A 288,358-nucleotide genomic window follows, 5' to 3' on the forward strand; every position below is an offset into this window, starting at 1 on the left:
AAACATACCGTCAGTTTAAATGCTATTTTATTCTGGAAAAAAAACCGAAGTTCTCAATACCAAGCTTTTATTCTGAAAATCCTTCATGACGACATCCGGGACTACTGCCCATTAGTATCATTAAAGTGGCTATTGACGCCGTTAACATGTATTACATGTAAAGTTATGAAAGAGATAAGGAGGAGAAAAGGCATGTGGAAGTAAGCTATGAATGTAAAATGTCGAAATCCTCCGTTTAACGCAATATCGGACACAGAAGAACGAGGGGGAAGTCCCAACCTGATCTCACCAGAATGCGTGACTCCACCACGACTCCTTAACACCACAATGCGTGGTGGAGTCACGAACTTTGTTACATTTGCGTGTCGGCACCACGCAAACAACCCTAATGTAAAGTGAATGAGGCTCCTTTGTCGTGGTGCACACACGCATTTCTACAACGTCCCGCAGTGAGCTTTTATTCTATACAACGTTTTTTAAATCTACTTTATAGCGTGTAGTAACTCACGGGAGGCTTCTTTTATTTTATTTGTATTCATAATTATTTTTATTTTTCGTCAGAATGTAAAAATTACATTAGTTACGAATTTGTGTTCTCAAAAAACAGTGCATTGTGTGTAATGCAACTGTGAATTTTATTAAATTAGTTTGTTTTTAAGGAAGGCCAGAGCTTCAGCTGTGTCAAATAGATTGTTCCCTTTAGTTAACGTTATTTAAAAGATAATTATCATGTCTTGTATTACGAGCGTCCATTCCCATTGGATAACGGAGAATTTTACACCCGGAAGTAAGTAGCCTATTCTCCTTACTGTCGATTGATTTTACAGTGATATCTGCACTACTCATCGACTAAAAAACACCAAATTGTCCTTGGTAATTACACAACATTGATTGGTTTGAATTGTGTACAATGCTTTTGTATTTTCCCCCTTCGATTCGGAGAAACAAATATTTTTTCGGAGTTTTTGGACGGCAGAAGACACTACACTACCCAGAATCCTCAGCTATCGTTTGGGACTACACCATGTGCTTAGCTTGACAAACCCTGTGATCAGTCCTCAACCTCTGTGATTGGATGCGCGACGTTTACACACAGAGCGTCCAAAAGGACTTTGAAATGTTTACATTCTGACGAAAAATAAAAATTATTATGAATACAAATAAAATAAAAGAAGCCTCCCGTGAGTTACTACAAGCTTATAGTAGATTTTAAAAACGTTGTATAGAATAAAAGCTCACTGCGGGACGTTGTAGAAATGCGTGTGTGCACCACGACAAAGGAGCCTCATTCACTTTACATTGGGGTTGTTTGCGTGGTGCCGACACGCAAATGTAACAAAGTTCGTGACTCCACCACGCATTGTGGTGTTAAGGAGTCATGGTGGAGTCACGCATTCTGGTGAGATCAGGTTGGAAGTCTCCTACGTCACCACAGCCCCTAGAGAGGAGGAGCAAACAGCCAGCAAGCGGGAAAGACGAATGCTTGTGGGCTTTCTTGGACTCGGCCGACCACTGTGAGAGGAAGCTGCAGCCTTTCTCTCCTCACCTGAAAATATTCTGCTTGTAACATACCCGCACCTTTTTTAATTAAAGTACCATTTGAACCTTCTCAGAGACTCCCATTTAGTCTCCTTTTTAAAGCTTCTCTCCTGGACACGAGAATAACGAACACAGTTAACACTTTGAATGGAGGCGGGATGCTTCAAAACTGGAGTGAATAACCCTGTTTCAGCGTCCTGTCCATCCACTTTGTTAACACACCACTGAGTTTCCATTCCCCATAACATTATGTTAGGGGTCAAGCCCTCAGCTGTGGGGCCCCAGCTATAAAGCTGTGGTACTCCTGACCCTGGTGACCCGCTCCGCCGCAAAACTCCGCGTGAAGGGAAGTTCTGCCCATGGGAGGTCGACACAGAAAGGGACGATTTTTTACTGAGGTCCCTGAACGCACCGCCGCGTGCTCTTGTGTGAGTGCGCGCTCCGCAATAATGTCCCCTTTACCCCTACGGTAAACTGCATTAATCAGAGTCTTTACTCTAGGCGTAGTGTGTTCCCTCATAGTAATACGCCGGCCATAATGCCCCTGTACCCGCATAGCGCCTTGATAGCACTTCCTGCGGTTTATCACTCTCATCTGTGCATGCCCACTACCTCCATTATTTGAGTTACAACTGGGGCAGCGAGTGGGGAATTTGTACGGTCAACATTATGTGTAAGTGTAGAATTGTGGAAACAAATGACACTTAGACTTCGATATATATCAACATCATTTTTATTGCAAAATGTTTTGACCTTTTCATCATACAGGGAGGAGGCGGGATCAGGGGCGGCGGGTACTGTAGTCTAGGGAAGGCTAAGCCTTCCCAAATATTTTTGTCACTGCATCCTGGTAAAATAAAAATATAATGTTTGTGTCTTTGACATTAGCGCTGCTATGCAGCCACCAGTAAACTGTACTACGAAGCCAGTTCAACAGACCCTGGATATGTTTGAGTTATCTTAACTAACCCTAACAAACGAGATCTCGCTAAGGTCCTACAACGCTGGTTATCAACTCTGTAAATCAAGCCAGGGATTTCATACTTCAGTAATGAAAAGTAAACTAATATTAGACAAATATGAGCTTTAACCATCCATGACTTAAACATATAATCCAGGATACAAGCCACATAGTTGCACCTGCAAGGTGAATATAGAACAACTGGTTAAAAAATAAATTAACTACCGAGCGTTTGAAAGCGAACAACAGTTTTATGATATCACTGCCCCACAGTGGATCTGACTTGAGTTGAGTGTTTCGTCAAGCTAATATGTTGCTTAAAATAATACTTCTGCATACAGTATGTGACACTGTAAGTGTTGCACGGCCAGATACGGCTCAGCTGACTCAGATAAGAAAATATATATTATATGATCGATGATCTGATTGATGATGTGATATGAACGATAAGTGCGACACCCCGGCGTCTCCCCTGCATAAGGCAGTTTAAACTGTATTTCCTTGATCCTGTAATATGAAGTGATATATTTAAACTCCGCAAACTGAGCTCTGATTGGTCACTGAGTTGATCTATTTCTATACACTCCGGAGACGGGCAGCGTCAGGTAAAAAAAGTTATTTAGCCTTCCCAAACCTGAGCCTCACGCGCCGCCTATGGGCGGGATTCGCCCTCGCGTCTCGGGGGGTGAGATTCTCTCCCTCCGCCGAGACGCTTCCTATCCCCGCCAGTCAGCTCCACGATGACGGAGCACCCCACCCGGCCGCTCTCTGCTGCAGAGCCTGCCGGGGTCGGGCAGCCCGTGCCGGCGCCTCTCCCTTCGTCTTGCCGTCGCGCTGCGCTCCCTCGCCTGCAGGGAAGCCCGTGGAGGAGCGCGCTGCGGCGTTTGAGGAAGAGCCAGCGGTAGCATGCGGCTAAGCTGCACCCTCTCGGTGGCTGAAGCGCTGAGTGACCGAGGTTATCGACCCAAAGAGCCCCTCCGTGGACACGGGGGCTCCAAGGAGATCCTCTCGGTCCTTCTTGGATAGGGCGGTGAGTCCTAACCACACGTGACGCGATGCCACCGTGGCTAAGGACATCACCCGTCCCGCTGCGGCGGCCGCCCCATGGATCAGATTGTCATCTGACCAATGCAGCGGTTCAGATAATCGCTCCCGTCCTGAGGCGGGAGGGCGGGGGTGTCTGTCTGAGGGGTAATCAGGGACACATCCAACACGCCGAGATTATTCGCCGCAGCCGCCATCTGTACTCTGAGCCTGAATATTTTATCCAAATATTCTAAGCCTTGGTGTCTCGGTCACGCGACAGTGGGGGCAGAGGTTTCTTTCCCTCCGCCCAACCAGCTGCCTGCGGAAGCAGTTGGGCCGCCAGGCTCTCGTTGAGGGGGGGCACACTGGGACATGCCGTGTCCAAGCGGCTCTGCACCCTGATGATACCTGCCATGGCTGCTATTGGGGCCTTCGTCCTCAATGGCTACCGCCACGTCACTTCCACACACTGCCAGATATCTGACAACGGGGGTGAGACGAAGGCAGGCTGCGCCGGATGCACCAGGCCGTAAAACCCCTGTCGAGGGGCGGCTTACTGGCCTTGGTGGCAGCGGGGGGGGGAGCGGTAGGCCCACACGCTCCGCCACCAGGGTCATCACCGCCGGGAAGTCCAGACGCGCAGACCTGTGTGCTGGCCCCTCCTGGCCGTCGGACCCAAAAGTACCAGACAACGAGGCGTCATCGTCATCTTCCTCCTCCGTGAACGTGGCCACCCGGCCCCTCGGGATGGCGAACACGAATGGCACCTTGTCATCCTGTTCACCCATCTCCACCACCTCGAGGTCCTGATCCTCCGCCTCCTCCGGCGGGCCGAACTTCACCCGGAAATGATCCCCATTATGTCAGCGGCTTAGCCGAGGGATCATCCGGGAGGCGCTCCAGGCCGGCGACTGGCTTAGGCCGTCCTCTGCGTGGTCCGGCCCCAGGCATTGGAAGCACAGGCGGTGCGGATCAGCCCCCGCGATTAGGCCAGGGCATGTCGGACAGGTCCGGGGTTCGAGGAGTGGTGAGTCCATGCTTTTCTTCTTTTTCTTTTCTCGTTTACCGCTCAGGTTGCTTAATCCTGCTCGCTGAACAGAAACGGATGACAGTCAGGAGGCGAGGCCTCCTTTTATACGGTGAGATGCGCGCACATTCAGGTAGGCCCGCCCCGGGACCGGCTACGTTTATAGAGGTCTCAGTGGATGAATGCTTGCATGATATGATCAAGAGGTAGTACCCAAAGAGTCCAGTAGAGGGCGGAGCCTGTGAGAGATATAACCTATATTTCATAAAAAGCTTCAGTATGATTTTGGCTGAAATGAATATCAATATTTAGTACATCAACAGCGCCAACAGACTTTTAGACTTTCAGACATCTCAGCCTCTTATGTCCAGGTCAAACCAATTGATCTGATCATACCCCATTGTATGAAATCAAAGGCATACTTTTTGGATGTCAGCCGGTAAGCCGATCGTTCAAGTTGATCGATGGCGACGCCAAAAAGGTGGCAGAAAATCAACAAGAAGCCAGACGGGAGTGGCTGCAGAGATATTGATCATAAACCTTCTGACAGCTGAAATATGACAACCCCGCTCTCTCTCAGACTCCCACTCCAACTTATTCTTTCCATCCCAACTAATCCTTGCACATTATACTGTATATACAATACCATTATAGTATTATTGTTACTGGCAGGGGCCAAAGCCTTAAGCACAACAGCAACCCATAGAGTTTATAATGATGCCATTTAGCATTAAGTGCACAGTCACACCATCTTTTAACTAACAGAGCATGGAGAGTGTCTTTTTTTTATATCGGTAAACATGTTAAATCAAGGTCTATATTTAGCTTTACTTTATATACAGTAGGCTTTGTCTGACAACATGATGAACATGAAGTCATTACCTAAGGTCACAGTAAGCCAGCCTCAGAGGTGACAGTGGACATATTGCCCTGAAGACACTCCATCTTTTGAAATGGCTTTTTTTTACTGTTGAGAGCGGCCACACAGGTCATCTGTAGTTTTGATGGGCCATTATTCAAGCTGTACATTGTTTTTATCTTAACAATATTGTTTTAGATTTTAAGCTTCAAATTCAACAGACTGGGCGGTCATTATTGTATTTACCCTATGCAACTTATTAAAAAAAGAAAACTTCTCACTACTCATATTTACTTCCTGACATTCCTGATACAGTATGTGTTTTTTTCTTTTTCTTTTTTAACACAAGTAGTGGAAGATTTATTCAGATACCTCACAAAGTAAATACATTGTAAATATACTCTGCACTTTCACAAATTACACATTAAAGTTGTATAAAAGGACCAGGTATGTGATGCCCAGTTTACACATCAGGTTAACATCGCCGTCACTTTGTTGGAAAAAAAAATTCAGATTTCAAAAAGCAATAATGCTTAGCGCCCCCACACACAACATACTGGACATATGTACATACATATTCTAACAATTATTTTGTGCACTGTCTAGTGCAGTATCTATGGTACGCTGTTGAAAAGTGGGAGCAACAATTGCTCTATTGAATTATTACTAATAATAAACATGCATTGCATGTCCAAATTGCACCACTTGGGTTACCAGAAATATACCCAAAAAGTGTGAACAGTCCTCGAGATTGTACATGTTCTCTTGTGCAAATAAACCTGACTCAAAGTTTACAATTCTTTGTGCACGCTATTTTCAGAACATTTTTAACAAACAATCCTAATTGCAAAATTGGCCATTTCTAAAATATGGTAGGGACATATGTCCCCAGCAACCCCAGAATGTGACATGTAAGTCTCTGGTAGCTTTTTGAATCATCATCTGTGAGTTTGACAATTAATCTTTTTGTATTTGTTCAACTGCAACCACTTTCTCACTGGTTGCACCCGCATTAATTTGTGTTGGTTGGCAAGTCCATAAAATGCCATGCACATTCTTACCTATGGTGTGTGATGAGTGCGGTTCCATTGTCTCAGACTGATCATGCATTCGATCATGCATCAACAGCCTGTCAGTGAGATGAGAGCCATCCTTACCTGACAAGAAATCTTTGGTCTAAGTCTTCCGCTAAGTACACAACTGGAAGTGTTTTCACTTCCATACTGACATTACCATATAAGTGCAATAACGCTCTGTTGTTGGTGTTGGACGGAAGGTGGATGCCCGATCAGGGAAAATAAACACATGATAATATATCTAGGCGTAGCAGTAGCACAGTGTTGTAAGCAAGGTTTGAAAAACAAAATATTTTTTCAAACATGTTTACTTAACTGCAACAGTTTCAGAAAACATGTGACTGCTTGTGTGACTTCTTTTGAAAAACGGTATAGTTAAGTATACAAACACAAGACCTGTGTTTGTATACAAGACCACCTAAATAGTGCAAACTGTTTATCTCCAAGTGTTGTGCATTGCCAAACAAAATTCAGTGTAAAGTAAGATGTAAAATCTGAAAAATGCTTATGATTTTAGGGTTTATTGGGGTTTTTAGGGCATGATTCACTATAATGCTGGCTCATAGTGGGAACTTAATATTCTTATATCTGCTCCAGTGGTCTTTACAGCTCTGTCACATGGTGTCTGTGGACCCACTGAATTTGACAGCTTTCCCACATCACTGCGATCATGCTGTCCCATGATTGTTTGTATCATGAGTTCCTCACCAAATACGAAATGCTTTTTGATCATGTTCGGGTTTTATGTGGTTAGTGGTAGTTATTGGCTAAAGCAGGTGCCCCTGTGATAGATGTGGTTGTGCTAGCTCCCACGGTATATCTCCAAGAAAAAAGCTCAGTATTTTAGTTTAGCTGTCTCTAATGTGGGCCCCCCTACCACCAACAGTTTCCTCGGGAAAAACAACCACAAACTTTGTTCTCCACAGATGCCATTACTCTGCACACTTCACTCTTCCTTCTTTGTCTTCCCAACACTTATGCAAATAGAATAGGTGGAAAATTGCAGGGAAGAAAAAGGCTTTTTTCAAATTCTAGATTCAGAATAAAGCTAGGAGGATGTGAAAGAAAAGAGGTGAAAGGTGGCTGAGAAAGGAGGGAGGAGATACTGGCAAACATCCCAGCTTTCTGCAAGTCAAGATTTGACACTCAGGCTCAAAAGCTCTGATTTTGGCTTGAGATTTAGTTTTGTCTGAATATAACCTTCCTTTAATCAAATCAAGTGTACAGGGCAATAGAATATGCAGCATATAATACAAATAAACAGATATTAATATTACTGTAAACTATGTCCATGTCACGGCAACAACTAGTGACAGCTATAACAGTCACCTATTGAAGAAGGGCTGCATTGCCTTTCGGCTCAATAACAGGGACAAAAACACATTCTCTCTCACACACAGACAAACACAAACAAACACACACACACACACACACACACACACACACACACACACACACACACACACACACACACACACACACACACACACACACACACACACACACACACACACACACACACACACACACACACACACACACACACACACACACACACACACACACACACACACACACACACTTGTGCGCCAAGTCCAGCCATGCAGTTTGCACCTCAAAGCCAGGAAATCAAAAGGCGTTTGTTTTCATGGACCCTGTTAAGAGAAAGAAGGTTAGTTGGTTTCCTGTGCCCACAACATGGCGCAGCTCAGGGGTTCTGGCAACAGCCTCGCACCCTTGTCTGCATCAATAACCCCACACTATTGTGAAAGACACAAAAGCTGTCTTAGGATAAGCCAGGAGAAAAAGGTGCCACTCTTTATTCCTCCCTCGTCCCTTCGCTTCCTCCCGGCTATGTTGAAAAACAAAGTAAACAGGACCGTGGAGAAACAAGAGGAGCAGCGAATGGAGGGACTCTGCACGCATGTCTACACAACCAACAGTGTTTGTTCACTCGTAACAGTGAGCGGGCTTAACTAAGAACACGTACAGCTGGCACAAACAAAGAGGCATTCATCCATTACATGTTAGACTTAAAATGAGGCACTAGCCTGAAATAAATATGTGAGTCTCGTAAAATTGTCTGGCACAGTTTATAGAAAAAGTTTATTGACAAAGATACACGTGGCCCCAGATATCCTGTACAGGTGATTCACTTCCTTTCTTGACAAAAGGTGACCACATTACAGATTTACAATAGTATTAGTACAGACATCAAACACCTAGTCCAGGGTAAAACACACCCTGAGAGCTCCACGATCATTTCTGCAAAGTGATTACAACAGATGTAAAAGAGAAATGATTATCTGTCAAAACACGGACACAGTGCAGTATTTACTTTGAGGTATTTTATACAAACATGTCTTCAATATGTTGGAGTCACAAAGCAGATGATTGAGTGTGTGTATCGTTTACGCTCATTTAAAATGCATTGTTATTCCCTAGACTGCAATAAACACTACATTAGATACTGTGGTTATTTACTGATGGTATTTGATACTGGACTCATGCACTAAAGGTATGGATTGGTGATACCAACTTGAAGAGTTACCAACACATACTACCCTGAAACGTCACAACATCCTGTACAGCACACATCAAAGAACATTCAGTGTAGTATCATATACACAAAAAATACTGTAAGTATTATCTTCTCTTTTTCTCTGTAAGGAACAGGTTTACAAGGAGAGAAAGATTGTGGTAACAGAGCCGTTGCAGACCTTAAACTCAGTCCTGTCAAATTGAAAAACTAGTCGACCACATTCCTCGCCGAGTCAGTAATAGATGGAGAAATAAACGAGGAGTGATGGGTAGCTCTCTGAGCCGAGAGTCCCCGGTCATAGTGCATTATAATGTCTGCACGGCACATCCAGCAGTCTTAGGTTCAGTGCATTTACTTTTTCTCTAAGAGCCATTGCAGGTATGCTTCCTTAACCACATTCTCACCTGCTTAATAGCTATTGATTAAGTATCAGCCCGATGACTAAGAGGTGCCATCCGTTCAGTCCTATTTTTCCAGAAAAAGATTGATGAACAGGACTGTAAAGCTTGTAGGGAAACCTAGTTCCCGCAGCTTGTCTGATCCTAATGTTAATTTTGTCCGACGTATAGGTAATATAGACTATTTGATAAGAATAAAGAGTGATGGCTCTGACATTTAGAGTACAATAGCTTATCATCATCGACAGGCTGCAAGCGAGCAATTGGTTAACACAGGGTTAAATTAATGTATTTATTACATTACATGTCACTTGTTAGACGCTTTTATCCAAAGCGACTTACATACTCAGTACTGTGGGCAATCCCCACAGGAGCAATTTGGGGTGAGGTGTCTTGCCCAGGGACACCACGACATGCTGACTGCAGCGGGGTTTGAACCTGTGACCCCCTGATCCGAACACCTACGGACAACCCACTACGCCACACGCCCCCCATTTATCCTACAGTTAAACTATAAACCATCAGCCATTAAGTTTTAAACAGCCTTCAGTCCACACAGTGCATTAATGTATTCAATACAAAGTCCATCATGGTTTTCTAAAGTTAATAGAGATCCACATCCGTAACCGGGTACACAGAGGTGAGTTTTCACAGCCTCCGGTCCCCATTCTCCACATACTCTGCCAGGCTGTTGAGAGCCGTCTCCTCGCTCTTGGACTGGATGACATTGTCCCCCTTCCTTGAGGGCTTCTTAGTGGCCCGTGACAGCTTTCTCCGGAAGGTATCTCCAGCCAGGAAGTAAAGAATAGGATCCACACAGCTATTGAGGCTGGCCAGCCCCCGTGTCACCTGGTATGTGGCGTAGACACGGTTGTTAAAATCACACATGTCCGGGCTCTGGAAGTACAGCCTGGCTCTCATGTTGAGGTTCTTCATCACATGGAAAGGCAAGTATGAGACGGCGAAGACTGCAAGCACGATGATAACCAGGTGGATAGATTTCTGCCGCAGGGGAGCGTTGTTCATATCATTGTAGATTAATGCGTTGACGATCATGCCATAGCAACATAATATGATAAGGAAGGGGATACAGAACCCGAACACAGTCAAAGTCATGCTGTAGATAAAATAACCGGGTAACTCATCTTCAGTGGTGGTGTCATAACAAGTGGTGGCATTACGCTTCAAGCCAGTCCTAGAATAATATAAGATGGGGGAGATAGCTATAATAACCACCACCCACACCAACGCGCTGGTAATAACTGCATCTTTCTTTTTTAGTCTGCCCAGAGACTTAAGCGGGTGCACAACCCCGGTGTACCTGTGAACACTGATGCAGGTCAGAAACAGAATACTCCCATAGAGATTCACGTGGAAAATGAAACGCTGCAGTCGGCACAGAATATCCCCGAATATCCAGTCTGTTTTGTTGAAGTAGTAGAAGATGAGGAATGGCAGAGAGAGGACGTAGCAGAAGTCAGCCAGAGCCAGGTTGAACATGTAGACGGAGATGCTGCTCCAGGGTCTCATGTGGCACACAAACATCCAAATGGCCAGGCTGTTGCCCACCAGCCCTGTGAGGAAGACCATGATGTAAACAGTGGGCAGGTAGTAGAACTGGAAACCGGTTTTGGTGAGGGAACATCCTCTCGTGTGATTGTGGATATCTGATACATTCAGCAGGGAGGTCAAGTTCAGGTCCGTGGTCATGGTGTCAGGGGCAGAGGAAGGTCCTTTTACTGCATGAGAGGGGTGGACAGAAAGGAAATAGTAGGTATTTAATTATGGGCAGATTTGAACACAAAATTATAGGTTGAATATTTCAGTGATATGTTGGTATATCCCTAGTCATTATGTTTCAATGTAAAGGCGTTTGCATTCAAAACCGGTCGTGCTCAAACTCCACGTTTAAGCTCCAAATGTAATGTTGCGGAACGCCTATGTTCAATCTAACAAACACTGAAGTGTACGCACACACACACACGGCCACATACACGACCACACGCACACGCACACACGACCACACGCACAGAGAGAGAGAGAGAGAGAGAGAGAGAGAAAGAGAGAGAGAGAGAAAGAGAGAGGAATAATAAACCTATTACAACACTCACCGCTGAGTTAGACTTGTTTTCCACATTCCTATAGCCTTAACAATTGCAAAGATGTCAGTCAACACGCGGATGGTACGTTACGAGCTGTCAGGTGTCATCGTTCAGTCTCCTAACTGTGTTGGAAATTGTTTAAAAGTTGCGATATCCTTCAGGTTTCCTCAAGGGGAAAATGGTTTGCCGTTCGTCACGCGGAGCCTCGATTTCCCACAGCAGCGGCAGCGGGGCGAACAGAGACAGCTGCAGGCTCTGGCACGAAGATCAGGAATTGCAAGCAGGCTCCGTAAAGCGAGAGGCTCTGTGCGCTGTGGAGAGGGGAGGTGCGCACCACACTAAACCACAGTGCCGCTTCCCGTCTCCCGTGCGCGCTCTTTCAGTTCCTCCCTCCTCTCATTGGACTCTTATCAGATTTGAGCAGCCAGCACGAGCAGCAGTCTATATATACTATACAGAAATTAGATTTTTCCTCAACGAAGTTATTGTTTGCTCTTATTTGCCATCACACCAGAATAATAATGACACCATTTACTTATTATGCTTGTGATTTTACCACAAGATGTGATAATTGTATTACTACTACTACTACTACTTCTGTTTCAATTCAAAATATCATGAAGAAATACTAGACCCTTATATCACAGTGGGAATAGTGTACATTACCAGGTGATATTGTTGATATGGACAAAGCAATAATGGACTATAAGTCATGGTTTTAAGGTTTGTCATTGCAATTGCATTTGAAGGATTCAATGAAAGGCCCCTTCTCACAATGTCAGAAATTGCAGAAACTTTAAAAAAACGAATAACTTTTTGTATCAAGACAGTCACTTTGTTTCTCCCAAAAGGCTGATGCAGACAGCTGGATGTGTGGAACCAAGGACAAGGCAAACACTGGCAGAGGCAGCAGACCGAGGGAGCTCACTGAATACTAGTGAAGAGAGCTGGCAGTAAGGAGAGATAGAGAAAGACAACGGTTCAGTTCATTATGCTGTGATGCCAAACATTCGAACATTTTCAAAAGAGGGAGTTAGCCAAGACTGTAGCAAATGATCTAACGACACCGCTAATACATGTCCTCCATGACATGTGTGGTCCATTAGGTGAACCTGTTAAGCCCCAAAGCCCCCCTCAACAGGCTTTCTTTTTTCTTTCACGACACTGTGTCTCAGGGCATCTTAATATTTAAGAACATATTAATGTGTTATACCAGATTAACGGGAATAATCTCAGCTAACTGAAGATACAAACCATTTTTACCAAAACAAAACACAAGTCTCATAAGAAGCATCTAAATGACCCCTGAGCGAAAAAATGCTAACGCACTTTAGCACAGAACTCAAGATAAAAGTACCCTTATTACTTATCGTAGCTGCACATACAAGATATCCGATTAAAGCTAAGGTTCCACATATTATTTAGGTATAGTATCATCACTAAGTGATCCGAACTCGCGAAACTCAGACATCACAACACGTACCTTTACGGAGCTTTTACGGGAGGTCGTCTCACCGTAGCTGTCAATCTGATCAAAAGACTTGTTCAATGGCATTAAAACGAGAAAAAACGTGACTGAATCGGTTAATCCATAGGTTGATAATGTTTCTGTGGAACTGAAATAATTATTTATAATCCATAATTCAATTTTTATGTAAAAATCGGAGAGTAAAAGTTAGCTGCTAATTGTAGCCACCAGAGTTATCGAAGCTTCCGGTTTTGGCTATGCGTCAGTCTCACACACACACCTTACCAAATAAGGAGTATGTGGGAGTTCCCCTCGATTCCATTGGCTCTGACGGTTAGAAAGAGATGTCAATCAGCAAAATCGAGCAAGGGGGGCCAGAGATATGGAAAATCCACCCAAATGACCCCAGAAGTGGGTATTTTGGTGCTAAATCTCTCTTAAAAGGTCAAATTTCACTTGTTTTACATCAATCTTGATACAGGGTACTTATTATATGTTGTAGTTTGGATTCCTAAAGCTTTTAGTCTACCATCCCATCATTCAAGGGTGGTTTTCACTATAAGTAAAAAAAAATGTGGACGTGCACAATAATTTAATTTGCTTTACTGTGTTCAATCTGAATTCACTTTAAAAATAAAAACATCTATATTGATTCTGACACCTCTACATCCAACTCACAGGTGTAACCTTGCTTTGAGAAAAAAGATTATTAATTTAACCCTTTAGAAGGGAAAATATGGTCCTTTGTTCTGGGAATGTCATTTTGGAGCCTGAGACCTGAAAAACAGGCTCGGGGCTTAACAGGTTTTAAGTGGCTTTTTCATGCCATTACATCACTTAGCAATTTATTTATTTATTTGTATTTGAAACCACAAAACAAACACATCAGCAAAGCAACCGATAGATAAAACATATTGAGTTTAGCATGTCCTTCTAAACTAACCCGTAGAAAACAGACACAAAACAAAAGTAACATTTCATTTGACCATGCCTGTGGTTTCCGAATAACTTTTTATGAAGGAACTGATATGTATCAATAATTTCTTAGCAAGTTTCCTGGAAAGGATGTAATAAAATAGTTGATCTACATTCTGCTGGCTATGATTATTGTGCAGTGAAAATTCGATACTCCTACTTTCAATGCTTCGAATAATATTAAAAGGATATCTAGCTAACATGCTGTTTAGACTGAGCTGCAGAAGCCACCAAGACAAAGTTGTGTACAATTGTTATAATTACAAACCTGAAGAAACTCAACTGTACAATTGTACCTGTCCCATAAATGTGACATGTCATTTCTCATGATTACATATCTTTATATATAGAGGAACAGTCAAAGTCCCAGTCAGAGCCATGTGTAAAAGTAAGACAATAATGTATGTTATGGAATAATTTGCTTAGGTATTCAACCTTTGACACACTCATCATTTTCTCTTCTCACTGTCTTCTTTCCCATGGCATAGGTATACGGCCTTGGGTATTGCTGCTATCTCTCTTAAGGAGGGGCTGCTTGGGCACATTGTTTTTGCCAGTCCATGAGGTAGTGTACTGTTCAGGGACGAAGGTTCCCTGGCGCGCATTCTTTTCTATGGACGAGAGCTCTAGTTAGATTCAGGGTCCATAATGTTTAGTCTCACTGATGAAGAATGTTGATTATTACACTCTGAACTAGTTAAAACCTCGAGCTACAGAAGGAGTTCTTCAGAATTGGTTTGGCAACCGCTGTGTCAACTCGTGACTAGGGGTGCAACAACTAATCGACTAAATCGATTAAAATCGATGACCAAATTAGTTGCCAACTAATTCAGTTGTCGATTCGTTGGTGACGTCATCACGTGTGTTTTACACGCCGTTGAGCTCCAACGTTATCGGTCTTTTTATCGGTAGGCCTACTGGAGACATTTAAAAAATATATGTATTATTGCTACAAAAACATTATATCGCAGTCTTAGTGTCACCAACTCATTTCTAATATGCAAAAAGACAAAGAAATGCGTCTATGGTGTATTTTCGATCTTTCCAATCCAGACGAGATCTCTCTCCCCCTGTATGCGAAGGGGCGGGGCGGTTTACACACACACGGCTGCTACATGCATGCAACACACGGCGGGGATGGCGTCTCGATGTGGACAATTCTCTTTGCCAAGAGAGTTTAGCATGTAAGGGCGGTAACACGAGCAATTTGTCTAAACATTTAGCAAAAGTGCACCACATTCAGACGGAGAAATGCACCGGGTTCGACTGTCTTTCTAGTAGCTCTGTAGCCCCCCCATCCATGAATAACTTTTCCACGTCAGCAACACACGGAGTTAACTAAATGATACAAACATGGGTTAATGATTAGAGGTAACTGAGTTATTTATTTTGTTAACATTTCAGCTATTCTGTTTACAATTATGCTATCACATTATTTAATACGATTTGTTAAAACATTGTTGTTTCTTTTGATGTGAAATATTATTTATTTAATTTAAATAAAAAGCTATGTTAATTCTGTTCACAATTTGTTTAGTTAATTTAATAATATATGTATTTTTGAATCAAGTATTCATCTTTATTGTCTTCATTGTTAGTTTCCACATGCCTAAAACAACCTCGAACTAAATCTAAAAGTTGATGGCTAAATAAGAGCGTTTGAGAAATTGTGCAAGGCATAATAGTCCGAATAGTCGATTAATCGTTTCATTAATCGATAGATTAATCGATTATCAAATTAGTCGTTTGTTTCAGCCCTACTCGTGACACACCACCTGTCTTGACAACTCTCCGGCCGAAACTCCAAATAAACCATCAGTGTTTGACATCAAAGCTCCAACTCTCCTCGTGTCTCTCTGAGTCCTGACTCTCCATTGCTAAATAAAATAAATGAACATTTGAGCACATAACCCAAATTATGTTTCTGCCCTACTAATCTGCAAAATGGGTGCAGCCATTCAAATAGTTTTGGCCTTGTTTTAAATGTGCAGTATTACAAACTTTCAGCATAACATCTCACTGTGGTACATTATTAGTTCAAGCAGTGTGCATCTGCCAACACAAACATACAGTGTGATGAAATATGCCCCTTGTGGATTATCCTTTCTGTTGAGTGTGAACATAGCAAATGGGCATCTGTTGGCACTGAGGGAAATGTATTTCTGTTGGTAGTATGTTTCGTGCCTGCAGCACATCTTTTTGTCCGTTCGGGTCTTGGAAGACCGGTGTCAGTACCATATGTGCTCGGCCTACCATATGTGTTCGGGGTCCGTTACGCTTACCAATGACGTCATGCATTGGCAGTACGGCAACCCAAGAGGTAATAATAATAATTCTAAATAAAACAGGAAGTTTTATTTGGAAGACGTGTCCCCCTGCTTAAGCCAGTACATGTCCAGGCCCGTCTGAAGTTTGCTAGAGAGCATTTAGATGATCCAGAAGAGGATTGGGAGAATGTCATATTTTTGGTAAAAACTCAACTAGACGTGTTTGGAGGAGAAAGAATGCTGAGTTGCATCCAAATAACACCATACCTACTGTGAAACATGGGGGTGGAAACATCATGCTTTGGGGCTGTTTTTCTGCAAAGGGACCAGGACGACTGATCCGTGTAAAGGAAAGAATTAATGGGGACATATATCGTGAGATTTTGAGTGACAACCTCCTTCCATCAGCAAGGGCATTGAAGATGAAACGTGCAGTGGCGTTTGTACAAAAGTGGTGGGGCACAACAAACTTAGATGTCTATATATAAGCTTCTGCATCGACGTGCAGTGAGGTTCATGGCTGGTGAGGCACTGGCACTGACTCTTCAGGTTTACAAATATTATATTTTGACCTAAATCAAAATATAATATTATTTTCAAAAGCTTTTTTTGTCTGATGCTTCGATTAATTTTAAACAGACAGTTCAACAAAAGGATACTCAACAAATGTAATTTTATCATTTATATATTGAATTGTTCTCTCTTAGTAAGATCCCATTTTCAATAAAATGGTGGTCTTACCTTGACTTGAAGATGAAGTCCATTTGCCTATCCCTCTGGACAAAAATCTCTATTACTTTTTTGTAAAAGTCCTCCTTATCTTCTTGGAGTTTCAAAACTCTATCATAAATCTAATCGATAGATTTATGATTAAAAAATTATAAAAGTAGGGTAGACATGTGAATATTATCCGGCTGAACAAAACGTGTAACAGGTACGTTTCCCACAGATCTTATTTGGATCTATTTTCTAAAATCCTATGGAGAAATCTCATTGCTTTTTGTGGAAGGAAGCCATGCGCAGCTTACTTCCTGGTTTTAGGACGCGTCCCTCGTCTCCTCTTCACACACCACACTTTTCGCGGCACACGTACTTACAGCCAATCAGCTCTGAATTATGTGAGATGACGTATGGTGGGGATGGCAGCTCAATGCCCCTATGGTCATTATTTGTTTGCCACACACATTAAATAGGACAATACTCTGAGCATGTGCAGTGTAGTTTTTACAGTCACCGTTCACTTAGACAGTGAGAGGGAGGGGCATGATCGGGTTTTGTCCCACATGGCTCTAAACAGCTCAATAGGCACACACTGTAGACACTAATTAGAAGAACACAGACTAAAACAGCAATGTACAGACGAATCAGATGATTAAACATGTACTTAAAATATATTTTATATATTTTCTTATTTATTTTTTGCATTTTTTTGTAATCATTATTTTTAATACTTTCTGCTGAAACTAGGTGGGGCTTAGCCCCACCTGCCCCTAATGACCCGTCGCCACTGGAAACGTGGCTGGGTCTTTCAGCATGACAATGATCCCAAACACACCGCCCGGGCAACGAAGGAATGGCTTCGTAAGAAGCATTTAAAAGTCCTGGAGTGGCCTAGCCAGTCTCCAGATCTCAACCCCATAGAAAATCTTTGGAGGGAGTTGAAAGTCTGTGTTGCCCAGCGACAGCCCCAAAACATCACTGCTCTAGAGGAGATCTGCATGGAGGAATGGGCCAAAATACCAGCAACAGTGTGTGAAAACCGTGTGAAGACTTACAGAAAACGTTTGACCTCTGTCATTGCCAACAAAGGGTATATAACAAAGTATTGAGATGAACTTTTGTTATTGACCAAATACATAATTTGCAAATAAATTATTTGAAAATCAGACAATGTGATTTTCTGGATTTTTTTTCCTCATTTTGTCTCATAGTTGAGGTATACCTAGGATGAAAATTACAGGCCTCTCTCGTCTTTTTAAGTGGGAGAACTTGCACAATTGGTGGCTGACTAAATACTTTTTTGCCCCACTGTATATAACTGGATAAGATTACAAAGAGCAATCTTCTGACTTCTTGAACTTTTCCAGGTTGCACAAGTCCTGCTTTGACTCATTCTTGGACATCAGTCTCCTGCTAGTCTCCTGAGCTCTGAGCTCTGATCCCTCCATCCCTCTTTCGTCTTTGATCAGACCCCCGGTATACCCTAGTCAGCGCCCCTAGTTACACCAATCAGCGTGCGATTACCGTACAGCCAATCACAACGCGTGACGTCATTGGTAAGCGACGGACCCCGAACAGATCTGGTAGCCCGAGCACATATGGTACTGACACCGGAAGCTGTGGGGTTCATAAAAACATGTTCTTACTCAATATCAAGCCATGATTATTGTTTTTATTTTAAATCGTATAATGTCGGACTTTTTTGTCGTCTGTGAGGAAAAGAAATGGGGCTCAGAGCCTCAGAATACTGAAATCTGTATTTTTTGTAATCTTTTTTTCCTTCTAATTTGTTATTCTTTTCTAAATAACACACTGTTATTTACTCACCAATAACACACAATTATCCTTGTTTTTATTTATTTGTTTAATTCCATAATCTCGGACTTATTTGGCGTCCGTCAGGAACTGAATTTCAAAATCAAAATAACCGGAAACAGACGTAGCATCGTTGCGATACACAGCCACTGGGTCCTTCTCAAGTTAATTAAATGTAATCCTTGCGTCCCTCACTTGCGTCGTTTCCCTGCGTTTAGTCCCTCCCACCAGGGAAGCATGGAGAGATGCAAGGAAACCACCAGAAGCAGGAAATGATTTTTAAGAGCAATGGGATGTCCTTTCTTCCGGAGCGTCACATGAAGCGACGTCCGTTTGTGATGACGCCAAACAGCTGATCGTCTGACAGCAGCCAGCTCTGACCCCGTTATTTTCACAAACACCCCCGCCTCTGTTAGTACACATTTACTGACACAAACATTTGTATCATCTGTTATAGACCCAAATACATTAAATAAAATAAGAACTCATCCTCAAAAAAGATAAACGCCATTCTTAAAATGTATAAACGAAAAAAGCGATCATGAAAATGTTTCCAATAAATGAATAAAACATTTTTTGACCACTTTGTTGTTCAGATATATCACATATTTGTAACTAAATGATACATTAATTTCAACAAAACACAGTATAAACTGAGGAGTGACTCTCGTGAGTTTCATGTATTTTCTTCACTCCGCTGGGAAACTGCTCTCATGTCAAGAAGCATCAGATCAGTGCATGCACTGCATCGTCCAATCAGTGAGCGATACACAGTAAGGGGGCGGGGCGAGTATCTGTGGATTTCATCAGAGGATGGTCTGGTGATTCCTCCATTATCGCTCCTCTATTATCGCTCCTCGATCCTCGGTCCTCCGGCAGAAATAAGCGCCATGGGACGGTACTCAACATGGCGCAGACAAATCAACTTCCGGTGATACCGAGGACCGAGGAGTGAGGAAATGAAAATAATCGATCTGAGAAGAACCCACTGGCCGTTTTTCAATCGCGAGTACGCTTGCTTGGTAGCACATGTCTTCCGAGTCACTTCCTTCAGAAGCTAGGCAAGAATCCTTCCTGGCATTCGGAAAACGAAGAGTGGAACAGGCTAGCAAGTGTGCAGGTGTGCGTCATATGAGAGGCCCCGCCTTACATTTTTGCCACAGATTTGGGGAAATTGGTCCGTGCGCAAAGCATTGTGGGGATTTGAAGGACGCGAAGTCTACCCATGCGCAGTCTCAAAATTGCCCCCAAACCAAGGACGCGTAACAGCACCGTGCGTTCATGACAGCATGGTAATGATTTGTTATTATGATGGATTTGATATTAACGAGGCGGCAGTTAGCAGCTAGCGGCTAGCTAGTAATTATGCTAATGTACTCATCAATCGTTATGTACTTATATTACGCTGTAACAGGATCTAGTGATATCCAAGCAACAGAGCTTCATTTAGCATGAAATAATTATTGCACTGTATATATATTAGGGCTAACGTTTAAGGCACTTTCACAGTGGCTTCACTTTTCAGACCTAGAGATTAGTACCTTGATTTGCACATACAGAAATACAAAAGCAACTAATTGGGTGTTATAGACTAGAGCTATTTCAACCCAGTCTCATAAAAAAACGTGTAATAACTACGTTGGTCCACAACGTAGGACGTAGTATTTCTACAAAAACGCCTCTGAAATTGTAAGATGCCTACGTTTTTTTTCACCATTCATTCCAATGGCTGGCGTCTATGTCACATGATCTTCACATTTCTCCCTGCAGAAAAAAATAACATGGCCGACATTCGTTTTATTCTCGGTGGAAAATGTCTATTTTAAGGTTAGTTTGGCCATTAAAATGCGTTTTGATGTCATTTGATGCGAGAAATATGAGTTGTTATTTCAGATTATGTGTGCAGTGGATGTACATGATCTTTAGTTTGCTAGTTATTACGAAGATTACTTCAAGAAATTGTGTCTATACAACGTTTTCATTGTTACCAAGGTGGTTGCTAGGGACGCTGCTATCGATATTATTTCTGTTATATTGTGTAAAATGGCGTTATCTTTATTGCTACCCCCTTCCCCGTCAATGTATAGTGTTGGTCCACAGTGCAAACGTATTAGTTTAACAAAATCCGCATCTAAAATTGTGGCATAGTGTGGTGATGGGAGTCGGAGGCGGGGTATCAAAGTCAATCACCACAATAGATACGTTATTTTCCCCTGTGCAATTCTCCATTTACTCAACAATAACACATAATTATCCTGGTGTTTATTTATTTGTTTGATTAATAAACACAAGTTGGAGTCCGTCAGGACCGAGGGTCGGAGCAGCTCATTTGCTTTACAGAATATTACACCCGGAAGTAAGTATTCTCTCCGCTTCGCTAGACAAACCCTGTGATAGTCCTCAAGCTCTGTGATTGGAGAGTGTGCAGAGCGTCGAACAGCACTTGAAATAGGATGGAACCACGGCAGACTGTCCAAAACTGGATTTGAACGGGTCCACCGCGTCCCCCCCCCCCCCCCCACCCCGTCCCAAGAACTACACATGCTGGCTATTGTGTTTCGCAACATGTTCTCTATGGCACGTCTCTACTGGGAGTTGTAGTTTTAAAAGACGTTTTCATATTTCCCATAATAAGAAGTTGCCAGTATTAAACTGTGTACATCCCTGGAGGTTTAGGGGATAGGAAACACTCAAATTTAAAACATATAATTAATAAATGGGTGAAAATTGCTTGTGCCCATAATGGGCAGCATTAATATATATACACACATGTCAGCTAAGGTCAGAAGAGCTTTATTTAACAGCTGGTCTTACAGTATGTCTGTGACCCCTCCTGTTGTTCATTGATGAGCCTGAAACATGCACTTGTCAAAGTTCAGAGGCACATTGTGCAAATATGGCAGCCATCGATCATCTTAAGATAAGATATACTTTATTGATCCCAAGTTGGAAACATTTGCGTTACATCAGCATGTGTATAGTTGTAAATATGCAGTGGTGTTTATTTGTAAATCATTTAGTATAATCACACAAATTCTGTGTTTTATATTTAATAATTCTGTGTTCTTTATTTATTTATTGTTCAATACCTGACAAGGTCGGAGATGAACAACTTTGGTCACAGGTTCCTCAACAGTGCATCACAAGACATCTTTCAATATGTGTGTATACCTCCACCATTAAACTGTCCTATTCTGCACAGTTCTTATACTATCTACTACATACATCTTATATAAGAGTATAATACATATGTATAATATGTGCTTCAACATAGTTAACATTGCTGGAGGTATGCACAAATATTGATAGATGTCTTGTAATGCACTATTGAGGAACCTGCGACCCAAGTTTTTCATTCAATGCAGAACTACACCATAGTTGTGTATATGATATGTCAATAAACCTTAGAAAATCTTGAAATCTTGAAAGGGATGTGCAAAATAGTCATTATATACAGTCTTTAATTAACTATTAGTAGAGAATAACGAGTAATGTATATACTTTATAGCGATCCTATTATTATCTAATAATAAAAATAATGAAATTCAATAACATGCTTTAACCACTAGGTGTCCCTTTATATCAGCTGTGCACCGTTATGGTGTAAATACAGCCTATCTACCAATTGGATCAAATATATATATATATATATCAGCCGAATTAGTGTTGATACTGCAAGGAGACGTATTGTGTGAAAATAAATGTAAGATGTTGTTTAATGGCTGATATATTTATGATCCACGTCACGTTTTCAGTTCCTCATGTTTGTCTAGAAGTCTTCTCATCAGGGCTCTATAAATACAGAACTACGGCAGATATGTAATATTTAATGCAGCCGAACCGTGTATTACAATGCCGTTATGTGTTAACTTTCAAAGAGAAAAGCAAGCACACTCGGAATAAAGTGTTTTCAGTCTGTTTCCGGTATTTGTTAATGACGATGTGCTGTGAGATGTGAGACTGGAATTGCACAGGGGAAAATAACGTATCTTTAGATGCGGATTTTGTTAAACTAATATGTTTGCGCTGTGGACGAACACTATACTTTGACGGGGAAGGGGGTAGCAATAAAGATTACACCATTAAACAGTTACACAACATAACAGAAATAATATCGATAGCAGCGTCCCTAGCAACCACCTTGGTAACAATGAAAACGTTGTATAGACACCATTTCCTGAAGTAATCTTCGTAATAACTAGCAAACTAAAGATCATGTACATCCACTGCACACATAATCTGAAATAACAACTCATATTTCTCGCATCAAATGGCATCAAAACGCATTTTAATGGTCAAACTAAGTTCGGCCATGTTTTTTTTTTCTGCAGGGAGAAATGTGAAGATCACGTGACACAGACATACTGTAAGACCAGCCATTGGAATGAATGGTGAACAAAAACGTAGGGATCTTACAATTTCAGAGGCGTTTTTGTAGAAATACTACGTCCTACGTTGTGGACCAACGTAGTTATTACACGTTTTTTTGTGAGACTGGGTTGGCTATTTTGGTTATCCATTTGCCTATAAATCGTGATCGGCACCTCATGCTAAAGAGCGGGTTGCCAGATAACAGATTCTGGTTCTGGTTTGGTACAGGTACAATGGAACCAAATATCACTGTGAAGAAAATATAGGTATTTCAGGTAGCTGCACAGCTGTGGTGTGTCAAGAAATAGTTCCAATACAGAATTCACAAATTGTCATATTTATAAATGTTCAACAGAAACTACAAACTAGAGATGAATTGGTAATAAATACACAACCGATGGTGGTGAAGCATGATGGTGAATATGTTAGTGTTAGCATTAACATAAAAACAAACTCTCCCAGGTACAACATACACTCAGTTCCTGTGTGAGGTAGGCTTCCTCAAACTGCCTCTTCTGGATCCTCCCTGGTCCAAGTGAAGAGGAAACTGCCTGGGGAGAAAGAGCCCACATACAGTATGATTATATCTGTTCCTCAGAAAAAGCATCAGAAATTTATATAAATATAGGTGAGTATACTTCACTGAGTCACAAATGTAATTAAAAAGGTAACATTGTTTTATTTGTGCACATTTTCTTTCAGGCTTTATAACAGGGGTGTCAAACTCAAGGCCCGGGGGCCAAATCTGGCCCGTGACTTCATTTTCTGTGGCCCCACAAGAGCTTGCAAAGAATGTAATATGTTTATTATACAGTTACATGATGATTTAATGAAGCACGTTGCCCATAAACTACATGTCCCAGAATGCATCTCAAATTAGACTTTTTCTCTCAGAATTTGACTTTTTTTTCTTCCAAATATGCCTCTTTCTTAGAATGTGCCCTTTTCTCAGAATTTGACTCTTTTTTTTTTTAAATGTCACTTCCTTTTTTTTATGTCACTTCTGTTTTTGACTTTTTTTCCAGCTTTTCTTTTGAAATCATTTTGTGACATTCTCACTGAAGAGACTTGCAATTATTTTCCCCAGACTTCTGCTTTCAGACATAGTTAATTATGAAGTTATTACCCTATTTAATAATAATCCAATGCAGAGGCAATAATGTTATATAATACATTATTTGATATATATCTATGTATATATAAGTTACTTTGAGTGCAGCCATAATGCTGATGTGGCCCGCGATTAAATTGAGTTTGACTCCCCTGCCTTATAACGAAGTGTTTGCTATTGGAATCCTGGGACATGTAACACTTTTGAAAGAGGATTTATTGGCCAGCTGCTACACACACCTTCAGTATCTCCTCCATGGTGTTGTTGGAAGAGTCCACAGCCAGCAGGTAATACGGCTTGGGCTGATGTTCAATCACATTCTGAATCACACTTTAAAACAAATAAATCACAGTGTTTATATCATATCAAATACAACAACATATACTCATTCAAAGTATTTGATAAAACAGGGCTCATAACCTCAAAGAACATGCGTTTCCTACCTCGCCAGGTCCCTAATGTGAATTGTGGGGACGATGTTGCTACCGTCTCCAAAAACAGGTATCTCCTGTTCTTGTCCCAGCCACGACATCTAATGATAAAGATTATTTCATATTTTATTATCACAAGATCAGTGTGCCATGATTTGGGATAGCCACAGTTTATTTTCTCTTATACACCGCAATTACAATCTAGACACGGCTAAGTATCAATAAATACTCCATGACCCTTGAGAAAGGTCCGGAAGGCTCATCAGAAAACAAACACGTGCAAATCCTAACAACTAAACCTTTTGTTGACACACTTTTTCATGAAGAAAAGAGCCATCAGTCAGCACTGTACTTACAAGGAACACTCATTTGGACCTTTAATAACGCGTTAACCCCGTAGTTTCAGAGAGCATCAAGTTTAAAATACATTCTACGAGCTGATGCTGACAGCCCCGCTCCTGCCGTCCGCTTGTGGCAGACCCGGCAGACCACACTTCCACGTTCACCGGCAGGCACCGTCTGGCCATCGGGAGGACCGGGAGGGTGTGTGTATGTGTGGCACGAGCGAGCGAGGCATACCTTGGCTTACATGTATTGCTGTTGTTAGCATCTGGTGCTAGCTAGCTGCGCTAACGGATATTAGGAGCTGTTTCAATGAAAACAGGAGTGACATTTCGCCGAGCACTTGACTTTATGCAGGTAGCCAGACAGTGGGACATTGTACGAAAAGTCAGCACACTAAGCACGGATAGTGCGCGCAACATGATTGCAGCGTCCAGGCAGCTCCCGTGCGAGCATATGCCTTGAGTTGCACACATCTCCAACGATCCATCACAGTGTCTCTCTCCACACACACACACACACACACACACACACACACACACACACACACACACACACACACACACACACACACACACACACACACACACACACACACACACACACACACACACACACACACACACACACACACACACACGCGTGCGCACACACACGCACGCCCACACACACACACACACACACACACACACACACACACACACACACACACACACACACACACACACACACACACACACACACACACACACACACACACTGTATTGTATTATTGTATGAGAGGTTCCAGGTTGAATTGAGGCGAATATTTGTAATGTTCAGAGGTTGTTGTGTTTAATATTCATGAGAATATTTGTCATTGTTCAAATGATAATAAACACACATATAAAGCATATTTGTCCACTCATATGTTGATAAGAGTATTAAAAACGTTATCCCTCTAAGGTACATTTAAAACAGATAAAAAATGTGGGATTAATTTGCGATTAATCGCAATTAACTATGGACAATCATGCGATTAATCGCGATTACATATTTTAATCGACTGACAGCCCTAATATATATACAGTGCAATAAGCTTCTTAATGCAATAATAACCTACAGGGACGTTAATCTACGTCGGTAATATTAACTTTATTTAATACAACATTTATGGTACAAGATTTACATCATACAGCCCATGTAGTATAATATTTTACAAATGATGAATTACAGCAAACACGTGCAATATATCCATTATTACAGCTCCGTGGGCTGGCAGTAAGGCGATATGGGTCCGTTGTTATTGTGCATCCATGGGTAAAGATAAACGCATGTAGTGCTGAACACGTAACATGAATGTGCCGGGCGGCGCGGTCCCGTGGGTTAGATGCACGTTCATAATGCCGAGGGAAATAACTCTCAGAATAACGTTATTAGCACATTTTTACAACTTGAGGAACGAATATTTTTAATAAGGGCTATACAAGTGTTCATACTGGATTGTTTATTTAGTTTAAAAAAAATTATCCAACGAGTTACAGACCACTCTTTCCCAATGTAAGTCAATGGGAAAAAGTGTTTCCGGGCCCAGCAACCTAAAGGAAGTGTAGTACCGCCGTTTGGCCAGCACGAATATTCTCATCAGACTCCGGCGCACTTCCTGGGGGCTTGTACTGCGCATGTGCGAGATGGTCCGCCATATTGGACAACTCCGGACGGCAACCCAAGTAGGACACTTGACTATGAAGGTAGATATGGTGCAAAATGTGAGAGCGTGTAAAACCTGATGTGAGCACTTGCATAAAAAAAATCTGAGCTTGTGTGCATACATTTACATTTGTATAAAATATCCATGTAACTGTGAACCAAATGTACACTTGTAAAAAATATCCACGTAACTGTGAACCAAATTTGAAGTCACAGAAGAAAAAAAAAAGTGTTGTAGCTTGTAGAAAAAAAATGAATTTAGTGATGAAATGTTCACTTGCAGAAAAATACATATTTTTTAAATATATTTTCTGCAACCTTATTTATTACAACCTCTCAAATCAGTCATTACAACTTGACGAATCTGCTCTGTAGCAGTATAAATCGACGAATCTGCGGTCTTGACTTTTGCTACACTTCTTGCGATAAATGTGTCGCAAAAGTAATTTTCACCTGTAGATGTGGGGGGGGGGGAGGGGGGTTGGAGCGAAGGGGAGCTATCAGAAGGACGAGGCTCGGGTGACTGGAGACTGCGGGGCTAACGGTTCGTGTCGCTACCAGTCCGCTGACATGGCGCATCAATCAACGGTACATTTTGCCCATTACTTGACCAGTATTACTTTGAATATTATTATTGTGATTGAGGATTAAATCCGCTTTGAAGACCACCGTTTTATATCGTGCAGTTTGTAGGAGCAGACACAGTTGTGGTGGCTTAAAGCCCAGCTCTGCTCCGCGCCGTCCGTTAGATGAGCCTGGTCAGATTAATAAGAAAAGGAGTTCAAAACACCGGCATAAAAGTTATAACAATAATCTGATTTTAATGGTAAAAAGACACAATATACGAAAATACAGAGTGCCCTGTAACAGAGCATTCCGGGCTCCCCGCTACACTGCCGTGCGATACAGGTATCGGGACCGGCCAGTCAGCAACAGGGGGCACCGTGCATGAATAAACAATAGTATATAGTGTGCTCTTTGACCTGGCTGCCACATCTCCTTTGGACGCAGTAACCGCTGTAAGTAATAATCTTGTTTATTTAGACTTCTCTATTTCAGTTATTCTACTCTGTATAATTGTTCTGTAGTTATTGTAGCTAAAACGGCACTTTTGAGAGAATTTAAATCTCAGATCTGACCACGTGAAACTCTCACTGCCTCCAGTTTCTGTCTGGGCTGCATTTAAATCGGCACGCCCTCTGAGTTGTCGCCCATCAGCTGTAGAGAGTTAACTAACTAGAGGGGCGTGGCACCATAGCTGTGAGAACTCAGCAATCAGGCGTCCATTTAGGCAGCTCTTTCTTGAGCGTCAGCGTCAGACAGCCGAAGACCGACAAAGACATTGGAGTCCTGCGGGAGTAAGACCGACAAAGACATTGGAGTCCTGCGGGAGTCACGAGGGTGGCAAAGAGGAGGCAAATCCTACTCTGATTGAGCTAAGTATCGCTGGTGTCTTATTCTTATTTTCCTTTGTTTAGCTTTCTAGCCCCTCATGCTATAATCATGTGTATTTTCTCCATTCCTGTTTATGTGTCTTCTCGCAATTATCACTGGCCCCGTGTATCTCCTAATCGCTATAACCGGCCCGCTCTCGTCTATCCCACGTGCTCCACTGAGATCCAGCATCTAGTTTCAGGTGGCCTGTGGAACTGCCAGTCAGCTGTTCCTAAGGCTGACTTCATCTCTGGCTATGCCTCCCTGCAGTCTCTGGATTTCCTTGCTCTCACTGAGACCTGGATTACTCCATCCAACACATCCACCCCAGCAGCTCTCTCCACAGCATATTCCTTCTCCCATACACCCAGACCCACTGGCAGAGGAGGTGGCACTGGTCTCCTGCTCTCTCCCAAATGGAGCTTTTCCCTCTTCAAGCTACCTAACTTCACTCCTTCCACCTTTGAATTCCATGCCGTCACAGTAACCCATCCTATACAACTAACCATTGTTGTTCTCTACCGTCCACCAGGCGCCTTGGGGGACTTCTTGGAGGAATTAGATAATCTCCTCTCACACATCCCTGAAACTGGCCCTCCCGCTGTACTTCTCGGAGACTTCAACCTCCAGACGGGGAAGATAGACGAACTAACATCTCTGTTAACCACCTTTGCTTTCTCACTGTCTCCGTCTCCACCGACTCATAAAGCTGGCAATGTCCTTGATCTCATATTCTCAAGGCACTGCGCTACTTCTAACCTCTCTGTAAACCCGCTCCACACCTCCGATCACTTCTTCATTTCATTCTCTTTACCCCTTTCCAAACATAACAAACTAATCTCTTCGCATCCTGCTCTTGTCCGCCGTAACCTCCGTTCCCTCTCCCCCTCTACCTTTGCCTCCTCGGTGCTCTCAGCCCTCCCTTCCTCCGACTCGTTCCAACTCCTGCCTCCAAACTCTGCTGCAGAAACTCTCCTCTCTACTCTCTCATCCTCTCTGGACTCTCTCTGTCCTCTCACATCTCGGCAGGCTCGTCAGTCCCCTCCTGCTCCCTGGCTAAATGACGCACTGCGTGCTAATAGAACCGTCCTTAGGGCAGCAGAGCGGGAATGGTGGAAATCCAAACACCGTGACGACCTCCTGATCTATCAGGCTCTCCTCTCCTCTTTCTCTGCTTCGATCTCTCAGGCAAAAAGCACTTTCTTTCAAGATAAGATCCAATCTTCCTATTCCAATCCTAAAAAACTATTTTCCATCTTCTCCACCCTCTTGGACCCCCCCAAAGCCCCTTCCCCCTCCTCCCTTCTGTCAAGCGACTTTGTTAACCACTTTGAAAAAAAAGTTGACGATATTCGCTCTTCTTTTTCTGACTCACCTCTACTCACCGCCGGATCACCTGAGCCACCTTCAACCGGCACACTAACCTCCTTTTCCCCTCTCTCTCCAAGTGAGGTTCTTACCCTCATTACCTCTGCCCGCCCTACCACCTGTCCTCTGGACCCTATCCCTTCAAACCTCCTTCAGACTATCGCTCCTGATATTCTACCGTTTCTCACCCATTTCATCAACACTTCTCTAACTTCTGGTCACTTTCCAAACAGTCTCAAGGAGGCAAGAGTAAACCCTCTCCTAAAGAAACCCACTCTCGACCCGTCTGACGTTATAAACTACAGGCCTGTCTCTCTCCTCCCGTTCCTGTCTAAAACACTTGAACGCGCTGTCTTTAAACAACTCTCCTGTTATCTCCATCAGAACAACCTTCTGGATCCGCACCAGTCTGGTTTCAAGGCAGGTCACTCCACAGAAACTGCCCTCGTTGCTGTCACTGAGGAACTGCACACTGCTAAAGCAGCCTCCCTCTCCTCTGTCATCATCCTGTTGGACCTGTCTGCTGCATTCGACACGGTGAACCATCAGATCCTCCTTCACACTCTCCAAGAACTTGGAGTATCAGGCTCTGCACTTTCCCTCCTCACCTCATACCTCAAAGACCGCACCTACAGGGTTACTTGGAGAGGGTCTGAGTCCGACCCTTGTCAATTAACTACAGGGGTCCCTCAGGGCTCTGTTCTTGGTCCTCTCCTCTTCTCCCTGTACACAAACTCGCTCGGATCTGTCATTAGCCCGCATGGTTTTTCATACCACTGCTACGCTGACGACACCCAATTAATTCTGTCCTTTCCCCGCTCAGAGACCCAGGTCGTCGCACTCATCTCTGCTTGTTTAGCTGGCATCTCTCAGTGGAAGTCCGCTCATCATCTCAAGCTCAACCTTGACAAAACTGAAGTGCTTTTCCTTCCGGGAAAAGATTGTCCCTCTCTTGACCTAACTATCAACATCGGCCCCTTTGTTGTTTCCCCGACTCAGACTGCAAGGAATCTGTGTGTGATCCTAGATAACAATCTGTCGTTTACTGCAAACATCGCTGCTACAACCCGCTGCTGCAGATACACGCTTTTCAACATCAGGAAGATACGCCCCCAGCTGACCCAGAAATCGACGCAGGTTCTGGTCCAGGCTCTCGTCACCTCACGCCTAGACTACTGCAACTCCCTCCTGGCTGGTCTACCTGCATGTGCCATCCGACCTCTGCAGCTCATTCAGAATGCAGCGGCTCGTCTGGTCTTCAACCTTCCAAAATGTTCCCACACCACGCCGCTCCTCCGCTCCCTTCACTGGCTTCCGGTAACTGCTAGAATTCACTTCAAGACACTGGTACTTGCGTACCATGCTGCGAATGGATCTGGCCCTTCCTACATCCAGGACATGGTTAAACCTCTCAAGGGACGGATCCCAGACGTCCCAAAAAACAAAGGGTGGGTGGAGGGGGTCTGGAGGACGGGTGGAGGGCGGACGGCCCGGGGGCAAGGCAGAGACCAAGGTGGGGAACTCGGGCGGACGGCCCGGGGGCAAGGCAGAGTTCGAGGAGGGGGTCTCAGGCGGACGGCCCGAGGACAAGGCAGAGTTCGAGGTTGGGGTCTCGGGCGGATGGCCCGGGGCAAGACAGAGTTCGAGGAGGGGTGAAGACCACAGCGGGCGAACTCAGGGGACCGGGCTCGAGGGCAAAGACCGGACAGCTCCGGAGGCCGGGCAGGAGCCGGTGTTGGCAAGATCCCCCACGGAAGAGGACACAGGGCCGGCAGGACCCCCGGCAGGAGAGCAGTCGGCAAAACCTCCAACGGCACGGGACATAGGGTTGGCAGGACCCCCGGCAGAAGAGTAGTCTGTGGGACCTCCAACGTGACAAGACATGGGGTTGGCAGGACCCCCGGCAGAAGAGTAGTCTGCGGGACCTCCAACGGCTCAGGACATAGAGTTGGCAGGACCCCCGGCAGGAGAGTAGTCGGCGGGACCTCCAACGGCACAGGACATAGGGTTGACAGGACACCCGGCAGAAGAGTAGTCGGCGGGACCCCCAACGGGACAGGACATGGAGTTGGCAGGACCCCCGGCAGGAGAGCAGTCGGCAAAACCTCCAACGGCACGGGACATAGGGTTGGCAGGACCCCCGGCAGAAGAGTAGTCTGTGGGACCTCCAACGTGACAAGACATGGGGTTGGCAGGACCCCCGGCAGAAGAGTAGTCTGCGGGACCTCCAACGGCTCAGGACATAGAGTTGGCAGGACCCCCGGCAGGAGAGTAGTCGGCGGGACCTCCAACGGCACAGGACATAGGGTTGACAGGACACCCGGCAGAAGAGTAGTCGGCGGGACCCCCAACGGGACAGGACATGGAGTTGGCAGGACCCCTGGCAGGAGAGTAGTCGGCGGGATCCCCAACGGGACAGGACATAGGGTTGGCAGGACCCCCAGCGGAAACTCCAACGGCACTTCAGTAAGGACTTGAGTTGGGACTTGAGTAGGAACTTGAGTAAGGACTGGAGAGGGGACTCGAGAGGGGATTCGAGAGGGGACTCGAGAGGGGATTCGAGAGGGAACTCGAGAGGTGACTCGAGAGGTAACTCGAGAGGGGACTCGAGAGGTGACTCGAGAGGTAACTCGAGAGGGGACTCGAGAGGGGACTCGAGAGGGGACTCGAGAAGAGACTCGAGAGGGGACCCGAGAGGAGACCTGAGAGGAAACTCGAGAGGAGACTCGAGAGGAGACTCGAGAGCAGTGTTAATTTCGTTGACTAAAACTATGACGAAATATGTTCGTCAACGACCTTTTTTTCCATGACGAAAACGAGACGATGACGAGACGGCACCGACGGCAGTAAACAATAACTGTAACGAAATCATCATGCAATATCGTTGACGAAAAGTGACGAGACGAAAATGTAGTTTACTAAATAAAAACTAAACAAAATCTCTCTTTACTTTCGTTGACGAAAAATGAGGAGACGAAATATTATCAAAGATAACGTTAAATCTCTGATAGTCAGTTTTTCTTCCAGCAGTTCCACTTCCGGTGCTGCGGCAGAGCAGCAGCTGTTTCTGTGCTGCGCGCGACGGTACATTTTAATTACACCAGGCAGCGGCACAATATGAACTGTCAGGAAGACTCGGGTGGTCTAACTAACCTTATTTAACAGAAAATAAAATGGCAACAACAGGGTTTAGGAGCAGTGGTCGCGTTAACCGAATACCCCCCCGTCAGCGTGAGTGAGTGATACATTGTGCACTCGACGGATAATAATGGATTATGACGGAAATGTTACAATCCTGTCCGTCAAAATGACTGACAACGAAAAAGTCTAAAGCCACCACTGCTTGGGAGAAAGAAACGATGTGATATTTGGGCCCATTTTTACTACAATGAGGCGGAGAAAAAAAGCGAATGCATTGTGTTATCAGAAGGGAAGCAATGTGGCCATAACACAGCTGGTAAAACCACCACAAACCTGACCAGATACTCTCTGCAAAGCAGCTGCATTCTTAAATCATTCAACCTGTGTTTTTCATCAAATAAGGACAAGATAATCTTATTTATTTATATACTAAAATGACAAATTATTGGTTTTGGCTAGACTAGTTTGACTGAAATGTTCTATATAATCTGATGACTAAAAAAGACTCAACAGTTTTCATTAACAAAAAGTAGACTAAAATAATTAGTTTTCTTTGACTAAAATAAGACTAAAATGCTCAGACTTTTAGTCGACTAAATCTTGACTAAAATGTTTACTGTTTTAGTCGACTAAAATAAGACTAAAATGCTCAGACTTTTAGTCGACTAAAACTTGACTAAATAAAAACAGGATGAAGGTGACTAAATATGACTAAAACTAAAAAGGAAATTTAACACAGGACTAAGACTAAAACTAAATAAAAAAATAGCTGACGAAATTAACACTACTCGAGAGGGGACCTGAGAGGAGACTTGAGAGGAAACTCGAGAGGGGACTCGAGAGGAGACTCGAGAGGGGACTCGAGAAGAGACTCGAGAGGGGACCTGAGAGGAGACTTGAGAGGAAACTCGAGAGGGGACTCGAGAGGAGACTTGAGAGGGGACTCGAGAGGATACTTGAGAGGGGACGCGAGAGGAGACTTGAGAGGGAACTGGAGAGGAGACTTGAGATGGTTGGTTCGCCAACAGAACACGAGGGGCTGGAGTCGGCTGGAGAGCCAACAGGAGACGAGGTGCTGGAGTCGGCCGGTACGCCGACAGGACTCGGGGAGCTGGCGTCGGCTGAACAGCCAACTGGAGACGAGGAGCTGGAGTCGGCCGGTATGCTGACAGGACTCGGGGAGCTGGCGTCGGCTGAACAGCCAACTGGAGACGAGGAGCTGGAGTCGGCCGGTATGCTGACAGGACTCGGGGAGCTGGCGTTGGCCGGTACGCCGACAGGACTCGGGGAGCTGGCGTTTGCCGGTAAGCCAGTCCTGGAGCCGAAACTGGAGTCGGGACCATGGGTACTGGGGCCGGTACTGGAGCCAGAACCATGGCTGCTGGGGCCGGAACTGGGGCCGGAAGCATGGCTGTGTGGGCCGGTTCCGTAGCCGGAACCATGGCTGCTGGGCACGGAACCGGAACACGGGACCATGGCCGTGTGGGATGGTACTGGAGCACGAAACCATGGCTGTGTGGGCCGATACTGGAGCATGGAGCCATGGCTGCTGGGGCCTGTACTGGGGCTGGAGCCATGGCTCTTGGGGCTCGGGCTGCTAGCTTGGCCTTGCGACTCCTTCTCTTAGCAGCCGCCTGAAGGCTCCGTGGACCTCCATAAGCCAGACGAGTTCCAGCATACGACTCCTGGACAGGAGCAGGAACTGGGGCAGAAGCATGGGTTGACTTCAGACGGAACCCACCGAGGCGTATGGTGCCAGGTTGGGAATTGGGAGACAGGGAGGTAGCATGCTTGGAATCCCACACCGGGATCATGGCTGTTGGATCCGAGGAAAGGGTTAGAAGCGTCGGACCAGTCCTCAGGACAACTTGTGAAAAGCTGTAACCACTCCGGCAACGAACTCCTCAACCAAGGCATTTCGGCCACCTCCATTCGTGCCTTCTCGAGAATAGCCTCTTTGTCCTTTCTAGAAGAAGTTCCTTTCCACTCGGCATGATAACATTGTAGAGAAAAGTCTAGATCGAACAGATCCAACTCAAACTCATGAAAATCCGCTGGGTCCATTTCTTGGTTGGTGCTTTCTGTTACGCAGAGTGAAGCAGGTAGGACCCAAACGCAGATTACACTTGACGATACCTTTATTTCAAGGACTTTAAATACACTTGGACAAACAAAACACTCTTCGGTGAACTGGGTCACATACAAAAGAAGCACCAACACTGAACACAGGAGGAGACAAGACTAAATACAGGGAGGGGTAATCACAAGACGAGAAATAGCCGGGCAGGGGAGGAGAACAGGTGAACACAATCAGATAACTAGACACACCAGGGAAACTAATTACAAGAGGAAATACACAGGGAAAAGGACCAGACAATAACCCAGAGGAAAACATGACATGGAAATCAGCAAAAACACCCAAACCTACAAAACTACAACCGTGACATGAACTTAGGAGTGTGACATGTAGATAGTATAAGAAATATGCAGAATATGACAGTTTAATGGTGGAGGTATACACACATATTGATAGATGTCTTGTAATGCACTATTGAGGAACCTCAGCTGCGACCCAACTGTTTCATTCATTGCATAACTACACCATAGTTGTGTATATGATATGTCAATAAACCTTAGAAAATCTTGAAAGGGATGTGCAAAATAGCCAAATTATACAGTCTTTAATTAACTAGAGAATAACGAGTAACGAATATACTTTATTACTCGTTTCCATTTATGTCAATTGCAGATAAATGTTTAGTCTTCTCAAGCACCAACTATCAAATATCTCTCCTGATTGTTGGCACTTGACAATCACCTTCCCTGAATTTTACTCAGGTGTAACTAAAGTCTGCTTTAAGGGTTGTTTATATTTCACATCACTAATCAGAATCTACAAAGTAACTAAAATAAATGTAGTGGAGTAAAAATACCAGGTTAACCTCTGAATTGTAGTGGAGTAGAATTACAAAGTAACAATGAGCTGTCATGTGGGTATATATTAATGCTGCGCATTATGGACACAAGTGATTTTCACCCATTTATTAATTATATGTTTTACATTTGATAACACCAATGTGTTTAATACTGGCAACTTCTAATTGTGGGAAAAACGAAAACGTTCAGTAGAGACCAGCGACGTGCACCTGTCATACTCCAATGTAACGGAAAAACAACTAAAGAAAAACGAAATAGTAATAATAATAATAACATGTCTCCACTGATCTGTGTTGTAAGTGTGATTTCTGTATGATTCCAATTGCTTTTTATAGTCAAAATCAGCAAATTGGCCGAGCTCCGCTACAACTCCTACATGGGAGCGATGAGGAGTGAGGCAGGGACGAGCTCTGCCTCACGTAAGCCCACAGTAACTGGCTGGAGCGCGGGCACTTATTTTGTGAGCGCGCTCAAGCCAGTTACTGTGGGGTGAGGTGAGGCACAGATGAGCTCTGCCTCACCTCAGAATGCTTCACCCCACAGAAACTGTCTGGAAAGCGGGCCCTAAGCGCATGCCTGCACCATCTCACTGTATGTCACCAATGTAATGTTTGTAGATCCCTTTATTACATGTATCCACGCCATCCATAGTCTCTAAATAACTTATTTCACATATATATGATATTTATGCCCGCTGGTCTCATCATACAACGGCAATGAAAAAAGCACCAGGAGAGGCAGCCATAACCTCTGCCGCACTGAAGGGGGCGCACGTGAGCCCACAGGTTCTTGTTGCTACTGTTATTCTACGCAGACGCAAACAACAAGCTAGACTTTTGAAACTAGAAGAAGATAATGAGGACTTTTACAAAAATGTAATGGAGATTGTTGTCCAGAAGGATAGCATGGACTTCATCTTCAAGTCAAGGTAAGACCACAATTGTAATGAACATGGGATCTTACTAAGAAAGAACAATCCAATATTTAGATTTTGGGTATCCTTTTGTTGAACAGTCTGTTTAAAATTAATCGAAGCATCAGACTAAAAAAGCTTTTGAAAATAACCGAACATTTCGATTAAGGTCAAAATATAATATTTGTAAATCTGACTCTGAAAGAGTCAGTGCCTCACCAGCCATGAACCTCACCGCACGTCACCGGTAGAGACGTCCCATAGAACATTTTGCGAAACACAATAGCCAGCATGTGTAGTTCTGGGGGTGCATTCGATTCCAATTTTGGATAGTCTGGCATGGTTTCGTTCCATTTCAAACAGCTGTTTGACGCTCGGCGTAACCTTGGCGCACTGCCACTTCAACATCCAATCCCAGAGCTTGAAGATTAATCACAGGGACAGTAGTCCTAAACGATAGCTGGGGATTATGGGTAGTGTAGTGTCTTCGGCCATCCTAAACTCAGAAATGTTTTTCGGACATGCATTGCGGCTAAAACATCCAATCAGCGAGCTGAGGATCTTGGGTAATCAGTTCAGTGGCTGTGTATCGCAACAATGCTACGTCTGTTTCCGGTTATTTTTATTTTGAAATTCAGTTCCTGACGGACGCCAAAAAAGCCCGAGATTATGGAATTAAACAAATAAATAAAACCAAGGATAATTGTGTGTTATTGGTGAGTAAATAACAGTGTGTTATTTAGAAAAGAATAACAAATTAGAAGGAAAAAAAGATTAAAAAAAATACAGATTTCAGTATTCTGAGGCTCTGAGCCCCATTTCTTTTCCTCACAGATGACAAAAAAAGTCCGACATTATATGATTTAAAATAAAAACAATAATCGTGGATTGATATTGAGTAAGAACATGTTTTTATGAACCTGTTACGACTGGAGCACACAAAAACTGATAGGACCCAAATGCACAACTCCAGACAAAAGAAGATTCAAAAAAAGGTTTTTACTGTGGTGATAAGCAAGGTAATCCATTCACATGGTTCAAAAACGATCTGGCACTTGGCACATGGAACACAAAGAATATATACACATACAAGGGACTCCACAGGTGCAAAAAATAAGGGCGGGGCAGGTAATCAGGTCAGTGAACATACTAGGCTTGTTTGAGACAAGCAAGACCTGCGCAGACCTGCGCAGTTGCGATCAACGTCTTGCTAGTGCGTTGCATGATGGTTAGTCATTTTGTCCGACTTGCTCTGGAGGCTCGCCCACATGAGACTTTGAAATCTCGCGGGACAAAGACGCCCGCAGCCTTGAGAGCGAGGCGAATTGGCGCAGTTGCTCTCCACGAGCTGCGGAAGCGAAATGCTTGATGGGAAACGGCTCGCTGGTATCTCGAGCTGAGCGCTCATTGGTCGTTTTTACCACGTGCTGCTGATGAAACTCTCCAATTGGCTGGCAAAAGTTTGTTGTTGTTTTGTGTCAGTTTTACGTCGCCACATCCATTCCCATTTTTCATCATTGTTCCACAATGTTTATCATCATGAAATTAATATCTATATATTTTATACTATACTGCTTACCGTTTTCATACTTTATATATCTTAGCATATTCATACACACTGTTCATACTGCTCACAGGCTGATATCTAGTGTATTCATACCCCACTGTTTATTCATCATTCAATTCATTCTATATGTTATTCGGTAGATTGTGTACATTACTTTCCACTTCACTACTTGTTGCACCTGGTTAGAAGCTAAACTGCATTTCGTTGTCTCAGTACCTGTAATATGTGCAATAACAATAAAGTTTCTCTTTAAGTTAAACCAAATCATTAAAATAAAATCTATTGTAATGTAATGATTTGGTTTAACCTTATTTATTGAATACATCATTTAAAATGGCAAGATTAAATCAAATTACATCCATGTTGTACACATCATAAAGCTTAAAGTGGCAGCTAAAGAATTAACACAGCAGCAGGTCTGTTCAATTCATGCTCATTAAGCTTCATGTGTGCGGATCTGAAGGGACTGATCATTTGTAGCCTGTCCACCTATCAGTTTTGCAAACATTAAGAGGGAGGAGCATTTCTATTGCATCCACTTCATCTGCAACGAAAAACGCCAACGCAATTTCCGCCATTGCAAACCCAGCCAGTCAAGCCGACTCCGAGTCCGAGCTGTCCGACTTAAGACGAGCTTTTTGACACCTCCCCCGGCTGCGATCGGCTACTCTCGTCTACTTTCGAGGCGAGCCGCAATGTGTCTCAAACAAGCCTACTGACAAGGTAGGAGACGAACTACCTGAAATGAGAAAGGAAATAACAAAGTAAAACAGGAAATGGCAGACACGGACTTGACAATATAAACTAACAGAGAAATAATATTAACAAATCTGACGGGACACAACAGAACCCCACTGCTTCCGGTCTTCCAAGACCCGAACGGACAAAAAGACGTGCTGCAGGCACGAAACATACTACCAATAGAAATACATTGCTTTTAAAATCGTTCTGTGTGACACGAAAAAAAGGGGGAAATCGTGTTGGTGAACACGAATCAATAGATTAAATGTCGTGACTATAACACGAAATGCCGTGAGACTGGGTTGGACATTAAGGGTGCATTCACACCTAATAGTCCGCACTCTGGTGCGCACCAGACGACAGTTTGTTACATTGTTTCATTTGTCAGAAGGTTCGGTTTGTGTTCACACGGGCAAAACTCAAACGGACTTTAAACTTTAAACACAAGTCATGTGCTCGGAAATGCTGTTCAACCATTGGTCAGACATTAAGGGGGTACAAACGCAAATCCCGGCAATTTCTAGCGGAGCCTCCGCCATGGAGCATCGGCACTTTCGACAGGTTATTCTCATGCTGCTGTTAGTCTGGAGAACAACAGACATATGATTATAGAGAGGCGAAGTTACGCCCATCTACTTCCGGCCCATTTACATTGAATTCAATGGAGAGAGAACACGTATCTTTTGATCCCGTTTAAATTGTGCCACAAACTACACATATGATGTTTGTCAATCTTAAACAATAAGTTCCATGTCAAAAAAGTCACATTTTGTCGTAAAACTGTTGAAATATAAGACTATGAAAAATACGCGACTACAAAGACTACAAATCCCAAATCCCATTCTGGCTCGCGTAAGTGATGTCACAGGCGATAATGCTCCAAGTGGTTACGACTCGTAATTAAAGCGAAGAAGAAGAAGAAGATCTCATAATAACTGATTTATTCCCTCCAATAAATAAGAGATTGCTAAAAATAAATTAACTTTTACAAGATGCCTGTGTGCTTTGTACCAGGTTGTAATCACATAAGTGATCATACCACTTGCTCGTTCTATCGCTTCCCGTCTGATGAAAGGACCAGGAGTCATTGGATCAGACATATCAGGTAATACACATGTTGTGCATGGAACATAGTCAAGTTAGCTACATAGCTAGTAGCGAGCACGTTAGTTAGCATCACATTACTTAGCCTTGTCATTTGTATTAGCCTTAACATGAAGTAAACCCAAATGTTAAACAGTAAAGAGTAGTCATGATGGTAAGTATTTTGTGAAACATTTGAAGAGGAGCCTATCGCCCCCTCCACCAGGTGCTAAGGGGGCGGGAGGTAGGCTAACGGCACATTAGCATCTGCGATCTTTTCTACTTAATGCTATCTGCTCAAATGGTTAACATTGAACATTAAAAGATCAGGCAGTTCAGGGAGAGTCGAAGGAAGGCAGGCAGGCAGCTTTGCATGACATTTATTTATTTATTTATAGAAGGACCATGCATACAAAAACATTAATCTCAGCAAAGAGAAGAGATGCAATATGCCAGATTATAGCTAATATTTCCATCTGTGGTCCATTCTTCTGGACGTGTTTCATTGTGATGATAGTGAGTCAATCTGTTTGTTGGAAAGACAGTAGTTGAGTGATTACTGATAGAACATTATTAAAAGAGATAATTATTCAAAGTGTTGTTACTGACCTTTTTCTCTTTTATTTTTTTTACCTCACCTGTAACTGCTGAGACCCTGAGGAACATGCACACTGACCTGCTCTGGCAACCTGATTTCCACTGTACGTAATAGTATTTGGTTATGGTATATTATTTATATACATCAAAGGCACAATGCACCCCCCAGAGACACACATGTATTGAGTGTGATATTTTGCATAGGTCTTGTGAAATCATCTTTACGTACTAGAAAACTGTAGGAGCGGCAACTTGTTTTGAAATTGAATTTTTAATATCCGATAATGAAGTTGATCTGTTTTCTTTATTCTTCTCTCTTCCCAGCTCCATCCATCACCATGCTCTGTTCCTGCAGGTCCTGCTTGCTAATCAATGCTCATATTTTTTTACACAATTACAAATAAAGTCAATGTATTGTATGACATGAAGTTGTGCTTCATTCGGAGTCAATAATAAATTCATTCTGCCTTCAACTGCACAATGATTGTGGACTGCACCGACATCCATGTAGCTGCCCCCCAGTAAGATGAACCAAGCAAAGAGGGTCACCATCATGCCCAAGGACATCCAGCTGGCCCGCCGCATCCGCGGAGAGAGGGCTTAGACTGACCTGAGACCAGCACACCCAAACACAACGGCTCTTTTAAGAGCCACCTACAGTTTCAAAGAGTTGCAATCCTACGTTATTATATAATAACGTAGGATTGGATAACTATAGACCAATTGCTCTGGCCAGTGTGTTATCCAAAGTCCTGGAAAGAATTTTGTTGGATAGACTATGTTCTTATTTATGTACCTCAGATAACCAGTTTGGCTTCAAGGCTAAGCATGGTACTGAGCTATGCATCTATGCTTTGAAGGAAATGGTAGAAACATATAGAAGACAGAATTCCACTGTTCTGATTGGTTTCATTGATGCCTCTAAGGCTTTTGACCGAGTTAACCATCATAAACTGTTTTTAAAATTGAGACAAAGAGGTGTGCCTAACAGTATAATTAGGATCCTGGCTTATTGGTATGCCAACCAGAGCATGCGGATCAAATGGGGGAATGCAGTCTCGGCGCCATTTGGTGTTGGTAATGGAGTCCGCCAGGGGGGGCTCCTCTCACCGTGCCTTTTTAATATCTATATGAATGATCTATCAGATGATTTAAGGGTCTGTAAAACAGGGTGTGTGATTGGTAATGTGATTGTAAACCATCTTATGTATGCCGATGATCTGGCAATTGTTTCTCCTAGCAGTGCTGGTTTTCAACAGTTGCTAAATGTTTGTTCTGATTACGGAGTCAAATTTGACGTTAAATATAATGCTAAGAAGAGCGCTGTAATGATCTGCAGAGCAAAAGGGGATAAGAACCTTTGTTTTCCAACATTCTATCTGTCAGGACAGGTGCTGTCTGTTTGCTGTAACACGAAGTATCTGGGACACATCATCACAGATGAAATGGCTGATGATGATGACATGTATAGACAGCGGCGTGTCTTATATATACAAGCCAACATGTTGGCTAGAAAATTCTCTTGGTGTTCAGATAAGGTTAAGGTGAACCTCTTTAGAGCGTATTGCACTCCTCTCTATACTGCCCCCTTGTGGGTCAAGTATAAGAAGGCGAGCCTCCGGAAGCTCCAGGTTGCATATAATGACTGTTTGCGTATACTGCTTAGAAAACCAAGGTGGTGCAGTGCAAGTGAAATGTTCTGTAATGCACGAGTCAACACGTTCCATGCTCTTTTGAGAGGTCTGATGTACAAATTCATCTGTCGATTGAATGTTTCTCATAACTCTGTCATTATGCTGCTTTCAAATCCGTGGCTCAGTGCTGTACGATACCAGTCACCTCTGTGGAAACATTGGTATGGCTGCCTTTTTTTAGTTTGTATTTGAGTGTTGTATGTTTTGTAATAATGGACCAAGAGTCTCTTTAAATAAAGATGATGATGATGATTATAATGATTACACTGGTTCATGTGTCACTTAGTTTACTGAACCGTGATGAATGAAAGAAATGAGTGAGGTAGTGGTTTAAAGAAGTTACAAAGACATTAATATATGAGTAACAGGTCAGTGTAAACACAAGCTTCTGTCAATTATGGATCATTCAAACTATATACAACTAATATGTAATAAAGTTCTAAAATAAGTATTCGGTATATTCCTTGATAGCTTTTGGAGAAGGTTGTTTTTAAGTTTACTAAAATCTATTGTTTCAACTGTTTCACTTTATAAAAAGGAACAGGTGAGTAGAGCATTATTGAGTTTCTTATTCTGTCAGTACATTATCCAAATGAAATGTTTTTCATTATTTTAGTCAACCCTAAACAAATTGATTGTACCTTTTTAATAATGACCTTACATGGTCGCCAAAGTTAAATTAACTTCAGAAAATCAAATCTGTTCTGAGAAAAAACTAATAAATGTTTAAAGATAGTAACTTGCCATCCCACTGAAAAACAGTCCGTAGAGATTTAAAGGCGTAGTTGTAGTTCAGTTTCAGTTTCATTTGGATTCATTTCTCCAACAGTCAACTATTTTCATAAAGAATATATATATTTTTCAAAGTCAACTTTATTGTTAATCTTACTCAGTTTGTGTTTATAGACAGAGAGATCAAAAAGACTTTTAAATCAAATAAAATTATACAATTTACAGATATGTATACAAATATATATATATATATATCCTATATACACCATCATGTATAATGATGGTGGACACTTCACCTCCAGCAGGGCAGATGGCTGCACAAGTCCATCGGGGGATGCTCCCAAAACACCGACTCACTCACAAAGAGACCAGACTGGAACACTGTCACACTGTGCGCCCCTCAGTGCAGACCTGAACCAGTCTACATCCTGAGTGGCGATGTCTCTGGCCAGTGGGTTGTATGTCTCCTCTCACTGTTGGTAAAGTTGAGACACCGGCTGGACTACTTTGGAAGTGCCAGGCTTCCTCCACTGGCACTCAACATCTGTGGAGCTGATCTGCCACATGGCACATATTGCCAATGCTGCAGCGTGGCTGCATTTGTACATCCCCCGTGCACAATCACAGACAGCGCTCTGCATCGCGCCATCGTCTCCCATGCAGATCTGTACAAATAAAGTAAGTACCATGTTTGTTAGCATGCTATAATAGATTGAATGAGCAATAATACAAGGATGGTCCGGATCTGGGGGTGGGAGGGGTTATTTTTCCATAGTTTTGTCCTCTTGTCTGATTGTTGTTATTGTTTGTTTTTTCTGTATTTTTTGTAATTTGTGTTGTACTGGTTGTGATTGTACATTGTATTTTTTTTCTAAATGTGTATGAATACATTTTTGAAAAACATTTGATCAACAATAAAAAAGGATTTGGTCAGGATCTAGACTCAGTGTGTAGTTTATTAATTAATCAACGCTCTCTACATTAGGAAAACACATACCAGTGTACCAGAGGGAGTCACACACAGCTGTGTGAAGATAACCAAACAAATTGACAAGATAACCAAAACCCTTGAATCTACACACAGCAAATAAACTCAAATGACACAACGAGATGTAAAAGGAGATCACACATACAGTATAGTCGATATAAAACTGGCCGCTTCAATCTGAAGAGCAACTAAAACAAAACACGGGAGTTTACCTTGTTCTTGTGAACACTAATGTTATCCACAGCATACACAGAGACCACGAAGTTCTTAAGGAGAAAACTAGTTACTGAAACAAAACACGTTAGTGTACCTTGTTAGCTAATGTTAGCTAGCTGACATTAACGTTACACATTGCACTCATATTACTCACCAACATCTTGTAAAGCCGGTCCCGCTGCTCTTACAGAACCGACTAACTCCCCTTTCGTGTATGTACAGCTCTCAACGTGTCCAGACTTGTAGTGATGTTCACCTCGTTTTATACTTTTATTCTCATTCTGAAAGAAACAGGTGAAATTTGCTAACGTGACGGCCGTCTTTGTGATGGTGACGCGTATTGTGCGAGACAAGAGACCTGTAGTTCACTCAGCGGTTTCACACAAAAAAATGTGTAACTTCGCAGTTTTACGACACATTTTTATTTTTTTGACTTGCAAAATATTCTTTTAAATTGAAAAACATCATATGTGTCATTCGTGGCACAATTCAAACGGGATCAAAAGATAACCTTTCTCTCTCCATTGACTTCAATGTATAATGTTACGCTTCCGGGGTCCCATGGAGGCTCCCGGAAAGGGAGGGACTTCGCCTCTCTATATAATCAGACAACGTCCACATGGCTTTGTTGAATACTCGATTCTGATTGGTCAATTCAAAACACATGACACGTTTTTAATCCAGAACAGACAGACCGCTGTCAAGGATTTATTGACCGTTGTTAAGGACGCTCACATCTGCACAAAGAAGTCCGTGCGATTTAACTGTATACAGTTTGGCTGAAACGAACTGACAAGACAAGAAAACAGCGGAGAAGTAACGGGCAGAAACCCTCCTTTTTACGCAGCGGTCCAGACATAGGTCAGACGGCGACACATATTCCAACCCAGTCTCACGGCATTTCGTGTTCACCAACACGATTTTTAATCTATTGATTCGTGTTCCCCATCACAATTTGCCCCTTTTTTTCGTGTTGTACAGCACGATTTTAAAAGCAATGTATTTCTACTGGTAACGTGTTTCGTGCCTGCAGGCTGCAGCACGTCTTTTTCTCCGGCCAGGTCGTGGAAGACCGGAAGCTGTGTGGTTCATAAAAACATGTTCTTACTCAATATCAAGCCACAATTATTGCTTTTATTTTAAATCGTATAATTTCGGACTTTTGTTGCCGTCTGTGAGGAAAATAAATGGGGCTCAGAGCCTCAGGATACTGAAATCTGTATTTTTAAATATTTCTTTCCTTCTAATTTGTTATTCTTTTCAAAATAACACACTGTTATTTACTCACCAATAACACACAATTATCCTTGCTTTTATTTATTGGTTTAATTCCATAATCTCGGGCTTTTTTGGTGTCCGTCAGGAACTGAATTTAAAAATAAAAATAACCGGAAACAGATGTAGGCCTATAAGGGACATTTCGAACATCATTGCGATTGTCAACATTTCTGAGTTTAGGATGGCCGAAGACACTACACTACCCATAATCCCCAGCTATCGTTTAGGACTACAGTTCCCGTAAGGTTACGCAGAGCGTCAAACAGCTGTGTGAAATGGAACGAAACCACGCCAGATTATCCAAAACTGGAATCGAACACCCCCCCAGAACTACACATGCTGGCTATTGTGTTTCGCAAAATGTTCTATGGGACGTCTCTACTGAACGTTTTCGTTTTTCCCACAATTAGAAGTTGCCATTATTAAACACATTGGTGTTATCAAATGTAAAACATATAATTAATAAATGGGTGAAAATCACTTGTGTCCATAATGCGCAGCATTAATATATACCCACATGACAGCTCATTGTTACTTTGTAATTCTACTCCACTACAATTCAGAGGTTAACCTGGTATTTTTACTCCACTGCATTTATTTGAGTTACTTTGCAGATTCTGATTAATTATGTGAAATATATAAACAACCCTTAAATCAGACTTTAGTTACACCTGAGTAAAATTCAGATAAGGTGATTGTCAAGTGCCAACAATCAGGAGAGATATTTGATAGTTGGTGCTTGAGAAGACTAAACATGTATCTGCAATTGACATGAATGGAAACAAGTAATAAAGTATATGCATTACTCGTTATTCTCTACTAATAGTTAATTAAAGACTGTATATTATGGCTATTTTGCACATCCCTTTCAAGATTTTCAAAGGTTTATTGACATATCATACACAACTACGGTGTAGTTATGCAATGAATGAAAAACTTGGGCACAAGTTCCTCAACAGTGCATTACAAGACATCTATCAATATGTGTGTACCTCCACCATTAAACTGTCATATTCTGCACATTTCTTATTCTATCTACATACATAAGAGTATAATTAATGTGTATAATATCAGTTAAAATAAGTGCTTCAACATAGTTAACATTGCAGGAAAGTAATATATTAGACGTTAATTACTTTGTCAGGCTTAATATTTAATATTTAATGTTTAAATAAAGGTTAATCCGTTTTTCTGTTTTGCACCTCCTCCTATTAATATCTTTGTACATCCTGCACTAAACTGTTTTATTGTAGAGATCACTTATAGTATCTTCTTGATTTTTTATATTCTATATTACTATATTTATACTTTCCCCCTATGAAAGTATGTACTCTTAATATTTTTTTAATCAAATATAACACATAAAAACAATAATTCAATAACGTGCTTTAACCACTAGGAGGTGCACACAAGGTACACACAGCCATAACAACTTTGTATTATTAGTGTGTATGTACAACATCTGAAGATGTATAGTTGTATTCATGCTTTCACATCATTTTACAGCATATTGCTATACTATTTCAGACTCAGTATTTACATTCAAAGAAAATCAGTAATATCTTTAAAAACTACAGTCCTTTTCTATCAGCTGTGCACCGTTATGGTGTAAATATAACCTATCTATGAATTAGATCAAATGTAAAAGTCAGCCGAATTAGTGTTAATACTGCAAGGAGACGTATTGTGTGAAGAGAAATTGAAGATGTTGTTTAATTGTTGATATATTTATGATCCACGTCAAGTATTCAGTTTCGGCGCCATTTCTTCCAGTTTTTCCAAAGGTCTTCTCATCAGGGCTCTCTAAATAAAGAAATACGGCAGATCTGTAATATGTAATGCAGCCGAACCGTGTATTACAATGCCGTTATGTAATGACTTTCAAAGAGAAAAGCAAGAGCACTCGGAATTAAGTATTATTTTATACTTTTAAAATGTTTTCCGGATTTCATATAATATAAACACCAACTCCCAGCATGCATTGCGGCTAACACATCCAATCAGAGAGCTTAAAACCATAGCTGAGGATCTTGGGTAATCGCTCGAAATGCCTACGTTTGTTTCCGGCTATATTTATTTTGAAATTCAGTTCCTGACGGACGCCAAAAAAGCCCGAGATTATGGAATTAAACCAATAAATAAAAGCAAGGATAATTGTGTGTTATTGGTGAGTAAATAACAGTGTGTTATTTTGAAAAGAATAACAAATTAGAAGGAACAAAAGATTTAAAAAATACAGATTTCAGTATCCTGAGGCTCTGAGCCCCATTTATTTTCCTCACAGACGACAACAAAAGTCCGAAATTATACGATTTAAAATAAAAGCAATAACTGTGGCTTTATATTGAGTAAGAACATGTTTTTATGAACCACACAGCTTCCGGTCTTCCACGACCCGACCGGAGAAAAAGACGTGCTGCAGCCTGCAGGCACGAAACACGTTACCAGTAGAAATACATTGCTTTTAAAATCGTGCTGTGCAACACGAAAAAAAGGGGCAAATCGTGTTGGTGAACACGAAATGCCGTGAGACTGGGTTGCATATTCAGTTGCCAGTTACTTTGGCATTAGGGCAGGGATATCTAGATACGTCCCAAGGTTTGACATAATGAATTGTGCTACTTTTAAAGCAAGCAACGATTTTTTCAAATCTGTAATCAAAAAGCTCCTCAAAAACGCTATCGAAGTAGTTCCTGCCATTGCTACGTTAGTTCAAACAGTAACAACGGACTATTTTTCTTAGCGGATGCATGTACATTTAAATACATACAACTATTTTTTAAATCAATAAAATACTTTTCTAAATCCACAAAAGCATTTCAATTAATATTGGGAGTCATGTCGTTACTTTGTTGAGAATGTGGCCATGTAATAAGCGGGATAATGTGCAGCAGCGCGGTCATTATGGGGAAAAGAACACCTTCATGCCGATCTAGATCCCTCCGCTTTGCGTCGGGCTCCTGATCAGCCTGTCGGTGTTCTTTTCCTGCTTATCCATGAGGGACGTTCTGCAGAGGAGGGGCGTTTCACCGACGACAGGTGTTCTTACTTTTATGTAGCTGACGGAGAATTTTTACTTTACACGACACTGTTCAACATTTAATTCTGCTTTACTCTTTAACTAAACAACCGCGGATGTCTTGAAAGTCTCTTTCGCTAAAGATTTTTGAAGATATCCGCGTTCTTGTGACACGTAAATACTGCGCTTCCTATGTTTTGGTGCGGACTGCGTTCACACCAGCAATGAACCGCTCCAGAGTTCGCAAGCAAGCGCTCCGACCACCTATTTTAGCGGACCAGAGTCCGGTTGTTTAATTCACTTAAGAGGTCTCGGACTGCGTTCATACTGACCCAAATGAACCGCACCAAGCGGCTAAACGCACCAGGATTCGATTCAACCGGACTATACAAGGCAGGTGTGAACGCACCCTAAGATTGCATCTGTTCACTCAGTCCTCTTTTAAATCCCTGTCAAACTGCACACATAAGATACAACTCAAATGAAAAGCCTCAAGGCAGGGTGAGCTTAGTTAAGATATGCTCAGTGCAGGGGCGGACTGGGAGGAAAAAGTGGCCCGGGGATTAATTGACAGACAGGCCCACTTAATGTGCGGCATGTATTGGCCGGCCGGCGACGAAAGTATGTTACTTAACAAAAAACCCTATGCATTTTATGTTATTTTGGACCATTATTCATATAGTAATCACATTACCTGAGCCCTTGAGTTGCCTACAGCAAAATAGTTACAGCATATATGTAACGACTGAATGAACACAAGTGGAGGACTCAATAGCACGACTCGGAGACAGAGGATTAGGATGCAAAAAGGTCTTTATATCCAAGGTTCGGTACACGGGAATCAGATACTAGAAAAACACTGCTGGAACGCTAGGAATAACAAAGACGAACTGGCACTGAAGGGACTGTGGATGCAGACTAAATAGACAGAGGGAGAGATGATAATGGGGCACAGGTGAGGCTAATTAGGGAAGGGAAGTAGGTGGAGTTCAATCAAGGGCAGGAAAGCTGAGACTGAAATGAGAGAAACACAATGAGAACAGGAACAATAACAAAAACATCAGCATGCTGGCTAAACCCTTACAGTACCCCCCCCTCTAGGGACGGCACCTGACGTCCCAGGTTGTTCAGGATGTTGACGTTGAAAGTCTTGGATGAGGTCCTTACTGACATTACTGGTGGAGACCCATGACCTCTCCTCAGGACCGTAGCCCTCCCAGTCAACCAGGTACTGACGTCCCCGGCCTCTAGGTCGAACTGCCAAGAGGCGTTTCACAGTATATACAGGTCCACCATCAATAAACCGGGGGGGTGGAGGGGGTCTGGAGGTGGGGACCAGTGGACTCACTTTAACTGGTTTGATGCGTGACACATGGAATGTAGGATAGGCCCTCAAGGATCGAGGTAGTCGAAGCCGTACTGCCACAGGATTTATGACCTTGGATACCGGGAAGGGACCCACAAAACAAGGAGCCAGTTTGCGAGACTCCACTCGAAGGGGCAGGTCTCGAGTAGAGAGCCACACACTTTGTCCAGGTTGGTAGGCAGGAGCAGAGATACGTCGGCGATCGGCCATCCTTTTATAACGGGCTGAACTCCGTAGTAGCACCTGGCGGGCCCGGCTCCAAGTGCGATGACATCGGCGGATGAGGGCTTGTGCAGATGGAACACTGACCTCCTTCTCCAGGTCGGGGAACAATGGTGGTTGGTATCCATTGGCACACTGAAAAGGTGAGAGACCAGTAGCAGAACTAGGCAAAGTGTTGTGTGCGTACTCCACCCAAATCAGATGCGTGCTCCACGTGGCAGGGTTCTGAGACACCAGGCAGCGTAGACAGGTCTCAAGCTCCTGATTCAGCCGCTCCGTCTGGCCGTTAGACTGCGGATGATGTCCAGAAGAGAGGCTGACTGTGGCACCGATGAGTGAGCAGAAAGCCTTCCAAAACTGTGAGGTAAACTGTGGGCCCCGGTCTGACACAACATCCCTAGGGAAACCATGGAGACGGAAAATATGGAACAACACTGCCTCTGCTGTCTCTCTGGCAGATGGCAATTTAGGCAGCGGGACAAAGTGGACCATCTTCGAAAATCTATCCACAATTGTCAAAATAGTGGTGTTACCTTGAGACGGCGGCAACCCTGTGACGAAATCCAACGAGATGTCAGACCAGGGGCGATGTGGCACTGGGAGCGGGCGCAGAAGACCAGAAGGGGGCTGACGGGAAGTCTTGTTCCGGGCACAAACTGAACAGGCTGCCACGTACTCCTTGACCGACCTCTCCATGGAGGGCCACCAGAACCGCTGCTTAATGAAGAACATGGTGCGGCGAACACCAGGATGGCAGGAGAGGAGGGAAGTATGTGCCCAGTGGATGACCTGTGAGAGAAGAGGGTCAGGAACAAACAACCGGTTCTGTGGGCAACCGTCGGGAACCAAAACATTAGCACTCGCCTGCCTGACCCTCTCCTCAATGTCCCATGTGACTGCCCCCACTACACAAGAGGGGGGAATGATTAGTGAGGGAGTGCGAGGAGCTGGATCGGAATCAAACAGGCGGGATAGAGCATCAGCTTTAGCGTTCTTAGAACCGGGACGGTATGACAGGGTGAAGTTGAATCGGGTAAAGAATAGGGCCCACCTGGCTTGTCTGGAGTTGAGGCGTCTTGCAGATCTGATGTACTGAAGGTTCTTATGATCGGTCCAGACTAGGAAAGGGTGCTCAGTTCCCTCCAGCCAGTGGCGCCACTCCTCCAAAGCCACCTTAATTGCCAACAGCTCCCTGTTACCCACATCATAGTTTCTCTCGGCTGGGGAGAGTTTCCGAGACAGGAAAGCACAGGGGTGGAGCTTGTTGTCCTTCTTTGACCTTTGAGAGATGACTGCCCCAACGCCCACATCTGAAGCGTCCACTTCGACCACAAACTGCTGAAGTGGATCAGGAAGTGTGAGAATAGGGGCTGAAGTGAAGCTCTTCTTAAGCCTCTGAAAAGCCTGTTCTGCTAGGGGGGACCATTGGAACTTCACCTTGGGGGAGGTTAAAGCATGCAGTGGGGCAGCCACAGAACTATAGTTTCTGATGAAACGTCTGTAGAAATTTGCAAAGCCCAAAAATCGTTGCATGAGTTTCTGATTGGAAGGTGTAGGCCACTCAGTGACTGCACTAACCTTTGCTGGGTCCATCTGAATGCTGTTCTCCGAAATGACAAATCCCAGGAAAGAGACGGTGGAGACGTGGAACTCGCACTTCTCTGCCTTCACAAAGAGTAGATTATCCAAGAGACGCTGCAACACCTGGCGGACATGTTGGATGTGGGTCGTCTCATCCGGAGAAAAGATGAGAATGTCGTCGAGGTAGACAAAAACAAACTGGTTGAGCATGTCACGGAGAACATCATTAACCAGAGCCTGGAAAACAGCTGGAGCATTGGTTAATCCAAATGGCATTACGAGGTATTCGTAATGGCCACAAGGGGTGTTGAAAGCAGTCTTCCATTCATCCCCCTCCCTTATCCTTACCAAATGATAAGCATTTCGAAGATCAAGTTTAGTACAAATCTTTGCATCCTGTAATAGTTCAAATGCTGAAGAGATAAGAGGAAGGGGGTACCTGTTCTTTATGGTAATGTCATTTAGCCCTCTGTAGTCGACACATGGACGAAGAGTCTTATCCTTCTTGTCGACGAAGAAGAAGCCTGCTCCAGCCGGAGAGGAGGAAGGCCGAATTATCCCGGCAGCAAGGGAGGAGTCAATGTATTTCTTCATTGTTTCCCTTTCGGGGCCAGACAAGGAGTAGAGATGTCCCTTAGAGGGAGAGGTCCCAGGGAACAAGTCAATGGAGCAGTCATAGGGTCGATGGGGAGGCAGGGTGGAAGCACGAGTCTTATTGAAAACCTCCTTCAGGTCCCGGTAACAGGTGGGCACCCTGCTAAGATCCGGAAAATCAGAGTCTGCTGCAGCTTGGAGAGGGGGAGAGACAGCAGTAGTTAGGGCAACAGTCACATGGGTGGAGGGCAGAGCTCTCTCTGGAGCAGGAGCAGAAGGGAAACATGTGGCCAAACAATCCTTATGCCAACCCAAAACTCTCCCGGTGGACCAGTCCATGTGGGGATTGTGTTTTACCAGCCATGGGTAGCCCAAAATAAGAGGGTGTGAAGGAGAGTTAAAAAGATGAAAACTCAGGGATTCAGTGTGGCCGTTAGCGATGATTAGTTTAAGGGGCCGAGTACGGTGAGTGACTCGGCACAATAAACGTCCATCCAGAGCCTTTGCTACAAGAGGCCTCAACAGGGGAACAAAATTAAGTCCAAGTCTCTTGGCTAATCTCCAATCAATGAAACTCTCATCTGCTCCGGAGTCAATTAGAGCAGCATGCGACAAAGTCTGAGTAGGAGTAATTAGCTGAGCAGAGGTGAGAGTACGAGAGGGACTAAAAGAAACAGTTCGACTCACCAGGACCCTCCTACTTACTGATGAGCCTGGTCTTTTACTGGGCATCTGGCTACAAAGTGACCCCTCTGTGAGCAGTAAATGCACCTCCCCTCCCGTAGGCGGCGCTGGCGCTCCTCAGGAGTCAGCTTTGCTCTTCCCAACTGCATGGGTTCCTCCTGGGCAGTAGGCGGCGCTGGAGAGTCGGTCGTCTGGAAACGCTGCTTGGAGAAAAAAGGACTGGCCTGAGACTGCCCTCTCTGGCCTGGCGGAGAAAACACAGCTCTCGACTTCTCCCTTTCTCTCTCTACGAGGCGAGTGTCAATTCTTATTGCCATAGCAATGAAACTATCCAGGTCAGAGGGAAGCTCTAGAGGAGCCAACTGGTCCTTGATGGGGCCAGACAGTCCATGGCGAAAAGCGTCGAAGAGGGATGAATCATTCCAGCCGCTGTCTGCAGACAAAGTGCGGAACTCCACGGCGTAGTCGGAGACACGTCTCCCTCTCTGGTGTAAATCCATTAGAGCTCTCGCTGCTTCCCTGCCTGGAGTTGTGTGATCAAATACTTTGCTTAAAGTCTCTGTAAAACCTCTCAGGGAATTACAGACTGGGGAATCTCGAGCCCACTCCGCCGTAGCCCACGCCTCCGCTCTGCCGGTGAGGTGGGAAACGATGTAGGCTACCTTAGCCCGTTCAGACTGGAAGGAAGCGGCTTGCAGCTCGAAGTGCAACCCACACTGGACCAGGAACGCACGACAGTTATCCGAGTCTCCGGAAAAAACGCTCTGGTCTGGAGAGGTGAGGAACCGAAGGCAGCGGTGTCGGCATGGTGGCAGGAACAGGACCGGGAGCTGTAGCCGGATCCGTTGTGGATTGAGATGTGCCACCAGCTGCTGGATCTGATCTGCCAGCTGGCAAACCTTTCTGCCGATGGATGACTGGAAACCCTCCTGCCGATCCGACAATTCTCGTACTCCCTGGCAGACAGCGGTAAGTTGTTCATCTTGTAGGTTAAGACGAGCCCCCTGGGATCGAATAGCAGACCGCAAATTCTCAGAGTCGGCTGAGTCCATGGTTCTGGCCAGTTCGTACTGTAACGACTGAATGAACACAAGTGGAGGACTCAATAGCACGACTCGGAGACAGAGGATTAGGATGCAAAAAGGTCTTTATATCCAAGGTTCGGTACACGGGAATCAGATACTAGAAAAACACTGCTGGAACGCTAGGAATAACAAAGACGAACTGGCACTGAAGGGACTGTGGATGCAGACTAAATAGACAGAGGGAGAGATGATAATGGGGCACAGGTGAGGCTAATTAGGGAAGGGAAGTAGGTGGAGTTCAATCAAGGGCAGGAAAGCTGAGACTGAAATGAGAGAAACACAATGAGAACAGGAACAATAACAAAAACATCAGCATGCTGGCTAAACCCTTACAATATATTTAGTGATTTTAATGTTAACAGATCATTGATGCAATAACATTTGGACCCAATTTGCCTGACTTGACGCATGGAATAAAACATGGGCGTAGGAAGCATCCTCAATGTGGCACCCAAAACAATAAACCTGCTACAGTAGCTAACTAGCCTAAACTCAGTAACAGAATGTGGGCAACACGTTCTTCTCCACAGCCGTGCGACCTCTGAGTCAAACATCACTTCCCCCTTTTCTATCCTACGGGTACAGCCACTCCCCCTGAACCCTGTTGTAACAACATAATAAACTTTGTGGGGATGCAGCTTGGGATGTGAGGACATGGCTTAGAAAGGGCATGTCGCCTTCTGTCCTGCCAGTGTTGGCAGGACATTAATTAAAATGTCGAACTCGGACTTCATTTTAAGGACATTTTGGCCAGGGGTGTATGCTATATTTGTTTAACCACCGGATTGGCAAAACAGGAGAGTGTGTGCACCAGTCTGCCTTGATCTATGTATTCATAGCTGTGACTCTCACAGTATCTGATGCCCACAGCTGTTTTATAGAAGGAAAACCTCCTTCACTTCATGAAATCTCTGCAGCACCAGGAGGCAGCGGGAGGGTTAACTCAGCCTCTGAGAAGAGGAGCGCGCAGTGCCTTTCACGCACTGCCTTTCACGCACTGCCTTTCACGCACTGCCTTTCACGCACCGCCTTCGCTGTGTTTACCTTCAGAATCATTAGAAAGGCTAAAGAGCGGTGTGGCTGATGTGTTTTAACCACACACACCTCTACACACACACACACGCACACACACACACACACACACACACACGATTTAAACACAGACTTTTGTTCCTCCATGTTACGTTGTAATTGTTTCACTGAGCGGACCCGCACATTTTTTTCAAACGCTCCCCTTTTTGGTCCATCTGCGCGGTTTTTTGCACTGTGAGGCTGTACCTTTAGTAATGAATATTAAATGTTGTGAGGAAATCTTTCCACCAATAATTCCAATAAGTAATCCAAAATGTATTCACTTCAGGTTTACGAAAGTAACTGTAATCAGATTACTCGTTTTTCAAATGTAACGCAAGCTGAATACAGTTACTTGATTTTCTGATTACGTAACACCGTTACATGTATTCCGTTAAAACCCAACCCTGGCCACACCCCACTGGGCCGGGCCGGAACACTTACAAATGTGGGCCGATAGGATTTAGGCAAAAAATAAAGATTTTTTTTTTTGGCTCTGACCTCCATTTTTATTTCTCTGGAGGCTGACAGGGAGAGAGATATTTCGGCCACGGCTGGACGCGCACTGTTAGATTCATTTGAACGTGTTAGCATCAACACCAACATTGGCGAGGTCAGTGTTCCTCAATCTCGTAGGAGCTGCTGTATGTGGTCTATCTATTTGTTTTAGTTTTAAAACATATTCAATACATTTGTTTAGTTTTTTTATTTCAAAGATTAGAAGAATAGTATTTTAGAGACTCTCTGTGACACAATGTAGTTGATACAGACTTCAGTGTTTCCCACAGATCTGAAATATACATGGGGGGGAGGGGTTGAGGTGACGTGACGTGCAACAACATGAACCTTTCTGTTGGTCGCCTGTTAGCAGACCCTTCACGCGATGGCAGAGCGAACAGGTACAGGCAGGACCCAGAGTGATAGCCCTATAGTTTAAATCTACTATACCCACAAATAAACATATGTACATGGGTTACTATTTTAAAAAATGGTAAATGTATTTAGGAACCTATACGTGTGATTTTAAGTGCGGGTGGACCTCAAATCCTCTAGGGGGGTCCGGGGGCATGCTCCCCCGGTAAGATTGTTTTTTAAATGTTGGAGTTAAAAGCATCAATCTGGTGCACTTTGAGGGGGAAATAAAGAGACTAGATCTATGGAAACACCTATATGAAACAGAACTGTGTACATTTCAATAATCATAAAATCATGGCCATAACCAATAACATACCATTTCCAATATGAAAAAAACACTGAAACTTGTTTATTTATTTATTTTTGGTTCATTTATAATTGTGAGAGTGTGTCTGTGCTCCTGAATCCGCCTCTCCTGTCTCCCTCCTCTCCCCCTGCTCCTCTTTGAGGCAGCAGCAAAGACTAGTTTTAAAAGTGTATCTTACCTTTTTTCACCTAGTTAACTTTTTATTTTTTATTCATGCATATTTTACTAATCACTACCCTCTCAAATGGAAATATGTGTTTACATAAATGGTGACCAAACCGTTTGAGACCCACTGAGAACTTAGACTAAGTTAACTATCTAAACACTCAGATGCCCCTTTCACACCAGCGCTTTTTCAGCTCCGGCTCGGAGCTGGAGCCTGAAAAGCGCCGTTTTTTCCTGCCGGCTCTTAGCTCCGGAATCGGGTTCACTTCCAGCTCCAAAAAATTGGCGGTCTAGAGGCAAGAGCTTCGGAGCTAAGAGGTGGCGTCGCTTACGTCTCTCTTACGTCGAGGCGTGCAGGAAACTAAACCCACCTCCCCTGAACATGGGTCGACTGTTATGCCTGCCTACAAGCAGTAGTGCCTATAAACACACTTTATAAAGTCAGGCAACACTAACCAGGCTTCATGTGATTCTGTTTATTTGTACCTTACTTTGACCATCCGTTCACTGTTATTGATCATTGTGGAGAGAGGCAGACGTGTTGTTTTGTATTATTGCAGCTATCGGATGCAAGTAGTCAGTTTAGCTTCGGTTGCTATGCTAACATCACCCGTTTTATACCAGAGAAACTTTCATAACAGTGTTGTGATACCAAACAGTATCAATTCAGACTGACACACATTCACTTAGGCTAAGGGGAACTGGGGATATGCATCAGCTGCTTGTGTGAGTTGGACAGTGAATACTTTAGAGCGGCCGCTGCAGTGTGAGCTAACCGGGAGCTAACGGGAGAATAAACTCCCGTGGAAGAGCAGCCAATACTGCAGCGGTCGGTAAATGCTGCAGAAACACATTAATAAACAATGAACCACGGCACTCTGGAGCAAAGTATAAGGTTGGAGAAGTCGTTATTCAATTTATTCTGGCTTCGTGTGATTAAAAGCAACACGATCATTGACCCGACGCAGTTCCCCGTTGTTGTTGTTGTTGTGAGCGCCGTAATGGCTGCCGTTGGGGAGCAAATCAGCGATGTAAACGGTGACGTCATGACGCAGCAGGGGCAGCTCTGGGGCGCCAGTGGGCGGTGTGAACAGAGCGGGAGCTGAAAAGGGAAACCGGAGCTGAACCAGAAAAGCTCCCGCTCGGAGCTAGAAACTGAAAAGCGCTGGTGTGAAAGCCGCAAGAGAGTCCTTTACCTCACCTGAGCTGAGGTTATCCCGAGCTTGAATGACACACAGAGACCAATCAAGGGCTTTGATTTATGATCTGTATGACAGTGGCCATGTCGGCAGGCCACATCATGTAGACAGCCAGTCACCCTGTGTGAGGCAGGCCACTTAACAGGCCAGGCCATCGGGAAACCCTCCGGTCCTCCTGATGGCCAGTCCGGGACTGGGTACAGGAGGTGTAGAGCGAGGAATCATTGTCCACAAGTTAATCGATCGCAGATGGCGTCGTGGTCACGGACGAAAACAATTAAAAAAAAAAATTTAAAAAAAAAAAAACGGTTCGTGCAATATACTTGGGCGGCCGTTAATATACCTGGGCGGCCCGCCCAAGTATAGTCTATGTGTGGGAAACCCTGGACTTAAAATTATGCACATGTCATTTCTTAAATCCCAAACCACCAATGTTGTTTCAGTTCTTTATATTACAATTGTATGAGCTTATGCTGATTGTATTGTATGTATTGGATATCGTCTCATGCACAGGTGTGTACTACAAGAATGAAGGCATAGTGACAGTAAAAAACAACATTTTTGGAAACAAATCTTCAGTGGAGTTGAATAAAAAACACCTAGAACAAAACTACCTTAAACAATTGCTAAAATATTTATATAAATATACACAAATAATTATTAGGAATGTATCTCAAAATCAAGTCAACAATAGAAATCTTGAAATATATTATAAAGTCCTGGATCACCAATGAAAGAAAGAAATAATTCATTGATGACAATATAATCTAACTTTCAGATCCATTTTGTTACAGTTATGAAGCTTTTAATCTTATCACATTGTATTCTTCACTTTGGATTGTGTTGTCATGTTATTGATTAAATATAAATATATGATAAAAATATATAATATAATAAAGATATATAAGTAAGTTATATTTATTAAATTACCTGGACTCAGTAAAGGTGACGACTCAAATACACGAGTCAAAACAAAGATAATGGTGCAAAAATTCAGGTGAGCTTAGTGAGTGAGTTTTTTCCTTCTTGCATTATATTTTAGCATCTACTATGATCAATTGTCACTCGTGGCTGCTGTCCAGCAAAAGTGACACAGGCTTGCCTTAAACAAGTCATACAGAAGATGTGACATTATGGACAAGTACATAAAAAATAGAGTCAATTATATATTTATTAAAATGAAAAACACAGACAATGATTAATTATGGATAAACCTGGTATGGCTTCTCTTTACTTGCTCCGCTCACAATGTCGCAGATTTTGGTGAGTCAGGTGTTCCCAGTCAGAACAAATCCATGTCTGAGGAGCAGTGTTTCCCTGCTTATGCTTCCAGGTGTGAAGTTAGATAAGGACAGAGTTGAAAATGCCTTCTGCAGCTCCCATCCCCACACTATGTCTGACTTACGGATCACTGCATTCCAGTCCAAAACATCCTGAGGCATTTGGCCTCAAGTATGTAAAAAGCAAAAAGAATGCACAGAGAACATTGCAATACTCAAGAGTTACAGCTGAAATACTTAAGAACACATTCTTAACTTGAACAAGCCCTTTGGGTCCTGTTGTTTATCAGCTGCAACAGTGGATTTAGTCCAATATGCTAAAGTGTCTAAACTGATTGGATGTTCATATCCCAAATGTAATCATTTTTGACAAGTTTAAAGCACAGATGGGAATTTTTATTTGTCTCAGGTTTTGACCTTTATTTCTTTGTTTCCTGCTTCACTGGCTCCTTAGGCAACCGGATCACCATCAGAGTCATGAGGCTAATAGTATTTCCTGTTTGTGTCATTCTCATTAACTGTGGCAAGACCGCAACAACACTGAGTGAGGAAGTAAGCTGTATTAGTATATTTCCAAAACGAATCTGTCTCATTCAATTAGGAACATCTTAATGTATACATTTGTGGATTTATGAGAACCATTTTCCACTTTGCTGTTGAGTCTCTTGATCCCCAGCGCCCCATTTTATCCTATATTCAGTCACTCCATTCATTGTTTTTCTTGTCTGCCTTTGTTCACAGGCTATGTGTAGTTAATGTTTTTTTTAAATAAACTCATTAGTTTCTTTATTTAATCTCTCTTATCAGCCGTCCAGCAGACCAAGCTGTAATATAATAATTAAAAAAATGCTGTCACTCTGCATCACTCCACCATTCTGTTTCCTTTCGCGATTCCTCTTTCATGTTTCTCTTCCTTTCCCTTCAACTCATCCTTTATTCCAGATGAACACCCCCCTCCCTTGTCTCTTTTCTGAATAACTTGAATTTTAAATGAGAGCTTTACCCACATGGAAACTCTCAGTTGCCTGTATTTTGCCGTGCTGTGTTTACCGCCTAAAATGCCATTACCACTGAGGTCGAAATATTTAGCCACATTTCCAGTAATAGCATGTCTGATAGCCTGGCTGACTCTTCCCCCATGGGACTGTAATGGCACTGCATAGCTCACTTGGTAACAAACTTGGCACCGAACACAGTGGGATTACAGCCCATTAGCTGTTAACAATGTTAATGTTTTGTCTAGAGTAGTGTGCGACTGGTTGAGACCACATTGCTGACATTTCATAATCTTGACCATATGGAATTAAAACATAATATTTATGATATCTCTTATTCAAACTAAAGCTTACATTGAGTATGCCATTAGAAAGATGCTTGGAAATATGCTGTAAACACTGTGCAGGCCTAATGACCTGTTTAATCCACAAGATATATACTCATCCTGGCTTTTGTAAACAGGTTAATGTACACTGTATACAGTAACTGCATTCAAACCATCATGAATCTTATTTCTGGGGAGATCATGTGTGTTTATTCTACAAGAGATCTGATGTCACTGATCCTTAGTTTTCATTGGACTGATTTGTAACCAAACAAGGTAATGGTTTACTTGAAGTGTTTATTAACAATAAATCAAATTCCGTGTGAAAGGTATTGCTCATAGTCATCAACCGCTCAAGAATGATCACGTTTATTGTTTCTTCCAGCCGATGCAGTAAAAACACGTTATGCACGTTTTGCTGCCTGCTCTGACACTGCAGATTGCCCAAATTGGCATCCAGCTATCAAACACAGTGAAGCATTTAGCTGATAAAACCATGGAGATTGTTTGAGTTAGTCGAGATCAAAACTGAATATTGAATTTATGCCAGCTGGCCAGAAATATGGTTCCTAATGCACCATAGATGCTTAATGTGTAAATAGCAGCAGTTTGCCAAAAAACACCTACCAACTTGATGTTGTTGATGTGTACATTTTGTGTTTACATCTTAATTTTCCAAATAAAACAATATATTGAACAATTAAATAGCACAGGCAGGTGTCTGGGCACACTGAAACTTCGAAAACTTTGGTATGACATTTGTACTTCATCTAAAGTACCGATGCTCTCCTGATATTATAGCCAGAGAACCAACATTCACACTAGATGGACCTTAAAAGAAAGGTCAAATCAGTTTAGGTGTGTTCCCTCACTCACACACACACACACACACACACACACACACACACACACACACACACACACACACACACACACACACACACACACACACACACACACACACACACACACACACACACACACACACACACACACACACACACACACACACACACACACACACACACACACACACACACACACACGTAAAGGTCAGCAGCTCCCTTGGGTTCCTCTGACTGTAGGTGTGATCAAATGGCTAGACGCTTTGACCATCCTAACGTGCCGCATAAGCTCCATCTTTTTCTTCATCCTCTATCTTCCGTCTGCCTACCGTCCTCTCTGCATTTCTCATCAGTCTATCTTAAGCGAAAAGCAGGGTATCACTTACTTTTGCTGGTCCACATTGAACAACTGACTTTTCTATAATCTGATCAATGAAACTGAATGTCAGAGAGGTTTTCTATCAAGCAGAGAGAAGGTCAGTGTGTCTGCCCAGGGTAAATACCACAGTAATGTAGCTCCCACTGCCATTCTCTCAGGCATTTAACAGGGCGGTCAGTCAAAATACGGTGGATATAAGTGCCTTTTTAGCGAGGCAACCGTGATGTGAATACAAGGTGATGTTTTTTCCCAAAGAAAAGAAAGTAAGCTGAATTCAACGTTTTGTCAAAAGCTGCTAGCAATGTCAAGTAAAGTTGTAATGATGACCATAACAACCTGTTAAAGATAAAACAAATGTTATGACAACATAATCATCTGTTTTGTCCTCTTCAAACTGTTACTGTACTTGACTCAGTTAAGTGGTTTACTGTTACATTTCCCATACCCTTTCCAGTTTCTTTCCAGGTCACAAGTAGCTCATCAGAAGGAAAAAGAAGGTTTTGTTTGTAAATTGTGATGCAGTTTATAAGCCCTCCAATGGAGAAGGCTTATGCCATGTGTTTAGCTTCCAACAGTGGAATAGTTTTAATGAAATGTTACCCATCACACTGTGGTTTAATGTATTTACTGATTTTTTCAATTATTTGTTTTCCTGCATCATTCTCCTTCATTCACAACATCCATATAAAGCCAGATGAGATACTTGTGGACCTAGAACAACCAAAGTTTTCTGTCAACACATACTTATTACAGTGAATCCAATTCCAGAGAAAACACAAATGTTTAATAACAATGCATGTTTCCACAACAGTTCTTGTCATTGTTACGCAATTACAAAGTTACTTGAGAAACTAACAGTTTACCAACGTTGTGAAACTCACGTTTCAATCAGATTGCTCATTTTTTTAAGAACATCCACAACAATGAATTCAAATGCAGCATGGAGCCTGTGATAAACAAGTTCAAGTATGAGATATATAAAGCTATATTACATAATTTTTTTAAATGACGAGAAGAAACAGTGTTCAAGTTATCCTAAATCCTTGCAATCTTCCTGTCTTATGTTTCATATTTTAAAATATACACATTTAATACATGTTGATAGGGTAGGTGGTAGTTGTTGCTTCAAGTGCATTTTAAAATGGAATTTGTTGCTGCAGTAAATTTGATTAAGACACAAAAGGGCATGTGGATACATAATAGTCTCACCAATCATTATGGTACAAATCAAAGAACATAATATGTGCAGTAGGTAATGTGATGATTGTCCTTTACTGATGTATGATCAGGATACATCAGGACTAGCTTGATGTTGATGTTCACTCTCGCATATCCAGCCTGATCATTATCCATCACACATCCTCTGTTTTTATTTATTTGGTTATTTGATTGATTTATATACTGCATTGTTTATGTTTCTTATGCTGGTATTATCTATTGTGTATCTTGTTTTGTATGTGTTTGTACGGCGACCTTGAGAGCCTTGAAAGGCGCCTATATAAAATAAATGAATTATTATTATTATTATGTTAGTTATTAGATCCTAAAACAATCTTAAACCGTGTCGGACGTTGTATGTCATTGTCATGGTGTGTTCACGAAGGAGAGAACAAACCACTTCTGCAGCAATCATTTCAATTCAACAAGAGACACCTTTTGGAAATTAGTTTCATGCAGAGGGGAGCTCTTTTTCTCATGTCAGAACATTTTAAAAGACATTATAATATAAATAAGTCCTGGGAAGGAATGAAGCTGTTCACTTATTTGTTAAATAAATATATAAGGTGTCAACCCAAGACTGGGTTTATAAATAAGTGTGTGCCTAAGACGGTTATCAATATATCACAATATTTAAAATGTGTCTTATCTGTTCCTTACATCCATTTAACTTGAGGAACAACACTTTCAACTTAGATGACAAAACAGGCACAATTTCAACTTGAATTTGTAATGGTGAAGCTGTAAAAACACACTGCGGACACTTAATCTGATTAATGAGAAGAGTGGAGTCAATGACAAAACATTTTCAAAGTAGAGGGTTTTAAATGTCAAATGTGGAGGGATGGATGGAGAGGATTGCGGGGTTGAGAGGTTGTCTAATGGAAAGGGTTCTATGTTACTCAATAATTAGTTGACCCGTGGCTGAAAACAAGGATGCTGAAATGCTGAGATGCTTAGAGCAAAGTGGGGTGAAAGAGTAGGGGCTAATGGTGCACATTAGCGTAAAGCTCTTTGTGTGTCCATATAGTGGGGCTAATAGTGACTCACAAGGACTCAGGAGTTTGGTGAGACATTCAGGATGTACATTACTTTACTTCCAGGAGAGTTCCACATCGATCTACACCCTGCCAGTATCCCTAGGGATTCAAATACAATTTTAATTAAATATTTCCTGGATGACTTCCATTTGTATCCAACATAACTGTACGTGCCTGCAGCAGGGCTTAGTGGAAGGTAAGGAGCTCTACGTGTTTGGTTTTCTTTATTTTTATGAGAGTGTGTGACTTTGTGAAATATCCTTTCTTGTATGGAAAAGGTAAATTAGTAAATGAATGGCGCCATTTGAATATATGGGACAATACCATATTAACATTATTGTCCTGTGAACCGTAATCTAAATGGATTGTATTTACTAAATCCTCAAAGGAATGAAGCTCTTTGTGAAGGATACTGAAAAATGTAAGAAACATGCGAAGATTACTTTGTCGAAGTGTTCCTATATGGCAACCAAGCTACTGTAACATTGTTGGTGTGTTTGGTCTATTTGAGAAGAATCACAACATGTGAGTGGTAAAGCACGAGTAAGGAGAGCGATCGATCGTGCAGTGTTAACTAGTGTGTCTTAACATGTTAAGGAGTGTTGGTGCACATTTGGCAGTCATGTTAAACGGACAAAAAGAAAAGAGAGGTACAGGAAGACTTACAAATAAATAAAAAAATTAAATATGAGAGGCTGATAGGTTAAAATGAGAACTGCATGATTGAACAAGTTTATGCTGACTCATTCACTGTGTGCGCACACACACACACACACACACACACACACACACACACACACACACACACACACACACACACACACACACACACACACACACACACACACACGCACCACTGCAATAACCCAAAAAATAATACACACCTCATGGCACACCAATCAATTAATGTTTAAAAGTTTTTAATTACAAACTGATTGTATAGATTAGAGCACAAAACAGCTTAGCAAAGCAATATGCCTAAGAAGTACAAATAAATATTAGTTCTTGTGAAGGTTTTTCAGATGTTTCAATGAATGGGCTCCCCCAGAGGGAGGAGCAGAGAGCAAGGACAAGGGAAGCACACTCTGAACAGAGAGCTGAAGACAGAGGGATAAGTGACTGATAGAAAGGGGAAAGGAAGCATTAGAGTGTAACATCTGGGAGCAGATCTCGCGCCAAGACCGAAACAATCCACCCTTTCATGTTATTAGAGGCAAAGAAAAGGACAGAAATGCAGCAGTGCGCCATGGGGATTTTCCAGGCAATTAATTGGAGATGAAGAGAAGCAGGCTAAGAGTCACGTTCAAACTGAGAGGCACTAAAGAAAAAAATGTGATGTTGAGTAGGAGCTGTTAACCGTCTCTCACATAACTTGCAACGTGAACTTTTAAGTTCTGTTTCAGCAGTTAGAAAACGAATTGAATGCAAATGCACAGAATGTAAATCCATCCTTGAAACTTACTAAAATGCACAAGGATGAGCAGGTCGACAATGTCTACCTCAACAACTATTGGAGGTAATGTTAGCAATTTATTTTATACCTCAATGTTCCCCAGAGGGTGAATCATTTTTACTTTGGTGACAAATTAAGTTTTCCTATGATGTTATCATCAGGTCAACGTTACTGGTATTTAACCAATGATTTTGGATGGCACACTAACTAAGATTGTTAACATTATAAACATTATTCCAGCTAAATATGATCATGTTCGCATTGTCATAAAATCACCTAAAAGCTCCAGCCTCACATGCCTGCAGACTCTCCTATTTCATAAAACTTTAATTTCTTATAGGTGTATCAGTCTTTATCTTGCATTTAATTGACTTCCTTTTTTTCACATGAGCGCAAGACAATCGCAGAGATAACGTGTCAGTATTTGTCAGGCCAATCAAAGATAATAGATATTGCTCTATAGAATGGGGCAGCAGCTGATGAACTTTGTGACTATACAGAATGTCTAAAAGCCAATTTTGGCCCAAATAATTCTCCAATTAATAATTACTCTCCTGTTCTTAAACAATGTCATCTCTCTGCTGCCACTGCTGTATATTGATGCATAAATATCTCCCTTAACTTTAAGGAGATTAACGTTTCCTCCTCTCTCTCTATTACTCTTCGGTTTTGTACCCCCTCCTACTTTTCTAAGATGCATTGAACCAAAGAAAAGATATGCTTGAACTTTTATCTTCATATTCATGGTCTGGTGAGCACAGTTTTCCAAGCCTAATAAGGTGACAGAAAGGACTACTAGAGGAAGTCAGTACAACTTCAACAATGTGCCTTCCAGTCATATGGGGATATTGATGTTGTCAACCACACTTGTGAAGCTGACAAATGAGCGGCCCGACCAAAGTAAGGAGGCAGAGGCAGAACGTACAAATACAACTCGGTGTGGGCGTTTATTAATCATTGGCACATGATTAACAGTCGTATTAACAGCATCAATCATCCATATGACTGTCTCCAGCACTATCCCTGTTCCAATGAGCCTAACATGCCACGTTTTATAGGCCCAACAATTGGACTGTACCATCAAAAGGGGTGGTGTGTGCAAAGATGGTTAGCTCAGATAATGAAACCAGTTGAAAACTAAACATTACTTGAAAATAACAAGTTCCATCCGGAACGATAAAACAGAGTCCCTGGGGAAACGGCGAACCCTGTTTTATCGTTCCGGGTGGGGTTATTGAGCAGGATGGAGGCAGGGGTGGTTTTATATCGTGTACATTGGTGTTGTTTGTTTGTAATATGTTTCCTTTCATACATTAATTAGGTATAATTTAATTAATAGATGTTTGTTATTTTCAAGTAATGTTTAGTTTTTTTTAACTGGTTTCATTATCTGAGCTAACCATCTTTGCACATACCACCCCTTTTGATGGTACAGTCCAATTGTTGGGTCTATAAAACGTGGCGTGTTAGGCTCATTGGAACAGGGATAGTGCTGGAGACAGTCATGTGGATGATTGATGCTGTTAATACGACTGTTAATCATGTGCCAATGATTCATAAACGCCCACACCGGGTTGTCTTTGGACGTTCTGCCTCTGCCTCCTTACTTTGGTCGGGCCGCTCATTTGTCAGCTTCACAATCAGACACTAGCCTTTTGTTATTAGCAAAAATATCAGTCAAGTCAATATCAGTAAATTACAAATCTGGTGCTACCTCACTGCAAAAAAAGAGAGCCTCCTGAGCAGCTGTTCTAGTGTGACAAAGCGGTTGTATGAGTCACGATCATGTATAAATAATTATTCACACAGGTTCCTGAGAAACTGCCTGTCTCAGTTTTGGCTGCCTTCCTAAATACACTCAAGCTGAAGGTCACATGGAAGAGCATGGTGGTGGGTTGGGCACAGGAGCAGGAAATATCACAGAAATTACACTGACGGCCCTGAATAAAACATCCAGTCTCTATTTCTCTTTAGTGGCCCTTAGCAGGTTTTTAAAATACACTTCAAGTGTGTTATGATACTGTAGATTCAACATGATAAAACCTCATTTCAGGGGAAAACAAACTGTGCTGTGTGAGGAGAATAAATCTAAGTAGCCTGTGGCAAAATAATGTGATTGCTATCTTTCTTTATAAATGGCATAAACATTCCCTGTTTCCTGTTATTTCAAAAGTACGAAGAACATGTAATACTGGAAGGCATATGTATTAAAATGTGGTATGTGATCTGTTCACGCTATATTTAGAAATACTGTCATTGCTATCATGATGAGATTTTGATGAGAAATTCGATACCACGCTACAGAAAATAATATAACACCTGTTCAACCTGAGCCTGCACCTGGAGACCATCCCGGTGCTGTGGAAGATGTCCTGCGTTGTTCCTGTCCCTAAAAAGACGACTCCTTCTGGGCTCAATGACTATCGCCCAGTAGCACTCACATCTCATGTGATGAAGGTGTTGGAGAGACTGGTCTTGGCCCATCTCAGACCGCAGGTGAGATCATTCCTAGACCCTCTGCAATTTGCCTACCAGCCTCACCTGGGGGTGGACGATGCCATTATTTACCTGCTGCAGCATGCTCACTCGGGATGGATCGGGTTGCACTGTGAGAATAACCTTTTTTGATTTCTCCAGCGCATTCAACACGATCCAGCCTCGGCTACTGAGTGACAAGCTGCAGGCTATGAGGGTAAACTCGTCCACCATCTCCTGGATTACCAACTACCTCACGGACAGACCACAGTAGGCTACGTCCGGCTGAGCAGTGTGCTGTCTGATGTGGTGGTTGGTAGTATTGGAGCCCCACAGGGGACTGTGCTGTCTCCTTTCCTGTTCACCTTATACACCTCTGACTTTCAATACAACTCAGAGTCATGCCACCTGCAGAAGTTTTCGGATGACTCTTGTTTGTAGCCTTTATTTAACCAGGTGAAAGCCCCTTGAGATCAAAAGATCTCTTTTTCAAGGGTGACCTGCAGCACATTAGTTACACATGTAACATAAAAACAACAGAACAACAATAAGGATGACATACAACATAATGTACAGGGTACAGTTTACAAGACTCTATTTACAGTGACAGGTACCATGAGTATCAAACAGCATGTCACCCAGCCGAGTTTTAAAATGATGCAGGGGAACCAAAGTGCTCAGTTTTAAACATGTTTGCAGGCTGTTCCAATTTAGTGGAGCTGCACAACTAAAAGCTTTCTTCCCTAAGACAGTCCTAGCACTTTGGCACGTTTAGTAAAACAACATCATGAGATCTCAGGCAATAAGTACTTTCAATTCGTCGAGAGATCAGAGAGCAGATATAAAAAGGTAGTTTACCCAACATGGCTTTATAAATGAACATGGACCAATGACTGAGCCTCTGTACAGTTAGTGAATGCAGACCTGCCTTGGCATACAGGGTACAGTGATGAGTAAGTGCTTAAAGTTAGTAACAAATCTCAGAGCACTGTGATAGGCGGCATCTAACTTTTCCAGGCAATGGGCCAACAAGTCCTCCAACTCATACGACCAAATGGGTCGATTGTTCAAGCCCTTATTATGACCAAATATGTCGTCAGTTTATCCTAGTTAATCATACGACATTAATTGGTTTAAATTGTGTACAATGCTTTTGTGTTTTTCCCAGAGGTTAGACACATTTCTTTTTTCAGAGGTTTTGATAGGCTAAAATCACGCCGCAATGCACGTCGGGATATGGTGTTTATGTGATATGAAATCGGAAAACATTTTTAAAAAATAAAATAATACTTTATTCCGAGTGTTCTTGCTTTTCTCTTTGAAAGTCATCATATAACGGCATTGTAATACACGGTTCAGCTGCATTAAATATTACATATCTGCCGTAAATATTTATTTATAGAGCCCTGATCAAAAGACCTTTTGACAAACTGGAAGAGATGCCGCCAAAACTGAATACGTGACGTGGACCATACATATATCAACAATTAAACAACATCTTCCATTTCTTTTCACACAATACGTCTCCTTGCAGTATCAACACTAATTCGGCTGACTTTTATATTTGATTTTTTTTACTGATTTTCTGATCTATCTTTCCAACTCCTCATGCAGTTGACTGTTACAGGTCTATACAAGTTCATGGTACATTACATTACATTAGATTACATTGCATTTAGCTGACGCTTTTATCCAAAGTGACTTACAATAAGTACATTCGACCAGGAAGACACAACCTTGAAGAAAACAGAATCATATAAGTACATCAGGTTTCATAGAGCCAAGCATTTCAAGTGCTACTCAACTGGCTATAGATAAGCCAGTCCTTTATTAGTATATAAGTGCTCTGTTAGCAGTTCTTTGTTAGGAATTCTATCGCTCAAGGTGGAGTCGAAAGCGATGAGTTTTCAGTCTGTGCCGGAAGGTGTGTAAGCTTTCTGCTGTCCTGATGTCAATGGTACAATGCATAAGCTTCACATCGAGAGACTGAAACTGTATTTTCCTTTACCGTTCTGTTTTAATTTCACAATAAAGTGAATAGTCATATTATGTTTGATATTATTATGTTTTATTAACTAGACCACTGGTTTTTTAAACCGGACCTCCTAGTGGTTAAAGCACGTTATTGAATTTAGTTGTTGAATAAGTTATATTTGATGAAAACATTTAAATATTAAGAGTAGCCTACATACAAAATAGGGGTCAATGATAGAAATATAGAATAGAAAATATCAAGAAGATTCTGTAGTGATCTCTACAATAAAACAGTTTAGTGCAGGACGTCCAAAGATATTAACAGGAGGATGTGCAAAACAGACAAACTGATAAGGCTGAATTTTACTCAGGTGTAACTAAAGTCTGATTTAAGGGTTGTTTATATTTCACATCATTAATCAGAATCTGCAAAGTAACACAAATAAATGTAGTAGAGTAAAAATACCAGGTTAACCTCTGAATTGTAGTGGAGTAGAATTACAAAGTAACAATGAGCTGTCAAAGTAATACATGCTGCTGTAACAAAAACATTTCCCAACTTGGGATCAATAAAGTATCTTATCTTAAGATGATCGATGGCTACTGCCATATTTGCTAAATGTGCATCTGAACCTTGACAAGTGCATGTTTCAGGCTTATCAATTAACAACAGGAGGGGTCACAGACATAAGACCAGCTGTTAAATAAAGCTCTTCTGACCTTAGCTGTCATGTGGGTATATTAATGCTTCCCATTATGGACACAAGCAATTTTCACTCATGTATTAATTATATGTTTTAAATCTGATAACACCAATGTGTTTCGTATCCCCTAAACCTCCAGGGATGTACAGTTTAATACTGGCAACTTCTAATTGTGGGAAATACGAAAACGTCTTTTAAAACAACAATTCCCAGTAGAGACGTGCCATAGAACATGTTGCGAATCACACAATAGCCAGCATGTGTAATTCTGGGGGGGAGGGCTGGGCTGGACCTGTCCAAGTCCAGTTTTGGATAGTCTGGCGTGGTTCCATTCCATGTCAAAGGCCCTGTCTCAGGTCGACTATTTTCATTTCCTCGCTCCTCGCTCCTCGGTCCTCGGTCTCACCGGAAGTTGATTTGTCTGCGCCATCTTGAGTACCGTCCCATGGCTCTTATTTCTGCCGGAGGACCGAGGATCAAGGAGCGAGGAGCGATAATGGAGGAGCGATAATGGAGGAACCACCAGTCCATCCTCCGATGAAATCCTCTGATTCTCGCCCCGCCCTCTTACTGAGTATCGCTCACTGATTGGACGATACAGTGCATGCACTGATCTCATGCTTCTTGACATGAGAGCAGTTTCCCAGCGGAGTGAAGAAAATAAATGAAACTCACGAGAGTCACTCCTCAGTTTATACTGTGTTTTGTTTCAATTAATGTCTCATTTAGTTACAAATATGTGATATATCTGAACAACAAAGTGGTCAAAAATCATTTTACTCATTTGTTGGAAACATTTTCATGATCGCTTTTTTCGTTTTACATTTTCATTTATTGTCATTTCCATTCAGTCGGTCATTAAGTGCTATTAAAATGTTAATGTGCTACATATCCACACAAACAAACAAAGTATGCAATCCAATTAATGTTAATCTAACTGGGTTTTGATAGATAATATCTATTTTTCTTCTCTCAATTATTTTATTTCTATTCCATCCATCCATCTTCTCCCGCTTATCCGTGGTCGGGTCGCGGGGGTAGCAGTTCCAGCAGAGAGCCCCAAACTTTCTTTTCCCTGGCGACATCAACCAGCTCTGACTGAGGGATCCCAAGGCGCTCCCAGGCCAGCGAAGAGATATAATCCCTCCACCTGGTCCTAGGTCTACCCCTTGGTCTCTTCCCAGCTGGACGTGCCTGGAACACCTCCCTAGGGAGGCGCCCAGGTGGCATCCTAACTAGGTGCCCGAACCACCTCAACTGGCTCCTTTCGACGCGAAGGAGGAGCGGCTCAACTCCGAGTCCCTCCCTGATGACCGAACTTCTCACCTTATCCCTAAGGGAGACACCAGCCACCCTGCAGAGAAAACCCATCTCGGCCGCTTGTATCCGCGATCTCGTTCTTTCGCTCATGACCCATCCTTCATGACCATAGGTGAGGGTGGGAACGAAAATGGCCCGGTAGACAGAGAGCTTTGCCTTCTGGCTCAGCTCCCTTTTCGTCACAACGGTGCGGTAAAGCGACTGCAGTACCGCTCCCGCTGCTCCGATTCTCTGGCCCCTCTCACGCTCCATTGTTCCCTCACTCGAGAACAAGACCCCGAGATACTTGAACTCCTTCACTTGGGGTAAGGACTCATTCCCTACTTGGAGTGGACAGTCCATCGGTTTCCTGCTGAGAACCATGGCCTCAGATTTGGAGATGCTGATCCTCATCCCAGCCGCTTCACACTCGGTTGGGAACCGATCCAGTGAGTGCTGAAGGTCGCAGACCGATGAAGCCATTAGAACCACATCATCTGCAAAAAGCAGTAGTGCAATCCTTAGTCCACCGAACTGCAGACCCCCTCCCCCACGACTACGCCTCGAAATCCGATCCATGTATATTACAAACAGGATTGGTGACAAAGCGCAGCCCTGGCGGAGGCCAACCCTCACCGGAAATGGGTCCGACTTACTGCCGAGGACCCGGACACAGCTCTCGCTTTGGAAGTACAGAGATTGGATGGCCCTGAGTAGAGACCCCCTCACCCCATACTCCCGCAGCACCTGCCACAGTAACTCCCTGGGAACTCGGTCATACGCCTTCTCCAAGTCTACAAAACACATGTAGACCAGATAAGCGTACTCCCAGGCCCCCTCCAGGATCCTTGCGAGAGTAAAAAGCTGATCCGTCGTTCCACGACCAGGACGGAATCCGCATTGTTCCTCCTCAATCTGAGGTTCGACACACGGCCTGACCCTCCTTTCGAGTACCTTAGAGTAAACTTTCCCGGGGAGGCTGAGTAGTGTGATTCCTCTGTAATTGGCACACACCCTCTGATCCCCCTTTTTAAAAAGGGGAACCACCACCCCGGTCTGCCACTCCTTCGGTACTGTTTCCGACTTCCACGCAACGTTGATGAGACGATTTTATTTCTATTGTGCACTCTAATCAATATTAATCAAACTATTGTTCGTTTATACATTTTAAGAATGGCGTTTATCTTTTTTGAGAATTAGTTCTTATTTTATTTTATTTATTGGGGTCTGCAACAGATGATACAAATGTTTGTGTCAGTAAATGTGTAGAGGCGGGGGTGTGTGTGGAAATAACGGGGACAGAGCTGGCTGCTGTCAGACGATCAGCTGTGCAGTGTCATCACAAACGGACGTTGCTTCACGTGACGCTCCTGAGGAAAGGACGTCCCATTGCTCTTAAAACTAATTTCCCTGCTTCTCGTGGTTTCCTTGCGTCCCTCCATGCTTCCCTGGTGGGAGGGACTAGACGCAGGGAAACGACGCAAGTGAGGGAAGCAAGGATTTCATTTAACCGACCTGAGACGGGGCCAAAGAGCTGTTTGACACTCGGCGTAACCTTGTCGCACTGCCACTCCAACATCCAATCACAGAGCTTGAAGGCTAATCACAGGGTTTGTAAAGCAAGGCGGATGTTGTAGTCCCAAAATAGCTGGGGATTCTGGGTAGTGTAGTGTCTTCGGAAACTCTGTAGTGTCTAAACTCCGAAAAAACTATTTTTTTCATCTAATCGAAGGTTAAAAACACAAAAGCATTGTACACAATTTAAACCAATCAATATTGTGTAATTAACAAGGATAAACTGATGTTTTTTAGTGGATGAGTAATGGAGATATCACTGTGTAATCATCAGTGTTGGGACTAACGCGTTACAAAGTTACTAACTAGTACTCTAACGCATTACTTTTTAAATTCAGTAACTCAGTTACCGTTACTACATGGTGCGTTACTCCGTTACTGCGTTAGTTTTTTTATATAGTCAACAGCCAGGTGAACAGAGATGAGAACTGTACTTGAGTAAATGTACTTAAATACTTCCTGTGTCACATGCGGAGACGGGCTGTGGGCGTGTTTGTGTTGTTTACTAACAAGACTATCATGGCGGCGGCGGAGCTCAAGTCTAGTTTCTCCCCCTGGAGATATTCTCACTATTTCACTTTTGTCGAGCACAAAGAAAAGAACGTTTTAGTTAAATGTAAGTTGTGTCCTGGCGGGTCAAAGAGCATATCTACTGCCCACACCAGTCATTCAAATCTCTTAAAACATCTGCAAAAACAACATGCTGGGACGAAGCTACTAAGACCACAGAGACTCAGCCGACGCCACTCCACCTCCACCCAGGGGCGGACTGGCCATCGGGACGTTCGGGACGAATCCCGATGGGCCGCTATTGAAGTGGGCCGGTCGGACGATGTGTGCTGGCCGGTAACCGGTGTAGGTACCAGATGTGTTCGGGGTACCAGATGTGTTCGGGTGTATTTCCGTCGCATCCGTCATCAGTCATATTTTACGGCAACTCATGATGGTCAAATTCCGAACATTTAAACAGAGCCGACACTTCATTATTTACTTTGTCCGTTATTATATGTTGAAGATTATACTTTTCTCTGTCATGTTGTTTCCATAGCAACAACTTCAAACAGGCATAGCCTACACTTCATTCTTTACTTTGTTCGTTATTATATGTAGAAGATATACATTTTTTCTCCGTCATGTTGTTTCCATAGCAACAACTTCAAACAACAACAACTAACCGCTAGCCGCAAAGCTAGCTTCACAGCCACTGCTCCGTTTTTAGAGACTTTGCACACGTTTTTCACAAACATTTTCACACGCTAGGAGTACGTCCATTTGCTTCGTCTTGATCTGTAGATGTGATTTGATGTGTCGTGTGTCCCCCAACTCCTCTCCAAAGTTCAGATATTTAATTTAAGTTCAGATACTATATAAAAATACTAAAAGGTAAATAAAACATGAAACATAATGACAAAATAACAACCTGAAAGATATGTATTCTATTTACACATTTCGTAATTATATAATCTAGTGGCCTTATAAAAGTGTTGGCTAAAGTAACGCAGAATATATACATTTTTGTATTGTAAATAATTAGAAACATTATTTATGTGCACAAGTACATGGAAGCACCCAACACATAACAAGCTGTCCCGAGTTCCTCCGGCTGCAGTTCCGCAGACGGCCGGTGTGTGGCAGCAGAGCGCTGGGAGCAGAGGGAGGTGAGTAGACGGATATGACGCATGACGCGGACGGAAATAAACCCGAACATATCTGGTACCCGAACACATCTGGTACTGACACCGGCAGGGCTCGACATTAAATGGCCCACTGGCCCGGAAGCACTATTAAGACACCCCGGGCCAGCATAACGTACTTTCCACTTGCCCGCTCGGGCCACTAAAAATATTGCTTTAAAAAAATTGTCCTGTGGTATTGGTATTTTGACTAGCAATTTAGTTAAATTGTTTCGTTTATCAACGCTACAACATAGCGTTCCGTGAGACGGTTGTCGTTGTTGGGTGAAAAGCAAACAGCTGTTTTCTGCGGAGCGCAGCGCGAGCAGGCTCCTGTGAGCGCGCTCCTTCACTACAGACTATCGCGCCACCTAACCATTCGCCAAAATGTTTTTAATACCAGCAGTAACCGGCCAAGCGCCGGGCAAAAAACAATCTTCAAATAAAAGAAAGTCACCGGAGGAGTTAAAGGAGAGTGACAGGGAGCATGAGAAGAAGAGGGAGAGAAAGTTTCAGCTTGATCGATGGAGTTGGCTTCTAGTGGTGCAGTGACGCATCCTAAAACCCTTTTATAATCTATCGATTAGATTTATGATTAGAAAATTATAAAAGTAGGGTAGACATGTGGAGATTATCCGGCTGAACAAAACGTGCATTTATCAAACAGGTTTGTTTTCCACAGACCTTATTTCAAGGCATGAATTACTATTGCAACAAATGTGTTAATTTTCTTCATTATTCACTAAGGACACACCTTAGATTTAGTATTATCGTTTGGATTGTCTATCTCTGTGGATGAAATCTGTGCAGGAACGCGTATCTCAGACCATTTACCGGTTCTGTTTACAACCTCGATCCCTTCTGTAGGAGTCGAATCACGTGCTCCTGTGCGTTGTCTGCGTTCAATTAACCCCTTGACTGCCTCACAGTTTTCAGATGCTTTTAATACTTATCCGATTTGTAAATTAGAGGTGAACTGTGCTTTTAGTGCGGATGAGCTTATCTCTTTGTTTGATTCGACATGCACACTAATACTGGATTCCGTTGTTCCTTTTACGCTTAGACGTAACAAAGTTCTCTCAGAGCCGTGGCTCAATGATTGTACTCGCGCTTTTAGACGCGCTTGCAGGCGTGCAGAGAGAAAATGGAAAAAGGATAAACTTCATGTCTCCTTACAAATTCTTCATGCTTGCCTTTCCGATTATCAGATGGCAGTCAAAGCAGCCAAAACAGAGTATATTTCTCTGTTAATCTCTAAAAACAGCCATAAACCTCAAGTTCTTTTTAATGTCCTTAATTCGATCATTAATCCTTGTGATGCTTCTCCAATTGTGCCATCAACTACTCTCTGCGATACATTTCTTACATTTTTTATAGAAAATGTATCTGCTCTTAGGCTAGCCTATACTAGTGCTAATCCAGATCCTGCTCCCTTTCTGTGCCCTGCTGTCCTCGACCATTTTGAGCCTGTATCCCTTTCTTCTCTCTCGGATGTAGTCAAGCACTTGCGGGCGACAAACTGCACCTTAGACAGCATTCCCTCTCGCTTCCTTAGAGATGTTTTTGAATCAGTTGGTGCAAGTGTTTTATTGCTTGTAAACACTTCTCTTAGCTCAGGATGTGTCCCAGCTGCCTTCAAACATGCCGTGGTTAAGCCACTACTTAAAAATAAAAATCTTGATCCCTCCATTCTCGCAAATTTCAGGCCCATCTCCCAGCTACCCTTTTTATCTAAAGCCCTGGAGCGAGTAGTCTACGCCCAGCTGCAGTCATTTTTAACCATGCATGGCATCCATGACACATTTCAGTCTGGCTTTAAACCTATGCATAGTGCTGAAACAGCTCTTTTAAGAGTTTTTAATGATCTGCTCTTAGCCGCCAACTCAGGCAGCCCAGCTGTCTTGGTGCTGTTAGATTTAACTGCTGCCTTTGACACTGTGGATCATAGTATCCTGTTGTCACGGCTTGAACAGTCCGCAGGCATTACAGGCTCTGCCCTTGCATGGTTCAGGTCTTATTTGACAGACCATAGCTTCTCAGTGCAGTTAGGTGCTTTCTCCTCTGCCAAAGCCTCTCTTACCTGTGGGGTTCCCCAAGGCTCGATTTTGGGCCCCATCCTTTTTCTATTGTACATGCTGCCCCTAGGTTCAATTCTCACAAAACATAATATCCCCTTCCATTGTTACGCTGATGATGTACAGATTTATCTGCTTCTCAATCAAAATGCCAACTCACTACAGCAGTTGAAGGACTGCTTAAAGGAATGGTATGCTCATGACACTCATTTTTAAAAAATTATCATCCGATAAAACAGACCAGTCTCTGCCAGTCTCTCTTTTTTTTTTTTTAATCCGATGACATTATCAGTGATTTTAAACTGATTATATACCGAAATAACATCAACACTGTGGGCGCCGCCATTTCCCGGACGTGACGTAATCCATGCGTTTGGTTTTCGAAGACACGTTGATCTCCATGTTATTTACTGTAGTTTCTCTCTTCAAATATGCCTCACTGTATCGCGAAATATTGCCATAATTCGGATAGGAACAATCCACGGAATGCTCGGTTCCATCTGTTGCCAAAAGGTAAGCATAAGAAGTACATTCGGAGGCAGTGGCTAGCGAAATGTGGCCGGCCCGAACCGAGAGATTTACAGGCTCATGTATGCAGCGAACATTTCACATTTCCGGACGACTACTCTGAGAGTATGATCAAACATAACATGGGATTTAAAGAACAACCATTGCAATTGAGATGCAGTACCATCGGTCTTTCTGGTGTCATCACCGACCAGGACACCAGTTCGGCCAGTAGAGAAATCGCCCTCTGCAAGTGTGAAGCGACGGAGGAGCAGAAGTAGTGCTCGGAGTAAGAATAAGGTATGTTATAGCGCATTTCCATTGCAGCGGCTAGCCCTGTTTTAACGTCCAGGCCAGGACAGTTTTTGGTGGCCTTTCCATATAGCGTAGTACCGACTAGTGTGTATTTCCCCCCAGTTTTTCCGGCCCCATAAAATCGTGATTCTATGGCCAGGGACAACGAAGCTGAGTATGCTAAACTATAGAGAGGGAATCGCTAGCAAGGGTGGTACTACATGCATACATATAGTATCTTATATCATCTTCCCATTATACACACATGCATTTTCAAACATTTGGACTACCTATGTTGCAAATGTATTATCTTTTCAATTTATACACGGCATCTATTGCACGTCTGTCCGTCCTGGGAGAGGGATCCCTCCTCTGTTGCTCTCCCTGAGGTTTCTCCCATGTTCCCTTTAAACTGTGGGTTTTCTTCGGAAGTTTTTCCTTGTACGATGTGAGGGTCTTAGGACAGAGGGTGTCGTATTGTCATACTGATATGTATGGCTGAATTCCCCCATCCAATCTCTTCACATTGGTCAAAACTTGTTCCTCTGCTGACGAGTCCGAACTGAAATACTCCACCATGTTTCCGTGTGTTGACAAAGTGAACGCATGGATGACGTCACGACCATCACGTGACTACTGAAAATGGCAAACATGGCGGCGGCCAGAGGGAATATACAGGTCTTGATAAAAAAGAGCTATAAAATCATTATTTACCGGGGAATATCGCTGATTTCTTCAGGGTATGGTTTAAACATAACGTTTCACTAAATACTGAAGTTTTGATTAATTATCTAATGAGTGGACCATTCCTTTAACAGAGATTAAATCCTGGCTGAGCCAAAACTTCCTCACCCTCAATGAGAGCAAGACCGAGGTCATCTTCTTTGGACCCCAACCAACAGTCTCCCCGGTTGATATTCTGGGCTCCCTCAATACAAATATTCTCCCCTCTGTCATGAACCTTTGAGTGACCTTCAACAGCGCCTTTAAATTTGATAAGCAGGTTAGCACTGTAGTCAAGACCTGCTTTTTCAAAATACGACTATTGGCTAAAACCAAGTCGTTTTTATCTTTTAAAGACCTAGAAAGGGTTATTAACGCCTTTGTTAAATCGAGACTGGATTACTGCAATGCACTGTATGTGGGTATGGACCAGGCCTCAATTAGACGCCTTCAGCTAGTTCAGAATGCAGCTGCACGTCTTCTCACTGGCCATAAAAAGCGTGATTATATCACCCCAATTCTGGCTTCATTGCACTGGCTTCCAGTTCGGTTCAGAATAGATTTTAAACTCCTTTTATTTGTTTTTAAAGCCCTAAATGGGCTGGCTCCTGCCTATATAGCCGAACTCCTCCTTCGCTACACCCCAGGCAGAGCCTTAAGGTCGGCTGATCAGCTGCTGTTGATAGTGCCTAAGACCAGGCTCAAAACCAGAGGGCATCGAGCTTTTTCAGCGGCTGGCTCTATGCTCTGGAATACTTTGCCCCTCCATGTGAGGTCGGCCCAGACCCTGGGGGTTTTAAATCAACACTTAAAACTCACTTTTTCTCTCTGGCTTTTGTTTAATTATTTATTTATTCATTTAGTTCTTTATTTTAATATTTATAATAATAACATAGGATTTCATAAAGTATTTTTAAAATAGTTTATACATTATTCGAATATAGGAATAGTAGATAGGATTACTTAACATATAGTACCTTTATATTTAATCTTTTTTCCCTTTAGACCCTTGCGGTTTATTCTTTAAGACCCTTACCCTTACCCACCCCCCATTTTCCCTCTGCTGGTCTATGGCCTTGTAGAGGGTAACGGGGTACAGAGTCGCTTAGATAAGCGGGGGAGTGCATCTGACGAAGAGATAGGTTGTTGTGCTCCCTATCTCTGTTTCTTATCCTATATCTAATAGAACTGCTCGGGTCTTGATAGATTGAGTGGGGAAGTTCATGAGATCTTTCTAGAGGGTTATCAAGAATAACTTTTATCCAATGACCTTTTCCCTCTCTGTCTGTGTCTGTGTATTCTCTTGTTCTGGATTAAGTCGTGGACTTCGGGTCGTGGCTGAACCTGTCTCTTCGGTCCTGCCTTGGGTCTCGTCATGCTGCTTCCCTGATGGCTTCCACAAGATTGTAGCTGACATCCTCGTGGATTCATCTTCTTATTACAGACACATGCATTTCCTAACATTCGGTCTATATGCTGTAAAATGTATTATCTCTTCGATTTACACACGGCATCTATTGCACGTCTGTCCGTCCTGGGAGAGGGATCCCTCCTCTGTTGCTCTCCCTGAGGTTTCTCCCATTTTTTTCCCCCTTAAACTGTGGGTTTTCTCTGGGAGTGTTTCCTTGTACGATGTGAGGGTCTAAGGATAGAGGGTGTCGTTTTTCTCATACTGATATTCTGAACAATCTGTGCTGTTGTATTAGCTGTAAAGTGTCTCTACTGTAGGCTATTTTTATTATATGTACAGCACTTTGGCTCGACCAAAAATCGTTTATAAATGTGCTATATAAATAAAACTTGATTTGATTTGATCCACATTTTCACCTAAACTGTTGATATATATAGAGAATAAAAGTGGACCTAAAACAGAACCTTGAGGAACACTATTAGCAATGTTTAACCACTCATAAGACAGCCCATCAAAGTGAACACATTGGGACCTTTCAGAGAGGTAGTTCACAAACCACCCCACTGCATGGCTGGATATGCCAATACTGAGTAGCCTCTGCTTCAAAATGCGATGATCAACGGTATCAAACGCTTTGGAAAGGTCAATAAATAGAGCTGCACAACTCTGCTTATTGTCTAAGATACTCGTAATGTCATTCACCACTTTCATTGTGGTAGTGATGGTGCTATGTTTCTGAAGCCTGACTGATGTTTAGACAGGATATCATTTTTACATAAAAACACCTTTGCCAGAACTGACAATTTAGAGATTGGCCTATAGTTATTTAAAATAGTTGCCTCCCCTCCTTTTAGTAGAGGCAGGACATAAGCTGACTTCCATACTTTTGGAATTGCATTTGTGTTGAGGGAGAGGTTAAAAAGAGTAGTGAGAGGAGGAGCAATACAATCTGCAGCTATCTTTAAAAAGAAAGGTTCTACGTTGTCCGGGCCAGCCGGTTTCTTAGGATCTAACTTAGATAATGCTTCATTAACAACATTAACAGTATAATGTTGTTCATGAAGCATTATCATCATCATCATCATCATCATCATCATTATTATTAATGTAACTCTGCAGTGATAGGGTGTATAAGGGATGGACGGGAGGAGGAGTACAGAGCACTGGTGGGTAATTTTGTAGAGTGGACTGGAGGAAATCATCTGCTTCTGAATGTGGCCAAGACCAGAGAGATGGTCATTGATTTCAGGAGGAAGAGGACGTATTCTCCTCCTCTGCCCCTGTGCATTCTAGGAGAGGATGTGGCTGTTGTGGAGGACTATAAGTACCTGGGAGTGCACTTAGACAATGGGCTGAACTGGAGGATCAACATTGACGCTGTGTAAGGCAAGGCCAGGCCAGGCCAGGCCAGGCCAGGCCAGGCAAGGCAAGGCAAGGCAAGTTTATTTATATAGCACTTTTCAACGCAAGGCAATTCAAAGGAAAAATACATGGATAAAAGTTACAGTGCAGTCTAAAATATGAATAGTTCAATTAAACATTACAAGAAAAAGTACATGGATAAAAGTTACAGTGCAGTTTAAGATATGAATAGTTCAATTAAAAGCAGCGACAAAAAGAAAAGTCTTCAGCCTGGATTTAAAAGTAGTAAGAGTTGCAGCGGACCTGCAGGTTTCTGGGAGTTTGTTCCAGATATTTGGAGCATAATAACTGAACGCTGCTTTACCATGTTTAGTTCTGACTCTGGGGACAGAAAGCTGACCAGTCCCTGAAGACCTGAGAGATCTGGATGGTTCATAGTTTAGCAGGAGGTCAGTAATGTATTTTGGGCCTAAACCATTCAGTGCTTTATAAACCAGCAGCAATATTTTGAAATCTATTCTTTGACACACAGGCAGCCAGTGTAAAGACTTCAGAACAGGAGTGATGTGATCCACTTTCTTAGTGTTAGTGAGGACTCGAGCAGCGGCGTTCTGAATCAGCTGCAGCTTTCTAATAGATTTTTTAGTGAGACCTGTGAAGACACCATTGCAGTAGTCGAGTCTACTGAAGATAAAGGCATGGACAAGTTTTTCCAAATCCTGCTGTGACATTAGTCTTTTAATCCTAGATATGTTCTTTAGGTGATAGTAGGCTGATTTAATAACTGTTTTAATGTGACTGTTGAAACTCAGGTCAGAGTCCATGACTACACCTAGATTTCTGGCTTTATCTGTTGGTTTGAACATTGCAGACTGAAGCTCAGCGCTAACTTTTAAACGTTCTGCCTTGGCTCCAAAAACCATTACCTCAGTTTTATCTTTGTTTAATTGGAGAAAGTTCTGACACATCCAGTCATTGATTTGTTCAATGCACTTACTCAGTGTTTGAATTGGAGCATAGTCTCCTGGTGAAATTGTTACGTACATTTGTGTGTCATCTGCATAGCTATGGTAACTTATTTTGTTGTTCTTCATTATCTGAGCCAGTGGTAGCATGTAGATGTTAAAGAGAAGAGGCCCCAAGATGGAGCCTTGAGGAACCCCACATGTCATATTTGTCAACTCAGATGTGTATTTACCTATAGAAACAAAGTTGTTTCTATCCTTTAAGTAGGATTTAAACCAATTTAGAACTGTTTCCGAAAGTCCCACCCAGTTTTCCAGTCGGTCTAGTAATATGCTGTGGTCAACAGTGTCAAACGCAGCACTGAGATCTAATAATACTAACACTGAAGTTCTGCCACTGTCTGTGTTTAAGTGGATGTCGTTAAAGACCTTTACAAGAGCAGTCTCAGTGCTGTGGTTTGGACGAAAGCCTGACTGGAACACATCGAAACAACTATTTAAATGCAAGAAATTACTCAACTGTTGAAAAACAACTTTTTCAATAATTTTACCTAGAAATGGCAGGTTTGATATGGGCCTGTAATTGTTCATTACTGAAGCATCTAGATTATTCTTTTTTAAGAGCGGTTTAATGACTGCAGTTTTCAGGGCCTGTGGAAAAATACCTGAGTGAAGAGATTTGTTTACTATATGAAGTAGTTCTGAGGCCATGCAGGGCAAAACATCTTTGAAAAATCCTGTTGGAATAATATCAAGGCAGCAGGAGGAGGATTTCAGAAGTTGTATAATGTCCTCTAGGTTTTTATCATTAATCTGATGGAATTGTGTCATGATGTCTGAATTGATGTTAAGTGGACACAGAGACAACACATTTGCTGTTCCTGTTGTTTTTGTTTTTGGTAATGATGTCAGAGAAGAATGATTGTCGTGCGTTTTTCAATTCCAAATTATAAAGGCCAAGTCTCTCTTTATAAATTTCAAAGTGAACCTGGAGATTTGTTTTTCGCCACCTGCGTTCAGCTTTTCGACATTCTCTTTTTTCTGTTTTAACGGTCATGGCCTTTCTCCATAGAGATATTTTCTTCCCAGTCACTTCCTTTACCTTAATTGGAGCAATGGCATCTATAACATTTTTAATTTTTGAATTAAAATGATCTACTAGCTCATTTACTGACGTGTTAGCAGGGGAAAGTGTGGAAGAAAAATTCTGAGTAAACATTTCCCTAGTATTTTCAGTTAAATATCGCTTTGTGGTTACCTCTTTTTGAACACTTGTGTGAACAGAAATAGAGCTCTCAAAGAAAACACAGGAATGGTCAGACAGTGCAACATCAGTCACCACAACCTTAGAGATATTCAGACCCTTTGAGATAATTAAGTCCAGAGTGTGCCCCTTATTGTGCGTAGGCTCCGTCACATGCTGAGTCAGTCCATAGCTATCAAGAACACAAAACAGTTCTTTCGCCCCTCTGTCCTGGGGGTTGTCAACATGGATGTTAAAATCACCAACAATGACTAGACGGTCAAAGTCAATACACACTATAGACAGCAGTTCAGTAAGGTCATCAAAAAAGCTTGCACAGTATTTGGGTGGCCTATAGATATTTAGGAACAGAGCTCGAGAGGAGCATTTCAGCTGAAGGGCCACATATTCAAAAGAATCAAAGTTTCCATACGATGTCTTCCTGCATTGAAGGGAATCATTGAACAGAATAGCAACTCCACCCCCTTTCTTATGCATTCTTTCCTGACTCATAAAACTAAAGTTGGGAGGGGTTGATTCGATAAGAACAGCTGCACTGTTATTTTGTTCAATCCAAGTTTCTGTTAAAAACATAAAATCAAGATTGTGCTCAGTGATAAAATCATTGATTAAAAATGTTTTTCCTACCAAAGACCTGACATTTAATAAAGCTAGTTTAAGTTCGTTAAACACACTATCAGTCATGTTTTTTGTAACAAGCTGTGGCTGACATGGAATCACTGCTAAATTAGATAAACTCACACAAACGTTTGAGTGCTTTTTGTATCTAAGATGATTCACCGCTCTTAATCTATTACCTATCAACACAGATATCGGCAAAGCTACTGGCAGGCAGGGCCCGGGCATGTCCTGGAAAGAGTTGAGAGTGCCATACGCCCTTGAGCCTGGACCCAGCAGATATTAGTTTGCAGATTGTTTTGGTTTGGATGATTGTGGTAGGCATGGTGATGAAACCGGGGGAGATGGTGCGCATCTCTGCTTCGGTGATTTTGGTGGGCGTCGTTGAGGGGCGGGGGTAAAGCACATGCTGCCAGCCCTGCGTATCGCCTTAGTCTGGTCTTTGAAATCCAGGAAGGAATCGGTGCCAGCCCTCTGTATCTCCTTCTTGTGTTCAACGATCTCCAGGATGGTGGGCGAGGGTGAAAGGGTGAACGGAGTATCCTCAAAGGTGTTGACAGGGGGGGGGGGTGACGGGCGGTGGGGACTCCTCCGTGTGTTTAATAGGTCTCCCATAATCAGAACATTCCTCAGGCGGGTGCAGTGATACTTCTTCAGGGTTTTCTGCGCGATGTGTTGTGTCTATCTCCTGTTTTGATTCCTCTTGCCGCTTGTCCTTGGCAGAGGGAACAGATTGATGACGCAGGCAGTTGAATATGTTAGAGATAAACAATTTCACTCCTGACTTGTTCAGGCAAACTCCATTTGCCTTGAAAAGATGTCTGCGGTCCCAGAAAAAGTTAAAATTGTCAATAAAATGCACAGAATGGTCAGTACAGGCAGTTGAAAGCCAGGTGTTCAGTGCAAACAATCTGCTGAATCTCTCCACTCCTCTTCTGACTGGCGGGAGAGGGCCACTGATGAACACCTCTGCATTTAGAGAGCTGGCAGTTTCCAACAGACATTTAAAGTCTTTTTTCAGCACTTCTGACTCTTGTTTCACAACATCATTTGTTCCAATGTGCAGTACCACATTCTTCACAGTCGGATGTTCAGCCCCAATATGCAGGATCTTCTCAGCCAAGTCAGAGACCGTATCCTTGGGAAAACAGAGTACTTTGGTGTTGTTCTTACTACACAGACCTTTTACATCTCTTACAGCAGAGTCACCCACAATCAGAGTTTCAGGCCCAGTCGTTAGCTTTCCCTCTAGCCTTTTGCTTTTGGAGTAGCTATTGGTCCTTACCCTGCTGTGTGAAGAGGACGGGTTATCCAGGTCATCAGAAAGAGATCTCCGGCTCTCGGTCAGCGGAGCGTATCTGTTCTGGATTGGCACACTTGGTGGTTTAGGAGGATTTTTTGTAATTCTCCCTTTATCAGCTGTCCACTGCTGTTTAGGGGTTGAAGAGGCGCTCCTCCTGGGTGATAACAATGCAGGCCAGCCGGTCGCATCACATATTTCAGAGTGTTGGGCTCTGCCCGTTATCCGTCCTCCCAAATCCCATGGAAATGATTTACTCTTCGGCCTTGCACCCAGAGAGTTCCAGGGAGGACCACCACTTGTAGATGTATTACCCGGTACACAGCCCTCCTGTTCCTTGGAATCCTTGTAGCTGCTAACTAGCTGTGAGTTAGCATACCCTTTTCCATTATTTTGCAACACTGGTAAAGTGGTGTCATTCCCACAACATAGTCCATTCACTTCCACGTTAACTTCCAACCGTTGCATTTTCATTTCCAGCACAGCTATCTTCTGTAGAAGTTTGTGGAAGTCATCTGTAGAGAACGGAGGCATTTTTCTACCAACTAGCTTAAGCTAAATAACATGCAGTAGCCTACCAGGCTGTTGCTAGGCCACGCTACTGTAAGACTGGGGTCGCCGTAAAAATGTTGAAATATGGCTGAAAACCTCCGTCTATTTACGAAGATGAACTGTCCCAGTGATAGGTTAATGTCCAGGAGCCGCTGCTCGAAGTTTTCAGAGAATAAGAATAGGAAAATCAGCATAAAAAGTAAGCAGAGGCAGGAGCAAGCAGAAAAGCGTCTGCACTGTAAGAAAGATAAGCAAGAGTGTACAAGAAGGGGATGAACAGACTCTATTTTCTGAGGAAGCTGAGATACTTCCACGTGTGCAGCAAGATGCTGGAGATCTTCTACCGGTTTGTTGTGGCCAGTGCACTCTTCTTTGCTGCGGTCTGCTGGGGGGGCAGCATAAGAGCCGGTGACACCAACATGTATATTTTCTATTTCAACATGTATATTTTCTATTTTCTTTTCTTTCTATTCTTGTTTATTTGTAGTTTTGTTTTATTGTAAAATACCTTGTCTTTTATGCTGCTGCAATAAAAACTATTTCCCAAATTGGGATCAATAAAGTACCATCTTATCTAATCTTATCTTATAACCTTGTCTACATCTCAAAAGTACTGAGTGTATAGTTTGGACCTTTCTTTTGCAAGAAAGTTGCAGCTGCTGGAAAAAATGTATTTGAAACTAATAACATACCCACTTGCTAAAAAGTAACCATTACAGATGAAACCTCAGTTAAAGAGTTGCGATAAAACATGTGAGACAAGATGCTGAGAAAAGACGAGAGCTACTTAAAGGTCCTGTATGCCAAACTGCCTGTCTCAGCATAGGCCCCTCTCATTCTTCCTAAATCACTGTGAATTAATTACACCACCATGATTTAGGTGCCAACCACTGGGCCGTGAGCCTAGTGATAGCCTCAGTGAACAGACTGCTTTATGAGCTAGACACGGGTGGCAGAGATGGACGAGATGAGGGAGGAAAAGAGAGACGGCGCTGTTAGTGAAACTCATTATTGAGAGGGATGGATTAACACATAAACACTTACAGGCGCTGCATACTGATGATTACCCTTAAGTGCAGATTTATATAATGTTAGAAATGATATGCCTTTGGTTGAAATGGTTGATCCCAACCTTCCTTCTGCTTCCCTCCCAACCTTCACAAGCTGGAGGGTGAGGCTGTGTCAGAGTTGACTTGAATCCATTTTGGCTCCTCACACATGTGACTGTTCACTTCATCCTCCTAGCTGTCCACAGAGCCCAGTCACAAAAGATGAAGTATAGCCTACACCACAGCCAACAGATGTTCTTTCTTTCTTCCTGTTGGCTCTTGTGTCACAGTGAGATCATTCTTTAGGCTTTGTCTCTCTTTGTACTGCTCTCATTCTCCGTCTTCTTCCCTCACTGCTGCTTCACGAGTTCTCAAATAGCATCACAAGCCAGTAAAGACAAATGACTGGCTAATAATCTTACAATAAAGGATATTGCTTGGCATGTTAATAGGACCTACATCATGCCTCCCCTGACCTCCTCTCTCTTTCCTTTATTCCCGTCTTTGTGTGCTCCACATAAAGCCGAGGGACATCCTGTCACCATGTGAATAGTGGCCGTTCATCTCTGGGTACAGCTGTGCCCTCAGTACTGTCTTTGTATGACCCATATTCTGTAAGCAAAATGCCCTTTCAGTTGTTATGTGCCCCCGACTTGTTCTTCTTCCGTTTTCTGAGAGAAGAAATATTCAATAAACTGCTAATTCTGTCACTGGAGCTCGCTAGAGGCTCAAGGTTATAGCATATGCCTAAAAATAACATGTGGTGTTCTGATTGTAGTTTGAAGGCTGTGGCAAGTCTTTTGCAAGTCTTTTTACAAACAAGCCTTTAATGATGCTAATTGGAAAAAATTAAGAAAACATATTTTGTAATTTTCTTTTCATACTTCTGCCTGTTTTCACTAGATCCACACCAAACAATAATTGAGAATACACTTTTTAATGTATGTTTCATAATCCCAAGTGCACCTTTGCCACCCACCAACATTTACACTTAGCTGAAACAGGAACTTGGATAGGATATTGTTAGGACAATGCATTTTTGAAGGCTAATCAGGCAGTTAGCATTGTGGAAAATATATTTGTTTCATGATAATTGCAGAAAATATGCTCTGTGGCAAACAAAAAGTTATGTCGCAATTGCCAGAAGTAAAAAGCTATTATGAACAGCAACAGCAACACAATCGCACCAATTCAACTTCAGCATCACTAATGCCATGCTTCCACTGGATGGTAGTGCTACATTTAACATTCTTTTTAGGTAATCCACCAGAGATAGTACCTGCTTCCAACCTTTCATACTGGTACTGGTACACATTTTTGGTGTTGCTATAAGATACATGGATTTACCAAAAATGGTTGCAAATACAAAATTGAAAAAGGGATTCAGTTACATGACTCCTTAAAAACACAACCAAACCACCTGCCTCATTTTGGCGGCGTATTGTACTGTAGATTATGTGATGGACAACCTGCCAAATCGATACTCCTTTTCCAGGACAAGATGATATTACACTAACCTGCTTCTCTCACTCTTTTTTTTCCATCAACACAGGAAAAAACACTCACAGTCACTTACGGTGTACACACACAAACACACTTAATGTAATCCCATACACCTGCATTCTCACACACACACACACACACACACACACACACACACACACACACACACACACACACACACACACACTCCCTAATACACTCATGGGGAAAATTGGATGTATGAGCAATGCTCCAAGTAGCACTCAGCGAAAGTCAAGTGGTGACTAAGCAGACAGAAAAAGAAGTGAGGGAAAGACAGAAACAGGGTTTAAGTCAAGGTGGGGCGGATGGTGAATACAAATAATGAAATTATTACTTTGAAGTAAAGGTGTCAAAGAGAGAAGAAGATGATAATTTTAGCTGTTTTGATCATCATCCAGTCCCCTGGAATTTCCTATCCATCTCTTTTTGTTTGCACATATAACCCCTCACGATGCCCACTTTCTCTGATCTGTTGTTTATGATCACAATGGAAACACAGCATCATTATTTCTTTATGCACTTTTATAACTCCTGCCAAATATACTGCTCTGTGAATCTCTGTGTGAATGTATAGGCAAATTTCTGCCACCATTGCATTGTCTTTGTTCTTCATTTGGGCTCCTCTTGTCGTTTTCTCTTTATTTTTTATTACAATTTGTCTAATGATCTTTCTCTCCCACCCTCTCTTCTCATTATTGCCTTCATAATGAGGTCAGAGCACTAGTCAAGGGGTCAGTAAACAAAAAAAGCTCTTACCCTTTTATCGAAACAGCTACCATTTACATCATGGTGTTGTCTCTATCCATAATTCCAACCCAGTCTCACAAAAAAACGTGTAATGACTACGTTGGTCCACAACTTGGGACGTATTATTTCTACAAAAACGCCTCTGAAATTGTAAGATCCATACATTTTTTTTCACCATTCATTCCAACGGCTGGCGTCTATGTCACGTGATCTTCAAATTTCTCCCTGAGGAAAAAAAAAACATGGCAGACCTTCGTTTTATTCTCGGTGGAAAATGCCTATTTTAAGGTTAGTTTGGCCATTAAAATGCGTTTTGATGTCATTTGATGCGAGAAATATGAGTTGTTATTTCAGATTATGTGTGCAGTGGATGTAGGCCTAAATGATCTTTAGTTTGCTAGTTATTACGAAGATTACTTCAGGAAATTGTGTCTATACAACGTTTTCATTGTTACCAAGGTGGTTGCTAGGGACGCTGCTATCGATATTATTTCTGTTATGTTGTGTAACTGTTTAATGGTGTTATCTTTATTGCTACCCCCTTCCCCGTCAATGTATAGTGATGGTCCACAGCGCAAACGTATTAGTTTAACAAAATCCACATCTAAAATTGTGGCATAGATACGTTATTTTCCCCAGTGCAATTCTCCAACCCAGTCTCACATCTCACATCACATCGTATTAAACAAATACCGGAAACAGACCGAACATTTTTTTTTAAATAAAATAATACTTTATTCCGAGTGTGCTTGCGTTTCTCTTTGAAAGTCATCACATAACGGCATTATAATACACGGTTCGGCTGCATTAAATATTACATATCTGCTGTAGTTCTCTGATGAGAAGACTTATAGACAAACATGAGGAACTGCCGCCAAAACTGAAAACGTGACGAAGATCATAAATATATCAGCAATTAAACAACATCTTACATTTCTTTTCACACAATACGTCTCCTTGCAGTATCAACTCTAATTCGGCTGACTTTTATATTTGATCCAATTGGTAGATAGGCTGTATTTACACCATAATGGTATATAAAGCTGATATAAAGGGACACCTAGTGGTTAAAGCATGTTATTGAATTTCATTATTTTTATATTATTTTATATTAATAGGATCCCTATAAAGTATATTCATTACTCGTTATTCTCTACTAATAGTTAATTAAAGACGGTATATAATGACTATTTTGCACATTCCTTTCAAGATTTCAAGATTTTCTAAGGTTTATTGACATATCATATACACAAACGGTGTAGTTATGCAATGAATGAAAAACTTGGGTCGCAGGTTCCTCAACAGTGCATTACAAGACATCTATCAATATTTGTGTATACCTCCAGCAATGTTAACTATGTTGAAGCACTTATTTTAACTGATATTATACATAATATTAAACTCTTATAAGATGTATGAAGATAGTATAAGAAATGTGCAGAATATGACAGTTTAATGGTGGAGGTATACACACATATTGATAGATGTCTTGTAATGTACTGTTGAGGAACCTCAGCTACGACTAGGGCTGTGCATCTTCACTGGTCTCACGATTCGATTCGATTACGATTATCCTGTCAACGATTCGATTCGGTTCGATATCCCGGTGCATCCCGGTGCATCTCGATTCATACCAATGCGTTGCATCCTCAATTTTCTATATTACTGCACATGGCTTATTTTTCATCAATGCATACATGCAGTCAATACATATGAACTCTCTTTTTATTATTTAGAAAGTGCTTCAGAAATCAATAACATAAATGTCTTGACATTAATTTATAAACCAAAATAAATGAATTGTATAGGTCTAGCCTCCGTGTGTGAAGTTGTTCCATCCTCAAAAACAAAAAGCTAATGCTTCTGCAGTCTAGCTGCAGCTTCTAGCCACGGCCTTCTGTTAAGAAAGGACACTGAATGTCCTGAATGTGGATCACACACAGGACTTGAGTCTGAACACAGCAGACAACAGGAGTATTTACAACAGCATATACAAACTAAAATACTGCATGTGGGTGCACACTTACATTCTCTGTTTTACTGTTACATAAATCCAATGAATGAAAGATAAAATTAGCTTCATTATATCTCAGTGATTAAGTGAATAATAAAGTTTCTATCGGGTCACTATAAGCATGTCACTCATTATTTTCAGGGAGGGGGCGGGGCTTGGAGGAACGGAGAGGAGACGGTGATCGCGGAAGCTTTTTTCCTCCTGCCTTCACAAACTTTACACACGTATATATCATCTGAAAATTGCTAGAGGACATTCATACTCTGCAATCCAAGACTTAATTAAATACACCAAAAACCTGACATGATTGTAACGCGATTATTTTTGAAAAACATAAATCCCTGTCTGTGTCTCTGAGCCGCAGCAACACGGAGTGATTCAGAGCGGGTACTTCTGCTGTGGGTTCTGGACTGGTGTTCTTGTGTTGGTGGATAAAGCAGACTGCTCCGTGTTCGGTGTTGCTGTGCCGCTGTCACGTATGTTCCCTGATCTCTGCGTCACCGACCGATTTGATATTAAAGTGACAGAAAAAACGTTATAGTAAAGCCGCGGCCGGAAAATCAGGAAGCAACGTTACTACTCTATAACCGATTATCTTCCGTCACTGCATCGAGACCGAATCGTCCACGTCCGCATCGCAATGCATCGTAGAAACGATTATTTTCAACACCCCTAGCTACGACCCTAGTTTTTCATCTCCGACCTTGTCAGGTATTGAACAATCAATAAATAAAGAACACAGAATTATTAAATATAAAACACAGAATTTGGGGGATTATACTAAATGATTTACAAATAAACACCACTGCATATTCACAACTGTTACACATTCTGATGTAACGCAAATGTTTCCAACTTGGGATCAATAAAGTATATCTTATCTTAAGATGATCGATGGCTACTGCCATATTTGCAAAATTTGCCTCTGAACCTTGACAAGTGCATGTTTCAAGGCTCATCACTTAGGGTCACAGACATAAGACCAGCTGTTAAATAAAGCTCTTCTGTCCTTAGCTGTCATGTGGGTATATATTAATGCTGCCCATTATGTCCACAAGCTATTTTCACCCATTTATTAATTATATGTTTTAAATGTGAGTGTTTCCTATCCCCTAAACCTCCAGGGATGTACACAGTTTAATACTGGCAACTTCTTATTATGGGAAATACGAAAACGTCTTTTAAAACAACAATTCCCAGTAGAGACGTGCCATAGAGAACATGTTGCGAAACACAATAGCCAGCATGTGTAGTTCTGGGGACGGGGTGGGGGAGGGGGGAGGGGGTGGACCTGTTCAAATCCAGTTTTGGACAGTCTGTGTCATAGTCTGCTCCATCATTCACCAGTAGTTTTCCATTCACCTGTCTCACCTGTTTTCCACACCCACTCGTTAGCTCACTCTCTTTCTCTTCTGCACCCATTAGCTTCTGCCAGTATTTAAACCCGCACCTTACACACACTCTTTGCCAGATTGTACTGTGCCTCATGCTTGTCTTTCCCGCGTTTGATACCAGATTGCCTACCCGGTTCCGACCCTGCCTGTCCTCGATCTGCCTGCTCTGCCTGTTCCCTGATCCTGCCTGTCCCTCGACTATCCTGCCTGGCCTGTTATCCGACCCTGCCTGTATCTATGCTGACCGCCTCGCTTACTCCCTGACTCTCTGCCTGTCCCTGACTCACCTTCTGCCCGCTGTCCTCCGGTGCGTTAAACTGCTCGGTTGGTATTCCTCAGATCCAGTGGAATCTCCAATAAAGTCTATTACCAATTCTCCTTGGTTTCTCGAGTGCTGCATTTGGATTCTCCTTAAGATTGTGACAGTCTGCCCTGGTTCCATCCCATTTCAAAGTGCTGTTCGACGCTCGGCGTAACCCTCGGAGCACACTCTCCAATCACAGAGCTTGAGGACTATCACGGGGTTTGTTGGTTTGTCAAGCGAAGCCGAGAGAATACTTACTTCCGGGTGTAAAATTCTCTAAAGCAAATGAGCTGCTCCGACCCTCGGTCCTGATGGACTCCAACTTGTGTTTATTAATCAAACAAATAAATAAACACAAGGATAATTATGTGTTATTGTTGAGTAAATGGAGAATTGCATAGGGGAAAATAACGTATCTATGCCACAATTTTAGATGCGGATTTTGTTAAACTAATACGTTTGCGCTGTGATAACACCATTACACAGTTACACAACATAACAGAAATATTATCGATAGCAGCGTCCCTAGCAACCACCTTAGTAACAATGAAAACGTTGTATAGACACAATTTCCTGAAGTAATCTACGTAATAACTAGCAAACTAAAGATCATGTACATCCACTGCACACATAATCTGAAATAACAACTCATATTTCTCGCATCAAATGACATCAAAACGCATTTTAATTGCCAAACTAACCTTAAAATAAGCATTTTACACCGAGAATAAAACGAAGTTCGGCCATGTTTTTTTTTTCCTCATGGAGAAATTTCAAGATCACGTGACATAGACGCCAGCCATTGGAATGAATGGTGAACAAAAACTATAGGTTACTTACGTAACCACAGTTCTCAGAGTAACATGAAGTGAGATGTCTCACTATGGGATGCGCCTCATCGCGGAGCAAACAGAAGCATCAATCTCATTACGCCAATCCTGATTGCCTGGTGATCTTGACGTCAACGTCAGGGGAAATCACCCCCTATAAGTAGCCTGCGCCACGACGCATGCGTCATTCAAAATAAGCACCTCTTCTCGCTTCACCATAGCAAGGAGGGCCGTCTGGTGAGACATCTCACTTCATGTTACTCTGATAACTGGGGTTACGTAAGTAACCTATAGTTCTCATTCATAACACTCCGTTCGATGTCTCACTATGGGAAATTGTAGCTCCCATATTGCCAGACGAGCTTATCTCGAAGATCACCGATCAACCAGAATTTAACAGGTGGAGTCCCGACTCAACAAGGTGCCCAGCATTGCTCGGGCCACGCTTGGAGCGGAGACGTCTAGCCTGTAAAAGCGGACAAAAGTGAGCGGCGAAGACCAGCTCGCCGCTGCACAGATGTCTTGGATGGAAACACCCTTGCACAAAGCCCAGGATGTAGCCAGGTCCCGAGTCGAGTGAGCCCGCAGACCCGAAGGTGCTTGCAGATTCTGACTCGTATAGGCCAAAGCAATCGCCTCCACGATCCAGTGGGAGAGCCGTTGCTTAGTAACAGGCTTACCCTTGTGAGGTTTAGCCCAGGACACGAAGAGTTGGTCATTAAGACGAAGCTCTTTTGATCTGTCCATATATGTGTGTAAAGCCCGGACTGGACACAACAGATCCTGCTGCTGCTCCCCGGAGGAAACCAGCTGCGGAGGAAATGCCTCAATGTAAATTGGGGTACACGAACCAACCACCTTTGGTGTAAAGGCAGGGTTGGGTTTCAACAACACTCTCGTTTGCCCTGGGGAGAACTGAGTGCATGAGGGATGTACAGACAGTGCATGGATATCGCTGACCCGCTTGGCGGATGCCAGGGCCAGTAACAGCACTGTCTTGAGTGACAGATGTTTCATGTCAGCTCCTTCCAGGGGTTCAAATGGGGTCATTTTGAGCCCATTTAAAACCACTGCCAGGTCCCATAAGGGCACCAGCGACCTGGAGACAGGGAGGAGCCTGCGAGTTCCCTTCATAAAACGGCAAACCAAAGGATGTTGGCTAGCCGTCTTACCCTCAAAGCCCACATGGCATGCAGCAATAGCAGCCAGGTACACCTTGATCGTGGAGAAAGCTCTGTGTTTTTCGATCAAGTCCTGTAGAAATGATAAAATCACCCCGACAGGACATTGAAAAGAGATGTGCCCTTCTTGAAGGCACCACTCCTCAAACACCCTCCACTTACAGTCGTAAAGAGACATGGTGGAGGAAGCTCTCACACTCTGAATAGTGTTTATCACCTTCTGAGGGAGTCCCACTGTATTCAGATTGTACCACTCACGGGTCAGCCCATAGTGCCCCGCGCTCTGGGCGTGGGTGAAGGATCGCCTCCCCCGCCTGAGACAATCTGTCCCTGCGTGGTGGGGGCTGCCATGGCTGCCCGCACAACAGCTGATATATCTCCGCCAGCCCACTACGGGCTAGGGCGGAAACATCAGAGTAAGTGTGTGGCGTTGCTCCTTCACTCTGGCCAGAGTTGGGGGTAACATACATACACGATATCGTGTTGTCTGTCCTCACGAGGACATGGTGTCCTCTGAGAGAAGGCAGGAAGCGTTTTAGGGTGGGGAACACCGCTAAAAGCTCCGGGTAGTTTACGTGTGCCCGCTGGAGGTCTCTGCTCTAGGGACCTCTCACCGGGCAACCTTTGTAAATACCCTATCAGCCTGTCTGACCTGCGTCCGTGGTGACCACCTTCCGTGAAAGGACAGCACCCGTAGGCGCGTCCCGCACTAGAAAAGTCGGGTGTAGTGCCACTACGCATTACATAATAACCAAAACTCTCCGCACGCCGAGGCGCGCGGGGTTTAGTTTTATTATGAGGCCCATGTTGAGTGGGTGCTTTACGAGGACATTTTTCCCCGTAATCTGACTCCGCTCGGTGGGAATTATAGATAAAACCCTTCTTTCTAGGATATGGGTTGACTCTCTCTGGGTTTGTGAAAAAAGATAAAGTATAACTGTTTTGAGAAGCCCAGGCAGATGTCGTGAGTATCTCCTGCTGTATGCTCCTTAGAGCCAGCTGAGATGTCACGCTTACGGCTCCGGCCGGCACTGCGCATGCGCGTGACGGAGGTGCCCTTTCAGCTCCAGCCGGCACTGCGCATGCGCGAGACGGTGGAGCCTTCACAACCCCAGCCGGCACTGCGCATGCGCGTGGCGGTGGCTTCACGGACCCGTCAATAATCCGCCTCTTGAGAGATGCCGTAGCTGCTCTCAAAAGGGGAAGAATTGGCATGCTGTCCTTTACAGCTCTAGCCGGCACTGTGCATGCGCGTGACGGTGGAGCCTTCACGACCCCAGCCGGCACTGCGCATGCGCGAGACGGTGGAGCCTTCACAACCCCAGCCGGCACTGCGCATGCGCGTGGCGGTGGCTTCACGGACCCGTCAATAATCCGCCTCTTGAGAGATTCCGTAGCTGCTCTCAAAAGGGGAAGAATTGGCATGCTGTCCTTTACAGCTCTAGCCGGCACTGTGCATGCGCGTGACGGTGGAGCCTTCACGACCCCAGCCGGCACTGCGCATGCGCGTGACGGTAGTGCCCTTAAAGCCCCAACCGGCACTGCGCATGCGCATGAGAGGCCGTAGCTGCTCTCAGAAGGGGATTTATAGTTAACGGACTGTTTATTGTTTTTCTTTTCATTTTTTTGAGCTGCGCCCTTGGTCGAAGCCTGGATGCGTCAGCGGAAAATGGTTTATTTAAACAACAAAGATGTGACATGTGTTTTATGCGGACTTGAGGATGACGTTGAGGCATCTCTCGAGGCAGCGGGGACACGTTTAGAGCCGGGGAAAGAACTTCCTGCTCTGTCACAGAGGGGAGAAGGAGGGGCTGTCAGGCCGCTCGCTTCTTCTTCCTCGACTGCTTGCCGAAATTCTGGGTTGGCTGAGCCTGAGCTGCAGCCGGAACCGGAGATTTTCTCGGCCAACTTGCCCTTGTCTCCAGCCTGGGCTGGGGACTCGGGATGGGCTGCGACCTCTGCGTCTTCGGTGTTTTAAATCGAGCAGAGTTTGAGGCAGCTTGGGTGTCGTGAGTATCTCCTGCTGTATGCTCCTTAGAGCCAGCTGAGATGTCACGCTTACGGCTCCAGCCGGCACTGCGCATGCGTGTGGCTGTGGTGCCTTCACAGACCCGTTTATTATCCGCCTTTTGAGAGAGGTCGTAGCTGCTCTCAGAAGGGGATTTATAGTTAACGGACTGTTTATTGTTTTTCTTTTCATTTTCGGTGTTTTAAACCAAGCAGAGTTCGAGGCAGCTTGGGCAGAGGACTGTTCATCCGAGTCAGACAGGAGGAACTCAGAGGTATCCTCTTCGTCCTCCATGTAGTCTAACTCTAGGACATCTTCCGCGGGTGAAACCATGGTGAGGTCCAGCCGGGAGCCCCAGCTTGGTAAAGCGTGGGGCCCCGTTCCCGCGTCTCTTGCCGCCACCGGGTCTCGGCCTGATATGGCGCGGGATTCCGGTTCTGCGGCTGCCGCTGTCGATGAGCCCCAGACCGACCCAGTGAGGGGCTCCAGTGAGGGGCTCCAGTGAGGGGCTCCAGTGAGGGGCTCCAGTGAGGGGCTCCATCTCTGCGGCGGACGCCCCCGTGTCTTGATTGCCAGCCGGCAAACCAGTGGACATGAGGGGGTCCTGTCCCGACAGGTTAGCTTGTTGTGCTAACCTTCGGCGGAGGCTCTTCATGGTGAAGCGGGCACAATGCCCGCACGAGCCGGGGTTGTCAATGGCCTCCTGGGCGTGTTCCAGCCCGAGGCAGGACGAACAGATCTGGTGTGAGTCTGTGCCTGACACTTTCAACCCGCAGCCGCAGAGCCGAGCCTCCGAGTTCCTGACTCCTCTGGTGTGAGGGAGAGAGGCGTCCATCTCGTTCGCCGCGAGGCGTGGAGAGGACCCGCTCTTAACAGGTACGTCGAGAAAAAAGGTGTTACCAATCTGTCTTTAATCCGGAGAAAAAAGGACAGTATGGGTCTTTTTCCTCAAAGAATATTACCTGGTGTGGTAATATTCTTTTAATCCTTTTCTCCTCCGTGAGAAGAGAAACGTCCTCGCTACCGTGGTGTCGGCAGTGAGGGAAAAAACACAAGCTGGCAACGGGTGTGTTGCTAGCTTGAGAATCAAAACCTTACCTTAATTCCAGAGGAAGAACGGCGAGGTTGATTATAATACTAACATGGTGTGTTAGTACTATACTCCTCTGTGAGAGAATAGGGTAGCCGGCTAAAGCCCGTCGACCGAAATTAGCTTTTGGTTCAGTCTGTGGACTGTTAAGCTAGCCCGGCTACCATTAGAGATGTGCTCTGAAGCCAGAAGAGGTGTTTGAATGACGCATGCGTCGTGGCGCAGGCTACTTATAGGGGGTGATTTCCCCTGACGTTGACGTCAAGATCACCAGCCAATCAGGATTGGCGTAATGAGATTGATGCTTCTGTTTGCTCCGCGATGAGGCGCATCCCATAGTGAGACATCAAACGGAGTGTTATGAATGAGAACGTAGGGATCTTACAATTTCAGAGGCGTTTTTGTAGAAATACTACGTCCCAACGTAGTTATTACACGTTTTTTTGTGAGATTGGGTTGATAATTCACAAATCAAAGTGTTCACATTTTAATTGTATCTTTCTGTATTTTCTTTCCCTGAGAGCTAATCAATTATAGGACAATTATTCTGTATGATTGGACAGTAACGGCTGAGTGTTCACAGTGCAACTCCTCTCCCCTTTTTCCCACATTTCAACTTGGCTGGGGATGCAATCTGTTTGTACTCAAACACCCAGAATCACTCATACACTCACACACTATTCAGCCATTGTTGTTGTTTTATAAAGACCCTAATTGAAAAGCTGGGCATGATGACGCGTTTCGGACATAAGGTCGTACATCATACTTTGTGAGGCAGGCGACAGAAGCTGCCATTATTGGATCAGCAATGCTTCATTAAGTCTCCACACGACACAGTCTGCCACTAACGCCTGTGGACAGAGAGATGGAGGGGAGGGAGAGAGGAAGAAGTTAGGACAAAAGCTAGGAGAGGGAAGAGAGAATTAAAATGGAGCTTACAACTGAGTGATGGAGAAGAGAGAATGAAACTATAGTTGGGCAATAAGGCAAAGAAAACAAAAGATAAGAGGGAGATTAAATGTGAAAAGTAAAAATTGAACAAAACCACAGATTTCCACAATTGTCTGCAATTCAAGCTCATTTGGTGATTCTTCCAGTAGATAATATGATTTAAATTGGTGAGTTAGGAAACAATGCATTATAGAAATTGTCCTGAAGCTTTCCGTTGATGCTTGCTTTGTCAACACTTTCCCAGAATCTCAGGCAGTGAGTTGACAAACCCTCCAGCAGCTTACTTACTCAGAAGATAATTTCACTCCATCCATCATCCATCATCCATCCATCCATCCTTTCATCTTTATGTGGCATTTAAACGGAATAATGTTGTTCACTCAGATTGTATAAGATTAGAGGAATACAAAGCATAAGGAACAAATGTCAACTTAATACAGTAGATAGATAGAATTGGAGGGAAGAAACCCTCTTTAATGGTCACATATGCAGAGCACACAGAGTGAAATTTGGCCTCTGCATTTAACCCATCCTAGTACCAGGAGCAGTGGGCAGCACCCGGGGAGCAATGGGGTTGTCTGTTGCCTTGCTCAAGGGCACCACGGCAGGGCCCAGGAGGTGAACTGGGACCTCTCCAAATAACAGTCCAGACTCCATATTTTAGGTCTTGTTGGGGACTTGAACTGGCGACCCTACGGCTCAAAGTCCAAGCCCCTACTGACTGTGCCACTGCCGGGTATCGGTATTATTATAAGATTTACTCAATGTATCATTGACTGACAAACAGGTGATAGCAGATATCTACACTGTGTTCACTGCAGGAATGTGAGCTCACAATTAGCAAAGACATGGTGCTATCTGCTGGCTGTTCTGTGCATCACATCTTTGAAACAGATGCAGGCTTTTTTATTTTTTTTGGAGACCGATGTCTTACCTTTGACAGTTTTCCGACATCATACAGTATGAAGCCGCTGCAAACCTGCACAGGTGTTTTCAACTATTTTGGCTAGTTAGAGAGAACTGTGTAGACAAGCACAGGAGGTTTGCTTTAGTAGCATTGACTGAAAACACCTGTTTTAGTGTACCATGACATGGCAATACCCATACCAAACAATTTATAGTCAGAGAAATATTGAGTATGTCGCAACACAAGGTATGTTAAATATTGCATGCCAAAACCAGAATACCCTATTGCATCCAGCCATATTTTGTATTATGCATGTTTTCTGAGTATTGTGTCCCACAATCCTTTGCCCGGCAGATATATGATCAACAGGATCGAAGTTCAAGGAGCCAAGTTGGGACAAAATGGAGCAGTGCATATTTTGTAAGGGCAACTTGAGTACAGTATGTACTTAAAATAAAAGAAGTATTGAATTTGGTACGCAGTATTTCATTATATTTTCAACGCTAAAATATTGACTTTGACATATTCTCCTCCACAGTTTGTGTATATGATGTTAACAGAATTAATTGACCAAATATGTCAAGGTATACCTCACCACACTCACTTAGTTTGCCTTAAAACTTGTATCTAATAAAGTCACATTCAGATGTTATCAGTTCGTGCTACTCAAAGAGATGAGACACATAACGCTATCTCAATTAAAATCGTTGTTCCTAATTAGAAGCTTTAGTGGGTAGGAAAAATTAATGCATCAAATTGTGAGGTAGACATAATAGCATTTTAATGAACACCGATATTGATATCGAATCATGAGTGCAAATAAAACCAAAAACATTTAGAATAAATTGTAAGACGTTGGACCACTTTTCGTGTTTGTCAAATGATTATGATTATTGGATCGGAGTACTTGTAATTATTAAAAGTCACTGTACATAATATGTATTTAGAAGATAAAATGAGGGATATCAATTATTTAGTGAATAAATCCAACCATTGTAATAGAATACAAAATCACATCACAATTGCACAGCTGCTTTAGTCTAACAGATAATTAAAATTATCTATGTTTGACATATTTCACCAAGTTGGAGACACATGACTTATTGAGTGCCAGCCACCAGTATCTTCTTTAACTCTGTAATTTAAATGGGAAATGGCATATTAAAGGTATTATGGCCTTTGCAATAACACTAGAAACAACACATTTATTCAGTCACATTTGTGCAAATGTATAATTAAAGATGCACCATTGTGATCGAATAAAGTCATAGCTCAGAGTTACGTGATATCACTGTTCTTGTTTTGCTGATTATTGATGACTGGTCGATATTACTTTGGCTTTGTTGAAAGGAATAGTTCAAAATGTGTTATACTTTTGTTTAAAAGTACATAGAGCTACAAACAGGGCTTTACCCCCACCTAGTGGAAACCTCATACCATTGTTTAAGAGCCAGCTGTTTCTCCCTGTCTTTAGTTTTTGATGTTGTGTTTTGCTGTTTATTTCGTTTTTTTTCGAAAAGTAGAGATATTTATTTAGCTTGAAGAAACAACATTAAAGTATGAAATAATATGTCTGAAACAAATTCTTCTTCATTTGTACATTTTTATTACATTTGATTCATAACAGCAAGAAAATAGCAACGCAGGCCCCGTGAACGAATTGACAAGATATGTTTTCTCTAAAGTACACATTTCCATCAAAGTAGCCACACCCCAGGTTATATTAGCTACGTTCATGACTTCAGATTTGGAAACATCAGACATGATGTTGAAGGTAATAAAAACCCCAGCAAACACCTACCAGCTTCAGAAATACCGTTTCCCACCTCCTTCAAACACATTCCATTGTGATGAGATTATATTTATGGCTTTAGACTATGACAATCAGCGTTTTCTCTGCAGTCTCTTTTTGAAGGGGTGGCCAGTATACAATCATGAAATATACTTTCAGGGGGCCTGGAGCAGGAAACCAAGCAGAAACAAACTGCAGCAGAAGACAGAATACATCATATTAGCACTACAAGCAGAAAAACAAACAAGAAAGGAAAAAAGTTTACATTGTATCATAAATGTGATCAGGACACAATTTGAAACTAACGACTTAATGACCAAACCATGAAACAGTATTTCAATCTGAAATGATTCATAAATTCTGCCTGAACTACATTCCCTGTTTGGTCAGTTTCATCTACTAGAAGCACAGCTTACAGAAACATAAAGAACAAACTTATAGCTATGGTGTTTGTGTTGCATGTACTCTCCAAGTGGTAAAACTTTAGTGAGTATATTTTAAGGAATCTTTTTTTTTTCGTTCTTAAATAAACCACTATTCTATTGTTGTATTTTTATATATATTTTATTCAATTACATTGATAGAATAGTGTATACTTTAAATACATATTTCTGTGTAACACGTTTTCTTATTCAATATTACTGTTGTGATTTTTTTTTGACGGAATATGTATTTCCTTTAACATGCATTCCTCTCGGTGTAAAGTAAGGAGACAGGACGTGTTGTGATTGGTTGGGCCTGTGGGCCCGGCCATGAAACACAGACCTGTCAGTGCAGGCAGGTTAGGGGACCAGACCCACCCAGTCAGGCCCTTACGCTGGAGGGTAGTGGACGCCTCCTCCGGAAGGTTACCTGGCAAACTACAAGCTGCTGACGAAAAAGAAGAGCAACACTCGGCCTTTTCTGAAACGGGTCGGAGAGTAAGAACTCAGTGCCCGAATTGATGCAAGCAGATTTGTTCAGCGTTTCGTAAGATTTTTTTTGTTATCCTAGCAAAATTCCTTGTCATTATAGACATCATTTTTTTATTCAAAATAAGATCTCAATATACATGATTCTCTCTTTTTTGACTATGTACAGAGTGCAAAAAAGTCAACCTTTAACACCTTTATCGCTTCACGATTCCCCACCCACCCTTCTTGTTGGCAGATGGCTCAGTAAGAGACGAGTGTGCAGACTCAGTTTCCTACTCGCCATGTTAACCTGACCCCGCCAGTGACGCCCCCAAAAAGTGATCAGATATGCAGCTTGTTTTCCAACATGGCCCAATTTCCAGGGAGAGTAAACATATTAAAACAATAGTTACTATTTGAAATGGATACAGTAGAAAATAACATTTTTACTCTAAACATCTAAGAACTAGATTATTATAATAGTCTTTTTTTTCTCATATGACTAGTTACAAACCTTACAATCTTTAAAATATTACTCAGTTATCGGCGATGGTTGCCACAGTGACAACTTAGCCTCTCTGTTCTATTATTTCATCACTGTTGGATACTCATATAAAACATCTTTGTTCAAAGAACACAAACAGACTAGCGAAATTGACAATATGCATACAGTTCAACAATATGCATAACATAGAAAATATTCAGTTACAATCATAATGATACTAAAATTAACATTACATGGAATTTCAGGAAAATGTGCATGAGGAACACACAAACACACCATTTTTTAACCTTATATTCATTCAAAGATAAATATGAGCAAAACTTAAATTCAAACTAAACATCAACGTACTATCCAAACAAAGAAAAGTAAAACACTCCTCATCTAAATGAAAACACAAGAGAGTTCATAAAACACTGACAAAAAGTGACAATTACATAGTGCTTTGTGTGGCGTGGATTAGGCAATTGGATGGTTCAAAATGGCATGTTGCATTGTGCTGACCCGATGGTACATTCTAAGGCTTTGGATGAGTTATACAATCGTTTATTTTCCTGCCACTTTCCCTGTACTGTCCACCAATTAAATATGCCTGAAGAACACCCAGAACGCAACCAAAACAAAGAGCTCTAGAGATATACTCTGTACCCCCGATCCTACTTTGGGCTCACTTGTGCTACCCACACATTTTAAAATAGTCTACCCACACTCTAGTAACAGTGACACAAAAAGACTTTGGCTGACTATCTGAAAGCAGCTCTCAGGTTAACGTATTAAACAACTATACTTAAATATGTCAAACTACATATACATTACACTTAATCTTCTTTGACTATCTTTCTTAAAATCTGCATAACCATAGAAATGAAAAACAAATCGGGTCATATTAATACATCACCAGTTGCCTCGTTTTGATATTCTGTCTCAGCATTGAACCAGTAATTTCCTTTCTAAACATCTGACATCAACCACAGAGTCTAAGCAGAAAATAAAAAAAGCTATTCATTCAGTAGAATATTTGATTAAAGCAGACATCTGGGTAAGGTAATCTAATCAGCAGTGGTGCTATCGGGGATCACAGGTAATGACAGGTCAAAACATTGGACACCACATGCTGTCCAACAAAGAAAATAGACGTCTAAAAGGAAATTAATGAGTTTAACACTTTGTAGAACTGCTTTAATACCATTCATTTGTGTTTGAGATGTATGGCACTTTACAGGGATGCCTGCAAGGTTAAAGACATGTCTTTAAGAAATAGAAAGGTAGGCTTCAAAGGTTTGAAAGACACCTTACAGACATTCAGTTGCTATTTTGCCTCTGATGGCACTCATGAAATTTCCCTTTAACAAAGTAAAATCATAAACAAAATCGTTGTGCATGCATATGTGATTCAGTCAAGTTATTTTTTTTATGACAAATTAAATACAAGGTGCAACTTTGTGTAAACATATAAACACATTTAGGTCAGAGACCACAAACCAATGAACAAACAAACATCATGGTTCTTGGTCAATGGACGTACCAATCCAGTCGATTTTTCTGGTGACTGCTCCACTCGTTTACCTCATGTTAACATTCAAAGTGTGTCTGGTGAATAAAGGTAAGTTGCCTTCACAGATCGAAAGGCAGTCTCTAATGCAAATTATGGTCTTTTCTGTTGTGTAATAGTGTGCATGAAGTACACGTGAAAACAATCCTAACCAACTTTGCCTCCTATGTTAACATACAGATTTATCACAAACCAAGATTTGGTTTTCTGTTTTGCTCTTGGTATTGCAGGCGATATCTTGGACTAGACACCAGCTCGCTCCAGTCCATCTGCGGAAACACAGGAAAACAAATGTGGGAAAAACTGTAACAAAGCATAGTTTAGACAGTTCTCATCATCTTGAAATTGGACTGGGATTTCTCGTGGCAAAGCCGTATGTCAATGTTGGAGGATTCTAACCCTGCATAATGTTAAATGAAAACGTTTATTGTGCTTCAATTGTCAAGATTTTTGTTTCAATATTCAATATTCTTGCTTTTATAATATCTGGCTCAAATGCATAACTCTCTGTTAACACAATTCACAAATTATCTTAGTTTTTCAGAGGATAAAACAAGTAAGAAAGAAAAGATAACAAAAGTAAAAAAATAATGTGCATCTGCACTGTTATTTGAAAATGAGATGGATTTCTTCTTGAACCACTCTTCCACCTATAGTCATGAAGACTGGGTCATACATTTTTCAATAATCTTGCTGATGAAAAAACTAACAGAACCAAACTCCCAGTAACTGGCTGACCAAATAACGTTGTCAGCTGCTAAATATGAAGTGTGGCAAATCCTTAACTTATAAAGCAAAACACATCAAACAGTATTGTTCTAAAGCAAGAATGTGAGAGGTTAGAAGGATGTTCAGTACATACTGTTCTGATTGGGACTCCTACATCTGGGTCAAATACTTGTGACTAGTCATATGGTCTGCAGATATCATTGGAATCTGATTGAGGGGGAGGAAGAGAGATGGAGGGGGTGGGAAAAAGGCAGACAGAAGAAAAGGGGTCAGACTGTAATGAGGACAAACGGCACTTCAAGTTGACAATTAAAAAAGGATGTATCTGGTATAATTAAGATAAGAGTCTCTGGAAAGCTAGCAAATATTAGAGATGAGCCATTCATGTATTTTTTATTAAGAGGCACATGGGAATTATAAGATTTAAAAAAAAAACATATACTGATAAGTCGGAGCTGATAACAACATTGAAGAGAGAGCGAGAGCGAGAGAGAGAGAGAGAGAGAGAGAGAGCAAGACAGAGATAGAGAGAGAGAGAATTAATACAATTAATGAATGAATTGTATTTTATTATCATATCACTATTGAATTGTATTATCCTTGACGCTTTGGCAATATTGTTCACCTGACATTCATGCCAATAAAGCATATTGCATTGAATTGAGAGAGAGAGAAAAGTCAGAAGAGGAGCAAACCTGATTGACTGTTGCGGTTGCAAAGGGCACACTTGTGTGAGATGTGTTGGCTGCAGACACAGTGACTGGAGTAGCACCGTGCATCATGGGTACTTGAAGGGAAAGATCACACAGGTAGTTGAAGCAGAGCAGATTTAAAGCTTTTCATGTATTCACTTCTACACATCTATCTATAGATGATAACAAACATTTAAAAAATATGTTAAATAGCTTTAAATCAAATCTATTTTAAGTGAACTTTAGAGTCCTTTCTTGTAATGAGGCGCTCTATAGGTTAAAACACTCGGGATGGAAGTATAAGGAAGCAAAGGTCAGGGGGGTTTGGACTGCAACAAGCATTAGGTGACAGATCTGTGGCAGAGCAAAACGAGGTTCATTCAATACCACAAAGATGTATTGCAGGGCATAATAAAACATATAACTTCTAATTAAAATTACATAATTACATTGCATTCACAATTAACATTGTATCAGCCACACTGTCGGCTGCTTTGAAAAGGGTTTACATTATGTCTTTCTAGTCTGATGTTAAAATCTAAATTCATGAAATGGCGATTGCGCTCACAGTATGAGGTGAGTCGAATGACTCATGAATGACTGCAATGGGCTCAGAGATAATGAGTAAGGAATGCTGGCACCTACCAATACTTGTTGCTGGTGTCATGCAAAAAATCGAGCCTGCCCATCATGCATTGCAACAGGGAGTGGAGTGAAAAGGGAGGAGAGAAAAATTAAGAAAACAAATTACGTGTTATAAAAACAGACATATAGGATTTAACGTTGGGATGGATTTTGATTTACAGATAGAAATGTAACAATTTAACATTCTGAAAATAAGCTAGTATAAATCATCAATCAAATACTTGGCAGACAAGGATAGAGCTGTGAATACAAGAATGTTTCATAGTATATATTGTCTTGAGATCAAAATCCATGACATTTTTCAAAAGCCATTGAATATATATAATATGATATTGAAACTGATATTACCAGAATTATTGATAACCATTATTGTGGTTGATAAAAAGACCAACTGTAAAATAATGTAAAATTGCAAATACTACACAAGTATAAATGCATAAAAGAGTAGTCCTAATACCTTTAAAAATACTAATAATGAACCTGACTCGCTTGACTTGAGACCTCCCCCGTGATAAATAAATGTAATTATTATGAAGCCAGCTGCAATGGATCATTGATCCACCAGGGGGTGCAGTGGGGTTCCACACTGGAGCTCATGTGAAATAAAGTCACAGTACGCTGGATGTACAGCGGAACTTTGTTAAGATCCATATGTCACGGATATCATACTCTGTGCTAAATAAGAGACATGTAATCATTTACAAAACATCACCATGTTGTTATTTAACAAAATAATGTTGTTTAGTCGAAAAAAACGAACGGGAAGAAATGCAGCCCGGCTCTCGATTTTTAATCTTAATTTAATCATCATCTTCACCACGATCATTTATGTTTATGTTCGCCGAATTGACATGAAATCACTGACACATATGAATATACTGTATTCAACTTCATTAAAACGTTATTAACGTGCCTAAACTCAGTAATTCAAGCCCGCCTTAACCTGCCATCAGGCCCTGGGGCTGATAGGTTTTGTAGGCCCCCTATTTAAACAACAAATCAAAGTCATTTATAGCCTCGGCAGGCTCTGTGAGCGCACTTCTCCACTCTGCTCTACGCGCGCCTGGTCCTCTCCTCCAGATGAGTGACGTATCGGGCCTCCCTCATGTATTTGTCCGGTTGCCGTTGGCTCCCTCACGTAGCAAGTCCTCGTCGTCCTCTCCATCTCCTCCAACAGATAATGTCCCTCCTGTCTGTTTTTCCTCTCCCGCTACTCCATCGCTATCAGAACCAGACGGCCTACTTGGCTCCGAGGCCGGCACCGCTGCCGCTCGGTACAGAACTCATCTGTCCTTCCTCCTCATCCTGGCCTACAGGTTTAAAATAACCTGTAAGCTTCGGCATTTTTTGTAATAGCTGCTTGTCTCGAAACTCCTTTTCCCTCAACAATTTCCTTTTCCGAGCGCCACTCTCAAACTTTCTATTCTCCGACATTTTCTCCTAAACAACCTTCATCTGTCACTCAATCACTCGCAATTTGAATAAGTCACATGTGAAACATATTCTCATTCTGATTGGCTGTTAAGTGGTGCCCACTGACAGTTACGGAGTCATCATTTTTGAGAAAAATCTCTGGAATCCATTGGTCTGATTGATTAGCGGAGCAAATGATCAAAATACTACGGAGGGAAGATATTTTCGTTTGGATTACTGGTCTGGGGGAAGCTCACGAGTGTGTGTGTATACGTGTGTGTGTTTGTGTATTTTTGCGTGTGTGTGTATTGTGTTTGTTTCCCGGGGAAAACACATCACGAGAAACACCGGCTGTTGTTATGCCTGCTGTGACGTTAAGTGACTCCGTTCTCCGCTTGTAATTATGCCGTTACAAGCTTCAAAGTTGTATTTATCATCTGAATTTGCCTAAACAAGTTTAATATTCTGAAAGTTAATACTTTGTTTATTTGAAACCAGATGAAAACAAACCGTAACGGACCCTGCCATGTTATCTATGATTACTATACGCCTTACATTCATAATTTCAGCGGAGGGAGGGGAACAGCAGAACAGCAGAGTGGCGAGGGAGAGCTGTCTTCTTCCCTTTACAAGCTTCAAAAATGTATTTATCGTGTGATTTTGGAAATAAAAGTTTCATATTCTGAAAGCCAAGACTTTGTTTATTTTTTTTTTTTTTTTGATTGGCTCATGATAGGCCCCTGATCTCCGTAGGCCCCTGGGCTTCAGCCCAGGTCAGCCGGTGCATTAAGGCGGCCCTGGTTGTATGTATTGATTTAAATTGACATGCATCCGCTAAGAAAAATAGTCCGTTGTTACCGTTTTTTAAACAGTCTGAATGAAACGGCAGCTCTCAGCTGTGTATTTACACAACTAATGGCCCATCAACCACAGCTCTCTCCCCCCCTGATCTTTCTTCTCCAGCAGCTAAATTAACTGTAGGTTACTCTGAGTGAGTAAAAAAAGCTTACAGTTAGACACAACACTGTCATTGCAAGTGACCCTCAGTTAGTTGACTTTTATGTTCAACTGCTAAATTCGTTACTGATAAAAAAGGGCTTCTACTGTACCTAATTACCTTAACACTAGAACCGCCAGAGGTTTTTGTATAGGCCTACCTAACACCGTCAAATCCCGCTATTAGAATGCAAATTTTAACAACATAGGGTGCTACATAACACACTTTCAGGAAAAGTCACGGACTGGGAGACTTTAATATTGTATTGAAAAAAAGTTACATTGCACACACACAACACACATCACACAAATTGACCAGATTGGCGGTTCTAGTGTTAAATAAACTCACTAATTAATGAAACCAGTTCAATACGCATTATTTTTATTCTTATCATTCTTTATGAGCGCAGAAATAGTCTTAAAATCAGACCTGTTTTTTAAATGAAATCTGACGGCAGGCATTTAGATCTGATCACCTATGATAAATGCGCCACACCCCACACCTAATCGCTGGCCATTCAGCCACACAGCTCCCTCTATACAAATCAAACTGTAACGGTGGGAAAGCAGCTATTGTTTTAAATAATGGTCGGAATGTGACCTGTGAGCCTTCTGAATTACCGTGGGACAGCACATTCTAAACTAAAGCTGCGGCCACACGAGGACGAAAACGACTAAAAGTATAGGATTAACGCAAACGCAATCGCAAAAAAGCTTCCGTCCACACGCAATAGTTATCCGGATAGTGTCTGTCCACACGAGACCGCTCCGTTTAGCTCCAACTGCTGGAGAAGCTGCAGTACATATGCAGGAGCCTGTACGTGGCGCTGTAACTTCCTCCACAAAAGCAGCGAAGAAGCATGGTTGTCATGGCCCTTCTGTTTATTCTCCGCGGTGGGGGCCGAGGGAACCGGGCAGAGTTTTTCGCCAGTCAACGTGTATTAAAGTTTAAATCTTCCGGACAAAATTATAAAAGTGCCGGTCAAAGGTCTTCTTTGTTATTTATTGAGCTTTAAAACAAATGAATAACGACTCTATATAATATAATAATAAAATACACGGAGCCTCTCTTTTTCCTCCCTCTCTTCGGACAGCGTCAGTGTCTGTCTCATGCAGGAGCTGATCCAGTAATGAGTGACCCGGCCAACAGTAAAAATAAACATATTTATAACTAGTTTAGGGAGTTTGAGAGGTAATTAAAATAGCTAAGGGTGATGATCTGACTTGAAGTGTGTGTTTTGCTGCAGCGGGAGGAGCTGCAGGTGAGCAGAGTTGCGTGTCTCCGTCCTGTCAGATTAGACTTCACTCGCATTTAGGTCCATATCGAGAGAAAGATAAATAATCTGAATTCAGTGTGCAGTTTACTTTGACGCGGGGGTGAGCAGCAGAGGTGGGGAGAGGCGGGGCTATTGCCTCATCATTATCAGAAAATGATCGTATAGGGCGTACACACGTAGCCGTTGGACCCCCCAGAGCGTTGCGTATGCCGTTCTATCCACTTTGGGACCCGTTATCGTTTCCTCAGTCGTTTAATGCCGTATTCGGTCGTCCTCGTGTGGCCGAATGGTCTATATGACACTAAACAGTAACGCAAACGACCGTTTTCATCCTCGTGTGACCGCAGCCTAAAATGTTCAATCAATAAAGTAACATCTTATCTTATCTTATCTTAATAATATCTTCATATTAATAATAATAATAAATCATACAGTAGGCCTATGTGTCCGAAAGGGAGCAGGAGGAAGCAAACACAAAAATATACAAAAATATACTGTATATTAAAGCAAACGATTGTAAAGGTAAAAGTATGAGCATAACAAATAAAGAAGTGTAATGTAAACATTTACATTATTATTATGATTATTTAATATATAAAGACTATATATTATTGAATTACAATATTAGATATACTTTAGTTGATCTAAAATATTTATGTGTTCAAATGCTCTTCAAAACACAACTGCAAGTCCATGAAACTTGTCTTTCTGTATTTGTGAATGAAGCGCCATCTCCTGGTTAAAACCTGAAATTGAAAATCTGGCAACGCCCTCTTTGAAAATAGTGGGAGAGCTTAACATTCCTCGATACTGGTCTTAGGCAGGTCATAGGCAGGAAGCTGTAAACTGGAGTCTGAAATTAGGTGCTACATCTGTAAGTCCATGCATGTATGTTCCGCCTTGTCATTAATAATTAAATCACACATTCAGACATCCACTGCTGATGTAAAAACATAATAAGTTGTGAGACATGTGATTTGAAAGCCAATGGCAATGGGATCCAACCACACAAGAAGGCTTTGGCCTTACCTGACGGTATGAAGGCAGCCTGCTGCTGAAACTGCATGTTGGCCAGGGCCTGGTGGTACTGGAACATGCCAGCGTTGAACATAGTGGTGGCACCATTGGATTTTTCAAGTGCAGGTCTCTTTGGTAAAGGAGGCAAGATGTGAGGGAGCCCCTGAAGAAGGGACAACACCAAAATAAAGGGATGGGAGTGAGGGAAACCAGAGGATGGTAGCAGTGACATTCAGGACAGAGAGAACAAAATAATTTCATTAGAAGATTAAGTGTCCCTTTCAAACAGCTTTTACAGACACTTGCAAGCAAGCGGTGAACAGTGGAGCTAGCTGACAAACTGTGACGTTTATCTTGCTCATCATAACCAAAAAAGTGTTCTTAGCACAATGTCACAGATCTATAATATGATTTTTAATTAAGCAGTTTGTTCAACAGTGGTGAACCGTCAGGGCCTTCAAGGTATTCAGAGAATACCCTGGAACACTCAGATAAAGCAAACAAAAAATCGATTTAATTATATAAATAAAATGTATATAAAATGAATAAATGAGAATCGTATCTGTGTTGTTGATCTGTAATATTACAGTGTTACGTTGATTTGTTTGTCCTTCTTGGACCATGCACTACGCATTTCAGTGGTTTTGTGTTAGAAAAGAAAGCAACCAATCAGATCTTGTTCTGGGTCTCTGGGTAGAATAGAGTGGCGAAGTCCCTCCCCTTCCGGTGGACCTCCATGGGACCTTGTTTCGAAAAGATTATGTATTGAAGTCAATGGAGAGAGAAAGATTATCTTTCGATCCCGTTTGAATTGTGCCACAAATTACACATATGATGTTTGTCAATTTAAAAGATAATTTTGCAAGTCAAAAAAAAAAAAGGTGTTGTAAAACTGTGAAGTAACACATTTGTTTGTGTGAAACGCTCAATGAACTACATCTCTGGTCTCGCAGAACAACACACGTCACCAAGATGGCCGTCACTACTGTCTTGTCAACAAAACGATTGACTATCCTCACTATCACCACAATGAAATACCTCCAGACGAATGTCATGCAAAGCTGCCAGCCTGCATTCCTTTACTTCTCTCTGAACTGCCTGATCTTTTAAATGTTTAATGTCAACCATTTGTGCAGATAGCATGAAGTAGAAAAGATCGGCGATCGCCAATGCTAGCGTTAGCATTTCTCCCCCGGGCTTAAATTGTGTATTATAGAATGATCACACCGGTGACAGTACTCTTCAAAGGGTTCACGAAATATGACAACTACTCTTACTGTTTAACATTTTGGGCCACTCCTGGTCCTTTCATCAGACGGGAAGCAAAAGAACGAGCAAGACCCATTGCTGGTATGATAACAACCTGGTACTAAGCACACAGGCATCTTGTTAAAGTTATCTTATCTTAGCCAGCGCCATATAGATAGATTATATCTATATGGCGCTGATTGTAGCTATCTCTTAGTGGAGGAAAACAATTGTGACATCACTTACGCGACTCGGGGATTTGTAGTGTTTAGTTGCGTATTTTTCATAGTCTTATATTTCAACAGTTTTACGACAAACTGTGACTTTTTTCACATGGAAATTATTTTTTAAGATTGACAAACATCATATGTGTAATTCATGGCACAATTCAAACGGGATCGAAAGATACGTTTTCTCTCTCCATTGACTTCAATACATTATTTTTCCGAAATAAGGTCCCATGGACTGGAAGTAGATGGGTGTGACTTCGCCACTCTATATCCTTCAACCAAGGTATTCTATATCCTTGATAGAATGCCCTGGCCGTTGCACTGAATGAGAGCATGTTTGGATTGACAGTTTGATCAACCAATCATATATTGATTTGTAGCCAATGGGCGTATTCTTTCAGAGTTTCCCTCGGTTCCAGGGTACTCTAGAACAGTGGTTCCCAAACTTTTTTCACAAGAGCCCCCCCAAATGACTCCTGTTGGAAGTTGCGGCCCCCCCCCCCCCCTCACACACAAGGGGGGGGGGGGGGGGGGGGGGGGGCGCAACAGCGGTAATTAAAGTTTAAATGTCTCAAAAATGCTACAACTACTGTCACAAACTAGATGAATGTGAAGTATTTTGTTAAAGGAGGATGAAAGCGTAATTAAGGAGCACTATTGGAGTGACTTTGATGGTTATTGGATTCAGGATTAATTCATTTGGATTCCCGCTGTATGAACAAATTAAAGGTAGGCGCGGAAGTGGAAGCAATTCACAAAGGGATTAAACTGTTTAAAACACATGCTCAAAGTAAGCCGGATTTTGCCGATGTGTTTATGTGGATTCAAAAGTCGTAAATAATCTACAAAATGGAGGAGACCGATCTGATCGGAGCAACTGTGACAAATAATCCAACTGAAACCGGCATGGACAATGACTATGTTTTAAAAATGCGCTTATCCAGAAAAGCCCGGTTTGGACACTTTACGGGCAGAAGAAACATTTCTATTAACAGTGATGCAAACACATGTATGGTGAAAAAAGAGATAACTATTCGAAGCTGAAAAAAAACAGCATAATATACCATCTGACAAAGGCCTGTGCTATAATGCTTCAATTAACTCTTAATTAATTATTATTAATTATTAATTATGAATACTTAATTCTTTATAATATACTCAGATCAATAGGAGACAGAGATGTTAAGTTATAAATCAAGGGTTTTTATTATTATTTACAGCAGGGGTGGGGAATCTTTTTCCTTTCAATTTTTACAACATCCTCCGAGGGCCGTACAAATGATTGAACTCAACCTCTGTTTAAAAAAACTAAAATCACAGCCCATTCATTTTGCCTTTCTTTCATGTTGTGCAAAGAAAAAGCAACCTCTTAATCCAGATATCTTACCATGACTCGCGCATGCATGTGCACGGTTATGGCAAAAATATATGGACACAAGATGTGTGCAAATGTATTTAGTATCCTATCCATGTGAACATGATTTAAGTGGGGGGGGGACCTAACCTCCTCTAGGGGGGGCCGGGGGCATGCTCCCCCGGGGAGATATTTTTTTTTTTAAATATTGAAGTTAAAAGCATCAATCTGGTGCACTTTGAAAGCGGTCTAGATTTTTTGAAGTGAGAAGTTGTCCGTCAGTCGGACTGACAGTCGGAATGACGGACGGACGGACCACCCCCCCCAAAACGAAAACTCTTCGGTGCTCCACGAATTACACAAGTCACCCAAATCAGCGTTAAAAAAGCGGGAGGCACCAAAAAGCGACTAATTTGCATCACTGATTAAAGAAAGAATTATAAATGTCTGTCTTTTTATGCCTTTAATATTAACTTGAATTGTTATTCAAATTAATTAATCAATTATTTTATATATTTTATTGTAATGTAGAGACAAGGCTTTTAGTGACAATCATGTATTGCTTTACAATTATATGTAAAAAACAAGTCTAAATATGATATTTGGCCTCAAATCATCTGAGGCCTGGCACCCCCCTGCGATCTTTGGCGTCCCCCCCAGGGGGGCGCGCCTCCCAGGTTGGGAACCACTGCTCTAGAAGGCCTGCTAGTTAACTGGCTCGAGACAGAGGATCTATGAATGCAACGAAGTAATTCATGCCGTTTTATTGTTTTTAACGTTGAAATGACAAGTGCAACAGGTGAAGATGAAGTTGTTGCGGAATTATTGTGAGTACCCTTTTCAAGACGACAATTCAGTGAAAAGACGGACATTATAATGCCGCGGAGGGGGGGGGGGGGGGTGTGTGTGTCTACATAAGGTCCAGTTGCGATAGACACGGTTCGCCACTGTTCAATACATACTCTACAGTCTACAGAAGGTCCAGTTGTGATAGACACGGTTCGCCACTGTTCAATACATATTTTGCAGGCTAAGGCATAACTAGATCTTTCTTTTACCATAACTGTAATCACAGCTGAAACTGGTTTTTGTATTGATTGTTGGACTGACAACAGAAATTATGTAGTAAGAGAAAGCTGCACTGCCAGCTTCATGAGAATAGTACATTAAGCCATGTTGAGACACCTCTTTAACACTTACACATGCATGGGAAGTGACAGAATCATGCAAAGACTGTTTTATTAGCAACTAAAATGTTATATTTGCATGCCATCAATAACTTGCTTTTGAGATGCACTTAAGGTGATGAACTGACCACTGTGAGTAAAATATGTAGGGGGGTCTACTACTTAAGGCCTTCTTTCTTTGGTTTAGTCCGTCATGTTTTGATAAAAAATTCAAATGGACATTTTACAAAAAAATATATATACGAAACGAATGGCTTCATCAGTTCATCACCCCTTAGTGTTTTGTCATTACATCTACTTTGATTTTTACAACTAAAAAGGTATATCTACTACACCACAGCTACATGCCAAGCTAAAAGGTGAAAGGTCATAGTACCAGATCAAAAGTTGCGTTGAGGGGTCGCTTCAGTGATTTGACAGCCGACTGAGTCTTAATTAGCAGGCAGCGAGCACATGATGGCAATGGGCCAATGGGGTTCAAGCGCATTAACATAAACCAGCAAGCGAAGTGTGGGTTGGTGAAAAAAAACAACAACAAAAAAACAACAAACAAATAAAAACAAATCATTGGAATGCAATATACCCCAATAACAAGACTAAGGCATGCAAAAATAATTAGTGTTTAACATAGACATATTGTCTTTAACAAATTCCATTTCCACAAAAAAACCGTAATGATTAAAAAATATATATTTTATATCTATCAATTTAAATAAAAAGTCAACATTTGACTAGGCAAAGGGCTATAATAAACTATACCTGACTGGGACACATTTTAGAAAGCTAACAACAACAAGGTGGAAATTAACAGCAAGCTTTACAGTTCACTATTTAGAAAAAATCTAACAACCATTGACTGCAAACAACAACAAAATGTATAACTATCAAAGCCACAAAACAAGGAAGAGCAGGAGAAGGGGAGCAGTAGGCTCAGTCACAAACTAGCATGATCACAGCCTGCTGCTAATAAAGCACACATCAACTCTGAATCTTCTCGGTGCATATTGGGTCAGAGCTAAAGGGAGCAGGAACAGACGAGACTGGGATGTGTGATGGAAGGTTGAGTAAAAGTACAGGGTGTACACTTAAACAACTACATTCATAGGATTTTGAAAGTCTAGGCATTGTTCACAACTGCTTATGTGTAGGTCATGTTGAATATAAACCCAACATTAGAATAGTTTAATAATTTGTTTTTGGACATCGCATGATAAATAAAAATCTGGCTTAATCTATGGGATAATTATATGAACTCTACTCTTTAGGTTATACTTAAAGGTCACCTATTATGCAAAATCCCCTTTTTCATGTATTTTATACATAAACATGTGTCCCCTCTGTGTAAAGAGATTCTGAAAGTTTCAGGAAAAAAGATTCGCTCACTATTTGTCATGATCCATTTATATAAAAACCTGTCTGAAAATGAGCTGATCAGATTTTGGCCACTTTATGATGTCATAACGATTTTCTGGCTTGTGTAACCATTAGCCAATAACCAACCAAGGTAACACCCGCCCACCTTATAAACTGAATCTCCTCCTAGATTACCATTGAGTTATTTGTAACCAAATATCACTCAGTGGGGCGTGGGCAGGGGCTCCTTATTTTCATCTAAAGTAACAGACAGAGAATCAGCACTTTTGAAACAGGGCTTAAACAGAGCGGTTTATGGGATGCTAAAATGCACGATCTGTTTGGTATTTCAAGCAAAACACTTCAGAGACATGTTTTGTATTATATCTGAGACCTATAATATATTGATGAAAAACAGTATACTAGGGGACCTTTAAGTGGTTTGAACTGAAAGTTATTTATCCTGTTGCATAAACTGAGGTTGCTATGATACATTAAATGTTATTTAGCTTGAGTCTTTACTGATGTTAAAATCTGTGGACAGATACCTACCATGGCTGCAGCAGCCGCTGCCTGGTTAACTTGGTGTTGGGCAGCTTTGATCTTGGCCTGCAGGTGAGCCGGAGGGTGAAAGTACTTGCACTTCTCCCTCGTGCAGCGGCCCTTTATGTAGTCCATACACACGGTGACTGTGTTGTCGTTGGTGTCGATCATCGTGCTATCTGAAGGGTGGGCAAAGCGACAGTCGTTCTCCCCACGTGAGCAGTTACCCCGCTGGTATTCCCGACACACCTGGTGCACAAATTTACACAAATAAACTCGCCTTTTACAACTTTGTATTGTTAAATGTTGAGAACACAACATTATAACACACCTTTATGCACACAAACAGCAGACAGACACGCACATCATGAAGTTACTGTTCACTTTACTTCAGATTTGATGAAGTAATCAATCTGTTCAGTCATTTAAGAACCTGACAATCACTTTACCAGACAGAGCTAACCAATCTTAGTGACAGGTTTGGCGATTACTGTTGATTGATAAGCAGCACAGACCGTAACCAGTGTTTACAGACTCATCAATCACATAACATTTATCCATTATTCAAATGAGATGTGTTGTTGTTTGTTCTCCATATAGACAGAAGGGGGCAACATCTGCTTGAGCAGTTCGGAAACTGGTTGCCTCAGCTAGAATGTAGAGATTCAATGAGGCTCATGGGAAATATGAGGCTGGTTACCCTCAAGGGTGGCTGCAGCTGACGTAATATCCAGCCCACGCACAACAACACACACACAGACACAAGGTGGGTGCCCATTTAAATTATGAGGCAGCATTTTTCCCCCCAAATTGACATAGCGCAATAACCTAGATCTCAGGGAACAGTCAGGCTCCATTCTATCTGAATTTCATTCAGGATCCTACTCTAAATTAAACGTAATTTCATGGTGTGTTGTATCGATCTATCAGTTATTGTAATAGATACAAGCCATTTACCGAATATCTGTTTACCAGTCTCACTGTCTGCATGCGTAAAGGATTTGATTTGTGGTGGAACGGCTGACAGACAAAAGGCCACCAACAGTGTAATCTACAAACTACCCCTGCTCAGTCTCCTGTCATGACAGCTCATCATCCCCAATCACCAATCTGTGTGAGCGATGAAGCAGGATTCTCTCTCTCTATCTGTCTCTGCTTTCTCTTTTGTACCTCTATCACTCACTCATTCACATATTGATGTACACAAGCACACTCATAATACACAATAATTCCTCACCACTGCCACCATCATCACTGCTGACACTGGTCTTATTTAAAAAAGTAGAGAGACTGCCTTGTTGTCAGGCAGATGTTTGAGAGGCAAGTAAGGGAGGGAGGAAAGACGGATGGAGAACAAGGAAAGACAGAGTGAGAGTCATGGAATCAGATGAGTGTGGCGATCATTGAAAACTATTTGAGATGAAAATAATGGAAATGGAATGGAAGCAATTTAATGTTCTCTGCACCAGGTGTGGACCAGGGTTTTTAACTGCGGTTAAGAATGCATTAGAGAGAGCAAACCCAGTGGAAGTGCTTAGTTAGACAAACAAATAAAGGGCCCATTAATCATATTTCCGTCCCCATGGTAACTGTCCCTCTGGGCTATTTACATCACCATGGTTTCAGATAAGCAACCTTATGATTTAATGCACAATGAAGGGCTGCAGTACAGCTCCATAAAGATAGAGACAGAGAGACTGTCTGGAAAGTATTTCTCAGGATAACGGTCTGAAGGTTTGTTTTTCTAAAAAAGGAATTTCTGTCAGCCTCAAGGAAATAGCCTGTAACATATCTGTGCATGTGTGTTGGTCCACCAAATTCCAGCTATGTTTATTTTTGAATGACACACACTAGAAACTAAAATATGTCTTCTCGTACATATTTTCAGTAAACCTAACCACTGGCTCTAAATCTTTTGATGGAAAAACTGTCAAAATGGGCAGATGTTTCCTCCATTTCCAATTATTGCATTTGATTGATAAATATGACATATTTGTTAGTCTGCTTACTAGACTTGGGGTGGATTTCTATCAATCCTTTGCTAGACAATTTATTGAATCTTTCTATCATTCTATCAACAACCTCTGGCCTCTAGTTTTCCTACACTCTTATAACTTCTCTGCGGTCATGACTTAGATAAGGAATGTAATCACATGTAAAACCTTTACCCTTTTTTTCTGTTATATTTGTCTCTACTTGCCCCAGCAACTCCCCTGACACAACAACAGGTCTACAAATTGATTTTCTATATCGCCCTCGTTCTCAAGTGAAGGAGTTCAAGTATCTCGGGGTCTTATTCTCGAGTGAGGGAACAATGGAGCGTGAGATGGGCCGGAGAATCGGAGCAGCGGGAGCGTTACTGCAGTCGCTTTACCGCACCGTTGTGACGAAAAGGGAGCTGAGTCAGAAGGCAAAGCTCTCTGTCTACCGGGCCATTTTCGTTCCTACCCTCACCTATGGTCATGAAGGATGGGTCATGACCGAAAGAACGAGATCGCGGATACAAGCGGCCGAGATGGGTTTTCTCCGCAGGGTGGCTGGTGTCTCCCTTAGGGATAAGGTGAGAAGTTCGGTCATCAGGGAGGGACTCGGAGTTGAGCCGATCCTCCTTCGCGTCGAAAGGAGCCAGTTGAGGTGGTTCGGGCACCTAGTTAGGATGCCACCTGGGCGCCTCCCTAGGGAGGTGTTCCAGGCACGTCCAGCTGGGAAGAGACCAAGGGGTAGACCTAGGACCAGGTGGAGGGATTATATCTCTTCGCTGGCCTGGGAGCGCCTTGGGATCCCCCAGTCAGAGCTGGTTGATGTCGCCAGGGAAAATAACGTTTGGGGCTCTCTGCTGGAACTGCTACCCCCGCGACCCGACCACGGATAAGCGGGAGAAGATGGATGGATGGATGGCCCTCGTTCTCTTTTTCCTGTCATTGAACCACTCTCTTGCTCTGCATGTCATTCACTCGTTCATTTGGCCGAGAGACTTCCTCAGCCTCACCCCTGTTAATTACCAACCCAACGTACCATTTTAAATGTAACCTTCCCAACGTTCTTGCATGCCTCCTGGCCAACACACTCTCACTCCCTAAGCGTCCAGGAGCGACGTTTGGTCAGTGTCCGTGGCGTCCAATTGTGACGCTCCTAGGCTCCTTCAGCGTCATAAAGGGACGCAAATAGCTTTCAACTGATTGCAATGTATTCCCATCTGCGGCGGGATTTGACGCTCATAGAAGCACGGCATTTGTTTGTGTCGGCTGCCCTTAAAGGCAATGTGAGCGTCCATTCCCATTGGATAACGGAGAATTGTACACCCGGAAGTAAGTATTCCTCTTACTGTCGATTGATTTTACAGTGAGATCTGCACTACTCATCGACTAAAAAACACCAGATTATCCTTGTTAATTACACAACATTGATTGGTTTAAATTGTGTGCAATGCTTTTGTATTTTTCCCCTTCGATTCGGAGAAACAAATATTTTTTCTGAGTAAAGGATGGCAGAAGACACTACACTACCCAGAATCCCCAGCTATCGTTAGGACTACACCATGTGCTCTGTTTGACAAACCCCGTTTTTTTTCACTATTCATTCCAATGGCTGGCGTCTATGTCACGTGATCTTCAAATTTCTCCCTGCAGAAAAAGAAAACATGGCCGAACTTAGTTTTATTCTCGGTGGAAAATGCCTATTTTAAAGTTAGTTTGGCCATTAAAATGCGTTTTGATGTCATTTGATGCGAGAAATATGAGTTGTTATTTCAGATTATGTGTGCAGTGGATGTACATGATCTTTAGTTTGCTAGTTATTACTAAGATTACTTCAGGAAATCACGACGTTTTCATTGTTACCAAGGTGGTTGCTAGGGACGCTGCTATCGATATTATTTCTGTTATGTTGTGTAACTGTTTAATGGTGTTATCTTTATTGCTACCCCCTTCCCCGTCAATGTATAGTGTTGGTCCACAGCGCAAACATATTAGTTTAACAAAATCTGCATCTAAAGATAGCCTACGTTATTTTCCCCTGTGCAATTCCAGTCTCACATCTCACAGCACATCGTCATTAACAAATACCGGAAACAGACCGAAAACATTAAAAAAACTTTATTCCGAGTGTGCTTGCTTTTCTCTTTGAAAGTCATCACATAACGGCATTGTAATACACAGTTCGGCTGCATTAAATATTACATATCTGCCGTAGTTCTGTATTTATATAGCCCTGATGAGAAGACTTCTAGACAAACATGAGGAACTGAAAACGTGACGTGGATCATAAATATATCAGGCATTAAACAACATACAATACAATACAATACAACTTTATTTATAAAGCACTTTAAACCTCCAGACAATACAGTGCTGTACAGGCAAATAGATAAAACACAGCTCAGCTCACACACCATAAGTACAAGTAAAAACAAAAAACAATTTAAATGCAAAAAAAGCAACACTCTAAAAGATGTTGAAACGCCAAATGTTAAAACGCTAAGGAGAAGAGGTGGGTTTTAAGAAGCGATTTAAAAGCAGGCAGTGTGGAGGCCTGTCTGATCTCCAGGGGCAGAGCGTTCCACAGTTTGGGAGCCGCTACAGAGAAGCAACGGTCCCCTCTGAGCTTTGACCTGGTTTTAGGCACATTCAGGAGCAGTTGGTCCGCTGACCTGAGAGGGCGGTTCGGCGTGTAATGCTGTAGCAGCTCAGCAAGGTATGGTGGGGTCATGCCATTTAGGGATTTAAAAGTAAATAAAAGAATTTAAAAATGGATCCTAAAATAAATTGGCAGCCAGTGAAGCTAAAACAGGGGAAATGTGGTCAAACTTCCGTGTGCCAGTTAAGAGCCTTGCTGCAGCATTTTGCACCCGCTGCAGTCGTGCGAGCGAGGACCCACTGACCCCCATGTAGAGAGAGTTACAGTAGTCCAGCCGGGTGGTGACAAAGGCATGGATTACTGTGTCAAACTGCTGTCTGGAGAGAAAAGGTTTTACTTTCGCTAGCTGCCTCAGGTGATAAAAGCTCGTTTTTACCACCGACTTAATCTGACTCTCAAGTTTGAGTTCACGGTCCATTTTAATACCAAGGTTCGTAACGGTGGGCTTGGTGTACTGATGCAAGGGACCCAGGTCTACAGAAGTGGTGTCAGTGGTGCTACCAAAAACCATTACTTCTGTTTTTCCTTCATTGAGTTTAAGGAAATTGCACGCCATCCAGGCCTTTATGTCATCTAGGCACTTTAGCAGTGGGCTAATTAAGTAACCCTCCTTCTTTGTTAGAGGGACATAAATCTGGCTATCGTCAGCATAGCAGTGGAATGCGATGCCGTGCTTTCTAAAAATGGACCCAAGAGGGAGCAAATAGAGGGAGAATAGCAGGGGGCCTAATATTGAGCCCTGTGGGACCCCATACAGGAGTGGAGCAGAGGATGACTCGGAGTCACCAAGGCTGACAGAGAAAGTTCTGTCCTTCAAATATGACCTGAACCATTCCAGGGCTTTTCCCTCAATGCCCACCCACTTTTCCAAGCGGGAGATCAGGAGGTCATGGTCGACTGTATCGAAAGCAGCAGTTAAGTCAATAAGTAGGAGCACAACGCAGTCCCCAGAGTCAGTAGATAAAAGGATGTCATTAAAGACTCTTAAAAGCGCTGTTTCAGTGCTGTGCATAGTTTTAAAACCGGATTGGAAAACCTCCAGTATGTTGTTCTCTTCCAGAAAAAACATAATTTGACTGTAGACAATCTTCTCCAGGATCTTTGACATAAAAGGCATTTTGGAAATGGGCCTAAAATTAGCCAGAACTGTGGGATCCAGGCTGGGTTTTTTTAATACGAGGTTGCACTACTGCATGCTTCAGGTTTTCGGGGACCTTCCCTGAGAGCAGGCTGCTGTTTAAAACTGCCAGCACATATGGTCCAACAGTGGGGAAAACCTCTTTATAAAGTCGAGGCGCGACAGGGTCATTTGGAGAACCAGAGGGCTTTGGGAGTGGCTATACAGTATACAGGACGGTCCTGTATATAAGGTCTCTGAAATGGCTATATACAGGACGATCCTGTACACAACGCCAAATGGCTATATACAGGACCGTCCTGTACACAGCTCTCTGAAATGGCTATATACAGGACGGTCCTGCACAGAAGCCCTGAAACCTGACATTTCATGGGATTTTCACGTCTTTATCGGCAGAAAAATCGAGTCGCTTTTTATGTAGTCTACAGAAATATGGATATAATTGGTGTACAATTAACGTTTACAGCAGGATAAATTACAAAAATGTACAGCATACTACATACAATTCAAAAGACGGTTTCTCCGATTTCTAAAATAAAAATGCCGGCGTAGCCGATAAATGATTTGTGTTGCTTTCAATGCAAAATCACTACACGTCAACGAAATGTCGGCGTATCTTTAAAAAAAAAACTTCAGTTTTAATAAAACCGAGTAGTCTTTAAAGTATGCAGTCATATCCTTTACAAGTAAAACATTGTGCATTGGAAAATATAAAGTAGAAAATGATTGAAACAAAATAAAAAGATAAGCCAAAAAAAAGACTGAAATCAGCATAAAAAGCTAAGCAATTGGCATGGAAAGAGATTTAATTGCCACCATTTTATATTGAGGGGAAACTCATTGAAAATAATGTTGTCGTGAGAATATTTATCTGTGAATCCTATCCCTACATTACCACCCGCGAAACTTGCTTAAGCATGCTATAATAGCCCGGTCTGTATATAGTCATTTGACGTTAGCTGCAGGACGGTCCTGTATATAGCCATTTCAGATATCTTATCCACAGGACCGTCCTGTATAGCCATTTCAGAGACCTTATATACAGGACCGTCCTGTATATAGCCATTTCAGGGCTTCTGTGCAGGACCGTCCTGTATATAGCCTTTTCAGAGAGCTGTGTACAGGACGGTCCTGTATATAGCCATTTGGCGTTGTGTACAGGACCGTCCTGTATATAGCCTCGGCCGAGGGCTTTAACTTGGAGACAATCTCCTGTACAAAAGACAGAGCTACATGCTCAAACTGATTAAAGACAGCAGAACACGGTGCAGGAACTGAGGGGTCAATTGCAGGAGCAGAGATTTGAGCTCTAGTGGAGTTTACCTTATTAATGAAAAAGTGAAGAAAATCTTCATAGACCGCGGTAGAGGTCTCCATAGAGCTATTCTGGGGGGCATTAAGGACCAAATCAATAGTCTGGAACAGAACGCGTGGCTTATGACGATTTGACAGAAAGATGTCAGATAAAAGTTTGCTTTTTGCCTCCTTCACAGTGATCTGATAGAAACGCCAACACTCCCTCAACATTTCAAATGAAACTTTCAGTTTGCCCGTTTTCCATTTACGCTCAGCTCTACGGCAATCCTGTCAGACAGCCCGAGTCGTGTCATTTAACCAAGGCTCAGATTTAGTTTTAGGTTGCCTGGTTTTTAAAGGAGCAACAGTGTCTATGGCAGCTTTGCAAGTAGAGTGAAACCATGAGCTAAGCTCATCCGTTTCAGGTGATATAGGTTCCCGATTCACACCGTTCTGTTTAAAGGCAACAGAGAACTGACCAGCAGTGGAGGGGTTAATAATGCGAGCGCGCCGAGGAGCAGCGCGCGGTTTAACCGTTGTACAAGCAAGACTCACATCAAATAATACAGGCATATGGTCAGAGAAAAAGGCGTCACAAATCTCCAGGTTAAGAACAGGCAAACCATAAGATAAAACAAGATCAAGTGTGTGTCCGCGTTCCTGCGTTGGGCCAGACACAGACTGCACAAGATTAAAGGAATCAACAAGGTCTAAAAAGTCCTTTGCCATAGCTTTGTCGGGGCAACACACATGAATATTAAAATCCCCAACAATAAGTACACGATCATATTTTGGCATAATTTCAGCCAAGAAGTCAGAGAAATCGTTTAAAAATCCCTTATTGTATTTGGGAGATCTATAGACCACAGCGCACAGCACTGTATGAGAGCGATAAGCTCGAACACGCTCAGTTCAAAGCTGCCGGGTGAGAATGTCAGTGAAAGCTGCTGGCATTTCAACCCAGTCTCACGGCATTTCGTGTTAACCAACACGATTTTTAATCTATTGATTCGTGTTCACCATCACGATTTGCCCCTTTTTTTCGTGTTGCACAGCACGATTTTAAAAGCAATGTATTTCTACTGGTAACGTGTTTCGTGCCTGCAGGCTGCAGCACGTCTTTTTCTCCGGTCGGGTCGTGGAAGACCGGAAGCTGTGTGGTTCATAAAAACATGTTCTTACTCAATATCAAGCCACAATTATTGCTTTTATTTTAAATCGTATAATTTCGGACTTTTGTTGCCGTCTGTGAGGAAAATAAACGGGGCTCAGAGCCTCAGGATACTGAAATCTGTATTTTTAAATATTTTTTTCCTTCTAATTTGTTATTCTTTTCAAAATAACACACTGTTATTTACTCACCAATAACACACAATTATCCTTGCTTTTATTTATTGGTTTAATTCCATAACCTCGGGCTTTTTTGGTGTCCGTCAGGAACTGAATTTCAAAATAAAAATAACCGGAAACAGCCTGTAAGGGACATTTCGAGCATCATTGCGATTGTCAACATTTCTGAGTTTAGGATGGCCGAAAACACTACACTACCCATAATCCCCAGCTATCGTTTAGGACTACAGTTCCCGTAAGGTTACGCAGAGCGTCAAACAGCTGTGTGAAATGGAACGAAACCACGCCAGATTATCCAAAACTAGAATTGAACACCCCCCCAGAACTACACATGCTGGCTATTGTGTTTCGCAAAATGTTCTATGGGACGTCTCTACTGAACATTTTCGTTTTTTCCCACAATTAGAAGTTGCCATTATTAAACACATTGGTGTTATCAAATGTAAAACATATAATTAATAAATGGGTGAAAATCACTTGTGTCCATAATGCGCAGCATTAATATATACCCACATGACAGCTCATTGCTACTTTGTAATTCTACTTTGTAATTACTTTGCAGATTCGGATTAATTATGTGAAATATAAACAACCCTTAAATCAGACTTTTAGTAAAATTCAGGTATGGTGATTGTCAAGTGCCAACAATCAGGAGAGATATTTGATAGTTGGTGCTTGAGAAGACTAAACATGTATCTGCAATTGACTAGAATGGAAACAAGTAATAAAGTATATTCATTACTCGTTATTCTCTACTAATAGTTAATTAAAGACTGTATATTATGGCTATTTTGCACATCCCTTTCAAGATTTTCAAAGGTTTATTGACATATCATACACAACTACGGTGTAGTTATGCAATTAATGAAAAACTTGGGTCACAGGTTCCTCAACAGTGCATTACAAGACATCTATCAATATGTGTGTACCTCCACCATTAATATTCTCCGTCATATTCTGCACATTTCTTATTCTATCTACATACATAAGAGTATAATTAATGTGTATAATATCAGTTAAAATAAGTGCTTCAACATAGTTAACATTGCAGGAAAGCAATATATTAGACGTTAATTACTTTGTCAGGCTTAATATTTAATATTTAATGTTTAAATAAAGGTTAATCCGTTTTTCTGTTTTGCACCTCCTCCTATTAATATCTGTGTACATCCTGCACTAAACTGTTTTATTGTAGAGATCACTTATAGTATCTTCTTGATTTTGTATATTCTATATTTCTATATTTATACTTTCCCCCTATGAAAGTATGTACTCTTAATATTGTTTTAATCAAATATAACACATACAAACAATAATTCAATCACGTGCTTTAACCACTAGGAGGTGCACACAAGGTGCACACAGCCATAATAACTTTGTATTATTAGTGTGTATGTACAACATCTGAAGATGTATAGTTTTATGCATGCTTTCACATCATTTTACAGCATATTGCTATACTATTTCAGACTCAGTATTTACATTCTTACATTCAAAGAAAATCAGTAATATCTTTGAAAACTACAGTCCTTTTTTATCAGCTGTGCACCTTTATGGTGTAAATATAACCTATCTATGAATTAGATCAAATGTAAAAGTCAGCCGAATTAGTGTTGATACTGCAAGGAGACGTATTGTGTGAAGAGAAATTGAAGATGTTGTTTAATTGTTGATATATTTATGATCCACGTCAAGTATTCAGTTTCGGCGCCATTTCTTCCAGTTTTTCCAAAGGTCTTCTCATCAGGGCTCTCTAAATAAATAACTACGGCAGATCTGTAGTATGTAATGCAGCCGAACCGTGTATTACAATGCCGTTATGTGATGACTTTCAAAGAGAAAAGCAAGAGCACTCGGAATTAAGTATTATTTTATACTTTTAAAATGTTTTCCGGATTTCATATAATATAAACACCAAATCCCAGCATGCATTGTGGCTAACACATCAGTGAGCTTAAAACCATAGCTGAGGATCTTGGGTAATCGCTCGAAATGCCTACGTCTGTTTCCTGTTATATTTATTTTGAAATTCAGTTCCTGACGGACGCCAAAAAAGCCCGAGATTATGGAATTAAACCAATAAATAAAAGCAAGGATAATTGTGTGTTATTGGTGAGTAAATAACAGTGTGTTATTTTGAAAAGAATAACAAATTAGAAGGAAAAAAATATTTTAAAAAATACAGATTTCAGTATCCTGAGGCTCTGAGCCCCATTTATTTTCATCACAGACGACAACAAAAGTCCGAAATTATACGATTTAAAATAAAAGCAATAACTGTGGCTTGATATTGAGTAAGAACATGTTTTTATGAACCACACAGCTTCCGGTCTTCCACGACCCGACCGGAGAAAAAGACGTGCTGCAGTTTGCAGGCACGAAACACATTACCAGTAGAAATACATTGATTTTAAAATCGTGCTGTGCAACACGAAAAAAAGGGGCAAATCGTGATGGTGAACACGAATCAATAGATTAAAAATCGTGATGGTGAACACGAAATGCCGTGAGACTGGGTTGGGCATTTATAGTCACTCTTAAAAACAGTTGCTATACCTTCACATCGGCCTGACGTCCGCGGAGAGTTAAAATAACAGCAATGCTGCGGTACAAGTTCGGTAAACGCGCTGGACTCACCAATACTGAGCCATGTCTCAGTCACTTTGAGGAAATCCAAGCCCTTGGAAGTGAAGAAATCGTTTAGGACAAAAGTCTTGTTTGTTAGCGATCTTGCATTGACCAGGCCAAACCTGGCAGGGGCCAGCAGATTGGCGGCGTTAGAGGACCGGGGAGCCCGACACAGAGACCTCAGGTTATGCGGATTAACCCCACGGCAGCGGGGACGAGGGGAGCAGGTCCCGCGGTGCAGGAATGCCTCATCCGGGTCGACGACAGGTACCAGCCAGGCGTCGACAGGGTCCAGGAAGCGATGAGCTGAAGAAGCCTTCATGTAACATTTTACATTTCTTTTCACACAATACGTCTCCTTGCAGTATCAACACTAATTCGGCTGACTTTTATATTTGATCCAATTGGTAGATAGGCTGTATTTACACCATAAAGGTGCAGAGCTGATAGAAAGGGACACCTGGTGGTTAAAGCATGTTATTGAATTTCATTATTTTTATTATTAGATATTAATAGGATCCCTATAAAGTATATTCATTACTCGTTATTCTCTACTAATAGTTAATTAAAGACTGTATATAATGACTATTTTGCACATCCCTTTCAAGATTTCAAGATTTTCTAAGGTTTATTGACATATCATATAGGCCTACACAACTATGGTGTAGTTCTGCACTGAATGAAAAACTTGGGTCGCAGGTTCCTCAATAGTGCATTACAAGACATCTATCAATATGTGTGCATACCTCCAGCAATGTTAACTATGTTGAAGCACTTATTTTAACTGATATTATACATAATGTATTCTACTCTTATAAGATGTATGTAGATATTTCATCTCCGGCCTTGTCAGGTATTGAACAATCAATAAATAAAGAACACAGATTGTTGAATATAAAACACAGAATTTGTGTGATTATACTAAATGATTTTCAAATAAACACCACTGCATATTTAACTGTTACACATGCTGATGTAACGCAAATGTTCCAACTTGGGATCAATAAAGTATATCTTATCTTAAGCTGATCGATGGCTACTGCCATATTTGCAAAATGTGCCTCTGAACCTTGACAAGTGCATGTTTCAGGCTCATCAATTAACAACAGGAGGGGTCACAGACATAAGACCAGCTGTTAAATAAAGCTCTTCTGACCTTAGCTGGCATGTGGGTATATATATTAATACTGCCCATTATGGGCACAAGCAATTTTCACCCATTTATTAATTATATATTTTAAATGTGAGTGTTTCCTATCCCCTAAACCTCCAGGGATGTACACAGTTTAATACTGGCAACCTCTTATTATTTGAAATACGAAAACGTCTTTTAAAACTACAACTCCCAGTAGAGACGTGCCATAGAGAACATGTTGCGAAACACAATAGCCAGCATGTGTAGTTCTGGGGACGGGGGGGGGGAGGGGGACACACGGTGGACCCGTTCAAATCCAGTTTTGGACAGTCTGCCGTGGTTCCATCCCATTTCAAGTGCTGTTCGAGAATCGGGGAGCACACTCTCCAATCACAGAGCTTGAGGACTATCACTGGGTTTGTCAAACAGAGCACATGGTGTAGTCCAAACGATAGCTGGGGATTCTGGGTAGTGCAGTGTCTTCTGCCATCCTTTACTCAGAAAAAATATTTGTTTCTCCGAATCGAAGGGGAAAAATACAAAAGCATTGCACACAATTTAAACCAATCAATGTTGTGTAATTAACAAGGATAATCTGGTGTTTTTTAGTCGATGAGTAGTGCAGATATCACTGTAAAATTAATTGACAGTAAGAGGAATACTTACTTCCGGGTGTACAATTCTCCGTTATCCAATGGGAATGGACGCTCACATTGCCTTTAAGGGCAGCCGACACAAACAAAGGCCGTGCTTCTATGAGCGTCACATCCCGCCGCAGATGGGAATACATTGTAATCAGTTGAAAGCTATTTGCGTCCCTTTATGACGCTGAAGGAGCCTAGGAGCGTCACAATTGGACGCCACGGACACTGACCAAACGTCGCTCCTGGACGCTTAGGGAGTGAGAGTGTGTTGTCCTGGCTGCCTCTAATGATTTGCCCATTATTCCACTTTGTGTTTCCCGGGTATAGGGCTGCATAATGGAGGAGATTGACTTACTTTCCAATTAATGATTTTCTGAACACAGCTAGAGGAGCGGCACTCAGGTTTCAAATAACTGATTGCCCTCATGTAAGAATTAAAGATGTTTCGTAAAATGACATGATACAGTTTATCTTGAGCTCGAGCCAAACAAAGCTGTATCCTGCTGGTTGATGGGATGCAGCAGGGAAAACGACTGTGTTTGTAGACATACTCTCATTAACGTCTATCTTTGCCTAAGTCTGGGTAATGACTTTATTATGGTAATTGGATGAAGTTACTGTAACATAAATTGTGGGCCAGATACATAATTAAAGTCTACAAACAGAAACAGTTGAAGCAAGACCTTCCAACCAATGTCTTTAATATTCAAACAGGCACAGCCCTATTCAAAGCGCAATATGTTTGCATAGCTGAGGAAAAGGTCCTGTGACTCGGAGTGTGGTATTTAGTAGAAACTTGTTGGTCTATATTTTAATCTGTAACTGATATAAAAGTGAACAAAAAATGATACAAATCCAACTATCTGTTTGGTCTTTGGAATGTGTGCCATTGTTCACATTTAATCTCTTTAAACATTCATCTGTGTGTGTGTTTGTGAATGTGTGTGGGTGTTGCTCACCTCCAGTCTGTCTGTCCTCATGAGTTTCTGTGCGGCAGCAGCAGCAGCTGGTATGGATACATTGGGGTTGCTGGTGACCAGTACGGAGCCATTGGGCAAGATGTCAGTGGGCATCAGGCCAGGCGAAACAGGGCCAAGGTAAGGGTTAAACGCAGCGGCTGCTGCAGCAGCAGCATTGACATTGGTTGCAAGACTGGGTGTGACTGAAAACATGGGCTGTTGGGACAAGCAAAATGAGAGAGTTGGTCAAAGGAAAGCTAAACTATGTTATTCACATTTTCAAGGTCTATGTAAAAACAGTGAACATTTGAATAATTACAATGTCATCCTTTCTGGCTCCTAATAAAATATTACAGATAAATAGCCCAAGAAAAGAGATGTGTGCATCATCAACAGCCAATAAGAGGATACGAACTGTGGTTGGGGTTGTGAATGCAAAGAAGGTGTCAAAAACAGGCTTTGTGCCTTGATCTGAGAGCAAAACATTACATCTTCTTTAACGTCTTTCTCTTTCAATTGAGATTACACATGAAGGAGGCCTAGACTCCGTTTGTAGTCACCTACTCCCTACATGTTTCAGATGGAATCATACGCTTCACAGACCAGAGATCACACACATATAGGAGTAATAACGCTGAGGGATGTCAAGCTGTGCGTGTGTAGGAGGGGGAGATGGGTTATACTGTAAAAACATGTACCGCCTGTAAGGGCTTCACTAGAGTTTGAAAAACACATTATGTGAGAGGGAGGCTAAGTAGTATGCTAGCTGACATAGTGAAAGCAAGTTTTCCCTGCACATTCCTGACCTCAGCCCCAGTCTGAGGATTGTCTCTTGAGCCCCTGCCAACACGACACAGTGAGTAATAGAGCAGCCATGGCTGTACAGCTACATTCCCCTCCAAAACGTCCTTGCTGCTCTGGGATGACTCAGAAAAATCAGGAATAATGGCCTTGTGGATTTTCAGATTCTTTCTGGGCTTTCTTATATATATCAGTTGTATGATATTAGTTTGGATTTTTTTCAGCTGAATGTTGGTATGATGTCAGTGAAAAGACTCACAGTCATGAGACTGTAACAATACACTGATGTCATCCTGCAAAAACTTTGTGATCTTGCTAATGAACTTTTCTGGAATCTATTTTTCTTTACTTTGCATCAATATGTGTCCTATAATGACAGGACATTGCAGATTGTTGCTATGAATCACAATCGTAATAGATTGAAAACAGTTATGTTAAATTGGGCATATTCACACAGTATGATACAAAACACATATCACCGCATGCCTCCTAACAGCAATTTGTGTACACAGTGATATGAAGTTTGTCAGACAATGGATATAAAGATTTCCTATTTTACATATCCTGAACCCGTGATAAAAAAGCATGTCCTAAATGAGCATGCAAATACTGTAGCTACATCAATTAATCGCTTTATATATTGTTTCAAAAGATATTATATTATAATACATTTTTCAATACAAAATGATATCTTTATAACATCTTTAGAATAGAGACAAGGCGTTTGAAGTGGATTGGAAACATACAAATGTTTATTATGAAACAAGTGTAATTGCTTAAAGGGGACCTATCATGCAAAATGCACTTTTGTATGTCTTTTATACATGAATATGTGTCCCCGGTGTGTCAGGGAACTCACCAAGTGTCAGAAAACACAACCCTTTCTCTTTTCCTCCATACCCAAATCTCTAAAAACGGGGCTGCAACGGAGCTGATTATTATTTGAATTTTTATGACGTCAGAAAAGGGTTGCTCCGCATATATGGGCAACTCGCCGCCTATCAGGGGAATGAGAGACCGCTCGAAAGCGCTGGAGACGCTGTAGTGCATATGCCAGGCCTGTAAGTGGCGCTGTAGTCTGCCACAAAAGCAGAATCAGCCCTTGCAAAAACAGGGCTGGAAAAGAGCAAATTGAGCGAAATGAGGCATGGCTAAAATGCATGATCTGTTTGGTGTTTTGAAAAAAAAACTTCACAGACATGTTTTATATAGGTATGGCCCTACAATATATGTTTCAAATATAGCATGATAGGTCCACTTTAAGTTATCCGGCTCAATCCAAATGCACAAACTTATTTAACTGGATGTCTTTAAGACGATCACAGTGCTCCCCATCATCTAGTGTACTGCAGTAGAGCCACACCCTAGCATCAGCCAGCATTTAACGCTTATAATTAATCATAAACTAAATAGTTACAGAAGCCTAGGCCTCCATACTTTGTGTTTAAGGTATTGTCGTATTTATAATTTAAGTGTATTTAGAGTATAATATAATACTGGTGGTGCCTGTTTGCAAGATTGGGGTACATTTCAAGTGTTATCTTATTTTCCTTTTTACACTGCAAAACTAGTCAGATATATTGTTTCACAGATTCCGTTGAAAGTTGAGAAAAGTTCAACTTTTCAAGCGGTGACGGAAGCGCCAGCCAATCAAATCATATGCCAGTACAAGCGCTAGCCAATCAAACCGTGTGCTTGTGTGTCCGGGGTGGGAGATTAATGTGATTGGTTGTTGGCACACTGGCAAGCTTCAACGCGACGGAACCGTGTGGACGTACCGTTACCGCTGCGCCGTGGCGTGCACAGCGATCGCGGCCACTCTATTCAATGCATCTGTTTCCACCAGACGCGCCGCGTTACGGCTCAGAAGCGTCCCAGAAGCGTCCCAGAACTGTCCCAGAAGCGTCCCAGAAGCGTCCCAGAACTGTCCCAGAAGCGTCCCAGAAGCGTCTCGGCGCTGGCCTCTGCAAAAAATACGCGGCTGGTCTATTTTTGACGCGAGACGTTGCATAGCACCGGCCAGGAAGTGGAACGGTCAGAGCATCCAGTCAATCCCCAAACTAAACACATTTTGCAGAGCCTATCCCTCCGTAGTCTTTCAAGTAAAATGCCAGCGTTCTCCTCCGGTTTACAGGCACTGTGTAAATTATATAGAATAATTATGATGATGAATGCATTTTTTTACCACTAAAATACAGCAACACATCTTTGATTCATGTCGTTTATAACTGGACAATTATTGTTAACATTTTTTAACTGTTACTATTACTGTAGTAGTTGTCTTTGACGTTAACTGCAATGCATTTATCATTAAAGCGCCTGCGAAGCCACTTTTGTCTCGTAGCCAATCATATCCCGATCCGGCCGCAAAGCACCAGCCCAGTAATCAAACCACCAATTACAATGAAGCAAGTGTGATTTTCAAAAGTATAGCTAGCTAGTTAGCTGTTAATTTCTTCTTAAAAGGTGGTTACACAAAAAGATTTCATGGCAAACATAACAAAAAACCTGCATTGGATCCAAATGCCAACAGAAGTACCAACGATGGACTCACAGCTGGTGCCTTTGCTAGTATCGAGTCACCGGATAAATGTACAGGAGGGTCCCGTGAGCAGAGACTGGAGCCGAGCCAGGCAGTAACGACATCAGACAGCTGGCTGATAGTGCTGGGAATCTGCCATAGGCCTACTGCTACGGACTTGGGAGATAGAGGAAGCGACCCGTCTCAGCCCACCCTGCCAGACTATCCAAAAACTTCATCTGATAACTTCAAAACCTACACACTGAATACAGCAAAGATGCAGAAACTGTGTCCTGTTTTCTGTGCTGGCAGTTGCAGTACAACAGAAGAGATGAATGATGTTTATGATGCCACTGCGAAGCGTTGCATTTTGTTGCATTAAGTTTAAGGTAAGATAATGAGTTGAAGTTATAAACTGCCACGTAATTATATTTTAATTACGTTTAATAACTTTTAGTTCAATATGCTTATAATATTAAACACTAATGACGATCTCTACCAGCTCGGTTAATAATCAAAAGTGAAATGCATTTTAACCTGTGCGAATTGGGTTTGTCAAACCACTCACCACAGCTTATTTTTAAACTAAACTTTAGTGGTTGGCTTAATTTGTCTCTGTTTCATTTTTTAAATAATTGTGTTATGGAAACTTATCCTACATAAAATGTGTATTGAGTAGTTCTACTTCAAATGCTAAGCTAACGTTTGCTTATCAGTTTAGCAGGTGTAGTTGTGTTAGCAGTAATTTCATTTTACTCTGGTTTGTGGAAGTGTCTAAAGGAAACTGTTTTGTAATGCACAACACCTCTACTAAGTAATGTTGACAATAGTATTAAAGGTGACATGTCATGCTTTTCCGGTTATTGCCTGTCCCCTTGTGTGTTATGAAGGTTTTTATGCATGTAAACGGTCTGCAGAGTCAAAACCCTCAAAGTACACCATGTAGGGAGTACAACTCTAAAACAGAAAATACCTCCCCAAAACGCCTCGTTGGAGATACGTCACTGTCCATTTGATTCTTCCGGGTACATCATGATGTCATGTCGTCCCCGGAACGAAATGGACCAATCCGTGGAGCCGTTACGTTACGTCCGCGGAGCCGTTACGTTACGTCCGCGGAGCCGTTACGTTAAGCCCCCGCTGATTGGTCCAAATTGACCAATCCACGGACTTCCTCACACACTCAGTGCATGCAGCTCTGCTGATTTCTCCTCCCTGGCTGCAGGCTGATAACAGACAGTTGGGATCGCGGCGAAATTCTCTCTGCAGACCCATTCTCACAGCGTTTATCAACCTTTTTATTACTCAATATCAAGCCACACTTATTGTTTTTACTTCGGCTGTGACTTTGTGTGTGCTCAGGGTGAGTTTGGCTGTGTTTCGCTGTGTATCGCTAAACAAGGAAATCACACCTCCACGGAGCTTATCGCGATTCACAACGTCCCGACCAATCAGAGCACACTGTGCTCACAGGGAGGGGGGGAGAGCTGCAACGAGCCGTTTAGTAGAGAGAGTGAATACACATACTTTACAGAGATGCTGTATGCGAAACCAATGTGAGTTTGGAAAATTGCACAGTATAAATCTATTCTAGTAGACCACAACAATGGAATTATGATCAGTGGAAATGGCCATGACATGTGACCTTTAAAGGCAACAAAGGGGAATTTATTTAATTTTAGAGTTTGTAATTACTTAATTTGTATGTTGTAAGACTTGATGCAGTGATTTGTCAATCAGTATTTCTGATAAGAAATGGTAAACTACATAATAACGTTTCTAAAACTGACCTTCGTAAGAACTGTGGAGGTAGATTTAGGACAAGGCAGGGTTGGTAGTTTTGTTTGGATTTACTATTTTTATGAAAACATATTATTTTCTTAAACAGGTCTGAGGCAAACATTGGAGGCTTCTGGAGAGGGAGTGTAAGAACCTGAAGCTGTCTGTTATTTGATTAAAGGGATGCAACACACTACAGAAGCACTACAGAAGCAAATGACATGCAAACAAAATGAAACTATGTGGAACTCTGCATCTCTTTAATATATGAATATTATTTTATATCTGCTGTTTTAGGCCATCCCCTTTTCAATATAAAAAGTAACACTTAAACAAACCACACCTGATTTTAATAAAACAACCATGCCCTGTTAATTTCCTCAGTAAATGCATAGTCCGGGAGCCGTGGGGTTGAACCTTGTTTCATCAGATAACGATTTTTTTTCTCTGCTGTTTCTTGTAGCTTGGGGGTACCTCTTCAAAATCCAACAGGGTGCCCGGTGATATGCCTTGAGCATTTTCGGATATTAACCCCTTTATGCCCAAAATGCCCAAATCCCTGAAAAATAAGGATTTGTGAGATTTCATGCAAAATGTTGCTTTCTCCAATGTTTATTCATAAAGGAGGTCAAGTGTTCCAAATTAATGAATATTAACCCTTTTATGCCAGCTTTTCATGTCATGTCTAACACATGTTGTAACCATTTCATCTAAAGTGTAATATACCCTGTGATTATGTAATTAAACCATAATTGCAAGATTTTGTTACATACGTATTCTGCCTCCAGATTGTATTTGGCAAGATGTATGTGGCACTATTGTCCCTCCAACTGCCAGTGTAGACAGTGCTGTAAAGATTGGAGAGGCAATGTTAGAACAATTTGAAAATACCTGGTGTTACATCCCAACTAGGGGAAGAGGAATGCAACACACACCAGTATGTAATTGGTAATAATTATAAGTGGTTTTATTACAGAACAGGATGAAACAAAAGGGAAGGCGTGTAGCCTGAACAAACAAAAGGGCCAAAAGGGCACAGGTTGATTGCCCAACAAAAGGAGGACCTCTAAAAAATGAGTCTAATGGCATACAGGGAAAATAAATAATATAAAGAACGAAACAAAACCTCACTTTAAAAGTGGTACAACTAACCAAATAATCTATACACAGCTAAACTAAAGGCGACAATCACAGAATCAAAAACGACTCTAACCACTAACTAATCACACAAGGTTAACCACAGTTCAACAGAATTCACTAAGGAGCAAGTAGCGAGAGGCGTCTGTTCACTCAACAGAGCCTCCAGAGTGGTGATAGTCCGCGGCCTTTGTACTCCTCCCCAGCAGGTGTGCGCCGGCTGTGCGCTGCGATTGGATGACGTCAATCCAATCACCATCTTCAGAGGCGGACCAGAGGATGGGCAGCCAATGACGTCAGGGCTACTACGCAGCTTATTTACATATTACACGCACTGCTGAAAACACTCACAGGCAGATTAATGAGCAGACAGAAACAGCAACCGTAACACCTGGCTAGAGGGATTTTACAACACCATCTCAAGCAAAGTGAAGACCATGGCAAAAACAATGAAATCCATCAAAATTGGCGACTCCAAAATGTATGACCTAAATGTGATCTATTCAAGGAACATCGCACTGTTCTCTAGCGACCGCAATGTTGACGTGAAGGATGTCTTCGCCTATGAGCTGGCACCAGTCCAAACTGCCATGTTCACAGAGGACGGAATGCGAATTTGTAAAGCCAAGTCCACACTGAAGAAGTCACTCCAGGTTGAAGTCTCCAGGAGGAATGCCGGTGATGCAGATGTCACTGTCATTGATGGATCAGCACTTATTTGGACCATACACTGGCCAGCTGATGGTACTGTCGCTGATTTTATTGATAATGTTAAAACACAGCTGATTTCATACCTGTCAGAGAGTGACGTCGACCTCATCTTTGACAGATACCATGATTACAGTATCAAGTCTGTCACCAGAGATGTCAGGGAGACAGTGGTCAGTAGGAAACATCATCTCCTCCTATCAACTAAGCTACCAGCCCAGAAGGTTGTCTTGTCATCCATTGAAAGCAAGAAACAGCTCAATCTATTACTATTTAAGGAACTGACCGAAGACAGGCTTTTCCATCTACGGGGCACAAACAAACACAAGTTGGTGGTGACAGGGGAGGACTCATGCCCCATCGAGATCAGGATGGAAGAAAGAAGGAGCCGATATGAGCTAGAAAATCAGAATGGAAGAAGCTGACACCATCATCACCAAGCGTCTTTGGGTTCAGAAAAGCGCTATATAAAATTAATATATTATTATTATTATTATTATTATCATTGTCCAACAAGTCCTGGGGTGTGCTGGAGAAGCCCATCAAATCTCTGTGGTTTCTGATGACACAGATGTGTTCGTCCTACTCCTTCACCATCACCATCAGGCAGGACTGGATGTACCACTCATCATGGAATCCCCCCCGCAAGGAAAGAGCAATAGTGGACATCAAGGCGACACTGTCCAAGCATTCAGAAATTGTCGAGAACCTTTTACCAGCCCATGCCATATCGGGATGTGACACTGTAGCGTCTTACTATGGGTTGGGAAAAGGCTCTGTCATCAAAGTCCTGAAAGCTACGAACTATCAGCAACATGGATGCACCATTCCAGCAAGTCCTCTACCAAGCCACTGCCTTCATCTCAGCCTGTTATGGCATAAAGGAGAACACAGACATGTCACACACAAGGCTACTTGTCTGGGGGGGAAATAACGGAAAAGGACATATGTCTGCTCCAAACCTTGCTGCTCTACCACCAACAAATGAAGCCTTCATTGAGAATGTTAAGAGGGCCCACTTTCAGGCAATGTTGTGGCGAAATCTCAATGTAAACCTGCTGCCAGCACTGAACCCAGAGGAATTTGAATGGAACAAAGATATGTGTAACAGGTCACTGATCCCAACCCATCTATCAGAAGATGCCAAACTTGTCCCAGATTACATTTTGGAGATGATCAGGTGCATGTGGCTGCAAGAGTGAGACCCCTTGCAACTCCAAGAAGTGCAGTTGTAAAGTGCATGGTTTGCCATGCACAATGTTCTGTGCATGTTTCAGGGTGGGTTGCTCAAGATCCTAACACTAGATGATCATCAGCAATATTTGTAATGTGTCATTTCTATATGATAATGAGCAACAATCTGCTTGCCTTTCCTTTTTGTTGTTGGCAATAAACACCATGCAGTTGCTTGCATTGTCTTTGCAGAATTCACTGGAAATTCACCTGGTTAAATAAAGGCTACTGCACTACAAAAGTATGTATTGCTGGGTCAGCTTGAAAGGGTTAATATGAATTAATTTAGAATACAATGCACTGTATGAATATAAACATTGGGGAGGGCAAATGTGATGCATTTGATTTGAATATATTTCAATATTATTGCATGAAATCTCATAAATCCTTATCTTTCTGGGATTTTGGCCATGACAGGGTTAATATCCAAAAATGCTCAAGGGATATCACCGGGCACCCTTCTGTTGAAGAGGTACCTCCAAGCTACAAGAAACAGCAGGAAAAAAAACGTTATCAGATGAAACAAGGTTCATCTAAAAATCAGGCTTTGGCTCCCAGACTAATAGTGTATGTAGACAGTTCTCATTCATAACACTCCGTTCGATGTCTCACTATGGGATGCGCCTCATCGCGGAGCAAACAGAAGCATCAATCTCATTACGCCAATCCTGATTGGCTGGTGATCTTGACGTCAGCGTCAGGGAATTCACCCCCTATACAGATGTAGCACTCCAGATCAGACTCAAAAGGGTGTGTCCCAGTCAAAAGCCCAGCGGATGCCAGGGGCTGGGGGTGTTGCCAAATTGCTAGAGGGCGTTGCCCAATTTCCCCATTTGTTCAATTACAGGATTTAACCATTAGATGGCGCTTCATTCACAAAATACACAATGGGTGTTGTAGAAACATCAATATTTTAGATCAAATAAAGTATATAGTTTGCTTTATGCAGTATATTTCCTGTAATATTGTACAGTAGATTGAAGTAAATCAACTTATACATTAAGATAAGATAAGATGGACCTTTATTAATCCCGTGGGGAAATTCAGTAGTTCAAACAGCAACAGGGTGAGAGTGAAAAACAGGACAGCACAGATTCACACAGATTAATAAAATCAAAAATAAGATGAGCGATAAAAAATAATAATAATAATGAGAAACTATGAAATAAGAAATGAATAAAACTAAAATGTAATTATCATATCATATATTATAATGTATTGTATTATTAAGTAATATCATACATTAACCCCATTATAGCAGATGCCACATTAAATGGATGAACACATGTATGTAGTGCTGCGTACCTGGACTCACATTCAGGTTCAGGTCCGGACTCAAGTCCAGAGGTTCAGGTTCAGGTCCGGACTTATAAGTCCGGACCTGAACCCATGGCTTGTGTCAAGTGGTGTGAGTAACTAAAGTGAACTTATTGTGAGCTAATTATCAATTGAAAATTAACTCATAATCAACTCAAATTCAAACTCATCAGGTTTATTGTGCTCCCTTCCAACTTGTGTCTACATTTCTCTACAAAGTACAAATGTGCCACTTAGTCTACAAATGACTTATGACAGCAACTACAGTGAACTACTACAAAGTTCAAACATTTATTTCATTTACCAAACTAAAGTAACCAAACAGTCCCTGAGCTGACTGAGCCTAAATCCCTAAAACGTTGCTGAAAGGTAGAGTGTAGAGTAGACTATACGCATCACACTGTTACACACCTAATATACAGTATAGGCTATACTCTAGTGACTGTACAGTCAGAGTGTACTGTACTGTCTGTGCACCATGTATTTTCTACAACTCTACAATACATACTGTTAGAAATTAAAATCAATGTTGATATGGCGTAATTTTGAATTAAAAACACTAATTTAAATCACTTTTATTCTGAAAAAACCGAAAGTTCACACTATTAACTTAAAACTTTTATTCTGAAAATTCTTCACTTCCGGTTAGCATTAGCATGTGGCGAAATTCTACGTTTTCAAACCGTAAATCGAAGGTGAAATGACATGTGATGTTGTACACTGAGCACACTGGGATTAGCACTCATTTATTGACGCTGAATAACGTTTATCAGGGAATGTTTAAATAACCACAGACACCAGAATATACGTAAGTGCTAGTTTTTTTGCGAGTCCAAGTACCGGTTCCTGACGTTCCGGTTTTAACCGGACTTGAACCGAAACTTTTTACAAGTCCAGTACCGGTTCGGCGTACCGGTACGCAGCACTACATGTATGCATCAATAATTACAACAGAGTATTTCTAAATACAAGTTGTAAAAATACTTATATGTATTTAATATTAACCCTTTGGAGTCGACCGTCACGCCGGCGTGATCAGATCACATGACCTGTTCAAGCCGGTGCCGCATAAAAACAACAGTCCGGACAACATTGCCGTGTGTTTCTGTCGAAAGTGCTGGCTTGAAACTACTGTATATCCCAGTCTTTGATTCATGCAAAAAGACCCAGTAAACACGGAGATACGGTGATATAAAGTTAATACATTTCAAAAGTATGAAATATGGAAGCACATATTTGAATATCTTCGCCATATTTGATCATTTTACGAAACGGAAAATACTGGAAACTGTAGATCCTGCTCAACAAGATGTATATGTGTATTTCTGTCGAAAGTACTGGCTCGAAACTATATGCCAGTCTTTGTTTCATGCAAAAATACCCAATAAACACGGACATACGATGATATAAAGTTAATACAGATATATTTCAGAAGTATGAATAATGGAAGCACATATTTTAATATTTTCGCCGTATTTTATCATTTTACGAAACGGAAAATACTGGAAACTGTAGATTCTGCTCAACAGGATGTATTTACCAGAAAGGGGTGAGGTAATCGGGTAAACGGAGTAATACGAAACGAGACGAAAAGAGACGAAAAGGGACGGCGGGAACCGAAGAGAGACGGCGGGAAATGGAGAGAGACGAAGATATACGAAGACAGGCTGCGGGAGACGAAGAGAGGCTGCGGGAGACTGCGATTGAAGTAAAGTGACAAACAAACATTGAAAATGTAGATATAGTTAGATATATTTAGAGTTTTGAAGACTCAACTATGATGAAGAGAACTCTGAACGTGAGTCAAGCTTTAAGCTTGTTTTTTGACATGGAGGAGGAGGAATCTGTGATGTTGCCCTCTGTGTCGTAGTTGACAGAAACCGCTTTGAAGCGTGGCACAGATAAAGACAGAAAAAACAGATTTTTGTACATAATGTGTATATATATATATATTTGTATTATATTTATAATAACACTTTTGCCTTATCAGAATGAAATCCCATGCTACCTCAATCAAACGTTCACATTATCATAGTCACATCCCATGTATATATTTCCAGCTTTTAAATGGTTTCGTTGTGTATGTTTGTGTTGTGAAAAATAAAATAATTTTCAAAATCTGTTTTTACATATATGTTGTGATTTTGGGTCCAAAATGTTCATATAGTAGAAGATCACCTACATCCAAACGAAATAAATATAATTAATTATGATGAATACGTTAAGTCTTGTTCATTGTTTTTCACTTTTATTAAATGTTTGATATTTCTTTCTCTGTGTGCGGGGGATCACAGGAGGGGGGAGAGCTGTGGAATGTGACTCCACACATTCCGATGGCCAATTAGTTTTAAACAAAGGGTCCCCAACATACATATGAAACATGGGGGGGTTGGGGCTGGAGAACGGTATGGTCCTACCGTTTTCATACTTTATATATCTTAGCATATTCATACACACTGTTCATACTGCTCACAGGCTGATATCTAGTGTATTCATACCCCTCACTGTTTATTCATCATTCAATTAATTATATATTTTATTCTGTAGATTGTGAACATTACTTTTCACTTTACTGCTTGTTGCTCCTGGTTAGAAGCTAAACTGCATTTCGTTGTCTCAGTATCGGCGGTCACTCCTGATGAACCCACCAGGGCTGTTTCCTCAGAACGAGAGGAAAGTTTTTACCAGGACAGCTTTTTTAAGGGACAGCATCGCCCTGAGATCTATGCTGCTAATATGTTCATGGCCATAACGCCATTTGTAACATAGGCTATGGGAGAATGGTGAAAATAACCAACTGGACTGGGACCAATGGGAAAATGCCTCTTCCCCTCAATGTGAAGCAACAGATTGAGTCTTATGTTTCCAATCGGTTCCCAAATCTGAACATTGACCAGTGGCATAAGATCAGGAGCCGGGTAAACGAGAGACTGAGGAGCCCCAGAAAAACAGATCCCGAAATCGCTCGTCCTGGTTTCCGCAGCAGATAGGCCTACAGCATGTGTCTGTTACTGTATGTCAGTTATTTTAAATAAAATGGTGAAAACTGAACTTGAAAATTGTTTCCTCTTTTTATTTTCGGGATGGGGAGATGTGTGTGATTAAAAATTCATTCGCAGAAATGTAAAGTGATCTAACTAAGTTCTATTCATATTCTTGACGGGAAGAGCCGTGTAAATGGGTGGCCATATGCATTTGAAAAGCAATATAAATCACACAGTTATTATGCAATAGGCTATAAAAGCACCACCGATTACCTTTCTCCAATTCAAACTCTTGACGGGAAAAAAGGAAGGTGTAAATGGTTGGGCTATACTGTACTGTATACATACAAAGGCCATTCAATAGACGTTCAATATATAGTATTCGTTTATTAGAGTCGGCTTGACTCGGTTTGCATTCATAAAGAATGCACAAATGTGTTTAATCGTTAATGTCATAGTATTCGTTTATTAGTCCCCGAGGGGAAATGGGTAGCAGCACATCACAGAGGCATTTAAAAAGTGAAGAACATTCAAGTTAAACAATACTAAGTAAACAATTAACACAGTAAATTATGTGGATTAAATCACATTTATTTCGTTAAAAATAAACGAAATGACTCGGTTTGCATTCATAAAGAATGCACAAACGTGTTTAATCGTTCATGTCAGATATGTAGGCCTACTAAGTAAATAGCCTACATTAGTTCCTGCTCAAGATTAGATTCAACTTTATTGTTATTGCACAGATTACAGGTACTGAGACAACGAAATGCAGTTTAGCTTCTAACCAGGTGCAACAAGCAGTAAAGTGAAAAGTAATGTTCACAATCTACAGAATAAAATATATAATGAATTGAATGATGAATAAACAGTGAGGGGTATGAATACACTAGATATCAGCCTGTGAGCAGTATGAACAGTGTGTTAATCGTTAATGTCAGATATGTACTAAGTAAATAGCCTACATTAATTTCATGATGGATTAAACCACATTTATTTCGTTAAAAATAAACAAAATGATTAAATGCAGGGTGAATTGCCCTAATGTGGAACATTTTTGCATTTCAGACTTCGGGTATATTGCGACATGAAGCCGATACAATAAATCAAAATCCAGTAACATTCTGAAATCCCCAGGATGTGTCCTAATCAAACCAAAAGAGAACATGCAGATATTAAACTCATACAAGAAATGGTAGACATATTAGTACTCTTAGTGCCAAGTTGTCTCAGACAATCTGTTTTCCTAATGTGGGACAGTTCTGTGCAAAATGTGGGACACTGAAAAGTCTATATTAAAAAGCCTCAGTCACCTTCATTCATGTAATAAAAAAATCTCAGGCCAGTAACACTCAAAGCTACAGTAAATGTGCAATACCATGCTATGTTACTATTTATAATGTTATTGTTGTTACAACAGAAGATGTTTTTATTTAAATTGAAGTTAAATGCATCAATCTGGTGCACTGAGGGCAAAATTAGTAGATTTGTGGATACGGCTCTCAACACTCATATGAAACAGAACTGTTCTTACAATGTGTGTTGGAAGGTATTAAATTACTATGCATATTTTATTGTGTAAACACACAGCTGATCACCTGAGAGCTGCCGTTTCATTCAGAGCGTTTAAAAAAAACGACGGTCTGATTTCAACAACTCAATGTGTGATTATTATAGCAGTAATATTAGACACTAATAATACAGTAAACTATGAACACTGTACATATTATTGTTTGCCCGTGGGATTAGGATGATCGGTAGAGAGCCGCTGCGTCGGATGTGATATAAAAACAAAGCGATTATTGTCGTTGTTGTAAACTCACGTGGATTAAATGTAGTGCATTCATTTCAACTCGCGAAATATGATACATTAAATGATCGCGAGGATCACGATCGAACATCGTTTGTTTGACCCTGGATGCATTTCCTGATCTAAAAACATAGCGATGGTTTTGTACTTACGCGGCGTAAATTACGCCAACGTGAATTAAACATTATTTTGTTAAATAAAAACATGGTGATGTTTAGTAAATGATTACATGTCTCTTACTTAAGCACAGAATGTGATCCTATCCGTGACATATATGGATCTTAACAAATATCCGCTATATCAGATCCCTGTAGATCAGCTGTTTATTTCACATGAGTTCCAGTGTGGCAGCTTTTCACGGCTCCCCCTGGTGGATCCATGATCCATTGCTGCTGGTTTCATTATAATTAAATGTATTTATCAAGGGGGCGTTTCAAGTCCTGCGGGGGGGGTTTCCTTTTCAGCAGGGGCCCACCCCGTGCCGATCACGGACCCGCCCGGGTAGGCGTCTGAAACGAAGCGCTACATCTGTAAGTAGCTTGCGCCACAACGCATGCGTCATTCAAACACCTCTTCTCGCTTCAGAGCACATCTCTACAGTAGCCGGACAAGCTTAACGGTCCACAGACTGAACCCAAATACCCATTTCGGTCGACGGGCGCTCGCCGGCTACTCCTTCTGCTTCGCAGGCAGACGGTAGTACTAACGCTAGTTAGTATTAAAATCGACCTCGCCCTTCTCTTCCCGGGAAAGTAAGGTAGGTCCGATTTTTTAAGCTAGCAACACACCTGTTGCTAGCTCGCTCCCTCTCTATCGACACCACGGTAGCGAGGAAGTTTTTTCTTTTCTCTTCTCCACGGAGGAAGAAAGGATTAAAGGAGCATACTGTCACACCAGTCAGTATTCTCCGGGAATAAAAGACCCACACCGTCCTTTTCTCCAGATTAAGGACAGGGTGGTAACATATTTTTTCTCCCGTCTTACCTGTCGAGAGCGGGCCCTCTCCACGCCACGAGGCGAACAAGATGGACGCCCCTCTCCCTCACACCAGAGGAGTCAGGGACTCGGTGGCTCGACTCGGTGGCTCGACTCTGCGGCTGCGGGTTGAAGATATCGGGCACAGACACACACCAGGTCTGCTCGTCCTGCCTCGGGCTGGAACACGCCGGCCGGCAGTCAAGACACGGGGGCGTCCGCCACAGAGAGTGAACCCCTCTCCGTGTCGGTCTGGGGCTCATTATCTGCGATGGCTACAGAACCGGAATCCCGCGTCCTGGCAGGCCGGGACCCGGTGACGGCAAGACACGCGGGAACGGGTCCCCACGCTTTACCAAGCTGGGGCTCCCGGTTAGACCTCACCATGGTCTCACCCGCGGAGGATGTCCTCGAGCTGGACTACGAGGAGGACGAAGAGGACACCTTGGTGTTCCTCCTGTCCGAGTCGGATGAACAGGAAGAGGACACCTTCATGTCATCGGCGAGGGCTGCAAAGCCTGGAGCAAGGGCTGCTCTCCCGGGCGATAGCACACCAGCTTCGCCCTGTCTGAGCTTGGACCTGCAGGCCGTGTGTAAATGTGCTGCGGCCAGACTCGACATCCCGTGGCCTGTAATGGCCAAGGAGATCTCCAGGTCCCGCTACGAAGGGAAACATTTTCGCCAAGCAGCGCGGACAAAGAGGCAACTCCTTCCGGTCTTCCCGGAGATGTTGGATGAGGTGTCGGTCTCGTGGAGAGACCGGCCCTTCAGCAACAAGGTCCCAATCCAGGGTGCCTCCTCCCTAGACTGTGACGGAATGGAGAAGCTCGGCCTGCTCCACATACCGCCCATGGAACCGCTGGTAGCGGCCCACCTCCTACCGAGGGCGGGCCCGTCACCAAGCAGGAACCCCACGCTGCCAGCAAAGTTGGACCAATTTCAGTCGACAATGACTGAAAGGTCCTAGAAAGCTGCAGCGTTGTCCGCCAGGGCCCTGAATGTGTCCTCACTGCTAACCGCTTACCAAACGGAGCTCTGCGAGGACCTGTCGGGTAACCCGGGGGCAGCCACTCTGGACGAGATGGCAGCGGTCATGGACATTTGTCTCCGTGTCCAACGCTGCGCCGTCCAGGCCACGGGCAAGGCAATGGGGATCATGGTGGTGCAGGAAAGAGCGAGATGGCTCAACCTCACCAACCTCCCTGACCGGGAAAAGGAGGATGTGCTGGATATGCCCATCGTTCCCGAGGGAATTTTCGGCTCCGCTCTCGCCTCCATGCAAAGGAGGTGTGAGTCGAAAAAGAAGGAGGACGAGGCACTCCACCTCTGCCTCCCTCGAAGGGTCCAGCCGCTGCCTTCGCAGCAGCAGTCCTTCGCAGCAGCAGTCCTTCGCAGCAGCAGTCCTTCGCCCAAGCTGCCTCGAACTCTGCTCGGTTTAAAGCACCGAAGACGCAGAGGTCGCAGCCCGCCCCGAGTCCCCAGCCCAGGCTGGAGACAAGGGCAAGCTGGCCTAGAAAATCTCCGGTTCCGGCTGCAGCTCAGGGGCAGCCAACCCAGAATTTCGGCCAGCAGTCGAGGAAGAAGAAGCGGACCGGCGTGACGGCCCCTCCTTCTCCCCTCTGTGACAGAGCTGGAAGTCCACGGTTCCCCAGCTCTGAATGTGTTCCCGCCGCCTCGAGAGATGCCTCAGCACCATCCTCAAGTCCGCACAAACACATGTCACACATTGGTTGATTTTTATGTTATAAAACATTTGCCGATGAAGTCACGTGATCAGCTGGACAAGATGGCAGCATAGGTTAAACTCGCTCAACCCAGTGATGCTAATTCTGTAAATATATACCGTTGAGACCATTTTAAAAAATATATATATTTTAGCCTCTATGAGTGTTTGATCGAAGGCAATGTCTAAATCGAGCAAAAAGTCGCCGCCTGAAAAGGGTCCCGAGACGAGGGGGAAGTCTGACATGGAGGCGTTAGCTTGAGAAGCAACAAGGCTATCTGGATTCGCGCTTCGACCAACTCCAACAGATGGGGAGGGAGACGGAGGGGAAATTGACTTCTATCCAAACGGACTTGATGGTACTGAGTGAAAGCATCGGCACCGTCAAGGCAGAGATGGGCAAGATACGGTTGGATGTGGTGAAAAATTCGGGTATGCTAGCCACCCACGAGGATACGCTGGACATGATGCAACTCAAGCTAGCGGACATGGAGGACCGGAGCAGAAGATGCAACGTCCGTATAACTGGGCTAGCGGAAGGACTTGAAGGTTCTAACGCCATACAATTTCTGACACACTCGCTTCCAAAGTGGTTCCCGTCCTTAGGTAATCTGAAGGGCGAGTTAATGCGAGCTCATCGTATCTACAGCGACGACAGGAAGAAGCAGGTGGGCGCTACCCGCACTTTGATTTTCAACGTTCTCCGTTATACCACTCGCCAAGACATACTCCGTGCCGCAAAGAAAGCCCCGCTCACGATTGATGGACGGAGGATTCGCTTCTCCCCTGACTACAGCAGCTACACTGTTAAACGTCGTCAGGCTTTCTCCCGGGCAATGGATACCGCCCGTGCCAAAGGGGTGGAATTTTTCCTCCTTTACCCCGCTAAACTGAAGGTCAAGGGAGCTGGTCAAGTTAAGACATTTCATTCCCCGGGACATGCCGAAGACTTCATCGTCTCCTTACCAGGAGTGCAGGATGCACCAACCGGTGGGGACCCGGGACCTGGGCGCTCGTCTGACGGCGAATAGCGGTCTTTTGGAACCTGCTGGACTATATAGCGTAGCTGTTTTAGATTAAATGCACACTGCTTTGCGTGGTCTGGGATCTCTTACAGAGTTTTGGATTATTTCTGCAGGCTTCTTTTTATTTGTTTCTGTCTGACGCTGGACTCATTTGGGGACGGATAGTTGTTTATCATTGTTTGGCTGATCAGACTAACTTGCGAGCCTACTGCTTGATTTTTGGATCCCACACCACGTAATAGAATGGACTTTAATACAAACACAGCCGGTTTTTTGTTTTGATCTATATCACGGCAGATCCGCTGTGCATGCCGGATGTGAATGGACAATGGCCGGTAAGATGTGCGTTGGTTATCGGAACAGTGTATGCTATGATGTTACCTATTTACGTTTTTTGCTCTCTTTTCTTCTAATAACTAAGCTCATTGTTGCCTTAGGTTATTTCATTTAGTCTGTTAACAACGGTTTAGTAAGCTTTAAGTACTGGGTTGAAGGGTAGTTATAATCCTTTTGCAGCCCCATATCCAATCAGATCACGGATCAATTTAGGAATATCCGTTTAATGTACTGTTTAGTTATTTTATGTATCGTCTTTAATCTTTATTTTTCTGTATCATCTTGTTTTTGTTACCGGGGAAATGTATGGGGGACTGTCTTGTTTTTGTCTTTGTCCAGCTATGGGAAACGCTTACATCTTCTCGGATTGATTATGTGGGGAGGGACTCCATTTTATTTTGGTCTCGTTTACAGGTTTAGTAAATATGGTTGTTTATCATCTGACGTACCACTCAGCTTATTGTTGACATCTTCCAGAGCAGTGCAGCCCAATGGGTGACTTATCTATTCTTGTGTGGAACTGTGATGGGTTGAATGCACCTCACAAGCGAGCTAGTGTGTTGACTATGTTACATCGCCGTAAAATTAATCTGGCTTTCCTACAAGAGACGCACCTGCTGAGTAAAGATTCCGGCCGCATTGCTAATAAATTCTATCACACTATTGCATCCTCTTCAGCTAACTCCAAAACCAAAGGAGTAGCCATTGTCTCTAGACGTAATTTGAACGTTAAGGTGCTGGACATGTGGGCAGACACTGCAGGGAGGATAACTATTGCCAGGGTGGAAGTTTATGGGAGAAAGGTGGCTCTTATTTCTGCCTATGCCCCAAATATATTTGATAAGGATTTTTATGATACCTTAACTAAAAAAATGCTAGAATTAACCGAGTATGCTATCATGGTGGGAGCGGACATGAACGCAGTATGGAATTCAAATGAACGGTCAAGTTTAACAGCCTCTAGGGATCAGGAGTCGGCTACTGCTGCGCTACAGTCTTGGGCTGGGAGTTTGGGACTAGTGGACATGTGGCGAGCTTTTAACCCACAGGTTAAAGATTATTCATTTTTCTCAGCCAGACACAAATCTTTTTCTAGGATAGATTATCTTTTTACCTCTCCACAACTTTTCCAGAAAGTCGATAATGTAATGTTGCTTCCTATTACCCTCTCAGACCACAAGTTACAAGAGTACTCTGTTGTGCGACTCTGGGCAATTTATCCAAGCGCGCCACTAGATGGCGCCTCAATTCCACTTTACTAGGAAATGGAAAATATAAAGAACAATTCCTGACACAATTGGAAGAATTTCTTGACTTAAATATAGGTTCAGTTGAGGACCCAAGAATATTATGGAATGCAGTCAAAGGCTTTATAAGAAGCAATACCATATTGTTCTCTTCAAATGTATGTAAGGAAAGATCCGCCAGATTACAGGCTTTGGAAGCAGAATTTGCTAGTCTTGACTCCATTTTGCAGAACAATTACTCTAAACAAACAGCCTCTAAACGTAAACTTGTCAAAAAGGAAATAAATGATATCTTGAAACAACGATCAGAATTTCTAATACATAGGGTTAGGCAGCGCTATTACTTCCATGGGTCTTGGCCCAGTCACCTCTTGGCTTCAAAAATCAGGTCTAGTGAGCACTTTGCAGATATTCCCTCCATTCAATCTTTGAATGGTAATGTCACAACTGAACCAAAGCAAATAAATGAGACTTTTCAAACCTTTTATTCCAATTTATATAAGTCAGAGGTTCAGTTGGACAAGAATAGATGTGACGCCTTTCTCGGTCAGCTAGACTTACCACAGCTTGCAGTCACTGATTCCACCCATCTTGATGATCCCATTTCCTTAGAGGAATTAAAAGATGCAGTACGCAACATGCAACGAAACAAATCACCAGGTTTAGATGGGATACCTCTCGAATTTTATGTAGCATTTTGGGATAAACTGGGTCCACTACTTTTGGATATGATAATGTATTCGATAGATAAAGGCAGTTGTTCGAGGGACGTGAACATAGCCTTGATTTCCTTGCTCTTAAAGAAGGATAAGGACCCGACAGATTGTGCTAGTTACAGGCCTCTAAGTTTATTAAATTCGGATCTAAAAATATTTGCAAAAGTGCTTGCCAGGCGCATTCAGGAGTATATGCCAATTTTAGTTAACTGTGATCAGACTGGGTTTATAAAGTCAAGGCTAGCTGCTGATAATGTTAGACGTCTTCTAGATGTTAGATTTGAGGGCTCTGAACAAATATCTAAAAAGATATAAGTTCAGAATGCTCACTCACACATCTCTGCTGCGGCTCGTGCGACAAAACGACTGGTTTACATCAGTCGACCTGAAATATGCGTATTTTCACATCCCAGTATATTACCCACACAGGAAATATCTGAGATTCGCATTTCAGGGGATCTGTTATGAATACAGAGTACTCCCCTTCGGTCTGCCTCTCAGTCCAAGGGTGTTTGTACAACGTACGGAAGCCGCGATAGCCCCGTTAAGACAACAGGGTATTCGCCTGGCGACCTACCTGGACGACTGGCTGCTTCTCGCACAGTCGGAGCAGGAGGCTGTTACGCAGACAAATGTCCTCGTAAAGCACCTGCTCAACCTGGGTTTCATAATAAACACAGAGAAGAGCATGTTGTGCCCCGCGCAGACTGTACTCTTCCTGGGTTTACGCCTAAACTCGGTGCCCTTTTCAGCTCGCTTGTCAGCGGAAAGAGTGAAAGCTTTCAGAGCTTGTCTCGCTCTTTTCCAGCTGCGCAAACATGTTTTCTTCAGATCATGCCTGCGATTGCTGGGGCTCATGGCATCAGCCATCCTGGTCGTACGACTGGGACGCTTACACATGAGGGAGTTTCAGCGCTGGGTGGCCGCCCTAAAACTAAACAGTGATGGTTACTGTGAAATGCGTAATGGCACTGCGCCACTGGCTGCACCCGACTTTTCTAGTACGAGGTGTGCCTATGGGTGCTGTCCTTTCACGGAAAGTGGTCACCACGGACGCATGTCTGACAGGTTGGGGAGGTATTTATGAAGGTCGCCCGGTGAGGGGTCTCTGGACCAGAGACCTCCAGCGGGTGCACATAAATTACCTGGAGCTTTTAGCGGTGTTTCTCACCCTAAAATGCTTTCTGCCTTTCCTCAGGGGACATCACGTCCTCGTGAGGACAGACAATACGACCACAATATCGTATATTAACCGCCAAGGGGGTTTGCGTTCTCTCCAGTTACACACACTGGCGCGCAAACTTATCCTATGGAGCGGTAGACGTCTCCTCTCTCTGAGAGCGACGCACGTACCGGGAGTGATGAACCTCGGGGCAGATCTACTGTCCAGAGGTACACCACTTTATGCAGACTGGACTCTACATCCAAGGATTGTGAGCCAGCTGTGGGTGCGTTACGTGGAGGTGGATCTGTTCGTATCGAAAGACAATGCTCAGTGTCAGCTGTTTTTCGTTTTTCGATGCGTGATCTAAATGCACCGTTAGGCGTGGATGCACTCGCGCACGATTGGCCCCCGCGCACGATTGGCCCCCAGGCCTTCTGTAGGCGTTCCCACCCCTGGCTCTGATACTTCCAACTCTGGCCAGAGTGAGAGAGCAACGCCACACACTTATTCTGATAGCTCCGCACTGGCCAGCTATGTACTGGCTAGCGGAGATATGTCAGCTGCTGTGCGGGCAGCCATGGCAGCTCCCACTACGCAGGGACATACTGTCCCAAGCGGGGGGGGGCGATCTTTCACCCACACCCAGAGTGCTTGGCTCTATGGGCCTGGCCCGTGAGTGGTACAATCTGAATACAGTGTGACATGAAGCTGACCCTGCCAGTGGCACTCATGCGCTATATGTACAGTCTTCAGGCACTCGGTTCGCCCCAGGGCAAACAGAGTGTGGTTGAAGCCCAACCCTACCTTTATTTTAAGGCGGTTGGTTCAGGTACCATATTTGACATTGAGGCATCCTCCCCGCCACTGTATTCCTCCGGGGAACAGCGGCCGGATTTGCCGTGTCCAGCTCGTGCTTTACGCACGTACAGGGACATATCAAGGGTGCTTCGTCATAATGACCAAACCCCTTGTGTCCTGGGCTAACCCTTATAAGGGCAAGCCTGTTACTAAGCAACGGCTCTCCCATTGGTTTGTGGAAGTAATTGCTTTGGGGCCCATACGAGTCAGAGTTCGTAGGCACCCTCGGGTCCGCGAGCTCTTTTGACTCTGGGTCTGGCTGCATTCTGGGCTCTGTCCAGGATGTCTCCCATCCAAGACATTGGTGCAAGCGGCGAGCTGGTCCTCGCCGCTCACTTTTGTCCGCCTCTTAACAGTCTGGACGTTCTACTCCCAGTGTGACTCAAGCAGTGCTGGGCACCTGGTTGAGTCAGAGCTCTACCTGTTAAAGTTCTGGTTGGTTTGATGATTTTCGAGATAAGCTCGTCTGGCAATACGGGAGCTACAATTTCCCATAGTGAGACATCGAACGGAGTGTTATGAATGAGAACTATAGGTCACTTACGTAACCCCAAGTCTCAGAGTAACATGAAGTGAGATGTCTCACCAGACGGCCCTCCTTGCTATGGTGAAGCGAGAAGAGGTGCTTATTTTGAATGACGCATGCGTTGTGGTGCAAGCTACTTATAGGGGGTGAATTACCTGACGCTGACGTCAAGATCACCAGCCAATCAGGATTGGCGTAATGAGATTGATGCCGCGATGAGGCGCATCCCATAGTGAGACATCTCACTTCATGTTACTCTGACACTGGGGTTACATAAGTAACCTATAGTTTTTAAGTAGTAACAGAATACGTATTTTTGCAGGATCAACTGTAGCCGTTAAAGTCCCCTCTCCCTCATCCTCCACTTTGCCATTGAACACGACATTTGATCAGAAAACAACAAAGGTAAGACGTTTTAGCCGTTTTGGCTCCATAAAGCTAATTGTTGTTGTTGTTGTTGTTGTTGTTTGTTGTCGTTTCGCCGCGAGTTCTGATCGCTCAGTGATACTTATATGTCTGGAATCTCTGGAATCTCAGCTTGCTAATCGATATCTTGTTTGTGCAGATCCGATAAGTAATAAGGGTATTTTAACTTGAGTTCTGTGCTAAGTCAGTCAGCATTTTTTCGCTCAGGGCTGATTCAGAGCCTTTGTTAATACTCTTTTTCTTTCGTTTAGCTAAAAATGGTTAATATGGTCCGATAGCTGAGTTTCTTCCCGTTAAGTGGGTTTGACACATTCATAGTTTGTTAAATATTAAGAAGCCCTCAGACGCTGTTTCTTGCAAGATGTTGTTTTGCCCCCGCCCGCGGGGCCGTGGGGTTTAACTGGATAAACAGAAAAGGAAGGCTTTGCCGTCCCAGGGAGATCTATTGCTTCTTTAAACCCTTTCATGGTTTCCCCTCGGTTTCTCGATTGATGCCGCGATGAGGCGCATCCCATAGTGAGACATCTCACTTCATGTTACTCTGAGGACTGGGGTTATGTAAGTAACCTATAGTTTTTAAGTAGTAACAGAATACGTATTTTTGCAGGATCAACTGTAGCCGTTAAAGTCCCCTCTCCCTCATCCTCCACTTTGCACCAAAGCACACTGGGTAGCCTTCCTTTGGATGTAAAGCAGGTCAATATTATGTTGTTGTGAAGGAATGATGATGACACAAAATAATGCAGTCTAACACAGAAGCCCAAACCCAATTGAAAAGATGAGGTTTACAAAACATAATAAACTCCCACTATTATACAAGTCTACTGCGTAGTCAAAATAACCATAAAGTTGAATCATCGCCTTTGTAACTGTTTAAAAGTATGTGCTAAAGTTCAGGAAGATACAATATCAGACTGTATGAGCTTTACATTGGTTTACTTAAACTTAGAACTTAGTACTGTGTTTGATTATTCTCCCCTTTCAATCGTTAATGCCACATATGGATGAATAATATTTTATTTATCGTCACTACTTCTACTAGCAACAATGCAATTTGATCGTGATAGCAGCTGAGAGTTGTCGAACCAGTGACTGTGATGGTAGGTGAGTTTTATAGTTGTCTGATTGAATGTCTGTACTGAACAAGTGCACCAGATCTCTACTTTAAATCTATCAAACATAACCATTTTCAAACTTTAGATTTATTGAATTGCCTCATTATCTACATTGTGGACACTTGTCACTTGTAACACCCTTCTTCAAACCTTATTTCGACACTTTTTCCACTAAACAAGTAAACCAACAATGACTGAAGGAGTGAGTAAAACAGTACTGTAGATAGATGTAATTGTAAAGTGGGCTGTCCACTGACTATGACTGTAATAAAAAGCAGCACCAATATCATGACTCGCAGATAGCTGTAATGGACTCTAATTACTTCACCCTCTGCACAGTTCCATGCATGAAATAAAAACACTCTCCTACACTCAGAGAGCGAGGGTTGACAGCTTTAGACAAAACAATGGGAAAGCAGCAGGCATCATTTGGTAGAGATACGGTGGAGGGGACAGGAAACTAAGCTACGGACACAGGGGAGGGATGGAGGAAGAAAGTCTGATTGTTGAAAAGGCTAGTACCGGGTCTTAGCCTTGGTTTCCTTTGCTCACAAAGTAGCTCTGTTTTCATGACTTTTCTTAGTGGTGTATGTCTAAAGAACTTTCTACTCCCTGCTGGAGTCATATCTCTTTCACTTTACTAGACCTGTCTTTACTCTGTTCATTTATCTCTTCCTGCCTCACTCCTTTCTTCTTCTTCTGCTCCGTCCTTCTCTGTCAGACTGTCTTCCTGCTCCTCTCCTATCCTTACTTTCTCTCTCCCCATGACTTAACCAGTTGAGCCCTGAGCCTGTTTTTCAGGCCTCAGGCTCGAAAATGACATTCCCAGAACAATTGACTATATCTTCACTTCTAAAAGGGGTCAATTAATAATCTTGTTTCTCAAAGCAATGATAAACCTGTGAGTTGGATGTAGAAAAGTCAGAATCAATAGTTTATTTTTATTTTAAAGTAAATTCAGATTGAACATAGTAGTGTCCGTCCAAAAACTAAAACACCTTGAAAACCACCCTTGACTGATGGGATAGTAGACTAAAAGCTTTAGGAATCCAAACTATAACATATAATGAGTACCCTGTATCAAGATTGATGCAAAATAAGTGACATTTGACCTTTTTAGAGAGATTTAGAAAAAAAAAACACTTCTGGGTTCATTTGGGTGCATTTCCCATTTCTTTGGCCCCCCTCGGTCGATGTTGATGATTGACACCTTTTTAACCGTTAGAGCCAATAGAATCGAGGGGAAGTTCCTAAAATCCATCTAAACATTACCCATTGGTGAATAGAGTGATGCGTAGCCAGAATGCCCTGGAACCGGAAGCTGTCATACACTCTAGTAGCTATCGTAGCAGCTAATATGAAATATCCGTTATTGACATAAAAATGGAATGATGGATTATCAGTAGTCATTTCAAAGTGACAGACACATTGGATTAACCTATGGATTAACCTTCAGCAGTGTTGTTTTCGTTTTAATGCCATTGAACACGACATTTGATCAGAAAACAACAAAGGTAAGACGTTTTTAGCCGTTTTGGCTCCATAAAGCTAATTGTTGTTGTTGTTGTTGTTTGTTGTCGTTTCGCCGCGAGTTCTGATCGCTCAGTGATACTTATATGTCTGGAATCTCTGGAATCTCAGCTTGCTAATCGATATCTTGTTTGTGCAGATCCGATAAGTAATAAGGGTATTTTAACTTGAGTTCTGTGCTAAGTGAGTCCGCATTTTTTCCGCTCAGGGCTAATTCAGAGCCTTTGTTAATACTCTTTTTCTTTCGTTTAGCTAAAAATGGTTAATATTGTCTGATAGCTGAGTTTCTTCCCGTTAAGTGGGTTTGACACATTCATAGTTTGTTAAATATTAAGAAGCCCTCAGACGCTGTTTCTTGCAAGATGTTGTTTTGCCCCCGCCCGCGGGGCCGTGGGGTTTAACTGAATAAACAGAAAAGGAAGGCTTTGCCGTCCCAGGGAGATCTATTGCTTCTTTAAACCCTTTCATGGTTTCCCATCGGTTTCTCTCAATGGTCCTCTCAACTCAGCCCCTCTTCCCTAGATAAGGGTGATAAGCCATCAGTTGAGTGTGGATGTGCGTGTGTGTGTCCAAGCATGCAGCATCTGAAGCTCTTTTGAATAGTCTGTGAAAAATGCACTCCACCACTCTGACTTTAGCATAAAGGGACAGAGGCCAAGACAGAGGAATTACTTCAAGCCTGACTGACAGGTCTCACTGACTCTGTAAGGTTTCATGGATCGGGGAAAGATTCATTTGAACTGGCTGACTGGAGCTCCGGCCATTACCTTCAGATTGTTGGAGCATGCAGCACAGTCACAAAGCCATTTCTGATTTACTGCAAGTGTGTGTGGGTGCGCATGCATTGATTTGTGCGTGTTTTGCATGACAAAAATATCATATTTTATCACTGTATAAACATTGACGTTTCATGACTTAATCTTCCAAAGTTGCGATCATACTGCACTGAAACTTAAATGTAATAGTTGAAATGTGAAGTGTTTTATACATTATTTTTGCAGGACAAAAGTCAAATCTATATGTGTTCATGTTCATGTGAGCTGTGCATGTGTCCTCTCACCACTTGCTGTAGCTGTGTGCCGGGCATCATGACATTGGCAAGCTGCATCTGCTGGGCGAGCATTGCCATGTTTTTCTGCTGGATAAGGTTGTTCCTTCCATTGATCTCCAGTTGGGTCTTTAGGTGGGGAGGAGGATGCAGGTACTTACAGTTATCCCTCGAACAACGGCCCTGATGGGGTGTGGTAGGAGGAGGAGGAAGTATGACAGAGGTGAGGAGGATAAAGGAGGGAGGGATAGAGAATATAAAGAAGGGATAGGGAAATAGAGACATGGAAAGAGCATGATTAGAATAGCGTTTCCTTTAACTGTTGCCTAATGTAAAGAAGTAATGAGCCTTGACCAAAGTGGCTGCCCTCCGATTTAGCAGGCTCTGACCCGACATCCCTAACATCTGGGCCTGCCACTGGCTTTGTCGTAAAGAAGACCGATCAGCTCTGCTTTCTCTTCCCCCCTCATAAACCTAGCTATGCACTGGCTAACTATCCCTTTTTTAAGAAAAATAAAATATATTAATAATGATAATAATATATTTATTTATATATTTAATATATTTAATTACATGTTTTAATTATTTTTATTTTGAATACACACCCTTACATTGTTACATATTGTGAGACGTTTGTAGTTGCTTACAATACAGACTGCATCAAAAATATTGACAAAACAAAAAATAAATCAGCCCACAGAGAGTACAAATATTGGAATTTTCTGGATAAAAGAGCAATTTTTAATACTGAAAATGTCAGAAATGGACTCAGCATCCTCAATAACCCCGAAAACCTCGGAAATTGTCCAAATCGGGCCAAGCAATATTTTAGCTATTGTCCATAACATAGGCTATTGTCCATAGCATAGGCTATAACGGTAATTAATGCTAATCAACACAACTAATTGTTCAATTTGCTCAACATATGCAAGTTAGCATCCGGCAGTTTCTTATGTGCTGGGGACCTGTACTATACATTTCTAACATAAAACGTTGGGGTACTCAACATTTCACAGCTGGCAACCTGAATGCTGATTGTCGTAATTTGTACATCTTTGGTGCAGATTGTGTACAAAAATAACTCTTATCGACTTCTTGCCAATAGCTCAATAGACGATGATGATACGTTAGGAAAATGCCTGGATTGACATCATTAATGAAAATACAACAACATGTTTTTCCTGTTGATGGAGTAATCGATCAGTAGTCGACCAATGATTGTTTCTGTCTTTTCATATTCAAAAGGTATTTCTTCTTTATTTGAGACAAATGATGGTACAATGAAAGGAGGCACAAGTTCAAATCATTGGCAATATATATTTTTGTATAACCATAAAGACAAGAAAATAAAAGTAAAGACAAGCTTCTCAACTGAACTTCTGCTGCATTGTTGCTCTAACACAGAAAAGGGATTGTTTTGAATTTCAATCAGCCCATAAGACCCACAATCCTCTATTATTTCGCTTCCGAAGCTGTCCTTGTTGATGCTGAATGTTTGACATGGCCCTCAATCACAATTGATTTCTACACTCTAAAAACGAATTCAGGCGATTGTGATTACCATGGATTTTATTTTATTTTAAGATTTTTTATTACGTCGCTAAACTCCTTGAAAAGGTCCTCTTCCTTTTCTCCGAGGTACACGACAAGGCAGCGGATGGCTATAGTTATCTGCGTACTTCAATTGTATTGTGCTATTTTTTACAAAAGGAAAAAAAGATAAATTACCTAAATGAATATATTCTGAATGGGTGACAACAACTTGCATTTCAATGACAACTCTAAATAACGATCCTACCTCAAGAAGCATGTCCTTGATCTGCTTCACCGAGATTCATTTTTAATAAAAAGCGATATCACAATAGTAACCAAAGTATTTTTACTCTCACAGTAGCCTCTACTACTTTGTATCCTCTCACAGAACTATTCACAGTTCAAAGGCTGCTAATTTTGGTCAAACAGCAATGTGCCTATACAGTGCAACTACTAGGCTATCTACTGTATTTGAATGACAAAAGATGACACTCACCTTAAAATGTCATTTGTATGTTTCTATTTGTCTTAACTTGTCCAGGCATGTTAAGTGGGAGTGGACTTGAAATCCTTAACTCAAGGTGTAGAACAATTAAGTTATCAAGCCAATTGCATTACTTACTACAACTTGAATTTTGTTTTAATTAAATTAACGCAGAAATCAGAGGTCAAATTACACACAATATTAAGTTGATGTAATTACCAACATTATTACGTCAACACAACTTATAAATTAATGTTTGCAACTTAAAATGTTTATCTAAATCAATGAACTCACATTTTATCTTGCAACCATGCATTTAATTAAGTGAAGGTGAAAGGTCGCCTGAATTCGTTTTTAGAGTGTAGGCAGTGCAGTGTGGGTCTGGGTCCTCTGAGCTGTGGGCGATTATATTCTGCCAGCAGCCAGCAGCCCGAGGGGAGTAGGAGGGAATGTAATTTACACTCTCATAATGCCTGCGCCACTGAACACTCCCCCAGATATGTGAAATATTTTATATATCTCCTCCTCTTTTTTTGCTCTCCTTTTCCCCTTCATACCCTCTTGCCTCAATCCCCTGTACATTTCCATCCCCATACTGATGTGTTATTCTCCTCATCATAAATACAGAACAGTCAAGGTGCAGAGGTGCTGCTGTGATCTGTGCATGCAAACATGTTCACGCATGTGTGCAGAGCTGAAGTACCCTCACTCTGCTTTTGTTGCTTCCACCCTTTCTTCTTTCTCGACTCAATCTTTGCTCATCAAAATGAATCCTGCAATGCGTCTTTTCCTATTACTTCTTTATATTAATCTATTTTCAAGGGATGGGGAAAACCACCCGGGGATAACTACACAGTAGCACCTCCCATGGGAATTAAAGGTTGGGTGTCATGCTACAGTTTATCTCAGTGAGATTACCTGGTACCCATTTCTGCCCAATATGACACCTGCTTTCATAAGCCAACACATGCACTCTCCCACTCTTACTCTCTTCTTCCCAGCCCCCCCTTATTCTTTCTCTATCTTGCCTCTCTCTATCTCTCATCTTATCTTTATTTCCGCATGCAGCATGTTCTGCCTAGCTACAGCAGGAAATATACTTTCTATTGGAGAGCAGCACAATGTCAAGAGTTCTTCCATTTTCATTGGCTGAGAGCTGAAAGTGATAGCACTCCCAGCATGCTGATTGGCCTATGAGGAACACATTAACAGTGCTTACTCTGTCTACACCCCAGTGTGTGACTATTGATCGGCGCTAATTGGTTAATGTCTTTTGATTTACATGCCACACTTTCCCCCTGGGTGACTAGACTCTAAAGGCCCAGACACACCAAACTGACACCAAAGAACACGTCCAGAGTCGGGACTCCCGACAGACCCGATTGTTGTGTCGCCTCACGTCTCCTGCATCTTCGCCAACAGTCGCACTGGAACACACCGCAAAGACTTCAGCCGACGGCCTTTAGCCGACAGCCTACCGATTCAACATGTTGAATCGGCGGCGGAAGGTGTCGGCACAGCCGAAAAGACACAACGGTGCAGTACACACCAATCTGAGTAGGGCGACAGGACGCTCATCGACGGCCAGACATCTATCGACATCTATCGACGTCGAAAATCGGGCCGGTGTGTCCGGGCCTTAACATGTCAACTCCAGCTGTGAGTGTATGTGCCTGTTGAATTCACTGTGACAATTGAAGGCAATCTCTTTATTGATTTGCAATGGTCAACTTTAAGGCAGCTATATACTCAATATTTGTGTTATTTATATCATTTTAGATCCAATGAGTACAGCATGTATAGTTTAAAGGGGGATTTGTCAAACCTAAAAAAATCACCATACTCTGACGGTCTTTGAAGCCTGCAAATTTGCAAATAAATAGATATCAACTAGCTCGTAAACACAGAGGACTATTAATCAACTGAAGATACACTGTGTTGTTAAAGGAGTGGGTTGAGAGCAAAAAGAAAGCAAAATAAGTAAATACTGATTTTATATTCATCAGGTGGCCAGAACTCCAATGTGTGCAAATTTGACTTAGCGTCTACAGAATGGGTGGTATATTATTATTAGGGCTGTCAGTCGATTAAAATATTTAATCGCGATTAATCGCATGATTGTCCATAGTTAATCGCGATTAATCGCAAATTAATCACACATTTTTGATCTGTTCTAAATGTACCTTAGAGGAATATTTTAAGTTTTTAATACTCTTATCAACATATGAGTGGACAAATATGCTTTATGCTAATGTTTATTATCATTTGAACAATGACAAATATTCTCATGAATATTAAACACAACAACCTCTGAACATTACAAATATTCACCTCAAATCAACCTGGAACCTCTCTCATACAATACAAATGGTGTGTGTGTGCGTGTGCGTGTGTGTGTGTGTGTGTGTTGGATCGTTGGAGCTATGTGCAACTCAAGGCATATGCTCGAACGGGAGCTGCCTGGATGCTGCAATCATGTTGCTGCAATCATGAGTGTGCTGACTTTTCGTACAATGTCCCGCTGTCTGGCTTCCTGCATAAAGTCAAGTGCTCGGCGCAGTTGTGTGGATAGAGCACTCCTCTGTTTTCATTTAAACAGCTCCTTATATCCGTTAGCGCAGCTAGCTAGCACCAGATGCTAACAACAACAATGCACGTAAGGTCTCTCTCTCGCTCGCTCGGGCCACACATACACACACCCTCCCGGTCCTCCCGATGGCCAGTCGGTGCCTGCCGGCGGGTGAGCGTGGAAGTGTGGTCTGCCACAAGCGGGCGGCAGGAGCGGGGCTGTCAGCAGCATCAGTTTGTAGATGGTATTTTAAACTAGATGCGCTCTGAAACTACGGGGCGGCCGAGGAAAAAAAATACACATGCGTTAATCGCGTTAAAATAATTAGTGGCGTTAATTTTTTTTTGCGTTAACGCGTTATTAACGCGTTAACTTGACAGCCCTAATTATTATATATCATATATCATATTTCTGATATTTTAACATAAGTCAATCTGTGTTGGTTATAGTGAAGAGCTCAAACCTTTTCAACTGTTATGTTTAATGTAACAACATTTTTTAAATATTGTGGTTTGCACAAACAGCCCTTAATAGAGAAATTGTCAAATTAAAGGAAGTTTAATTTCCATCATTTGAAAACCCTTTTACTGAATGAATGTTTAGAAGTTGAATCAGAATAATAAATGTTCTTGTCCTGATATATCAGTTGTAGAATACCACAGTGGGATGAATTTGCTCATAATATAGTGCAATCTTTCAAATTGATTATTTTGTTGAAAGGTGAAATTATAATTAGTATGCTTAGAGTAATGAGGATTTCCCTCTGCATTTTATCAGCTGCATTCAGAAAGGTCAGAGCGTTCACATACTGTAGTCATCCTACCCCTCTGTTTTTACCATAGCCACAGTATCTTTTGCAGTGTTGTCTGAACAGTTAAATCCTGCATGTTTAGTCCCAATTGATCAGTGCCTGGGATGTCCTTGCTTTCCCTTCCCCTTTTCTCTGCTGTTCACGGCTGTCCAAACAGTGTCAGAATAGGTTAATTGTGATCCTGTCTGATCCAAAGCAGTGCTCCCTCTGGCTAAAAGTGTTGACTACCAGACTCCATTCTTGTTGACTCTGTTTTACCTTCACCTGTTTGCCAGTCCTCCGCCGAGACTCTAATGGCGCGTTTCCACTGCAGGCTAGCAGTTTCCCTCCCATCCTACCTTTCAGGTCATTGTCTGGACTGATCAGTTTTCCCAGCGAGCCATTTCACCAAACGACATTAACATCCTTTTAACATGTCAGGGCAAGGTTTTTGTGAACAGCCTTCACATACGGGGGTCACCAAATATAGACTCTGAAACTTGAACCTTATTTTTTTTTTTTTTTAGTTGGCAAACCGTTTAAAGAAAGTGAACCAGCTGTCTCAGTCCCACTCTTAAGAGTATGTGTTTGCATGTGCACACAGGGGAATGGAGCATTCTGCACTTATAAATTAACTTGGCCTCATTACACCAGATACCTTTCAGCCATATGTCAACTCCTGGACAAATATGCACACACACTGGCAGACACTATATGCACATAAACACACAACACAGACCAGAGATGGGGACTCGAGTCTGCGACTCGGACTCGAGTCGCACTTAAGTCGCACACACAGAGACTTCAGACTTGACTTGGACTCGTGACCAAAAGACTTCAGACTCGACTTGGACTCGTGTGTTGGGACTCGTGAACAATCATTGTGTTTTCTATTGTTGGCGTATTAAAGGTGGGGTAGGTACATTTGAGAGAAACGGGCTCGAGATCGCTAGAATTTGAAAATACACAACCGGAGATAATCTGCTAGAGGCTGCTACTTCCTTATAGAGCCCGCCTCCTCCAACACACAGGAACGCGCACATGACCAATGAGGGCACGAGATACATTTGTGCCCAGATGGAAGGCTGACAGGCAGGTAGGCCATCCAGTTATTTTAGCCGGGCTCATTACGCAGACATGCGCGCCTCTGTTACTACCTCGTAGTAACACAATGGTGACCGGCGGCACACCTGCGGCTGTACCGCTTGTAATTAGGTTCAACTACAAACACTTCGAACAAAACGCCGGCGGCACCAACAAAAGGAGCGCACACTGCAAAGTCTGCAATATCAAAATCAAGGATGCTGGCGCAACAACGTCGGATTTCATCAGGCACTTGAAAACTCCCCCGGAGAGGTCAGTCACATTAACGCTTGGACGGTTAGCAAACATGTTTAGCTCAGCATCAGCTATGTAATGTTCACTTAGCTTGCTGCTAGCTTTGTAACTGAATATTTGAAAAGATTAGTGAATTGCTTGTCACACTTGTTTCAGTTGAGTGGCGTTGACATCCAACTCTTGACATGACATAAAAAAGGTCGGTAACGTTAATCATTACCCGCTTTTAAGTACTTTTAACAGTTTCCCTGCGGGGGATTAATAAAGTATTTGTGATACTGATTTCTGATTCTGAAGTGTTTTGCTTATAAGTTATTTGCATTTAGCTAAAGTGTGATGTTTTTCCTCATATTGCATTGCAATAGCCTGTTTAAAGTGATCATATAACAAACAACTAATCAGTACTGATACTGTATGCTAATAGATATAGGAGTGATGATAATAACACAGTAAATGCTTTGCATTTCTTAGATATAGCTGTGCAGTATTCTTAACAGACTGGATAGCAGCAGACAATAGAAGGCTTATTACAACCAGAAGAGACATGAGACTTTTATTTTTTAGAGACTTGAGACTTGACTTGGACTCGTGACCAAAGACTTGAGACTTGATCAAGTCTCACCCCACAAAGACTTGAGACTTGACTTGGACTCGTGACCAAAGACTTGAGACTTGACTTGGACTTGCAAAAAAAGACTTGTGAACATCTCTGACACAGACACACATTTACTAATTCTTACTTTGAGGTGACATAATGGTGTTTTTGTTATAATTGAATGAAATAAAAACACTCGGCTACATATACATATATACATAAATGTATAAATACACAAAATACACACGTGCTTATACATGTCCTCACCTTGAATAAACTTTAACTTGAATAACATCGGCAGCCTTTCCACTGCAGTTTCAAGTTTCACATGTGGCTGGTTCTGATTTTGGCAACAGCATGGTTTTATTCAGTATCACATAATCCTCTATGAAAAGGTTACATCCACAAGGCTGTCCAAAAAATACTGTAAGGCAGAACAGTTTGCACTTGATTTTCTTAACCATTTTATCCCCACCCAAGTCGAGAATTCTTACTAATACATTTATAACATGTACTTTTTTACATGTATTGTTTTTAAATGACAGTCTGTGAAAGCTCTTCTTGGTGATAGTCAGCTTACAGGTTGTGGTAAAAAGGCTGATCGTGATTTGGGAAATTTGCAATGTAAAATAGATAATGAAAGAAAAGGTACACAAAATAAATCACATTTTCAGCAAAGCGGTGATACCCTAAAGACACATTTTTACAAGTGTTTTAGATGCTGGTCATTATCATTTTGTCATACTTTTATCCATCTATTCATTCATTCGTTTGGACTCAGAAAGCATAAGATCAACTGGTTTATCCTGGTTTTTTTAGGCTAATTATCTATTTGATCGAAATCATTGAAACTAAATAGAAAGGAAGACCTGTTATTAAAGGCCTCAAAGTATGGTTGTTTATACCGTTGCTCCTATTTTGTGCATTTTTCTACTCCATACCACACTGTTGTCTGGAGTGAATAAAACTGAATTTGTAACCATATTTGCCTAATTTAGGGTCAAGATACGTTGGATCACATAATAATGAAGTCATTGACTCGTTTTCTTTTGTGTGTGTGGTTTTGCATTGTGGAACTATATGATGAAAACCTGTCTTATTCGTAGCCTGATACTTTGGCAGCTCTCTGAAGAATGTGTCTATGGAGTCCCATAATAAAAACTGTGACCAAATTCCAGTCACGAACTGGCAACAGAGACAAAAACAATACCAGAAGAAAGGAAAGGTAGACAGTGAGAGAGGGTTATAAAAACAGAGAGGGAGATTAATATGAATCAAAGCAGTCTGTCTGGCTGATTTCAGCAGTCTCCACTGGCAGAAATCTACATCCACAAAGGGTTGAATGGCGCATATCTTTCCACTAGACTGTGTCCCATGTTCTCTCCAGTAATCAGTCATTGATTTGTAAATAATCATTTCATCTACCTGTCAAGAATGAGTCATTCCCATTTGACCACACATAATTCAAAAGCCTCTGATGTTTTACCCATTCTCTCTCTGCACACGCTGTGTCTCAGCTCCCTTCAAACGACCCAATACCGTGACCAGTGTAACAACTGTAGAGCTCGAGTCTGGACAGCCACCGTCCCATACCCTTGTGCTCTGCATTATTTATTCCGTCTCACCCTCCTGCAACCATCAGTCAGTAAAACGCCTTCTGGCTGATGGGAATTATGAAACTACATAAGCACACACACATTTGCTCTCTTGACCAAAGGTTCTTGTTGGCAAGCACACGTCCGACAAATTATGACATCAGACATAGCACAAAGAATGGCCTGTCTGAGGACTGAGCACGCTGCCAGACTAGCCAATGACAAACACACTCACTCACCAACATACACATGAATATAGCACATTTATTAGGCAATAGACATCACTGGAATAGCATGCCACATTTTGAAAGAAAACCTGAAGTCATCAGGGAAAAACATCCTGTGATCTTTGTCTCTTCTTTCTCCATCCCACGGTGTGCCACTGCTAATACTTGTTGTTTTTAAGTCTCATTATCTCTTTCCAATCATTTATCAAATCTGGAACACCCCTTCTGCATTGGTATAATAGCCTGGATCAGTTAATGACTTTAAAACCTAATTTAACTGGGCAGAAGGAGAAGCCTTAGAGACAGTGACAAAGATAGATAAAGGCTCCAGAATCATAGACAATGATAGACAGTAGTGACACAGCACAGCTATAGAGACAGTAACTGAAATAAAACAGCAGATGAATCCACAGAAAAACACTTCTCAGAAAAAAGGGAAGCTCCTTTACGTCACAAATCACGCCAAGTCTGCAGAAAGCTTTTAGCCGTAGTGCTCAATTAGCCATAACACCAATTACAGCTACCAAAAGCACTACTTAGCCTGGCAATGTGTTAGCATGCTCTGGGTGGATGCGGGAACAAAATCGTTAGCACAGGAAGCTAACGATGGAGCAAAATCATTAGCTTTCATGGCTAATAACAGCACTCTGCCACCGTCAGCTGGGCTGTTTCTTCTTTGTTATTCACTTTAAGGCTATGCATGGCAGAAATGTCTGGTTCAAGTTACCCATGTTTAACTTGTATTTAACTGTTTTCCATGATTAGTTAAAGGATCAGTGAACTAAGGTGAATATAAAACAGTTATTTATGAACTTGAACAGGTATTCACAACTAACATTAATTCACATCAATTACTGGCCACTTTTGCTACCGTTTTTGTATTTTCCTAATATGACCTGCATTGTATGATAGCAACATAAAGCTTGTATCGACATGGTTGATCGCTGGTTTTCATAGCTGCATGCATAGCATTTTCTTCCCACTAGTTTTTAATATAGTCTTAAATAAGTTAAGTGCCAGCTGTTTTAATGTCACAACATAAATTATTTAATTATTCTCTTAAGCAAAGTCATTTCAGATTTCCAAAGGTGTGCATACAATACTCAAAAACTCCATCTCAAGCACTTGCAGATTTCACAGTGGTGCTGCCATGAACCCCTAATGACTGTTGCTGAATGCTTTGGATGTGAACATCCCCCATTGTTAGAAAAGTCAGTTAATAGTCAGTTGTTATAATCCCACTCCCTAGACGTGAAGATAAGCAATATAAAATCAGATGGATTCGGTAAAAGTCATTTTTTTCATTAAAGTCATTTATTGGACTGGTCTTAGGTAACTTAAATATAAATGTAACTTATTACAAATAGCAAAGGAGACAAATTACAAAGGAAAAATAACCAGCTTGAATCTGTTAAATACAACTAAAAGATGACTACAAAATTAAATAAAAAAAGGGACCCCATACACTACTTTACACACATGCTTACACCGTAAAGGGTAAATCACACGGGTCAGGTGCTGTCCAAGGGCATAATAATTACCATCCAAAAGAAAAGAAGTTGGTGCCAAAGTCACTGAGTCAGCAGCTGATCCTCCTTTTAATCTTTGCTTACCATCGTGGGAGACCAAGCTCCTATAATGACCCCGCTGCAGTCATATAGCAAACATGTTCATGTATAGGTTGCTTGTAAAATCAGCTTGAAATGTAAGTTGAAAAGAGAGTCTCTACAGCTTATCTCTGTCTTTGGGTGCAATATAGGTGGCAAGTGTTGTCCTGAATCCTGTGGGAATGTCATTGTAAAATGTGTATGGCAAAGCCTCTAATTAGCTTTGCTCCTATTAGATCTACAACGCTATCTCCCCTACAACACACACACACACACACACACACACACACACACACACACACACACACACACACACACACACACACACACACACACACACACACACACACACACACACACACACACACACACACACACACACACACACACACACACACACACACACACACACACACACACACACACACACACACACACACACACACACACACACACACACACACACACACACACACACACACACACACACACACTGATGTAGAGAGCCACAGCCCCTGAGATCTGGCCCTTCTTCTCTATTGCTCTTTCAATTAACCCTCTTTCTCTATCCTCTTATTTGTTCATCTTTTTGTTCTGCCTTCCTCTTTCCTTCACTCTGAACATAAGCATTCTCCATTGACATTATCTGAAGTTTTGTTTAAATAAGCTTTTCTCTTCCATTCAATGGCCTTAGCAGACCCATTAAAACTGTCTTAACGGAAGACTGGTGAATAGGCAAACAGGATTCAACAGCTTTTAGGCTTAATTATTTTCTGGCCATCTTTGTAACGCTCATTCTGCAGATATATGAGTCTGAATGGCTGCTGGGAATAGACCTCATCTAAATCTCCCCCTTTTTTCACATCATGATCTTTCCCTAATGTCACTCTTTCCTTAAATTGCTTTTCACCCATTGTCATTGTGTTCAATCAAGAGATGGAGAACATTTAAATACAAATCTTAATTTGAAGACAGAGTGAACAATTGAAGATGAAGTTGTGAATGAACAAAAGATGCTCACTGACAAAGACTGGCAGCTGCCTTGGTTTGTGCTGTGATCTTTAGCAGCTACTCTAAATGCCTCCAATGTGAAAACAAAAGACTGTTGGCATCAAGCACTCGGCTGATTTCAGTGTAAAAAACGCATGAGTGGACACAAACAGCAAGACACAGCCGCATGAGTGAACAGAGATGTGTATAATCACTGTTTTGTATGTTGATCTTAGGATGGATTCAATTTCAAATGACTCTTTTTTGTCTCCTAATTAAGCAAGTCAGTATGAAATGCATTAGAGTCATTGGGCTGGAATGTTTTGTTTTATACCACGTCTGATGACTCATGGAGGACGTGGCAGACAATCACAAGACCACACTCTGAAGCTCTCAACTCACAAAAAGAGAGAAACTTGTCAGACGGAAGTAGAGACATATTTTCTTGGATGCACACATGCTACATTTCTGCACTTATACATAGTGTCACACACTCTCTTATTCTACTCCAACGAAGGGTGTCACTGTACTGGCATCATCAGCTAGTGTCATTGCCGCGAGGTTAAAGCAGATAAGAGAGGATTAGCATTCATTACTCCATAAAGTGATGATACCCATGCGCAAGCACACAGAGCAATGCTCAGACATGCTCTAGGGCGGCACACACATACACACAGACACAGGCCATTTGTTCTCCATAGCCATTGCACATTTTCTCTTCTATAAGACAAAGTAGCAACGCTAAAAACAAAGGGAAATTACAGTAATATAGCTACAGCATGTAAACCTTTGCACCAACAGCAACTTCAGAGCTGGAACAAATTCTGCCTGACCCAAACAAATGAAGATAACAATTGATTGTTTAATTCATTGATATTTTCTATGGCATTTTTTTCATTGAAGACTCATCACAAATAACTGAGCACAGTGAAAATTACATGTTTTTTGCCTCAGGACCACCACCACTGCAGAGGACCATTCAAATGCCATGTTCTCATAAAGATGCATAAAGAGACATCAGGAATGAGTAGACCTAGACAGAGTCATTTAAAGGTGAAGGATATATATTTTGTTAGTCTGTAGAAAAGCATGACAAAGTGTGTCTTAATTCCCTTCCACACACACGTACATAGACACACAAATACACTGTGCTTCAGAGAAGAGGGCCATCATCACGTAGCGCCTTCGGGCTGCACACTCATCCACATTGATCTACATTGATCAAAGTTGGCTTGTACCACTTCAGCATAGAGCAGGGTGATCACCTTCCTTAAGCGTTTCTCATAATGGATTCATCCGTTGTCACTGAGGCCACAGATACGTAGTGCATGTGTATATAGGAGCCAGATTATAATTTGCAAGAGATAAAGGTCAGATAACAAATGTGGTTTAAAATTAAAGTGAGGTTACACTGAAGCTTAAATATGCTTTGCATAAATACTCTGGTGGTAATCTCTGTTATTTAGATTACATATTTTGTGACATATAGTTCAGTACACATTAAACACGAGTTGGAAAGCTGCAGTGAGAAAGCACTCTGGCAGACTCAACACAACACAGCGGCTCTATCTCTCTCTGATGGCTGAGCCTGATACCGCTGTAATCCAGTTAAAGCCTTTTGAGGAATGACAATGTCCAATAGCAAGCCCTGCGACATGCACAATAACAATAAAGGGATATTACAGACATTCTTCAATCTAGCAAGCAACAAACCACTCCTGTTCACCTCTACACTGTTCTCTGTTATTACTTTCTCTCCATCTGTCCATCACTGTCCATGTTACATCGCTTGATGTCTTTCCACCCATCCATTGTTCCCTTTCATTGCTGCATTCTCTTTTCCACTTTAGCTTTAATCTGCCCGTTGACTCCACCTTCCTGTCTGTCAGTCTCTGAAGGGATCACATTATTTGCCTCATATTAAATATCATGCTGATTCAATTACAGATGCCAGCATTTCCGCAACCAAATTGGCCTCTTAGGTCATTTACATGAGCTATTTTTATCTTTGCATTTAACTTGCATGTTTCAGTTAGAGATATACATGGATTGTAATGGTTGCTTGAAGATGGTCATTTAGGATTGATGTATCATCTTTTGGGAATGAGCATGCTAAACGCAGCAAAAAACATCCGCTCCATATTGGTAATCAAGGATAAATATTGCATTGCATGGAGACTCAGTGCTGCTAAACAGTGTGGTTTCTGTTAATTTCTCTCTTTTCTCAGTATCAGAATCAGAATACCTTTATTCGTCCCACAGAGGGGGATTTTACAGTTGTTACAGAAAATAGACAAAATGTGCTTAATTTCTCTCAAGAAGCATGCAGAAGAAAACAAATATTAAAGATAAAAAACTAGAAATCACACAATTTACAAAATACACATCCAGTACCAATAACAGTTCAGCGATATATCAATCAATCAATCAGTCAATCAATCAATCAATCAATCAATCAATCAACAACTGTATTAATCCCGCAAGGGGCAATTGGTTATGAGCAGCAGCTTGTCATGTACACAGGCAGGAACATACAGGAAGAAAACACACAGACACACCCGGGAGCACAGTGGATCATTCCAATTTACACTATAAATAGTTCATAGCATCACAATATTAAATAAATAAATAAACAAGTTAAAAGCCTTTCAAGAATTTAAAAGTTTGAGTGCAGAAGGGATGAATGATTTTGAATATAGCAGCCAGGTGAAAGTATAATAGGTGGTAGTATAAATTGGGGAGCTATTTACGGTATTTATATATATATATATACACATAACACATAATAAGTAGTATTGCACAACAGGAGTGTTTTAGTCTTTATATGTGTGTGTGTGGGGGGTTAGTGACATATAGTTCAGTACACATTAAACACGAGCAGGAAAGCTGCAGTGAGAAAGTGCTCTGAGAGACTCAGCACAACGCAGCGGCTCTATCTCTCTCTGGTAGACCCCATATGTGTGTGTGGGGGTCTAACCAGGGGCCGTGGAGGTTGTACAGCCTGACCACTGCAGGGAGGAGGGACCTGCGGTATCTCTCCGTGAGACACCGTACTGCAGCGTGTCGCTTAAAGAGATGCACAGTGCAGACAGGGTGTCCTGGAGAGGGGGGGGGGAAACATTGTCCAGCAGGGAGGACAGCTTGGCTGCCATTCTCCTGTCTCCCACCACCTGTGTCAACCTGACCAGTGGCAAGAGGGCTCCCCAGTACAGAGCTGGCCTTCTTCACCAGTCTGTTAATCCTTCCCCTACTCCCTCGCTTACAATACTTCCCTCAAACTCTTGCATTTTTAATGTTTCCCCCTTTTACTTCTCCCTTTCATTTAAACCCTGTCTGTCTTTTGGTTTTATCACTTGGTCATTGCTCTGTCTAAGGATGTTGAGTCTGTCCTCCTAACCAATGTGCAGTCTCTGCTGAGAAAACAAAGCTAGAGAAAGTATTTATTTTCATAAGCGTGATAAATATCTCACTCCTGTGTTTTCTGCTGATGGCTCTCAAGGATGAGATTTAATGAACCTCTCATCCAACTCTTAATATTTTCTAATTAAAGGAGTGAGTGATGGGGCAATGACTAAATTCATGAATGCATGTTTATAACTGCGAGGGGGGGGAATAAAACATGGTAATGACGGATGCAGAGACAGAAATCACTCACAGTCTTGTCTTGTTTACTGCAGTCTCTCGAGAACAGACGTCGTTCGGCAGAAATAGATGTACAAAACTTAAATGAATGAATCATCTAAAATAAAATGTGATTTAAGTTTCATCAGTTTTATTAAAAGAGCATGACCAGCTTGCTTAAAAATGTTCTGTCTGCAAAGTGTTTGTTCTTTTAGCCGAGGTCCAGTCGTAGTCACAGATACCACTTGATGTGAGTGAAGTTTAGTTTGTCTCCCATCTTCACAAGTCAATTAAAAAAAAATATATATTTATGAAAAAACTGTTTTACGAATCCTTACCAATAGCACTGAGTACCTGAACATTACCATCAACGGACAGGCAGACATAGAGCCATGCTGCTAGTCTCTCACAAGGTTATATAGAGACATTAAACATTCACTAACTAACCTTCAGTACATGTCTTTTCAGACAACATGCAAACTGCAACGAGACATTGTTAACCCCTTCACCACCAGTACCCTTTGGTTTCACTTTGACCATCCAAACTCTCTACCTATATAACGTTCTCTATTCCATAACTTCCTGATTTGAATGTTTCTTGCAGTGGCTTACACAATGGCACATAATCAATTCAAAATGCCTTGCTTATCCTCCAAAATCCTGTCTGTTGCATCCTGCAATAACATTAACCAGGCACCAACGCCACTCTAATGTGATTACCTACCTGAGGTGAATGCTCATGATTTCACAGGCCCCTCTCTATTGAGATCTGCGTTTATGTGTGTGACTGCAGTGGAGAGTAACACTTTGTTTGCTGTATGGGTCTATACAGAGTCAAATCCTGAGTGTTAATTTAACACTTAAAGGGAGTATTAAGTGTTAAATTAACACTTAAAGAGTCAATTGTAACACTGAGCCAGTGAACATATGGTCCTTATCTACAAGTGTTAAATTAACACTCCGGATGTTACTGTGTATGTGTGTTTATGTGTTCATGGTTTTAAAGAAGGGGATCACACTGCATTGTGCTGGAACTCCAAAGATCAGATGAAGAGCAGAGGGTCAGAAACAGATGAAAGGAAAGGGGTGATGGGGAAAGTCAAGACAGGCGCTGCAGAACAACAAAAGTGAGAGTACAAGTACAAGTACCTAACCCTAACCCAGGAGACACCGTGTGACTTACTCGAGGGGAATTTGAAGTTAAATGGAATTGGTTGCAAAACCTAATTCCACATCTCCGGTGTGGGAATATTTTGGATTTAAGCCAAATCAACGAGGCGAACCTACGGACTTGAATGAGCCGGTATGTCGCATTTGTTTTAAAAAGGTAGCAACAAAAGCTAGCAATACGACCAACCTAAAGGCCCTAACACACCAACCCGATTTTGGGAGTCAGAGGCCGTCAACAAGGCTGCCGTGACACGCCTTATTTGGACTGCCTGACCCGATGCATGGCCGATTCAACATGTTGAATCGGCCATGCATCGGGTCAGGCAGTCGGACAAAGCAATCACTCTGATTGGCTGTTCAGCTAGCGAATCAGAAGCGAAACGGAAGTGAAGGACGTAAACAAACGATTTAAGAAGTCACACACAGACCAGTGTTGCCAACTTGTCGACTTTGTCGTTAAATTCGCTTTCCAAACCCTCCGGCTACTTATTTTTGTCAAAAGCGACTAACGACTGATCTAACGACTTGTAATGGTGTTATTAGGGACTTTTCTGGTGTTTGGAGACTCACGTATTGTTCTGCAGTTAACGAGCTGCCGTGAGCCCCTCTGCCCTCCCATAGCACTCACAGGCGCGCAGACTCACAGTTGCCTCCCGCAGCAGCTCAGCTGCAGTCAGAGCAGAGAGGAGACAGCCACTCTGCCGCGTCGAGACAGCTTCAGTCACTTAATCACCTCGTCCACTGTGTGTGTGCCTCTCTTGCCCCTTTCACACCAGCGCCTTTTCAGCTCCGGCTCGGAGCTAGAGCCTGAAAAGCGCCGGGTTTTCCAGTTCACACTGGAGCTGCGCCGGCTCTTAGCTCCGGAATCCGCTTCATTTCCAGCTCCAAAAAATTGTCGGTCCAGAGGCAAGAGCTTTGGAGCTAAGAGGTGACGTCGCTTACGTCTCTCTTACGTCGAGGCGTGCAGGAAACTAAACCCACCTCCCATGGGTCGACTGTTATGCCTGCCTACAAGCAGTAGTGCCTATAAACACACTTTATAAAGTCAGGCAACACTAACCAGGCTTTGTGTGATTCTGTTTATTTGTACCTTACTTTGACCATCCCTTCACTGTTATAGATCATTGTGGAGAGAGGCAGACGTGTTGTTTTGTATTATTGCAGCTATCGGATGCAAGTAGTCAGTTTAGCTTCGGTTGCTATGCTAACATCACCCGTTTTATACCAGAGAAACTTTCATAACAGCGTTGTGATACCAAACAGTGTCAATTCAGACTGACACACATTCACTTAGGCTAAGGGGAACTGGGGATATGCATCAGCTGCTTGTGTGAGTCGGACAGTGAATACTTTAGAGCGGCCGCTGCAGTGTGAGCTAACCGGGAGCTAACGGGAGAATAAACTCTGTGGAAGAGCAGCACTGCAGCGGTCGGTAAATGCTGCAGAAACACATTAATAAACAATGAACCACGGCACTCTGGAGCAAAGCATAAGGTTGGAGAAGTCGTTATTCAATTTATTCTGGCTTCGTGTGATTAAAAGCAACACGATCATCGACCCGACGCAGTTGTTGTTGTTGTTGTGAGCTGCCGTTGGGGGGCAAATCAGCGATGTAAACGGTGACGTCATGAGGGCATGAGGGCAAGGGCAGCTCTGGGGCGCCAGTGGGCGGTGTGCACAGAGCGGGAGCTGAAAAGGGAAACCGGAGCTGAACCAGAAAAGCTCCCGCTCGGAGCTAGAAACTGAAAAGCGCTGGTGTGAAAGCCGCATCTGTGACAAGCTAAAGATCCACGTAGGTCATCATGTCACAGTCAAAACTGTATTCACAAATGTACAGAAAGGAGTGGGAATCAAACCCTGCTTGAAGCCATTTATTGGAGATGACACACGGGCATACTATACTGTCTTTATTGTAAGGGATATCTCTACTAAAAACTACTCTCTACTATAACTACTATAATACATGATAAAATATGTCTTGATTATATTTTGTAGTGTTCGGAATCTTCAAAGTTAACTGAAGTTATCAAATAAATGTAATGTAAAACTGAATCAAACCATAAACAAGGTGGCCTGTTGGGATTACTATATATATATATTAGGGCTGTCAAGTTAACGCAAAAAAAAATTAACGCCACTAATTATTTTAACGCGATTAACGCATGTGTATTTTTTTTCCTCGGCCGCCCCGTAGTTTCAGAGTGCATCGAGTTTAAAATACCATCTGCTGACAGCCCCGCTCCTGCCGCCCGCTTGTGGCAGACCACACTTCCACGCTCACCGGTGTTCCGGTTTAACTGGTTCCCCGATCAACTGGTTGACAGATGTGGAGGCGTGGCCTTCGACTGAAATACACATTTCGATCGCTTCTTCTGTCGTTTACATACATCTTTTGGTATATTTGGCTGGATAGGAACACTTTGATGCACATTCAGTACCAGTGTGTGAGGTTGTGGTTACGATGGCGATATCCGGACGCGAACAGCGAGGACTACAAAAAGAAAAACGAGTTGACATGGGCATGTCTGTTCAAAACATTGCGAGCTCCAATAAATCATTTAAACCAGCTATTGTTGTCAGACTTATTACTGAATATCGTTCTTAATGTGATACCAAGTCCATCTGAGACCTGTGTACACCTTCAGACAGCCTCCAAGTGAAGCACACGTTGTTTACTCACAGTTTGAAAGCAGCGTGGAGAAGTCTTCCGCTGTGTTAAGCTGTGATCCGCTCGAATAAATCCTTAAAACCAGCTATTGTTGCCCGAATTATCACTGAATATCGTTCCTAATGTGATACCAAGTCCATCTGAGACCCGTGTACACCTTCAGACAGCCTCCCAGTGAAGCGTACGTTGTTTACTCAGAGTTTGAAAGCAGCGTGGAGAAGTCTTCAGCTGTGTTAAACTGTGATCCTCTCAGGTAAACTGTGATTCGCCCATGGGAAAATGGGATCCGCCCAGATTAAACTGTGTACATCTTCTGTGGCTATCTACCAGCGATGATGTTTAATATGAAAGACACACACATACATCCCTTATAAAAACGGCATTCTGCAGCACTCATCCAGATCACATGTGACTGTTAACTCGTTTTGCAAAGATAGCAGCAGAAATGTCATTGCTGCGTGTGCAGGGATATTTAGACTTGAAAATGCTGATGGGTCATTAATCTTGGTCTCGGCAAACAATATTAGGAATCTTCTATTCCAACTACATAATATTCAGTGTCCATCGACATGAAAATAACAAAAAGGTTCATGCTGGACTCAAACCCGAGTCCCAACAGCGAAAGTCACTCCAGCCCTGCACGTTATGAGTGCGCCACGGATCAACACGATACTTCCCAGAGAATCAAAAATAAAATAACAGTGTTCAAAACACTCACGTCAATTACATTACATGACATTGCATTTACCTGACACGTTTATCTAAAGCGACTTACAATAAGTGCATAAGACCAAGAAGATACAAACTTGAAGAAAACATAATCATAAAGTACATCAGGTTTCATAGAGCCAAAACATTTAAAGTGCTACTCAACTGGCTTTAGATAAGCCATTCCGTTATTAGTATATAAGTGCTTTGTTAATAATTCTAACGTCAATAAATCCTTTACAAACTATTCTTGTTGTCAGTCTTACATTTGTATCATATATCGTTATTAATATGATGTCGAGTCGATTTGATACCCGTATAAACAAGGATATCTGATCTCGGTGGGTCTTAATGAGGCTTGATACAGACCTCAGTCAGTATACTATATTATAATATGTATATTATGGCTTAAAGTGTACATACATTCGCTCACATTATAAATGATGGTCGGGTTGCATTTTTCTGGAACTTTTTAACAAGGTTAATCTAAAATGTTGTAGTGTGGTGGTTCGATATGTCGTGTTGATCCGCGGCGCACTCATAACGTGCAGGGCTGGAGTGACTTTCGCTGTTGGGACTCGGGTTTGAGTCCAGCATGAACTTTTTTGTTATTTTCATGTCGATGGACACCGAATATTATGTAGTTGGAATAGAAGATTCCTAATATTGTTTGCCGACCCATCAGCATTTTCAAGTCTAAATATTTCTGCTGCTATCTTTGCAAAACGAGTTAACAGTCACATGTTATCTGGATGAGTGCTGCAGAATGCCGTTTTTATAAGGGATGTATGTGTGTGTCTTTCATATTAAACATGATCGCTGGTAGATAGCCACAGAAGATGTAACACAGTTTAATCTGGGCGGATCCCATTTTCCATGGGCGAATCACAGTTTACCTGAGAGGGTCACAGTTTAACACAGCGGAAGACTTCTCCACGCTGCTTTCAAACTGTGAGTAAACAACGTGTGCTTCACTTGGAGGCTGTCTGAAGGTGTACACAGGTCTCAGATGGACTTGGTATCACATTAAGAACGATATTCAGTAATAAGTCTGACAACAATAGCTGGTTTAAATGATTTATTGGAGCTCGCAATGTTTTGAACAGACATGCCCATGTCAACTCGTTTTTCTTTTTGTAGTCCTCGCTGTTCGCGTCCGGATATCGCCATCGTAACCACAACCTCACACACTGGTACTGAATGTGCATCAAAGTGTTCCTATCCAGCCAAATATACCAAAAGATGTATGTAAACGACAGAAGAAGCGATCGAAATGTGTATTTCAGTCGAAGGCCACGCCTCCACATCTGTCAACCAGTTGATCGGGGAACCAGTTAAACCGGAACACCGGCAGGCACCGACTGGCCATCGGGAGGACCGGGAGCACTCTATTGAAGTGTTAATAGAGCGAGAGAGAGACCTTACGTGCATTGTTGTTGTTGTTAGCATCTGGTGCTAGCTAGCTGCGCTAACGGATATAAGGAGCTGTTTAAATGAAAACAGAGGAGCGACATTTCGCCACAACTGCACCGAGCACTTGACTTGATGCAGGAAGCAGACAGCGGGACATTGTAGGAGAAGTCAGCACACTCATGATTGCAGCAACATGATTGCAGCGTCCAGGCAACTCCCGTTCGAGCATATGCCTTGAGTTGCACATAGCTCCAACGATCACACACACACACACACACACACACACACACACACACACACACACACACACACACACACACACACACACACACACACACACACACACACACACACACACACACACACACACACACACACACACACACACACACACACACAATTTGTATTGTATGAGAGGTTCCAGGGGCCTATACTGCGAACCTGGTTCAACCTAACCATATGTTTGAGTTAGCTGGTTGGCTTAATCCAAAACATACGCGCTCTCGCTAAACTGTACTACGACGCTGGTTATCAAGTGGATCGCTCAAGCCAGCCGTGTCCTATCTAGTTAGGTGCGCGTTCACATGAAAGGGGTGGTATTTGGAGCATTCGACCAATCACAAACATGGAGAACACTGACAGCGCAGCGTCATACTTCCTGAATGAAAAGTGAACTTTAATACTAGTCAAAAATGAAGAAGTTAAACTTTAAACATCCATGACTTAAACACTTTATCCAGGATAAAAGCCACATAGCTGCACCTGCAAGGTGAATACAGCTGGTAAAAGAAAAAGTGTTTGAATGCGTACATTAACAGGTTTATGATATCACTGCCCCGTCTAAAACACGATCTGACTTCAATTACATTTGTCTCGAGTGTTTCGTCAACTTATGTGTTGCTTAAAATAATACTTCTGCATACAGTATGTGACACTGTGAGTGTTGCACGGCCAGATACGGCTCAGCTGACTCAGATAAGGAGAGATATGATGATGAGATATGAACCTAACCTGGTCCCGACCGCGTCTATCGTTATTCCAACCCAGTTTAGATGTAACCACGCCCACTTCCGCATTACGTAAGAACGTAGCTCTACGCGATAGCGTCATAGACTTCTTCTTCGGCAGTTATAGCGGTCGCGGTAAAGCAGGATATTGAATAGTTGTTTTTTGTCTTTCCAAAGGATTTGTTGACTGAAAGTAAACGATCCTGTAATCAAAGCCATATCGAAGAGTCCTGAGATTGTATTACTGGTGTTTTATCATCTATAAATAGCCTGTGTGTATTCTCAAATGTCGTTTTCCGGACAAACAAAAGACGTTTTAAATATCTTATCAGCTGGTGAGCTGGTGTAAGTGCAGAAATATTGAATATAACCTTGACTATTACTGTGTACTTCATTTATCTGACAGCATTATTTAATGATACTATTTTATATATATATATATACACACATTTATTCATTTAAAAACATATAAACACACACTTATATGTACTCACACATGTATTTATTCAGTTATACACACAGCATTATTTAATGATACTGTTATATTTATATATATACACATGTATTCATTTATAAACATATAAACACACACTTATATGTACTCACACATGTATTTATTCATTTATACACACAGATGTATTCATTCATTTATACACACACTCACATATATACACTTTATATTAATTCATTTGTACCACACACACATATATATATATAAACAAAACAACACAATATAATAAAAACAGTTGCAATAATAACATAATATGGTATGATCTAAACATGGTAAAGCAGCGTTCAGTTATTATGCTCCAAGTATCTGGAACAAACTCCCAGAAACCTGCAGGTCCGCTGCAACTCTGACTTTAAATCCAGCAAGAAGACTTTTCTTTTTGTCGCTGCTTTTAATTGAACTATTCATATCTTAAACTGCACTGTAACTTTTATCCATGTACTTTTTCCTTTTAATGTTTATTTTATTAGCTTTTCTTTTTTAATGCTTAATGTCTTTCATTTTTTGTAAAGCACTTTGAATTGCCTTGTGTTGAAAGGTGCTATATAAATAAACTTGCCTTGCCTTGCCTATGATCAATTCTACCCTTTTGTTTATATTTCAATTAAAAGATATTTTTCAAAATCAATATTGGTGGGGGCTCTTTTGCAAATATAATCAATAACACCACCTGACAGTTGTTGCAGATTATACAGCATTACTTGTTACTTACACACATGTGCGATAGTCCCAAAAAAGCCAAAATCCGCACTGTAAAAAGATATATACATTTATTAGGCACTCTGAATAAGAGTTGACTGTGTAATAATCATGCCTTTTAATTGGTGTATATGTCTCACCAGGTGAAGGCTGGGACAGTGGGAGGGGTGAGGTAGGAGCAGGGGACTGCTGAATGCTGAAGTCCCAGGATACAATCCCAAGTCGACTGCATGATCCACTTACCTGTTTGCATCAACTGCAGGAGGTCAAGCAGGGGTCATCTGATGTCCTTTAGGTTGGATCAACACCAGCCTCTGGAAAGATTTCATGACTGCAGAGGGCAGTGGACCTTTAGTCATGTAATACTGTGATGTAGGGTAATCCGTTTGTATTAACAGGGAGGTTATATTTCAGCATTTGAGATACAGCTTGAGGCCTGATTTGGTAAAAAGCCCACTTACCACGACAAGGTACAGGCCATAAATGGGATAAGATATGACAAAGACATAAGGTGAAAAACAAATGAGAAAGAAAGGCATACACATATACAAACAGGTATAAATGAATAAATGTGTGTATATATATATATATAAAATAGTATCATTAAATAATGCTGTCAGATAAATGAAGTACACAGTAATAGTCAAGGTTATATTCAATATTTCTGCACCTGCTGATAAGATATTTAAAACGTCTTTTGTTTGTCCTGAACACGACATTTGAGAATACACACAGGCTATTTATAGATGATAAAACACCAGTAATACAATCTCAGGACTCTTCGATATGGCTTTGATTACAGGATCGTTTACTTTCAGTCAACAAATCCTTTGGAAAGACAAAAAACAACTATTCAATATCCTGCTTTACCGCGACCGCTATAACTGCCGAAGAAGAAGTCTATGACGCTATCGCGTAGAGCTACGTTCTTGCGTAATGCGGAAGTGGGCGTGGTTAAATCTAAACTGGGTTGGAATAACGATAGACACGTCCCGACCAGGGGGGTATACTGCGAAGCAGGATTTTCGCTTAGCCGGCTAAATTCAGGGAAAACTCCGGCTTTCCGGTCCTACGAAGCTGGTTCTCTTTTTAGCAAGCTAGATCTCCATGGTAATATATGCTAAGCAGCTAACCTGGTCGGGACCAGGTTAGGTTGCAGGCTAAGAGCTCAACTCAGTGAAAGCACCGCCTGCTGACCAATCAGAGCTCAGTGTGTGGAGTTTAAAGCGATCAAGTCATATTACAGGAGAGAGGAAATACAGAAAAACTGCCGTCGCAGGAAAGACGGCCGGCAAAAATCACCGACTGTGTGAACGTGAACATTAATAGAATATCACCTCCCATCTTCAGAGCAATCTGACTATTATAACATTAGCGTTAAGAAAGCTTACTTAAATATCGGCCACAACATAAGTAACCGGATCAGAGTACATTAAGTACAGTCCGCGGCATATCACTTCATAATGTATCATATCTCTCCTTATCTGAGTCAGCTGAGCCGTATCTGGCCGTGCAACACTCACAGTGTCACATACTGTATGCAGAAGTATTATTTTAAGCAACACATAAGTTGACGAAACACTCGAGACAAATGTAATTGAAGTCAGATCGTGTTTTAGACGGGACAGTGATATCATAAACCTGTTAATGTACGCATTCAAACACTTTTTCTTTTACCAGCTGTATTCACCTTGCAGGTGCAGCTATGTGGCTTTTATCCTGGATAAAGTGTTTAAGTCATGGATGTTTAAAGTTTAACTTCTTCATTTTTGACTAGTATTAAAGTTCACTTTTCATTCAGGAAGTATGACGCTGCGCTGTCAGTGTTCTCCATGTTTGTGATTGGTCGAATGCTCCAAATACCACCCCTTTCATGTGAACGCGCACCTAACTAGATAGGACACGGCTGGCTTGAGCGATCCACTTGATAACCAGCGTCGTAGTACAGTTTAGCGAAAGCGCGTATGTTTTGGATTAAGCCAACCGGCTAACTCAAACATATCCAGGTTAGGTTGAACCAGGTTCGCAGTATAGGCCCCTGGTTAGCTGCTTAGCATATATTACCATGGAGATCTAGCTTGCTAAAAAGACAACCCGCTTCGTAGGACCGGAAAGCCGGAGTTTTCCCTGAATTTAGCCGGCTAAGCGAAAATCCTGCTTCGCAGTATACCCCCCAGGTTGAATTGAGGCGGATATTTGTAATGTTCAGAGGTTGTTGTGTTTAATATTCATGAGAATATTTGTCATTGTTCAAATGATAATAAACATTAGCATAAAGCATATGTGTCCACTCATATGTTGATAAGAGTATTACAAACTTGAAAAATATTCCTCTAAGGTACATTTAGAACAGAAAAATAATGTGCGATTAATTTGCGATTAATCGCGATTAACTATGGACAATCATGCGATTAATCGCGATTAAATATTTTAATCGACTGACAGCCCTAATATATATGCATTATTTTATCCCACTTTATGCTTTGCTCTTGCTGCTTATTTTACACTGATTTTATATCTTATTTCTTACCGATGTAAAGCACTTTGAACTGCAATCCCCTGTATGAAAGGTGCGATACAAATAAAGTTATTATTATTATTCAGATGGATGTTTCTCTGTTCATTCTCCCATTATCCTCCTCAATCTGCCTAGAGGTATTTTAATTTTGTAGCTGTTACAATAACCAATACTAATGCTAGGGCTGCAACTGACAGTTATGTAGGCACATTGTTATTGTTTCTTATCGCTAACCCCTCTTATGGCTGATAGCTCCAGTGCCGCACGAAACATGTTTTCGATGGACGAGAGGGAAATGAAACGCACACACCAGAGCTATTTAATAGAAGAGTTACGACATCTCCGTTCACTCCAATGGACCACTTTTTTACAGCAATGGCGGATCGTGGAGCCTCTCAATCGTTCCCCGGAAGTTAGCGCCAAGGCTGGCAGAGCTGTGGAGTTGCAGCATAATAGACCGTTCGTGACGGACTTTTAAAGGTAAGAAGAAGTTTAAAGATTTATATTGCGGATATTATCAGTACATCTGATTCAAATGAACATGTGTATTAAAGGATGTCAGTGGATTATCCCTAAATTAGTAGATTTAGGGAACGTTTACAGATAACAGATCAAGCTAGCATACCGAAGCAAGTTAGCAACACACGTTGACAGCCTTTTAATTGTAAGTTCCGTTCTCTTAATGTCATTTCGTCCAACATGTTGAATTAGAGAAGAGGGGCTTCTAAACGGGATTGTATGCGGGGGGGTGGAGGCAGGGCCGGGCAGGGCAGGGCCTGACCAATTTGCCGCCCTAGGCAAGATTTTAGCTGGCGCCCCCCCCCAAATGCAGACACTCACTATGATTCGCACGTGCACGGTTGTGGCATGACCACAAAAACAAAGATATTGACACAAGATGTGTGCAACTGTATTTAGTTTCCTATCCATTTGAACATGATTTAAGTGGGGGGGGGGGACTCCTCTAGGGGGGTCCGGGGGCATGCACCCCCGGGAAGACTTTTTTTTAATATTGAAGGCCCTGACACACCAAGCAGTCACCAGAGTACTAGCCGACGCTGAAGTCGGCTGTTGCCTGGCCGTGTTCTCCTGCGTTTTGGCCATGTGTCGCACGGGAACACACCGCACCGACTTCAGTGCATGAGTGGCAATAACTCTCCTTACCAGCAGGCGGCGGTAGTGTGTATTCGTCATTCAAAAGAGGCAACAACCGGAAGACAGAGAAGAAGAAGAGTATCTTTTCTCCGTAATATCATACAGAGCTGGCCTCTCCTGGATCAAGGCGATGAGCAGGTCTTCGTTTGCATCATTCCAGATCGCCATGATGAGATGAAAATGAATAGCAGTCTGTGTGTGCCTTCTTAAATCGTTTGTTTACGTCCCTCACTTCCGCTTCGCTTCTCATGCACTGATTTGCTAGCTGAACAGCCAATCAGAGTGATTATTTGGTCCGACTGCCAGACCCGATGCATGGCCGATTCAACATGTTGAATCGGCCATGCATCGGGTCTGGCAGTCCAAATAAGGCGTGTCACGGTCGACGGTGCAGGACACACCAACCTGACTACGGCGCCGCGAATGCCCGACAGCCTCTGACGGCCTCTGACTCCCAAAATCGGGTTGGTGTGTCAGGGCCTTTAAAAGCATCAATCTGGTGCACTTTGAGAGCAGCATTAGGAGCTCTATGGAAACATCTCTCAACACCAGATGAAACAGAACTGGAAGCAGATTTTCTTTTTCTTTATGGATATTTTACAAATCACTCCCCTTTCAAACTGTATTCTAGTTTATTAATAACAACTTTTTTGTACTGTCAGTATTTTATACCTGTTTTTCACCTGTTCTCTTATTTTTTTATAACTATAATGATCATATAGAGGCGTGCCTTTACCTCACTGAGCTGAGGTTATCAGAGCCTCTCAGTCTTTCAGGAGAGAGCTCTCTAAAGCTCCCCCCCCCCCCCCCCCCCCCGGGCCGCTTACACAGTAAATTCCAATGTTAAGAAAAGCACACAGAAGCTGTGTACGTTTTTTGGGAGTTTGATTTATTTTAAATGAACACAAATACAAAATTAAAACCTATAATTGCACACTAAAACCATTATTTCAAAAAAAGAACAATTTCACATAAACCTCTGGTTTTTACTGGGACTGGGGCGGTTCAACTTGATTTGGGGGGGGGGGGTGCCATAGTTTATGGGTGCTGTACGCAATATAGGCGTAGTTCTGTTAGTATAAGATAATAAGAAGTACTTTGTTGATCCAAAATCGGGAAATTGTGTTGTTATGAAATAAAAAAAAAATATATATTTTTTTATTTCTAACTTTTTTTTTTTTTCAATTTTCGGCGCCCCCTATGGGTTGATGCGCCCTTAGCATTCGCCTATACTGCCTATGCCGAGGGCCGGCCCTGGGTGGAGGGAGTTAAATATTAGATCAATATAACTTTGGTGCGTGTAAGAGTGAGTGTTTTTAGCAGAGCCATATTGTGTCCTTGTGATTCTGTTGATTATTACCTGTCTGTATTATGTTGCAGCTCAGCTGATTCTGGATTGGTGGCAAAGGGAGAGGGACTTAAGTGAGAGTGAAAACACAAGGTAAGTTTAATACTGTTTTATATAAGTAAACACCTTATCTCCCCAAGGCATTTCCCATCCAATAGGTGTGCTGTGTGTATAACCCTTTCTCCTGTCTGTTACTCCCTCTTTCAGCACAAGAACCAGAGGGGGATTCAATGGAGTCTGAATACCTGCACTGAGACCCTCACCCTGCACCATGAGTCTCAACTCTCAGTGTTTTTCAAGCCTTTCCCTGTTTTTTTGTATTAAACAAAACATTAAGTTTTCCCAATGGTGTGGTTTTCGTTTTGTGAAAAAGTGCAAATGCAGTGTTTGTATATAATTACATCACATATTTTGTTGCTGTTGGTCGTGAAATTGCTCCTGCTGACTTGAGCCAGACATTTTTTCCTCCGCTCTGTGTCAGTGGGGAAGCCGTACATTCGTACTCCTTTTTCTGAGCGATTTGAGCATCCCCAGGCAGCACAGCAAACCATGGTGGCTACTAGGAGGCAGCACAGCAAACCAGGACAACACGGAGGAAAAGGCACCGACAAACTGCATGATATGCTATTCAATGTTTATTGAATTCCATGTATTTGCAATGGATGTTCCTAAAACAACACATTTAACATCATCATTATCATCATATGCTGCTAGTCCTGCTGCTGCTGCTAGTCCTTTGATAGTCACCTGTCGGTCTCCTGTCCTTTCTGAAAGCCATAAAGATGACATTAGTCATTTAGATAACTTGTGTCCTCAATTACCAGGGGATTACTGAAACTACCATGAATTTAAGAAAATGGTAGAAATGAATCTAATCTGAATTTTAAAGCATTACTTTAGATCCCCTCCCTCTAAATGTATCAATAAACATTAGAAAGTGATGCTCCTGACTACCATACAAGTTTAAGAAGATAATATTGGTTTGAAAGAATTCAAAGCTATAAATAAACAGCAACAGACTCTTTAACAAGGCACTGTTAGTAACATGTAAACTAGTTGTTCACACTAATCCTAATAGTATCACTTAATATTAGCAAATTCGATTTTATTTTTTAAAACATATTGATGTAAATACATACACATATCGATTTGTTGTATAAATATTGCAAATCAAAACCTTTATTCACTAATAATTAACAAAAATCGTAGTTCTATCTCCTGTTATCAATGCATTCACATTGCCCGCCATGAACTTCCGGGGAACGATCCTCGTCTACATGAACCACGTGACGATAACCGTTTTTGGACTTCCGGTGTCGTAACTCTTCTATCTATATGGCACTGGCACACACTATTTGTTTTTTGTTTATATCATGTAGGCTGTTCTTCTTCTCTGTCTTCCGGTTGTTGCCTCTTTTGAATGACGAATACACACTACCGCCGCCTGCTGGTAAGGAGAGTTATTGCCACTCATGCACTGAAGTCTTTGCAGTGTGTTCCCGTGCGACACATGGCCAAGACACAGGAGGACACGGCGACGCAACAGTCGTCGTCGGCTTCGGCGAGTTCTCTGGTTTCTGCTTGGTGTGTCAGGGCCTTTAAACTGCAACTGAAACACAACCACCCCATTCCGTTTTCGCAGCTGGGAGCAAACATGGCAGCTGGAGATGGAGAGCCCCCACCTTCCCGACTTACTTTATTTTTTAAAAACATTGCAACAATGCATTTTCGCAATTGCGTGTTTTGGCCACAAGAGAGCTCTGTTTTTCAGCCTGAGTCTATTTAATTTATTGTTTTGGTTGTGTGTGATTTATTTAATAAATGTTTTATAATTTCATTTATTTGTTTTAAATATAATTTATATATTTAAATATTATTTCATTTGTAATGTTGAATGTTCAATAAAAAAGGTTGTACTTAAATTGTTATTATATATTATCATTATGTCAGTGGTCTAAAATGGCCTTACAACGGTGCCGACAATATTATCGTTTATCGCAATCATTTCTGGGAAAATGTATCGTCCAACAACATTTATTATCGTGACAGGCCTAGTGACCTCTACAATAAAACAGCTAGTGCAGGACTTCCAAAGATATTAATCAGAGGACGTACAAAACAGACAAACTAATAAGGCTTTATTTAAACATTAAAGAATACTTTAAGTTAAGTAGGGATGCACGATATTGGTTTTTTGAAACCGATACCGATAACTTCCTGCTTCTCAAGACCGATACCGATACCAGATAATAAAAAAAATGTTACGCCACTAATTATTTTAACGCGATTAACGCATGTGTATTTTTTTTCCTCGGCCGCCCCGTAGTTTCAGAGCGCATCGAGTTTAAAATACCATCTACAAGCTGATGCTGACAGTCCCGCTGATGCTGACAGTCCCGCTCCTGCCGCCCGCTTGTGGCAGACCACACTTCCACGCTCACCGGCAGGCACCGACTGGCCATCTGGAGGACCGGGAGGGTGTGTGTATATGTGGCCCGAGCGAGCGAGAGAGAGACCTTACGTGCATTGTTGTTGTTAGCATCTGGTGCTAGCTAGCTGCGCTAATGGATATAAGGAGCTGTTTAAATGAAAACAGAGGAGCGACATTTCGCCACAACTGCGCCGAGCACTTGACTGTATGCAGGAAGCCAGACAGTGGGACATTGTACGAAAAGTCAGCACACTCAGCACGGATAGTGCGCAACATGATTGCAGCGTCCAGGCAGCTCCGGTTTCGAGCATATGCCTTGAGTTGCACATAGCTCCAACGCGCGCGCGCATACACACACACACACACACTTTGTATTGTATTATTATTATTAGTAGCGATGGCGATGTTTCAGGTGACTGATCAGGTTCGAAGTATTAGGGAGCGCTGGATTTGTGAATAACTTCCCTCTTCCTAAACCACTAATACCACAGTACTGGCAAAACGGGAGGAGCCGAGTGAAAAACAAGCGCCCCTCATCCCAATCCACCCACACCGCAGTATTTTTTTCTTTTTTTTACCCAAAAAAATATATTGTATATTATCGGGGCTATTAATACTGGTATCAGGTTTATCGGGATGACGTCATAATTCCTAATATCGGACCGATAATTATCGGGCCGATAATTATCGTGCATCCCTAAAGTTAAGGTCTTCTTTTGAATAAGAAAAAAATGTTGGGGGTATCTACAGATAAATATTAAGCCTGACAAAGTACTTAACATCTAATATATTGCATAGTTTATTTTGGCACTTGACAATCACCTTCCCTGAATTGTACTCAGGTGTAACTAAAGTCTGATTTAACCTGTTAAACCCTGAGCCTGTTTTTCAGGTGTCAGGCTCGAAAATGACATTCCCAGAACAAATGACCATATCTTCCCTTGTAAAAGGGTTAAATTAATAATCTTTTTTCTCAAAGTAATGATAAACCTGTGAGTTGGATGTAGAAAAGTCAGAATAAATATAAATGTTTTTATTTTAAAGAAAATTCTGATTGAACATGGTAAAAAACTGTAAATTATAGTGTCTGTCCAAAAAATATGTTGTACTTATAGTGAAAACTGAAAACTAACCTTGGATGATGGGTTAGTAGACTAAAAGCTTTAGGAATCCAAAGTACAACATATAATAAGTACCCTGTATCAAGATTGATGCAAAACAAGTGATATTTGACCTTTTTAGACAGATTTAGCAACACACTCTCACTCCCTAAGCGTCCAATAGCGACGTTTGGTCAGTGTCCGTGGCGTCCAATTGTGACGCTCCTAGGCTCCTTCAGCGTCATAAAGGGACGCAAATAGCTTTCAACTGATTGCAATGTATTCCCATCTGCGTCGGGATTTGACGCTCATGGAAGCACGGCATTCGTTTATGTCGGCTGCCCTTAAAGGCAATGTGAGCGTCCATTCCCATTGGATAACGGAGAATTGTACACCCGGAAGTAAGTATTCCTCTTACTGTCGATTGATTTTACAGTGATATCTGCACTACTCATCGACTAAAAAAGACCAGATTATCCTTGTTAATTACACAACATTGATTGGTTTAAATTGTGTGCAATGCTTTTGTATTTTTCCCCTTCGATTCGGAGAAACAAATATTTTTTCTGAGTAAAGGATGGCAGAAGACACTACACTACCCAGAATCCCCAGCTATCGTTTGGACTACACCATGTGCTCTGTTTGACAAACCCCGTTTTTTTCACCATTCATTCCGATGGCTGGCGTCTATGTCACATGATCTTCAAATTTCTCCCTGCAGAAAAAGAAAACATGGCCGAACTTCGTTTTATTCTAGGTGGAAAATGCCTATTTTAAAGTTAGTTTGGCCATTAAAATGCGTTTTGATGTCATTTGATGCGAGAAATATGAGTTGTTATTTCAGATTATGTGTGCAGTGGATGTACATGATCTTTAGTTTGCTAGTTATTACGAAGATTACTTCAGGAAATCGCGACGTTTTCATTGTTACCAAGGTGGTTGCTAGGGACGCTGCTATCGATATTATTTCTGTTATGATGTGTAACTGTTTAATGGTGTTATCTTTATTGCTACCCCCTTCCCCGTCAATGTATAGTGTTGGTCCACAGCCTAAACATATTAGTTTAACAAAATCCGCATCTAAAGATAGCCTACGTTATTTTCCCCCTGTGTAATTCCAGTCTCACATCTCACAGCACATCGTTATTAACAAATACCGGAAACAGACCGAAAACATTTAAAAAAAAAAATAATAATACTTTATTCCGAGTGTGCTTGCTTTTCTCTTTGAAAGTCATCACATAACGGCATTGTAATACACGGTACGGCTGCATTACATATTACATATCTGCCGTAGTTCTGTATTTATAGAGCCCTGATGAGAAGACAAACATGAGGAACTGAAAACGTGACGTGGATCATAAATATATCAGCCATTAAACAACATCTTACATTTCTTTTCACACAATACGTCTCCTTGCAGTATCAACACTAATTCGGCTCACTTTTATATTTGATCCAATTGGTAGATAGGCTGTATTTACACCATAAAGGTGCACAGCTGATATAAAGGGACACCGGGTGGTTAAAGCATGTTATTGAATTTAATTATTTTTATTATTAGATATTAATACGATCCCTATAAAGTATATTCATTACTCGTTATTCTCTACTAATAGTTAATTAAAGACTGTATGTAATGACTATTTTGCACATCCCTTTCAAGATTTCAAGATTTTCTAAGGTTTATTGACATATCATATAGGACTACACAACTGTGGTGTAGTTCTGCACTGAATGAAAAACTTGGGTTGCAGGTTCCTCAATAGTGCATTACAAGACATCTATCAATATGTGTGCATACCTCCAGTAATGTTAACTATGTTGAAGCACTTATTTTAACTGATATTATACATAATGTATTATACTCTTATAAGATGTATGTAGATATTTCATCTCCGGCCTTGTCAGGTATTGAACAATCAATAAATAAAGAACACAGAATTGTTGAATATAAAACACAGAATGTGTGTGATTATACTAAATGATTTTCAAATAAACACCACTGCATATTTAACTGTTACACATGCTGATGTAACGCAAATGTTCCAACTTGGGATCAATAAAGTATATCTTATCTTAAGCTGATCGATGGCTACTGCCATATTTGCAAAATGTGCCTCTGAACCTTGACAAGTGCATGTTTCAGGCTTATCAATTAATGTAATGTAATGTTATTACAGGGGTCACACACATAAGACCAGCTGTTAAATAAAGCTCTTCTGACCTTAGCTGGCATGTGGGTATATATATTAATACTGCCCATAATGGGCACAAGCCATTTTCACCCATTTATTAATTATATGTTTTAAATGTGAGTGTTTCCTGTCCCCTAAACCTCCAGGGATGTACAAAGTTTAATACTGGCAACTTCTTATTATTTGAAATACTAAAACGTCTTTTAAAACTACAGGCTAGAATAAATGCTTCGTGGCTCCCGCTCTCCATCTACTTCCCCCTTCATTGTAGAACACCTTACTTGCCCGCAGTCTAATTTAAATGTTTGTTTTACTGCATCAATCTCAAATAATTACAAATGGTGTGCATCAGTGAACTTAAAGAAAGACAGGGAGTTAGATTGCTGAGGCAGAGAGGGGGACGAGACTAAAGCAGGAATGGATATGGCAATATAAACTAATTAGATATTCTGTTCACAGCAGCAGTAGCAGTGGGAGCAGCAGTAGCAATGGGACATCACGATAGCACACAGAGATCCTGATATTACCCTGAGACTGTCTAAACATCTAGGGCCCTGCAGCTGTAAACACATACGTAATGCTAGAAAACTGTCAGTAATTAGAGGTTACATTCATTATTTGGTAGTTTCAGGATTAAATATGAAGGATTCCAAAAGGAGAAAGAGACGGTTCCCTGTGGTGAGAGGCTTTTCCTGAATGCCCTTGTATGTATTTTGGCTCCAATGTTGTTATGTCATGGCACCATGCTGATGCAGTATGTTTAAATGTGTGTGTGTGTGTGTGTGTGTGTGTGTGTGTGTGTGTGTGTGTGTGTGTGTGTGTGTGTGTGTGTGTGTGTGTGTGTGTGTGTGTGTGTGCGTGTGTGTGTGTGTGTGTGTGTGTGCGTCTATGCTGAGGCAGCGTATCCACAGATGGATGTAGAAACTGTGGCATCTCTGAGGACAGAGCGACATTTAGAGGAGATGTTTCAAGGGAGGACTTGCTCATAAATAGAGCCAGACAAAGTTAAGCTGCTAGCTGTGTTTTCAAATCTTACTTCATAGAAAAGTGCTAATAGAAGCCTCCTTTCATAATGTCCTGTGTAGGCTGGGCTGTGTGAGGAATCAGATATGGTATGTCTTATTTGGGTGGGCCCAAAATATATATCCTATAAATGGATGTGCAGAGGGTAGATGATAATGGTTAGGAGTACACCCACTTGCTATTTCTAACACTAATGTTTTTGAGCATCTCTTAAGCCATGAACATCACCTAAACTAAAAAAAACTCATGTTGAAATTAAAGCAGTAAAGATCAAAATACAGATGGAATCTGCAGTAACAATGGCTATCCAAATGTTATGCTACGAGTCTCTGTGCCTGCCTAGACTAATATAGCTTGTATTTTACAGATTAAGCAACAACAATAAAATAAAGAAAAGCCTTGCCTTGCCTTTATGTTTGTAAACAATAACGTTAAGTTAAAGGGCCCATGTCATGCTTTTCCGTCCCCTTGTGTGTTATGAAGGTTTGTATGCATGTAAACGGTCTGCAGAGTCAAAAACCCTCAAAATACACCCTGTAGCGAGTAAAACTCTAACACAGTCTATGCTGCCCCAAAACGCCTCATTGGAGATTTCTCATTTTCCATTGTTTACTTCCTGGGTACTGTGACATGGGGATACCCAGAGGCCACACCCTCTGCCAGCATTTCACGAAACAAAGCTTCACAAACCTTTCAGCAGAGGTGGGGACTCTAGTCACATGACTTGACTCGAGTCGCATATTTTTGGACTTGAGACTTGCTTGACTAACATTGATAAAAGACTTGACTTGACTTTGACTTGGTATTCATGACTTGAGACTTGACTTAAGCTTGAGACAGATGACTTGAAAGGACTTGACTTTTTAAAATTAAATATTTGCGTTTGTTTTTGTATTGAGATATTACGTTTAGTTTTTTCGAAATGTGATTGGGTGATTATAGCGCTGTGCGCACAGACCTGGCAACCCACTAGAAGACATGTCAGTTAACATGGCAGCGGCTAGCGTTACTCCAAAAATAGTGAAGTTTGGATTCAAGGATTATTTTGTCGATGATGCTAATAAGAAGAGAACAGCGGTATGCAGGGTCTGCAGCATAAAGATCAGTGACACGACCACCACAACATCCAACTTCATTCGTCACTACAAAAAAACCCACAGAGAAAGGTGCGTGAATGTGTTGTGTTAGCTAGAAAGCTAACGTTAAGTTTAAGCTACGTTAGACTTGGTTTCAAATCGATTAAGCATTGCAAAGAGAAGACAACACGGTAAATTAACACTAGAACCGCCAAGGGATTCATTTTGACTAACCCTGATACTGACGGGCTGTCAGGAGAGGGAGAGAGAGAGAGGAAAGGAGATGCCCTGTGTTATTATCAGAAGTTACTGTAAACTTTTGAATAATGCAGTTCATCTACTTTTAGTAGTTTGTTTAAATGTTTTATTTATGTTGTTTTTGTTTGTAGAAGTGCATCATTCCTTGATTTATTGTAAAATTAATCTGAACTTTTTGATCTGTTATGATGATAAACTGAAGCAATTTCTAAATTAACCCAATTAAGTGAGTTTTAAATCGTCTTGCTTAGTTTATAAGGAAATTATGAAGAGGAACAAATTAAGTGATTTGAAAATGATATCTATGTAGGTGCTGGCGCTGTTGGCGGTTCTAGTGTTAACAGACATTTAAATTAAATATGTGTAATGGCAAATGCCATATATGATTTTCTTACCTGGAATCCTGCCTTTCTGAACAGACTTTTTGACTCCTAGCTATATTGTCTGCAGTTCTAGGGTTAATATGAATCTAATATGATTGTCATCGGTCTAAATTAGATTTCAAATGATTAACTGTGTATGTAATGAAGATCATAGTGTGGGTTAAATCAATTTTCATAACCACTGTCTTTTAACTGATTTAAATGCAGAAACTGGGCTTATTCATCAGAATTTCGTATGACTTGACTTGACTTGCTTGACCTGAGCAATGACTTGACTTGACTTGCTTGACTCTCACCACAGTGACTTGGGACTTGCTTGATACTTGTAGGTCAAGACTTGAGACTTGCTTATGACTTGCACATGTAGGACTTACTCCCACCACTGCCTTTCAGTGATTCATGCTGGATATGTACAGCGTAGGGCACTGAAGAACGATGTTGTTCCTACTTTATTTGGACCAGCGGGAGATTCGGGTACATTGTTGTTTGTGTATTTATGATGTTTAAAACAAGGTATCTACCACGATTGTTTAAATGGGTAAACGTTTTTCGGGCTGCTAAGTTGGGAACGCGGAGAAATGCTCTCCGCAGGCCCATGCTCACAGTGTTATAAACCTTTTTCTTACTCAATATCAAGCCACACTTATTGTTTTTACTTCGACTGTGAGTGTTTGTGTGTGCTCAGGATGAGTTTCGCTTGTTCTCGCTGTATCGCCGACATGGAAGCCTGTCCGCTCCTCGCAGCAGATCGCAGCAACGAGCCTCGCAACTACTCGACCAATCAGAGGACACTGGGCTCACAGGGAGGGGGGGGGGGGGGCAGGAGCTCCAACAAGCCGTTTAGGACAGAGAGTGAATAGCGGTGAATAGTATACACATACTTTACAGAGATGCTGTATGAGAAACCAATGTGAGTTTGGAAAATTGCACAGTATAAATCTATTTTGGTATACCTCAACAATGGAATTATGATCAGTAGAAATGGCCATGACATGGGCCCTTTAAGTGAATACTTTTGAACGCTGTGCTGTCATTGTTGTCCGGACAGGGAAACTCAAGTTTTGGACGACAAGTTTAATGATGTACAATGAGGACAAGTATGCAGTGTCCATCGTTAAAGCATGATTTATTTCTTCTTAATGGTTGATACTGCAAAATAAAAAGACATAGTCAAATAAATGTCTCCCTAAAATGTGTTGGAAACGATAAAGGAAAAAAAAAAATCAATGGGTGTGAAAAGGGAACTAAAGTGTGGTGGATGCTTGGGAAAGGGAAAAAAACTGAGAGAGGAGGGGGGGGTGAGTAGAGACAGATTAACAGAGGTAATGAGAGAATAGGATGAGAGCGGAGTGCATGACAAAATACAGATACAGAGCAGATTAACACCGTTGGAGTATGTTTCCCTTTCAAAGAGTTGTTCTCCAATATACAGCACTGACACATAAGCACAGACACACAAACACACACCTCTGTCTTATACTGGGCTCTCATTTCAATACACATTGCATTACCTATTCTATATCTGTTCTCGTTGCTTTCCTCTCTCCCTATATTGCGCTCACCCGCAATGTTCTTTTTTTCTTTCCAAGGACGCTCTAACTCTATGGTGTATGTAGTTCACCCTGCGTTGCTCAGGTGTGAGTAAGTCAATATGAACATGTTCGTCTGTTTGTGGGTGTGTGTGAGTTGTACTCTCTCAAATAAAGCCTATACTTATTGATCACTCCGATGGAGGAATAAAAGGGCCACGAATATCTCTAAATCAGTGACCAGTGGTAAACACACATACTGCATTGATTAAAACGCTGGGCTTTTATGACACATACTGTACATTAAAGTTGCTTCAGACGGTACTTGTGGAGCTACCGGGGTGGTTATTTTATTTTTATTTTAACAATTTAAGTCTTTAATTATGTTGTTATTTATGGGAATTTTAAACAAATACTTTATATTTTGTTTGTAACAATATGCTTCTCTAATAATATCCCAGATGGTAGGTGTTTTTTTTATTGTATATTCATCCCCGTGTTTGTGTTTTAGGAGTTATTACACTAAAGGGACTAGGTCAGGGGTGTCAAACTCATTTTCACCGAGGGCCACATCAGCATAATCGTTGTCCTCAAAGGGCCAGATGTAACTTATAAATGTAACTAAATGCAATGTAACTAAATGCAATGTAAAATAAATGTAACTACTCCTTAATGTTAAATAACTCTGAATGTATCACTTATTCAAGTTACAAATATTACATATATATTTACATAGATGTAAAAAATATCTTTGCTTGTTGCTTTGTTATTATAACAAATCCTTTTAATTTGTCAGGTTATGAAACCCACATTACTCCATCAATCAACGATCAAACTATCCAAGTTAATAAAGAAAAATAACATCAAACACAAGTTATGACATTAACTTTGTTCAAAACTTGAAATAACAAATAACTGTAAAACCAACAATTGTGAGCTGCTAAGAACATGTGTGACAGATGTAGCATTTTACAAAAACAAATGGCTGCACACAGCCTTGCAGGGGGCATACATCCAACTAATGAGAGATGGTTTGATTACAGTAAACATTTGTCTGCATAAACACATAAAACCTGCAAACACTAAATACATTTCTACACATATAAAGTAGTATATGTAATAAACTCAAAATAAGGGTTGTCTCAGTCCACAACTATATTGGTCAAGTTTTTAGGTTAGTTTTTGATGAGGAGATGCTGCCTGTCCTTGAACACACCATGTGGATCCCCTCTCCACCATCCTCATCCATTGATCATGTTCTGAAAATAACAAACACAAAACAAAATGCAAGCACAATCATTACATTGCACATAGTTTAACTATTCTTCTTCTTGGTTGAATTGCATTTTATTATATTTTATTAGGTTTTTTAAAATGCTTACCAATGTGTTTTCTGACCAGATGTCTGACACCGTTTTTCCATCGCCAGTGTGTCAATGTCTGGTTTTAGGTCCTGTGCTGTAGCAATCCGTAGAACAGCGTGGAGGTTGCCGTCAGTGATGCGTGATCTGTGCTTGTTTTTGTTTAGATTCATTATTGAAAACATCTGTTCGCACAGATAGGTGCTCCCAAACATAGACAGAACACGGGCAGCATGAAGTCGAAGCTGTGGCATGAAAGCAGGGGGCAGTAGACGGTAAAAGTCCTGGATTGTAGCATCCTGGAACTTTGCTCTCAGGCCACTATCGCTTTGAAGCTCTATTAACTCCATCTGAAGGTGTTGGGGTGCAGTGCACACGTCGGTGGTGAAAGGACTAGCAAATATGGCAAATCCAGAGTGCTGTGCTCTGAAGTCAGAGAAGCGCCGATCAAACTCATTCATCAACAGGCTCAGTTTGGTAGCTAACTGAGCACATGAGAAAGTAGCCTACCGGGACATGAGGCTGAGATGCTCTGACAAACAGGAAAGTGGGCAAGATTGTCCTGTTTCACTTGGCACATCCATAGGTCAAGTTTACGCTGGAAAGCCGTGATCGTGTCGGACATCTGCGTGATGACTTGTTTGCGTCCCTGCAGCTTCTGATTCAGTTGGGCGAGATGCACGGTTATGTCACACAACATAGCAAAGTCACACAGCCAGTTTGGATCTGACAGTTCAGACAAGGGTTTTCCTTTACTCTGCATGAAAAGAGCAATGTCTTCCATAAGCTCAAAAAATCGTTTGAGGACTTTGCTCCTACTCAGCCACCTTACTTCTGTATGGTACGGCACGTCTCCGTGCTCCGAGCCCATCTCCTGCAAGAACAGCTGGAACTGACGATGATTCAGGCCACGCGCCCGAATGAAGTTCACTGTCTTCATGACCGTGGTCACTATATTATCCATCCCCAGCACCTTCCCGCACAAAGCTTCTTGATGGATAATACAATGATACATTATCAGAGGCGTGTGACAGTTACATTCTTGCATTTTCTCCTTCATTAGTCCAACCAAGCCCACTTTTCTTCCACACATTGCAGGTGCACCGTCTGTAGTTAATCCCACCAAGTTTTCCCAGGGCAATGCGTTTTTAATGACTGACTTCTCCACCGCATCAAAAATGTCCCGTCCCGTTGTGGTCCCATGCATGGCAGCCACATCCAACAGCTCCTCAGTGACAGAGAGGTCCGACTTCACGCCTCTAATAAAAATAGATAGCTGCGCTGTATCCGTGTTGTCTGTGCTTTCATCAACAGCTAATGAAAAAGCTATGTAGCTGCGTGTCTCTTCGGTCAGCTGTGTTGCCAGGTTTCCTGCTAGTTCCTTAACTCGGTCCGCGATAGTGTTTCTTGATAAACTGACATTTTTAAAAGTCTGTATCTGGTCGGGACACACCTGCTCACAGACCTTCAGCATGCACTGCTTCAAAAACGTTCCCTCTGAAAAAGACTTTGAAGCGCGTGCGATTTCTTCAGCCACAACAAAGCTAGCTTTCACTGCCGCATTGTTTTTGGTTCTGGCTTTCGCGAACACATTCTGCTGCGACCGCAGTTTGCCTTTTAATTCTTGGGCAATTTGTTGTTTTTCTTGATGGCTGATTTTGGCATACTTAGCTCCGTGTTTGGTCTCAAAATGCCGACGTAGATTGTACTCTTTGACAACCGCCACCGCCTCATAACACAAAAGACATACCGGTGTTTGTCCTTGAAGCACAAACATGTATTCACCTTCCCATCTTTCTTGAAACAGCCTTCCATCTGCATACATTTTTCTCTTCCTTGACATTTTGGGATCATTATTTGTATTTCTCAATTCCACTTGTTGGTTAAATCGCATCGATGTGGAAACACTGCAGTCTAGTGGCGGGATGCCGTCATTTCGCGGGTAACATAATCAGCATGTATTGTGGGAAATGTAGTTTTTGGTCACTGCACGCATTTGACTTGTTTATTTGTATACAATCAAACCTTTTAAGCTCTCGCGGGCCACATGAAATGACGTGGCAGGCCACATTTGGCCCGCGGGCCTTGAGTTTGACACGTCTGGACTAGGTGGAGACCAAAGCAACACTGTTAACTACTTTTTCTAATGTTTCTACGCTAAGCCATACTTGGCATCTAGGGAAATTGCGCTTCTAATGTTTGCAACTTTTCGAAAATATATTTAAAAAAACACTGGCACTGGCAACATTCATAATATCCTTGAACATGCTGTTCAAAGTGATTATGGGCACATCATTTCCAGCAGCTTCACCGCCATTGGCCCCCCCACTCAGCCCTGCCCCACATTTTCGCAGCGGCAGATGCCACGGGACACTGTACAAATGCCGTTTCAATAATTCCCCTCTACTCTAAAGTCGCATCTAAAACGCGATCTGATCTAGCGTGTATACATTTGTGTGTATATTTTGTTATTTTTGATTGTTATATTCAATCTCATTAGCTACAGGCATTTTTGAAGCTTGTAAAGGGACGAAGACAGGCACCTCTCACTCGCAATCTGCTCTTCCACAGCGCCGCCCCCCCTCCCTCCGGCTGAAATTATGAATGTAAGGCGTATAGTAATCATAGATAACACGGCAGGGTCCGTTACAGTTTCTTTTTATCTGATTTCAAATAAACAAAGTCTTGGCTTTCAGAATATTAAACTTGTTTCGGCAAATTCAGATGATGAATACAACTTTGAAGCTTGTAACGGCATAATTACAAGCAGAGAACGGAGTAACTTGACGTCACGGCAGGCATAACAACAGCCGGTGTTTCGGCTGTTGTGTTTTCCCCGGGAAACAAACACAATACACACAAACGCAAAAATCCACAAACACACACACGTATACACACACACACACACTCGCGAGCTTCCCCCAGAGCAGTAATCCAAACGAAAATATCTTCCCTCCGTACTATTTTGATAATTTGCTCCGCTAATAATCAATCAGATCGATCCAGAGAAGAGGAAACTTTGAAGGCCTTTTTCTCAAAATGATGACTCTGTAACAGTCATTATATAATGTGACATATTTTGCTTAATATTTGGAGTACAAAAACAATCCTGATATCATTAGAAAGATGGGAAGCTCCTCTTTCCAACAAGTTGTATTCAACTCAAAATGTGTCTTCGGGTCAATGCGACTGATTTCGATGGAGCAGCAGGTCACTTTGCATTAGGTAAAATAAAGCAGGCAGACATAACAGGAAGAATATGTACATATTAACCCAATTAAATAGGACATTGTCACACCATTCAAATGTACATTACAACCAATAAAAAAGCTTAGATTTGTTTATTTGTTACGTTGTTTACTTTATTTGTTACGTTATTCTGTGTGTGTCAGCCGTTAACCAGATAGAAAGAATAGATACACTTGCAAACATGTCAGAAGAACCAGCGCAGAAGAAAACAGTCAATCTAAACTTAAATTTAACAACTGGAAGGTCACATCCCTGACATCCACATCTCCGGAGCCTGGACCTTCATCAATCATAGAAACAGCAAAGCCAGATGAACCCAAAAGTAGCAGCTCTGCAGCCACAGAGACTGTCAAAACCGCCGCCACCACCACCGCCGTTGAACCGAAACAGGCTGGTTCCGACTGCATGGAGGTTTGTTGTCAGGACATTGAGACGCAAAGCTGTACAGCTAACTGTCGAAAAAAAGGAGATTGCTAGATTATTTGGGCAAAGAGAAAGGTAGGCCTACTTCAACGCAGAATGGTACAAAAACAGAGAGTGGTTAATTATTTGCAAAACCACTAAACGATACTGATAAATTGCGATGCTAACAACCTCATTATAACCTCATATTTTTTTAACTTAGGATCACCTGTGTTTAGTCTAGAAAAAGGTAAATGTCTGCATTTTATTATAAAGTTGTGTTTATGTACAGACTGTTGCAAAAACTAAGAAGCTTATAAACATCAGGTTTAAAACTAAAAGAGCTTTACAAAAAACACAAAAAACACAATTAAAGATGTTTGGAGTTTTATTTGAGTTATTTATTTCAAAGAGATGCTGATTTGAAACCGTTGTTACATACAGTTACGGCATTTCCTGTTTCTGCCGGAGAGAGGGGAGTTTGTCCCAAAGCTTGCCGCTGTATTTACTCCCTCCATCTGACAGGAGGGAGCCTCATGTGTCACTCCACGGAGTTCACTCCGTCACGGAGGGGGAGTGTGTAGGGGTAGGGTGTAGGCCGTGGTTTGGGATTGGGCCATACACACGTACTTTTTTGGCCCCCCCACTTCTAAAATGAATCCGACGCGCCTGCACCGAGTGACCTAGCCCAGGCAATAACATCGCCTTTACAAGCTTTTCACTTACGGACATAGCTGTGGAGTGTCTTACACTCAATAAACTGGACACTTTGATGTCTGAGTCTTTTGCTAAATCGCAAAGAATCCTGAAACGGTGTATGTGTGTTCATCTGTACACTTTCAAATTGGTTATACAGTCTTCATTTGACAGGGGCAAGTCAGGTCTTTTCAGGGGGTCTTTCTTAATTTAAAAACAGTCTGGAAAACCTTTGAGAACAAACATTTTAGAACTTCAAATATAAGTGTTTCTTAGTTTTATTTATGTGCCTTTTCTTTCAGACAACAAAGCACTTTCTTCGACAACAAGCCAATCAAATATAATCTTTAAACACATTATAAGTGGCTTTTCCAGGCTTTATACAATGAGGTTAAATCTAAACTGTGCTGCCCCTTTAAGAGGACCTGCAAAGGGTTTTGGGTTTTGCACTGTGTCCATAAAATTCTTGCTGTAGTTTCCTGTTTCTGGCTGTCTATGGAGCACATGGGTTGTTTCCTGTCAACAAAATCCTTGCTCAAATCCTAGGGTATTTATGTCTGTAAGTACCAAATCTTATATTGTCTTAGTTGCACATCTAAACTGAGTATATTCAAAAAACATGTAGAACAATGACTGATGCTAAACTTGGTAGCCTGTGAACAGCAGTTGAAATTGTACTCTGCTGTTTGGAATGTTTGTTTAGTCTTGTTAATTTGTATTTAGTGCTTAAAGCGACAATATCTCGTGACTGTGTATTTTGTTTGTGTTTCAGTTTTACAAAATGAAAATGAAAGTTGAAATGAAAATGAAAATTATTAAGTAAACATCCAAAACTGAGCTGCTGTCTCCTGGGTGTTTATTTCCGTGTTAAGCTGTCAAGCCTGAAATCCAAAAGTATTCTTGCAAGGGCAGAATATATACTGCTATCTGATTTTTTAATTACAATAAAATAACACTTTTTCACCCAAATAATACATATGTACATTTCTCAAACAGAGAAAAATGTTGTTAAGAATGTGACCATGTATTTTCATAAGTTGCCAACTTCTAAACACTGAATCCTAAAAGACAAAATGTGTGTATTTCAGTGAGTTCACCTTATCTGTAACTATTTACTCATTTGTATTTGCATAATTTGACACTAACAAAAACTGTTACGGGCGATTATTGTACAAAAAACCCCAACAATTAATAAGAGGAGTCTGAGATTAGTATGATAAAACACATGCTTTTGAATGTCAAACATCTTTCAAACCTCAGTGTAACAAAATGCAACAAATCTGGTCAGAAGTGAAAGAAAAAAATACATCTGCAGCTTTTAATCGTCTTTCTGTGTCGTCCCTGAATAACTCTAAATAATCACTACTTATTCATATCTATTACGTTTTTAGTGTCGGGTAGTGTTACATGTATCATTCCTGAATGGGCTTGTTAGACTTTGTTACCATTGAGGAATAATTTTATATTTATGGCTAATTTATAATCGGCACAGAAAGACATTTGTAGATATGAAAACAATAATTACAGCATACACCCCAAAACAAATAAATAGGTTTTAACATTGTACAATTTAGGTCACCAATCCTGTTTGTAATATACATGGATCGGATTTCGAGGCGTAGTCGTGGGGGAGGGGGTCTGCAGTTCGGTGGACTAACCCCCTGATCCCACCGGAAGCGTCTGCGCTGCGGCTGCGCCGAGCTGCGACCTCCTCCTGCGTCATAACCCACCAGGCGCGTTTAAAAACGTTGCGGAAGCGGAGCGTCGTGTGTGCAGCCTCGCAGTTGTTGGATGAACGTTCCACTTCCTGCATGCGCTGGGCTGCGCCGCGTCAAAAATAGGATTCATCCTATATTTTAGAAATTCCTTGCGGCGAGGAGCTTCTGGGACGCTTCGAGCCGCAGCGCGGCGCAGCGGGTCTGGTGGAATAGCACCCATTAACTAGAGTGGCCGCGATCGCTAAAAACGCCGCAGCGCAGCGCAGACGCTCCTGGTGGGATTAGGGGGTAAGGATTGCACCACTGCTTTTTGCAGATGATGTGGTTCTAATGGCTTCATCGTTCTGCGACCTTCAGCACTCACTGGATCGGTTCGCAACCGAGTGTGAAGCGGCTGGGATGAGGATCGGCACCTCCAAATCTGAGGCCATGGTTCTCATCAGGAAACCGATGGACTGTCCACTAGGGGTGTAACGGTTCACAAACATTTCGGTTCGGTACGTACCTCGGTTTTTAGGTCACGGTTCGGTACGTTTTCGGTACAGCAGAAAATTATCACAAAACATAACATATATTTTTTTAATTATTATTAAACTGTGAATAATGTATTCACTCAAATAAATACAAAATATAATAAAACAAACATTAAGGTGCAGCATTTCGATTAACTGAAATAATCTGTATTTGAACTTTACTGTACTAGTAGGCCTACTCACAAAACATAAACTATTAGTTTTGGGTTTTTAATTATTATTAAACTGTGAATATTCACTCAAATAAATATAAAATATAATAAAATAAACATTAAGGTGCAGCTTTTCGATTAACTGAAATCATCTGTATTTGAACTGTACTACCTAAGCAGCCAGTTTGACATTAGGACTTGCTTGTCATTGTATTTTCATGTTTTTTTAAAGAAAAATATACTTGTCCACATTGCTTGCCGAAAGGGCAGATCTGCTGGCACTAACAACGTCTCCTGCTGTGGAGAACACCCTCTCGCTAGGGACAGAGGTAGCAGACACAGCCAGGTAGCGCTTTGCTAACATGGCAACATAAGGATATTTGCCGTTTGTAATAGCTTTGGCTCGGTCTGATGTTTTTGTGAGTGGTGGAGGCTTAAATGCTAGCGGGAGTTGGGTTTGCACTTCAGTCTTTTGGTACCGGTGATATTCACGTTCAGGTGATGCCTTTTCAAATGAGTGTGCAAGTTTGATGTATTGCCAGCCGCGTAACCAATTGTAGTTGAATAATGCCGACAAACAGCTTTGGTTCGGTCCACCTGTCTTTGTCCGTCATCCTTGTACGTAACTGCGAAACCAAAATGTTCCCAAACCGGAGACTTCAATGATGCTGGAGGATTTTCGAGCTCAACTTTATCTGCGTTCGCCATTTCGACAGTTCCTCAAATCACTGACTACATTTGAACGCATCCCTCTGACCAGCTCGTCCAATTAAATGACTTGCTCGCTCTATGACGCGTTGAACACAATGGGAGCAAATTACTCTGAATGCTGCGACGCAGCACCTGAGATTACTTCCAAGAAGTTGTTCACGTGTACCGAACCGAAGGGCCCGTACCGAATAATTTCGGTACGGGTACGTGTACCGTTACACCCCTACTGTCCACTCAAAGTAGGGAATGAGTCCTTACCCCAAGTGAAGGAGTTCAAGTATCTCGGGGTCTTGTTCTCGAGTGAGGGAACAATGGAGCGTGAGAGGGGCCAGAGAATCGGAGCAGCGGGAGCGATACTGCAGTCGCTTTACCGCACCGTTGTGATGAAAAGGGAGCTGAGCCAGAAGGCAAAGCTCTCTGTCTACCGGGCCATTTCCGTTCCTACCCTCACCTATGGTCATGAAGGATGGGTCATGACCGAAAGAACGAGATCGCGGATACAAGTGGTCGATATGGGTTTTCTCCGCAGGGTGGCTGGTGTTTCCCTTAGGGATAAGGTGAGAAGTTCGGTCATCCGGGAGGGACTCGGAGTTGAACCGCTCCTCATTCGCGTCGAAAGGAGCCAGTTGAGGTGGTTCGGGCACCTAGTAAGTATGCCACCTGGACGTCTGTTCCAGGCACGTCCAGCTGGGAAGAGACCAAGGGGTAGACCTAGGACCAGGTGGAGGGATTATATCTCTTCGCTGGCCTGGGAGCGCCTTGGGATCCCCCAGTCAGAGCTGGTTAATGTGGCCAGGGAAAAGAAAGTTTGGGGCTCTCTGCTGGAACTGCTACCCCCGTGACCCGACCACGGATAAGCTGGAGAAGATGGATGGATGGATAATTTAGGTAGCTTATAAGGATTTCCTGTGATTTTCACCAATCCAATTTAAGTATTTAAAACTCATTTTTTGGTGAATCCAATGTAGCTCTTTGGCTAACTCTCACCTGTTTCTCGCCACGGCCCCGGTAATGCGTCAACCTAAAGCTTTTTATTCTCTGACAATGAAATACAGTACAGCCTTATCCCCAGCTGCTAATAGCAACAAGCTGCTGAATTCCTGTGTCAGGAGCCAAAAGGACGAGCAATTAGAATCGGAGAGATGAAACCCTCTGTAATGGTCACATATGCAAAGCACACAGCCCACACAGTGGAATTTGTTCTCTGCTTTTAACCTACTAGGAGCAGTGCAGCTATTGTACACCTCCTTGTTTTCTGTAATCACAGTTGTCCATCAAGTCCAAAACTTTTGTTTATTTTTGCCTTTTCAAACTTGACTTTAGTCATAAATGTTTACTGAGTCAGCACTTCAAATTCTGCATTGATTTGTTCTAAATTGTGTTGTGTACCCTGACAGATTCCTAAATGTTCTTTGATGCTGAAGGGATTCCAGACCTCTCCTTCTGACATATTTCCTATTTGCCTCTTTCGTCTCGCCACCCGTTAATTGAATCTTTCCACTGCATAAAAAACACCTTTTTTAAAGTGTAGACAGTTTATCAGAGAGAAATAAAGATATCTAAACATAAGGACCAACTGGCAACTGAAAACTGACGTTTTAGAATGAAAAACGATACAGAACAAAGTGTTTTGGTAAATATGAGAAGGAAAACTGAATATAAAGAGAAAGATGAATTAATAGGATAAGTATCCATATCCCTTTCCATTTCTCCAGCTGGCCCCCAGTTCTTTTGCCGGCCTGCATTTTTATCAGGAATGAACGGTAGATTGTATGCCAAATTGTCTGCGAGTGCGAAGACACGTGTACCATCATCCATTCCTTTTTTTTCTTCTCCAAATCTTCCCATCCGTCCTTCCACATCCCCTTGCCCCTCTCTCCATGCCTAGCTGTGTATGAATCCATTTACAGATAAAGCAGATATATCATTCTGTCATGGAGGCAGAGAGGGGAGGTAGACTGTGGAATGCCCTGGCACGGAGAGCAGGGAAGGGCGCTAAGCACAGTGCTACGCTTCCTCGCACATTCCCTGCTGTTCCTGCTCTCAGCCTCTCGGCTCAGCCTGCATGTCTGTTTTCATGATCCATGTGGTGCCCTTGCAGCCTCCCGTTTCTATTCCTACCTTACCTTTCCCAACCAAACCCACCCAAGCCATCGGAGCTGCATCCAAGCATCCCAGAACTGTAATAACACAATGCCTGGATTATCAGTAAATCTCCCCCCTGTTTTAAAACAAGGTAGGCTGGGGTCTGGACAGGCTCGACTGACTTCCAACTCTTGTCTCCAGTTACAGAGAATAACACCCTGCTTGCCAATCAGATATAAGACAAATTACAGAGCATGTGCACAGCACAGTGACATACTTTAAGGATTCAGAATCATTGTGCTTAGTTGAGCCAAAATACTGAGATTGACTTTACTGATATCACTCGATCCAACACATTTCCATTATCTGGAATAATGAGGCAGCAGGCTGACATGCAGCAGTGTGAGTGTGTTAGAAATGCCATGTGTGGAATGTATCTGCGTGTGACTTGTATACACATGTACTTCATAAACTATATTACAGGAGACCAGGGTTTATGTTTGGCTCTCAGCCATGACACATGCTGCCACAGCTGACCCTTTACACTGTCTTCTACTGCTCTAGTAAATGAAGTGTGAGCAGATGTATTTTCACAGAGAATGAGTACTGTAAACTGTGGACAGTCTGTTTATGGCTGAGAATATGAGCTGTACTTTGTTTTTGGATCTCATTAGCACGAAAACTACGTACATTATACAGCCTCACAAACTGCTAGCGTGGCTGCAGATCTTTCTGTAGTGAAGGAGCGCGCTCCCGCTCACGGGAGACTGCTCGTGCTGCGCTTTTCACCCAACAATGACAACCGCCTCACGAAACGCTATGTTGTAGCGTTAATAAACGAAACAATTTAACAAAATTGCTTGTCAAAATACCAATACCACAGGACCATTTTTCTTTTTAAAGCAATACTTTTACCTTGAAAATCAATGCATTCTAATACCGGGTCAATTTGACCCCGGTGTCGGTTTTAGGTATAAAATAATCTCTGGCGGTTCTAGTGTTAAACCACAAACCTTCAGTAATTCTTGATTTTGTCTCTAAAAGCAAAATGATGGAGTCAGATTTGGGTCAATATTCTAGCGCGTAAAACAAGCTACTCACGAGCGGAAAATGTGCTTTTACACGTGCATAAAATGACTCTCGCGCGCAGATTAAACCCCCGCGAGCGGCTATGCGCTCGCTCGCGAGAGAGACAGCCCTCTTGCTCCCTCGCGGGAGTGTCAGCCTCACCCCTAGTTTCCACCGGGTCCGTCTGCGGCGCGTTACGGCTCTAGTCAATGGGTGCTATTCCACCACACGCACCGTGTTACGGCTCAAACGCGTCCCAGAAGCGTCCCAGAAGCGGCTCAGCGCAGCGCTTCTCTAAAATTAGGATGAATCCTATTTTTGCCGCGGCGCAGCCGTAAAGTCGGGCAGGCAGCCCCCCCCTCGCAGGAAGTGGAAAGGTGAGCATCCGGGCCAGGCCCATCCCCCACATATACTAATTTAGCAGACCCCCCTCCTTAATCACAACACCTCCACTACGATACGCACAATGGACGACGAGGTTTTCATCATGGAAGTGGAAAAACACACTATTTTATATGATGTAACCAATGCTTACTACAAGGACAATATCAGAAAGGACAAGGCCTGGTTTTAGTCGCTGCAGTTTGTGGAGTGGAAGGTGACAACTACATATTAGGACATTTATAACAACAATAAACACAATTTAAACAAAAATAAAACATTTAACTACGTAGCCTACTTACTTTCTTGTAGAAGTACAAATGTCCAGGATGCCCGAATCAATAACAAAACTGCGAGCCTGCACGCACGACGCTACGCTTCTGAAATGCTTCTGGGACGTCCGGTGGGTTATGGTGCTAGAGGGGGTCGGACCAAAACCGCGGCGCAGCGCGGCGCAGACGGACCCAGTGGAAACTGGGGGTCACTCGCTCGCGGAGTCTGTACGTGCGCGTGAAAAGTTTCTGACACTTTGGGGCGGAGCCACTGGACTTTGATTGACAGCTGCCAGGAACCCCGGAGTTGTCAGGTTTGATAAATGCCTGAACTACGAGAGGAGTGACAGCTGCAAGATCAGTTGGACGAGATTTAATGGTAAAGTTGTCTATAAAAAACTATTATATTCGTAAAGTGTACAGCTAATATATATATATATATATATATATATTAGGGCTGTCAAGTTAACGCGTTAATAACGCCACTAATTATTTTAACGCGATTAACGCATGTATATTTTTTTTCCTCGGCCGCCCCGTAGTTTCAGAGTGCATCGAGTTTAAAATACCATCTACAAGCTGATGCTGACAGCCCCGCTCCTGCCGCCCGCTTGTGGCAGACCACACTTCCACGCTCACCGGCAGGCACCGACTGGCCATCGGGAGGACCGGGAGGGTGTGTGTATGTGTGGCCCGAGAGAGAGACCTTACGTGCATTGTTGTTGTTGTTAGCATCTGGTGCTAGCTAGCTGCGCTAACGGATATAAGGAGCTTTTTAAATGAAAACAGAGGAGCGACATTTCGCCACAACTGCGCCGAGCACTTTACTTTATGCAGGAAGCAGACAGCGGGACATTGTAGGAGAAGTCAGCACACTCATGATTGCAGCAACATGATTGCAGCGTCCAGGCAGCTCCCGTTCGAGCATATGCCTTGAGTTGCGCATAGCTCCAATGATCCAACACACACATACACACACACACACACACACACACACACACACACACACACACACACACACACACACACACACACACACACACACACACACACACACACACACACACACACACACACCCCATTTGTATTGTATGAGAGAGGTTCCAGGTTGAATTGAGGCGAATATTTGTAATGTTCAGAGGTTGTTGTGTTTAATATTCATGAGAATATTTGTCATTGTTCAAATGATAATAAACATTAGCATAAAGCATATTTGTCCACTCATATGTTGATAAGAGTATTAAAAACTTGAAAAATATTCCTCTAAGGTAAATTTAGAACAGATACAAATGTGCGATTAATTTGCGATTAATCGCGATTAACTATGGACAATCATGCGATTAATCGCGATTAAATATTTTAATCGACTGACAGCCCTAATATATATATATATATATATATATATATATATATATCAATTCATTTGATATAAAAAAATGACATTAATTCTAGGAGTGCAATACTTTTACAAACACTATAGTAATAATATGCATTCATTATGACAATATCATACTATTACTATAGGAGTGTTCTATAGTGTGTTCAAAAAACAACTACAGAAACACTATATATTATACTATAGTAGTACTATTTAAAATAATATAGTCTTAATACGGAAACACCAACAAAAACACTATAGTAATACTTTTACAAACACTATAGTAATAATATGCATTCACTATGACAATATCATGTTATTAGGAGTGTTCGATAGTGTGTTTAAAAAACAACTACAGAAACACTATATATTATACTATTTAAAATAATATAGGAATACTACAAAGATCTAGACACAGAGTACTATTGAAATATTATAGGGCTACTATAGCAAATAAAATGGCACTACAGAAAAAACTATAGTAATACAATAGCTGGTGAAAAATACTACAGAACACTACAAACTTACTATAGGACACTATACAACTCTTATAGTATACTATAGTAATACTATAGTTCATTTATAGTTCATTTCGTAAGGGAGGTGCATACAGCAGACAGTATAGCTAGCAGTTTTCGACAGATACAGCCCACTCAAAGATATATTGTTTTATATAAAATTAATTTATATATATATATATATATATATATTAGCTGTACACTTTACGAATATAATAGTTTTTTATGGACAACTTTACCATTAAATCTCGTCCAACTGATCTTGCAGCTCTCACTCCTCGGCTCTTGGTAGTTCAGGCATTTATCAAACCTGGCAACTCCGGGCTTCCTTGCAGCTGTCAATCAAAGTCCAGTGACTCCGCCCCAAAGTGCCAGAAACTTTTCACGCGCGTGTAGACAGACTCCGCGAGTTAGGCACACACACAAGAGGGCTGTCTCTCTCGCGAGCGAGCGCATAGCCGCTCGCGGTTGTTTAATCTGCGCGCGAGGGTCATTTCATGCGCGTGTAAAAGCACATTTTACGCTCGTGAGTAGCTTCTTTTGCGCGCTAGAATATTGACCCAAATCTGACTCCATACAAAATACTCATTGATGACTCAAACACCAGTCTCGTGTGTATGTTGTACTGTAGCATACTGTATATTGAATTTGTAAGAGACAGTGTCGGATGACACCTAGCGTGACAAAATGACACAAATATCTTGTCCATTATTGACACGTGTATATTATAATGTCCATATGGGATGCCACAACATTTCCCAACTTTTAGATTATGTCCCTTTATTTTTCCTTTCTCTTTTTTTTGTTCCCTTGTTTGATTTTCTGTCTCTTCGGGATCGAGGGAGAGAGTGAGAAAAGAGCTGCCTGGTAGGAGTGTGTTGTCCCAGTGCCAGGGCAAAAATAGACAGTAAATTACAGAGCCTTCTGAGAACACCCCACTGTGTGGCATGACCTCAAAATAACACACACAGACATACACTAGCAGGCTTACGTACAATTATAGAATACACAGTGTGCTGCCCAATTTCTATATTTCCTATTCAGCCTGTTGAAGTGACGATCAGACAGAAAACCTCCGTGCCAACTGAGAGTCCTGTACTCAAATGATGTGCCAGTAAAGTAAACTGACTCTGAATCACAGATGTTATTGCGATTGCTGTCCCATCTCAGCTTACCAAGACACATACACCCAGTTTTTATATGTGCATGTTTTCATCCCTATCCCATGGCATAAACGTGTATGGATAAAGAAACAATATCTCACTTTTCACTAAATGTACTACATACTACTACTGTTTTCCTACTCCACCTCCTCTTTAGGTCTAACACATTCTGGCATCTGCAAAACCCCAAAATAGAACTACTGAAAACAATTTATTGTCAACGCTGCATGCTAGGAAATTGAGAAAAGACAAGGCGGTGATGAATGTACGTTATTAGTGTTTGTCGTACTCACCTTGAGTGAGTCAAAACAGGCAATGACTCTGCCGTTTTCTACTTGACAGCTCTTGGCAGGGTGGGCGAACTTGCACTCACTGTCCGGTCGTGAACAGGTTCCTCTCTGGAATTCTCGACAAACCTCCAACGTCAGCCACTTTGTGTCCCGCATCTGTGTCACATTTACCGCCATCTCGAACCAGGCAGGAAGGGTCGATCAATAGAAATAGATATCCAACAAATGCAGTTATGTTTGTGTCTGTTTTTTTCTATTGACACTGGGACAAATATTGAGAAAGAAGAGGTAAAGGACATGGGAAAATGCTATTTTAAGAGATTTTTTGTCCCCAAGGTGTGATTCTGAGGGGAAGACCTGGGAATTGTCTACCACCTGCGCCCCATCCCAAGAGTCTTTGTGTTGCTGTATTAGAAATCCTTCACAGCATGTCACCCAAGGCCTGGGCTGGTGACGGCCTTCTTGGGTTTGCTTTGTAATCTCTTTGGATTTCCTTCTCAAACACACACGCCAGTTCTGGCTTTTGCCTCGCTCCTCTGCTGAACTGTCAGATGAGACAAATGGCAAAACACATTATCGATCGAGCTGGCCCATGATGAAAAGCTGAAGGGCTTTAGGAGAGGAGGAAGAAGGAGAAATATGAACAGGAGGATGAGGTTGAGAAGGATGAGGCTGTGGTGGAGGGGACAGTTATCTCCTTCCGATCACAGGAGCCGATAAATGCTGTCTGTCTTCGGTGACAGGCTGGGTCGGCAGAGGAGTCTGGGGGTGTTGACTTCCACAGATGAGGGCTGACTGGCATGGATGGTATAAGGTCTGGCTGGCAAAGCAGGAGATGGAGGGAAGGATGAATGTGGCAGTAGTGTGGAGACTGGATCAGTGGATGGCGGTAGCAGTCATGGGGCTTCGAGTGTGGCTGGCACCTCAGGCAGACATGGACAGGCACAGAGGCAGAGGGGCTTCAGTGAAGCCAAAGAGCCACAGGGGTCAGCGAAAGAAGGCACAATTCTCTCTGTGAAAAAGGAGGGAAGAGTGTCAGTGAGGCACGGCTTAAAACTTGCACTCACAAACAAACACACAGCAACACACATACACCCTAATGTTAAAACTCTCCGCCACACATTTAGATTCATACAAACGACTTTATTTGAACATGTTTCCAAGTCATTATTTTGCAGATCCTCTCTTACGTTAGCCCTCACAGAGACCGCCGGGCTCTCAGCTTGAAAATCAAATCAAACACCATAGCTAACAGTAAAGCTCACGCATTCAGGCGCAGACAATTTATTACAAAGGGCGACAGCAAAGAAGAGAGAGAGAGAGGGGAGGAACGGAAGAACATTTGTAATTTTTAGTGATTCTTATTAACACATATCAGCCTCAGTCAACATTATTACAGAAACAAAAGACAACGCATTTGACAGACTTTAACACTTTCTTAGGACTTCTTAATGTCTGTTTTGAAAGAAAACACTACTTTTATTATACTTATCAATAACAACAAGCGAGTTCTTGAGTATCAAATAGTGATTTGATAAATAATACATCTTTCAATCAGCTGTTGAGATAGACTGCTGGCAGGTGGCCATGAAAGACAAAAGAGATAAGGAAAAGATGTCAGTATACGAGAAGAATAAGGAATGTGAACTATTTCTGCTGTTTTGCCACACAGTCATGTACTGTAGGCTCCTTTAACCCACTAATCCAACACTTCCTGACCTCTCTGCTCACATTTTCGGATATTGAAAGAACAGACTGCCCCCCCAAATCTTGCTCTGCTTCACTTATAGTAGGGCCCTGAACCCTACATCCCACATGTGGTTAGATTACTTCTAAGCCCCCACGCTCAGATGTAATGCCTTCAATATGCTGACATGCACTGCACTGTTATTACCCTTAACGCAACCAGACCAACGTTTGTAAGGGTGCATGCCTAAAATACAAATAACCTTTATAAAAGATGTGCAACATACAATGGTATGAACTTTGTTTCAGTGAAAAATGTAATATATTTCTCTGATAGTATATTGAGTTGCACACAGTATATTATTAGCCTGCTGCAGGAGCTAAGGTTTGCTTCCTAGATGTTAGTGAAGTTAGTGTATTTTCTCTCAGACTACTATCACAACACATTCTTGAAACTGAAATAAATCATTAACTGAAGAGTAAGATTTAAAGGGTAAAAATGATAAAGCTATTAACCAAAAAACTACCCTGAACACAACAAACACAATAATAATGATATGTAACAGTAATAGAGCATCCAAGGATTGAATCTGGAATCATTATTACTGCATACAACTGGTGATTTTGATTAAACTTGACCAGAAGGAAAAGAGAAAAGCAAGGGAGGAGGGAATACAAATAATAAAGTAAAAATACTCCTTTGGTCAAACACTGATTGCTTTTGTGTCATGCTTTCTTCTCGTATTCAGGCTGGTCATATTTGTGGTGAACTACTTTTTCAGCACAGGGTTATTTTAGGCTGTGAGTTTTAAGGCCAGGGCAGTCCACTGTATCTGGCAGGAAGACTGTGGTATGGATATAGAATACAGAGAGGGAAACCATCACCAGTCCTTAAAATGTGGGGTACCAAATTGATCTTCTACATCGTTTATTCTTACTCACTTTCTGACCTTTGCTATAACTTTCTGAATTACACCAAATAACTCCAGATGGTAGGATGGTAGGAACAAAATAAAATGCTGTTCATTTGTGGCCATTCTGAGTGTGGGTCATGCTAACGCCGCTATAAAACACAAGGGTTTTCTGGCGCGTACTTCCAGATGCTTATTTTTTCTATAGAGTCAAATGTGCCATTTTCAGATTTTTTTCTTAAACTTTGTTAAACCTGACATGACCTATCCACAATTAAAAACAGTTTCTTTGTCAAAATCATTATAATATTTTCATATTTTTTACCAGTGACATGAATTAAACTGTTGACACAGCTCATTAGCTTTGCCACAAATGTGAGCAATGCTAATGAGCTGCTTTCAACGTATAATCAAAATCTCTTTTTTGATTTTGACCACCCTGTTGTAGACTGTCGAGGAACACAACCACATTTTTTTTGGGATGCAGCATGTTCCCCCTAAAGGCCCTGACACACCTAGTCGACAGTTGTCAGTCAATCAGTGTCAGAACGTTGGAGAGCATCTGTTGCTTTAGTTTTTGCGGTGTTTCCTGCTCTGTTGCCACTTGTCTGCGTTTTTTGGGTTGAGTGAGTGTGCATTTTTTGGCTTTGGAAGTGGAGAAGAGGCGACATCAGTCAGCCTCTGTTGCTGCTAGTTCTTTTGATGTTAATTTGGTTTTTGACTGTGCTGTAAACATTCCAAATGAAACATTTATTTTATTTTGCATTTTTTTTGACAGTGCAGATAAAAGAACAGGAAAGAGGGAGGGAGGCAACATCAGATTTGAACCTGGCCACCAGGCAGGCAGACGGACTAGAGCTACCATGGTGCTCATAAACCTACATTTATTAGAAATATTGCTTTTCTCTAAATCCATCAGAGGTAACCAGTAAAACGAGTATCTACTTTTTGGTGAAAACAGGAATCATTTTTGTACTGTATCTATATATTCCTAAAGCAGATCACAAATGCATTTTAACGTTCACGATATAAATTCAAGTCAGTCGTACTGAACCCAAGCATGCACTGACTTAAAAGAGAATATGCCCCATTTCTAGTAACCGTATGAGTGAAAGAAAGCGAAAGCTGGAAAATGTACACAAATTACAAACCAAACGGAGTCCTAAGGCAATGCCAATATAGTTTTCCTACGAGTCGTATTTTATTTGGGTTTTAATACACTTCTTTCATGATACCGTTGAAGCAACTATGACAAAGCTCACAGCCATGAGGTTTGACATTAAATAAAGTAGATTTCATAAATGGGGCTACATGTATTATTAGCCCCAGTTCCACATGGATATATCTTGTGCCAAAGGCTTGAACTACATTCCCATCAGACAAGCACAACCCATTTGAAAACCCAGAGTGAGCAAGGCTCATTAGACGAGGCTCATGTCAAAACAGAGGATTAAAATGTAGGGGTAAAAAATGAGATAAATTACTCTGGCAATGAGGAAATATATAAATAAAGGAGTCATCAATAAGCATCTTAGCATGTATAAATAATGCATGTGGCCATTTCCCATAGCCAGAGGCAGGAGATATTATTACACCATCAGATCAACTAGCAAAGGTAATAAGTTGGAGAGGAGAGATAGAGAAGGCTGTGGTTATTAGGCAATCCCTAATCCACATTAAAGACACTCTTTTTGACTGAAATATCAGTCAAACATTGTGTCTAACTTGTGACCAACTTCAGCGTTTGTAGTCCTCACAAAGCTGGGTGTAATGGCAAGAGTGTCACCGGGGTCAAAGGGAGCCAGCTGATACTGTGCTAATCTGTCTGCAAAAATGGTGCCGCAGGATTGGCAGGACTCTGGACTATTTCATGAGAACTCTCTAAGAAAAACACAAAGATTTAGACACCGCTGTTGCTCAATTACTGACTGTTAAAACCCAATTACATACGCAGTTAATGTGTTATAATCCTGTGTGGACTGCAGGAAGAGAAGCTGTTTGAGTTACAGCTAATGATGAAGGGAAAGTAAATATAACAGACAACATGAATGGAAATGTTCCATTGTGGCGAACTGTCCCTGAGATTGATTTAGTGTTATTCTTAGAGTTTTGTTGATAATCTATACTAGTTTTTGTCAAGTTTGTTTAGGTCTTATTTTTGAGTTTTACATGGTCGACAAATATTTTGCATTGCTGTTAATGAAAACACCGTTACACATAGTGAGATGTTTATGTGCCATGGTTAGTGCGAACCAAATAGAATACTTTCTTTGATGGTATATCGCACTGTTAACACAAGCCAAATCCTGAGCTGGATCTTAGAGCAGAGGGATACAGACAACGAATGAGGAGAGCTGGTGTAAACACGGTCCAGAAACGGGAGGAATTTATTCACCTTTAATGACTTCCAGGGAAGAACGAAAATGAGGGGAAATCAAGACAATAAGCTGAGAGAGCAGCTTCCTATACGTGTTTGATTTCCAATGACTCCAACAGAGTCACACTGTCAAATCTGATTAGTAAACATATCATTGTACATGCTGTTTAGAAATTTGAAGTTTTGTTTAGGCGTCAATTAGAGACTTCAGACATTCCTTTAGTAGGAAAGCTGGAGGGAGGGAAGGGAAATTCAGTAATGCTAGAGGTTAAAGGGCGCTGGCTGCTGCAGCAAAAAGCAGATGCTGGACGTTTCAAATTATAGCGCATCACAGGGTGACCAGGATATCTTCTTCATATGACCTGAGCTGCCCTTTATTCTGATAGGGGCATCAGGAAGGAGAGAGAGGGAGAGAGTGTGAGAGACAAATGAAGTGGTGGTGACAGGAAAAGGATGGAGGCTTGAGGAAAAGTGATGGGAGGAGAACAGAAGCAAAAGTTGTTAAGAGACAGAGGTTAGTGTCAAGTAGAGAGAGGGGAAGAAGAAGTTCAGCACTGGCATGTAAAAAAGGAGAAGTCAGAGGAAAAAGTAGGGTTTGGAAAATGCAGAATGTTGTACCAATTCAAAGCACTGCTGGTGTTCACCTGTGATACCATCTTGACATGTTCATCTCTCTTCATTTATCTTTCTCAGATCCCCACCTGTTTCCTTTTATATTTCTCTTCACGCACATGCTTCAGTGCTTTCTGCTTCTTCCCCCTCTCAAAATCTCTGTGTTTGTCTTGAAATGTGCTTTCTGCTGGGTTGCATTCTGAGTATCATGTGACATAAACACCTTTGTAAACGTCTATCTTAACGTCCTGTTCCTTGTTCACACAACACCTTATGCTGCAGTAAACTGGTAATGTGCTGCAAGGTCATCATCGCCACGGTAAGTAAAGTGGTTAACAGTGTCAGTTCCAGCGAGATATCATAGAGGCATGGTGGAAATCAAATGACATACATCATCTTATCAAATGAGCTCTATGACATCAGCAATAGACAAGGTCTCACACCTGAGAGCCATATTTTCACACATCAGGTGAGTCGCAGCCACAGTCTATTGGTCACAGCCTGATAATATGAAATATATCATTATTGTCAACAAATACGTTGACCAAACGTTTTTTGTTAATTAGTAACACATACAATTAACAAATTAACAAATAATTCACATCACAACTTCTTGGAAAAAAATATGTTTTTGACATGCATATACGATCCTGTACCTTTTAAACTTGTTTTCAGTCTACATTGCGTAACATAAAACGTTATTTGCTGTTTTTGTGTACTGTATGTTAGCTAGTGTAACTGTAGGCTCTGGCTCAACTGGTTAGTGCGCTGATCCTGGATCAGGGGAGCACTGGTTCAATCCCTTCTGCAGTCAGCATGTCGTTGTGTCCTTGGTCAAGACACTTCACCTCACATTGCTCCAGAGGGGATTGCTCACAGTATTGAGTGTAAGTCGTTTACATAGGTAAACGCGTCTAACAAGTGATATGTAATGCAATAGCAGCTATTTAGCAAATGATGTCCATTGGCAGACCCTTTCAAATGTTTGTTACACTCCAAATTTGTATGGAATGTTGAAGCAGAAAACCATATTTTACAATTGTTCATTTTTTACAAACAAAAAAACACTCAAACACACAATCTTGAGTTATCACGCTAAAATATTAGCCTTTTAGAAGCCGTCTTTGTGCTACCTTAGGATATATAGATGGCTGGCATTGTTACAGGGTGAGATCTTAGTATTATTTTTTCTTCAATTATAAGTCATATTTAATACTAAGATAATATCTCATCAATGATGGAGACATTGCTCATTAAGAAAACATCAAATCAATTGATGCTGATTAATGGATATATACGTTAACACTTAAACTTATTAAACGATAGTTTCTTTGGCCGCCATAAATCTATGCTATATCGTCATACAATAAAATCATTTCATTAGTATTATTTCCTGTTTAAACTGCCTCAGGAACATTGAATAATGGAATATCTGTGACATTAATGAGCTTGAATACCTTGCCAAAGGGACAACCTAATTGCTCCCATGTGAACGCTGTGGAAAAAATTCCCCGGCCCACCCATCCAAGCCTGAGATCTGATCCTACAGATGTGCTGGTCATACTTAAATGATGCTCGATAGATATTCATAGATTGTAACATCAAGGTAATTCTAGACCATCTAATGTCCCTCGCCTGACACACACACATACACACACACACACACACACACACACACACACACACACACACACACACACACACACACACACACACACACACACACACACACACACACACACACACACACACACACACACACACACACACACACACACACACACACACACACACACACACACACACACTAGTATTGACCACAAACCATGAGACAGCAGATCTGCATCATCTACTGAGGGTACACTACAGAGATGAATGGAAGGTCAGTCTGTGCATTGATATTCAAGACACCGCCATATGAGTAATATGCATGCACGACATCAACTATTTCTCATGAACGCGTCTTTATCTCACACACACACACAAAACCCACCCTATGACTCCCTCCTTCGGCTGTAAGACAAACAGAGGGGAGGGGAGACGACAAGAGCAGTCAAGTGGCACGTGTGCAAGCTGTCGTCTGCACTGTGATATCAGCGCCAGTGTTTAAACAGCCTGACGTGCACATAGAGACAAGAGGGACAGAGGGTGTGGCAGTTAAAGCAGACACCCACATGCATAATGATGTGAGATAATGTACGTTTAGATACATGGTTACCTGTTCATTTTTGCGTGATAGAAAGGGGGGGCAGTAACATGATTGTGCATATATGCATACGTTTCTTTCATCTATTCAACTGCTTTTCTCTCCATTGCAGTGGCTGTGGTAGTGCCAGTGTGGTGTAATGCAGTGGTGGGGTCTCATTGAGTTCAGGGACATAAACCACTGCCAGACCAGTCTGCTCCTCTCAGGAATAGCAATGGAGGAGGTGTGTATGAGTTTATATTTGTGTGGGCGGGAGGGTGGGACAAGAAAGATTGGAAAACGGCGAGAATGAGAGCAGGAGTCACAGAGACGGGAAGACATATAGACAGACAGACGGGGTGAGGAACAGACAGTGAGTGAAAGAAAGGAGACGTCCAAGAGATAAAGACGTTTTGGGTGGATGCTTGGCAGACATGCCATGAACAAGTACTCTGCCCACTATGGAAAATCTCCCCTGTGTACATGTTCCACCTCCTCATGTGGCATTTCAAGCATGGGGGGCCTTTATCAGACATTAAAAAAGGCAATCACACACACACACACACACACACACACACACACACACACACACACACACACACACACACACACACACACACACACACACACACACACACACACACACACACACACACACACACACACACACACACACACACACACACACACACACACACACACAGTCTTTCAGAGTGTCTCGCTCTTTCTCTCTCTCTCTCTCTCTCGCACTCAGACACATGCCGAGCTAGACAGACTCCGAGACATGCAGGCAGGGAATGATACAAATGAAAACCAGGTAGACAGAGGGTAGAACAGGTGGCATGGCCCGAGAAAGACAGGGTGGCGATATTCAGCATGTAATGAGATGGGAGCAGAGTGAGACAGAGGATTTAGACAAAGAAAGATACAAGTGCAGCAAGATAAGGATAATTCATGACAGTGGAAAATCCTTGACAGGAGACGGTTCAGTAACAGCGATCACTGATTAGAAACTCAATGGCTGAGAAGCTTAATGGCAGAATTGCTGTAAGGAGTATGAAGCTCAATAGATGGGGATGATTAACCCTAATGATGTGCCCTTCTGCTATTCTTTTTCTGGAGTCACGTAGTTTGGATCAAATCAGGAAATACCAAAGGAGTGGATTCAATCCAAAACGAAATATCTGCTATCAGTGTACAGAATCGCAGCCACACACACATGCATTGCAGTCTTCCTGACTTGTCATCAGAGCAGCATTTGGCCAAACGGGGGATAATCTGTACTCTTCAGCTGTCTATGACCAGTGATTCAGTTTGACACCTTAATCTGTGGAAATCACAGAGGGCTCCACTGAGGAGCCAACTGTATTTACTATAGATTACTTCTTCCACTAGTGCACATTAGTCCAGTGACAGCTCTGCAGTCGGCAGGGGAAACAGCAATCATACGCCATTGACTGACTCACTGTGATTTTGCCACTTGCTGGAGGACTTCCCTAACCATTTGTCTGAGTGACCCACTGTCCATCTGCCAGTTATATGCTCTGTGTTGGTTTACTGAAGCTTGGGATTCAAAGCCATCTTCACTCACAGTCTCCTGCTATCACCTTGATCACAGCACCTGCCACATTTTCCTTTCCCCTCGATAATTGAATAATGTAAATCAGGGCGCCCATGCCATTATTCACATTCACATTAATTGTCTCACCCACACACAAACACACTCCTCATCTGTATTCGACACAGACTGCCCTGTGCCTGCTGAGGACAGCAGGGAGATGACATCCCTTCTAAAGGACAGATTAGTTGCAGAATGAACAAAAAGGTGGGGGAGGATAAGAAAAGAGGACAAATTCCCTTTTCTCTTATTTTTCAAGAATCATTAGTCAAATGCAGGTAACTATGCATGTTTCCACTTCACTCTTTCTCCGCTATAGTGTTTTCTCCCACACAGTTGTTTAGACAGAGTCGTGTGTGCAGTGAAATTCAGTATGTATCTGAGTGCCTCTGCGCTCTCGCTGTTCTATACTCTAATGACCTTGTAGATCTGCCTGCTCTGATCTGCAGAGAAGCTTATTCAACCCACTGAGAGTCAGACACTGAAAAAGAAACGGAGCGAGCCACAACAAAAGCAGATTGATAGGGAACTAGACGCAGTAAGGGAATGAAACTGTGAGAAAGAGACGGATGTGTTGAGATCAGGGTGTGTACACAAAACAACGGGGAATATTTAGCAAATTTCCATCAGCAGTCAGGCACCTTGACGTTTCTATTCAAGATTTTAATTACTTGAATTTCATTACTTTTAGTTTTCTGAGCCGCTCTGATTTGCCTGGGGATTGAAAGAAAATGTGTTTAATATGTAGTGTGTTGCCTCACTGATTTAGCGACCATGAAACTGTTGTATGTAAATGTACTTACGAATTCTTATTTTTCAGAAGATCAGCTTTAAACAATGTAAGAGAGAACGTTATAGTGTTGAGACTCCATCAAGCTATCATAACATTTTGATGGAGCCTCAACATGTAATCCATGCAGGAATGTATGGAGACCTGTCATCAGGAGCTCTGATCACAGTTTACAGTACACTGCAGCTGTCAGAAACATATTGAAATGAGGCGACTGAGTTGTGCATGCTCTGTACAGATTAATTGAAAAGAGTTGTACCTGTGCTGGACTATATGATTTGATCTATATGAATGCACCTGCCTTACCTGATGAAGTTAGATGCCGCCTATCACAGTGCACTAAGATTTGTTACTAATTGTAAAGTATTAACTCATCACTGTACCCTGTATGCCAGGGCAGGTTTGCCTTCACTAACTGTACGGAGGCTCAGTCACTGGTACATGTTCATCTACAAAGCCATGTTAGGTAAACTGATCACACAACGAATTGAAAGTAGCTATTGCCTGAGATCTCATGCTGTGGTTTTGTTAAATGTGCCAAGTGGTAGGACTGTTTTAGGGATGACAGCTTTTAGGTGTGTAGCTTCTCTATCTTGGAACAGTCTGCAAAAAGAATGGAAACTGAGCAATTTGGTTCCACTACATGTTTTTAAAGCTCGGATAGATGCTATGCAATCTGATACTGTTGGTACCTGCAAATGTCGTTAGGTATGTAAATTGTAAATCGTTAGGTATGTCAATTGTAAATCCCTGTATCTATGTTGTATGACATGTTGTTGGACCTGTCTGCTGCATTCGACACGGTGAATCATCAGATCCTCCTTCGCACTCTCCAAGAACTTGGAGTTTCCGGCTCTGCACTTTCCCTCATCACCTCATACCTCAAAGACCGCACCTACAGGGTTACTTGGAGAGGGTCGGAGTCCGACCCTTGTCAATTAACTACAGGGATCCCTCAGGGCTCTGTTCTTGGTCCCCTCCTCTTCTCCCTGTACACAAACTCGCTCGGATCAGTCATTAGCCCGCATGGTTTTTCATACCACTGCTACGCTGACGACACCCAATTAATTCTGTCCTTTCCCCGCTCAGAGACCCAGGTCGTCGCACGCATCTCTGCTTGTCTAGCTGACATCTCTCAGTGGATGTCTGCTCACCACCTCAAGCTCAACCTTGACAAGACTGAACTGCTTTTCCTTCCGGGAAAAGATTGTCCCACTCTTGACCTGACAATCAACATCGGCACCTCTATTGTTTCCCCGACTCAGACTGCAAGGAATCTGGGTGTGACCCTGGATAACAACCTGTCCTTCACTGCAAACATAGCTGCTACAATCCGCTGCACTGCAGATACACGCTTTACAACATCAGGAGGATATGTCCCCTCCTGACCCAGAAAGCGACGCAGGTTCTGGTCCAGGCTCTTGTCATCTCACGCCTAGACTACTGCAACTCCCTCCTGGCTGGTCTACCTGCATCTGCCATCCGACCTCTGCAGCTCATCCAGAATGCAGCGGCTCGTCTGGTCTTCAACCTTCCTACATTTTCCCACACCACTCCGCTCCTCCGCTCCATTCACTGGCTTCTGGTAACTGCTAGAATCCACTTCAAGACAATGGTACTTGCGTACCATGCTGCGAATGGATCTAGCCCTTCCTACATCCAGGACATGGTTAAACCGTACACCCCACCACGTGCACTCCGCTCTGCATCAGCCAAACAGCTCGCTGCACCCTCGCTGCGAGGGGGACCCAAGTTCCCATCAGCAAAAACACGTGGGTTTGCTATCCTAGCTCCAAAATGGTGGAATGAGCTCCCCATTGACATCAGGACAGCAGAAAGCTTACACACCTTCCGGCGCAGACTGAAAACTCATCTTTTTCGACTCCACTTCGAGCGATAGAACTATTAACAAAGCACTTATATACTAATAAAGGACTGGCTTATCTATAGCCAGTTGAGTAGCACTTGAAATGTTTTTGCTCTATGAAACCTGATGTACTTATATGATTCTGTTTTCTTCAAGTTTCTATTTTGTTGGTCGAATGCACTTATTGTAAGTCGCTTTGGATAAAAGCGTCAGCTAAATGCAATGTAATGTAATGTATGATGTCCTTTTTGTTTTTCTGTTGTTTTCTGTTTTTATGTCTTGCAGCAGGTCTCCCTTGAAAAAGAGATCGATGATCTCAATGGGATTCACCTGGTTAAATAAAGGTTTGAAATTAGTCAAGACCCTAAAGCTAATGCATTTCAGATACTTTGAACCTATTCAAGTAATTACTGTAAGCTTTTAATGCAAAACAAACAAAAGGTGTTAAAAATCCTGCTTTTGTTCAAAATTGAAAATACGGAGTCCTCTGTATAGTGCTCTATTTATTCTATTGTTTTCCCCATTAAAGTGATGCACACATATTATAGCCCTTTATACATATATCCTTTTTTAAAGAACTCATTGAGATTAAAATCTATTTTACAAGAGTGGCCTGGCCATAAGGTAGTTCCCCCCTCATCCAATATGGCTCACATACAGTCTTTTTTGGGACAGAAATATATTTATGTACCTCGCTTTACTCATTTGTCTGTTTACTTTCCTCATTGACACACAAACTTAATAAAGAATATCAAGCCATTATATCCAAATTATGCTTAAATGTTTGGCCCTTTCAGCAATGATTTTGTCTGTGCCCATATACAGTATGTGTGTTAACGTGTTTATCTGTCAGACCGGTATAGACAGCCTGGGAAAGCAGGAGTTTAATCATTTCCTGAAGGCAGCTGTATAAACACCAGTAGTGCAGTCATTATACAGGAGGGTTGTTCTATATGTAAGTGTGTTTCTGATGAGGTCAGTGTATGTTTTTATTCATTCATCCATAAACGCATACATGAAGCTTTACTGTTTACAGTGGGAGTAACACAGCAGGGATTTCAGTGTAGTACAATAGAGAAAGAAAGTTAAGCCTTCCAGAAAAGGGAATATGTGTCAGTGTGTGTGTGCTAATCATTCTGCGGAACATTAAACACTAACATTACCCATTATTTTGTCTGCTCAGCTCTTTTCCACATTAAAACTGTCCTGCCTCAAACTACCACACATTAGCGGTGAAGCACGGTGGCCTTCTGCATATGTACACACACACGCTCCAGCAGACATATAACTCACTCAAACAACAAGTCACACTAAACATCCAGATGGTGAATAAAAAATAAAAAAGTGAAACTGCAGAATTGACCAGAAAATATTAGCAGGGATACCTCAGTCTTGAGTCGAAACACATACAAAGTAACACACATACTCAGAGTAAACAGCAATGACTTACTGTATCTCTGCAAGGACTCATCTGACTGCTGCTGAGGGGAGAATGGAAAGTGAAAACCTCATGCTTACTTCGCGGCACTCCTCTCTTTCGCTCCCTCTGTCACTACACCCTCCTCCCTCTTTTTTCCTTTGCTTTCTCCCTCCCCTGCTTCTATTCCTTCCTCCTCCTCTTCATCCTTCCCTCCCTGTCCTTCACTACTTCTCTCTCCCTCCTTCCCTCTTGGCAGAGCCCTACTGTATTCAGATACACAAGTCTCCATATACGGCAGCACAGCTAAACATGTCACACATAATTTATCCACAGCAGGCTGCGAGTTCACCTTTCACAGCTCGCACTTGGACCGTATGCAAAAGAGGGAGGAGAGCAACGCCGGGGAACTTAACTCAGACAAACTTCTTCTGTCAACAGCCACGATTTCATACCGCATGAGTGTGTGTGTGTGCGCGTTTGTGTGCATGTGTGTATGTTGACAAATGCAGACAATCAGATCGTGAAAATGCTACCCTAGACCAAAATGCAATTCACCTGCACTGTTTCAACATCTCCCTCTCCCCCTTTTTCTTCCACACAGTCTCTCCACCATCTGTATCTGCAGGCAGTAAATCTCATACAGATTCTGTTTGTGAGAGCTGTCCACCTGCACGTTCCCCCCCTCTTCTCCTCCCTCAGCTTTCTTTATCTGTGCTACTACCTTTATAACACTGATGGGAACAGAGAAAACAAACTGCAAAGCAATACAAAAACGAACAATGAAAAGGGTTAAACACAGGCAGAAAAGACAGAGGAGTAACATGAATTTGCTGTGTGATAACAGCGTGATACAGTGAGTAAAAGTGCAAGGATGGCGAGATGAAAATAATATGTCAACAAATAAGACGTCATCGAGATTGCTGTCTGATGATTATCTCTGATGTGTCAGGTTTTCCACAATCGATCGTTTTAAAAAATACAAGCCTGCTGACCTCTCTTCTGCCTACTTGACTTCCCTTGCCCTGGTTGAGTTTTTTGTTCAACTCAGCCTTCATATTGCACTTGAATGAAAGAAAACCATTTGGTCAGAATATAGCAGTTGTGGTGAAGAGAAGGAACATTGAAAAGCGTAGAATAAAGAGAGAAAGACTGGGAATAATAATAGCTGCACTTGAGTTGCGGTGCTAGCTGGTAGCTTTCTCCTCCCTCCTCCACAGCTTCAGTCCACTCACAGGACAGCAAGAGTCACAGCTCTGTTGCCATGGCGTCTAACTCCATCAAACACTACGTCAGGTGCATGTGTGTTTATGTGAGCATGTGTGACTGCGTGGTGTTGTGTCTGTTCGCGGAGGTGGCCGTGTATGTGTCAGGTGGGTGTTACCTAGTGACTCAGAGCAGCATGGCTGACTTGTCTGCAATATATCAAGGTGTTTAGAATGTATCACTGTATTGGTGTTTGTGTGTAGTGTGTATTCGTTATATGTGTGTTAGTTAGTACATGAGGTCATACCACTCCCATTCCCACCTGAAACCCCTTCTCACACTGATTTATGTACCATGGTCGAACAAAAGACATGAGCCACTCTATCATTTACAAAAGACTTGAAACAACTGAGAGGAAGGGAAAGAGTCAGAAAAGAGTCAGAGAGGGGATAGCAAAAATGGTTCTGTCTGTGTGTGTGTGTGTGTGTGTGTGTGTGTGTGTGTGTGTGCGCGCGCGTGCGTGTGTGTGCGCGTGTGTGTGTGCGCGCGCGTGTGTGTGTGTGTGTGTGTGTGTGTGTGTGTGTGTGTGTGTGGCCTAGCATTACTATACTTGTGGGGACCTAAATCTGTTTACACAGTCACGTGTGGGTACTCGCCTCCCTTATGGGGACAAAATGGAGGTCCCCATGAGGGGGATCATTCATTTTAGGGTGAAGACTTGGTTAGGGTAAGGGTAAGGTTAAGGGTTAGGGTTAGGCATGTGTTGGTTATGGTTAAGGTTAGGATAAGTCTCCAGGAAATGCATGTAAGTCAATGTAATGTCCCCTGAAGTGATGTATACATGGTGCGTGTGTGTGTGTGTGTGTGTGTGTGTGTGTGTGTGTGTGTGTGTGTGTGTGTGTGTGTGTGTGTGTGTGTGTGTGTGTGTGTGTGTGTGTGTGTGTGTGTGTGTGTGTGTGTGTGTGTGTGTGTGTGTGTGTGTGTGTGTGTGTGTGTGTGTGTGTGGCCTAGCATTACTATACGTGTGGGGACCTAAATCTGTTTACACAGTCACGTGTGGGGACTCGCCTCCATTATGGGGACAAAATGGAGGTCCCCATGAGGGGAATCATTAATTTTAGGGTGAAGACTTGGTTAGGGTTAGGGTTAGGCATGTGTTGGTTATGGTTAAGGTTAGGATAAGTCTCCAGGAAATGCATGTAAGTCAATGTAATGTCCCCTGAAGTGATGTATACATGGTGTGTGTGTGTGTGTGTGTGTGTGTGTGTGTGTGTGTGTGTGTGTGTGTGTGTGTGTGTGTGTGTGTGTGTGTGTGTGTGTGTGTGTGAAAGGTTTTGATTGAACTGCAGCCTGCAGCTAGCCCTCAAAAGCACCTATGATGGATCTCTCTGCTGCTTCAACTGTTAATGTTAAGCTCCAGCTTCTATAAATATGTATCAATTTGTTCATAGAGTCAACGCAATGCACTACAGACGGCGGTAATATGACATTAGGATTTTAGAGCTGACAAGTCACTGACATGTGCCCAAAAAAGGCCCTGCAGTTGTCTTTCAGGAGTAGAATGGTGTCTCCATGTTTCTCCATGTTATATTGTGATTGTCTAGAATACAAACAGACTTCAACTGCATAGCCTGATCTGAGTTTTCTCTGGAAAAAGCGTTGTCTCTCACGTATTTAAGGGTTATGGTTAAATAATGCAAATTCAATACGTTAATGATAGTACAAAAAAAGTCTTAAATCTGCATGAACAGATGTTCTGTCTTCTTGGGAGCACCAGAAACATGCTGGAAACGTTTCTCTGGTTTTGTCTCCACCAACCTTATTTATCTGCGGGTTGGTGCTGGATGGTTAGTGCACATTGTCTTTTTTTTTACCCTTTTTTTGCAAAAAAAGCTGCCAACTGCAACGAAAAACAGCTGACAGGAGCGTCGAGAGTGAATCAATACAGTTGCAGGCCATAAAACCATAACAATATGCTTTAGGTTACTAAAAGGTTTCATAAAGCTGCGCATATATACAGTACATACGTAATAATAAATATTAGATTATTTTTGCACAAGGCAGCATCTGAACCTTGTAGCTTTCTGAAATTGAGATGAATTTAAACTAGCTGATGTCATGTTGTTGTAGTTTGATTTGCTGTGCACTATTAAAATGTGAAACATTTAAAAAAAACGAAACTGCAAAACCCTTCTTCCCCCTGAGTCACAATGAAGTAGAAGTGAAGAGTATAATTAAATGGAGATACTCAAGAAAATAACAAGCACTTTATAATCATACATAAGTGAGTAAATATACTTTACACAGGCAGGCTTCTTGTCTAAAGAGAGACGCAGTGATGAAGAAACAGGGCACAGTGAAAGGTTTTAGACTCGCAGATAATTGCTGCAATTGCAGATAATTTAATGCACACTAAGGTTCCTGCTCACTGCTCTGCTGATGTCTGTGTACAGAGGAGAGACTGAAAAGGACTTTTTAGGCATTGCTTTCTCTCACAAGCCAGTGTCTCTCACGTCTCTGCTCATTCTGATCATATAGCAAGGAGACCATGTCCATGAACATGTGTCCCTTGTGTTCCAGATCATTAAAGACAGGAATGAGGGAACACAATTGAGAAAAATAACAAAGGCAGTAGGAGTTGGACAAGGAGATCTGGATCCATAAATCACCTTTGATCCATGCTGCTAAGCAAAGCCAGAGCTGGACTGAGAGCAAAAGAATATCCACTAGAGAAAGTGGAGTAAGGATCTTAGCGAATGGAAAATCCAGCAGGGAGACCCTGTGAGTCTGAGATGTTCAACATTCATAACAGACCTGAGCTCTGTTGATGAGTGTCTAAGGTCACCAATGATCTTCAAACAACTGTTACTAATTTCAGTCAGTTAAAACTATTACTTTATGGCTTTCTCTTTAGTCTGAACAGCTCTGTGTTCTGGTACCAATTCTGGGGCCCCAAAATGTGAGCTCACTGGAAAATGTGGGAATCTGTCAACACAGAGCTCTATAACAGACTAGCAGTGTAATATATAAATGACCATTGTTCAAAAAGCTCCTGAAGCCCCAACTGAAAGTACTCTGGTAGGGCCATTGTTATTTTTTAACAAGACATCCATTTGTACATTGTCTCTCTGCATCATCTTGAAATCACTTTAAGGAATAGCTAATGTACCCAGATGACTATATAGTCGTATATATGTACATACATATCAAGCAGCTCTCAGTCCCCTAAACACAAACACTGAATTATTAGAGAGCTGAGGCAGAGATACTGTATATAGCTGCTACTGTCATATACAGTAGGTGTCTGGTGAATAATTATATCACACCACAACATTAAAAGTGGAGGGGGCTCTTAATAAAAGGAGATTAATGAAAAAGAGTAGCCTCTCCATTTTGAGGATTGACAAGTGGATTTATGTGGGGGAAATGCAGATAGAAGCCCAGCTCTGTCAAGGCTAAATGGAGACAAACTGACTATTCAGAAGATTTTTTGTCTGATCTGCATTATTTCCTTTTTTGCATTTCATTTCCCAAGCTGCAAAAGCTGTTTGCATAGTCCCTTACCGTGTTCAGCATAAACAGCCTCCCACATCCACATAAAACCCATTATCAAAAGGTGCAACATACACAAGTCAAACAGTCTCAAAGCTATTGTGTGTGATAATATTAATAACATTACCTTGAGCAGTATAATATTTGAGAGCTGGAATTTGAGATAATGCAACTTATGTTTGACTGTTTTCTCCAGGGATCTTTATGTACAACACACATTAAACTATGACCTTTTGAAATGAAGGTTTCATTTTGAAATCACTAAGTTTCATTTTGAACTCCAAGCTCTCATTTGGACTGTCTGTGTTGTCTCCATGACAGTGTTGAAATATGATTCCACAATTTGGTCCCATGGGTGGAGATTTGAAATTTCCCATTGGAGACCTGGGGTAATAAAGTTAAATACCAGCATTCAGCTTTCAATATTTTCACTTGGCCGAACATATATACCCCAAAAACAGACATCGTTCATCAAAGTATTTGTAATATTGGGAAACAAGTGATTTATATTTATATTTAAGAGATTTGAATAAAAATGCTTCATCAGTGATCGTCATTATGAAAGTGTGACCTATAATTCATCATTAGGACACGTTTTTATTTTGACTGGCACATTAGGTTTACATTTGAAATACATCATTTGTCATAGTATTACATTAAGTATATTGGCCAAAAACATGTACTGCATCATTTACTTTTAAACCTCTAAAGACCAACATTATATCTTACTTTTGAAATCCTTGTATCATTTTGTAAAGTTTTAATATTTTTTTGTATTATTCAATTTTATTAATTATGTTGAACGTGCCCAATTTACATGGAAATGGAAATGAAGGACAAAGTCTGACTTGCTGTGCATTTTCATAACCCGTGATATCCTTAACATGAAGTTATATTATGTTCACCTGCTATCCGAGAATATAAGTACATGCAAAACCTTCCCAACCTATTCAAATTAGCAACACACACAAAAGAAAACTGCACAAAAAAAAAGAAGATATTTGACATGCACATTGGTTATTTCTAATCCCTCTAAGATAAATCCATGCTTTTAAAGAAATCCTGAACTTGGATATTTCCAAGTAAGAAAAAATAGCAATTACTACTATAGCAACAGGCAGGGAAGTTGTCGGAATCATATCATGTCAAATATTAATGACACCCTGTCATCCCCACAGAGCAACCCTCTCCTCCTCTCCAGAGCAGACAGATCAGGAGAAAAGCTTTCTTACCTGCCTGGTTGTCTGAGTGTTTCACTAGCACTCGGTCTGGGTGTGCGAGTGTGTGTTCACTCATACAGAATCCCTCCGAACAGGAACTGATGAATCTGCACGACTTCAGCCCTGCAGCGTGCAGTGCATTATGGGGTTTCAGTCTCTCTCTCTCTCTCTCTCTCTCTCTCTCTCTCTCTCTCTCTCTCTCTCTCTCTCTCTCTCTCTCTCACTCTCTCTCTCTCTCTCTCTCTCTCTCTCTCTCTGTACAGTGTTGGAGGGGGATGTCCTCACCTCCTGTCTGGAGAGAGGAGGGTGAACTCACACGCGTTGTATCCACACACACACACACACACACACAATTTAGAAGAAATTGTGTTGAGCACCGCTGCTCTGGTTGCCATAGCAACATCTCCCCACACCCTCTCGCTCCTGTATCTCTACAGGGTCCCTCGCCGTGTATTCTGTTTGAATTGTGAAAAACAGTGAACAAATTATCACAAACTTCACTCATTATTCTCCTTTAATTCTTAGTGAGCATGAGCTTTACGGCTAACACAGAAAAGAGGAGAGACTGTTGGAGCCGTGTGCCGATAACTAACTGTTGCTTTTGCTTCTGGGAAGACGAGAGGCTGGTGAGTTGTCAGGGAATACAGACAGAGATAATGAAAGTGTGTGTGTATGCACATGCATCTCTGTTAGTGTGTTTGCGTTTCATTGTGTGCGTGTTGGAGTGTGTGGATTGATAAGCTGGTTCCTAAAAAGCAGACTTTAGTTCCTGTTTGTGGTTTCTTCTTGTCCCTTCTGCAGCTGGTTGATAACCCACATTTCAGTCAATTACCAATAAGGGAAGCACAGCTGGACCGACCAATGAAATGAATGGATCGTGTGCACACATGCACACAGGCAAACAGAAAGACTGACGGAGACCACTGGTGTAATTATTTAATTTGTATCATTATTCACCTTCCTGGAGGCTGGTTCTAACTGTTATTTAGTGGCTGATTCAGAACGACTGGTGATTGGTGGTGTGTTATCAAGAAAAGGAGGGGGGGTGGGCGTTGACAGGCAGAAAAAGAGCAGAGGCTGACAGAGTTAGAGAGAGATGGCGGGATACGTACTGTAAAGGAGAGAGAATGACGGTGAGGAAGAGAAGGAGACGAGACCTTCTCTCCGCCGTCTCCCATGGCGACAGAGTAGGTGGAAGGCCTTTCTGTCCTTCAGGCCTGTAAATCAGCCGCTCACAGCTGGGTCCTGCAACGTAACCATCACACTGGTGACCCCCAACGCTAAATCTGTCAACATCTAGCCTTCCTGTTTTTATCTCGCAGCCTTCATCACTGTCTCTTCCCCACTGTTTCTCTGTCGCACTGCCCCATTCTGCTGCCAACCCCTAACTGATGTACATGTTCATCATGTTGATCAAGAGTGTTACTATACTGTACCAGAACAAAATTGTAAAAAGAAAACTACATCTCCCATAGTTTGTTTGTTTGGTTTGTTTATTTAGTGCACATTGATCGACATTGGTGTAAACGTGCCAGTGTTAGCCAACAGGCTAACTTTCAACTGTTGTCCTTTTGGCAAGATGTGAAAATAACCACAACAAGACTAGAGAAATAAAAACATAATAAAAAAAATACACACAGCAACAGAACAACAATAAATAGGAACAGACAAACATGCAAACAGATTAAATACTATCATATAGGCAACCCGATATCACGGCAAGTCATGAACATGTGACGATTTACCATGCTGGGAGACGTGAAGATGTCACGATTTGGGTCCCTTCAAACGTGACAGTTACACGGTATTGTTAACCCAGTTAACCAGTGGAGAAATACCCGTAAATGCCAAGCAAATGCTACCCCGACGGTCGGTTGTTATTGTCAATATTAATATAATAATGATTTATTTTTTAAGTCACACTCGATTACGCCGATTATCTTGTTGCCCCAGCTGGTCGACACCTCTTTTAGCAGAAACAAAGGCTACATTAGTGTATTAAAGCGATGTTAATCCATGCGTGTGGATGTGGAATTAACGGACGTGACGTTGTGCGATTGGAGTTGCCAGGCAACAGCTTCGGTTCATGTTAATTTACAAACTCTTCAACTACAACCGTAGTCATATTTAAAAACATGTTAGAAGGCCTCACGAAATAATTTAATGCAAATTAAAATGTAAATGTCAAGGAACCGGAAACAGACGTAGGCAAGATCCTCAGCTCGATGATTGGATGGTTTAGCCACTGTTACGATGTGTGAAGCAGGTAGGACCCAAATGCAGATTAACGTGCAATTCCTTTATTTCAAGGTTTAAAATGACAATGACAGCACAGAACACTCACCGAGGACAAGCCAATACACAAGACGAACCGACAAAGAAAGACAGAAAAAACAGAACTTAAATACACACAAGACTAATCACACAAACAAGACACAGGTGAGGAGGGAGGAGAAAACACAGGGGCCACAGGTGAACACAATCGGGTAATCAGACACACCAGGGAAACTAACGACAGGAGGAAAAACACAGGGAAAAGGACCAGACAATAACCCAGGACGAAAACATGACAGAGAGAACAGCAAAAACACCCAAACCTAGACATAGAAATGTGACATGACATGAGAATCGTGACAGAACCCCCTCCTCAAGGGACGGATTCTAGACGTCCCTAAACACCAAAACAAAAATCCAACAACGTCCAGCAGGGTGGGTGGAGGGGGTCCGGAGGACGGGCCTTGGCTGACAGCCCAGGGCAAGGCAGAGTTCGAAGAGGGGGTCTCGGGCGGACGGCCTGGGGGCAAGGCAGAGTTCAAAAAAGGGTTCTCGGGCGGACGGCCCGGGGGCACGGCAGAGTTCAAAAAGGGGTTCTCGGGCGGACGGCCCGGGGGCAAGGCAGAGTTCGAGGAGGGGGTCTCGGGCGGATGGCCCGGGGGCAAGGCAGAGTTCGAGGAGGGGCGAAGACCACAGCGGGCGAACTCAGGGGACCGGGCTCGAGGGCGAAGACCGGACAGCTCCGGAGACCGGGCAGGAGCCGGTGTCGACCGGATAGGATCCCGAGCCGGTGGGACAGGTGTCGGCAAGATTCCCCACGGAAGAGGACACAGGGCTGGCAGGACCCCCGGCAGGAGAGCAGTCGGCGGGAACTCAAACGGCACAGGACATAGGGTTGGCAGGACCCCCGGCAGAAGAGTAGTCGGCGGGACCTCCAACGGCACAGGACACAGGGTTGGCAGGACCCCCGGCAGAAGAGTAGTCGGCGGGGCCTCCAACGGCACAGGACATGGTGTTGGCAGGACCCCCGGCAGACGAGCAGTCTGCGGGACCTCCAACGGCTCAGGACATGGGGTTGGCAGGACCCCCGGCAGGAGAGTAGTCTGCGGGACCTCCAACGGCACAGGAAATAGGGTTGGCAGGACCCCCGGCAGAAGAGCAGTCTGCGGGACCTTCAACGGCACAGGACATGGATTTGGCAGGACCCCCGGCAGAAGAGCAGTCTGCGGGACCTCCAACGGCACAGGACATAGGGTTGGCAGGACCCCCAGCAGAAGAGCAGTCTGCGGGACCTCCAACGGCTCAGGACATGGAGTTGGGACTCGAGAGAGGGCTCGAGAGGGAACTCGAGAGGACATTTGATAGTTAACTTGAGCAGTGACTTGAGAGGGAATTCGAGAGATGACTTGAGAGGGAACTCGAGAGGGGACTCGAGAGGAGACTTGAGAGGGAACTCGAGAGGGGACTTGAGAGGGGACTCGAGAGGGGACTTGAGAGGGGACTCGAAAAGAGACTTGAGAGGGGACTCGAGAAGAGACTCGAGAGGGGACCTGAGAGGGAACTCGAGAGGAGACTTGAGAGGGAACTCGAGAGAGGACTCGAAAAGGGACTCGAGATGGGACCTGAGAGGGAACTCGAGAGGGGACTTGAGAGGGAACTCGAGAGGAGACTCGGGTAGGAACTTGAGAGGAGACGCGAGAGGGGACCTGAGAGGGAACTCGAGAGGAGACTCGAGAGGGGACCTGAGAGGGAACTCGAGGAGACTTGAGAGGGAACTCGAGAGGGAACTTGAGAGGAGACTCGAGAGAGGACCTGTAAGGGGACTTCAGAAGAAACTCGAGATGGGACCTGAGAAGTGTCTTGAGAGGGGACTTGAGAAGTGTCTTGAGAAGAGACCTGAGAGGGGACTAGAGAGGGGACTTGAGGGGTGACTTGAGGAGTGACTTGAGAAGAGACCTGAGAGGGAACTTGAGAGGAGACTCGAGAAGAGACTCGAAAGGGGACCTGAGAGGGGACTTGGGTAGGAACTTGAGAGGGGACTCGAGAGGGGACTAGAGAGGGGACTTGAGGGGTGACTTGAGGAGTGACTTGAGATGTAGCTTGAGAGGGGACTTGAGAAGGGTCTTGAGAAGGAACTTGTGTCGGTCGGTACGCCGACAGGACACGGGGAGCTGGCGTCGGCTGGAGAGCCAGCAGGAGACGAGGTGCTGGAGTCGGCCGGTACGCCGACAAGACTCGGGGAGCTGGCGTCGGCTGGAGAGCCAACAGCAGACGAGGTGCTGGAGTCGGCCGGTACGCCGACAGGACACGGGGAGCTGGCGTCGGCCGGAGAGCCAGTCCTGGAGCAGAAACTGGAGTTGGGACCATGGCTACTGGGGCCGGTACTGAAGCCGGAACCATGGCTGCTGGGGCCGGAGCCATGGCTGCTGGGGCCATGACTAGGGCTGGGACCATGGCTGTGTGGGCCGGTTCTGTAGCAGGGACCATGGCTGCATGGGCCGGTTCTGGAGCCGGAACCATGGCTCTGGGGACCGGTTCTGGAGTCGGAACCATTGCTGCTGGGTGCGGAGCGGAAGCCTGGACCCTGGCTGTGTAAGCCAGGTAATGGAGAATGGAAGCATGGCTGCGTGGGCCGGTACTGGTGCATGGATCCATGGCCTTGTAGGCCGGTTCTGGAGCTGGAACTGGGGCTGGAACCCTGGCCTTGCGTCTCTTAGGAGTCTTTTGGAGGCTTCGTGGACCTCCAAACGCCAGACCAGACCCCAAGAAAGGGTCAGAACATGAAGACTGGCACTCAGGGCTACGTGAGAAAACCCTAAGCCACTCGGGCAACAAGCTCCAGAGCCAGGGCTTGCGAGCAACCTCCTGACGTGCCTCCTTCAATGCAGCCTCTCTACCCCGTCTAGATGAGGCGCCTTTCCACGTATAAAAAATGTACTCCAGAGAGTATCCAAGACATTCCGCCTGTCGCATCAAATGGGCTGAGTCTGCTGGGTCCGTAATGGTCGGTTCGTAATGTTACGATGTGTGAAGCAGGTAGGACCCAAATGCAGATTAACGTGCAATTCCTTTATTTCAAGGTTTAAAATTACAATGACAGCACAGAACACTCACCGAGGACAAGCCAATACACAAGACGAACCGACAAAGAAAGACAGAAAAACCAGAACTTAAATACACACAAGACTAATCACACAAACAAGACACAGGTGAGGAGGGAGGAGAAAACACAGGGGCCACAGGTGAACACAATCGGGTAATCAGACACACCAGGGAAACTAACGACAGGAGGAAAAACACAGGGAAAAGGACCAGACTATAACCCAGGAGGAAAACATGACAGAGAGAACAGCAAAAACACCCAAACCTAGACATAGAAATGTGACATGACATGAGAATCGTGACAGCCACAATGCACGCTGGGACTTGGTCTTTATGTGATGTGAAATCTGAAAACATTTTTTAAAAATAAAATAATACTTTATTCCGAGTGTGCTTGCTTTTCTCTTTGAAAGTCATCACATAACGGCATTGTAATACACGGTTCGGCTGCATTAAATAGTACATATCTGCCGTAGTTCTCTATTTATAGAGCCCTGCTGAGAAGACTTCTAGACAAACAAAATTGAAAACGTGACGTGGATCATAAATATATCAGCAATTAAACAACATCTTACATTTCTTTTCACACAATACGTCTCCTTGCAGTATCAACACTAATTCGGCTGACTTTCATATTTGATCCAATTGGTAGATAGGCTGTATTTACACCATAAAGGTGCACAGCTGATATAAAGGGACACCTGGTGGTTAAAGCACGTTATTGAATTGGATTATTTTATTATTAGATATTAATAGGAGGGTGTGCAAAACAGACAAACTAATAATAATAATAATTTAAACATTAAAGAGTACTTTAGGTTCAGGTCTTCTTTTGAATAAGGAAAAAGCTTTGGGGGTATAGAAGAAGAATATGGAGGGATGAAACCCTCTTTAATGGTCACACATGCAGAGCACACAGCACACACAGTGACATTTGTATCTACAGATAAATATTAAGCCTAACAAAGTACTTAACGTCTAATTTATTGCTTTCCTGCAATGTTAACTATGTTTAAGCACTTATGTTTATTATTAAACTGATATTATACATATGTATTATACTCTTATAAGATGTATGTAGATAGTATAAGAAATGTGCAGAATTTGACAGTTTAATGGTGGAGGTATACACACATATTGATAGACCCTCCAGAAAAACGCGGGCAAAAACCCTTGATTATGCGGGCTAAAATCCTTGATTATGCGGGCAAAAACCCTTGATTATGCGGGCTAAAATCCTTGATTATGCTGGCTAAAATCCTTGATTATGCGGGCAAAAACCCTTGATTATGCTGGCTAAAATCCTTGATTATGCGGGCTAAAATCCTTGATTATGCGATTAAACATGCAGGGGTTTTATGTGATTTTATGTGGTGAAATTGCGGGAAGCTGCGAAATATGCGGAAAGTTGCGAAATATGCTAAATATCTTTTTGGAAATATTGGGCTGTCTTATTTATTCTCTCTCACACACAACCTGCCACTAGAGATAATACATTTTACAGCATAGGTAGTCCAAATGTTAGGAAATGCATGTGTCTGTAATAAGAAGATGAATCTACGAAGATGTCAACTTCGATGTCAAGCTATGCACCGTTACTCTAAAAAATGCTGGGTTATTTCTATAAACACATTGCTGGGTTGATTTGGCTGGGTCATAATTATGGGTTATTTGGGTACTGTAAACACACTGGTGGGTTGTTCATGCTGGGTCAAAGGGGTTATTAGGGCTTCAATTGCAGTTGAACACCTGCCTGGGTTATTTTTAACCCAGAGGTTGCTTTATTCATTTTCCCACTTCTGAATCATTCTGGAACCATCTTTTTGTCATTTCTCACAACACAAGGTATGTAACCTATATTTTATCACTATATTTTACCTATATTTATATAATTATACAATTCTGTAACTTATTGAATCACTAGTAAGTGATTTTGAAAAACCACTACAACCACAACAGTGATTTTTCAAAACCACTAATCAGCCAGTTATTTCACAGAATCACCAGTGTTCTTGCACACTGTAAGACCGAACATTACAAGCTTCTGAAAGAAAATTGATTGTTTTAACTCAAACATTTCAAAAAGTTAATTCACCGCTAATTTTCTGATGACTATGAACTGATTTATTATTGTGTATACAGTGTTCAACCAGAGTCTTCCCGCCATTATCTGCTCGCCTCTGTTGAAATCGCTCAAACTTTTAAGAATACTTTGCCCACCGTGCTCTCACTGCCGGAATCGTGATCCTTTTTAGGCCGCACTACTCTGGTGAGTTACGTCTTGCCTTTGCACAGTATTTAAATGATGTGTTATTCATTTCTGCATCTAATGCACTTTGTGTCGCATGGTGTGTTAGTTTGATTTGAGCTAGCTAGCCTACATTTAATATCTGCCTCACTTGAAAAACGATTTAACTTACGTGTAAGACAGTATTTGTATATTGTTTTAAGTTATATCTCAAAGTGGAACGTTTGTGTTGCAATAGTTTTCTGGAAAAGTCGAACCTAAAATGGCGGTAGGCGGCGCGTTTTCTTTCTTCTTTTTGTTACCGCATGTTTTATTAACTTAGAGGATTTACGTTCATTTGATCCACTACAATGTACCATAACCGTGCGTTCTGCATGTTTGTAAAAGCAAGCTAATTTGAAACACTAGACTATTCATTTTACAAGGTAATTTAGACCCCCCAGCGTTTTCAAATACATGTAACTCAGCAAAGGTAACGATCGCACAGTGATGATTTTAATAATTCTATAATATGTGGAATTTCAGCTTTAATCTGATATCTTATCTTGGTTTTTAAATGTTAAGAAGCCCTGAGACAAAGTTTCGTGAACAAGAACCCCTCGGTACCGACGGCTGCCGGATTTAACAGATTAATAGTCTAGTGTTTCAAGTTAGCTTGCTTTTACAAACAAGCAGAACGCACGGTTATGGTATAACGTTAGTGGATACAATGAACGTAAATCCGCTATGCCTCTAGTCTAAGATAATAAAACATGCACAGACATGCATGCTGTAACAAAATAGAAGAAAAGCGCTCCGTCTGCCACCATTTTAGGTTCGAAAATAGTGTTTCTCAGATCATTTTGTGAAAACTTTGCAACCCAGCTAACCTTCAATGTTTTTTCTCTTAAGGAAACTGAAGCAACTGGCAGATATATGGCTTCTTCAATCTGGTAAGCATCACAATGGAGAAACTGTGACGCGCTGGGGGGGGGGGGTGCGAGTGAAGCCTCGCAGCGGCGCAACTGTGGCATGCCATGCTTACGGCCCCTACACACACGGCGGCGGGCTTGTCTGAAGCTCGACCAACAACCACTCACATGAATATCTTGTACTGGCATATGATTTGATTGTCACAATGCAGTTTGGCATAGCGTAGCGTTACTCCATTCAAAGTGAATGGAGTGATGTTACGGCCCCTACACACAGCGGCCTGCGTTGACGCTTCTGCCCATTCACTTTGAATGGGGTGAGGTCACGCTTAGCCGAACTGCATTGTGGGAGCAAAGCATAGCTTTCATGTGATTGGTTGTTGGTCTATCTTCAGACATGCCCGCCGGCAAGTGCTGCCGTTTGTAGGGGCTGTTACACTGTAGGTGCGCCGCGTTTGGGGGTGCTGCAGCCCCTTCCCGCATCCATGTTTATTCCACATGGTTACTAAAATGTGAATGAATATTTAGTGCTCAACACTGAAATTATATTTGTGTTGGCCTGTGAATATTGTTACGTTTTCCAATGGCTTGGAAATGCAAACTTTGTGCTGCTGTCTTTGATACAAGGGCAGAGTTACTTGAACATTATAACATTATTATTCCCTTGATTTAAAAGTTAATGCAGACTACCTTTGCCCTGCGGCGCAATGAGATCATCAATGATGAGCTACCTGTTGGAGAGATCCTGGAACGCTGACCTGCCTTGAAAATGGAGTCACAGGTGAAAATATTTTATTTATTACAGCTATATAATTATTTTGTGTGCCTTTGTCACTGATAACTTTGACATGTTTACTCAGATTTAGCATGTTATGTTTCTGTTTATCTCTGCTGCCTTCAGTCCACATATACATTGTACTGTGAATTAAATAGTCATTTTATATTTTAGCAGAGTTTCACAGGATAACAAACCTCAACCTGAAGAACCACTTCTATGCGGAGTTGGATAGACATGTCCTCCATCTTCAGAGCCTGTTCAGGAAGAAGGCGGCAAGCAAGGAAAGGAAACTGAAGTTCTGGATCAGCTATTTGCCTCCTATGACCTCCAGGTGAGTCGGTTATGCCTCTTGGTGTTTTATTCTCATACTAGAGTGGATTATCTTTGTCAAAATGTTAATCTCTTCAGTCATGGAAGAGCACTTTCTTGTGATATTGTTGTGTGGTTATACTGCTTAGCATCCAAAGTAAAACAAAGATATGTTCTCACACTCAAGGAGCAAGGTGACGTGCTGCTGTCCTCCGTGCTCTGCCTGCATATCTGCATGAAGATGACTCCACGTTTCTGAGGCTGTGGCATGTAAGTCAGCATAATAACTGTATTCAATGTATGTGACAGATCATCCAAAAATATAGTTTATCTTGTTACATTGTTTCAGGAGCTCTATCACAGGTAGACAATTATTTGAATTTGTATAGTGAAAAAATTATAATAAATGATAGATTGAGTTTGAAAAAGTATGAACTGAGCTGGTGTCATCAAAGCTTGATTCTGTCACTGAGGTGTTGTTAATCAAACATTATCTCTTGTGTTGCTCACATCCCATTCAGGTTCTAGTTCCAAGATTTGAATATTGCCATAAGAATTGTAATTATTGTAAGGTACACAATGGACATGTTGAATATAATCTCCCTTTACTTCAACACTTCAGAAGTGTTGATTGAATATGATTTCTACTTTAGGATTTATTTTAAATTCAGCTCTTTAGATTTCAGTGTAAAAAATGGGCTCACGTGATTTAATAAAATACACAATCATGAGGGCTTTCTTTCCTGCAGCATCAGTGTTCAATACAAAATAATTTCTAGTGTTCCCCATATTTTTTTGTATGTGTAATAGGGAGAGATTATACTGTAAATACATATTCAGTTACCAGTTTATTAGGGACAACTAGCTAATAGTAACAGTCTAATACAGTGATAAAATGAATCCTACCCTTATGAAGGTTATAAATGTTTTTTTGTTGAAAGCATTTATGTCAACTGATTGGTTATTTTGGAGGCTGACGTTTCTGGTGCTGTAACATTATGTTGTGCAATGCTAATAGGCGTTTCCTTAAACCCACATTATGCACAAAACATACGGTTGTTTGATGTGATATGTCACTGATGTATTTTTCACAAAACACATTTCTGAGATAGGCAATTTGGGTAACGTTTATCTGTTCTTGTCATCAGGTGGAGCAGTCTGATGATCCAGACACAGAGGACATCGCGGTCGGACTTCTCATGATCAGTGCCAGGTCAACAGACACCACACTCTTCTGCCCAGAGAGCATCGCTGTTGTCATTGAGGGTAACGGAGTTATCCAACTCCCCACACTGGCTGCCGCATTCATCCTGCTTTTTGCACTGACCTTTGACCTGCATCTGAGCTACCCAAAAGACTTGGTCAACACTTTCGCCTTCACCCAGAAAGTGTTGATGGGCAACAAAGTTGCACTTTAACAATCTCACACACACACACACACACACACACACACACACACACACACACACACACACACACACACACACACACACACACACACACACACACACACACACACACACACACACACACACACACACACACACACACACACACACACACACACACACACACACACACACACACACACACACACACACACACACACACACACACACACACACACACACACACACACACACACACACACACACACACACACACACACACAGTTCTCCTCTGTTTACATCCTGCTGCTTTACATCTGTGTTCTGTTGTGTTCATTGACAGATTTGTTACGGTTCAGCTTCAAGTTGAAGGACTGTTCGTAGATGATGTTTTATACTTTTATATGTATTGGGTCTTTATGGTCCATGTGTTAAATTAATAAGCAGAACTGTTCCTGAAAATTGTGTTCACTCATAAGTGATGGTTAAAATACACACAGATATTTCTCAAGGCCCTAGCACTGTTTTTAAGGTGTTTTTTAATTTATTTAAGAGTTACATATATTGAATTTGTATTGTGCTAAAATGCATTGTTCTTTTATAGTGGAAATGGAATGTTGGCGATTTGCCAAAGCTGTTCAAATTATCAATAAATGCATTTTTATAAATATACGGTGTGTTTGGAGATAATTCGTTACACTATTATACATTATTATTATATTCTATTTAGCCCAACAATATAGTTAATTTCAATCACTAGCTTGGGTCAAATGAACAACCCAATGTATGGTTTATATTTATTTAACCCAGTGATATAGTTAATTTCAATCACTAGCCTGGGTCAAATGAACAACCAATGTATGGTTTATATTTATTTAACCCAGTGATGTAGTTAATTTCAATCACTAGCTTGGGTCAAATGAACAACCCAATGTATGGTTTATATTTATTTAACCCAGTGATGTAGTTAATTTCAATCACTAGCTTGGGTCAAATAAACAACCCCGCACATGGGTTAAAATGATCCAGCCCAGCGTATGGGTTAAGACAACCCAGCGCGTGTTCTGTCCTATAATGACTCAGCAGCTGGGTTATTTTTTAACCCAGTAGTTTTAAGAGTGTGGTGTAAATACAGCTATCTACCAATTGGATCAAATATAAAAGTCAGCCGAAAAAGTGTTGATACTGCAAGGAGACGTATTGTGTGAAAAGAAATGTAAGATGTTGTTTAATTGCTTATATATTTATGATTCACGTCACATTTTCAGTTTTGGCGGCAGTTCTCCTGTTTGTCTAGAGAATTACGGTAGATATGTAATATTTAATACAGCCGAACCGTGTATTACAATGCCATTATGTGATGACTTTCAAAGAGAAAAGCAAGCACACTTGGAATAAAGTATTATTTTATTTTTTAAAAACGTTTTCAGAATTCACATCACAAACACCAAATCCCAGCATGCATTGCGGCTAAACCATCCAATCATGAGCTGAGGATCTTGCCTACGACTATTTCCGGTTTAGTTTATGACGGATGTATTTTGTTATACACACATTCCTTCACATTTAAATTTGCATTAAAGTATTTTGTGAGGTCTTCCAACATGTTTTTAAATATAACTACGGTTGTAGTTGAAGAGTTTGTAAATTAACATGAACCGAAGCTGTTGCCTGGCAACTCCAATCACACAACGTCACGTCCGTTAATTCCACATCCACACGCATGGGTTAACATCGATTTAATACATTAATGTAGCCTTTGTTTCTGCTAAAAGAGGTGTCGACCAGCTGGGGCAACAAGAAAATCAGCGTAATCGAGTGTGACTATTAAAAAATAAATCATTACGTCGGGGTAGCATTTGCTTGGCATTTCCGGTTATTTCTCCCCTGGTTAACATGGGTTAACAATACCGTGTAACTGTCACGTTTTAAGCATAGACTGTATATATAAAGTTTTAAGGGGCAAAATCGTGACATCTTCACGTCTCCCAGCATGGTAAATCGTCTTGCCGTGATACCGGGTTGCATATAGGATACAGTTAAAAGTGTTCACATTTTTTATTGCTTAAAAGCCAGTTTTTAAGATAGTGGTTAAATGTATGATAGGAGGTGTTATTCCTTATCTGTATTGATATTGTGTTCCAAAGTGTTGATGCCCTTACAGAGAAACACTGTTTACCAAAGGAACTGGACTTAAGAGGGACTGTACATTCCCCTCTTAGGGCAGACCTTGTGGTTCTGCTGTTTGAATTGTTCTGCTGTATAAAAGTGCAGAGTGGTGGGGGTGCCTTGCCGTTTATAATAGTAAATAGTGTCTTCTGTCTTTCCAGTAGCTTTGGGAACAGGTAGGAATTGGGATTCACTGAACATTGATTGTTTCAATTATTGGGAGAGTGATTTAATCAGTGCACTTGGCAGCGGAGGAGAAAAGGAGCAAGGTGTAGACAATGAGGGAGGCAACAGATGGTAGTAGGTGTGCTTATTTATCAATGCAGGGTGCCAATTAATACTTGCTGCTCTACTTTACTCTTTGGGTCCATGTAAAAGATGCCACTAAGTTAAAGCTACCCCTCCAGGGCTTGTGTTTTCTGTGGTAGAGAAAATGCATTGAATCAATAAAAGGGTATTTTCCATTCTGCATTTTCTTTGCTTCTGGAAAAGCATAAATCTGAACAAGCTGGCATTATCACCAAATACTCATGTGCTCCGCTTAATAAAGGGTCCTTGAGTTAAAGGGACACTGAAAAACCTGATCAGATTCAAAAGCCACAGTGATTAGTCATGCTCTTTGTGACTAATGGCAACAGCAGGTGTCCATAGGCCCCGTGTGCCACATCTATTCATTAGAGACATTGCGCTAACTGCTCATGCACGCGCGCGCACGCGCGCAGTAATATATATTTACAACATTGCAGTTCCCATTAAGTGCAATGACCATTGATTAGGATTGTGCATAATGATAGTGGTAGAACTGCTGGTGTAATTAACCAGACTTTTGTTCGTCAGGGTTGGGATTTTTTTAATACCTGTACAGGCATAGTGTCTTTTTCAATTATAATCATACAGTGATAATGTGTGTATGTTTATAGCTAATCTTGAACCAATGAAAAAGAAATGCTCTTGCTCAATGAGATTCTGTGGGAATTCACTTATCGGTAAAAGTATTCATTTGCTAATACTTAGCACTAGTTTTTAAAGTATTTGCAATGTTACCAGATGCTTTTTTTAAAAAGAACCACACACTATATTGACATTGATAACAGTGGTTAAATGGTGTTTTTACCCACTTCTTCAGGGTCGCAAATCAAAAATGGTTTGTCATTTAACAGATACCTTTAGAACATCTGCTTGATATTCTATCTTTATTCTCAGCATAAACGGTAACTTCAAGCAATTAGCTGACCCTCTAATGTCAGTCTGGCATGGTGCTCCTTCTCTCTAGTGCTCTGCTGTGTGTGGGTATCTCTTTTAGGAGGGATCACCCGCAAACAATCCCCTGAGAAAAAAAGCATGTTAGGATTTTCATTTTATCCTGAGTTTCCTTTACGCCTTTGCCAGATTGCCTTGTGCTCATACCAAGCTCTCTAGCCAGTTGAACAAGCCTTGTTTTTATTTTACCTGTTAGTGATGTTTGCCCAGTTTTCATGGATTTCCAAGCCCTTGTCTGTACCTCTGACTCACTTCCTGATCTTTTTGTTGTTGACCTTGGCTTGCCCTCTGTTTTTGCTTCTGCCCCGTCCTTTTTTCCCCTGACTGTTTGCCATTACATTAAAACTCACCAAAGACAATTCTGTGTTGTCTATGACTGAGTCCCCTCGGTGCCTGACAGGTCAGAGCACCTTTGGGTCAAAGGGTGCTCTACATTCTAAATGTGTGCTCAGTTTGAATCTATAAAACTACTGATGGAAATCCCACATCCCGATAAGTGGATGTGTTTTCAGTCTGAATTGCCACTGTTTCGCATCATACCACCATTTCTCTGTTTCTCTGGTATTAGATGGGTAATGTTAGCATAGCAACCAAAGGTAATCTGACTATCTTTACTACTTGTTGCTATCATATTGTGGCATTATCCGTTTCCTACTGGCATAATTTACCGGCGTATTTGTCCTTATGATTTTACTTGTGAGAGTCTGACATGGCAACCTGTGGAGCCCATGTTTTGATTCCTCGCAATAGCTGCTATAATACAAAACAACAGGAAAATGTATGCCGCTGAAGCAGTGTGCTGCTTTTCAAAACGGTCAATAATGGCAAACGGATAGTCATTAAAAGTAAGGAAAAAATAAACAGCATCACACTATGCCTGGTAAGTGTTGCCTGACTTTATATATGTGTGTTTTTTATAAGTTTGTGGTCGCGTTCTGTCACTTTGCTCAGCGCTACCACTTGTTACAACTTTCTTCTCTTCGCCTTTCTTGCCATGAACTGCTATTCAGGTTAGTCTCGCCACAGCCTCAGACGTACGCCTTACATTCAGTTCTTGGTTCTTCAACAGAAGGTTTTTGGTGCCTTTGGTGGCAAAGGGGTCAATGTTGCATTACTTTTAGAACTTCATATTTTGTTTACTCTATTACTGTATATTGTCTGCAGTAAAGAGAACGTCAAAACTGAAAGAATATTCTGTTGCAGTGAATATCATTAGTTTCCTTGTTGTAATCATATAGGCATTCTGAAAAGTCTAGGTTCATTTAAAGTGTTGCCTATAACCTAATTTATCTTTAAGACAACATCATTGTAAAGACTATTTTTGTGGATGCGAGCACAGTACTCTATCTGAAATGTGTTACATTAGGCATCATACAAGTGTTGTATCAAGAGGTCTCAGTTCTAGTTGCTGGTTGAACAGGCTTTTCAAACAGTGCATCGGACAGCTAAATAATATTTACCCATCTATTTTTTAAACACATCTCATCTATATCTGAGGGACGGAGCGGGTATGGGTGATGGGTTCAATGTCTGAGTCTTTTATAATCAGTCGGTTGCTGCAGAGAAAGACGAACAACAAACAAAAAGAAAATTATTTGATTATTACTTCACATGCAAACTATCAACTGTCTTCTTTGTATCTTTTCAACAATAAAGGCTTTTGTAGAACAATAAGTAATGCAATATGCTTCCATCTTTGCTCATGGTATTAAATATATTTACTGCCACAACCTGTTAAAAGGCGGCTCGAAACAATATTCTGCCATCTGCTTCCTGCTCAGGCTGGAACCGAAGCAGATTGTCGTCACCCTTGCATTTAAAATTCTTGCTGTTAGAGGCTGACACTACACAGCACCAATGAAAGGCAAAGTGCAAGTCCTGGAAGTCATGGAAGCAAACAACAGTTTGGCAGAACAGAATCAACTTGTTTCTCGGTACTAACTTGTCGTATTCGAACGATTTGTTAGGAACCCTTTGGCGTCATTCTTTTACCCACTGAGTAGTCAACCTATGCCGCTGGCAGACTGTCATCTTTTAAAATACTTCTCCTGATTTCCAGAGGAATTGCTGAGTGTCTAATATTGCAACTTTTGTATATGTTACGACCCGCCTCGCCTAATAGCGAGCTGTTTGAGAGTCTGAGCAAAGACCCGTGACATGAAATTAGATCCTTGGTCAGTTTGAATTACCTTTGGCAAACCAAACACGGAAAAAAATTTCACCAGGGCTTTGACCACACTCGGAGCAGTGATGTTACGCAACGGTATGGCTTCAGGAAACCGTGTTGCTGCACACATGATGGTAAGCAGAAATGTATTCCCGGATTTACTACGTGGAAAAGGGCCTACACAGTCCACGATCACCCGCTCAAAAGGTTCACCTACAACCGGGATGGGATACAGCGGTGCAGGAGGAATCGTTTGATTGGGCTTCCCTACAACCTGGCACACATGGCAGGTTTTACAGTATTGCACTACATCCCTCTTCAGACCAGGCCAGAAGAAATGGCGCAGCACTCGGTCATACGTTTTATTGACACCAAGGTGGCCAGCAAGCTGATGATCGTGAGCCAAACCTAAGATGTCACGGCGGTATTTAGCCGGGACCTTTTCACACTCCAATCTCTCTAACCATCAGCTTGCGCAGCTCTAGCTGAAGTTGAAGGTCGCTCACTTTCTGAGAGACCTCTGTCCCGTCGTCCATGGGAACGTCTACTTCCTTCTCTGACAATACCTCCTGATCTATAAGCGCAGCCAACATCTGTCCCTTAATGATCTGTTTCTTGTTCTGTTTATTGACTACAACGTCAAATTTGCCTGCGATCAGACCAAGCTGCTGGTTGCTACATGCATCCAACTTCCCCCGAGTCAGATCACCCACAAACCCCTCCAAGTCGAAATCCATCACTGCAACTCTACGCTATACAGCCAAACAAACAAAATGCTGTCAAGGGCCTTTTAGAAAGTAATACTACTCACCACACCGGCACCTGCCAGAGACAGCCTTTGGAAGAGCCCCCATATGTTACGACCCGCCTCCCTACTCAATAGTAGTGGCTCGTGAGGCAGTCCGCAACATAAAACAAAAATACACAACACGTAGGCACTAAACTGTGATCGTACATTTATTGCCACAATCATAAAACATTACACTGGAGGACAGGTAAAACAAACAAAAAGACGGAGGGGACTTGGGCCAACCACACCACGGGCCGTAGGATCCAGAGCCTTCCTCCGCTACCCAAAATCACACAGAACCGGGAGAAATAAAGCCGCGAAAACCTAACTAACACGTCCTCCAGGAAACACAACAAAAAGCAAAAAGAGCTCTGCCACAGCAGAGACATCCGGAGTAGTGATCGGCCCCCTCCTTCTCCTTCAGTCTCCTCTTTTATGCGTGGGCTGATTGGCAACTGGGAACACCTGCGCCGAGCTCGGCTGAGTGGCAACTGGGAACACCTGAGGAAGGCGGAGCCAGGTGTACCTGCACAGCAGAGAGAACAAAGAGGACAACAAAAGGGGGGGAGTACGTAACAGTATACTCTTCCTGTTGGATTTTTTCGTATGCTAATCCTGTTCTGTTTTTTGCCTGTTCCAGAAACTCCACATTCCATTTCGTCCTGCCTTCCATGTCCAGCCCAACCTCCGTCTCAGCCCTGCACCACGTTCTCCCCACTCTGTTCAGAGTTTGCTTTGTCCCCTGCCTGGTTTTTGTGGACTTATTAAATCCAGTCTTTTTGACACTTCACCTAAGTCTCCGTCCCAGTGTTCTTGCATAGCGGGTTCTAGTTTTGTGTCTCTTTACGAGGAGCCTAACAATAAGATACTGATAGAACGCCTTTGACGCTTTGGGAATGAGAGTGCCTTGGTATACAGTAATATACTGACCAATAAATATATAACCAGTAAGATCTCCTAAATACACAACACATAAAAAAGCCCTTAATGTGAAGGCAAGAGAAATAAATCAATAAAAACTACTAAAATCTCACTTTAACCTTGCCAAGCCTGACAATTATTGTATATTCTTTGGCTAGTGCTTTACTCCAATGTGAATAAGTAAAAAAAAACCTCAACAACTGGATTTCAAAAAATACTTAAAGTCTGCAGTGCTTTTGGACCAAACAAGAGATTATGTTTTTTGTGTTAAAAAAATTAGTCTGCAATGTTGCCTTCATGGGGAACACCAAACAGCAGTGTAACTTAAAGAGCCTGTGACACCATCCCAACAACTGTTGTGCAATGAAATATTGGTCTACTGGTAATCTCGAACCGTCAGTTTAAAAAAGAAAAAGCGATACCGTTCCGTTAAATATCAATAATTTCGAACATCGCGGGGAAATTCCTTCACTCATTTTGAAGTTTTGGGGGAAGCCGGAAGTGACGTCAATGCGGGAACGCTTCGAGAGCCAAACACGGACAAAGTGTGTTGTTATGCGTAGAAATGGTGAATTACTGAGATTAGGCACGTTAATAACGTTTTAATGAAGTTGACTACAGTATATTCATATTTGTCAGTGCTTTCATGTCAATTCGGCGACATAAACATAAATGATCGTGGTGAAGATGATGATTACATTAGGATTAAAAATCGGGAGTGAGAGCTGCTGAATTTCCTCCCGTCGGATGTGATATAAAAACAAATCGATTATTTTTGTGGTTGCAAACTCAAGTGGATGAAACTACATTTATTAGTGCTTTCATGTCAATTCGGCGAACATATGATACATTAAATGATCGTTTGTTTGAGCCGGTCTGCATTTCCTGATGAGAAAACAAACCAATGCTTTTTGTAGTTGTCGTACACCAACAACATGGATTAAACGTGTGTTTTTTTTACCACAATGTTGGGGAAATTAATGGATAAAATGCACGGATTATTATTATTATTCCCACTCCGATCGGGACACTAGGTCCACCGTTTCCCCGCAGCGAGGCTCCCCCCGTTGACAGTTTACGTGGGCTGGGTGCAGTGGCGGACTGGCCATCGGGACGAATCCCGATGGGCCGGTACCGAAGTGGGCAGGTCGGATAAGTCACCAGCACATCCCCCATAGGCGGCGCGTGAGGCTCAGGTTTGAGAAGGCTAAATAACTTCTTTTACCTGACGCTGCCCGCCTCCGGCGTCTATAGAAAAGAGATTAACTCAGTGTGCGAAGTTTAAATCTCTCAAGTCATATTACAGGATAAAGGAAATAGTTTAAACTGCCGTATGCAGAGAAGACGCCAAGACGTGTCGCACTTATCATTCATATTACATCATCAATCAGTCGATCATCGATCATATAATATCATAATATATCATATATTTCCTTATCTGAGTCAGCTTCTCCAGCCTCATCTGGCCGTGCAACACTCACAGTGTCACAGACTGTATGCAGAAGTATTATTTATTTAACACATTATGTTGACGAAACACTCGAGACAAATGTAATTAAAGTCAGATCCACGCGTGTCTTAGACGTGAACGCGCTCTCAGCTGGAGAGAGAAACCCTGGCTTGATTTACCGAGTTGATAACCAGCGTCGTCGGACCGCTTAGCGAGATCTCGTTTGTTAGTTTGTTGTTGTTAGTTTGTTTGTTACTCAAACATATCCAGGGTCTGTTGAACTGGCTTCGTAGCACAGGGCACAGGTGGCTCGCAGCGCTGAGGTCAAAGACACAGACATTATACATTATATTTGTATTTTACCAGGATGCAGTGACACAAATATTTACATATTTACATTTACTATATACAGCACCTGCCGCCCCTGACATCCCCACTCCCCCCGTTGACAATTTACTAGCGGTACCGAAGTGGGCCGGTCGAGATTCCTGGGATGATTTGTAGTCCCATTCCACCACTGGCTACATGACCATATGATCGCCCATATTGACGCACCTCATTCCTAAACTTAGAAGATACAACATAAACCGATCCTTCAGCCTCATATGAGCTCTCAGACACGTTCAACATTAACCTGTCATCGCTGTCTGAGCTTGCTGCTGTGTGCACCATCGTGCGTTTACATCTGACTGTATATATATAAAGGTTTACATGCAGATGCTGGGATCCTGGACGGTGCAGCTGGAGCGCTGTGCCCGCAATGACGTCATCCATCATTTGGCGGGACTTGAAGAATCCGCGAGAAGATCCAGAAAATTGTCAACATTGAAGGCAGATTAATGGTTATCAAAGTACAAATATCCAAAATCAGTTCAGTAACGGTTTTCAAGGGGACAATATTTACTCAAATTGATGGGTTTGGATGATGGGGGAAAACCGTGTCACAGGCTCTTTAAAGACAATGCATGATAATGGGTCAACAATGCAATCAAAAAGCTATCATTCAATAGACATTATAAAACCTCTATTTGTTTCAGTTAAAAGCCATTCAGTGAAATATGCTTACTCTTCTTTGACAACCAGTTCATGCTGCCTCTGACTGTGTGACACATATGAATGCCCATCTACTGTAAGGACAATAATCCGAATTGTTCAAAAATGTTGGATAGAAGAAAATTCCTTGTCAACGCCACTCAGAATACTGAAATGTAGCTGCAGACCTTGATCGTGTTTTGCTAAACTGAATGCTTACAGCCAAACCAGAGGGCAATTGACAGACTGACTATGTGTTGTAGCTACAGTTAGTTACATCAAGGGCGCCATTGGCCCCCCCACTTTACAGCCCTGCCCCACATTTTTGCAGCAGCGGATGCCGCGGAACACTGTACACATCCCGTTTCAATAATTCCCCTCTACTCTAAAGTCGCATCTAAAACGTGATCTGATCTAGCTTTGTATATTTAGTTATTTTTGATTGTTATATTCAATCTCATTAGCTACAGGCATTTTTGAAGCTTGTAAAGGGAAGAAGACAGTTCTCACTCGCCACTCTGCTCTTCCACAGTGCCGCTGCCCCTCCCTCCGCTGACATTATGAATGTAAGGCATAGTAATCATAGATAAAACGGCAGGGTCCGTTACAGTTTGTTTTCATCTGATTTCAAATAAACAAAGTCTTCGCTTTCAGAATATTAAACTTGTTTCGGCAAATTCAGATGATAAATACAACTTTGAAGCTTTTAACAGCATAATTACAAGCGTAGACCGGAGTAACTTGACGTCACAGCAGGCATAACAACAGCCGGTGTTTCTCCTGATTGTTTTCCCGGCAAACAAACGCAAAAATACACAAACCCTTAGCAAAAAAATCTATAGAAAAATCTATGGACGAATTCTATAGAAAATGTCTGTAGAATACTACAGGATTTTTGCGGACATACTATAGAAATTGCCTACGTGTTTTACTATAGATTCTGGGAAATAATCTATAGTATAGAAAATATATACTGTGTAGATGTTTTTTTTGTAGAAAATAATCTATAGACTCCTATAGAAACCCCATGGATGTCACGGATGAGTGAAGGAAGCAGGACCCAAATGCAGATAACTCTTGAGAAACCCTTTATTCCAAGGATACAGACAAACACAGAACAGAACACTCTCCGGTGAACTCCGTCACCAACAAACAATGACCCAACACTGAACACAGACAGAGACAAGACTAAATACAAGAAGGGGTAATCATGACAACGAGAAACAGCCGGGCAGGGGAGGAGAAACACAAGGACAACAGGTGAACACAATCGGGTAATCAGGGAGGGAAACAGACAGAAAGCAGACAGGCAGGAAACGGGGGTGAACACGTAACACAATAAGACAGGAAACCCAAAGACAAGAAAAACACAAACACAGACAAAACTACAAACGTGACATAACATGTGAATTGTGACAGAACCCCCCCCTCAAGGGACGGATTCCAGACGTCCCTAAAAAAAACAAAACAAAAAAGTCCAAAACTCCAAGCAGGGTGGGCGGAGGGGGTCCGGAGGACGGGTCTTGGGCTGACAGCCCAGGAACACAGCGGAGGACCAGGAAGGGGTCTCGGGCGGACGGCCCGGGGGGCAAGGTACAGTCCAAAAAGGGGGATTCGGGCGGACTGCCCGGGGACAAGGCAGAGAACCAGGAAGGGGTCTCGGGCGGACGGCCCGGGGTCAAAACAGAGTCCAAGGTGGGGACCATGGAGGACCGAAGGCAGCGGCAGGAAGAGTCAGGAACCCGGGTCCGAGGGCGAAGGCAACGGCAGGAAGAGTCAGGGGGCCGGGCCCGAGGGCGAAGACCGCGGCTCTCAGGGGGCCGGGCTCGAGGGCGAAGACCGCGGCTCTCAGGGGGCTGGGCTCTCAGGGGGCCGGGCTCTCAGGGGGCCGGGCTCGAGGGCGAAGACCGCGGCTCTCAGGGGGCCGGGCTCGAGGGCGAAGACCGCGGCTCTCAGGGGGCCGGGCTCGAGGGCGAAGACCGCGGCTCTCAGGGGGCCGGGCTCGAGCCGGTGTCGACCGGACAGGATCAGGAGGCCGGGCAGGAAAGCGCTGATGGGCCCGTTCCGGAGATCGGGCAGGACTCGGTGTCGGCCGGACAGAAACCGGAGCCGGTCGGACAGGCTTCGGCAGGATCCCCCACGGAAAAGGACCAGGAGTTGGCAGGAACCCCGGCGAGACCGGTGATGGACATGGGGCTGGCAGGGCCCCCGGTAGCACCTCCAACGGCACGGGATATAGGGTTGGCAGGACCCCCGGCAGAAGAGTCTTCTGCGGGACCTCCAACGGGACAGGAGAAAATGTTGGCAGGACCCCCGGCAGGGGAGTAGACGGCGGGACCTCCAACGGCACAGGACACAGGGTTGGCAGGACCCCCAGCAGGGGAGTAGACGGCGGGACCTCCAACGACACTTGCGTAGGGGCTTGAATAGGGAATGGAGAGGGAACTCGAGTGGAGACTTGAGAGGGGACTCGAGAGGAGACTGGAGAGGGGACTCCAGAGGGGACTAGAGAAGGGAACACGAGAGGGGATTTGAGAGGGGAACTAGAGAGGGGACTCGAGGAGGGACCAGAGGAGGGACCTCGAGGGGGAACTGGAGAGGGGACTCGAGATGGAAACAGAGAGGGAACTCGAGAAGGGACTACAGAGGGGACTAGAGGAGTAACTAGGGAAGGGAACTCGAGAGGGGAACTAGAGAGGGGACTAGAGGGCCTAAAGGAGGGACTAAAGGAGGGAACTCGAGAGGGGACTCGAGGGGGAACTGGAGAGGGAACTTGAGATGGAAACAGAGAGGGGACTCGACCAGAGACTAAAGAGGGGACTAGAGGAGAGACTAGAGGAGGGACTAGATGAGTAACTAGAGAAGGGAACTCTAGAGGGAAACTAGAGAGGGGACTCGAGGAGGGACTAAAGGAGGGAACTCGAGAGGGAACTGGAGATGGAAACAGAGAGGGGACTCGAACAGAGACTAAAGAGGGGACTAGAGGAGAGACTAGAGGAGGGACTAGAAGAGTAACTAGAGAAGGGAACTCGAGAGGGGAACTAGAGAGGGGACTCGAGGAGGGACTAGAGGAGGGCCTAAAGGAGGGAACTCGAGAGGGGACTCGAGGGGGAACTGGAGAGGGAACTTGAGATGGAAACAGAGAGGGGACTCGAACAGAGACTAAAGAGGGGACTAGAGAAGGGAACTCGAGAGGGAACTCGAGAGGGAAACCAAAGAGGGGACTCGAGGAGGAACCAGAGGAGGGAACCCGAGATGGGACTGTGGCAGCTGGGACCAGCTCTGGGTCTGGAACCAAGGCAGCTGGGGTCGGAACCATGGCTGCTGGGGCCAGAACTGGGGCTGAAACCATGGCTGCAGGGACCGGAATTGAAGCCAGAATCATGGCTGTTGAAGCCAGAATCCTGTCTATAAGCTCCAGCTTCGACGCCAGAAACACGGCCGTATAGGGCGCTCCCGGAGCCGGGACCATAGCCGCTGGGGCCGGCCTCGGAGCCGGAAACATGGCTGCGGGAGCCTGCACTGGGGCAGGAACCATGGCTGCTGGGACCGGGACTGGAACCATGGCTGCTGGGGCCCGTACTGGGACTGGGACCATGGCTGCTGGGGCCCGTACTGGGACTGGGACCATGGCTGCTGGGGCCCGTACTGGGACTGGAACCATGGCTGCTGGGGCCCGTACTGGGACTGGAACCATGGCTGCTGGGGCCCGTACTGGGACTGGAACCATGGCTGCTGGGGCCCGTGCTCCTTGTCTGGCCTTGCGACGACTCTTCTTAGCAGCCGCCTGAATACTCCGTGGGCCTCCATAAGCCTGACGACTTCCAGCACATGACTCCAGAACAGGAGCAGGAACTGGGGAAGAAGCAGAGGTTGACTCCAGATGGAACACGCCGAGACGTATGGTGTCAGGTTGGGAATTGGGAGGTAGGGGACTAGCATGCCTGGAGCTAGCAGACCGGGAAAAAGGTTTGACCTCAACGCTGCCCAAAAAGTCCTCCACCCACTCGGGGAGCAACTCCCTCAACCAGGGCCTTTAGGTTACCTCCTGGCGTGCCGCAGAAATAACTGACTGCCTCTCTTTAGTACTGGAGGCATATCGAAAGTCATTCCTCAAGCATGTTAGCTTGTACTTCACCTCGTACAAACTGTCTGCTGGGTCCATTCCTGGTTGGGTCATTCTGTCACGGATGAGTGAAGGAAGCAGGACCCAAATGCAGATAACTCTTGAGAAACCCTTTATTCCAAGGATACAGACAAACACAGAACAGAACACTCTCCGGTGAACTCCGTCACCAACAAACAATGACCCAACACTGAACACAGACAGAGACAAGACTAAATACAAGAAGGGGTAATCATGACAACGAGAAACAGCCGGGCAGGGGAGGAGAAACACAAGGACAACAGGTGAACACAATCGGGTAATCAGGGAGGGAAACAGACAGAAAGCAGACAGGCAGGAAACGGGGGTGAACACTTAACACAATAAGACAGGAAACCCAAAGACAAGAAAAACACCAACACAGACAAAACTACAAACGTGACATAACATGTGAATTGTGACAATGGATGCTTTCTATAGAACTGTTCTGTAGAATACCATTCTGTAGAATACTATAGAATTTGTGACCTATATTCTATAGAATCTATGGACATTTCTATAGAAGTTCTTTGAAGAATACTATAGAATGTTTGCAGATATTCTACAGAATTTATCTATGGATTTTACTATAGATTCTGCAAAATAATCTATAGAAAAATCTATTGATGTTTCTGTGGAATATACTGCAGGATATTGGCAAATATTCTATATAATTCACCAATGAATTTTACTATAGATTCCACCAAATCATTTATAGAATCCTATAGAAAATTGCTATTGTTTTCTATAAAATTGTTCTGCAGAACTTATAACATTAATTTACGGGAATTGTCCTTAAAGGTTTTACAGAATTGTACAGATGTATCTGCTCTTTTTACAGTCAATAACCTTTAATAAAAGTACAGCACTAAAACTAAAACCATAAAATTAAAGTAAAAATACTTTAACTGAAATAAAGTGCAAAAGCAATTAGTATACAGAAATTGTCCTTAAAGATTTTAGAGGAAACCTTCCTCTCTTTTCAAAATCCATTGTCTTAAAATGTTACATTAAAATACCTTAAATAAAGTTCTGATGAGAAAAACAGTTGTTTACATTTTCTTTTATTAGATTTGTATGATCAAACACTAAAATAAATACAGAAACTAAAGTTCTACAGGGAGAATACTGTTATTTTACAGCTTTCTAACATTTTCCAATCAAACAGGTTCAACAAAATGACATCACAAAATGTTCTGTAGGAAACAATTACTCTGAAAACATAAAATATAAAAATATTTGTAGAATTATAGTACAACTAATGAATACAGCATTTCATATTTAAACATCATACTTATAAACAGTAGAAACAAAAAGTAAGTTGAATTTTTTAAGATTACTTTGAAACATTCTCAACTGAAAATAACAGAAATTGCAAAATGGCGACATATGTTCACATTGTCAATTTGAAGGAGCAGTGTGCAGGATTTAGTACGTCTAACAATGGGGATGTAGGTTCCAACCAATGGATAACTTATTCACTCACCCTCCTATCCCAAGTTTGTAGGATAATGTATATTGGCTGCAAAAAACTTGAGGCCCAATCATGTTTTCTCTGTCCATTCTGCGCTACTGTAGACGTGGCAGTGCAACCTAGAGGACAAACAGATCAGAATTAGAAACGGGTTTATTGCCAGGTATGTTCACACGTATGAGGAGGTGTCGTACATACAAATAAAAAAATGTAAAAACTACACAGATAGCGAACTATATTAAGAAATAGAATGCAATACATTATAGAATATAAAATATGGGCAGTAAGTAATATTTAAACATTGCATTATTTACCATCCTGTGATCTCCATGCAGAGTCTGCGTTGTGGCTGAGGTAAAGTGTCAGTGGGGGGGGGCGGGCCTTGTTGAGGTGCCGAGAGGTTCTGGTCCTGATGAAGAGAGGTTCTGGTCCTGATGGAGAGAGGTTCTGGTCCTGATGGAGAGAGGTTTTGGTCCTGATGGAGAGAGGTTTTGGTCCTGATGGAGAGAGGTTCTGGTCCTGATGGAGAGAGGTTCTGGTCCTGATGGAGAGAGGTTTTGGTCCTGATAGAGAGAGGTTTTGGTCCTGATGGAGAGAGGTTCTGGTCCTGATGTAGAGAGGTTTTGGTCCTGATGGTGCGCAGCCTCCAGCCAGAGGGTTGTGTTGAAGGCAGAGCTGAAGTCCACAAACAGGATCCTGGCATAGGTTCCTGCTGTGTCCAGGTGCTGGAGGAGGAAGTTAAGTGATAACTATTAGTAAACCATAATGATGGATGTTATTATCAGTATTGCGGCAGTAATCTTAAACCAAGTGCCGCGAGGGACTAAACAAGAGAAAAAACACTGTGGACGAGCAAAAACTCAGTCTTTCCAACACAGTATGCGTTTGACCTTTTATTTGCTTTCCAAAAATGCAATATTCCATATGAATGTACGTATCTCCTTGTATGTGCCTGCGTGAGTGCGTGCGGTCAACAAAAATTGTCCTTCTCTAGCTCACTCCCCCATCTATAGCCACCTGCACAGGTAAAAGCAACCGGATATAAACACAAACGTCACCACCCCAATGCAATGACACGCCCACCACCTATAGTGACTCAAAAAACATGTATCTTAACAAACACAGAAATGGCTTCATATGTGGCTCCTACATTCCGGCCCCTAATTATATCAACATAATAATTACACAACTGGAAAATTATGTAGGAGACAATCAAGAAAAAACGTTTAAGGATAAAACGTCCTTTTGTCAAAGTGTCCTTTTCTTCTTTAGGCAAAAAATAGAAAATAAAATAAAAAAGATATAGTTTGTTAGCCTATGAAGGAGTGATCTTTACTATCACTTAAAAATCGGAAAAAACGTCAATGTCAAGGTCTATCAAGTTCACTAATTTCCTCACGGCTCTTCTGCTTCCTGTAGAAGGCAGATCTTTGTGATAGGCCTGTCCAGTTAGCTAGTTTTTGTCTTCACTCGCACCTGACGTACAAGTCCTCTTCTGTCTGGAATGGTTTGTACAATCCTTCCTGTAAGCCATGAATTGCGAGGTGCTGAGTCATCGACTATGAGCACAATATCTCCTGGTATGAAGTTGCGCTTGACATTTGACCACTTCTGTCGTTCCTGGAGTAGAGGCAAGTACTCCTTAATCCATCGTTTCCAAAACAAGTCTGAGATGTACTGAACTTGTTTCCATCTTCGACGAGCATATATGTCCTCTTTATGAAACAGTCCAGGTGGAAAAGATGGCTTGGTTTTTAGCAGCAAAAGATGGTTAGGGGTTAGTGCTTCCAAGTCATTGGGATCTGTGGATGCTCTCGTTATGGGACGGCTGTTGATGATGGATTCGGCTTCACAAAGAACAGTGTGAAGACACTCTTCATCAAGGTTCTGTGCCTTCAGGCTGGAATTCAGAACCTTCCTCACAGATCTGATCAACCTTTCCCATACTCCTCCATGATGGGATCCAGTAGGGGGATTGAAAGTCCACTTTATTCCTTTCTGAAGGAGGGTGTTGTTGATTTTAGCAATATTCAACCTTTCTATTGCCTCTCTCAATTCACGCTCAGCTCCAACGAAGTTGGTTCCATTATCTGAGCGTAATTCCAGTACTTGTCCACGTCTTGCGATGAAGCGTTGAAGAGCATTAACAAAGGAATCTGTATCCAAGGATGAAGCTACTTCAATGTGGATGGCTCTTACTGTTAAGCATGTGAAGAGAACACCGTACTTTTTAACTGTACTCCTTCCTCGCTTAACCTCAAAAGGTCCAAAATAGTCAGTGTGAGTGGAGGTTCATCTGGAGAAACTCTGTCTCGAGGTAAATCTGCCATCTGCTGCATTCCTGGAGCTCCATTTAGTCGCCGACAAACAACAAATTTTGACAGGGTTTTCCTTATAGCCACACTAGCACCAGGAATCCAGTATCTTTGTCGCAGGCTAGATAGCATGTGGTTACGACCACCGTGTCCCACATCTTGGTGTACTTGCCGTAGAATGATGTCAGAAATGTGAAGATCTTTTGCCAATATAGCAGGATGTTTAGATTCTTCAGGCATTGCTGCTCTACTGAGACGTCCTCCCACTCTCAGAACACCATCTTCAAGTACTGGGTTGAGCTTGTAGATGTGACTAGTCCTTTTCACACCTTCTCCCTTTTGCAAGCCTTTAATTTCATCAGGAAACCTTTTTCTTTGGCAAAAGCAGATAATTTCTTTCTCAGCTTTCCGGAGGTCCTCAATAGAAAGAAAACCGGAGACCACCTGAGCCTTGATAGTCTGCATTTCCTTTTTCATCTCTCGGTCTTGTTGTTCCTTATTCAAGCCAGACTGAGCAAGAGTCAGACTCAATTGCTTCCTCTTCCGACTAAGGCACAGCAGCAGGTTTTTCAACCTAAGGATCCAACCAACTGTCTTCTTCAGGTGGATCCAAGAAGAGAAGTGATTGATCAATCGGGTTACAGCATCCATCTCTTCTTCAACCTGCACAGCATTCACATTCAGACTTATCTTGACCTCAGGGTCTTCTGGTGCCATTTCAGAGCCATCAGGGTTCCCAGGCCACTGTTCTTCAGGTCCAGTGAGAAACTGAGGTCCAGACACCCATGTGTCATCTTTCAGGAGCGTTTCCACTTTGACTCCCCTGGAAGCCCAGTCGGCAGGATTGCTTGCGGTGGGAACATATCTCCACTGAGATGGATTTGATACGCTGCGTATTTTTGAAACCCTGTTTGCGACGAAGGTTCGAAACCTTAATGTCTCATTACTGATGTACTTCAGTACGGAAGTACTATCAGTCCAAAAGATGGAGTCTTTAAGTTGCATTTGCAGCTCCTTCCTACACATCTTGTCCATACGACTTGCAACCACGGCAGCCGTCAATTCCATTCGAGGGATGGTTATTGGTTTCAATGGGGCCACTCTAGCTTTTCCCATAATGAAAACACAGTGCACTTGTGCTTTGATGTTATGTAATAACAGATAAGTCACTGTTCCATAGCCGTCTTCGCTTGCATCTGCGAAGTGGTGTAGCTGAGCAGAGGTCACTTCCCCAAAATCCACCGGTTTTAGGCATCTGTCAACTTTAAACTCTTCGAGATTGCAGAGCTCCTTCAGCCAATTGTTCCACTCTTGTGCAGCTGAGGCTGGTATAATATCATCCCAACCAAGTTCTCTTCTGCACAAGTCTTGAAGAAACATCTTGGCTGATAGGACCACAGGTGCCAATATTCCTAATGGGTCAAATATTGAGCTGACCATGGAAAGGATCCCTCTTCTGGTTATGGGTTTGTCCTTGATCATGATCTTGAACTTAAAGACATCTGACTCAACACACCACTGTACGCCCAATGCTCTTTCCACAGGGAGTGTGTCATTATCCAAGTCCAGATCCTTAACTTCTTTCGCTCTCTCCATTGAAGGTATAGCAGCAAGCACGGTACGTCTGTTGCTAATCCACTTTGTGAGATGAAAGCCCCCTTGAGCACAAAGTGCACAAAGGTCATGATAGAGTTCCACTGCCTCCTCCTCTGAAACCACTGATGTTAGACAATCATCAACATAGAAATTGTGCAGGACAGTGTTGATTACTTTGGGACTGAACTGCTCCCGATGGTCCTCTGCACACTTTCTAAGGGCAAAACTAGCACAACTTGGCGACGATGTAGCTCCAAACAGATGTGCAACCATTCTGTGCTGTTCTAAGTTCTGATGATGATCTCCATTTGGCCACCAGAGAAACCTCAACAGATCCGAATCCTCAGCTGGTACTTGAACCTGATGGAACATGGCTTCAATGTCTGCCATGAGTACAACAGGTTCCTTTCTGAATCTTGTCATAACTCCAACCAGTGTGCTGGTAAGATCTGGTCCCTGTAGGAGCTGCACATTCAGCGATGTTCCCTGGAATGTAGCTGCACAGTCAAATACGACCCTGATCTTTTTCTTCTTTGGGTGGTATACACCGTGGTGTGGTATATACCATACCCTGCCGTCACTGCGTTCCAGATCCACAACTGGCACTTTCTCTGCATAGCCCTTTGAAAGGATGTCATTCATGAAAGCGGTGTAATCAGCATGAAATGAAACATCTTTATCAAACCTTCTCTTGAGGCTCAGTGTACGTTGTTCTGCTACTCTCCTGTTGTTTGGCATACTAACATCCCTTTTCCTTAAAGGTAAGCCAATACAGTAATGGCCATCCATCAACTTAGCAGACTTTGTGACGTACTCCATAAAGTGACAGTCCTCTCTTGACGGTCCCATCTGCTCATCCTGACTGCATTCAGGGAAATCAGCCTTTAGCTGCTGCTTCCACAGATCTTCAAGGTTTGCAACAGATATCCTATTGACAGTGACATCTGGCTGTCCACAAGTCATTTCACTACTCCTGTCTCCTCTGAGAGGTCCATTGACAGTCCAACCCAGCATAGTTTTGACTGCATATGGGCCCCCGTCTACACTCCGAATAACTTCCCATGGCTCCAGTGCCTGAGGAACATTAGTTCCAATCAACAGGTCCACATCTGAATCAATCTCAGTAATCATTACATGTTTCAGGTGTGGCCATCTCTGAAGGTCTTTCTGACGAGGAATGTTGCCTCGATGAACTGGCATAGTTTTCTAGGTGTAGGTGTCAGGCAGCTCACAATAATGACTGCTGTCTAATCCAGCCACATGCAGGTCAGAAACAATGTGACTTCCAACTATTTTCTCCTGACCCATTGTCCGAAGGAGAATGTCTGTTCTTCTTCCCCTGAGATTCAGTTTGTTCATCAGCCGCTCCGTGCAGAATGATGCTGAGCTCCCAGGATCCAGGAAGGCATATGTTATGATTGTTTCATGTCCCTTCTTAGACTTTACTTGAATGGGCACTATGGAGAGAGTACAATCTGGCTCACCGGCCCCTGTAAGACCACTGGACTGAATGGAGATCAGAGCACTGCTTACAGCTTTTCCTTTAGCTTGCATTGTGTCATTTTCTTTCTCTTTCTGGTAGATATGAAGTATGCTTGGGTGCTTCAGACTGCATACTTTGCACGAGAGGCGTTTCCTGCAGTCTTTACTCATGTGCCCAATACACAAGCATCCAAAACACACATAAATAGTTTCCAAGAGACCTACGTATGTCTACAGTTTGTACAAATCCAAAATTGCACTGGGAATACCAAAACTACTACTTTTGTTACGGTGAGAAAACTTGAAAAAAAAAAAGATCACCTCAACAGCCCCCAGGCAATATGGATTGCAGATTTTATCTGTAATATTTATTGCAGCCAAACCATTTATTACAATGCATTCATGTGATGACTTTCAAAGAGTAAAGCAAGCACTGCTGAATAAAGTATGATTTGATCTTTTACGAAACGTTTTTTTTCATATGGAATGCAGTTGGAGGTCAACCAATCACAGAGCTTGAGGCAAAGCGGAATAATAGCTGAGGATTCTGGGTAGTGTAGTGTCTTCGGCCATCCTAAACTGAACAAATATTTGTTTCTCCGAATCGAAGGGGAAAATTACAAAAGCATTGTACACAATTTAAACCAATCAATGTTGTGTAATCAACAAGGATATCTGGTGTTTTTGAGTTGCTGAGTAGTGCAGATACCACTGTAAAATCAATCGACAGTAAAGAGAATACTTACTTCCGGGTGTAAAAATTAAACTAATTTAATACAAATCACAGTTGTATTACACACAATGCACAGTTTTTTTAGAACAAACATTCGTAACTAATGCACCATAATTCATTCTGACGAAAAATAAAAATGATTATGAATACAAATAAAATAAAAGAAGCCTCCCGTGAGTTACTACAAACTATAAAGTAGATTTTAAAAACGTGTTATATAATAAAAGCTCACTGTAGGACGTTGTAGAAATGTGTGTGTGCACCACGACAAAAGAGCCTCATTCACTTTACATTGGGGTTGTTTGGGTGGTGAAGACACGTAAATGTAACAAAGTTCGTGAGTCCACCACGCAATGCGGTGTTAAGGAGTCGTGGTGGAGTCACGCATTCTGGTGAGATCAGGTTGCATACAGTATGTGCTGAGATAATAGAGGATCAGAATTCTACTTCTGTTTCACATTTCAACTTTGTCCTTATTAAAAAAACACTAATCGCAGCATCCATCTCTCCTTTAGCTCCAAATAGTTATGTTTCTAAAAGGTGCTGGCCATCTTAATCGACTAATTAACTTAAATCCCAGGGGAACTGCAGCCAAATGGAATAAAAAAACACCTTACACAACACTTTGTATTAGATCCAGTGACAATTTTTTGTTGGTGTTGGTTTTGTTTGTGTCTCCATGAATATCCCTTTTTAAATCTAAGTTTTTTTCTCTCAAAGACATGTACAAACATGCAAATCTGTCACTTCACAATGCAATAGTATTTCACTTTTCATACCCTTTTCCCCTTTCCTTTAGAGACAGTAATCCCCAGTAGCAGAACTAATAGTATTAGCAGAGCATATCCAATCCCCTTAGTACCCAGACAGAGAGCAAAGAGCTCAGACTCACACTGAGACAGACAATCTGGGGGACTACAATACCCATGCTGCCTTAGGAAAAGCATGCATGTTACTCGGCTCATTTTTGATGTAAGAGCAAAGATTAAATAAAAAGTTAAACTTCATGCTGTGTTTTATCATTATCATAGACACACAGTGGGAGCAATGTCAAAAGAAAGTAGAATGTAAACGTACAACCAGCAGATAACTCCCCTACAGTGCTGATACCAACAATGTGACCACTGCATTGATGTCTTATTGATAGGGCATAGTATTCTAACTGAGCTAATTAGTGCTGCATTATGTTTCATTTAGTCTTGAGTTTTCCTGGGGTAGTATAGAAATATATTGTAGCCTAAAGCTATATTTTATTTAAATCCTCTTAATAATATTTTTAGGTTTTTTTTAGGGTTTGCTTATGTGTAACTATTAAGACATGTGTGCTGTCGGTCGCTTCTTCTCTATCCATTTTAATGATCAAGTAACAACCAAATGTGGATATGAAACTGTAAAACGAATGAACTGGAAGAATCTTCTTTATTTCACATGTCCTCCAGCACCTATTTCCTAACTGTAAGAAACTTGGTATTGGTGACAATCACTATGTGCATGCGTGTGTGCATGAGTCAACTAATTATGAGAAACCTATTTGGGAATATTCCAAGCATGTTTATGTGTTTAAGACGTGGAAACACCGTGGAACGACGTTAACATGATTATTTCAGATTGGAATTCACTACAGCATCCTGGTGCGAGTGGGATTTCCAGCATTGTTGCTGAATTATTCATTAACACACAGAGCTGACAAGCATTTCAATGTAAATGTATGTGTGGGTGCCTACATACATGTTGTATGTTTCTGCAAAGCTAAAGAGAAGGAAAACATGGATAGATGGAGGGATACATTTGGCAGTCTGAGAGGTCCATTAGCCTTGCAGTGCAAACAACCCTTGTTCAAACACAGCCTTCTAAGGTAGAGCAACACAAAGCCAACCAGCAGAGGACTTGTCCTCCTTCCTCCTAGCCCCTGTTAGTCAGCCTGCCAACCATTCCACTTTTGACTCCATCTCCATCCCCCAGCCGTTACCCTTTGCTCACAGTGAGTCACTGACTTGAAAACAGGCTGCAGTCTGCCACAGCATCAGAGTCAATATTATTTTTCTCTTTTCGTGCGTGTGTGTGTTTGAGAGAGAGAAAGAGAGAGAAAGAGAGAGAGAAAATGATGTAGACATAAGGAAGGAAAGAGGAACCTAGAAAGGAATAAAGAGGTAAAGAAGAAAAAACCAGAAGCACAAGTTGTGTGTCAGGCCTAAGAATGAGCTGTATCCTAATGAGTCTAGATGAAAGCTGACTGTCTGAGCTAACTCAATTCTTTGCTCTGCTAGTCACAGTTCTTAGCGTAATGATGTTTGCTCCAGACTACTGATGCCACGGCCAATTCTGGATTGCCTTTTTTTGGTCATATGTTTTCCTGTGTGCGATGACCCTCTTCACCGTTTGAATGCGTATAATGTTGAATTTGGCTCAGGCCCGCATTCAGAATGACATCATCCACACTGTGCAGCAGACATCCGTTTAAGACGTGTTTACAGTGCTTAAAACCACCGGCATGCCTCTATCCCCACTCGTATAAACCATAGACTGGTATAAACACAGAATGTGGCTGACCATGTGGACACTTGTTTGTGTACGTGGTGTTTACACAGAATAGATAAAGAAATTGTACCGGAACATGAGGTAAAGGCTGCAATATGGGAGGTTGTGGTTAAATACTAAACAAGATCGAGCAACACAAGGGCTGGGATGTTCAAGAGAATTTTTTGTAAAGGGTATCAAAGCTTTCGATGGGGAAGGTGTTTTATGTACACAGAGGTAAAGAGAGGGTAGGAATGTTGTAAAGGTGATGGTAGCGTCAACAGGCCAATGAAAAAGCTGAGGTGTTGGAGCCTCGCCAAAGCAGTAATAGGAAAAATTATACAATACGAATATAAGAAAAAAGGGAATCCATAGAGTGAAATCCCAGGAGTGTTGTCTATTGAGGAGAGTTTTATACTCTCCATAAGAATTCAATCTCAGGTTTAATGAAATCTGGGAAACTCTCTTTAGAATTGACTCAAAGCTCTTCCTGCCCTACTACACAGTTTCTACCATTTCCAGCTACGCTGCAGAATGCATTCATCCTCTCTGTTTCATTCTGCCTGTCTGCAGCACATCTGTTTCACACATCACTGTGGTTCCCGAGCACATTTCTATATCCATCTTTTCAAGCAAGGAGTATTTGAGTACGTGTCCCATAGGCAAGTGAAATAACATACATGATAGAAATTCTCCCTCTTGCAGTCAGAGGGAGTGAAATAAAAGGGCTAATAAAACTGGGATAGTAAGAAAGTTTCAAACACATTCCAAAATTCTCACGACTGAACCAGCAAGAAAGCCCGTGGTTGCAACGAGCGGCGAGAAGTGAAGGCCCGAGGCTAGCAAAGCTAGCAAGGACCGTCGAAGCTAGAGGAGCTAACGAAGCTAGCGAAGCTACCGGAGTTCACAACCGAACGAGCAGGAAAGCCCGTGGTCGCAATGAGCGGAGGGAAGTGAAGGCCCGAGGCTAGCAAAGCTAGCAAGGACCGTCAAAGCTAGCGGAGCGTAGCTAACAAAGCTACCGGAGCTCGTGAAGCACCGAGGAGAGCCGGTCCGCGAGTCGAGCTGACAACCGGACGACAAGGAAACCCCGTGGTCGCAACGGTCGGCGGAAAGGGAAGGCCCGAGGCTAGCAAAGCCTGCGGAGCTAACATGGTCGGATCACGTGAGTAAGACGGACAATATTTCGGCGCTATCTAGCCAAAGAAGCTAGCGTTAGCATAGCGAAAACGAAGCAGTAGCTATCCAGCAGACTGAAGGTTTCCAGAAAATAAGCAAGAAGAAAATAACTAGCTAGCAGACTGAAGGGTGCTAGCATACAAACCCAAGCTAGCTATCAATGTCAAAGGCACCAAGCTGTTGGCTAGAAAACGGAGCTAACTAGCTAGCGATCCAGCTAGCTAGCCAGAATAAGACAGATTGAGCTAAACTCAACCTTAAATTCAGAGAGATGATTAAGGGGGAGGAAACAGTGAAGAATCTGAAAGACCTGCGGACGAGGGCGAAGGTGGCTCTAGGTCGTAAGATGAACTCAGTAACAAAGACGGTGAACACTATGTTAGAGGAGGTGTTGATGAAAGAATATAGTGAAGTCCACAAGGCTGCCACCAAAGTCACAGAGGCCAACAGTGAATACCTGATGCAAATAATTCTGAACGCTGATATCGACGAGGACCAAGTACCAGAAGAGCTGAGGGCAGACGTGGAAAAGACGGATAGAGAGACCAGCTAAAGGCTTGAAGAGGTCAGTGAAGTGATTAAAGCAAACCTTTGGTCTAGGTATGGAGAAAAGAAAGTAATGTTTGCCATCGGGGAAGCTGAAAAGGTCTATGAGGATGCAGAAGCGACACAAATTGACCTGGTGAGCTATGAGAATTACGAAAAGCAACTTAAACATTTAGAAATACTCATTAAGGAATTAAAGGAAGTGCACAGCACCTGGAGGGAATGGGCTCCTGTGACCGACCAAAAAGATATGGAAGAGATAGTGCGCCAGCTGGAGACAAGGAAAAACGCACTCAAGCGTCAAAAGGAAGCTGAGTTTAACAAAGCACGCGGCACAGCAGAGTTGGCACGCACCGCAGCAGAGGATGAGCGCGCCCAGTTCGCCCAGGTTCAGCTAAGGCAAGACCAGGCCCAACGCTCTAAATTGGCAGAGGCTCAGAATGCAGCAGAAGAAGCACGGTTTGACCTCATGAAAGCGCAGCATAAAGCAGTGGAAGAGGCAGGCACGGAACCCAGAGACAACCCGATGGGAGCGATATCAAAGATACGACTCAAGCCGGTAAGCCTTCCCAAGTTCAGTGGCAGTATGAGGGAGTTTCACCGCTGGAAAAAGGACTGGGAATCTTTGAAGAAGCAGGGAGAACCATCCGGGTCGCCTGAAGTCAAGAAGTTCCAGCTTCTGGACAGCATGGAAGAGAAGGTAAAAAATGATGTCAAGTTGGCCAGCTACAGTACAGTCGAAGACATGTTCAGAGTATTGGAGAACCGGTATGGAAACAGGACCACGATTGCACTGCAGATCATCGCAGAACTGGAGAAGATACCAGCTGTGAAAGGAGATCAGCCGAGGAAGGTGATAGACCTCATCCAAGCTGTGGAAAAGGCTTTGGCAGACCTCACAGACCTCGGGAACCCTGGAGCCATCAACCACCCGCTGATGATTAGGTCTATAGAACGCAAGCTGCCTGACAAGGTGAAGCGAGAGTGGGTCATCTTCAGGGCTAAGCCCGAAAACGGTGTCACCCCAGTCAACCATTTCAATACGCTTCTGAAGTTCCTGAAGGAGCAAGAAGAAATTCTAGAGATCTTGGAACAACTGTAAAATAACGGAGACATCTGAGAAAATGGACAAACCGCAAAATAGGTTCGAGAGGAAGTATGCCTACACAAAAGCCACCAGAAGGGACACTCCAGAAGGTGAGTGCGTCGTGTGTGGAGAGGATAAACATAATAACAAGTTATTCTTCTGCAAGAAGTTCAAGGGGTTTGGCTTGGCTGAGAGAAAGACTGCTGTGAAGAAGGTAGGAGCATGCCGTGTTTGTCTTGGATGTCACGATGGGGTAGAAGAGTGCACAGACAGGTTACTCTGCAACAGGGAAGACTGCCAAGAGAGGACCTCCTCGGACCACCACTACCTCCTCTGTCCAAAATGGGAACAGCTACCAAAGGGGAAACTTGGAAAAGGCAGCGAGAGGGTAAGGGAGCTAACAGAAGAACAAAAGCTAGCCTTGTCCAAATGTTCCCCAGAGGCGGCGGCGGAGATCAAGAAAGCTTTCAGTAACAGCAACAAGACTTCAGTGACAAGGAGCGCTAGGAAGGATGAAGGTGGACTTCTGGAGAAGAATGGACTGACCGAGCACCCTGTCATCATGATGCTGTTGGAAGTCACTGCCAACGCGGGGCAGAAGATCGGAGCTCTGATTGACCTCGCATCAGACACCAACTACATCACTCACGTAGAGGCTGACAGGCTCGGTCTGAGCAGAGAAGAAGTCACTCTGGTTGTGCATGGAGTTGGAGGGATGACCGTGACAGTCAAGACGAAGAGGTACCTCCTGCGAGTAAGAGTCAATACCCCCAAAGGTACTGTGAGGGCTCACGAGCTGGTTTGTTATGGCCTAGAGGAGATTGCTAAAGTGCATCGGAGCATCAGACCTGAACAGCTAAAGGGGTTCTTTCCATAGGTTGCAACGGACAAACTGAAGAGACCAGACCATGTTGAACTTCTCATCAGTCACAGAGAGGGGAGACTTGCTCCACAAAGACTGAGGATAGTTGGAGACCTGGTCTTATGGGAGGGCCCACTGGGTAAAACCGTGGGCGGAGCACATCCCAGTCTGTTTGAGAATATAAAAGTGAATATGCACCAGTCCGAGACGCACTTCGCTCGCTCAATGAGGACAGCTGCTGTGGAGTACAGAGAATTAGTCGAGAGTCCTGAGATCCTGAGGGAAGAAGAGACTAAGAGTCTGACTCAGGAAGTAAAGGCGGAGACCAGGGATACAACTGCAACGAGGAGAGAAGTTCTCGAGTGGTGGAAGTGTGACAGCATCGGTGCAGCCTGTGAACCCAGGTGTGGTGGGTGTCGCTGCGGGACATGCCAGCCAGGAGGAAAGGAAATGACCCTGGCAGAAGAAAGGGAGCTGAACGTGATTAAAGAGGGGCTGTCCTACATGGCCAAAGATGAACACTGCCTGACTCCGCACTGGGACGCATCTTACCCATGGACCGAGGACCCAGCCTCACTTCCAAACAACAGAAGAGGAGTGGAGGCCACCTTCCTGAAAACAGAGAAGCAGCCCAGTTTTGCGCACATGGTGGAAGATCGCAGGGTCCTGGAGGAGGACAGTTATGTGGACGATATCTTAACGTCCCACAATGACCCAAGCCCACAAGGTCCAAGCTGGAGCAGTAGCAGAGCCAGGGTTCAGGTTGGTGGAGTCAAAGGCAAAGTTAACACCTCTCGACCAAATGGGAGACATAGTCAAAGCTGAGATGTGCGGTGCGGTCTTTGCAGCTCGATTAAAAACTTACATCGTAACAAGAGGAGCAACTCCTGAAGACCAGGGAGAGGGCTCAGACTGGCAGAGGGGACCTGAGTTCCTGGTGAGGCAGCTAGAAGAATGGCCCATAAAGTCGGCCGCGGAGGTGGCAACCGGTGCCAGAGAGAGTGTGGGCAAGCTTCAAAGAAAGGCATTCTCGGTAATACTCACCAGAGCCCAGTCAAACAAAACCCCTATCCATGACGACACCAGAGGAAAAGACGCAGAGGCTGAGGAGTCCCTAGTTAAGGTTGGCGGATCCCCAGAAACCTCCGAAAGGGAAGAAGCTTCAGTCTTGACAGAGAGAAGACCGGAAGGGAAGTCTCGGAGCATTGCTGTTCTGAACCTGGTGAAACTAGAGAGGTTCAGCAGTCTGGCTATGCTATGTGGAGTGGTCGCATGGGTCCGGCGAGCTGCAGAGAAATGGATGACTAGAAGAGGCCGAGCGGCGGGTCAAGCAAAGTGGGAGGCAAGAGTCCTGGACAACAGAAAAGTCAAACCTGTGCCTCTGCAGGGGAACCTGGCTTCGGGATCGTTGAAGATTCTGGAGTGGAGAACTAAGAAGAAGGAACCTCCTCAGACACCACCACCAGAGCAAGGTTATTTAGGTTGGTGGCCTCCTTGGGTCATCCTACCAGGAGGCCAAGTGGGAGGTGTGCTGTAAACTCATGGTTTTGTGTTGGGTGTGTATGAGGGTTAAATTAATGGGGTTCAGTTTATGTGAGTGTGACTTTAAATCTGGATGGAGATTCGCGGGGTTTATTGATGTGTATAAATAGAGGGGATACATAAATTAACGTCATTGAGATTGAGGAATCAGGAGAGGCCACTAGTAAGTGTGATTATTATATTGAATGTGATTTAATGTGTATGGGATATGTGTGATCCTAATTGGTGTATCGTTGTTGTCCTTTTTCTTCTAAGGTTAACAACCTATTTAGATTTGATTAAATCATCAAAACTAGGAGTTGTTTCCGTCCATCTTGATTCCACCCATACTGTCGGGAGATAGACAGTACAGTGTGTGTGTGTGTGTGTGTGTGTGTGTGTGTGTGTGTGTGTGTGTGTGTGTGTGTGTGTGTGTGTGTGTGTGTGTGTGTGTGTGTGTGTGTGTGTGTGTGTGTGTGTGTGTGTGTGTGTGTGTGTGTGTGTGTGTGTGTGTGTGTGTGTGTGTGTGTGTGTGTGTGTGTGACTGTCTTCCCCTGACCCCTGCTGTGCACCGGGGCTACATCAAATCTTATTTTAGCCCCTAAAGAAAAGCCCCCCATAAACATAATAATTAAAAAATAGTATTGATGTATGTTACCACTTTCCTTCTTCATCAGACAGCCCTTTCTAACCGGAATCTAAGCTCAAATCTTCTATCGTTTCAAAGCCTCCTTCCTTCTGTGGTGATGCATGTATAGACGGCGTGTCTGATATGTCTCCCTGGGTTTATAAGGAGATCTAATTTCTACAGCAAGAGAAAGGTGATGATGAACCATCCTGGCATTTCTTCTCTGCGTTTTCCCGACCTGGAACTGATCCTGAAAAACTATGGTAAGTACTTCATATAATTATTAAATGTTGTATGTTGTGTGTTAACACTAGAACCGCCAACGGGTACATTTTACCCGTAGCCGTTTTTTGATTGGATGTAACTTTTTTTCAATAACATATTAAAGTCTCCCAGTCCATGACTTTTCCTGAAAGTGTGTTATGTAGCACCCTCTGTTGTTAACAATTGTCAATATGTAGTCAGATTGAAAAAAACGCCAACAAAAATGCCATTTATACCCATATCCGCCAGCGGGTAATATTTATCTCGTAGAAAATGCAGCGTAAACATGACGTGTTGCTATAGCAACACCTTTTGTCTACTGCGGTTCCTTATAGATAGAGAGATAGATTGAGAGAGAGACATAGATAGATAGATATATTGATAGATGGATAGAGAGAGAGATAGACAGATAGATAGTTATAGATAGTGTAACATCTTGGAGAATACAAGATATTGGAATCACTGAGCTCACGTTGAGGACGTAATTACGGAGCCCCCTAGGGGTCATGGAGAAGAAAATAAAAAGTTTTGCGATATAGATCTTGCAAAACCCCTTTGCGAGATCTCGCAAAACCCCGTTGCAATTTGTAGACGGTCCCTAAGCACTTCTCTCCCTCCTCAAGCTGCAGATTGTGACCAATTATTGATGTTTAGCTCGGATGACGGCGCGTATCGAACTGTTCTGATAAAAACGACTCTGTAGCTCGTTGTCTACCTTGCTATGATTGTAAAGTCATGTTGTTTGTATTTTTACAACGTTATGTTCATGAGTTATTGATCCGCGAAATTCGAATCTGTCAATAACTCAGCTCAGAGGGACGTGCATGTCCAACCCAGTCTCATAAAAAAACGTGTAATAACTACGTTGGTCCACAACGTAGGACGTAGTATTTCTACAAAAACGCCTCTGAAATTGTAGGATCCCTACGTTTTTTTTCAACATTCATTCCAATGGCTGGCGTCTATGTCACGTGATCTTCACATTTCTCCTTGCAGAAAAAAAAACATGGCCGACATTCGTTTTATTCTCGGTGGAAAATGCCTATTTTAAGGTTAGTTTGGCGATTAAAATGCCTTTTGATGTCATTTGATGCGAGAAATATGAGTTGTTATTTCAGATTATGTGTGCAGTGGATGTACATGATCTTTAGTTTGCTAGTTATTACGAAGATTACTTCAGGAAATGGTGTCCATACAACGTTTTCATTGTTACCAAGGTGGTTGCTAGGGACGCTGCTATCGATATTATTTCTGTTATGTTGTGTAAAATGGTGTTATCTTTATTGCTACCCCCTTCCCCGTCAATGGGGAGTCAATGGGGGGTCAATGTGTTGGTCCACAGTGCAAACGTATTAGTTTAACAAAATCCGCATCTAAAATGGTGGCATAGTGTGGTGCCGAGAGATGGGAGTCGGAGGCGGGGTATCAAAGGTACAAGCTAGACTTTTATTTAGCATCTCAAAACACATGTAAACAGCTTCATGCCCGGGAAGCTGCCGGGAAGCGAAGACCGGCGGAGACAGGAAGTCCGGCTAACTAAAATGTCCGTGCAGAACAATACCCTAACCCATAGATCCGTGGGTGAATAATGTCAATCACCACAATAGATACGTTATTTTCCCCTGTGCAATTCTCCATTTACTCAACAATAACACACACTTATCCTTGTGTTTATTTATTTGTTTGATTAACAAACACAAGTTGGAGTCCGTCAGGACCGAGGGTCGGAGCAGCTAATTTGCTTTACAGAATATTACACCCGGAAGTAAGTATTCTCTCCGCTTCGCTTGACAAACTCCGTGATAGTCCTCAAGCTCTGTGATTGGAGAGTGTGCAGAGCGTCGAACAGCACTTGCAATGGGATGGAACCACGGCAGACTGTCCAAAACTGGATTTGAACGGGTCCACCGCGTCTCCCCCTCCCCCACCATGTCCCCAGAATTACACATGCTGGCTATTGTGTTTCGCAACATGTTCTCTATCTATGGCACGTCTCTACTGGGAATTGTAGTTTTAAAAGACGTTTTCGTATTTCCCATAATAAGAAGTTGCCAGTATTAAACTGTGTACATCCCTAGAGGTTTAGGGGCTAGGAAACACTCAAATTTAAAACATATAATTAATAAATGGGTGAAAATTGCTTGATTGTTCAATACCTGACAAGGCCGGAGATGAAAAACTTGGGTCACAGGTTCCTCAACAGTGCATCACAAGACATCTTTCAATATTTGTGTACCTCCACCATTACATTGTCATATTCTGCACATTTCTTATACTATCTACATACATCTTATAAGAGTATAACACATATGTATAATATCAGTTAAAATAAGTGCTTCAACATAGTTAACATTGCTGGAGGTATACACAAAGTTTTTCATTCATTGCATAACTACACCGTTTGTGTATATGATATGTCAATAAACCTTAGAAAATCTTGAAATCTTGAAAGGGATGTGCAAAATAGTCATTATATACAGTCTTTAATTAACTATTAGTAGAGAATAACGAGTAATGAACATAATTTATAGGGATTCTATTAATATCTAATAATAAAAATAATGAAATGCAATAACATGCTTTAACCACTAGGTGTCCCTTTATATCAGCTGTGCACATTTATGGTGTAAATACAGCCTATCGACCAATTGGATCAAATATAAAAGTCAGCCGAATTAGTGTTGATACTGCAAGGAGACGTATTGTGTGAAAAGAAATGTAAGATGTTGTTTAATTGTTGATATATTTATGTTCCACGTCACGGTTCCAGTGTTGGCGGCAGTTCCTCATGTTTGTCTAGAAGTCTTCTCATCAGGGCTCTATAAATACAGAACTACGGCAGATATGTAACATTTAATGCAGCCGAACCGTGTATTACAATGCCGTTATGTGATGACTTTCAAAGAGAAAAGCAAGAACACTCGGAATAAAGTCATTTAGGTCTGTTTCCGGTATTTGTTTATGACGATGTGATGTGAGATGTGAGACTGGAATTGCACAGGGGAAAATAATGTTTCTGCACCATTTTAGATGCGGATTTTGTTAAACTAATAAGTTTGCGCTGTGGACCAACACTATACTTTGACGGCGAAGGAGGTAGCAATAAAGATAACACCATTAAACAGTTACACAACATAACAGAAATAATATCGATAGCAGCGTCCCTAGCAACCACCTTGGTAACAATGAAAACGTTGTATGGACACCATTTCCTGAAGTAATCTTCGTAATAACTAGCAAACTAAAGATCATGTACATCCACTGCACACATAATCTGAAATAACAACTCATATTTCTCGCATCAAATGACATCAAAACACATTTTAATGGCCAAAGTAACTTTAAATAGTTATTTTACACCGAGAATAAAACGAAGTTCGGCCATGTTTTTTTATTTCTGCAGGGAGAAATTTGAAGATCACGTGATATAGACGCCAGCCATTGGAATGAATGGTGAAAAAAAACGTAGGGATCTTACAATTTCAGAGGCGTTTTTGTAGAAATACTACGTCCTACGTTGTGGACCAACGTAGTTATTACACGTTTTTTTGTGAGACTGGGTTGGCATGTCCACTCGCTCTGAGTGTTCTCTTGAGGTGTCTTCACTTATGTGAAACCCTTTATATATACAGTCTATGTGTGAAACCCGTGCCTATTGCCAAGCACTGATGTTATATCTTTATATTTAAGGCCAAGCTCAAAGTAAAATCGATGAACCGCTCCATTGTTGTGGTTTCTGTGTTGCCGTAGCAGCCGAACTGACCAAAAGTTTTGCGATATCTCGCAAAACGTTATTATTATTTATTTTTTCAAATAATTTGTTTTTTCTTCTCCATGTCCCCTAGGGGCTCCGTCCGTAATGCATGTGTGCAGGTTACGTGCCAGTTGAATAAAGATGGACACTCGGAATGAGAGAAGTAGTCCGCGTCGTCTCTTTATGTAGACAATTATATGTCCATAGAACAGAACATTACAGATAGATTGATAGATAGTTATAGATAGATAGATAGAGAGATAGAGATTTGTACCTAAACAAAGGTCTAACACCAAGCGTTTAAATCAGCACTGGTAGCGATATTTTATACTTCATGTTATCTGCACAAACTATATAATATGAAAAGCTGAGAGTCCACAAATTCTGTTGGTATAAGTTTCATCCCTGTGCGATCAAAACTCACTGTTCTACATGAGTTTTTAAAAAAAAGGACATTGTACCTTGAAAATCAATAGCGGGTACATTTTACCCGTTGGCGGTTTTAGGTATCCAGCGACCTCTGGCGGTTCTAGTGTTAAACAACCTTTGTGTATATATTGTATTTATTGTGTATTAGCACTATGATTCATAATGGTTTTTAAGTTTTGGGGAGACTGTTAACTAATGTTGAAGTACTTTAGTTTATAAAGGGATGGAGTCTCACACTGTGTCTGCGAAGGTGTGTGTGTGGGGGCGGAAGTAGATGGGCGTGATCTCTATTGAGTGGCGAAGTTCCTCCCCTTCCGGGGGACCTCCATGGGACCTTATTTCGGAAAAAGTATGTATTGAAGTCAATGGAGAGAGAAAACTTATCTTTTGATCCCGTTTGAATTGTGCAACGAATTACACATATGATGTTTGTCAATTTAAAAGATAATTTTGCAAGTCAAAAAAATAAAAATGTGCTGTAAAACTGTGAAGTAACACATTTTTTGTGTGAAGCGCTCAATGAACTACATCTGGTCTTGCATACGTCACCAACACCAAGATGGCCGTCACGTTAGCACATTTCACCTCTTTCTTTCAGAATGAAGCGAAAAGTATTAAAAGAGGTGAAAATCACTACAAGTCTGGCCATGTTGAGAACTGTACATACACAAAAGGGGAGTTAATCTGTTCCAGCATGCGGGACCGGCTTTACAAGGTTTCGGTGAGTAACACGAGTGTAATGTGTAACGTTAATGTCAGCTAGCTAAATTCACTTACGCGACTCTGGGATTTGTAGTCTTTCTAGTTGCGTATTGTTCATAGTCTTATATTTCAACAGTTTTAAGAGACACTGTGACTTTTTTGACATGGAAATAATTTTTTTAATTGACAAACATCATATGTGTAATTCGTAGCACAATTCAAACGGGATCGAAAGATAATCTTTCTCTCTCCATTGACTTCAATACATAATTTTTTCTAAATAAGGTCCCATGGAGCTCCCCCGGAAGTGGAGGGACTTCACAACTCTATTTAACAGTCCTCAGCCCTCAGCCACGCTCTTTGATGACCAGGAAGTAACGTCCCCCAACGACCAAGGTAACTCAAAGACAAAGAAAGTTATTAATACAAACAAATACCTGTGTTAGCTGTGCTAAAATGTGAGGAAATGAACAAAAATAATGTCAGGTTACAAGTAAATTCAAAGTTGACCGTTATTAGGGTATTCGTTATTCTCGCGTCCCAGGAGAGAAGCTTGGATAAATGAGACCAATGGAGTCTCTGGCATAAGGTTCAAATGGGTACTTTAATTAAAAATGGCGCGGTAATGTTACAGGCAGAAGATGGTTCAGAGAGAGAGAGAGAGAAGCAGCAGCTCCCTCTCGCAGTCGCGGCTGTGAAGAAGAGGCTCCACAAAGCTCTGTCACCTGACTATATATCTAATTTGGCTCCTCCTCTTCAATGGCGGCTGTGGTGACGTAGGGGATCCGCCCGCCTCCGATCTTCAATGTCCGTTGTTGCGCATAACAGAGGGTTCAGACATTGTTCATTCAATACATAACTAAACACGCCTTTTCTCCTCATATTCTCTTTCATGACTTTTTATTTATTACATTGTGACGGCTGTAATTCGTTACTTTAATAATACTGGAAATACTTTACGGCAGTTATCATTTACGGTAGTTCCGGATGTTCATATGCTACCCACGTCTGTAAACAAAACGTATTAAAATAAACTGTACCTTCATTTAATATATTCAGCAATAATGATATCTCGACATCTATAGATGTAGTGTTAAAATCAGTAGGTTTCGGTGAGCAACATTTCACTTCTATGTTCACCTCTATAGGAAAAGGAATATTAGCCACATGCTAAATGCTAACCGGAGATGAAGGATTTTCCGCGTAAAAGCTTGGCATTAAGATTGTGCGAGAACTTCTGGTTTTTCAGATTTAAACTGACGGTATGTTTAAACTAAATTATGCCATAAAACATTGATTTTAATTTCTAACACCATTTAAATCAAATATGTGGTGTTAATTGTTAGTTTTGTTTACTGCAACTGAAATGAGGTAAACTTTTGGAGGTGAGGGTGCAGTGTAATTGCTTTACCCTTTGTGGCTGTGGCCCTCACAGCCAGGGCCGCCTTAATGCACGGGCTGACCTGGGCTGAAGCCCAGGGGCCTACGGAGATCAGGGGCCTATCATGAGCCAATAAAAAAAGTTTTAAAAAAAAGTTTTAATTAAAAAAAAAAAAGTTTTTTATTTCGGATGTTTTAAAAAACCATTTAAATAAACAAAGTCTTGGCTTTCAGAATATGAAACTTTTATTTCCAAAATCACACGATAAATACATTTTTGAAGCTTGTAAAGGGAAGATGACAGCTCTCACTCGCCACTCACTCCCCCTCCCTCCGGCTGACATTATGAATGTAAGGCGTATAGTAATCATAGATAACACGGCAGGGTCCGTTACAGTTTGTTTTCATCTGGTTTTAAATAAACAAAGTCTTGGCTTTCAGAATATTAAAATTGTTTCGGCAAATTCAGATGATAAATACAACGTTTAAGCTTGTAAAGGCATAATTACAAGCGGAGAACGGAGTAACTTGACGTCACAGCAGGCACAACAACAGCCGGTGTTTCTCGTAAGTGTTTTCCCCGGGAAACAAACACAATACACACAAATGCAAAAATACACAAACACACACACTCGCGAGCTTCCCCCAGACCAGTAATCCAAACGAAAATATCTTCCCTCCGTAGTATTTTGATCATTTGCTCCGCTAATCAATCAGATCGATGGATTCCAGAGATGACTCCGTAACAGTCCGTGGGCACCACTTAACAGCCAATCAGAATGAGAATATGTTTCACATGTGACTTATTCAAATTGTGAGTGATTGAGTGACAGATGAAGGTTGTTTAGGAGAAAAAGTTTGAGAAGAAAAAGTTTGAGAGTGGCGCTCGGGAAAGGAAATTGTTGAGGGAAAAGGAGTTTCGAGACAAGCAGCTATTACAAAAAATGTCGAAGCTTACAGGTTATTTTAAACCTGTAGGCTAGGATGACGAGGAAGGACAGATGAGTTCTGTACCGAGCGGTAGCGGTGCCGGCCGCGGGGCCTCGGAGCCAAGTAGGCCGTCTGGTTCTGATAGCGATGGAGTAGCGGGAGAGGAAAAACAGACAGGAGGGACATTATCTGGACATTGGAGGAGATGGAGAGGACAACGAGGACTTGCTACGTGGAGGGGAGCCAACGGCAACCGGACAAATACATGAGGGAGGCCCGATACGTCACTGATCTGGAGGAGAGGACCAGGCGCGCGTAGAGCAGAGTGGAGAAGTGCGATCACAGAGCCCTCACCCCTCTCCCTTTAGAGGTTGGTTAAATAAAAAGCCAGCGTCTTTTGGTCACTCTTCAATATTTTTCAAGTCGAGAGAAAATGGCCAAGAGACGTCTTGATATGAGTTTAATCAGCGAGACACCGGTGACAACTTACAGCCATCCGTTGGGTGCTCCAATCAAAGTAAAGCATCTAAAAAAACATATATTTAAAAAAGTCAGCCTTTTTGCGAAAGGACAGGGGAGGGGGAAACCCTAAACCCCCTATGGAGAAACCATAAACCCCCTATGGAGACGACCATATGGTAACCAGAGGGAGGGGGGTAATATACGTAAATATAGAGAAAGTCAGAGAATATTTATCAGAGGAGGACGCATATACATTGTACAAGTCGGCTATGGTGCATTTTGTAAGAAACAGAGTTTTCGTACTCAGACCGCTGCAACAATTTCAAGCAGATCTCTGCGATATTGTTACGTGCCGTAGTGTGTGTGTGGGCGTGTGTGTGTGTTTTCCTCTCTCTCCCTCTGATTGTCCCCAGGTGCAGCCTCTTCCCAGGTGCTCCTGCTTTGCAATCAAGGATTCCATATAGGACTGGAGGAGGACGGCAGTGAGGGCCCCCTTCTTTCTCTCCTTCTCGTCTGGCTGCATGTGTGCAGCCTGTCTTTGTGTACAACCCAGAATAGTTGTGTTGGTTATTGTACGTTTATGTTGTAATTTGGCTGGTGAGCCGCCTTACGTATTGACGGATTAAAACCTCACTGAAACTCCTTCAGCCTTCCGTTTCCTCTCCTTTTTTCTCTTGTCTGGCTATCTGGTGTGTCGCTACTTCCCTTGGTACCCCTAGCTCTACAAGGGAACGTAACATGGGGGCTCGTCCCTTCCGAAAACTGATGTGAAGAAGTTTGTGTCCCAGTGTCGTGAGCATTTACGACAGGCGACTAAGCTAGCAAGGGAAGCTCTTGCCTCTTCGCAGGAAAACATGAAGGGCAGGTACGATAGGAGAGCAGTTAAGCGGCAGTTTCAGCCTGGTGAGCAGGTGTTGGTGTTGCTGCCTACACCCGGATCTGCTCTCAACGCGCGTTTCTCAGGTCCGTATGTGGTTGTAAGGCAAGAGTCTGACACCAACTATATCATTGACACACCTGAGCGTAGGAGAAAAACAAGGTTAGGAAAGAGAGCAGATCCGGGTGGAGGATCAGCGACAGGTTACTATGTTACGAGACAGTGGCGGCTCACAGTCGTTCATTCTTGCGAGTGCCCTGCCCTTGACTAATGAGTCCGCCTGTGATGTAAGTGCCGTGGTAAGAGGTATTGAAATGGGTTTTGTGCCTGCACCTCTCCACAATGTCCATGTCCAGTCCAAGCTGGCTACTGGTTTCTTCACGGTTGCCGTACTCCCCAGGTTTCCAATCGACGGTGTGGATTTCATAATGGGAAACGATATAGCTGGAGGTAAAGTGTACCCTACTCCAGAGGTTGTTGACATTCCAGTTCCTGGTGCTGTAGATGATAATCTAGCTCTGACTCATCCGGAGGTATTTGCAGTTAGTGTTTTGACCCGAGCTCAGGCCCGTAAGCAGGCTCAGGATGTGGATTTGTCTGATTCTTGGCTTGTCTCTGCCCTATCTAACGACAGGTTGACCTCTGTTGATGGATTAGTGGAGGGCCCTCCAACGGTGTGTGATGGTGAAATAGAACCTGTCGCTATTGCTCCAGAGGTGGCTATGCCTTTTACCCGTGAGGCGCTCATCACGGCACAAAGGGATGATCCTACTTTGATCAAGTGTTTTAACGCTGCTGAGAACCCTAACGAAGGCAATAAGAAACAATTGTTTTTTGTGGATGACGGGGTGCTGATGCGCCGGTGGGCTGACCAATCAAGTGATGCAGAGGTTGGTTCAGGTGGTGATTGGAACAGCGTTTATCAAGTAGTGGTTCCTGTGAGTTGTCGGCAGCAGGTTCTGGTGTTAGCCCATGAGCACCTGTGGTCTGGTCACTTAGGTGTGACTAAGACTTATGACCGGATCCTTCAACATTTTTTTTGGCCAGGATTGAAAGATGACGTAGTGTGTTTCTGTAGAACTTGTAGCACATGCCAGGTGGTGGGTAAACCAAATCAAGTAGTTCCTCCAGCGCCGCTGTGTCCTGTTCCGGCTATTGGTGAGCCTTTTGACCATATCATTGCTGACTGTGTCGGTCCGTTGCCGAAGACCAAGGCAGGTAACCAGTTTCTGTTGACTGTGATGTGTGTATCGACACGTTTCCCTGAGGCCATCCCTTTGCGTAAAATCACTGCACCCGCCATCATTAAAGCACTGACCAAGTTTTTTACCACCTTTGGGTTGCCGAAGGTTGTGCAGACTGATCAGGGAACTAATTTCCTTTCCAAGATTTTTAGCAAAACCTTGCAGTCATTGGGTGTTTCCCATTCAGTGTCTAGTGCCTACCACCCAGAGTCACAAGGGGCACTTGAGCGTTGGCATCAGACATTGAAATCGATGCTTGGTAAATACTGCCATGACACAGGCAGGGACTGGGATGAGGGTGTTCCCTTCGTGTTATTTGCTATTCGTGACGCGAAGCAGGAGTCTACTGGGTTTAGCCCAGCTGAACTAGTGTTTGGGCACAATGTGCGTGGCCCATTAAAGATGCTGAAAGATAAATTGGTGTCTGAGTCCCTTCCGAAAACTGATGTGAAGAAGTTTGTGTCCCAGTGTCGTGAGCATTTACGACAGGCGACTAAGCTAGCAAGGGAAGCTCTTGCCTCTTCGCAGGAAAACATGAAGGGCAGGTATGATAGGAGAGCAGTTAAGCGGCAGTTTCAGCCTGGTGAGCAGGTGTTGGTGTTGCTGCCTACACCCGGATCTGCTCTCAACGCGCGTTTCTCAGGTACGTATGTGGTTGTAAGGCAAGAGTCTGACACCAACTATATCATTGACACACCTGAGCGTAGGAGAAAAACAAGGTTGTGCCATGTTAACATGCTTAAGTCCTATCATGCCAGGGAAGCTTCCCAGGGAGACCAGCAAGGTACGGTGGTGACTGCTGTTCCCAGCGCGGCCACTTCCCTGGCCTGTGCAATGTCGGTGGTTGAGGATGACTTGATAGTGCCCTCTGGTGATCAGCAGTGTGGTAGGTTATCGAACTCTGAGTTTATGCTGAGCTTAGAGTCTAACCTGGCGTATCTTCCAGAAAGCCAGCGAGGCGACGTAGTCGGTTTGGTTCATGCTCACCCGACCCTATTTGGTGATGTGCCATCGAGCACTAATGTGTTAAAGCATGACATTGATGTTGGAAATGCTCATCCAGTTAAGCAGAATGTGTATCTTGATGATGTGGTGGTTTTTTCCGATGTACTGTCCCGCGGGTGAGACTTCACGATCTGTCCAACCGTTGGAGTGTTGTTGGTAACTGTGGCTAAACACTGGTTTGGTTTTATGGGGGGAAGTGTTACGTGCCGTAGTGTGTGTGTGGGCGTGTGTGTGTGTTTTCCTCTCTCTCCCTCTGATTGTCCCCAGGTGCAGCCTCTTCCCAGGTGCTCCTGCTTTGCAATCAAGGATTCCATATAGGACCGGAGGAGGACGGCAGTGAGGGCCCCCTTCTTTCTCTCCTTCTCGTCTGGCTGCATGTGTGCAGCCTGTCTTTGTGTACAACCCAGAATAGTTGTGTTGGTTATTGTACGTTTATGTTGTAATTTGGCTGGTGAGCTGCCTTACGTATTGACGGATTAAAACCTCACTGAAACTCCTTCAGCCTTCCGTTTCCTCTCCTTTTTTCTCTCGTCTGGCTATCTGGTGTGTCGCTACTTCCCTTGGTACCCCTAGCTCTACAAGGGAACGTAACAGATATGCAGTCGCTGTCCGAATATAATGATGGTTTTAATTATTTGTTAACAGTCATAAATGTATTTTAGAAAAAACCTATGCTCAAACATTAAAAAGAAAAAGAAAGGTAAGGTTACCAAAGCATTTGATACATTTTTCCCTTAAAAGTTACAAACAGATGCGGGGAAAGAATTCTTTAATAAACTTTTTCAAAACTTATTGAAGAAAAGCAGTATACAACATTATATAACCGCCAATGATATGTGTGGTAGAGAGATTTAACCGTACGCTGAAAACTAAAATGTGGAGGTATTATACAGCTAAAAACACTCATAGATATATAGACCTAAAAAAGTATTTGCTCTGCCATAAAAAACCAATATAACGCTAATTTGTTAAACAGGAATAACCCTATTGGCTGCTTTTTAGAGTCATTTACATATTGCCTTGCCTATATAAGTAAAATCCGAACCATCTAAACAGCCTCTTTTACTTTTCCTCCATCAGGCAAAGATATCTGGTAAGTACTTTTATTTTTATGTTATAATATCATGTAGTTAGTTAATGCTGCTTGATGTGTGTTAAAGAACCTCTATGCAACTGTTTGTTTTTCTATTATATAACAGCCGTAGATTACAATTTTTTTAGAAGCTTTTAATGAAGTATCCTTCTAAATACAAAATACATGGTGAAGCCCTCAAGTAAATGAAGGATATTTTTTCTTAAAATCAAATATATTTTCATGTGAAAATTATACACACATGCATTTCCAAACATTTGGACTACCTATGTTATAAATGTATTATCTTTTCAATTTACACACGGCATCTATTACACGTCTGTCCGTCCGGGGAGAGGGATCCCTCCTCTGCTGCTCTCCCTGAGGTTTCTCCCATGTTCCCTTAAACTGTGGGTTTTCTCTGGAAGTGTTTCCTTGTACGATGTGAGGGTCTAAGGACAGAGGGTGTCGTATTGGCCTACTGATATTTTGTACACACTGTGAAGACCACTGAGACAAATGTAACATTTGTGATATTGGGCTATATAAATAAACACTGATTGATTGATTGACTGATGTGAAAGTATCCAGAATAACGTTTGTTTAACATACGTGCTCTAACAGGTGACTGTGGCCATCCTGCAGCTTGAAATGGTCTCAGCTCGGATCTCTGCATCAAGTCAGGCTTGACAACCTCAATACAGACTGTGCTTGAGAATTAAAAACTACCAGGTAAAAAATAAATGCTTTTTATGTTTGCTTTTTACAATATGATAGCTAAATGATTTTTTTTCTTGTTAAATGTATAAGCCTGGGTATTTCGAAACATACTTATACCTTCTTCTTTTTATTTCTCTATCTTTTTTCTCTATAGACCATTCCTGCCCCCGTTATCAAAGGACAGACGCTGTTTTGTTAAGGTCTGCTTTTAAGGCTACACCATCTGGTTAAAACTGTTATTGATGTATACGCCAGGTATGTTGACTTTACGTCCATAAAATGTAGAAGCAAAGTGAAATGTTTCTTCAGCGATGCCCCATCTATTTCTGATTTGTTTTTTTTAGTTTTTTGTGGGGGGTGATTTCCTAAAGCCCCTGTCACACTGTCCCGAAATTGACACCCGATGGACACACGATAAAGGAAATGTTCAAATTCGGCTGTGATCGTAGCAACATCGGGCCATTCGGGAGGGCATCTAAGCCATCGTATGTCCGCCGGTGGAGTTTCTCAGGCTCCGGCAGCAACTTCGTGAGCGGCAACTTCCTAAGGCACTCGTGAGGGCATCTTGTCAAATCGTGTCATCTTCGTGTTATCATCGGTGCATTCACATTCACTCTGATCGGGGCGAATGCCCGATGGCACCGAGGATAACAAGATGCCCTCACGATGGCCTTACGAAGGGCAAAATTGACACACGAATTCAACACGAAAATGAACCTTCGCAAGGTGCTTCGGCAATTTTTTGGCATGCCAAAGATTTTGCCTCCGCTCACGAAGTTGCTGCCGGAGCCTAAGAAACTCCGCCAGCGGTCATACGATGGCTTAAGATGCCCTCACGAATGGCCCGATGCTGCTACGATCACAGCCGAATTTGAACATTTCCTTTATCGTGTGTCCATCGGGTTGTTTTATTGCACAACAAAATCATGTAAATATATTATGTAAATAACCCAATTTGTAGGATATAATATATTATTTTGAAGGACAGTTGACAGGAAATTGTTGTTGTTATGGAAACAACATTACGGAGAAAACGTAATATTTTCTACATATAAAGACGGATAAAGTAAAGAACAAAGTCTGAAGATATCAGTACAGTATCATAGTACTGTAACATAATTGTTTTTGGCACTTTCATTGCAGTTGTATGTCTTAAATGTAATGTAAATGTTGCCTTCGTGTGTGGTTCGGGGCCATCTTCGTGCGAAATTCACAATTCCATATTCGTGTGTCCATCGGGTGTCAATTTCGGGACAGTGTGACAGGGCCTTTAAAAAGGTCAAGCATGGATGATTTAAAAGATAGTGGAAGGTCTTTTAGCGAGGGTTTACCGGACACAAGTGACTTATACAATGATGAGGGCTTTGTGTACGAAGACATGTCATTTCCACAGTGTTCAGACAGCAACAGTGAGCTAAATCACGCCATAACAGATGTAAGCGAGGCTATGTCCTTGACAGAAACAAATCCCTATACAGATGTAGAAAGGTCTTTTATCGAGGGTTTACCTGATATAACTGAAATATGCAATGATGATGGTGAATTCAGATATGGGGACCTGTCATTTCTGCAGTGTTCAGGCAACAACAGTGAGTTAAATGGGCTAAATCACGCCATAACAGATGTAAGCGAGGCTATGTCCTTGACAGAAACAAATCCCTATACAGATGTAGAAAAGTCTTTTATCGAAGGTTTACCGGATACAATTGAAATATGCAGCGATGATGGTGAATTCAGATATGGGGACCTGTCATTTCCGCAGTGTTCAGGCAACAACAGTGAGTTATATGGCGGGGGCTCAGCTGTAAACGATATGCCATGTGAGTTAAATGGCGGAGGCTCAGCTGTAAACGAGCCCACAGCCATGTCAGAAACAAATTCAAGCAGTCCAACAAAAACATTAGACGTTGTCTTGGATTGGGTGATAGACTGCTACGAGGACCGGGGGGTTTTAGATCAGCCTCTAGATAATACCCCCAGTCTGAGTGGACAAAATAGCAAAGCCTCAGCCAACGCCAGCCTACCCGTTTCCAGCATGCAATATGACGGGTGTGTTAATGACAGCTCGAATGATCCAGAATCACCCGTTTGCTCCATGCAGAGTACCGGACATGTTGATCAGAATGACACCCCGAATGCTTATGAATCACAGGGCCCCCTGTCACAGCATGGAGGAGGCACTAACAGAGATGCCGAGCCAAGTGTTTTCTCTCGACCTGTATTCAATAACACATAAATGAGACAGTCTCTAGTCCTACCGCCTATTAGGGCTGAAGCAGACTTTGGAGTCTATTTTGAGGGTCTGATGAACAATGTGCATAGCATGCTTGCATATGCTTTTGCACGGGCAGAGAGAGAAGATATCGTGCAGATTGAATTACATGGTGAACAACTAAGGGGTAACGTGTCAGCCATTTTAAATGGTCCCGACGATAATCTCGATGATTTTGAGGAGGGGCTGTTCAACGCCATGCAATCGAATATGATTTTAATGGCAGAAAGCAACATGGAGCTAGTGATTCAAACTGTTCAGTCTCCCCGCGGAGGGGTTCAGGGTAAACGGA

General features: G+C 42.4%; 3 protein-coding genes and 1 long non-coding RNA gene across 8 annotated transcripts; 1 reads left to right on the forward strand and 3 right to left on the reverse strand.

Annotated features, from left to right (window-relative positions):
* Window positions 1-8,567: 8,567 nt before the first annotated feature.
* Window positions 8,568-11,886, reverse strand: p2ry1 (purinergic receptor P2Y1). Its single transcript, XM_034097598.2, has 2 exons — window positions 11,540-11,886; window positions 8,568-11,167 (listed from the first exon to the last, which is right to left on the reverse strand). Exon 2 carries the CDS (start codon window positions 11,136-11,138, stop codon window positions 10,077-10,079), a length of 1,062 nt encoding a protein of 353 aa, XP_033953489.1. The 5' UTR covers window positions 11,139-11,167; window positions 11,540-11,886; the 3' UTR covers window positions 8,568-10,076.
* Window positions 11,887-101,520: 89,634 nt separating this feature from the next.
* LOC117457264 (muscleblind-like protein 1) lies at window positions 101,521-232,159 on the reverse strand. 4 transcript variants are annotated; one of them, XM_034097227.1, is made up of 11 exons: window positions 232,085-232,159; window positions 212,635-213,643; window positions 158,123-158,293; window positions 131,131-131,346; window positions 117,355-117,594; window positions 115,826-115,879; window positions 111,443-111,593; window positions 106,728-106,763; window positions 106,086-106,177; window positions 105,524-105,597; window positions 101,521-104,930 (listed from the first exon to the last, which is right to left on the reverse strand). In XM_034097227.1, the coding sequence occupies exons 2-10, from the start codon at window positions 212,806-212,808 to the stop codon at window positions 105,541-105,543; spliced, it is 1,191 nt and encodes a 396-aa protein (XP_033953118.1). In that variant the 5' UTR covers window positions 212,809-213,643; window positions 232,085-232,159; the 3' UTR covers window positions 101,521-104,930; window positions 105,524-105,540. The 4 variants fall into 4 exon arrangements, with proteins under 4 accessions (XP_033953118.1, XP_033953117.1, XP_033953120.1 ...); XM_034097226.1 differs by lacking the exon at window positions 232,085-232,159 and adding an exon at window positions 226,128-226,282; XM_034097229.1 differs by lacking the exons at window positions 115,826-115,879; window positions 232,085-232,159 and adding an exon at window positions 226,128-226,282 and having other exon boundaries at window positions 111,443-111,560.
* LOC117457263 (general transcription factor II-I repeat domain-containing protein 2-like) lies at window positions 197,412-200,061 on the reverse strand. The gene is made up of 2 exons (XM_071205182.1): window positions 198,037-200,061; window positions 197,412-197,913 (listed from the first exon to the last, which is right to left on the reverse strand). Exon 1 carries the CDS (start codon window positions 199,907-199,909, stop codon window positions 198,497-198,499), a length of 1,413 nt encoding a protein of 470 aa, XP_071061283.1. The 5' UTR covers window positions 199,910-200,061; the 3' UTR covers window positions 197,412-197,913; window positions 198,037-198,496.
* A 7,481-nt stretch (window positions 232,160-239,640) lies between the features above and the next one.
* On the forward strand, window positions 239,641-241,711 carry LOC117457265 (uncharacterized). 2 transcript variants are annotated; one of them, XR_004553323.2, is made up of 4 exons: window positions 239,641-239,717; window positions 240,588-240,628; window positions 241,284-241,388; window positions 241,557-241,711. It is a non-coding gene; the product is annotated as an uncharacterized lncRNA (long non-coding RNA). The 2 variants fall into 2 exon arrangements; XR_011644261.1 differs by lacking the exon at window positions 239,641-239,717 and having other exon boundaries at window positions 240,541-240,628.
* The last annotated feature ends 46,647 nt before the right edge of the window (window positions 241,712-288,358 follow it).

The sequence above is a fragment of the Pseudochaenichthys georgianus genome, chromosome 13 (assembly GCF_902827115.2).
Source record: "Pseudochaenichthys georgianus chromosome 13, fPseGeo1.2, whole genome shotgun sequence".
Classification (NCBI taxonomy): Eukaryota; Metazoa; Chordata; class Actinopteri; order Perciformes; family Channichthyidae; genus Pseudochaenichthys; species Pseudochaenichthys georgianus.

What these genes read in the sequence shown, in the direction of transcription:
- p2ry1 (XM_034097598.2), bottom strand. Translation starts at nt 11,138, where the DNA reads ATGACCACGGACCTGAACTTGACCTCCCTGCTGAATGTATCAGATATC.
- LOC117457263 (XM_071205182.1), bottom strand. Translation starts at nt 199,909, where the DNA reads ATGCGATTTAACCAACAAGTGGAATTGAGAAATACAAATAATGATCCC.
- LOC117457264 (XM_034097227.1), bottom strand. Translation starts at nt 212,808, where the DNA reads ATGGCGGTAAATGTGACACAGATGCGGGACACAAAGTGGCTGACGTTG. An exon ending in GCACACAGCTACAGCAAGTG is followed by an intron (nt 131,347 to 158,122) that starts GTGAGAGGACAC and finishes TTGTCCCAACAG; the next exon opens with CCCATGTTTTCAGTCACACC. An exon ending in CAACCGCAACAGTCAATCAG is followed by an intron (nt 105,598 to 106,085) that starts GTTTGCTCCTCT and finishes CCCCTCAATCAG; the next exon opens with ATTCCAATGATATCTGCAGA.